The sequence below is a fragment of the Sorex fumeus genome, unplaced genomic scaffold (genome assembly GCF_029834395.1).
Source record: "Sorex fumeus unplaced genomic scaffold, SorFum_2.1 ptg000130l, whole genome shotgun sequence".
In the NCBI taxonomy this organism is placed as follows: domain Eukaryota; kingdom Metazoa; phylum Chordata; class Mammalia; order Eulipotyphla; family Soricidae; genus Sorex; species Sorex fumeus.
In genome coordinates, this window is record NW_026606187.1 from 9,099,661 (window position 1) to 9,388,018 (window position 288,358).

The 288,358-nt window shown below is 43.9% G+C and overlaps 1 protein-coding gene across 1 annotated transcript; it reads right to left on the reverse strand.

Annotated features, from left to right (window-relative positions):
• Positions 1-8,439: 8,439 nt before the first annotated feature.
• LOC130045935 (cytokine-dependent hematopoietic cell linker-like) lies at positions 8,440-134,897 on the reverse strand. The gene is made up of 15 exons (XM_056138817.1): positions 134,871-134,897; positions 134,352-134,404; positions 88,159-88,230; positions 75,734-75,762; positions 68,349-68,386; positions 62,767-62,908; positions 60,941-61,047; positions 57,186-57,231; positions 56,177-56,247; positions 45,507-45,532; positions 44,357-44,467; positions 40,844-40,871; positions 21,232-21,309; positions 17,782-17,937; positions 8,440-8,586 (listed from the first exon to the last, which is right to left on the reverse strand). The coding sequence occupies exons 1-15, from the start codon at positions 134,895-134,897 to the stop codon at positions 8,440-8,442; spliced, it is 1,131 nt and encodes a 376-aa protein (XP_055994792.1).
• Positions 134,898-288,358: the final 153,461 nt, after the last annotated feature.

Genomic DNA, 288,358 nt, shown 5'->3' on the forward strand with positions numbered 1-288,358 from the left:
TTGAGCATCTTTGCATCTGTGTTCATCAGGGATATCGGCCTGTAATTCTCTTTCTTTCTGGTATCTCTGTCTGCTTTTGTTATCAATGTGATATTCGCTTCGTAGAAACTGTTCGGAAGTGTTTTTGATATTTCAATTTCGTGGAAAAGCATAAAGAGGATTGGGAGTAAGTCTTCTTTAATGATTTGGAAGAATTCACTAGTGAATCCATCCGGGCCATGGCTTTTGTGCTTGGGGAGACTTTTTATTACCATTTCAATTTCCTTGGTAGTGATAGGTCTGTTCAGGTATTCCAGGTCTTCTTGGTTCAGCCGTGGTATTCTGTAGGAGTCTAGGAATTTATCCATTTCCTCGAGGTTTTGATGTTCTGTGGCATAAAGCTTCTCAAAGTACTCCCTGAGGATCCTTTGAATTTCTGTAGTTTTTGTTGTGATGACCCCCTTTTCATTTCTCATTCGGTTTATTAGGGTTTTCTCTCTCCCCTTCTTTGTGAGTTTTGCTAGAGGCTTATCGATCTTGTTAATTTTCTCAAAGTACCAGCTCTTGGTTTCATTGATCTTTCGGATTGTTTTTTGGGTTTCCATCTCATTAATCTCTGCTCTGAGTTTTATTATTGCCTTCCTCCTCTTCGGGTTGTGCTCCTTTTGTTGGTCCTTCTCCAAGCTCTTAAGCTGTGAGGTTAGTTTATTTATGTGGGCTCGCTTCTCCTTTCTGAGGAATGTTTGTAGAGCTATAAACTTTCCTCTTAAGACAGCTTTTGCTGTGTTCCATAAGTTTTGGTAACTCGTGTCCTCATTTTCATTTGTTTCTAGGAATCTTTTGATTTCCTCTTTGATTTCCATTCTAAGCCACTCGTTGTTCAATAGCGCACTGTTTAATTTCCGGGTGTTTGATTTAGTTTTCTGTTTTTGTGTGTGATTTACTTCTAATTTAAGCTCATTGTGGTCTGAGAAGATTGTTGATACAATCTCTATCTTCTTAATTTTATGGAGGTATGTTTTGTTGCTCAGCATGTGGTCTATCTTGGAGAATGTTCCATGTACGCTTGAGAAGAATGTCTATTCAGCTTTTTGAGGATGAAGTGTCCTGTATATATCTACTAAATCCCTTTCTTCCATTGTTTCCCTCAGATGAAGTATGTCCTGGTAAGCTCGAGTCTGGTCGATCTATCAAGAGGTGACAAAGCGGTGTTGAAGTCTCCCACTAGTATTGTGTTGCTATTGATGTCTTGTTCCAAATCTATGAGTAGTTGTTTTAAGTATTTTGCTGGTCTCTCATTAGGTGCATATACACTTATTATTGTAAAGTTCTTCCTGTTGTACAGATCCTTTGATCAATAAGAAATGGCCTTCACTGTCTCTTATGACCTTCTTCACTCTGAAATCGATGTGGTCTGATATTAAGATGGCTACCTCAGCTTTTTTCTGGGAGCTGTTTGCCTGTAGGATTGTTTTCTAGCCTTTGACTCTGAGTCTGTGTTTGCTTTGAGTATTGAGGTGTGTTTCTTGCAGGCAGCAGAATGTTGGGTTCAATTTTCTAATCCATCCTGCCACTCTATGTCTTTTAATTGGTGCGTTTAGCCCATTGACATTGAGAGAGATTATTGTTATGGGATTTTGTCCCATTGTTCTGTTGAAATTAGATGTATTTGAGGGGCCTGTCCTGCTTTAAAGTAGTCCGTTTAGTTGTACTTATAACCATGGTTTTGAGTCTATGAAGTTCCTGAGCTGTTGTTTGTCTGTGAAACTGTGTGTTGTTCCTTCTATTATGAATGAGAGTCTCACTGGGTAAAGTATTTTTGGAGAGGCATTTATTTCATTGAGTTTTTTCACTATGTCCCACCACTGTTTTCGGGCCATGAGGGTTTCATCAGAAAAATCAGCTGTGAACTTTAAGGATGCTCCTTTGTAAGAGATTTCTTTCTTCGCTCTTGCTACTTTCAGAATTTTGTCTCTGTCTAAAGTTTTGGTCATTTTGATCAGGATGTCTTGGGGTATTTTTCTTCGGATTTCTTCTATCTGGTACCCTTCGGGCCTCCTGAATGTGGTCACAAGTTTTCTTCAACTCTGGAAATGTTGTAGTAATGATGTCTTTGACAGTTTCTTCTTCATCAAGTTTTTCTTCCTGTCCCTCTGGGACTTCAATAATTCTTATGTTACCCATCTTGGCTTCATCACGATCTTCTCTTGTCATCTGTTCCCGAACTGTGAGTCTCTTTTCCATTTTCTGCTCTTTTCTGGTGAGTCTCTGCACTTCATCTTCGAGCTCACTGATTCTGTTCTCAGTGCCTGTTACTCTGCTGCTGAAGTCTTCCACTGAGTTTTTCAATTCGCCTACCAGGTTTTTCAGATCCAACATTTCCTATTGCGTTTTCCTCATTTCTGCCTTCAAATCCTCTTGTCTTTTATTGGCATTGCTTTCCATTGTTTCTTTTAGTTCCCTAAGCATCCTAAGTAGCTCCCTTCTGAATTCCTTGCCAGAGAGATTGTCTAACACTACAATACTGTTGGTGTCTTCTGGGCTAGCCTCTTCAATAAGAAAGTTTGTTGGGCTTTTGCGTTGCTTTACCATCGTGACCAGTGTGGTTTAGTCCTTCACGTTCACTGTTACTATTCTGGTTGAGTGAGGAGAGAGTTCCCGGATCCGTTCAGCTTTGTTGCCACGAGATGGGATGTTTCCTCAGTTCCCGTCCCCTGCAGGTCAAGGGAGAAAACCGGCTATTCTAGGGGATCGAGCTAGCTGCGCATGCCCAAGGGGAGTCCCAAGCCGTGGGGGCAGGCTGTACCTGGATGAATGAGGAGAGACTGCCCGGAGCCGTTCAGTTTTGTTGCTGAAAAATGGGCCTCGGTTCCCGTCCGGCGCAGATCATACTGTTCCCTCTTATGGTGGGAAAGGATTTTAGATAAGGTTGGTTGATGGTAGGCACCCTTCTACCTTTCGGAGTTTGACCTTCTTCTCAATCACGCGTTATTCTTTGTTTTATAACCGACATTGAGTGAAACTTTTGGAGGATGTGCTATTTGGTACTGAGCTTATACAGCTATTTTCAAACAGGTCTTTGTTGGAAATGGAGTAGGCGAGTGGGATGTTGTTGGATTGTAGTAGAAGAGGTGGGAAATTTTTGGTTGGTATTGGGCTGGAGCGATAGCACAGCGGGTAGGGCGTTCGCCTTACAAGCGGCCAACATGGCCGACCCGAGTTCGATTCCTCCACCCCTCTCGGAGAGCCCGGCAAGCTACCGAGAGTATTCGATATGCCAGACACAGTAACAACAAAGTCTCCAATGGAGACGTTACTGGGCCCGCTCGAGCAAATCGACGATCAACGGGAGGGCCTTTACCTTTATTAGGCGACAAGTTGTGGGATGAGAGTCCTGAGTGCTTGATTTGAGTGATATAACTGCGGCCGCGGAGGAGAATGCCATGCCCACTTTTGGGAGCCCACGCCCCCTTTCTGGTGGCCACGCCCCTAGACCATCCCAGGCCACTCCCACCCAGGATCCTGGAATGGAGGAAGGGTGGTGGACAGTCTCCCCGCTGGGCTTCAGGCGGGAATCAGAGGCGCGGCTGGGGGGCAGGAGCGGTTCCTGGCTGGACTCCCCCTACCCACCTCTTAACTTCATCTACTTTTCGTGAACATCTAAAATTGTGACATAATGAGGCTATCAACCTTTCCTTTCTTTTTTTTTTTCTTTTTTGGATTACACCCGGCGATGCACAGGGGTTACTCCTGGCTCTGCACTCAGGAGTTACTCCTGGCAGTGCTCAGGGGACCTTATAGGATGCTGGGAATTGAACCCTGGTCATCCGCGTGCAAGGCCAACGCCCTACCCCCCACCTGCTGTGCTATCTCTCCAGCTCCTCAACCTTTCCTTTCTAATTAAGTTTTCATCTTTATTCACTCAGAACATTTATTGGAAGAAAATATAATTCAAAGTTTGCTTTTTATTTTGAGGTATTTGTTTCATATCACAGACAATAATAAATTCTCCCTGGATCAGAGACCAAATAATTGTATACTTGTCCCCCTATGCGGGTAGGGCGTTTGCCTTGCACGCAGCCAACATGGCCTACCCGAGTTCGATTTCTCCGCCCCTTTCGGAGAGCCCAGCCAAGCTACTGAGAGCATCTCGCCCGCAAGGCAAAGCCTGGCAAGCTATCCGTGACGTATTCGATATGCCAAACACAGTAACAAGTCTCAATGTTACTGGGCCTACTCGAGCAAATTGATGAACAACGAGAGGACAGTGACAGTTGTCCCCCTATAAAGTGAGACAATTTTCCAGAACCAATCTCTTGTCTTTCTAGATGACACCTCTGTTGTGGTCAGTCTCCAGTCCAGCAGGAGGGTCACTGCTAAATCCCTAGGTTAGCACCTGAAGGACTCAGAAGAATGCTGAGTAATAGACTGGTAATGATTTGCACTGCCAGAGCTTGTATTCTAGTGGCATCCTTCAGCTCTCATGGGAAGTCCCTCTACCAGCCCCAGAGGGAAGCTTTTTAACCTTTCCCAAACACAGTTTCCTTACACCTCCTTTTCTGTTGTGGAGATTCAAGGTAAAGAATGGCCAGGTCTATTCTCCTGCACTGCATGTTTTAATGTACATCTTGTTGGCCGGACCTCTAGACCTATGTCACAGGCAGTAGGTTCTTTTAATTTCTACCTGTAAAACTGAGCAGGTACTAATGCTCAAATGTCAAAAATTGTTCTACGTAGTATATTTTAAGCTTACTCAAACTATGGCTTCTAAATGACTTTAAAACTATTTGGGGAAAAGGCCAAGAAAATTAGACATTATTTTGAATACTTTAACACTTAGTCACTGAGATGTTAGAACATTTAATTACAAATTTGCTTTCATTTGAATTAGCACAGGTGTGACTAATGATTGTTAAAAATGCAAATGTGCTTAAAACAAATAGAATTCTTGATTAAAAAATAGATACAGATAACACTAATATACAATAGAAACCATCATGTACACATACACAAGACAATGGCCTAAATTTGTTAATTGGGATAAATTTTATTTCTCTCTGCTGATTGCAACAGAAAATTGAATTGATTTCTAATCTCTAATTTTGAAAGCCATTACAAATAAGCTAGATCAAAATATTACCTGTTCCTCATCCACATGTTCTCGGTGATGAGCCTTACAGTGGAAATACAAGAAACAGTGAGAAACTAACACAGACGATCTTTACTGTGGTTGTGATACTTAGTTTTTCCCCTTTCACTGTTATTCCAATAGCCATGAGTGCTTGGTCACAAAGACACAATACACACACACACACACACACCAGGTATCAGTGCAGTGCAGTGTGTGTGTGTGTGTGTGTGCACGTGTGTGTGATAGCAAGATATCAAAGATGAAGAAAGCATTAGTTGATGCAGAATGGGAATTACTTAAAAAAGCATCTTGGATGTATAATAGGTACTACAATCTCCTTAACCAAAAATCCAATTGCACTTTTGAGTAGTGTTCTTTTCAACTGAATATTAAATGTGAGTTGAAGAGTAATAAAATCCTTGGGACTCTGGGCATGCCAAATTCAAGAAACTGAATAGGAGAATTGTGTATGAAGACTTTGGTTCCAGCTACAACTGTCACTGGAAGATTTGGGTCTCGAATACAGTTTCCAAAATTATTATTCCCAATCTGATAATTCCCCCTTCTTTGCAGATCTATTTTAAGAATCAAGTACAATTAAAATTTTATATTCTTCTAATATAGTATAATCAATGCGTTTTCGTTATAGTCCACTGACAACAGTGTCACCATGGCTGGCAAGGGCTACTTGGTACTTGCTGGTTAGACACGTAGATGGCTGCCTTCTGCAAGTAAAGATCATCTCTGTAAATTTCCCCATTGTTTCCCACCATTCTGAGAGTGACCCCTAGCATTCAGACTTTCCTTGGAAGTCCCTGACTTTGACTTAGCATAGTGGGGAACCCTGACCCCATTTCCACTCTATATTTCTCCTTTAGGGGAAATCTTTGCTCTAGATCTTACAAGGTTTCAGAAAGATCCTTCCAGAGCCAGATCTTTTTCTGTTGTTTTTCCTACTTCCTTCCTTCTCCCCTCACAACTGTCAGATGTAAATCAAAGCTTGGAGGCTTGCCCTGTCTTCTTCCCTTTCTCAGACTTTACCCAATAGATGTTTGCACTTTCAGCAGCATCTCAAAAAGGCAGTTCCCAATGACTAGCCAACAAGCTTCTTCAAACCCCAGTCACAGGAAACCAACTTGTTAAGACTGAAATTTCTACCATTTCCTAGGGATTTTCATATACATAAATATCATGTGTTTTATTAAAAGATTTTAAGAGTTTTAAAGATTATTTTCTATGTTTTTTGTTAGAATCATATTATATTTACCGAGAAGAGCTGATAAAGCTTTTTTAATAATCTAAGTCTCACACAATGCTAACCAACATCTGATGGACTCTTGAACCACCACAAAGCTTGAGGGGACTCAGATATTTTCTGAGGACACAGCACTGTGTGGTACAGGCCCAGCGAATATATGAACTGGAATATTTGGCTTTTCAGATGAGAGTGAAAGCTGGTGGCCTCTCTGTAGCTGACTCCATGCTGGCTTGGGTTTGCTGAAGACCAGCACACTGAGCTCTGAGCAGTCGGTGCCTTAGCAACCAAGTTCCAATCTGGACACCCTTGTTTTTTGGTTTACAAGGTTTCCTATGCAGCGGGCGGTAGGCCTCTAAGGCCAACTACGTTCGGGTTTCAGGAATTCCAGCTGCTGGATTAACTGTAAGTCCTTTCTTCTTCTTCACCTTGTGGAAGGAGAGTGCCTGCACTCTTGGGTTGGTTGATAAGAGGCTATTTTGGCTGTGCTTCAGTGCTCGAGTCACATGACCTAAACATCTCGTGGATTTCCCCCATGGATTGTGGTAACACTGGAAGTCAGCAGATCTCAACCGGAACGGGTTCTTCTCTTTACAGTCCACCCCCCACGAGAGTTGACTTATTTGTAGATTTAAATGGGTAGATTTGGATATTCAAATATCCAAGTCTTTCCCTCTTCCTGTAATCTAGAATTTCAACTAGGTGTTATTCCAGTTCCTTAGGGACATTGTACAGAGCTGGGACGTTCCGTTCGGATGGAGGCAGGTAGAATGGGTACAATCAGGGCTTTCGTCTTAGACATTCAAAGAGATCATTGGTGTTACCACATCTGTTTCCTCGTCCATAGTGGCAAAGAGAATAACTAAAATCCTTTGAGAGCGGGGAGTCCAGGAATTTGCTCAGCTGCAGCCTCACAGCACACCAGTTTGAGGTCTGTTCTCTCCTGAAGTGGAGCCCCCGACTGGGGTTCAAAAGGGAAGGGCTTCATTCGACTTCGATCCCCCATCTGTGAATTTGCTCCATTTGGCTCAACGCATCTCTAAATAGTATATTAAGATTGTGCCCTTTAATAACTATTTTTTGAGCGGGGGACTTTATATCACTGTGTGCAGGGTTTTCTCTCTGGTCCCCATTGGGGACGACTCCTGAAGGTGCTTGGGGGGCCAGATATAGTGCAGGGATCAAATCTGGGTCTAGTCGGCTGTGTTGATGGCATTTTACCCACTGTGCTATTTCTCACACCCATATATACCATTATAAAAGCAATTTTGATTCCTACCTCTAAAGGGATATTTCCAAGTCCCCTCACTATGAAAAACACCTTCCTTGAACTTTTTTCTTTTCTTTCTTTTTGGGCTACACCTGGTGATGCTCAGGGGCTACCCTGCACTCAGAAATCACTCCTAATGATACTCGGGGGACCATATGGGATACCAGTGTTTGAACCCGGGTTGGCTGCAGGTGCAAATGCCCTCCCCGCTGCACTATTGCTCTGGCCCCAGAGTTGAACTTTGATATCAAGTGAGGTTCACATTCACCAGCATCTTCAGCATGACAGATTATGAAAATATTGTAAATTTATAATCCTAAGTGGCTCTGAATTAAAGAAGGAAAGCTGCAGGTCCCCCACAGAGATAGACTTAATGAGTTTGTGCAGTCTGGGCCACTGATAAGGGCAAACATTTCAGCTAGCTTTTTGTGACCCTTTCGTTCTTTGGTCATGACCGTGTTAGCAGTTTTTTCATTAAAAGACATTTTCGGTATGTTTGCAAGCTTTAGAGAGATAGGTACACCCAGCTGGATGCCTCCAGGGCGCTCCCCAGCAGTGCTCAGGATGCTTTACCACTTGCACTCTCTCCCCACCCTAGAAGAGTCTTCTATGCTAGCTCTATTTTTATACCATGCTAATGTTTCTGCGATGGCTTGGCCCTTCAAAATCAGGATTGATTTTCCAAATTTCCATTATAGAGTGTTTCTCTTTTCTACGATGCTGACGAAGTAATTCCTTTTGAAATAAATGAAGAAATGATGGAGGTGTGAGGTTTACTGAACTGAAGGTGTAACAGAGACCAGTTTACCAAGACAAGAAGTGTCTCCTGAGAGGGAGGGGCTGGGTGAGGTAGCACTGTTCCCGGCGAACCCCAGTTTTATCCTTCCCATCAATGAGTATGATGGGAGAATGCTTGTAGTGTTCAATGATGTTCTCCACCGAATTAAACTTCTGAAAGACAGCAAAACAAGTTAACAGGGTTGTCAATAACTTCTGTGTCATTACAGCCCAAGATGCTTTGTTTTACTTAGGAAGGGTGTTAATTCATGGAAACACATTTGTGGGGGATAGGGGAGCTATATCATATATATGTTTCTTCTGTGGTTTGGCCCTTCAAAACTAGGATGTATTTCCCAATAGAAGTGACTTTAACAAAAAAAGGACAGGGTGAGCAACTTGGGAAGGAGAAGAAATAGGAAAAAGATAACCTGGGAGGACGTTGGTGCTTGGGGAGATGAAGGGGAAGCCCTACTACTGCTCTCTCATCCTCCCAAAATGGGGCAGGTGGTCTATGACCTGGTCAGCTCTATTCTGTGACAATTCTGGAAAAAAATGTTGAGGAGTTCAACGAGTTAATCATAGGGTACAACCTTGAGAAAGCATATCTGTTTCACCTTGAACCCAATGGTGACAAAGCAAAATGTAGCAGGGTCAAGCCGTGACCTCTACTTGGCAGAGTAGTGAAAAATGACAGTAGGGAACTAACTTGATGGCCTGCAAAGCCCTGTCATCCTAAGGGGTACTACCGCAATCGGATAAAAGGGGTGCCCAGAGGTGGTGGTAGTTGTGAGCAACTGTCACGACTTCTTTTCCTCGACTTCTTGTGAAGTGCCGAGATGGTGGCAGTCCGTGATTACAGGGCTTCGTTCCCCGCTGCACACAGGGCCTTGCTATGGAAAACCGGGCCATTTCAAGGCTAGGGAGGCCAGAAAGAGCTGTGTTGCAGCTGTAGACTTGAAATCGGCTGTCCATGCTGGGTGTTCTCCATGGGTGTAGAGGAATGGGGGCAGAGGAAGCAGGAAGCAGGCCTGAGAACACCTGGGTGCAGACAGCGGCTCTGAGGAGGCGAGTTTAGGAGCCTTCTGGAGAGGAAGGCCTGGAAGGGAGCATCAGGAGGGCCCAGCACAACCACCTGCTCTACTGAAGACCAGATGGGCTCTATGCTGGGTCAATGACCTTTGCGACCAGCCCAGGAGACTGCTGCCAGCTCAACTCTGAGCAGTACTAGGAGGACTCACTTCCAGTCCCAAGCTACAAGCTAGAGGGGCCAGGGCCAGGAATGGAGGCTGTTTCTCTGGACACCATTTTCTCTTGCTGGACAAGTGAACGTGTAGGTGGTGGATGTGATCTTCCAACAGACCAGGGTCTGAAGGGAGATTCTTACCATTTGGCCTAATCCTGTTTCATCACTGGAAACCAGAATCACATGATCTCTTCACCCTGCCGGCGCCAGTCCTGACATGCACCCTACACTGCTGGAGTTCAGCATTTGGGCGAGGCCCTGCTCTTTCTCTGAGAGGTAGGCCACGCACGCCACTTCTTAAACATTCTGCCCACTGGTGAAGACACAGCCAGCAGACAGGGAATCTGCCAATTCCATTTGGCTTAAAGCTTCTCTAAAGAGCGTTCCAGGGCCATTAACCCAGGCACACAGTGGAATAAAACATTTCTGATTTCCTTCTCATCAGAGAAGTTTGTCTTCATGCTCAGAGAGTGCCCTGATGGGAGGGTCCACTGCTAGTCCTGCCTGCTTCTGCGTTCTGGGCCAGAGCTCAGGAGATGACCTACCCCAGTCCCTGACAGGTGGGCTCAAATTTCCCAGTTAGTTGATCTGCTCCGTGTTCTATCCAGCAGGGCGGGCACATGCCTTGTATGTGGCTGACCTTGGTTCAATTCTTGGTATCCCATAAGATCCTCAGAACACTGTCAGGAGTGATCCTTGAACATCGCAAGGTTTGACCCAAAAACTTAAAAAGTAAAAGAAACCTCAGTTCTCAGGGGGCTGGAGAAATAGTCCAGTGGGTACTGTCTATAATACATCTGCCTTGCACATGACTGACCCGAGTTCATTCCCCAGCATCCCATCTGAGCACCTCTGAGCACCTCTAGGAGTGATCCCTGAGTGCAGAACCAGGAGTAAGCCCTGAGAACCACCAGGTGGGACCTCCCCTTAAAAAATAAATAAATAAATAAAAATAAGGGAAAAAAGGGAAAATAAAAAAAAGAAGCAAAGCAAAGGCCTTTTCGTGCAGACCTGCTCCCCCTCACTGGGCATGCTCCTATCTGCTCAGCCCCTTCATGGGGAAGAGCAGACTCCCTGTCGCTGTCCTGTTTTCTTAAGGACAGGCCCAGAGGAATAAGCTCAACATTGACTGTGAGACTAAATCTACAGGATGGCGGCATTCTAAATGAAACTAATCTTCACAGGATGGGGCTGCAGCCCTTAGAGACCGAGAACAGGCTCCAATTCAGCTCTTTTGGGGGTCCTGGGAAGGAATCCGGAGGCTGCACCCAGAAGTACTCAAGGGCTATTTCTGTTTCTGGGCTGAGTACCCCTGGGGTACTCTGAGGACCACATGTGGTGCCAGAATCAAGGCTGCTGGGAGGCAAGGCACGCTAAGGTGCTTTCCAGAGTTTTCTGTCCACAGAGCATATGTTCTCTGTAGATGCATGTTTGACATTCTTCGTGAGTGAGCCGGGGTTCTTGAAAAACTGCCAGAAAGTGTTATATCCTGCTGTCTCTGCTAAACCCAGACCCTGTCTCCCTCTTTGGAAGCTGTTTTCCAGCCTGTACTGTGAGGACCCTTTCCAAATTAAAGTGTTCTGTTGCCAGTCACCTCATTTCCATTCTGTTGTTACTGTGCTTTTTTGAGAACAGTTACAACACCCACAGAGAACTAGATGTGAATTCAGTCCCGAGTTCCGAGCCATAAAACAAGGACTGGTCCAGAGGTTCCTTTGGCATCACCACCAACGCTGCCAGGCTTATTCTAGGCAGGCTACGTGCACTAGCTCCCCCTCAGGGACTGTGTGTGTGTGTGTGGGGGGGGGTTCCTCTGCAAGGCTTCCTCTGTTTTTTCTGGGGTGTCCTTGGGACTCTTCCTGTAACCCTCATTTAAGATGCTCTTTGAGGGCGTCGTTTAAGATGGAAACTCTGGTACAGCAGGTATGGTGTTTGCCTTGTACGTGGCTAACCTGGGTTCAATCCCTGACATCTCACATCCATATATGGTCTCCCAAGCACTGCCAGGAGTAATTCCTGAGTGCAGAGCCAGGAGTAACTCCTAAGCATCGCGAGGTGTGACCCAAAAAGCAAAAAAAAAAAAAAAAAAAAAAAAAGATGGAAACTCACACACATTAGTATCTATCTGCCTCTGTGTCTGGCACTTTTACATAAACTCATCTTCCACTCGAGATTACACCCGAGTTCCATTCTATACCTGGCAAAATGGTCCAAAAAGCTACACAGAATCAAAATCATCCTGGAGAACCTCAATTTCTATTAGCTGCTCTCTGTAGGCGGGGTGGGGGGGTGGGGGGTTGGGGGGAGGATACTTAGATGCCCCACTGTTGCTGTTTCAAGTTCCCAACAATGTAGGCAGTCTGTGTTCTATCAGATTCTTTTCTCTTTGAAAAATCTTGCTCAGCATGACAAAGGACTCCCACTGAGAAAGGCATGAAGGAAATGGGAACAATCCAGATGTCTGGCTTCACTGTTCCAGGAGAGGTAGGTGGAGACACCTGAAACTACCCTTTTCTCCATGCTCTCAACTCCTTGGAGCATCAACTTGCCTTAGCCACAGGGTAGGCTGCTTGCAGGGGGTGTCAGTGATTGCGTTTGGTCATGGAGCTCTCTTGAGGACCCTTAGAAGTCAGTAATTGCGCAGCCTGCCTTGCTTGAATTTCAGTTTTGCCAACTGTATTAGCTGGGAGTGCTGCCTGTTCACGGAGCCTGTTTGCATTTTGGCCCGTTTCCCCCTCGGTTTAATGAATACACTGGCAGTTTCTCTTTGTGGGAGACTGTGAGAATTAAGTCAATAAAGGCGGCTGGCAACTGCTGAATGCCCTGAATAGTGTCTGCACCTGACCCAAGGGCGGGATCATTCTCAAAAACCTCCACAGGAAAATGCCCTTGGATGCACAGGAGAATACTCTGGAATAGCACAAAAGGGAACTTTTGGTGGCAAGAGCAATAGTAGAGTGGGCATAGTACTAACCTTTAACACAGCCGACTCAGGTTCGATCACCAGGAATGACCCCTGAGCATAGAACCAGGAGTCAGCTCTGAGCACCTCAGAGTGAGGCCCTATCCCATTTCATCTAGAGATTTATTATTATTGCTATTATTCATTTATGCTATTATTCATTTATTATTATTATGCACCAACATCCAGTTACGGTGAAAGAGAAACTGAGAAATTCTACATGGAGCTGGAGAAGTTCTATAAAGAAGATCACACCTTCTACAAGATCATTGTCGGTGATTTTAATGCCAAGATAGGACCAAGAAGATCAGTCGATGAACTCCACATCGGGACCCATGGCCTATAATGGAACGAACAGGGTGACAGACTGTCTGAGTTCATCATGTCAACCAAAACCTTCCATGGTAACTCGCAGTTCCAAAAGGCTGAATCTAAACTTTGGACATGGGAGTCTCCCAATGGATGGTTCCACAATGAAATAGACCACATCATATTCAATCGGCGGTTTTGCCGAACCGATGTTGCTGTTGTCCCAAAATTCCAAACGGGAATCAGACCACCGTCTTCTTCGTGCAAAATTCTACCTCATAGAACGAGGAGTAAAGAATGCAAGGTTTAAGAAGAGGACTCCCAGAACAACCACCAACTGGGAGCTCTTTGGCTCTGTTGCGGCAACATGGGAAGATGCCGTCATTGACAACATTGATGAGGAATACGATCGAATGATTCAGCACCTCCATGATTGTGCAAGGAATGCCAAGTGAGAGATAACCACAAAAAAACAGCCTTTCTTTGAACACTCTTGAACTTATTCGCCAACGTGGCTTGGCACATGCCTCAGGCAACCACAAGCGAATATCCGAACTGGCAAAACAGTAAAGAGAAGCCATCAAAGATGACCTCAAAAACAGGAGAGCAGCAGTACTGGTAGATGCGGCAGAAGCTGGGAAAAGCATTCGTAATGCCCGCCTGTCCTTCACCAACTACAAAACCAAGATGACTGCCCTCCGACATCATGATGGATCTATCACATCTTCCAGAAGGACAATGGAGAAGATTATTCATGACTTCTACTCAGATCTCTTTAATAGCCACGTCCACTTGCCCACATACCACATACCACATGATGGATATGTCGTTCCCAATGTTCTCCCTTCCGAAATCCAACATGCCATCTCGTCGGTAAAGAAACAAAGAGCACCTGACCCAGACAAGATCAGACCTGAACACCTGAAGAATTTACCATCAGTACTCATCAATACATTGGCTCGGCTCTTCACACGTTACATGTCTGAATACAAGGTTCCATCCCAATGGAAAACCAGCAGGACTGTACTACTATACAAGAAAGGAGACATCCATGACATTGGCAACTATCGCCCAATCTGCCTATTGTCTGTCATCTACAAACTATTCACTGGAGTCATCCTGAATAGGATTAGCAGAACACTAGATGAAGGACAACCATGTGAACAAGCCGGATTTCGAAAAGGATTCAGTACCATCGACCATATCCACACGATTACTAAGCTCATTGAGGTTTCTCGGGCGTTCAAGATGCCACTCTGTCTAACGTTCATTGATTTAAAGAAGGCCTTTGATTCTGTTGAGATGGAAGCGGTCATGGAAGCCCTAGCCAATCAGGGCGTACAAACTCAATACATCAGGATCCTTCGTGATCTCTCTTGCGGATTCACTACCAAGATCTCACCATTCTACAAAGAAGTAATCATCCATATCAAGAGAGGGGTTCGGCAGGGTGATACCATTTCACCAAAACTCTTCAGTGCCACCTTCGAGAACATCATGCAACGACTGGAATGGGAAAGCATGGGAGTGAAGATAGATGGTCGGCAACTACACCACCTCCGCTTTGCTGATGACATCGTTCTAATAACACCAAACATCAGCCAAGCAGCACAAATGCTGAACGACTTTGACCGTGAATGTGGAAAGGTCGGACTACAGCTGAATCTTACGAAGACAATGTTTATGAGAAACAGCCTTGTTCCTGACGCTCCATTCGCTCTCAACGTAACCACCATCTCCGAATGCAACAGTTATATATACCTAGGTCAAGAAATCAACATGATGAATGACCTGGCACCTGAGTTGTGCAGGAGGAAGAGAGCGGCTTGGAATGCCTTCAAGAGCATTGAAGAAATAACTAAAAGGACAAAGAACCTCCAGCTACGAGCACATCTCTTTGATTCCACTGTTTTTCCTGCATTAACATATGCCTCAGAAACCTGGACCCTACGAAAACGGGATGAGAACGCTATTCGGGTCTCTCAAAGAGGAATCGAAAGAACTATGCTTGGAATATCACGATTCACTCAAATGAGAGATCTTCGTCAATGCTCAAGAATCAGAGACGCTGTCTCATTTGCCAAGACATCAAAAATCAGATGGGCTGGACATGTAATGAGGTTTACAGACAACCGCTGGACTAGAGCCATTACTGATTGGATTCCATGGGACATCAAAAGATCACGTGGACGCCCACCTACAAGATGGTCAGACTTCTTCGTCAAGACCCTAAATGATCGGTTTGAGGCTCTGCATGTTCCTGGAATGAACAGATACCATTGGGCTACGCTAGCACACAACCGGGATGAATGGAGACGTTACTGGCACCCGCTCGAATAAATCAATGAATAACGGGGATTAAGTGATTAAGTGATTAAGTGATTATTCATATCTAATGCCGTTTCATATTTTAAGTTCTCTTAAGGCATTTATTAAAGTACTCTCTGCCAAGATAGCGTATTAGTTTATTTTGGGGGATGGGGTTGTGGGGCTATACTCAGTGGTGCTCACGGGTAACTAACTCCTAGCTCTGTGCTCAGAAGTGACACCTGGCAGTGCTCAGGGAACCATATACGGTGCCGGGGGTCAAAATGGGGTTGGTCACATAGCAGGCAGGTGCCTTGGTCCCTGCATTAGCACACCAGGCTCTTGATTTCAGAAGAGCTTCTTGAAAGTCCCATCCAGTCTCCCTGTTTCTCTCCTGTTTCCCTGCAGCAGCCTTATGACAAGGAGTCGCCCTCTCTAGCAAGCAGGGCCACCAGCCTCTTTGTCCCCGGAGGGAACCACCAGATGTTAGACTGCTCAGCTCCAAGACCAAAGTTCCAAGTCCAGTCCATTGGCCAGGGGTTGAAACCAGGTCACGTGCACTTGAAGAAGAGAGGCACCTTTGGCAACTGAACAGAACCTGTGAGTCTTCTGAGAATAACCAAGGGCGCTTCTGTACAGCTACTGCAAAATCAAGAGGTGATGACCTGCAGGCCAACCTGTTAAAACCCTGCTTGTCCTTGCCAGTGCCTGCATCACTGGCCCTCACCAAGCCTTTTCAGAGTAGCATCTAGAACACCCACACTCCTTCCCCTCTCTTGCAAAGCATTTGGCTGTTCCTAAGCTTCTCCCTGGAGAGCTCTTCCCAGAATCCCACAGGAAATGTCCTCACTCAGCCTGGAAGCTGCCCTGGTGGGTGTGGTCTCTGCAGAGCAGCAGCCTGAGACCTTCCTTGGGTTTCCTCAGTTGGGCTGACAAGGGTGGATGGCACTGCTGCCCCGTTCTACCCTTGTCCATTGGCCGCAGCCTCAGAGCCTTCTCCATCAATGGTATGCAACAGAGAACGCTTCTAACCCCTGAAGGAATTCCAAACCATCCTGATGCTTCCTTTACTCCTGTGCCCTTGGGGACTGGCTTGTCCACACCCCTCCCTTCCTCTCACAGTCAGCTTGCAGCTTTTGGGAATCCTGGGTGGGTAGATGTTATAGCTGAGTGCGAGTGGGTTCTCAGCAGCAGGAGGGGGCCAGGAAACAGCACGTCCAGGAGCAGACAGACTGCAGGGCACAGCGGTTCCACCTGGGAGTCACCCTCAGAGATGCCTCCATCCAGGCTCGCAGGCAATGTCCATGGTCATGGTCAGTGACTTTGGATGTACCCTCCTGACCATCACAGGGACATTTGAGGTTCCATCTGCATCTTATTCCGAGAGTTTATTACTGTTGTTGTTATTTTTGGTTTACTCCTGACTCTGCTCAGGGATCACTCCTGGCAGTGCTCAGGGAACCCTGGGTGGTGTCGGGGATTGAACCTGGGTTGGCCACGTGGAAGACAGTTGCCTTAAGCCCTGTCCTTTTTATTTAAGCCAAAGCTCTATTATATTGAAATGAGAAATTCTCTGAGCTGGGAGAAGAAAAGGATGAAGGGAGACAGAGATGGAATGTCCACTCACCAGAGGGCTGGGGAGGGGATCTCACCGAGGGGCCTCATCTTTAGAATCACTTGGAAAGAGCAATGAGAACCATATACTGTCCCCTCATGGCTGTCTGAGGCCAAGGGTCCTGATAGTGAATGGAATGACTTCACACAGGGAAAGCTTGGCTTCTTGCCTAACTCTGACTCAACGCTTTGGTAATGTGAAGGCAGAATTTGGTCTCTCCCTTCTGACTCTGATTCACTCATGCTCTGGTTCCTTCCTTCCTTCCTTCCTTCCTTCCTTCCTTCCTTCCTTCCTTCCTCCTTCTCTCTTCCCCCTCCCTCCCTTCCTCCCTCTTTCCCTCTCTTCCTTGCCTCTTAACTAATGCAACATTCTAGCCATTTAATTTTCTTGGCCTCAGTTTCCCTACATTAAAATTACAGCCATTACACCAGAAAGTTGGAGATTAAAACCGCATCATATGGAGATGGGATCATATGGAGAACATATAGCATTGACATTTTGGTGAAGATTGGTAGAATGTTCTTGAGGCTCATTCTTCCTCTCTATAACCAGCAGGCCAGTGCCAAGTATAAACTAGCTTATTGTAGCACATAATGAGTGAGCTCTTGTCTGCGTTGGAGTCACACACTTCCCAAGTCCTTCCTAACCGATATGTCAGAAGTACCTGCAATGGGGATTCAGCATGGGGCTTGGGAGACCCCTGGGAGACAGAACTTTAGTCTTGGAGCAATTTTCTAGTCAAGCAGCTCAAGGGTCTGGGGCTCCGCCTTGGCTGCCCAGCTGCTTGTGGAAGGAGCTGGAAGCATTGGGTCACCTTCTCCATCTGCAGGCTGGTGCACCTTCTCACTCATGCATGGGGGCTTGGAGATGCCTTGGCACCACCTTGCAAACCCTCTGCCTGGAAAAGGGATGCTGTGAAGCAACACTCACCTCCTCTCCCCGGAGTCCTGTCCCCAGTGCAAACTGCTGGCTTAGCTCCAGGAAGCGGATCTTGACATTGTAGACTTTGTTCCCATAAAACACTGCCAGCACGTATGGTTCTGCCTGGGACTTCGCAGAACAGTCTCGAACCAAGAAAGTGCCATCCTGAAGCCAAAGGAAGACGGATGAGCTTCCAGACGCACCCATTAGGCAGGGGGAGTGCAGGAAAAGATGGAAGGGTCTGAGAGGCAGAAGGAAATGCAGACAGTCTCCAGCTCTAGAAGTCGAGGGCTGGAGAAGGCAGGCTGCCACGAGCAGGTGAGCGGTGCGGGGTAGTCTGGGTGAGACTGGGCACAGTGTGGACCAGCACTCGGAGGTACTGGCTGGCAAACTGTGCAGGTCCAACCCAGTGGGAGAACGCTGAGGAATAAGCCTCCCTGGCTACATGCAATTATTGGGCAGAGTTCTGGAGTTTTACACTGTCGTGTTGGATGCAAATACTGAGACAAATGGTTGTGTAGATCTCGTCGCAAAGGGGTATGGGTGGGTGTGTTGTATGCAGAAACTTTGTGTATCAATAATCCAAATTAAAGCAATATTAGTCTTATTACCTAAAAGATAACAATAGCAATAAAAGTAAAAAAGTCTCTAGAAACATATTTAAAAGGGATAATCTACTTTATTTTTGGAGCGATAGCACAGTGGGTAGGGCGTCCGCCTTACAAGCGGCCAACATGGCTGACCCGAGTTCGATTCCTCTGCCCCTCTCGGAGAGCCCTGCAAGCTACCGAGAGTATCTCGCCCGCACAGCAGAGCCTGGCAAGCTACCCGTGATTGTATTCTATATGCCAAACAGAGTAACAACAAAAGTCTCCAATGGAGATGTTACTGGGCCCGCTCCAGCAAATCGACGATCAATGGGAGGGCCTTTACCTTTACCTATACATAGTAATATATATTTTAATGATTGTTAGAATATTATCTATAATTATAGAATTTTTTATCTACCTATATTTAATATGTTCAGAGAAAATATTTCATAGATGCTTGAAGATTACGGTCACGGTCCTCCCGTTGTTCATCGATTTGCTCTAGCGGGCTCAGTAACATCTCCATCATGAGACTTGTTGTTACTGTGTTTGGCATATCGAATACGTCATGGGTAGCTTGTCAGGCTCTGCGTGCGGGCGAGATACTCTCAGTAGCTTGCCGGGCTCTCCGAGAGGGACGGAGGAATCGAACTCGGGTTGGCCAGCTGGCTGATGGCTTCTCTGAATGGCAGATCCAAGTTCTCACACCCTCCAGGAGCCTTTGAGCACAGTGAGAAGGACTAAGGGACTGAATTGTTGGAAGTTGTTCCACTGCATGGTACAGCTAGGATCAAAGACTTAGGACTCAAGGGCAGAAGGTGGCCCATGATCTTGAAGGGAAACACACTGTCACAAAACTGACCAAGACCCATGAGACAGGAAAAAAATAGGAATTTATTTCATTTTCTTCTTAGGGTTTTGGGAAGAGCCAGAAGTGGACTCAGGGATAAGGGAAGATGGCTGCCAGAAGGACATCAGGTGACACACAGTGACTCCCAGGACAGCTGGCACTGGCCTCCTGGGTCAGTTTTTCAAGGAACAGGGCGCTGGCTGGGAAGTTGACTTAGGGAGATGCTGTGTGTGTGTGTGTGTGTGTGTGTGTGTGTGTGTCTCAGAAGGGGGATGGTGCTCAGGAACCTGGCAGGTTGCGTGGAGTCCATGTGAGGTTAGCACCCCTGCACCATTCTTCCACCTAGCATATGTGGTGGGGTACCCTGGGGATACTCACTCAGTGACCAAGGTCCTCACTCCACCTCCCCTTTCTCACCTCCAACACTCACTTGAGAGACTTTCCTGGCAACTGTTATGGCTGCTATGGCTTCTGCCGCTGCTATGGCTGTGGGGGTCCAATTCTGGCACTGAACTCTGGGCTAAAGGCCAGGTATAGGTACAACTGTGTTCCTTCAAGAGATTCTAGGAGAAACCTCTGATTCCTTCCAGCTCCTGGTGTTCTTTCCTCCCTCTTCTCTTGACCCACTTGATGGTCCTGAACACACCCGGTTTATCCAGGAGAATCTCCTCAGGTTCCTTATCCCAAGTGTGTGCTCACACATTCATGAAATTAGGAAGTCTTTTGAGGGGGACATCATTCTCTTTACTGTTGCATTATACATATGTCTATCTTGTTTAGATAACACAACTTTGAGAGCTAAGCTTTATTGAGATGTTTGAGAGGTTCCTATCTACTCACTAATTCATCAACTAAATACAAACAATTCAGGGAGTTACACCCAGGGGTACTCAGGACCTATCCCTGGCTCTGCACTTAGCAATCACTCCTGGTGGTGCTTGGGGTACCATACAGGATGTTGGGAATCAAACCCAGTGAGCCACGTGCAGGGCAAATGCCCACGCCACTGTGCTGTAGCTCTAGCACTCATTATTTAGTATCCCTTCACTCAACAATGACCGTTATATTGTTCTCATTATTTGAGGACAAGATTTGATGCCGCCTCAATGTTGAGAACCTGTCTCTGGATTATACTAGTTCTCTGACCATGGTGAGATCATTTGTCATCCCCAGTGACTCCATCTTGGGGAAGACAGTGGCAGGAGTCTTTGGACTCAATCACATAGTAGGTTTGAACTCCCTGCCCTTGCTTTGAAGGTCTGTCTGTAGATTTTGGTCGATGAGATGGGATGGGAGTGAAGTATGTCACTATTCTTATGAGGGGTAGCTCCTAAGCAGTGCTCATGGGATAGAAGGGATTTCCCTGGTGACACTTAGCCAACTGGGCTAGATGGCTCAATGTTCAGGGCTGAGCACAGTGGACATTTGGGGCTCTGTGGTGCTGGGGACCATCAGGACCACGTTTGGTGGTATTGAGGGGCAGGTAGTCCTGGGAGTCAAACTGGGGTCCTGGGACATGCAATGCATGGCCCCAGCCTGAACTGCTCTGAGAGGATGCATTGCTGATCAGAATGTGCTCAGAATGAGCACATGTAAGGCCGGGCCACCAGCTGTCTGCATGTGAAATTGAGTAAACAGACAACAAGAAACTGGCTGGCATGCTGTGCAGCCGAGTTCCTGTTAAATTTTGTTCCTATAGTCTTGCAGCAGTAGCCTGTCCCCAAAGGCTGAGACCCACTGGCCTTTGGGTCAGTGTCCCGAAGGTGAGAGAGGCATTAAGATCCCAGCATACACCCATGATTTAAAAATAGCTCCCGAGCCCGGATACCACTGTCTTCAAATGTTAACTGACCTAAAAATGTTTAGGAACTTGAGAAAATTACCCTCTGAAATTCCCCTTAGATTTACAACTGTCCGGGTACTGTGAAATAGAAGACGATGAAGGAACCATGACCTCAAAGCATAGAACCTGCTCTGTTCACTGTGGCCAGTGGGCAGAAGACAGTAAGATGGTCATACCTTGTTCTCTTTCATCAGTGCCTCTTCGACTGCCTGGCGACTGTGCTCCCCAATGTACCACTCGCTGTGCAGGGCATCCTGAAATCCAGGCGAAAGGATGGATATTTTAGGGAAAAGGGAAATAGCCTAAGTTAATGCGTTGGTTGCAATTTACTGAAAATCCATAGCCATGGAATAGAAGTAGATGTTCTATGTAAAGATATCACCCCTGGGTCTAGAGAAACCCCCAGTTTCTTGGGGAAATATGGACCCAGATAAAAGAACTGCAGGCTAAGTGAATGATGCTTGGAGGGCTCTCTTGGGATGGGAGACATATGCTGAAAGTATACTGTAGACCAAACATGATGGTCACTTACTACCTGTATTGCAAACCATAACACCCTAAAGGAGAGAGAGAATATAAGGGAATGTGCCTGCCACAGAGGCGGGGGCGGGGATGGGATGGGGGTGGTGGAAGGGATCCTGGGAAGATTGGTGGTGGAGAATGGGCACTGGTGGAGGGATGAGTACTTGATCATTGTATGACTGAGATGTAATCACGAAAGTTCATAAGACTGTAACTATATCTCACAGTGATTCATTAAAAATATTTAAAAAAAGAATTGCAGGGTAGGATTAATAAAATGGTCACGATTGCCTGCAATGGAAAGGGTCAGTTTTACTCTCTAGCACTGGGAAAGGCCCTGAAGACCAGCACTAGGGGTCTCCATCTGCCGGGGCCCCCGGGAGCAGCACCCAGGTGCGGACTGAGGTTGGAGCCCCAGGCTGGTGAGGACTGTCCAAGACGCGAGAATAGCAGGAGGGAAGAGGCACACGGGAAGCGTCCTCCTCGTTTATACCTGACGTCACATGCAGTGGCACAGGAAGCTGAGTCCTCATCTCTGTCTCCCTGCGCCATTGCTGCCTTTTTCATCAATGATTTTCTTGAGTGAGATTAAGGCAGTGGACATCGCATCTTTGGTCAATCTGCAGCTTTGGTTTGCCCTGCAAAAACCCTGACCCTCCTATCATGGGCTCACCAAATAAAGATGAGCACTGCTGAGAGAGCTGGACTGAATACCGCAGTCTCAGGACCTCTCAGTCTGAGGATGGGATTAGCCTGCTGTTCTTGGGACACACACTTCAGGGCTTTCCAGGAGCACCCTGCAGCCTGGAATCCCTCCTTTCTTCACCCTCCGGGTCCTCCGTCTACCCGAGGGAAATGTATGGCAAAAGGTTAAACAACCAAGTTAAAATTTAAAAAACCCAAACAAACAAACAACTAGGGCCAGACAGTATAGTGGTAAGGCGCTTGCCAGACACACAATTGACTTAGATTCAGTCCTTGGAACCACATATGGTCTCCCAGACCCTGCCAGCAGTGATTCCTAAGCACAGTCAGGAGAAAGCGCTGAGCACCTTTGGTTATTGGCCCCCTCAAAAAAATCCCATTTGGGGTGGAGAGAGGACAGTGGGCAAGATGCTTGCCTGGCATGTAGCAGGAACCTCCTGTAATCTGAGCACCAAGCAGAGTGGCCCAGAAGTGCTGAGCCAGGAGTAAGACCTGTGCACTGCCAGGTGTGACCACAAACAACCCCCCCCCAAATTTTAAAACAGAAAATCTTAAGTCCCAATAACAGGAGGGGAAAATGTTCAAGCTCATCATGAAGATTTTCTCCTTGCTCTGGAGAATGACGTTGCTGTAGAGAGAGCTTTACCTTCCCATCAGCCCGGTGGGGATCATGCTTTCTCCAGCTCAGTGGGTCTTCTGGGGGGCGCTGGCAGCCTGGAGGTTGGCATCTCGGAGGAGGCAGCGGTTGCTTGGGCTCTCTGAGAGCTGGGTAAGCACATTCCATTAGACCAGCTGTCATGAGGGCCTCAGATGGCCTCCCTCCTGCTGGAGTGGGGGCTCCACTGCCTCCCTGTCACAGTTGCCACCTTTGTCCCTTCCTTTCCCTGGGGCCTCTAGAGTTCTCTTTGGAAAACTTCACTCTGACTTTGCCTCCCTGCCCACTCAGAAGCCCTCCGTGAATGCCCTGCCATCTGGAAGAGCATCCACATCCCTCACTTCTGTCCAAGAAAGATGAACCTTCTTTGACTGATACATGCCCCACAGCCCCCTCAGTCCTGGTTCTCATGAATTCTTTTTATGTTTTTTGAAGGAGCAAATATAGTTCCCAGCTCAGGAAACACCATTTGAAAATCCCCCCACAAAATAACAACTTTTTGTTTTCATGGAACGGCACTTTTTTTTGTAACCCGAAAGAGAGACAGACAGATCATCCTAATTCAGAGTCGGGTGTTGGTTGGATATTTTACTAGGAATGAGTCCAGAAGTCTGTCTGTCACTTCATGGAAAAACAACTGGCAGTGCTTATTGCCAGATATAAAATAGACTTTTCATGTGAAATTTTGAAAAAAAGTGTATCTGTCACTGTGAAGTAATAGTAACAAAGTCTCCAATGGAGACGTTACTGGGCCCGCTCGAGCAAACCCAACACTTAATCATTAAAATAAAAATGATGCTTGTCATGTTACTTGCAAATGTGATTTCAAAAAAGGATGTAACAGAATATAGCACTAAAAATAGCTCCTTGGACTGTAAATGATGATTCTCCAAGTGCCTATTCATGACGGTACAAAATGATGGCCGAGGAGCAGATTCTTCAGAAGAGGAGAGAGAGAGCAGTGGAGTCTAAAGGCACGGAACACGAAAAGCTCATTGCATGTTTTCACTTGGCACCTAAACTTTAAAATACAACAAAATGTTCCATTTTGATGTTGCTATTGTCCCTGTAAATGTCCCTGAAAATAACATTTCTAATGCAAGTCATTCCAGAAAGCACGAATAAAAGATAAATTTCAGGAAACTAAGTCCTCAAAGGAGTCTAGGAGAAATCACCAATAGAGATAATTGTAAGTGTGTTGGCAATTTAAGCAAAGATTAACCTCATAACAATCATGAAGTTAGAGTGATACAATATGCAATAAAGCGCTGGGCAGTAATGCCGTACAACATGGAAGAGAAGTGCCTCCACATGTGGTAGAATGTTGTCATAATTCAGGTTTGAAAAGAGCACTGTGAAGAATCTAGATTAGCAGCTTCGGAACTTCAGAAAACGAGATGTTTCTGACACTGTGTTTTTGAGATAAAATCCTAAGTAAAAGAAGCAAATAATTACAAGCTTATCACCATGACATTTAGCTTATATGTACTTTCACTTTTTCTGCTGCTTGTCTTAAAAAGCCGAGTTTCTCTCAGAATTATCAGAAGAACAAAATGTGTGCCTGAAACATTGAAAGTTTCAATAGTTCCAAGGTCAGTGGGCCTGAGATTGTTTGTTCCAGGAAATTTCATGTATCAAAATCAAAATTCATGTATCAAAACCTTCACTGTAATCTGTATTGCAAACTACAATGCCCAAAAGTAGAGAGAGGGGAGGGAGAGGGAGAGGGAAAAAGAGAGAGGAGAGAGAAAGGGAAGGAGGGAGAGAGAGAGAGAGGGAGGGAGAGAGAAAGAGAGAGAGAGAAAGAGAGAGAGAGAGAAGCAAAGTGCCTGCCATTGAGGCAGGTGACAGCAGGGGGGAGGAGGGAACTTGGGAAACTGGTGCTGGGAAATGTACACGTGTAGGGGGGTGGGTGTTGGAACACTGTATACTGAAACCTAATCATAAACAGCTTTGTAAGGGTCTATGTCATAGTGATTCAATAAAAAAATTTAAAAAAAAACCTTCACAGTAGACAAATATCTATTACCTATTTTACCTTACACTCATCAACGTTAATTGACTCAGCTCTGTTGAATATAGGGAGTAGGGCATTTGCCTTAGGGTGTCTGATGGCTTCAGTCTCTGGCACCCTGCATGGTCCCCTGGGCCCACCAGCCCTATCACAGAGCCCTATCATAAGACCCAAATACCAACGACTATAAAGCTAAAACAGAAACAAACCAAAAAATGAAATAGGAGTAAAGGTAGAAAAATCTGTTCTTTAAAATAAATTAGCTTAAAGGGGCCAAAGAGATAGTACAGCGGGTGGCGCTTGCCTTGTACGCTGCAGACCTGGGTTCAATTCCCTTCTATAAGGTGTCCGGCGCACAGGCCGAATGATCCCTGAACACAGAGCCAGGAATAAGCTCTGAGTACAGCCAGGTGTGCCCCCCCAACCAAAAATAATTGAAAAAAAATGACTTAATTTTTAAACAGTGTAGATTTGAGATCATCAGAATAAAAGCATTCCAAGCTTATTGTTTGGGAAGATGATATGAATTGCAGATTTTAAAGGTTCAAGCATCCTTTTATGGAAAAAAGCTCAAAGTCAGTAGTGGAAGAACAGATTTTGAACACAAAACATATAAAGAAAGAAAAAGGGGATGGGTGAAAGTAAAGAGATAGACCTAATACATGACAAAGAGAAAACCCAAACAAAAGTATCCATAAGCCGGGAAAACAGGTGACACAAAATATTAAGACGAGGGATCCCACATGTTAATAATGAATCAGCACAAAGGTGTAAAGACGGGATTTAAAAATCAAATGCAGATTGATTTAAATGATTTAAAAATCAAATGCAGATTGATTTAAATGATTTAAAAATCAATTTAAAAATGTTATTTGTGTTTAAAATTATGTTAAAAATTTATTATGTGCTAAGTCTGTGCCCACAACGTCATGCCAGAGAGAGCAGGGAGAGGATAGAGAACCATGAACCAGTCAAATCTGAACCAAGAGGAAGTGAAAAAACTGACTGTAATATAAAAATTGTCTTAAAAACTCTTTAAATAGGGGCCAGAGTTATAGTACAGCAGGGAGGCGTTTGCCTTGCAAGCGGCCAACCTGGGTTCAATACCCGGCATCCCATATGGTTCCCTGAGAACTGCCAGGAGTGATTCCTGAGTTCCGAGCCAGAAGTAACCCCTGAGCATCTCCGGGTGTGACCCAAAAAGCCAAAAAAAAAAGATTAAAAAAAAAGAAAAAAAAAGCATTACTGAGGGGAATCCCCAAACAAACAAAGATTCATACACTACCCCAAATTTGGTAATTTACTATTTTGGAGTATAGTCAAACCTTTCTGGATATTTCCCCAATATGTCAAAATAATAATTTTGGAACCACAAAGTCCCCTCTCTAACTGAAGCAATCGTGAGAAAAAAAAGATGGAAGGCATTGCAGATCTTAAACTATGCTATAAGGATATTGTAATCAAAATGGTAATGTTTTGGAATAAAAGCAGACAATCAATGGAACAAAAAAGAGTGCCCAGAGATTATTCCTTACAAGAACAGTTAATTTATGGCAAAGAAGCCACAGGCATGGAAGAAGGAAAGCCTCTTTAATAGACCACACTGGGTAAACTAGTGCAAAAGAATGAAACTGGGAATAGTATCTGGCATCATGCATGAAAGTGAACTCAAAGCAGATTAAAGACTTAAATATTAGGCCTCGACCCGTAAAATGTAGAAAACTGACCAACCCCCCCCTCCCCCCACGATATTGGTTTCAGTGGTATCTCTGGTGATTCTACTCCACTGGGAAGGAAAACAAAAAAATCATTACCAAATGGTCACGGTCCTCCCGTTGTTCATTGATTTGCTCGAGCGGGCCTAGTAAGGTCTCCATCATGAGACTTGTTGTTACTGTGTTTGGCATATCGAATACATCACGGGTAGCTTGCCAGGCTCTGCCATGTGGGCAAGATACTCTTGGTAGCTTGCTGGGCTTTCCGAGAGGGGCGGAGGAATTGAACTCGGGTCGGCCATGTTGGCCGCTTGTAAGGCAAACACCCTACCGCTGTACTATCACTCCAGCCCACCAAATGGCATCACAGCAAACTAAAACACTTCTGCACAGTGAAACCAAACTAACTCTAAACCAAAAAGACATCCTCCCGAATGGGAGAAAATATTCACAGTACATAAATGGGAGAAAGGACTAATATCCAAGATACAGAAGGCACTCACAAAAAGCAAAGAACTCCATCAAAGAATGGGGAGAAGCACCCAATGACAGGCAGGTAGATAAAGGAGGAGGGGAATGTGTCCACAACGGAATACTGTGCACTTACTTCTAATAAAAGATGAGATTTTGCCTTTTGGAGCAACATTGGTGGGGCTTGAGGGTATTATGTTAAATGAAGTAAATCAGAAGTAGAAAGAAAAGCACCATATGATGTCACAGGTGGGAGCATGGAAATAAAAACAAACCTTTAGTCTCTGACTACAGAACAAGGCTCTCTAAAGGGGCCTTATGGAAGGTGGGAAGTATTCATGATACTAGGGTGGTGGACATGTATGGTAGTGTTGTACCCCTAAAATATATCGACTATTTTAAACTAATGCTATCACAAAAGTTTTTTTTTCTTTTTTCTTTTTGGGCTGGAGCGATAACACAGCAGGTACGGTGTTTGCCTTGCATGCAATGGACCCGGGTTCGATTCCTTTGTCCCTCTCGAAGAGCCCAGCAAGCTACTGAGAGTATCCCGCCTGCATGGCAGAGCCTGGCAAGCTCCCCGTGGTGTATTTGATACGCCACAAACAGTAACAACAAATCACACAATGGAGATGTTACTGGTGCCTACTTGAACAAACTGGTGAACAACAGGAAGACAGTGCTACAGGACGTTTTGGCCACACCTCACAAAGCTCAGTGGTTACTCCTGGCTCTGCACTCAGAAATTCCTCCTGGAAGTGCTCAGGGGACCATATGGGATGGACCGTGGGGGATGGAATCTGGGTCGGCTATGTGGAAGGCCAGCCCCCTACCTGCTGTGCTATTGCTCTAGCCCCTCAATAAATAATTTTTTTAAAAAAGGAAACATTGCTGCTCTGATATCCATTCTGTTAGGCTCCTCAAAGCTTGAATTCATTGATCAGAAAACTGAGGCAAATTTGCTTATCAGATACCAATCAAACTATCCCATCTCATAGAACATTCACAAAACGCTTCTCTCAAAAGATCGTGACAGCTACACTAGTAGAAAGACGTCAGAAATCTACAGAGAAGGCTTTGCCTCTCTCATTGGCACCACTCAAAGGGAAGCTGTAGGTTTGGGATGTTCACTGGACATGGTTTTCTGTGTTCCTAATTTCCAATACGCAGGCTTACCTGTTTACGTATGATTCTTACCTGCAGTGCTTCTGCCCCTGTTCAGCACCATCTGGTTACGCATCATCAACGAGGAACTGAAGGAGATGTTGGAATGAAAAGAATGTCAGGACTTCCCATGTGGAGTCTATTTCCAAGTCAATAACCATGCCTCTAGTTGCCTACGAAGCACTTGATATTTTACTGGCTGTGTTAAGAGAGACATCTGTTTTAAAAGCCAGCAGAAAGCTGTTTCCTTTTTCAAGATGGGCAAACATTAGAAATGGAGCGAATTGACTAGCTCATCTAAGTTCTTTAATTGTTGTGTCAGTGAGAATAAATGAAGACTTTTGTGTGAGTCTTGAATTCAAACCTGCTTTGCCTCTGAAATCCCTCTAGAAATTTGTAGGTGACTGGTTGAGACTCAGATTTGAGAAAATTGTTTACTAATTATTTACCAACAAGAAAGAAAAGGTGTAGACGTTATTTCACCATCACCACCACCACCCCCCCCCCGCGTGAAATGTGAGTTACGTGGGAAATAGTGTGTGTGTGTGTGTGTGTGTGTGTGTGTGATTATAGAAAAAAATCATTAAGGAAGGAGATCATAGAAGATATAATAAAAAGATATTAAAATAGATAATCTGATTTCTAAACAACATAATGGTGACACAAGGCTATGAATGACCTTACCTGCATTTTACTTAATGCTTAGCTTTACTTAACACCAATCTCTACTTTTCTGGTTTGTTTTACAATATGGTCAGCATCGTTGGCATAAGCTTCAATGGCCACGTTTAAATCTACTAGATGTAACACTATTGCTCTCGCCAGGGTTGTGCTATTGGCTAAATCCTCTGAGTTAACTAAATGAAATGCAGGCTTTATTAGAACTGGTTAATACAACTGTGTGTGTGTGTGTGAGAGAGAGAGAGGGAGAAGAGGAATATATCTCAATATCTATCTATCTATCTATCTATCTATCTATCTATCTATCTATCTATCCATCATCTATCTATCTGGGTTTAGTTACTTCCAAGGAAGCCTAAAGCCTTACAGCTTTTTTGTGCTTAAACATGCAGGCAGCTTGTTCAGCTACCATTACCCTGAGCTGTTCCTACTGCTCAGACTCAGACTGGCAGATGAAATGGTGACGCTTTAAACCAGGATCCTGTACCAGGAGTCAGTGTAATTTAATAAAAGTCTGGGAAAAAGAAATTTATAAGCAGCAGAATTTCTGGATACTTTAATGTATCCTGGATACAAAATGTTGAGAGAACAATAATATCCTCTGAGGATACTCTAGGTTTCATGTGTAGAGTTAAAAAAAAATAAACCAGGTTCTTGATTTTCTGGGGCACAATTGTGAATGGGATTCTTTTTTTTTTGTGTCGCTTTCTTCTTCCTAACTATTTCCTTATAGGAAAGCCATGGACTTTTGTGTATTGATTTTACAGCCTGCAACTTTACTATACAAGTCTATTGTTTCTAGGAGTTTCTTGGTGGAGGTTATAGGGTTCTCTAAGTATAGTATCATTTGCGAATAGGGAGAGCTTGACTTCTTCCTTTCCTACCTGGATGCCCTTGATACCTTTTTCTGGCCTAATCGCTATTGCAAGTACTTCCAGTACTATATTGAACAGCAGTGGAGAGAGTGGGCATCTTTGTCTCATCCCTGATCTTAGAGGGAAGGCTCTCAGTTTTTTGCCATTGAGGATGATGTTTGCTGTAGGCTTGTGGTAGATGGCTTTAACTCTATTGAGATAAGTCCCCTCTATCCACATTTTGGCGAGGGTTTTCATCATAAACGGGTGCTGGATCTTGTCAAATGCTTCCTCTGCATCTATTGATGTGATCATATAATTATTATATTTTCTTTTATTGATATGATGGATTATGTTGATTGATTTCAGAATGTTGAACCATCCTTGCATCCCCAGGATGAATCCCACTTGGTCATGGTGTATGATCTTTTTGATGAGTTGTTGAATTCTATTTGCTAGTATTTTGTTGAGAATCTTCGTATCCATGTTCATCAGGGATAGAAAAGATGAAGTCATGAAATTTACATACAAGTGGTACTACATTGAAAGTATCATGTTAAGCGAAATGAGTCAGAAAGAGTGGCATAGACACAGAAAGATTGCATTCATCTGGGGAACATAAAGCTACAAAATGGGAGACTAACACCAAGGAGTGGCCGAGATTAGTACCAGAAATTTTGCTCCATGACTTGGAGGCCAGCCACACGTGCTAGGGGAAAAGGAAGCTCAGATAGAGGAGAGAGCACCAAATAAAGGGTGTTGTAAGGATTCTCCCAGGGTGGGAGAAGCATGCTGAAAGACTATAGACCAAACATGATTGCCACTCAATGCCTCTCTTGCAAACCACAGGATCCAAAAAGAGAGAGAGAGAGAGAGAGAGAACAAAAGGGAATGCCCTGCCACAGAGACAGGGTGGGATGGGGGGATGGGAGGTGGGAGGGATCCTGGGACCCCTGGTGGTGGAGGATGGATGCCGGTGGAGGGATGGGTATTTGATCATTGTATAACTGAAACCCAAGCGCAAAAATTTGTTAGTCTATAACTGTACCTCATGGTGTTTCACTAATAAAAAAATAAAAAATAAACCAAAATAAAAATAACTATACTTTCATATCAACAAATACTTGCTTGGTGGGTGGCATATTTTTAGCAGAAGAATAAAGTGACTAAGACCTGCCTTTGCCCTGAAGCAGCAGCTTAATTTATGGAAGACGTGACTACTGTGAGCACAGTGTGGGAGATCTTGACGCAAGAGATCCCAGGCAGGAAAAAGGGATGAACAATTCCACAAGAGGCATCCTGGGAGATGCCCAATAGACCTCCCCCTTGCAGGATATGTAGGAAATGGTTAAGCAGTGAAAGTGGATTCCAGGTGGAGAGAAGAGCAAGTGGAAAGACTCAGGGGCAAGAAAACATGGTTTTTTCTTCAGGAGACTATCCTGGACACCAGCGAGGGGATGGTGGTGATAAGTAACATTGATAGCAATTGCAATGGGTCAAGCCAGAGTTGATGGTATCACTAGATTATGTTTTTGAGCTGGAGAAATAGATTCAAGACATATTTTAGAGAAAGAATTTGGGGAGTTGGATTGGGTGGGAATGATGAAGATGGTAAAGGAAAAAAACCATTTACTGCAGAATAAAAGTTTGTAGGAGGGTAGTGTTGCTTTATGAATGAATGTAGAAATGGATAGGTCAATTTTCAACATTATGAGCTTGAGATGTCTGTATCTAAGAAACATTTCACATGGCTTATTGGACATAGAGATTGGGTGCTGAGAAGGGAGTTGGAGCAGAAAACAGATTTAGAAATGATCAACTTAAGGTTGACATTCAGTACCATGAGATGAATGAAATTGCCTAGGATTTTAGGGATAGAAAAAGACCCTGGATGTGTCTGGAGAAAAACCAACATTTAGAGGTCAGTTAAGGAGAAAGTTCAAGAAAGGAACTAAGAAGAAGCAGTCAGTGAAAAAAGGAAGAAAAATCTGGATACTTTGTCCAGTGAGGTAAAGGGGGGGTAAATAAAAGGGCCACATCATACTGCTTGCAGATAATGCCCCAGAAAATCTCGTTATCTTCTACAACAATGTGATGATGTAGAAATTTTTCTGTGTAGAAAATTGCATTAAATATGAATATTATGCTGTGGCAGAGGTAAGGATGTTGCTCCCAGTGGCCGTTAAATAGAAAATAGCCACATTAGAAATTATGAAGTCCTAGTTTTGGTACTAACTTGCTAAAGAGTGGGGACAAAGTTACTTGAAATGTGGTAAGGAAAAGGTAAGAGGGAGTGGAGGGAGATGATGATCCCTCAATGCAGGGCACAGTTAGGGGCTGGAGTGATAGCACAGTGGGTAGGGTGTTTGTCTTGCACGTGGCCAACCCGGGTTCGATTCTCAGAATCCCATGTGGTCCCCCGAGCACTTCCAGGAGTAATTCCTGAGTGCAAGAACCAGGAGTAACCTCTGTGCTACACCGGTGTGACCCAAAAAGCAAAAAAAAAAAAAAATGCAGGGCGCAGTGATGGCTGTGACAAGGGACACCTTTAGGCTCTTCTTTTTTTTCTTTTTTCTTCTTCTTCCTTCTTCCTTCTTCTTCTTCTTCTTCTTCTTCTTCTTCTTCTTCTTCTTCTTCTTCTTCTTCTTCTTCTTCTTCTTCTTCTTCTTCTTCTTCTTCTTCTTCTACTGTAGGAGTACTGCTATTTATTCAGCCACTGATTAGCTGATTGAATTGGGCATAAACTCCACCTTACATTTTTTTCAATTTTTTATAATTTTATTTATTTAATCACCATGAGAGCAGTTACAAAGCTTTCGGGTTTAAGTCTTGGTCATACAATGAAACACCCATACCTTCACTAGTGCCCATTATTCACTATCAAAGTCCCCAGTATACCCCTATCTCACACCCTCCCCCTACCCGTGGGGCAGATGATTTCCTCATTACTTTCTCTCTACTTTGATCACATTCAATATTTTGACACCAGACCCACCATTATTATTTGGGATTTTACACCACACTCAGATCTGCTGAAAAGGCAACAGTAGACAATTTGTTTTCTATTGCTGGTTATGAATAACATATGATGTCGCGTGGCTGCAGCAGTGGCTGGGCGATTTTGAAATTCCGAAATTTTAACATTAAATTTGGAGGGATTTCTGCCAAAACCTGCTAGGTTCCAAGATTTGTTCCTGAGTCTCTTGGATCATGGCTGTTAAGCAGCTTGATCAGGAGACAGAAAGGCCATTTGTGGGCGGTGACTTGGGGTCTTGTTGGGATGGAGAGGAAAGGGCCGACTCCACCCCCCATCCTGTGAGGCCCCATGTGTCTCATCACTGAGGGCCAAACCTGACTGTCCAATGTCCCTTGGAGGATAGCGGTCACAGAGCCGCCTAGGGGGAGGGAACTGGTGTAGGGACAGCACCCTTTCCCCCCTGGAATGACCAGGTGACAGTAACCTACTGAGGGGTCCGGACGCATTTCTGCCAAAAGCCACTGGGTTTCGAGATTTGTTTCTGAGTCTCTGAGATCATGGCCATTAAGCACCTTGATCAGAAGCCAGAGAGGCCATTCGTGGGCAGCGACTTGATGTCTCGTTGGGATGGGGAGGAAAGGGCCGGCTCCAGCCTCATCCTGTAAGGTCCCACGTGTCTCATCACTGTTGGCCCAAAACCTGACTGTCCAGTGGCCTCTGAAGGATGATGGCGGCTGGGCTGCCAGGGGGAACAGGCCAAGGCACGAAACCTCTTCCCACCTGGGGTGGCTCAGCGCCTGTAACCTACTGCAGGGACTGGACGCATTTCTGCCAAAAGCTGTTGGGTTTCGAGATTTGTTTCTGAGTCTCTGGGATCATGGCCATTAAGTAGTTCGATCAGGAACCAGAGAGGCTATGCCTCCAATTATATAGTTGAGCCGAAGGTGGTTTGTGGGTGTGTTTCCCACATACCTAACTTTTGACCGTTTACTTTCTTGGTAAACTTTACCCCAAGTTTTTGGGGTCTGGCCAAAGGCACAGTAGCAATTTTGGGGTATCTGGAAGTCTGAAGGTGCCATCAGGCTGCTGATGCACTCGCCTCACAGGTACAGATTGACCGTCTGGTGGCACCATACCCCAGTCTCTTTTTAAAGTAACATAAGAAGAGGTCACAAGTTAGTAATGAAGGTCACACTGATTCCTGTGGATCCCTCCTAGCAACTGAGCTCCCCCACCACAAAAATTGTCCAGTCTCTGTGAATACTTATAGAGCTCGTGCCCCCCTGCACCATGGGCAGGATCAGGGCAAGTCAGGATTTGTAGGCCGCATTGTTGAATTTGACTTAAATGGCAAAGGATTAAGATTCTCTGGTTTCATTTATTTCTCTGAACCATCTCCTGGGATTCGTGTGCCTTTAGTCTGGGACAGATAAAGGGGAGGGTTTGAAGCAGGGAGTGGGGTGGGGAGAGAAGTGCAGCCAGAGAAAAGCACATGCCAAAGTCCTGCATTTTGGTGACCAGGGAGAATGGGGCAGCAGGGACAGCAGAACAGAGGTGGAAACACTGACCAGGACCGTGAGAACTCCTTTGGGGGAGGGTGGAGTCTTGGATTTGTCTCAAGGAGGCCCATGCTAAGTGACAGTGGCCTTAGTTCATGAATCATTGGCCAGAGGTTTCCTTGACTCTCAGTTGGGTGGGCAACTGTCACCATAAATAGGAACAGAAAGTAGCGTTTACCCCCCCTTGCCCCCGTCGTCAGTACAGAAGTGCTCAGTAATTCTGTGTTCCTCGCTTGAGAATAATTAGAGCTGGCCCATGTAGTTTCCAGATTGTTTAGCACCCATTCTGGTTAATATTATCTAGTTAATATTCAGTTCTTTCCATTTTCTCTACCAATCACTTACAAATGTGGGGAGAACAGCTTTCTTATCTTCAATAATAATGTCATCCAGGAAATTCACCTACTGCTCTGGGGCCTCATGCCTCCAAGGCCAAAGATGGTTGGTTTCTCCAGACCTCTGTAGTTCATTATTCCAGACATTATGTAGCCCACTTCCCAGTGGGGCCCCAAACCAGGATCTGGCTCCTTACCTGGCAGCTATGAGAGGAATCTCTTGAGAATATTGGTTTTGTGAGGGATGAGATGATTCAGACTTCATCTGGGGCTGAGGAACTGCATAAAGAAGACACATGGTTTGATCATATTGCAAAAGAAAAATTATGTGGGATAATTTGGGGCTTACTGAAACTTGTATAATTCTATCCAGGTAACTGGTAAGTAGAAGTGGGTTGCTGGTGGTCAGTGGAAACTGGCAGGCATAGATTTTTGTGAGTCCCCTGCCTCCTGCATGTGGATTCTCCTCAAGGCTATTAAAGTTGTTTGAAATATTGAATGTTCAGAAATACAGTCAAGAGTGGCCCACATTCAAAAGAACAAAAGCAACCGATGCTGGCGTGGATGTGGCGAGAAAGGGACACTCCTTCACTGTTGGTGGGAATGTCGACTGGTTCAGCCCTTCTGGAAAACAGTATGGACGATTCTCAAAAAATTAGAAATTGAGCTCCCATTTGACCCAGCAATACCACTCCTGGGAATATATCCCAGAGAGGCAAAAATGTATAGTCGAAGTGACATCTGCACTTGTTTGTTCATTGCAGCACTCTTTACAATAGCCAGAAACTGGAAGAAACCTGAGTGCCCAAGAACAGATGACTGGTTAAAGAAACTTTGGTACATCTACACAATGGAGTACTATGTAGCTCTTAGAAAAGATGAAGTCATGAAATTTACATACAAGTGGTACAACATGGAAAGTATCATGCTAAGCGAAATGAGTCAGAAAGAGAGGGATAGACATAGAAAGATTGCATTCATCTGGGGGATATAAAGTAACAAAATAGGAGATTAATACCCAAGAATAGCTGAGATCAGCACCAGGAGGATTACTCCGTAGCTTAGTGGACAATTGGGCATTCTAGAGGAAAGGGCAGCTCAGATAGAGAAGGGAACACCAATAAAGGGTGTTTGGTGGTCCCTCCCAGGAGGGAGGGGAGATGCATGTCGAAAGTGGACTATGGACTGAACATGTTTGCCACTCAATGCCTCTTTTGCAGACCACAACACCCAAAAGGAGAGAGAGAACACAGGGGATTGCCCTGCCACAGAGGCAGGGGGGGATGGGGGGATGGGGGTGGGGGGGACATTATCCATGGTGGTGGAAAATGGGCACTGGTGGAGGGATAGGTATCTGATCATTGTATAATTGAAACCTAAGCACAAAAATTGTAAATCTACAACTGTACCTCATGGTGTTTCACTAATAAAAAAAAAGAAATACAGTCAAGAATATTGAATCTTTCACTGAACTTCCCAGAAATTCAGATTATTACCTTGAATAATTCAGATTTTATTATCGACCATTTAAGATTTTTATTTTTATTCACATTCACTTATTCATTTGCCTGTAATTAAATATGTGTTAAACATATAGGATGTATGCATTAAGCATGTAGGATTTATCTTATATCCTGTAGGATTGTGCCTTGATAGTATCCAGAGATACAATGGAAAACAAGAGAGATAATCTCTGAATGAAGAAAAGAGAAAATAAGCACAAAAGTGACCAATGACAACATATCAGACAATGGAGGTGATGAGGAGACAGTAAAGCACTACGTGGAATAGACGGTAGCTGTACGTGGTGTGTGTGTGTGTGTGTGTGTGTGTGTGTGTGTGTGTGTAAGAGAGAGAGAGAGAGAGAGAGAGAGAGAGAGAGTCTTTTCTGAGGGAAGTCACTCTGGCTGAAGAAACTCAGTATACAGTCAGAAGTAAAGTGGAATGGAGTTGAACTCATTTAAGAGAAAACTTTTATAGAAATAAGAAACAAAAAATGGTCAAACCTAAGAACTGTGGTTCTAATGGAGGGGAGGGAGACGCTCTCTATTGCCCCCCACCCAAATCCTGAATTTCCTATCCGTCCTGGATGGGATAACATATTGAATCTTATTGGGTTATCACCAGGCATGCATTTCCTCAACTTCCCTCCTTTGATCTCGCTTTGAAGTTACCATGTGAACCATATGAACTGGAGTTATTTAATAATTACATACATATGTCAATGGTGTCACTAGATTCCACATGGACAGACTTAAATCATTCATCATCCATCCATCCGAAACTACCAAAGGCATAGAAGACCCTGGGCTATGAGATGCCACAGACTATTCTCCCACTTCCAGCTGTAAATATCAATAATGGTAAGGAAGTATGTCAGCACCAATGTGTCTTAATTTTGGTGGTCACTAGGACCAAGGCTGATCATAAACCTGACCCCATTTGGTTGAAGAATGGTGATTAGCTGAAATGTGATTGGAGTCAAGAAGGGCTAGTATCCACACAGGCACAAAACCATTGCCTGTTATAAGCAGTCCCTGGGAACTTCTGTCCCTCATGAGTCAACAATGCCACATTGTCCGTGGTTATCAAACCACTGAAGCCTAAAGCAGAAGCATGGAGGGTGCTGAGCTCTCTGGAGGAGAAGGACATGGTTTGTCTTAGGTTTGAGACATTAGTTAGAATTGCCAATAGACTCCCATTTCTTCATCAGTTTCATTGGGATCCACAAAGCCAAGCAAGGTTCTGGTCCAGTCTAACCTCCTCACTGTAGATACAAGGCAACGTGAGGAGGTTAGACAATCACACAGTGAAGCTGGAGCGAGAGTACTGTGGGTAAGGGATGTGCCTTGCACCCAGTCAACGTGAGTTCAAATCGTCAACAGTCCACATGGTTTACTGATCCCTACAAGGAATGATTCCTGAGTGAGAGCCAGGTGTGCCCCCCTGAGAACTATCAGATGTAGCTCCAAAACAAAACAAACATTCCCACCCCTCTCCCACCAACAAAACCCCAACACAGAGTGGTGGAAGGCCACTGAAATCCCAACCCCATCTTGCTTTGTCCAACTAGGTGAACTGAGTTAAACTTATGGACTAGGCCTCAGTCTTCTGATGGGACAGAACTTGTCATTCTAAGTCTATGGTGAACAGTCTTCCAAAGTTGACCTGAAGGGATGACTTGGCTTCTAGCCAACTGTGGAGTGTGGACTACATCTTCCACTGTAAGGAAAGTGGTGGTGGTGGTGGTGGTGGTGGTGTGTGTGTGTGTGTGTGTGTGGTCCATATGAATGAGAGTATTTACATGTGTGTTTATGTGAGGGTATAGCATAAAAAAAATGAAGCGACCAAAAGCTTATCCAGAGCAATGGGCCAAGATGTATTTCCCAAGTGGCAGGGGATGAAAAATGTTCCTACTCAGTAGTTTGTGACTGAAGAAAGACCTATTTTGTGCCCTTCCCCAGTTGAAGCCCTCTGGAATCTTGGGTCTTGAATTGACTATGAGTTCCTGGGTCCATCTGCATCACATCATTACGTGCATTCACACACACACACAGACACACACACACACACACACACACACACACACACTTACAAATATCCCTACTTCCTGGGGCACCAAACAGTTCTTTTAGGAAAAGTGACTAACGCTCTAAATCTGGAATAGGAGTCCAATCTAATGGTATTGGTGTAAGAAAACAAATAAAAACAATTTACCTTTGTCTGGCCCAAGAACCTGTATTGAAACAAAATAGTCAAGTTTGATGTCTTAGTGATAGAGAATTTTATCTTTTCCAATGTGTGTCTGGAGCTATTGGGTTAGTAGAGTGGGAAAACTTTTTTCCCCACTGAGGGTGAAACTTTTGTCTCCGGGAGGGAAAGGGCATTTGTCTCTTCCGCCTCCCCCGCTCCCCCTGGCAGCATGGTGGCTGCTGCCTCAGAGCTTATTGGAAAGCCAGGTATGAGCCGGCAGTGATGGGGCAACTGCAGTTTCATAGGAAGGGGGGTGAAACCAGCTTGCCATTCAAGGCCACGACTTGCCCCCCACGAGCGGCTATCCGGCATGGACATGGCACCAGACGCATAGAAACCAATCTCGTAATTATCTGGCTCTTGGCAGAAATCCCTCCAGGCTTAATTAGTAAAATATCAGAAATCCAAAATTGCGCAGCCACAGTAGTGGTCACGCGACATCATATGGTTTTCATAACCAGCAATAGAAAACAAATTATTTCACAATGCCTTTTCAGCAGTTTCAATTGTTGGGGGAAAATTCCAAACAATAGTGTTGCATCTTTTGTTGAAATAATGAATGTAATCAGAGAGAGAGAGAGAGAGAGAGAGAGAGCTGAGTAGAAATCATCTGCCTCACAGGAGTGGGAGGGGTGGGAGGGGGATATATTGGGGTTCTTGGTGGTGAAAAATAATTACTGGTGAAGGGAGGGGAGTTCAATCATTGTATGACTGAGACTTAAACTTGAAAGCTATGTAACTTTTCTCATGGTGATTCAATAAATAAATTTTAAAAAAGCATAAGAAAAAAACCTTTTGTTCATACATATTTAAAAAAAATTACAAATAATTCCCAAAACATTAAGCATCCCCCACCACCCCGATTTTCTATTTTTAGTGTGATATAATAGGCAACGACACAGTCGGAGTTAAATCACTTTAGGTCTTTTGTATTTGGTTGGGTTGTTTTTCATGCCAAGATTTGAACCCAAAGCCTCATTTGCAAAGGATGTTCAGAAAATCTTACTGTAAAAAACAAACATGAAGATATTCACATTACTACGTTTAAATGTCCCGCTTGAGCAAATCTTCTGTGGCCTTAATGTAAGAATATAAGCAGAATAGTAAAAGAACCAAATCTTTTAGGAATAAAGTGGGGACCAGGTGAGGGGGCCCTTGTTTTTTTTTCTGTTTGTTTTGTTTTGATTTTGGTCACACCTGTTAATGCTCAGGACTTAATGGCTCTATGCTCAGGAATTACTCCTGGTGGTATTTGGGAAACCATATGGGGTGTTGGGGTTTGAACCTGGATTGACCACATGCAAGCCAAACACCCTCTCTGCCTCAGGTAGCACTTTTAAAAAAATTTTTTTAAATGAATTATCATGAGAGACACAGTTACAAAGTCGTTCATGATTGGGTTTCAGTCATACAATGTTCCAATATCCATCCTTCACTTCTGTACATTTCCTACCTTCAATGTTCCCAGTTTCCCTCCCGCCAACCTCTATGGAAGGCACTTCTTTTTCTTCTCTCTCTCTCTCTTCTCTCTCTCCATCCTCTCTTCTTTTGGGCACTCAGTACTTTTGCAATACAGGTACTGACTGAGAGGTGACCATCTTTGTCCCTTTACCTACTTTCAGCACTCAGTTCTTGTCCAGCATGATCATTCCCAACTATCATTGTCATAGCTGTCCTGTCTCTGTCCTAACTGACCTCCCCTCTCACCACTTGTGGCAAACTTCCAATTGTGGACCAGTCCTCCTGGCCCTTGCTTTGATCAAATACCACCCATGGGCCCTGGGTACCAACCAGCTTCCTTTTGGGGGATTTAAGAAAGTGATGAGCTTAGGGCCTCTGACTGTTTCATCTCCCCCAACTTTTGTGCCCTTTGTTGACACTTCCTGAACTGTGTCATACAGCTCTGCAAAGACGAGTAGCCCAGTCTCATGGCTGGGAAAGTCATGAGGGGAAGGGACACTTGCCCAAGTTCTCTAAAGTAGCAGTGACCAAGTAGGATTTAATCATGTAAGATTGACTCTGTCCCTCGGTTCTCCTCCTTTGCTGACTGTCTTTCTGGTGCAGAGGAGATAGCGAAGGCCATATACAACCCATTTTCTCCTCCGTGCCATGCTGGAGACTTTGCCTTCCTTGGAACTAGTCGTCTTCACAGCACCTGAATACAGTAGTTGTGATGGCACAACAGAACCCTGCCTTAAAACCTACATCTTATCTTGTTTTGCTCTCATGTTCTCAGCTTCAGACTAGGGATAATAATATATTTTGAGATATTACAATAATTAAGGGAGATAAAATATCTAAAGCAAGTCGGATCTTGCCCACTTCAGATACTCAATGCACAAAAACTCCCTTGTTTATTTTTTAGGACAAAATTGCTACTTACCTCACTTAAGTTCTTTAAGTTTATCTGACTGCAGGGAAAAGAAAAAAATGGTGTCAAGCATCATGTGTGTCCCAATGATGGAGCTAAAACTACTTAGAACACTTTGAAACCTTGGGGGACAGTGGGCAGCCAAATTAACTGCCCACAGTTTGGTGAGATATTTAGCACTGCTCTGAAAAAACGAAACAGGTTCCCCCCCCCCCATAATTTTCTAGCTAAAGAAGGGATGAGTCAGTATAAAAGATGCTGGCAGGGAGGAAGTAAATACACCTCTTCTCATCGGGGAGAACTGTTATAGCCTCACAATCCTCCTGACATTTGCTTTTTCCTTGCCAAGGCCACAGGCATCCACGGCTCTGGGGCTGCTTCCTTGACTTTTGAAAGCTGGGCATTCTGCTTGGGGCATGAAAAGAGTTTTAGATAATGAAGTGGTCAGGTTCAGTGGGGTTCCCAGAAGGTCATTTGAGAGAAAGGACACTGATTCAGTGTCATAACTGAAACCCCAGGTGGGGAAAGTTGTCCACCTGGAATGGCCATTTGGAGAGGCTCCCCAAAAAGGCCAAGTCAATGGGGCTTGCTAATGGGGTGAGGGAAGGGATGCATAAATAGGGAGGGGGTGATAAGGTGGGACCACCAGTGCTGGCTTGTGGGCATTCGCCTGAGGATGAGCCAGGTCCTTTGTGGGACAAGGAGTCCTCGAGCTGCCTAAGCTTCCTCATCTGGAATATGAGTACAAGGCATATGTCTTAGAGGGTCATTGTGAGATTTGATAGAGATAAGGAGGAACATAGGGGCATATTCTGGGGGTCCAAGGCAGCCGTTAAGATTAGAGAAACTCTCAAGGAAATGGAGTGCCAGGCCACGTACCCTCTGCCCTGTCTGTTGGTCCCAGACTGTGCTGAAAGGAATGCAGGGAAACTGAGGCAGCAGCGCCTCACTGCTGATCTACTTATACATCAGAGAAGATGACTGCAGTCATTTGTCCATCCAGGGCTCAGATACCAGTCCACAGGCTGGTTCTAGAGGGCCCGCAGAGTTCCAACAGCCTATAGGAGGCAAAATAGCCTACTAATGGGGCAAGGGGAGGGGTGGAGAGATGGGGAGGGGGAATAGGGTGGGACGCACAGTGCATTCATCTGAGGCTGAACTCGGGCTCTTCATGTGTAAGGGATTCTGGCACTTAGGAATAAGAAAGAGATTGCTGATACGACTTCAATGACGCAGGTTCGTTGATATGGAGTAAGTCTTCCTTCTCCCTTTAGGTGTGTGCTGGCAACCTGCGCTTTACTATAGCATGGCCCTTCTTTCATTTCCCGTTAGGCTCAGTTTCAGGCCAATTTGATTGGAATCCTTGCTTTCTCATCTGTGAGCTCCAGAAGCCCCCAGCAGTGAACCCCTTTGAAGGAGATTGCCCTCCCCACACACACTCCGTCATCAGTGGGCTCAATGACATTCTCCGAAAATAATAAGTGGGAAAACCATTTGGAATGAAATACCCTCGTCCACCCTCGGAACACTACTAAAGTCCCACTGGCTTCTGAATGAGCCTCTTTATTCTGACGTGTCCAGCGCCCTCATACAGCTATTAGCGATAATGCAGAGCAAACTGGGCACCCCTTATCCTGCTTCCCCCAAGGTCAAAGTCTTGCAAAACTATTGCAACAATCAAGCTGACTCTAAAAAACAAATATTTCCAGCCCTCAATGAGAATCCATCTTTCTTCTTAATTCCTGTCTTCTGAAGGACAACAGCACCCATGGCTGAGAGAGTGGGGGTTAAGGCGCAGCTCAACCCGGTTCCATCCTGGCACGCAGGGTCCTGGGGCACCTGGGTTCTTCCTGGTCCCAGGCAGCCCTGCAGCCTTAGGCTCTTGCATTGACTCACAGAACAGTTTGGCTGAAGTTACTGGGAGAACATGTTGGGCCCCATACGCACCTCTGCTGGTGTCACACTTCGGACCATCTCCCTTACCCCCAAACAGCGAGGACGAGGGCACTGTCCGGGCATTTCTAAAACTCCTTTTTGGGGAAGGAGGCACCGTCCAAGTCATCAACACAGATATTTTGTCTTGGTGGTTGCTTGAAATGATGGAATTCATTCCAGCAGGACGGCTGGGAGAGGGGCAGTTAGGCCAAGGGCAATTCGTCTGTTCGTCCGGTTCTTTCTGCAAGTCCCATTAGGGTTGAATTCTGTACCCGAGCTTTGAACCTTGGGTTTGCTGAGGTTTTGACAGGGGTGCGGGAGAGATTGGGGGATGATGATCAAGGCCCTCAGTGTGAAGGTGATGGAATGTGGAGAGGCTGGAAGAGGCTCCCAGGGATCCAGCGAATGGAGTGAGGGGTCAGAGGTGGGGGGTTACTTTGGGGATGAGTCAGAATGATTTTGTTCCATATCTGAGGCTTGTAGATAAAATTGCCATGGAGACGAGGGGGAAATGTTGTCCTTGAAGCAGAGAAGCTCAGGGGGAGACTGGAACACCTAATCTCCCAGGACCTCTTTAAGCAGAGAAGAAAGATTCCCCAGGGTTAAAAGTTTGAACTGAACTTGTAGCAGTTACTTGTAATGGCAAAAATTTTCTTTTAAAAATAAATGTACTTAAGAAAAATAGAATCTCTCGGGGTCCACCCCTTTCCCTTCCTGCCCCCATAAAAGGACAAGGCTGTTCTAACAATCCAGGGGGAATGAGAGTGGGGAGCGCCAGGACCCCTTCTCCCCCCATCTCTGAGTCCCAAGTCTGTGAATCACCTCAGGCATTTTCTGAACTAAAGGCTTCCAGGACCCAATTGTTCCAGGGCAGCCTCCAGACCCATGCCTGAAACCATAGGAGGACCCCCCACCCCCACCTCCTGCCCCCACTGGGAAGGCGGGGTCCCCTGGAGCGCCAGTCTTGCCACTTCCAGTAGATTGGGCCTCACCTGCCTGGACCTCACACTCCGACTGCCAAGCCCTGAGCTTTTCTTCACGATGCACCCTGCTACTCCCTCTTGCTCCCTCTCCCACAGTAACTTGGAAAGGGTTGGAGCAATTGTCCAACACTTTGGGAGTAAATTTGTCCTACAGGAGAATTACTCCTGGCGGTGCTTGGGGGACGACATGGAATGCTGGGAATCGGATTGGCTCTGTGCAAAGGGAAATGTCCTACCAGCTGTGCTATGGCTCCAGCCCCTCGCACTTTGCACTTCCTTCTTTATTTAGCATTTAAACTATTGTCCCCCCACACCTGGGAGTGCTCTAGGCTTACTCCTGCTCTGAGCGGGGATCACTCCTGGTGGTGCTCAGTGGAGGCCATCTGGGGAGCTGGGCATCAATTCATGTGGGCCCGGCAAGCACCCTGTCCTATCTCCAGCCCCCACTTCAGTATTAAGCAGCTGCATTTTTCTGCTAAGATGATGAAGCCTCAGATTTCTGAGACCAGGCTTCCGAGGAAACAGGGGCTTGGTGGCCCAGTAAGTGCAGAGGTGACAGGCCCGTCCTTGTCTCACCCTGCTCCTCCAGGCCACAGCTGTCTCTCACCTGGGCCCTCGGCGGCTTTCAGGAACAGCGTGTCTCAGAGGGAGGGGGGGCCCGCTGCTGTCCGGCTCCGGAGGAAGGGGATGGTACCTCTTGGAAAGGGTGACAGGTGGCCTGTGTGGACAGTCAAGAAGGGTCTGTACACGGGGGTTTCAGGGCCAGAATTCACTGGGCCTGGCTTCCGTCTATAGAGTGTGTATGGGAACCCTTTGTTGGGGCCCTCTCTCTCTCTCTCTCTCTCTCTCTCTCTCTCTCTCTCCGTCACACGCACATACACACACACACGCACGCACTGTAGGGAGCTTGGCACCTGCTTGAGGGTTAGGAGCCCCGGAACAAGGTACCAGCCTTGCATGCTCCAGATTCTCAGACTCCCCAGAGACATACAGCTAAGGCTTACACACATAAGACATACAGCTAAGGCTTACACACATAAAACATACACACATTCACTCACTCATTCACTCAGTCACCCATTCACTCACTCATGCATTCATTCACTCAGTTACTCATTCATTCATTCATTCATTCACTCATTCTCTCACTCATTCACTCAGTCACCCACTTGCTCACTCACTCAGCCATTGACCCATTTTCTCACTCACTTCCTCACTGTCTCGGGCATGACTGTAGGTGGCCGGAGCTGCTGAGAGAGAAACAAGACATCGCCCTTGGTGGCAGATGCTGCCCTGGAGGCAGGCAGAGAGGAGTGCCGAGATTACCAGTCACGGATGGGGTATTCAGTGCTCTGGTGCGGGGGCTCATGGGCCAAGAGGGACTACAGAAGTGACCAGTCACTCACCCAAGAGTCTAGTCTATTACTCTCACCTCCATGGATAAACCTAGAACATCTGTGTTCTGGGTGTACGATGTGAGCGGACCATGATTAGTCCCCTGCAGGTGCTGTCTGGTGCCAGGGCTATAAGCATAGGTCTGTTCTAAGGAGTGGGAGCAGGAAGGACGGGCATCACTGATGACTGGGAATAAACGGATGAAGAAGGGGATGAGCTAACACTTGTTTATCTTGCTCATCGTTTCACTCATTGATTTTTCAGCCTCAAACGTTTGTGTTTCTCTTCACTAAATTCTGGGCCCTTTCAGCCTATGTCATTTAAGTCTGTAGCAAAACAGAACATCACTTTAAGTGTCTTACCGAGGCGGTGGTAGAGGAGTCCTTTCCTGCAAAAGGCAAAGCAATCAGGACTTAAATTTTGTATTCATTGCTAATGGCTACCGAGGTTTGGGTTTGCAAATAGGAATTACAAATCCTGACTCAACTTCTAGGATTTATGTTTCAAGTAACATCCAAGCCTTTATGCAAACCACAGTCCTCAGCTGTAAAATTAGAGTGGTGACAGATGCATTTTTAATAGTTTCTCTTACCTTGATTCCTCTCATGGGTTTGTTTCCTAAAATATAAGGGAATAGCAGTAAGTTTCTGGGAAATGTTTACATGTTTCAAGCTATGTTTACATGTATGTATATAGAAACCATTCCAATAAATTATATTTTCTGTTTGGTTTTTTAGACCACACCGAGGTTTGGGGCCTACTCTTAGGTTGGTGCTAGGGGGCCCAGGCAGTGCCAGAGACTGACTCTAGGGCACCTTTGAGCTGCCTCCCAGCTTCATGCTGGAATAATTAATTTTTTAAAATTTTATTGAATCACCATATGACAGGGCATTACAAATCTGTTCATGAATAGGTTTCAGTCATACAATGTTCCAATACCCATCCCTCACCAGTGTATAATTTCCCAGCACCAGAGTCCCTAGTTTCCCTCCCACCTCCCCAAACCACCCCTTCTCCCCTGCCTGCCTGCCTCTATGGCAGGCATCTCTCTCTCTCTCTCTCTCTCTCTCTCTCTCTCTGTCTCTTTCATTCTAGGTGTCATGGTTGCAATACAGATGCTGAAAGGTTATCATATATGCCCCTTCATGTTGGAATCATTTTGATGATGATGTGAACCCTGGTTGAAATTTTATCAGGTACCCAGCCCCAGGGCAATACTCTTACACTCTCATACAGCAATTCCTCACTTACCACCTAGCCCATCTCCCACCAGTTCTCGAAAATTTAGAATCACCCGTCCCAAAGGCATGTCCTTCACTGAGTCCCTTTTGTTCAGGGGCCAAGCTGTATATTATGATCATGTCACAACAGCACAGTGTCAAATGATGTGATGTTCTCTGAGGCCCTGCTGTCCAACTGAGCCTCAAGTGATGTGGGGGTGAAGAATGCTGATACCCCAGCTCAAAAACCTACACGTGACTTATAGTGGGCTCTTTTACTTTCTTGTTAAAAAAAAGAAATTGGGAGTCACCCAGAGATGCTCATGGGCTAATTCCTGGCTCTGTACTCAGGAGTGACCCTTGGTGGTGCTTGAGGACCAAATGTGCTGGTGCTGGGGCTGTCACAGGGATGGGCCTCCAGCAAGCACCCTCCCTACTGTACTTGCCCACCAGCCTTACACTGGGCTCTTGTCATACGTGGACCCAGGGATCCAACCCACTGACATCCACAGCAGCGTGAGTGTGTGATTGCAGAACTGAGAGAAAGCCAACATACAAATGGATCCTTGGGGGGTCACAGCGTGCTCAAGTTCCAACAATAATTTTATTCCCATAGTTCAGTTCATCTCAGTTGTAAAGTTGCTGCCTCAGCTGACCATTACAGACATCTGGCTGCGGGTGGGGTGTGTGAGGGGGAAGACTAGAAACAACAAGGAGGGTGAACAGGGCCCCCAAGAGGCTCATAATTGTTCTAGTCATAGGCCAAGTTCTTACAACACAACACCACAACACACTGTACAACAGCAAAATTAAATATGTTACCACACAACACTACTGACAATGTACTACACCACCACTACACAACACTACAGACAATGTACCATACCATCACCACACAAAGCCAGCTCAGAACAGTATCTCTCAACAGCTTGCTACGGTTCATCACAACATCACTTAGTACACACTAGTCTGGATGATTTTAAGGACTCTTAACGGGTCTAAAATCACTGCTTCATGGAGTAAAAATCACCATTCTCCCTATTCTGATTTTGTTTTTTGGAAAAGGCCTTTCAAATGGACAGGCTAGATTTCTGCTCATGACGATATACTACAGTGACAGATGTCACCAGCACTTTATAAGCATAGAACGTAACCCGGAAGTATTTCCCCAAACGTGACCTGGATGGACTTCCCCAAGAACAAAGATCAACTGTGATAGCTCTACGGCATTCATACCCTGACTAACAAGCAAGACCACTTGTGCATCAGGTACCATGGCAGGTAGAAACCATCCTACCCATTCACCCTATCCTGTGTGCTCTTCACCTCAGAGCTCGGCCACATGCTCTCTTGCTGTTCACTTCCACAGATTTCTCTATGAAGTCACAGGGGAGCTTTCAAAGGCTCCTCTTCTGCCTACTATGTTCTCTCTTGGCATCCACTCAATCCACCGGGAAAAATTCAACAGAAGTTGCACCTCGAGTTCAGCAGGAACAAGCCACGGGTTGTTTGGAAGGTGTCGCCCTGATCCCTTTTACCCAGCTGCCTGTGATTCAGGGCAGGCCGTCGTCTTGCTTTTATTCCTGGGCTGAAGGGGGCTGAGCGTGGGTGTGTGAGGTATGGATTCACCCGAAGGCATTCATTGATGTACACATTGGGAAGTAGAATGTCCCAAGAGAGGTCGCTGTTCCCTCATAGCTCTCATTCTGGGGGCAGGACCCAGAGAGCAAATGGACAGAAGTGTTTGGTGAGAAGTACTGATAGGACAGGGAGGAAAATCCAGCAGACAAAGGGACTCCGCATGAGGGATGGGGTTGGCCTGACCCTTTAACAAAGTAGTTCCAGCCTGGAAAGCTGGCAAGCCTCCCTGGTTAGGTGATGGGTCACCTCTGGAGAGAAGAGCATGGATGTGACTGACCAGGAAATGACAGACACAGCACCTTCAAAGGTCCCGGGATAGGAAAACTACAAGGAGGAGGTAGAGCCTAAGTGCCAGAGGTGGGGGTGTGGAGTTCCCAGGGCATGGGGTTTGGGGGGACTGGCAGGCAGTGGTGACAACTTTACCAGTCCCCACTGTATGATTTACTATCCAGGTGTCTCTGTGTCCCTTGCAAGATTTTCTCTGGCATCATTCAATATTCTCCTTTCACTTAAAAATGCTGTGCAGAGAGGCTGGAGAGATAGTACCGAGGGTAGATTGGCCTTGCATGTGGCCGATCTGGGTTCGATCGCTGGCACGCCAGATGGTCCTCTAAGCCCGCCAGGAGTGATCCCTGAGTTCAGAGCTAGAAGTCCTGAGCACTGCTAGATGTAGTTTTCAAATGAAACAAACCAAAAATGCAGTGCAGAATAATGTCGGCAGCGGCCACAGAGGGCAGAGTATGCATGAGAATGGTCATTCCTGCGAAACCCCAAACAGGGTGGAGAATCCCGGAGACTCTGAGGGAAACTATGGCTCGAGGAACTTGTCACCTATTGGACAGTTGAGGGAAGTTCTGACGAAATCCAGCTGCCTTCTTGAAGGGTGGAGGCCTTTCAATGAAGCAAAGACCTGCAGATATGCAGGTATAATGGAGGAGGAGGAGGTTTGGAACTGAGTTTTTTGGTTTTCCTTCCTTCCTTCCTTCCTTCCTTCCTTCCTTCCTTCCTTCCTTCCTTCCTTCCTTCCTTCCTTCCTCCCTCCCTCCCTCCCTTCCTTCCTCCCTTTCTTCCTTTCTCCTGGATCTGTGCTCAGGGGCTTGGGGTCTATATGTGGTGATGAAAATTTAAAACCAGGATCAGCCACCTGCCAAGTGCCAGTTTCTTGATTTTAAATCTTGATTTTGCTAGTTATTACAGACAAGAACATACGTAGCACCTACGAAATAAACAGTTATGAAATAACCCACCCCACCCCCACCCCCGTCCTGAGGCCTGGCCGAGTTCTCTCCATCGTGGTAAGGGATCGTGAAGCGGAGACAATGTCCTTCTCTGCAGCGCTGTGGGATGCTGAAGGGATGTACCTGCAGGCGCGGGGTTTTTAATGCAAGTCCCTGCCACTGTATTGCAAAATGGGAGTCAGAGGGGGCAAGTCTCCTCCTCTTCCTGACTAACCGTGAAGCCCACGGCTATCACCGATCGGTGAAGAATTCCCTCCCACACAAGGGAACCACACCTTTCTCCTTGTCATCTTGAAATTCAGTGAAGCCGTTTTCACCGTGGGCCGGGACGCGCTCGCCACCTGGTGGCCGTCGGGGCGCTGGACACGTCTGCCCAGAGCATCCTCATAGCCCTTCATCCCCAGAGCCCGCAGGTGGGTTTCAGCGATGAGCAGAGCACGGCTTTGGGGTCTAAGGAACCTGGGCCAGATGCTGATCCCTGCTGACCCCACATTCATTTGAGGGTGGGCCGGGAAGCGCCCAGACTCTCAATGTTTCTGTGGTCCTGGCAAAACTCTCTCAGCAAAACAAGTACCATCTTTGAGCTCCGACTTAATGTAGGAGCAGCTGGCCCCAGTTTATGAGAATTGGTTGCTGACTTTTCCAAGATTTTTTCATTTCATTTCATCATCCTGTTATTCGTCGATTGCCTTGAGCAGGCCCCAGTAACGTCTCTTTCATCCTAGCCCTGAGATTATATTCAAGGCTCTTTAGGAGAATGAGACCCATCTTTGTTACTGGTATTTGGCATATTTGGTACACCACGGGGAGTTTGCCAGACTCTGCCCTGTGGGCAGGCTACATTCGATAGCCTGCAAGTTTGTCCAAAGTAGGAATGAGATAATAAGATGTCTTTAAAAAGATGTCCTGATAAGATGTCGCGCGGCCGCTAATGCCGCCGATCTGGGTGGTGGATCTGGGTGGAGGATGCTTGACTCCAATCCGAGTAGGCTGGGAGATCTCGGCCCCGGAACCCGCGTGGATTTGTCCCTCTGCCAGTACCTTCATGTGTGCGGAGAGTTGTCTCAGCATGGTGGTGGCTGGTCCTGGAGGTCTTCGGCTGCCGGAGCCCTGGTTGGGGCAGGGAGGAAAGCTCAACCCGCTCCCCTCCAAGGGGTCCCGGGGAGGAACAGCCAGGTGCGGGGGCAGGAGACTGCACTGTTCTCGTCCGGGAGCTGGATTTTATAGTCTCTGAGTCTTGGCCGTTGATGGGATTACACGGCGCCAGGGGGCCAGGTGGTGGGTGTGACCCCCGCCTACTGGAATTTGGAGGATCTGGGTGGAGGATGCCCGGCCCCAATCCGAGTAGGCTTGGAGATCTCGGCCCCTGAACCCGCGTGGATTTGTCCCTCTGCCAGTACCTTCATGTGTGCAGAGATTTTTAATCAGTCATTATTTGAAATTCAAATTTAGGTGAAAAATGTCGATGACAAATGCTCAGAATGTGTAACTTTTTTTTAATGGTGACCCACTCGAGTTCACCATTGTCTTCACTGGCGATGCTGGTGGTGGAATATTAGGGAAAGCCACCTTTCCCCAGAATTTGTTTCCTATAGGACAATAACACCCCCAAGTACTCATGCACAGGATCTTTTGTTTTGTTTTGAGGGTTACACCCAAAGGTGCTCAGGGTTTACTCCTGGTTTTGTGAAAATATGACAGTGGGGTTGGAAGGCAAGTGACTTCCCACTGTGATATTCCCTCAGAGTCCAAAAGATGCTGAAGAGAGTCAGCCATGAGATGTAATAATCTTTGAAGTGATTTGTTCTAATCACACTTCTATCCCGTGAGTAACCTGGGGAAAATTATTTCCCAGTCTGGGATTGAATTCCTATGACTTGAAAATGCAGAGAATGAAATGGAGTTTCTTGGATCAAATAATATAATTTTTGTTTTCCACTTAGTTACTCAATTTGTGCTAAGTATATGCAATACCCTTTATAAAGTAGGATCATAAAAATCAATAATTTCTAAAGTATACCATTAAAGTAATGTTCTATAATTAGAGAAAAAGATTCTGAAAAAAAATTAGATAAAACTTGGCCTCAAGTGCAGCATTTATAATCTCTAAGAGCTTTATGATATATGAAAGTGAACCATTAGGAGTACGCGTCCTGGTGACTGAGGAAGAATCCGAAGAAGCCACTTATTAAGCCAAGTGGTTAATGCATATCTGACAAGGCTGTTGGAGAAAATATTTGAAATCTTGGAAAACTTTCAGAAATCAAGTCCAGCAAAAGGCACTGAAATAATTCTTTAGATTGAAGGAAGAGGTATTGACTTATACAAAGTGAAGGAGGGACCCTCCTGCTTTGACAGCCGGTGAGAAGGGGGCATTTCTTATGACTGTGTTCTGGTTGGACACATCCTTCAGTATCAATGCTAGAGTATAAGGGAGGTGGGGTGGCAGCGCCTTTATGAAGCCAGCGTGTGGAAAAGAGTTTTCTGCTGAGCTGGCTGCCCAGGGAGAGGGAAATAAGTGGGAAGTGGGGTGCTGGGAAGAGCCAAGACAACAGAAAAACAGAAGAGCAAGCCATAGAACAGGGTAGTTTGCCTGGCAAGTGGCCAACCGGGTTGGATCCCCGGAATTTATAAGGTGTTCTGAGCACTGCCAGGAGCAGTTCCTGAGCACAGATTCTGGAGCAAGCCCTGAGCTTAAACAAAAACCGAAAAACCAAACACAATAAACTGAGCACTGCCGTCAGAGGTGGTGCTGCCCCTGGTGTTTATGCATATGGAGACAAAAACTCTAGGGAGAGGTGGGATGAAGAGACCCTTGAGAGTTGTTGGGTTCTGTGTAACCCGAACAGAGAACCAGGCCCTTGTGCCTGCTCAGACCTGGCTACTTCTTGAAGGAGTGAGCCAAAGCCAGCCCCCCTCAGACCACCTGGGATGGACACCCAGCCAGTGACTGACTTCATCTATTTGCGTGACTTCATCTATTTGAGTGACTTCATCTATTTGCTAGCCCCTGTTCACAGGGCAGACCAGTGAGAAACCTCCCACGCGGATGAGAAAACCTGGAGCAGTGTCGTCACTGACAGAACTCTGGCTCCAACCCCTCCTGGATGACCGATCAAACCACTTCTCTCGCTAACTTGTTTGGATTGGCTTGTTTTGTATTTGAGCCATACCTGGAGGTGTTCAGAGGCTACTCCTGGCTCAGTGCTCAAGAGAGACTCCCAGCGGTACTCAGAGGACCATATCGGGCCCTGAGGATTCTTACTGGAGCATGCGAGGGAGGTGACTGACCTGTTCTCTGTCCTAGTAGGCTTTTAAAAATGATGCAACTCGATCAGATGAACTCATTTGTCATTCCTCTTCCTCCCCGCCTCCAGGAAATCTTGAACACTTGGAACTGTGTCTCCTGGACTGCATTTCTAAATAGCCCTCCCCCCCCCCCCCCCGCCCACACGCACACACAGATATCCTGCTTCAGCCAGGTCCTGTTCCTTTGGGGTCAACAGATAACTTTTCTGCTAGCTGCTTAAGCTGGGGCCTGTGCCCAGGGCCCCTTGCCCTCAAATCCAGCACATCTCCACTGCTGCCGAGCATCAAAAAGTTCTGTCAAGAACTTCCCCCAAGGGCATTGTCTTCCCCCTCAGTCCAGCACCTCTTCCTGGGAGAGACAGTTGGGCTGAATTTAACATGCACCTACACCCCAGGTTCCTTCAACTTAGTATGTGGGCTACCCATGGCTTGAGACATTGTGCCCCAGTGCCTTGGCACCACCTTATTTTAAATGAGTTAAGATCTGTCACGGTGTTCACTGCCCAGCTGTTTGTTCCTTCTCTGGTGGCAACTCTGAACTTCCCAGTGGAAATTGTATATGTGACACCAAACAGTCATAGGATGCCTGTCTTCTGAGCCTATCCTCTCCCCACCCCTTTTTTTGGGAGTCACCCCTGGCTGCATTCAGGGCTTACTCCTGTATTCCTGGCTCTGTGTTAGGGATCACTGTGAGTGTGGCTGGAGGGAGCATGTGAGTGCTGGATACTGAACCCAGGTCGGCGGTGTGCAAGGCTTTGACCTCACTGTCTCTCCAGCCCCTAACTTTGAACTGAATGTTGTAACTGTCTTTGCTCCAAGGGGAGCCACGGATTGTAGCTGAAGCCCACGTACACCTAAAATGGCAAGATGACAATCATTTTTATTTATTTTTTATTTTCTTGCTTTTAGGGTCCTACTTGTTGGTGCTCAGGGCTGACTCCTGGCTCTATGCGTCTTGCGGGGGACTGAACGAGGTCAGCTGCCAGCATGGCCAGCGCCTTACCCGCTGTACTTTTTATTTGACCCAGGAACAGTCTTAAACTAATTTCTCACCAACTCAGAGGCTGGTTGTTTTTGTTCAGGATGTAGTCTATAATCCTAGCTACTTAAACTATGGGTTATGACGCTGGACGAGTCATGTAGCTGTGAAACATTTGTTTTAAAATAAATATACTATGTAGGATATGTAGATTTTTGATTTGTGTTCCTATTTTATATGCCATGGGCTTGTGTAAAAGTTTCTCTAGGGAAAAGGGGTCTTAAACAGGGAAAGTTTCAGAAGTCACTTTTAGAGGGCGTCTGAGGCCATCTCATTGCTGAAGTGTGTGCTGCCAGGATCTGCCACTAGGGGTCAGTATCATCCATCATTTTCTCTCTGGCACTAAACCTGACATAGTTTGGGCAAGCGGCTTATCAGTGAGGAAACAGGAAGGGAAGTTTGCGGAATGAATTTAGATAGGAGGGAACAGAGTAAAATCCTGTAAACATCCATATAGCAGCAAAACACTAGGTTCTGCCTGACTCTGACTAATTGCCTGAAAACTGATCTCACTACCTTTTTTGCTAGAATTCCTTGCATGAAACCAGGAGTTTGACCAGATAAACTTTTTTTTTTTGACCACAGCCTGCAGTGCTCAGGGCTTCTGGTGATGCTCAGGGGACCATATGCTGGGCCAGGGATAAAATTTGAGATATCTATGTGCAAGGAGAGCATCCTCCTTGTTGCACTACTTTGCCCAGATAATCTCTTCTTTGATTGCAATTTCTCTGGCTCTCACATTCATTAAAATCAGCCTGGGCAGAAAGGTCTTTTGAGAGCACCGTGGGGAATTTTATTATGCTAACTTTTCATGTTTCTGGTTATACATGTTCAGTCACCTATACATAATTCTCTCTTTTCTTGGATAGTTATTGCATTTCTTTATACAGTCACTCTTGAGTAGGGTATGCCTGTCACCTCAAAGGAAATTGCTTTAGCGTCTGTGCTTGGTTCACATTCAAGGCAAAGAGAAATTCATTTCAGCCCTCTTTATTCTCAGCATTAAGAAGCCGGGAAACAGCAGATATGAATAGTACAGTATTCTCATCTAAAAAGAAAATGATTCCTTCTGGATCCAGATTCATAGTTCAGGTTCATCACAAACAACTATTTGACGGCTTTGCTCCCAAATAAACTTTCACCCATTTTTCAGGAATGGAAAAAAAAAAGTCAAATGCCAAAGAAGATACGTTTTTGAAATCTGATGATTTGCAGATAATGTGAGAATATTATTGAGGAAAAATGACATAAAATGAACATTAACATAAAATCTATAACTGCTCAACTTGATGAAAAATATCACCATAACATCCTGCCATTACTGAGCTAACCAATATGCTTTTTCTATGACACTTTGTGAGAATGAATAAATTATCTGAGAATGGTTTTGCATCAGAAATACAGAATTTTGTAATAAACACATAAATCATTCAAGCATTTTTCAGAAAAATGTTGATTCTAAAAAACGGGGGCATTTATATTAATTTCCTGCCTTCAGCTTCCTTCTCTGTATAGTGTCTCATAGTTCTCAGGGTAATGGAGAACCATCAATTATGGAAGGATCAGGAGGGATGTAAGGAAAAGGGAAATGAAGAGAAGCACGCTTTGGAAGGAGTTTTACACGTTATGTCACCCTCTGAGACTCAACTTTGTTTTTTGGGTCACACTCGGCAGTACTCAGGGCTTACTCCTGGCTCTGTGCTCAGAAATTACTCCTGCCATGCTCTTTATGGGGTTTCAGGGATTGAATCCCGGCGGCTTTGTGCAAGGCAAACACTCTACCCACTGTACTATCGCTCCATCCAGCCTCTGAGACTCAACTTTAGTGAGTCTTGATTTCACCAAGAGTCTCATCTCAGTTTTGATCTCATTTTACACTGGGGGCTGCTTTAAAAATCGCTGTATTTTTGTAGCCCCGGTGCCCAGATATGGGCCAGCTTCCCTTATAAAACAGACAGCATTTGCTTAATTCTAAATTATATTTATTGTTGCTTTCCCTAAAGAATGGGATTGCTTTTATTGACTGAGGCAATAGTACATAAAGAAGCATGAATCCCACAACCACTTTTCACAGAATATCAGGAAGCTCAGAAAAATTAGTTTAATTTTCATAGTCAGTAGGGATGAAGGCCAGAAGATCCTAAATTTTATCTTTAATTTAGTTACATGTCTTTCTAAATGTTCCCCATGACTGCCATCTTTAATTTCTTCTTCTTTTTTGGCTTTTTGGGTCACACCCAGCAATGCTCAGGGGTTACTCCTGGCTCTGCACTCAGAGGAATTACTCCTGGCATTGCTTGGACAGACCATATGGGATGCTGGGGATTGAACTCAGGTCGGCCACATGCAAGGCAAATGCCCTTCCCGCTGTACTATCACTCCACCATCTTTCATTTCTTCTATTTGACTATGGCAGGTTTTGTTAACCATGTCAATAGCCTTGTGAACTGAAGTCTAGATAAATATGTGCATGGATACACATTTCTTCTCTGCCTGGTACAGAGGTCCTGCATTTCTTGACATTTTCTACTTGTGGAGAGGGAGTCTCTTGTGTTTTGTTAATGAGGTGACTTTTGGACCACAACCAATAGGTGGAGGCTGCTAGACAAAGGATTCTCTTTGGCGATGAGGATGATTAGCTGTTGGGAATTCAAGTCTGAAAAGAGGAGAGAGCCTTGAGGTTAAATTCAGGCCGCAATGGCCTAACTGTCTAGGTGTTGGGTCCCCATGGGTGATCTTTGTCCCCTCATCATTTTGGTTTGAGGGGGTATGACAGTGCTCACCCCCATTGACTTCAGTTCTTGCACAACCCTGTGCTTTGCCAGCACCCACTCAATTAAGTAAAAATGTTCGTTTGTCAATGAATTTCCTTAAATTATCCTAATTTGGACGTGCCATCTGTTTTCTATTAGGATTCTAACTTAGACTTTCCTTCAAAGACAATATAGAGTTATTACTAGATTATATAGATAATAGCATTAGATACATTAAGGGTGGATTCGAGATGTTTCGATTATTGGGAAATGTAAATCATGGCACCGTCATCTTTCCCATTTGGACATCGTGAGGGAAGACGCGGCACAGAAGGAATGAGGAAGGCAGCCATGATGGATGTGATCCAATTAAATTTCCTTGGCTGTCCTCCACTCATGCTCCCGGCACTACTGAAATGCATTATTTCCTTTCAGTTTCCTTCTTCTGTCTTCAACTCCAAATTGAGTTGCTCTGCCTGGAGCTTTAAAATCTGTTTTCCTATTAATTAGTCAACATTTTAAAATTAGATTGTTCTTACTGGGGGTACACTTAGAGAAATAACATAGTTATATTTTTATGCAACTCATATGTTTCAAAGCAATTGCTTTCTGGAGTTGCAGAAAAATTCATACACATTTTCACCATCAATTCCTTCATCGATAAGGTAAGGGGATGAAAAGCACAAGAGGTGCAGGAGACTAAATTTAGTTATTTAATGAGGGATAGTTTGAGAGGTCACCATGTTTGGGAAAATCCAAGGCTGCTCAGAAGATGGAGAAGATCTTGAAAGGCAAGAGGCACACATTTCTCTCAGCCTCATGGCTTGTCCGTTGTCCTTACCTTTCACATACTGTCCTCTGAAGTCCTGGAAAATGGGTTTGTTCATCTGCAGAAAACAAGAGGGCTTGATTATCCCTTGATATATGACTAAGGAAACCATCCCAGGTCCTGCTACTCTGCTACTAGCCTGAGACTTAAGTGATCCTGACCCTGCTCATTTCCAGTGTGTGTGTGTGTGTGTGTTGTGTCTGTGCGTGTGTGTGTGTGTGTGTGTCTGTATGTCACAGGTAGTTACATGCACAGCTCATGGAAACACAGTACCCCCATGTCAGGGCTGAGAGCAGGGATCCTGGATGGTGATGCAAAAGTGCTCATGTTTGATACACAGGCTTGCCTCTTTCTCCTGTGAAACTCTGGAGTGGCCTTGAGGATGTGACAGGCTTTAGATAGTTTTTTCATGTTATACTATTTTCATGTATGTTCATATATATGTGTATGTATGAGTGTGATATACATGGATGTATATATGTCAATTAAAATCTATCAATCATCTGTCACACATCCATCCAGGCCTCTCATATATTATGTCTTTCTTTCCATACATATATCATCTACCAATCTCTCTCTCTGCCCCTGTGTTTCTGGAGAACTTTGGCTAATACAGGGTTTTAGGAATACTCTTCATTGGCACCCAGCTATGGGGGCCAAACAGGGATGCAGGTGGCTCCATTAACCCTCCCGTCACCGCTTGTCTTCTGATGCTCAGAGACCACTTATTTTCTTCTGTGGAAACACACGATGAAGCCTGGGAATGTCCTGGTTCTGGACAGATCAGTCCGGAGTTGCTCACTGCTGCTGGGCACCTCAGCTTCTGGTTCCCCTGCATCCCCAGGGGCGGGGGGAGCTGGAGCACCGAGGGGTGTTTCCAGAGTGCTCTTCACTCCCGATAGTGCCCTGTGTGCAAGGCCCAGGGACTTCCTCTCCATGCCAGAACAGGAGCCGTCCTTCAGGGGAGGCCTTATGGAGGGGGCAGCTACCATTTCTGCTCTTCCCTTTGCTAATAAAACTCCACAGTTTTTACTTGATGATTTTTTTTAATCACTGAGGAGGTTTCTTTGCTTTTCCCCATACAGTAGTTGCCATTGGATGACATTAGTCTTGGGCCTAGGAATATTTCCCGCCCTTGACCCAGTTGGTTAGTTATTGGTACCTTGCGGGCACCTGGAACAATGCTTTACTCGAGGAAATTAAAAAGGAATCATCTGAGAAACTGGAGACAAAGGGCTCCGTGTGACCCAAAGCACAGCTTGGGTTAGAAGGAAGCCTGAGTCTCTCTTCCTGCTAAGCAAGTGCTATTGAGTTTACGAGATCCATCTCCAGTGAATGAGTGTATTCATTTGTTCATGGCCTCCCTCTCTCCCCATGCATTTACAGTCTACTTCGAGTCTCTTGTAGAGTGGTACTGGGCTGGGGGTGGAGCCAACCTGTCCTCACGGACATGTCATGCACACGGAGGCCCATCTTGTCTCCCAAGAGCTGAGTTCTTACACCTAAACAGGAAAGGCTCAGAGACGGTGCCCAGAGCACCCAAAGACACAGAGCTTATACAAATAATGTTCATATTGCACAGTTATTCCACTCTTATGTTCCCATGTCTACTCAAAAAGACACCCCCAGAGTAACCTTTTCTCTGGGTTAGATTTTCAAAGTTATTATCATGTAACATATCATTTCTTTATTATTTATTGCTTGACTACAACTCTCTTCCCACTAATCTGTATCCACAATTTCCTGAGCCATTCTTGGGTGTCCAGGGTGGACATTCAACACAGACTAAGAGGAGGGAGGCGGCTAAGGGCACTCAAGAAATACTTTTTTCAGGGTTTGGGTCAACACCCAGCGATGCTCAGGATCATATAGGGGACCAGATGGGGTGCTAGGGATGAAACTGAGGGTCAGCCCGTGAAAGACAAGCGCCATAAGTCCCGTGTTCTCTCTCTCCAGGGCCTTCAGCTCAGATTGTAGGAAGAGTTTATAAGGGAGTGATGAAAGCGTTTAGCTTGTGCCTGTGTAAGTGGAAGGTGTTCAATATTTTATTCCATCTAGTGGATGTGCTCAGGGCAAATACATTGTCTGGTCAAAAATTTGTAGTCTTTTCTCCTGGTCAATATTAACAGAAGCCCTAAAATTAAATATATTAAAATGTGAACAGATAATGTGTGAGAAAGAACGTGCTATAAATATTCAAAAGTATGTTCACACTCACTAAGAAATGTACCCCCAAAATCTGCAAAGTATCTTTAAAAAATTATGCGTTTCTATTAAATTGGAGCCAGTCCTGGTTCAGTGTTGGAGGCCCATAGGGTGCTGGGGACTGGACCTGCACCTCTCTCAGGCAAAACCTACCCTCCAGCTCACTCAGTGCTTCTTTGGCTTTTAAAACATCGTGGTGAGGACACAAAAGCCTGTTTTAGTGAGAATTCTGTGAAAGAAAATCCCCTTCTAGGGACTCCAGTAGGATAAATTGAAATGATTTTCCAGAAAATTCCACGGTCTTTAGAGAATTTTCACACAATGGTTAAGCAAAAGAATTAAAAAATTCCAAGGGGCTGGAGCAGTAGCACAGCGGGTAGGGTGTTTGCCTTGAATGTGGCTGACCCGGGTTCAATTCCCAGCATCCCATATGGTCCCCCGAGCATTGCCACGAATAATTCCTGAGTGTAGAGCTAGGAATAACGCCTGAGCATTGCTGGGTGTGACCACAAAAGCAATTAAAAAAATTTAAAAAATTCCACCCCAGGTCATGGCATGACTATGAACATTATACTTATTAATGCTTAATTATCAATTGGGGATTTATTTTGTAACTTTATGTGAAAAAAAATCAGGTATAGCAAACTATACCGCCTTGTATGAGATGTATCTGCATAGAAAAAATTGATCTGAAATGCACCAAAATATTATGATTGGTAATCATGTAAATCCAGAAGTGATTATATTTTATGCATTAGAATTGGGAAAATTAACCATAGCAAATTTTTATTAAGAATAAAATTTGAAGGGGTGGAGAGTGTAAGGAGCTTGCCTTGCATGATGCTCAACTGGTGCCTCCAAACATGATCAGGGGTCACTCCTGAGTACCCCCAACCGTCCGCACAACTGTGTTTAGCACATTTGCACCCATAAGAGATCATCATAATTTATCCTTTTGGGGGGGGGGGTCATGTCCACACCCAGCAGTGATCAGGGCTTACTCCTGGATCTGTACTCAAAGGTTGTTCCTGGCAGTGCTCAGGAGACCGCATGGGATCAGCCCAGGAAGGACCAAGAGCAAGGAAAGCATCTTAACCCTAATACTGTCTCTTCAGATGGAGATCGCCTCCTATAACTTCCAAATAATCTCTTAAAACAAACACAGAAGGGATTTTTATTCCTGTTTTAGAGATGAGGTTACAAAGAGGTTTAGCGAGATTGTGGGGCTTTTTTGACTGTCCCTTTAGTGGTTGGCCATATTGCGCTGAGAATCAAGGCAGATGTTTTATGTTATAGTTAAAAAAGCTTTGAGTTCAAATTCTGCTTCTGGAGAACAGAGTAAGCCAAAGACGAGGTGCAGGTGGAACCGGAAGCCTGGCTCATAGAACATCTTATACCAATGTTCTTCTGCCTTGTTAAGATATTGCCGGGATTAGAACACAACAGGGGACCCCAATGAATCGGACCCAGTGATTACCAAGGGCACCACCCTATGAGGGGGCAGGGTGCTGCTGGCTGCCAGGAACCCCACACGTGTTGGTTCACAGGTGGTCTTTACTTACTTCTTCCAGCCTCATCTGGCTCTTCCAGGCTTGCCCCTCCATGGAGGTAGAGGTCTTGGTGTAGAAAGAGAGGGGTGTTTCTATTATATCCTCCAAATAGCGCTTATCTGTGAAAATACAGATAAAAAACATGAAGTCCCTACAGTATAAAATTAGGTCTGAATTACTGTCTCTCTCTCTCTCTCTCTCTCTCTCTCTCTCTCTCTTTTGAGGCTAGGGTTTGACTTCACATTTATCTTTTTTTTGATGTTAGGACTTGGCATATGACTATTCACACACGGTTCACTTAGTGATGAATCCTCTGAGTCATTCTACTGTGGGCACAAGGCAAGGAATGTACTTCTGCTAACAGATGACGTGGAGCCAGGAGGATGAGAAATGATGCTTCCCGGCTCATCCGCACAAATAAAGCTGGATTTTTGCTGCCACCTGGTAAATTCTACTCATACTCAAGGCGTGGGCTGTCTTGTTTTTTAAAAAAAACTGCCTGGCTCTTACCCAGCCCCCTGACACGCAAATATAGAAAAATCCCCTTTTCATATTATTCACCCAACATTCTCTATAGTATTGATGATCTGTGTCTGCCGTCACATCAGAAACTTCCTCAGAACAAGGATTGTGCTTTGTTTTGTGTCATTTGCTTGGTTCTCACTGATTGGGCGACAAGAGACTCCAACTTGTATATTAAATGAACAAAGGAATGTCATCATTCACAAGCTGTTCCTTTCAAAGGCAAGTCTTTGATTCATCTCAGGCCCGTAGAGCCACAAAACCACAAATGCTTTTGTCTTTTCTTTAAAGCAGAAGATTGACCTGAGATCAGGGCACTTGCTGGGGCTATGAACAGACCCAGTGAGACAGAGGCAGAGGTGGGTATGAAATTAGGTCTTTATTACTCTTTTTTTTGTTTGTTTTTTGATGTTAAGGATTGAACCAAGGATCTCACCCATGCAAGCAAAGTGCTGTACTGCTGAGCTACTCCTAGGAGCCCTAGATCTTTCTCATGCTCAAAACGGTTAGGTTGGCTGACGTTTCAATCCCCCCTCACTTCTCTCCAGAAAAAAGAAATAGCAATTTTGTCTTAAAAGGTGCTGGAGAGGTAGTCAGGAGCTAGGGCACTCGCCTGGCATATGGTAACTGTGAGGGCCGGATCTAGTTTCAAATCCCTAACAGCACATTTACTTATAGGGGTTGTCTCTGAGCACAGAGCCAGGAAAAGGCCCTTAGCACTGCCGGGTGTCACCCCCCACAACTAATAAACGAAGCAAAAATAATCACAAAAACCCCAACACCTCCCCAAGCACCAAATATACCCGCCCCAATACATAGTGCATTACATCAATTTATTAACCGACTCATTAACTATCCACTCTCAGCCTATCTTAGCTGAAGTCTGGTATTATCCACCTGCAAAGGCGTGCACACTTAGGATCCTTCCTGTTACTGCCCCCTCCAGAACACATCTCCACAGTCGCAAACTGCCCACATGCTCCCTGTCCATCTGTATGTGCACTTTTATATGCTCAGGGCTGGTCCCTGGGACCCTGCTAGACACCACAACAGTAAGAATCCATTGCCAGGAACTCAGACTGTCCCAGAAGCTCCAGGAAGAGAGAAACATGTGTATTGCATGCTATCTTCAAAGGAACTCTTGCGGGGGCGGGGGAGGGGTGCATGTTCTACAATAACCAAGAAAATGCTCAGGGTCATGAAGCTAGAGAGCCCTGCAGGCAGGGTTGGAGCCCACTGCTGTGAACCTCAGGGTGCGCTTTCAGTGCTGCAGTGCAGCCATTCCTGTTCAGACTGAAGCAGACGTCAGGCATTACCTGCATATTCAGACTCCTTCACCAGTCGGGCTGCTGAGAGCTTCACTGATTGCCATGACTGTACCGTATGCAGCTCAGGGTCTTCGTAGTCTTCGTTCCTGCAGCCTTTGGTGTCATCCAGAACTGTGCCTAAGTTCCCTTCCTAGGCCAGAGGGGACATCAAAATAAATGTCAGGGCAGGATAAACAATGACAGAAATGGTCAGGTAGAAACTCAGCTGGACAAGGGGGATGTAAGATTCTCATTGAAGAGCATTATTGATTTTAGAGTCTGAGGTTTGGACCATAGAATTCTTGTGGGAGGCAGATTTTTCTTTTTTCTTTCCTCATTTTTTTTTTTGTTGTTGTTGGGAGGGCTGGAGCGATAGCACAGCGGGTAGGGCGTTCGCCTTACAAGCGGCCAATATGGCCGACCCGAGTTCGATTCCTCCGCCCCTCTCGGAGAGCCCGGCAAACTACCGAGAGTATTCTATATGCCAGACACAGTAACAACAAAGTCTCCAATGGAGATGTTACTGGGCCCGCTCGAGCAAATCGACGATCAACGGGAGGGCCTTTACCTTTACCTTTTACCTGTTGGGAGGGTTGGGTCGTACTTGAAGGTGCTCAAGGCTTAATCCTGGTCCTGCATTCAGGGATCACTTCTGGGGACCATTTATCATGCTGGGGATCAAACCCTGGTTGTCTGAGGCAAACACTCTCTGTACTATTTCTCCAGCCCTAACATGATTTTGTATATAGAAAATCCCAATCCACTGAAGATATTAGAGCTGATAAATGATTTAGCAAAGTATTGGGATGACTGATCAATAGAAAAATTTCAGCTGTATTTCTATATGCCAAGAATCATCACTAATTCTGAACTTGGGAATGGTAGGATGGATTCTGTGATCTTTACCATAAAAATTCTGGACTGGGCACCCATATATTGGGATCTGGTCAGCACTGGGCTATATTGGGCTTTCAATGATTTATTTTGGTTGTTGTTTATTTTTGGGATATATCCAGTGATGCTCAGGGGTTACTCCTGTCTCTGAACTCAGGAATTACTCATGGCAATGCTCAGAAGATCAAACATACAGGTTGCTGGGGATCGAACCTGAGTCATCCACATGCAAGGCAAACTCCTTACCTTCTACCTTCTGTAGCCCTCTAGCCCCTCAATGACCTTCTATGTAGACAGAACCCTTATCCATCATTTAGAAATTCTATTATCTTCCCTGAGTCTCCAAATGCTCATCTTTCCTAACTTACAAGAGGGTTTGGGCCTTCATTTGTGTCCCAGAGAGCATCCAACGACTAAGAAGTGATTTGGTCGATGAGTTTTCGATTGAAGTTTTGCAAGAGTTAAACTATGTCATATGATATTAAATACTCGAAAGAAGAGAGGGGAAAAGAGATGTCTTCAAATGAAAGGTTGAGGCAGTCCTAAAACATAGGTTTAGTCTTTGGGTTCTGCCCAGTCTTTGCACATGTGCCATGAGATCGGGGTCCTTTGCACTCCTGTAGGCTGTGAAACAGGTTGGGGAAATCTTTTAGCATCTTAAAATATCCACCAAGATTCCAAATGACCAGGAGGCAAATTACTGATGCAATTAACAAAATTTTTATGCATATTTCCAAATCTGGCCCTTGAATTTATGGTTTTCTTTGATATGGAAACTAGAATGACCTCACTGGTCCAAGGAGACAGGGATGGGGAGAAACAGGCCTTCCCACCTTAGCCGCACCGCAGTCTGGAACCAGTTTGTTTAAGTTGTTCTGTGCCTGGGTGCCTCAAGGCAGAGAATTGGAGTCTCTGGCCTAGCATCCAATATTTTGCCTTGTCATCCTGAGTGCAACAGCAAACTGTGTGAGCCTAGCTTGGACCCTATACCTATTAGTGCCCTGTTGCTTTGCAGAGAACTGGTGGTTTTTTCACCCATCATACCCACTCTCGGTGGATTGGGCAGCACATGAATTCTCTCTTCAGTCTCACAATTAAAAACAATTATAGTTAAAGACTGAGAAGTTCAAGTCAAAGGTTTTTGCTTTATAAACAGAAACATCTCCCCTCCCCCTCATCTCATATATCTGTATAGTTTTGCACACAGTCTGTTTTGGTGTTGGGTAACATTGCTTTGTCCCTCTACAAGAAGCTTAGGTTTTATCTGGTTACACCCATTAATCTGGTTACACCCATCACAGTGCTCCTGAAGCACTTCTACTTCCATTGTGTTTATCTGTAAACAGGCTTCCCTGTGCTCTCCTTCCCACCCAGTTAATCAGCTTTCCCCTTAATCAGACTTTGTTAATTTGTAAGATCAGTTTCCCAGAAATCTATGATTTTATATGTATGAGTGAAATATTGCCTTTCTCCTCTCCTTATGCCTCATGAACAGTTTACCTTAAAGTAATATCCTTTTTGTATAGATACAGGAAGACCATTAACATTATGCTTTGTAACTTAGGATTTGATTGGCCTTGAATATTATTCACTCCCCGGCATCTTCTTTCTCGACTTAAGCCTCAGTTGCCCTTAGTTCCTAACACCCCAAAAGCAGGGTCCCGACGAGGGACTGAATGGACTCAGGGCAAGCGGTGAGCTACCCTGGCAGCGAAATGGGCCAGGCCAATGTGCCACGATTCTTAACTATAAGTTAAGACTTTGATCATAGACAAATGCTGTCATGATCCAGAGGTAACGACAAGACTAGGATCCTGCTAGGGGTGGGAAAGACTATCTGGCCTGAGCACCGTAGTCTGAGATCGAGATGGCCTTAGGAGAGCAATTCTATAAGTTTAAGATATTTCTTACTGTATCCATACAAAATGATTTATATTATATTCTTATATGCTTGTCGGACAAGGAGATGAGAGGCACGCCCATGGGATTCTGCTCTAGGGTGGGTCCTCCTGCTGAGAGAGGATCTGTCCTAGGAGCGGTCTTCCCTGAGGCTAAGATTTCTACCCCTATTGATTTCTACCCCTATTGATTGTGACCGCACCTATGTGTAATTGTTCCCCCAATTCCTCATGGAGAAAGGATTTAACTGTACTGTAGGAATGGGCTAGGGGGCAGAAGGAAGAAGAGGTTCAGAGTGGATCAGAAGAGAGAGGAGGATGAAGGGGGATGGAGAAGGAGAATGAAGTAGCTTGGGGGAGGAAGACTAGGAGCAGAGATAGAAGGAGAAGGGGGCAGAGACGAGGAGAGACAGAGAGAGACAGGAGCAGAGACAGATGAGGAGAAAATCAGAATAAACTACGACTAATACCTACCAGCCTGGCCCTCATTCCTTCCTCCGCCTGACCATCGCCATCGACCTCTCCGGGCTGGGAGAAGGGTGAGACTACCGAACGCGGGCGGCGGGAGAGATAGAGCCACAGCCGCTGTGTGTATGCTGCGCCCCTCTTGTGTGAGCTTACACATTTTGGGTTGACCTATGATCTCCAGAGGTCACTCACTCTGATTCAGATGTTCAGTCTGTAACTTGGAGATGGTCAAACCTACCTCCTCATGTGGTTATCGCCAGAGATTAGGTGAGCAAAAGGCCTGGAACGGTTCCACTTTGGCCTCTGCCCATGACACTGACCATGCGATAGACATTGTTGTTTCTTCCTTCTTGACATGTTGAGTGGCCATAGAGCCGAGGGCACAGCCAAAGGAGGCTGACTCGGGTAGGGGACGGGTGGGCACAGGACCCTCATGGGTCAGATAGATGGACACTGTTGCCAGTACTGAGTACGAACTGTGACAGTGACAACTAGATGCCCACAACAGAGTTTCTTTGTGAAAGTCTCATACCTGCTTGAGGAAAAGGCGGTGTGAGACTCAGCCTCATCCCCCTGGTCACTGGCTATCTTGGGATGTGACAGGCAGCAGGAGGGGAACTGGCACTTCTCTGGGTCTGAAGAGACACCCAGACTGGGTATGCATGTTTTGGTTTATTTCTTTGCAGAAAGAGAGGGGAAAGGTTCATTTGCAATGGAATGTGGTACATATATTAACATATTCTGTCAGATCAGGAGTTCTTAATTAAAGTATTATTTACCCATAATCCACAATAAAATATATTGTCATCAACTGATTATGTGTGTGTGTCCTGAGACAGAGTCCGTAGCTTTTAATAACCCCCACCCCCCAGTTTTAGTAAAGAATAATAGACATACATTTCTGTAAAAACATGAGATTTGGCTTGGTTGCATAGATTGACAAATAATTATCATACATAATATGTCTAATTGACATCTATTCATATTTTCAAGTAGTTGCAATAAAGAGGCAAGGAAAAGATAGAACCAAACCTTTCTCTTTGGGATGAGAACTCCTGAGAACTCTCTTACCAAGTTCTTGCAGCAGTGGAAAGGGCGGGTCATCATTTTACCTCACCTCATTGGACCTTCCGCTTATAACCAGAAGCTTATTCATGTGTTACCTTCCTCCACCCTACCACTCCTATAACAATCTAATCTCTTTTTATATAATTTTTCTTTGAGATTTTCCATAAGTGTGATCATAGAGTCTATCATTTTCTGACTTATTTCACTTAGCTGAACACCTTGCAGGTTGTTCCAAATAATCAGATTCCAAATAGCAAAGAACTATTTATCTCTTCATCTGTCTATCTCATAGTGTACTTCTGCAGATATGTTAAAGCTAAACACACAATCTAACAATAAAATTATTTATCACATTATATGTGTTATATAGAGGGCTGGAGCAATAGCACAGCAAGTAGGGCATTTGCTTTGCACGCAGCCAACAGTTCGATTCCTCCACCCCTCTTGGAGAGCCCGGCAAGCTACTGAGAGTATCTCGCCTGCACAGCAAAGCCTGGCAAGCTACCCGTGATGTATTCAATATGCCAAACACAGTAACAACAAAATCTTACGATGGAGACATTACTGGGTCTGCTCAAGAAAATCGATGAACAATGGGAGGACAGTGACAGTGACACATTTTCCTTAGTCATCAATATTTATTGCAAATATGATCAGTCCTTCATAATATGATTATATCATCAAAATTATCTTTTTATTATTGCATGTCTCACATGATTTCAGAGTATTTCTACTTAAAATATTATAAGAATGAATAATTGTATTTAAATATTAATCCACATTTTAGGTTGCTTTCTTAGTTGAAATTCCCAGCCCTAAAACTATGAACCCACAGAAAATGGACATTTTCTAATTCATATTAATATAGTCAGGTTCCGAACTTGACTTTCAGGAAGTTTGTTCCAATTAAAAACCTCACAAGTGTGAGCAAATGCTTTTATCATGCACTTGCCAGCACCATATTATGCCATTTTCACCTGATTCAAGCTTTGCAATGGCCATGGGACGTTATTTTTGATCCTCATTTTATAGCTGAAGAATTGGAAAGTGATTTTGTATCTAGGAATTAAAACAGCGTTTTCCCATTTGGATGGTGATGCCATTTGGAATGGAATTTTTAATTAAATTAATTATTATTATTTTTTTTTTACAGAAGCACCGTGATTTACAAAGTAATTTATGGATTTAAAAAAAATCCACAGAGTTCTTTGAAAAGAGCCCATACTCTGTAGATATCAAAGTCTAAGAATACAGCTGACTTACGCATTCCAGAAGAGGCTCATTGATGGTCTGGTACTGACCTGCCAACAAAACAACACACGAACACGTGACTGGGCCACAGAGAGGACGGGACCTGCACTGGCCCAGCAAAGTGCCTGCGTGCATTCCCGCCTACTGATGCATCTCCAGAAGCAGGAAGAGAAGCCAAGGGCCCCTGAGCTAAGAAGGCTCCCCCTAGGCCTCCAGAGGCCGTGGATTATAAAACCCAACTCAATAAATAAAATTATAAAAAATGAAAAAAAAGTAAGGTGGAGTTCATGCCCAATTCAATTAGATAACAGTAGCTGAATAAATAACAGTATACCTACATTAAAAAAAAAAAAAGGCTCTTCCTTCCGGAGCAGGACGCTCTCACCAGAAGGGCAGCATGGTGCTGGAGGGAGCCCACCTGGTCCCTGGCACAGACACAAGTGTTAGAGGTAAAAATGGTTTTTGCTATTTTCTCTCTTCCCCGGGGAACTCCCAAGCAGTGCTCATGGGGGTCTTGGGGCCACTTTTGGCAGCCCACAGGCACCTGGGCTGGCAGCTGATGCCTGACTGGATCTGGTGCGTGTGGGTTCTTTGGTGTTGGGGGACACTATGGTCACACTCAGAAATGCTGGGGGGTACCCTGTGATGTCAGGGGTTGAATTTGGGCCAGGTGCTTGCAAGACAAATGCTCTAATCTCCTGTATACACACACACACACACACACACACACACATACACACACACACACACATTTTCTCTCTCGAAAATATCCTGTATTTTTTCTTTCCTTCTCTCTCTCTCCCTCTCTCCCTCTCTCTCCCTCCCTCTCTCCCCCCTCTCTTTTTCTCTCCCTCCCCCCTCTCTCTTTCTCTTTCTCTGATCCCTTTTTTTAAATTAACCTAAATAAACGTTTCTAGCAACCTTAGGACCAGTGCCACGAACTTCTTAGTGCCTGGTTTGCTTTGCTGAAACAGCAAACACCACGCCAATAAGAGGTCATTTCCTGCCCACCTTTGGCTTCTGTCTGCCCGTGTCCAGGAAGTGTTGAGGAGGTGACGCACTTTTTACCTCTCAGGCAGACTCTGTGACTCCCTTTAGTATTTGTCCTTTTCCTTTACCGTCTCTGGTTGGACTAAACTACAGTTGCGACCTGTGTCAGTGCCCTGGAGTCTGTGTTGGGTGGGGCATGTGACTGGGTGAAATCTGGACTGAGCGGAAACTCAGCAAATGCCAAGAACCAGAGCACAGGCCAGTGTAAATTAGCGACTCTCTGCAGACAGTGAGGCAGCTGCCCCACCCTGGGGTTTCAAGGACCCTCCTGGCATTGCTCCCCACGACTACGACCCCCCGTCAGAGATTCCCAGGGGGTCCAGCCCTCAGAGAAGCCCTTGTACTTTCTCTTGAGCTGAGTCAAAGGAATGGGCCCAGTTCTCAAGACCAGCTGACTTGGAAGGAGCAAGGGCGCAAGCTCTGGGGATCCTGCCTGCCCTGTGCTTAGAGCAGCCCTAGTGGTGCAGAATTTTATGGCGGGAGGTGTGGTGACACAGAGCTGTGACAGAGGCCGGCCAGTCAGCTGGGATGCTCCTGCTCCCTCGGGGTATGGTGGGGCCTCTGCCTGAGTCTTTGCAGTCATGAGGGTCCCTGGTCCTCCAAGTTGCTTTTCTCATGCCATGGGACAGGCTACTTGTGTGTGTATGTGTGTATGTCTCTGTGTGTTTGTATGTGTGTGTATGTATCTCTGTGTCTGTGTTTATATGTGTGTATCTCTGTGTGTTTGTATGTATGTATGTATGTCTCTCTGTGTATATGTCTCTGTATGTCTGTTTATATGTGTGTATGTGTCTGTGTGTTTGTATGTGTGTGTATGTGTCCCGTCTCTCTGTGTGTGTTTGTATATGTGTGTATGTGTCTCTGTGTGTTTGTATGTATATGTATGTGTCTCTGTGTGTTTGTATGTGTGTATGTGTCTGTGTGTGTTTATGTGTGTGTGTTTGTACGTGTGTGTATGTGTCTCTCTGTGTGTCTGTTTTTTGTGTGTGTGTGTAAGAGAGAGAGAGAAAGAGAGAGAGAGAGAGAGAGAGAGAGAGAGAGAGAGAGAGAGAGAGAGAGAGAGAGAAAGGTGGGGGCTCTGTCCTACCTCACAAGGCACTTGCATAAAAATAAGCACAGCTGAGGGTTTTGTCATGCGGGTTCCCCACACAAGGAAGGACTGTCCTTCACCCCCAGGCTCCGCAGTACCTGCTTGTGGTTAATTATTTTCCAAAAGCAGAGTTTGGAAGCTATCAGCTAGCTTCTCTGGTCCTGGCCCCTGTAGCCCAGCCTCTGCCCTGGGTCCCTGAGCCCAGGCCTCCCCCCTCCCTTTCTCATTCCCCTCTGGTTCACCCACAGGAGCCTCTGTGCAAGTCCTTCCCACCCCAGCCCGCTGCAGACTCAGCACCCCACCTAGTCCAGAAGGTTCTTTCCCAACTCTGCCCAACACGGACCTTTTCAGGGCCAGGTGGTATCTCCAGGGCAGTCGGCCGAGCTGAGGGCTGTAGTCTCTCTGGCCCAGGGACTCCCTCCCTTAACTCTTGGCCTGGTGGCGCTGGCTGTGTGGTCCCCAAATCCCTTGGGCTGGGTGACCATGCTGGATTCTTGCCTCAGGCCTGACCCCAGGCCCCCAGGACAATACAGGCAGCCAGCAGGAGAATGCACCCAAAGGAGTGTGTGGGAAGAGCTGCCTTCCCCGCATTGGACTGGGATGAGAAAGGAACAAGCCCTCAGTTATAAAATGACGGATTGCTATACACGGGGGTGGGGGGTGAGGGGGTGCCCTGAGTGACAGACCTGGTCTCAGGAGGGTGGGAGTTCATGGGAGCAGGCAGGCTGCCCTGAGGCCAGTGCTCACAGTCGCTCTCCACACCCATCTGCTGTTCATGCCCCTGGAGGCCGCAGCTGCCTTCTCGGAAGGGGCAAGTTCTATCACTGCAGATGGAGGCAACTTCTGTCATCCCTTCCCTAACCCGAAGCCCCCAAAATCCAGGTTGGTCTGGTACAGGCATGGGGTGCCATGGCAGAATTCCACCCACAGGAAACCACAAGCGAAAACAATTCCCAGCAGGACCTGCGAAGGGAAGAGTGTGCTTCTCTGGCCGAGAGGAGTGAAGCAAAAGTGGCTGGCCTGCAGAGTTCCAGAACTTTCTATCTCTCTAGGAAGTGAAGTTACAGAGCCGACTTCAAGAGAGTTTCTCCAAGGCAGATGGGCTCCTTTCACGGTTCAGTCAGGAGATCTCCGGTGGGGGCGGGTGGGCATGGGCTGGTAGGGGTCCTCTGGGTGGGGGGCTGGTGAACCTCCACTGACACTAGTGGCAGAGCCAGCCCTGGGTCTCGTGGAGTCTTTTCTCCATCCCACAGCCCTGAGGGTAGCTCGGGTCAGTACCCCTCAAGCGTGGGGTGCGCAATCGGCCCTCACCCAGCCTGGCTGGGAGCATGGAGGAGCCCATCACAGGTGCAGGAGGTTTGTCAAGGGACACGGTTACACAGTTAACTTCTTTCCTTACCCGCTTCCTCCACCTGCCTCCCAGAACACAGGCCCGCACAGACCGAGAGACAGAACTGATAAGAGGGAGAGAGCACAGAAACAGGAGCAAGCTAATGCCTTGGGACATAGCTCTTGGGACTGGCTCACATTAGAAAAGAGAAAACCTCTTTTTTTTTTTTTTTTTTGGCTTTTTGGGTCACACCCGACAATGCTTGGCTCTGCACTCAGGAATTATTCCTGGAAGTGCTCAGGGGACCCTATGGGATGCTGAAGATCAAACCCTCAGCAACTGCCTCACCGGCTTTACTATTACTCCAGCCCAGAAAAGAGAAAATTTGTCAGGACTGAGTTCCAAAGATTTTTTTTTCTTTACTAGAAAAACAATTTTTTAGTGTCTGATGATCTCTGCAGTTTTTAATTGTTGTTTTGTGTCTTGGCCACACCCAGTGGTGCTCAGGGTTTACTCCTGGCTCTGTGCTCAGGGATCATTCCTGGAGGGCTCAGGGATTGAATCCTCCTGGCTGGTAGGTCATTTGCAAGGCATGTGCCCTCCCCCCGTCCTGTGGCTCCAGGCCCACAGTCTCTGTGGTTTATCTCCTGTGGGGAGTTGGTTTGCAGCTCACCAGCCCCCCTGAGCTTCAAGCAGGGCGCAGTTCATGGAAGCGGGTGAAATGCAGGGTTCAGGTCCACTTCCTGTGGAGCCTCAGGCGAGCTTTGACAAAGGAACAGTAGCCCGTGCAAAGGGGAATCGCTGGTTTTGAGACATTTTCAGAAACTGCCCCCAGTGCCAGCGTGTTCTGGGGTCCATATTTCCTGTGCCACAGCCACCTAGGCCCTCGGGCTGTGCCAGCAGGCACATGCTCATTGCGCAACTTTTCAGCATGTGCCTCGGTGAGGTTCTCAGCTGGGACCCCTGGACTGGGGAAAATGCTCAGAAGGGAGGCCGAGAGCACAGGACACCATCAAAGGCAGTGGGCGTTGGGCTGGAGTCCAGTCTCCCCGGGCAGGCGCAGGGGTGTCTAACTTATCTGGGTTTTGGTTTACCAGCCTGTGTGTGAAAATGACATGGGCCTGCAGCTTAGGGGTGAAGTAGGGAAAGGGGCTCGGGAAATGGGACTTTCCTCCACCTCTGTCTAACAGGGGCGTTGTGAACCCCCAGCAGGCTCTAGTGCTTCCCGCACTCAGCCTTGGTTTTCCGAGATTCCGGAAGATAAAGGGAATTTAGGGCATGGAGCGGATCTCTCAGCTTGACGAGGACCAGGGCAGCTTCTCCTGGCCAGGGCAGCTCTGCACTGCAGAGTCTGTCCCCTTGGATGGCAAACCTGGCTGCCCAGAGGGGCAGGGATAAATTCGCCCCAACTAATTTTCACCACCTCTGGGCAAGGGATTGCAATTTCTAAGAGTCTTAGAGCATGGATTGTAGTTGGGAGGAAGAGGAGAAAGAGGGAGAGAAGAACGGGAGGGAGAGACGAAAGAGCAAGAGACGGGGCTGGGTTAGACGCAGGCCTATACCGAGGATGAGCCAATCATGACTGTGGCCCACCTGCCGCCTCCATCTGGCCGGTTCAGGCCATGAGACCTTGGGAGGGCGTGTCCCTTGGGGAGCTCTCTGGTTACCCCGTGGAGCAGGGCAAAGGATTGCAGGTGGGATGAGTCGCCAGGCCTTTAACTTCTTTTTTCTTTAAAAACCAAAAAATCACCAGCCAAGTTGATTACAGAGGCTATTGCAGGCAGGACAGGCTCCTGGCTGGTCGAATCAACAGATGTGGACAGACAAGTGACCAAGGGACACAGGCAGGCAGTGACCTTGTGTCCCATCTCAGGGTGGGACTCCCAACATCGAGTGAAAAGTCCTGATACAGTTTTGTCCTGAAATTGGCAACAGCTACTGAAATTTTATTATTTTTGGGGGTGAGTGGGTGGGTGGAGGACTTCAAACAGCCATTCTCAGAATACCTCCTAAATGGCCTGAATGGGACTATTTTTTATTAAAGTAAACCCCTCCTTGCTCTTGGCCTGCCAGAGCAGAAACCCAAAGAGGTGTTTTTGACTTTCGTAATTCTGAGATACACTACGTTTTCAGGATGATTGTGATTTTTTCCACTTACTACTAATTAGATGATTTAAAATACACAGAGAGAGAGAGAGAGAGAGAGAGAGAGAGAGAGAGAGAGAGAGAGCCCCATAGGGGTGGGGGTTGCAGGAGGGCAACTGGGGTCACTGATGGTGGGAAATGTGCGTTGGTGAAGGGACGGGTGTTGGAACATTATATGACTGAAACCCAATCATAAACAACTTTGCAAATGTGTTTATCACTAAAAGGTAAAGGTAAAGGCCCTCCCGTTGTTCATCGATTTGCTTGAGCGGGCCCAGTAACGTCTCCATTGGAGACTTTGTTGTTAATGTGTCTGGCATATCGAATACGTCAAGGGGAGCTTGCCAGGCTCTGCCGTGAGGGCAAGATACTCTCGGTAGCTTGCCAGGCTCTCCGAGAGGGGCGGAGGAATCGAACTCGGGTCGGCCATGTTGGCTGCGTGCAAGGCAAACGCCCTACCTCTGTGCTATCGCTCCAGCCCGTGTTTATCACTATGATTAAAAAATAAACAAATAATAAATAAATAATATAAAGTCCTGACCTGTGCCTTGGAGAACTGGTTGAACACCTTTCCCTGATGGTGAGACTGCCAAATTTTTACTTTGTGTCTGTCTGCCAATTCCTTGCACATCGGGCAAACCAAGCCCTACATTAACTGAGGTACTGCAATCTCCAACTGGGCCAGCTGGGGGCATTGCATGTTTACTTATATCTGCCTTGACAAGTCAAGCTCTGAAATTCATATTGAGAGCTCTTTTAAAAGTGAGGGGAGAAAAATCAACCTTCAAGACCACTTTCCTTAGAAAGCCAAAAAACCAAAACATAACAAGTTTTTCTGGGCAAATGCAATTTCTTGTCTTTGTAATTGAAACCGGCGCTAGATATCTTTATCAAGGTTCTTGCTGTGAAGGGCGAGAAGGACCCACTTTCTAAATAGAGCTATCTTCCCTAGTTTTATTCTTTATTCAGTGGGAGACAAAAAAAACTGGCTTTATTTTATGAAAAAACATGGCAGTATTCTCTGTGTTTGGGCCTCGTGTCACGGATAGGCACAGACAGGTTGTCTGCGTTTCAATACGGGGAATACGTGTCTGTCTTCCCCAGGCCTGGTCTAGGTGTTTCCAGAGATTGTTTCTATATACAAAAATATCGGCTACTGTAGAAAAATAATGAGACAGATATGCAGAAGAAAAAATCCACGATTATGTTCCTAGACCAAGACCACCACTATCAACACTTCATCCTTGTGGAAATGCTCTGCCTCCCCCTCTCTCTCACACGCACACACAACTATGAAACATCTTGCCAAGCTTCATTTCTAATGGGTGCAAAGTATTCTGTCATGGGATGTCCCACTATAATCCCACGCTGAAAACTTGCAAGCAACTTAACAGTGTTTCAGAATGTTGTGGATGTTCTCCTGATGAGCTCTTTGTTCAGTCATCCTGTGAATCCTAAATTCTTTCGGTTCTCTAGCATTTAATAATTAGCATTAGAAGCAGCTAGGCGGGGCAGTGTAGCTAATGCAGAATGTTTTGGGCAGCGTCTAGATTCAAGAGCACCTGGACAGGCCTGGGCAGCTGCACCCCCATGAGCTTCGTGCGGTTGTGGTGTGATTTCCTGTCCTTGCTGGTGCCTCGAGAACATTCATCTAGAATACCCACCTCAGCTCTCTACCTTGTAGTGACAGGGATGAGCAAGGCTCAGGTGGAGGACACATGGGAAGTGACATCCCCAGGGATCAGCATCCCTGCTGAGGTGACCTGGAGCCCCCGGACTCACCTGTGGCAGTGCTTATATGAGGCCACGACCTAGGGCAGAAGAGAGAAGCGAGGTCAGTGCCAGCTGCTTGCCACTAACCTCCTCGAGGAAGGCCAGCCTGGCAGGCACAGCCCTGTTGCCCTGTGCACCCATTCCCGTGCACCTGAGTTGGTGGAGACCTGAAGGGAACTTGATCGTGTTGTTTAAGACTGAGGGAGAATAAGAGAAGGGGGGGGGTCCAAGCAGGAAGAGGAAAGTGGGCAGGTGCACAGACACACTGTTGGTGAATGCACACGGGGAGGGCGCGTGCATGCGCTTAAAAATGGATAAAGGTAACATCAAGGAATGTGTTGAATCCTGGTGTTAAAACACGCTGAAGCGTCCTCACAAACATATTTACCAGCTCTATGATTTTTAATTTCTTTTGCTCTGCCAGGACTTCTACCACGTGCACTCATGCTTGCATTTTTTAACCAAGCTGTTGAATATTTCCACGTAGAGACTCCACCAAATGAGTGGAGGGAGCTGGGTGGCCATCGCGTGCCCTGGGCCGTGTTCTGGGTGGTTGCTGAGTGCGAAGGATTCATTCATGCATGCTGCTGGACGGGAACTTCCTTCAGCTTAAATTTATTTGCACGTGCTTATATTTGTGGGGGTTCCCGTTTATTTATATTTCACTTGACACATTTAGAGGACTCAGGTGAATCATCTCGTGCAAAGCCTTTAGTGATGAAGTCGCTGCTTTGAAACTGCTTTGTCTCCTTGGTCCTGGAAGTCTTTTTTTTTTTTGTCTTGCTTCCTTGGGGCAGAGTTAGCTGCACCCAGGCTTCATTTTCCCTCCAATGGGAATTTCCCCTCCTATGGGAAGTGATCTGCCTAAACTGGTGCCTTTTCCAAGGTCTTTGCCTGGACCTTCATGTCCCGACAGGGACAGATGCTGCTGGCAGAGCTGGGAGACTTGTTTGTGCTTCCACAGTGCCTGGCTCTCGAATTACACCTTCCCTCCAAGGCCCTGGAAGACGTCACAGGAGCAATTAGCTAAGCATCTCCACACACACCCGGTGTAAATATTTATGCGGCTGGGACACCCGGTCAGAGAATCCCTGAGCCCTGAGCTGCTGGTAACCAGCCGCCCTCTGAAAACCCCAGCCCGGAGTCCGATTCCTGGCTCGCCCCGATGTCTCCCGTTCCCCGAGGAGTAGCTGCTGTTGTCCAGAGAGGAAGGGCTGGGAGATGGGGCATTGACTCAGAGGGTCTTAGGTGGGTCCTGCCTGAGCGCCACACTGTCCTCCACCCCAACCCATGGCCTGTGCCCTGTCCCTTGGTCCAGACCCAGGGAGGGGGACACTCACAGCATGGAGGACTCTGGCCCCCAGGACCCTCATGGTGTTCTTCTGCATCCTTCCCGGCTTCACTGATTCTGCAGAGACTCGCAGTCAGTGGGTTGCGCAGAGCTGATGGTGTGTGGCCAGAGATCTCGGCACCCATCAGCACAGGCCCCTACCTGGTATCCCGTCTTTGAGGGAATGCCCAGAGACTCCAAGGCTGCCCAGGAGTCTCCCCTCCTCAGCAACGGCACAGAAGTCATGTCCCAGACTGCAGGAGAAGCTGGACCTTGGGGGAAAGAGGCAGAAGCACTGGCCTGGCTGGCGCATTAGCTGTTATCTGGGCGTCTGAAGGCCAGGAGTGTTCTCTGGGCACCCTTGACCAACTGCAGCCTTTAAATTAGCACCTGACCTTCGTCTCACCTTGCCCTCACCTGCTTTTTAGCATCAGAACCTGGAAACACCAGCAGGCCCCTTGGTGGGGAGGCCTCACCCACGCCTGCACTTCAGGCTCTTGAACTCAGGGTGGCGAGGAGTTTTGACACTTGGTAGCAAGAATCTCATGTCTTTTGCTAGTGACTCAGCCTGCAGCAGAGCTGGGGGTGAGTCCTTGTCTCGCAGGCCACACCAAGTCAGGGGCAGATCCAGACGGGTCAGCTTGGGCTCCTTACCCACCAGCTCCAGCTGCAGCGTGCTGAGGACTGAGGGGAGGGTCTGCAGTGGGCAGCTCTCTCCCACGGGGTCTGGCTGTCTGAAAGTGGCTTACACTTGCCCTCTGTGCCGGCGGGCCTGGGTCTGGAGCTCATTCATCCGCCCTTCACTCTGGGAATTTGCACCCTGGGGCTCTCTGTGCGTCAGTGCAAGTCAAGTGAATTAGAGGTGGAAGCGCAGGGAATTATGTTGTTATTCCAGCTGAGGCCACGGAGGGGGACGAAAAGGGAAGGTGGCCCCTCCCGCTGGGCGCCCGAGAAGGAGAGGGGCTGGTTGGTGATAGTGTGCTGGGCCTACCCGAACGTCCAGCTGGAGCGTGGTGCTGTCTGCACCCAGCGGCTGTGAGGATTTGAAGAGGCTCCGCGTGCAGCCTGACAGCCCTGGGTGATTAATTTGAGGGGCGGCTGCTGGCAAACCTCTGGGAGATCTCATGAGCCTCTCACTTTGCTTAAGCAAGAGCAAGCTGCCTCTTACCCGCCAGTAAGAGGCTTCCTGTCAACAGCACCAGGACAATCACACTGCCCTGTCCATCCTGACCAACAAGCCACAGCTGTACCATGCATGGCAGGGCATGGCAGCTTCCCCCCTCATCCTCACTTTTTTTTTTTTAAATCGAATCACCGTGAGATAGTTACAAAGCTCTTATGATTGAGTTTCAGTCACACAATGATTGAACACCCATCCCTCCACTAGTGGACATTTCCCACCACCAATGTCTCCAGTATCCCTCCCGCCACCCCCTTCCAGTCCCTCCTCCTGCCTCTCTGACAGCTTCTTTCTTAGTTTCTTTCTACTTCTGGGCATCACAGTTTTCATTACAGACACCGAGAGGCCATCATGTTTGGTCCTTAGTCTACTTTCAGGACACATCTCCCATCCTGAGCGATCCCTTAACCATCATTGACTTAGTGATCCCCTCTCTATTCCAGCTGCCTTCTCCTCCAGCTCATGAGGCAGCCAAACTGTGGAGCAATCCTCCTGGCCCTTGTCTCTTGGGTGTTCGTCTCACACTATGTTATTTGATATTCCACAAATGAGTCATTCCTCACTCTTCCTCCTTCTCCTGCTACTTCTCGGCCTCTTTTAAGATTGTGCAGTGTGCAAATGAAGAGGTTTGTGTGTGCGTGGGGTGGTGGTGGTGGTGATGGGGGAGAGTCTGGAAAGTACCAGGTCTGTGGTTTTCAACATTTGAGGCTCGTTACAAATATATATATAGAATTATTTCAAAACTTAATACTTCTTAAAAATTTAGTAGGTTTAACAATAAAAATTTTTTATAGGTCCCTCCCCCAATAAAAGTCCTTCTCCTTGGTTGCCCACTCCTCTGTGGTCTGGGACACATGCACCAACCCTCAGCCATGGGAACCAAGTGTGGATGTGTGTTATTCCTGTCCCCAGGAGATGGGGCCCCAGCCTGCCCCAGAGCCGAGCTCCTGGCATGGAGACTCCTCCACACAGCCCCCCATGAGGAGTTAGGGGCTTGTGTTCCCCACTGTTTCCCCAAACCCTTGCCACAAGTTCAGAGTAGGGCAACCTCCCCCTCCCCCAGGGAATGCTGGGATGATTTCACCCTGCAGGCCCTCCTTCCAAAGCTCCAAGATGAAGAGACTCAGTGCTGTATATCCTGCTTAGCTCTGTCCCTGAGCTTATGAAAGTATTTTGGAATAAAATTCTTTATTTTTTTCATCTTGTCTGAGGATTATATTGCTATAATTTTGATCAAATGACTATTTTTAAGCAGTACCGCACTGCTCTTTAATATAATCTTAATCAAAATGAGGGCCTCTGGGTCAGTGGGTCAGTGTCTATGAGGCTCTGTGTCGGCTCTGGGTCCTCTGCCCTCTCTTGGGATGCCCTTAGCTAAGTCATTTCACCCAAAGCTCCCAACGCTTTTTTTTAGTAGACTTTAGTGGTCTTTATTTTAATTTTTTTTTATCAAATCACTATGAGATATAGTTACAAACTTTCATGATTACATTCCAGTCATACAATGATCGATCACCCAATCCTCCACCAGTGCATTTTCCACCATCAATATCCCTCCCACCTCCCCCACCCCATCCCAACCCCTGCCTCTGTGGCAGGTACATTCCTTCTTATTCTCTCTCTACTTTTGGCCATTATGTTTTGCAATACAGATACTAAGAGGCCATCATGTTTGGCCCTTAGTCCACTTTGAGCACACATCTCCCATCCTGAGTGATCCCTCCAACCATCCTTTACTTAGTGGTCCTTCTCCATCACAACTACCTTTTCTCCCAGTAAGTGAGGCAGGCTTCCAAATCGTGGAGCTATTCTCCTAACCCTTATCTCTACTGTCCTTAGTTGTTAGTCTCATAATTACGTTACTTTATATTCTACAAATAAGTGCAGTCATTCTATGTCTGTCCCTCTCTTTCTGACTCATTTCACTTAGCATGATACTCTCCATGTCCATCCACTTATATGCAAATTTCATGGTTTCATCTTTTCTAACAGCTGCATAGTATTCCATTGTGTAGATACACCAAAATTTCTTTAACTAGTCATCTGTTCTTGCTCCCAACACTTCTGAGTGGACAGAACCTTTATCTTGGCTTTGGCTCTTCAGGAATGTTTGTGTCAATGGACCGAGGGTACTTTGACAAAGGGTGGATTGAGACCCGGGGGGTTGCTCCTGGGGAAAGCCACTCTTTTCCTGTCTTATGGCGGTGTCTCTGGGAGGGAGACAGAAGCTCGTTCATGATCTGATGGAGCTAAGGTTTGGTCCCAGAGAGCAGGGGAGTTGGTGGGTAGCTCCGAGACCAAGTGGTTCTGCACATGGACTGAAGCGTGGTGTTGGCAGCCTGATGCTCAGAGCTGGGGCTGAGGGGGGACAGAGGATGCCTGGAGAGAGAAACAGGGACAGTGACCATTAAGTGAACTGTTGTTTGGCCTTGACAATGAGGAAGATTTTCTTCCCAGTGCACTGAGGAAAACCCTCCTCTGTTGGCCTGGCACCTGGTTCACAGTCAGACCACCTGTGGGTGAGCCCTCCTCCACCTGTGCATTGTACCCTGAACCCCTGAAAGGAGACCAGGCACCAGATGGGGTCCCTGGCACTTGGCTCATGAACAGAGATGAGTTACTCAGTGATCCTGTCTGAATGGGAAAGTAATGGGAATCAAAGTGTTGAAATCAAAGGGAAGCAGAGGGGTTGGGGGTGGTCTATAAGGGAAAGGGGGAAGTCTGTAGGGGAGACAATTTGGACCATCCTTAAAACACCAACATGGAAGATACACAAATGAATCTTAGACCCAAGCAACTTGCTGCAGAGATGTCTCTGGACTTTGCAATAGTCCATTTTCACTGGGCCACTCCAGTTAGGAGCAGGTGCCATCCCTTCGCCTACCATCTAGGAACTCCAGTGGCCGCCATCTTCTAGAACTCAACGAAAAACTCCAGGTACAGGTGACGGTGGCAGGAAATGCCAAGCCTCATGGGACAGGGAAGGAATCAGTCCCTGCCCCCATGGGACTCTGAGATGACGCCCACACCCAGCCACCATCTACTTAAGTTCCCACATGGCCATGATCCAGAGACATACAAAGGAATCTCGAACCTGAGCACTTGCTGCAGCAGTCTTTCCAGACCTTAACTATTAAAATTTTCGAATTTCTAGAGCATGCAGCCACAAGCGCGGCCACGCAACATTATCTTGTATCCATAACAAGCAATACAAAACACATTGTCTAGCATTGCACTTTTGGCAGGTAGGAGTGGTGGTGGGACTGGACACAAATATTGAAGGTAACCAAAGTAGAGAAAGAGAATATTGTGTAAATTGTCTGCCACACAGGCAGGAGTAGGTGTGGAATGGTGACTCTGGTGGTGGAAAACGTGCACTGGTGAAAGGATGGGTGTTCGATGATTGTATGATCAAAGCTCAAACATGAACGTTTTGTTACTGTACCTTACAGTGAATCAATTAAAAAAACCCACCAACATGGACTGAAAGCAGACAAAGAACTGAACATGATTGCTTCTCCGTGTCTGTATTGCAAACCATAATGCCCCAGAGTAGAGAGAGAGAGTACAAGGAAATGTGCCTGTCATAGAAGCAGGGGGTGGGCTGGGTTAGGGATAGTGGGAGAGATACTGGGGACATTGGTGATGGGAAATGTACACTGGTGGAGGGATGGATGTTCAGTCATTGTATGACTGAAACTCAATCATGAAAGCTTTGTAACTGTATCTCATGGTGATTAAATGAAAAAAAATGAAAATAAGCTTCGCTAGCAAAAAAAATTAAGACAAATTAATTTCAAAAACAGAACAACATGGAAATTCCGTATGTTGCAACACTAGCTCTCTCAGGCATTTCCCAAAGGATATGAGGATACTAGTTTGAACACTAGCTTGAAAGGCTGTTTGCACTCCTGTGCTCCAACTGGCATTATTCACAGCAGTCGAAGTGTGGCGCCATCCTGAATGCTCGTCAGTGGATGGCTGGACAGAGAGACTGTGCCCACACACTTGATGGAAACTACTTTGCCCTTATCAAGGAAGGACTTATGTCCTTGCGACAAAAATTGTACGGATGTACAGTGACTGTGCCAAGTGCCCTGATTATCAATCAATCAATGAGAGAGGGACCACCCAGAAGTGGGACAAACAGGGGAGATATTCTGGTCCCACACGAAGCATGTCCCCAGGGCTCAGCAGTGCCATCTGCATGCACTCTTACCACACATACCCCTAGAGCATGCTCTGTGGGTTCAGCAGGTGCCCTCCCGAGAGCTCCTCCTGGTACACGTGCGTGACTATTGAGACAGGTGCAGTTCACAGTATGGAATCAGTGGGAGCTCATGTTTAATAATGGAGTTCCCGCCTTTGTTACAGGAATCCTTGATTTGTTTCAAAAATTTCCTCTTTCCAGGGCTGGCGAGATAGTACAGCGGGTAGGGTGCTCACCTAGATTCGATCCCTGGCATCCCACAGGGCCCCCCGAGCACTGCAGAGCTATGAGGAACCCATGAGCATAAACAGTGTGGGCCCCAAACAAAACCCAAGAAGAATTTCCTCTTTCCGGTTTTATTTTCACAAAAGAGATATTTTGGGGTGTGCAATAAAAAGATTTGATATTTTGGGAACATTTGATATAACTTGGAGCTGTAAGAAGCTTGGACAGGAAGTGAGCACTTCTCTACGATTCCTCTGTCACCTCCCCTGGGTCTCTTTCTCCTCCTCCTCCGTCCCTGCTGTCTTTCTGCTCCAATAAAAAGCTCAGAACCAATCCAAGCAGCTGATCACGATTCCTTTCTCATTTAAGTTTCCTGTTGTTCAAGCTTGCTTGTGTTTTAATTCCCTCAACTAGATGTTAAGCTCTTTGGAGACCGAAAGATGGAATTCCTCTCAGATAGAAACACCCAGTTCCCTGCCACATAGCATATTGAACAACAGAGATGGGGTCATTTGGCATCTTGGTGGGCCCTAGGGTGGACACAAGGATGGGCAGGTTGCTCTGCTACCAGCCGGGCTGAACTGGTGCTCCAGGGGGCAGATCACACCAGAACCCTCAGCCTCTCCCCTCTCTTGGACCCTCCCCTGCTTGTCCCATCTTCTCCTTGTCCCTCTGCCCTCTCACTGAGCATGGCTAGCACTTCTTCCCTCATCTTCCCACGCATCCAGACTGGCAGAGTCTTCTCATGGACCCCGACTTTCTTCTTTTGTTGCATATCTCCTTGTGCCTTGGCAGGGCCAACTGAGTGTCTTTGGGTGGGAGCTCAGGGCTCATTCAGGAAGTTGGGGGGGGGGGTCTGCTTCTGAAGCCCTTGCAGCCCTTTAGCTCTCAACAGCGTCTGACACCCAATGGGTGCCTGTGTACACTGGGCTCCCCAGAAGCTGAAGAGAGGGATGGGGGCGGCGGGGGTGCACAGGTGCATAGCAGCGAAAGCAGACATGTGGCATGACCCTGGGTGGTGTCTGGGGGCCAGATGCTGGTCTGGCAGGGGGTCTACTGGTGCTGGGAAGAGTCGCTGGTGCCCAAAGGACAGGAACTGGGGGAAGGGGCCCTGAGGAAACCCCCATCCTCTGCTCCCCACCTGAGCATCACTGCAGGTGTCAGTGGGGAAGGTGAGTGCCAACGAGGCTGTGGACTGGGCAGGGCTTTCAGAGCGGAAGCTTACTGCCTTTCCTTTCCGGGCAGGGAAGCCCCCTTCTTCCACACCTCCTCCCTGGGCTCTCCTTTTCCTCCCACGCTGGACAATTTCTGATCGTTAAACGTGAGTGTTGGTTGGAAACAGGCCTCAAATGCTATGGGAGAAGGCAGTGGGGACAGAGAAGGGACCACCATGACAAAGATAGTTGGGAATGATCACTCTGGATCAGAACTGCGTGCTGAGAACAGGTAAAGGAACAAACAGGATAACCTCTCAGTACCTGTATTGCAAACATAATGACCCAAAGGGGGAAGAGGGGAGAGACAGAGACAGAGAGAGACAGTGAGAGAGAGGGACGGAAGGAGGGAGAGAGGGAGGGAGAGAGACACACACAGAAACAGAGAGACAGAGAGAGAGTCTGCCATAGACATTGGCTGAGGGGAGGGTGTGCCTGGAGGGAAACTGGGGTCATTGGTGGTGGGAAATGTACACTGGTGCAAAGATGGGTGTTGGAACACTGTGTACTGAAACCTGACCACAATCAGCTTTGTAACTGCATCTAATGGTGACTCAATAAAAATAAAAAACAAACAAGCAAACCTCCAAATAATGTGTGTGTGTGTATCTGTGTCTCTCTCTCTCTGTGTGTGTGTGTGTGTGTGTGTGTGTGTGTGTGTGTGGGTAAGGGTGCTTTTCCCACAATGAGCAACTCTCTGCGCTGGCCATTGGACTCGGTTTTGAGTCTGTCTCCTGGGAGAGAGTCTAAGCCCCTTTCACAGGCCCAGGTTTACAAGACCGGCCCTTTCCCCTTCCTGTGTCACCTGCTTCAGATGGAAGGCCTGGGGCAGTGAGCGGGAGCCTCTGTCCTGACAGCTGGGGAGCCCTGTGCCTGGTGCCCAGTTGCCTCCCTTTGCCCACTGCCCCGACCCCTATGGTCTCCTTTTGTGAACACTTCCATGTGGCCCTGACCCAGATGCACTGCTCTACTGCCCCTTCCCTCTCTGCAGCAGGGCATACGGCCAAGGTTTCCCAGTGTCTCATCTGGTGTGGCCTGTCCCATGGGGCCAGACCCCAGGCAGGAACCCTCTTGGGACCTCAGCGGAACAAGCGAAATTCCAGCTATTCTGCTGCCCGGGTAATACCAGGGTTTAGAAATTTGGTGTGAGGGGCTGTGGGTGGGGGGACCTCTTTCTTGTTTTCCCAACTCAACACTGGTTTGAATGGGAAGGTGCAAGTCAGCTCATGACAGCGCCACCAAGGAGGGGAATGGCAAGTTCCCAGGAGTGTCTGGGCATGCCTGGACTCTGTACCCTCTGACCTCCGGAGAGTGGAGATGGCCTGAGCCTCCACCTTGCTTCCTGAGTGTCCCAGGATCCGCTGCTCACTCCCGCCTGGCCTTGTGTCCTCAGATCTGTCCCATGTTTTGCTGTTTCTCCTTCCCCTGAGACCAAGTGCCTAGTGGGCAAGGCTGTGTCCGCCCCTCTCCTCCTTGATTTCTCACTTCTAAGGTGAGAAGGGCACCATCCGCCGTGCCTTCTGTCCTCTTCTATGACCTTCTCCAGTTTCCCTCGCCACCCACTCCACTCGCTGGGACTTATTAGGAGGCGCTGAGTAAGTGCTGAAAGCTCGCTCTCCAATTAGGGCTTGAAGTCAAGGTTCCCAAACTTGAATAAGCCACAGAGTTCCTCAGGGACGCGCCAACCCCCAGGCTCAGCATTCGGGTTTCAGACTCCAGAGGGAGAGGCCTGAGAATCTGTATTTCTGGGATGCTTCCACCTGGTGTTGCGAGCTCAGGGCCCCATTCAAAGCACCCTGCTCCACGGCTTGGTTATTAGGAATGAAGATGTCCTTCCCTGGACAGTCATGCACACGGCCCTTCTGCATGGTGGACAGTCTTGCCTTCATCCTCCCAGAGACTCAAGAGTAAGATATACATGTCCCAAGTCCGTCTGGAAGAGGAGTGTGTTGGCGCCCTGCAGAACCCCGTGAGTCCTGGACTGGAAGCTCGATTCAGAATGCAAATGTAGCTGGGGCCCTGAGCACCACTCTAGCTGGGGTATAAACACCCCGTCTCTCTCAGGCATCCCTATAGCATCACTGAGCCCTTCAGTGCCAAGGCTCCTCGAAGTGTCTGGTGCATGGCAGGTGTCTGAGCTTGGCAGGACAATACTAATCAGTATGTTTCTGCATCTGTGCACACAAGGGAGAAGAGAAATGGGCCCTGGAGACCGAATCAGCCCAGGAAGCCCACACACTGCTCTCAGGCAGAAAGGCAAGGGCACCAAGGGAACGCTGTGGTTCTTCCTGTCTCTCCCCCATCTCTCTCTTTCCTCAGTAATTCCTTCACAAGCACTTGCTGTAATGTGTGGGGGACGTCACACCATCATTTGGTCCTGTGGACACTGCCAAATGGTCACCAGGCTTACACTTGATGCGCAGGGCCAAGCTTGGGGCCCCATGTCTGCAAAGTGGCTAGCTGCTCCACGCTGGACCATCTCTGGGCCAGGAGCCTGATGTTTCTTGGACGGTCTCGAGGGATTTGATTTGGGTGGGGCCCCAGCATTCGGCTTCTTATTTCTCTCACGCTTCCTGAGGTCTGGTCATGCCCAAGTTTGGTGGTGGTTGAAAGCAGACAGTTCTTGGTGGGAGAATCAGTGGCTTTGTCTCCGGGGGGATGGTGATGGTGAGGTAGCCCCTTGGTGTTGCTCTTTATAGCTATGTCTGCTGCTATTGCCTCAGCCTGGGAAGCTCTGCAGGCCGGAGGCTGTTTAACCTCTTCATTCATCCCAAATCCTTCTCTCTCACACGGAGCGCGGTCCTAAGCCCTGTGTCCTCTAACCCTGTCTGTTGGCGGCACCTTCCTGACATTCCCCCTGATCACACACAGGCAGATCACTGATTTGTGTGGAAAATGAATAATCCATTCAATAGTTACTAAGGGAAGATAGTAGGCCCAGAGATGCAGTTTTCAGACATTTTTATTTGATTTATATGTTTCAAATATTAACATATTCACATACTACTTTCATTATAAAATATGCAGTAATAGAGATTTGTATGTATATGGGATTAAAAAATTTGGATTTATAAATGGTTCAAAACAGGTGGCAGAAATATCGTCTGTTGCTCTTTTTAATTTATCTTGAGCATGCTATGACACATCCCGAAGTAATTTGCTTTGGAAAAAAATCACGCACGTTCTCTCTCTTCTTTTCAAAATGTAACTGTAAGTATTACTTTGATGTATGTAATTGCTTCAGCCATCTCCACTGGAAGGAAATCCCACAACCCTTCCATCTCCGATCTCTTGCTATTGTCAAGAAATAAGAAAAATGGCCTGAAAATGCATTATTCAGATGTATTTAATGTAAACATTAAAGAGGTCTGAGAAAAGACACAAATTTTCTTTTGCTTTCATGTGGGCTTGAAAATATTTCAAGTATTTTGCTTTACAGGCATTCATTCACTCTGTTTAGGAAAAATATGTCTTCGAACAAATCTTCAGAGTCTGGAAATGCCTCGAGTGCCAGCTGAGTGGGTATGTGCCAACGTTTGGAAGCCCAGTTGTGTTAAACTTGACTACAGGTCTGCTGGCTGCTGAGGCTGCCGGGTTGGGCCTTCTGGTGGGATGCAGGGGCCACTCAGTCCCTCTGGGCCTGGGATTTGGCCACAACCAGCTGGACTGCTTTCGGGACCAGGTTTTCATTCCTCTTAGAATCAAGATAGCTCTGCTTTGAGCATCCCAGAGTGGCTTGGAGGCACGACTCTGAACTTTTCCCTTGGCTGTGCAAGAGGTTGGATTGCTTGGGAGATGCTTTTCTGGGTTGAGGTTCGGAGGCAAAACACCACCCGGGCTCAAGTCTTTGTCTAGTCTCCTTGCTGGGTAGACCCTGGTGCCCCCAGGCCTGATCCTCAGGGCCTGCCACCAGGCCCAGCTACTGGCAGACACTTGTCCCTTGGGCACTACCTTCCCGATGACTGAGAGAACTGGTGGTGGCAGTAGCCACCCGGGGCTTTGCCAGTGCCCCCTCATCACACACACCTGAGGGTTCAATCCACTCAATCTCTTTTCCTTCTGAACTTGGGGCTCTGTGTGACAGCTAAAAGAGCCCCCAGCAGTGCGATTCAACACTGCACATGTGCGTATGTGCATATACATGCTCTCATTGATGCGTGTTTGTCTGTGTATGTGTGTGTGTGTGTGTGTGTGAGAGAGAGAGAGAGAGAGAGCTGATGTGCCATAGGAGGAAACATTTTGCTCCTCTCCGAATAAACAAGCAAATATTCTGACCTATTTTTTGGCAGACTGAAGTTCTGGAATTTCAAATCACTGGATCCTTCTTTTGTTGTCCTTCTATTGCCCCTGGGGATAAAAGAAAATAGATTATAGTCAGGAAATAGCAAGAAGCTAGGGGAAAAATTAATTAAGTGCATTCATTCATAGAAACAACCGCTCAGTCAGATTTAAGTAATTAATGTCTCACACATAATTCTAAATCTCTCTTTGCATTTCCATTGGGGTTAAAAAAATCTTTTTAGAGTAACTCAATTCATTTTTTAAAATGTCAGCTTTATTTCACAGGGACGGGTATATGGGGATGGTAGGGAGAGTCAGGCTCGGGTGAGGCTCAGGCTATTCTCCCCTACCGGCAGGATTACCCCAGCACGTGCATGCTTTGACCTCTATTTCCCTTGACTTCATCCTTCCACCACATGCAGGAGAGTGACTGTGAGCTAGGGAACGTTCCAGATGCTTCCTAGGGACACTGAACTGGATCTCCAAGGAACCAACATTACCCAGCCTAGGAGACGAGAGGGTCTCACAATTGGAGCTCAAGATTTAGGGAGCGATCTAGTGTTTCTAGGAAGAGTGATTTAAATGGAGACTCCATTTAAATGGGGAACCATGTCTCTTACTCATTTACAAGTCTTGGGGAGCAAATAATTCTTTTAGGATGCAGGAATTAGGTGGCCTTTCTGTCCTCTGCCAATGCCCCCATGTGAGCTCCGGGGGCTGCAGTGGCTCCCGGGTTCTCCCACCTCAGTGTCCTCAGCGTTTCTCACTGGGCCATTGGGCTTTAGACTTGCTCTTCCGCCTACCCTCAGGACTGGTTCTTCTCTCTCAAAAGTACGTGAGTTCTGCATGGAGGCCTGTTTTCTCAGTATCCTTCTGCTGTCCTATTTCATTTCCTGTCCTGGCTTTGCACCCACCTGGCTTGAGGGACGCCCCCTCTGTGGTCCTGCCTTGGACCGCTGGGGTGAGTTCATGTCCCTGCACTAGGGACCCAGAAAGGGGCTGGAGCGATAGCACAGCGGGTAGGGTGTTTGCCTTGCACCCGGCCAACCCGGGTTCGATTCCCAGCATCCCATATGATCCCCTGAGCACCGCCAGGAGTAACTCCTGAGTGCAGAGCCAGGAGTTACCCCTGTGTATCACCAGGTGTGACCTAAAAAAAAAAAAGCTAAATAAATAAACTGCAATTTTTTTTAAAAGGACCCAGAAAGTGCCCAGTGATGCCTCAGACAGATGTCACTGGGATGGCTAGCATGCTGCACTAGGTTTTTCTCATGGTGCACATTGGCCATCTGAAAAGATGGTGGCGTGAGTGCACGGCGGAGTTTGCCTTTGAGGTCATTTCACTATCATCTCACTTACTCTCAGCGCTTCTTTGTCCAAAGTCAAGAGTTCCATGCTGGCTTCTAAGTCCCTGACGGGAACATCCACCTTCTTGGGGCCTTTCTCGTGGTTCCTGCTCCCGCCCATAGGCCTGTCACCTGGGAGGGCTTGGCTCCAGCACTTCCTTCCTTCCCTGCCTCACCCCCACCTCGAGAGTCTTACAGCACCAGGTTTCCCATCCACAGGGCTGCTCCTGGGTCTCCTCAGCTCTCAGAAGCCACGCGCAGCATGGACACTGCTCTGCAGTGCTCAGGGATCTCTGTGCAGTGCTCAGGGGTCTCTGTGCGGTGCTCAGGGGTCTCTTGTGCAGTGCTCAGGGGCCTCTATGTACAGTGCTCAGGGGTCTGTGTGCAGTGCTCACGGCTGTCTGTGTGCTGTGCTCAGGGGTCTGTGTGCAGTGCTCAGGGGTCTCTGTGCAGTGCTCAGGGGTCTCTGTGCGGTGCTCAGGGGTCTCTTGTGCAGTGCTCAGGGGCCTCTATGTACAGCGCTCAGGGGTCTGTGTGCAGTGCTCACGGCTGTCTGTGTGCAGTGCTCAGGGGTCTCTGTGCAGTGCTCAAGGCCTCCAAGGGGTCTGTGTGCAGGATCCTCTGGCGTCAGTCCCTCACTGTTTTCCTGCCCTCGCCCTGCTCCTGACGCTCCTTTGCCGGGAGTAAGTGAAGCTGCCCGTTGCATCGCTCTCCTCGCCCTTTCTCCCAGGGCCTGGCTGCTGGCTCGTCATTCCACGGACACTTGGCCAGCTCCGCACACAGCACCAGCTGCACTCAGTTGTCCAGTGTTTCCCACAGGCAGTCTCTGAAGCTATGCTAGGCCCTTGTCTCTCCCAGCACTTCCTGCACCTTACCCTCAGTCTCCCGGGCTCTGACTCTGGGCTTCCCTTCCGCTTGCCTGCCCAGCCCCTTCCATGGCCTCCAGCAGGGCAGAGCAGGCCACGGCACTCCCCGCTCTCATCCCTTCGCTCAAGCCAGTCTTTCTGCTCAAACCCCACAGAGAAACAGTCTCAGTCCAGACTGCAAGTCCAGGCCATGGCTGGCTGCTTCCTGCAATCACTAGATGCAGGAGGGAGGAGGACCTCTGTAGGAACTGCCTCTCACTCCTTCCCTCAACTCCCTTGAGGAACAGCACCCTGGGCCTTGGAACCCGTGGAAGGAGGATGGCACAGACGCTTCAGGGTCCCCTGGAGTCCGGCATCCAGACACAATTCTCAGCATCAGCTCAGGCCTGGCCTGCCACCACGCCTTCTCCGCTGCAGGCGTCGTCACTCACTTGAACCGGGTGTTCACGAGAATTCCTTCTCTCTTCCACGTCCTGCACCCTTTCTTTTCTCTTAGTCTCTGGGACCTTTTCTTTTAAATCCCTGAGCATATTTCCCTGTTTTACGGTTGACCAATTCTTCTCTGATTTTTGATTCTGTTTCCTCGGTTTGTTGGCATGGTCCCAGCAGGCCTGGGGCCCGCTGCCATCCTGGCGTCTTCAAATTCAACACTTGGCTTTTTTCCCCCTCCTATTACATCTCCTGCATCTCGTCTCCTCCCTCTCGGCCTCCTGCTACCTCTCTGATCTTGACCTCCTCCCAGTTTTCTGCTCCCCTAACAGACGTCTTCTTTCTCAGTAACCGTCGTGTGTGTGTGTGGGGGGGGAGGGTTGCAGATGCCCCTGTTCCTCTGTGAAGCTGTTTCCTGGGGTGGGCACAGCCCTGTCCTCAGCCATGTCACTCCCATCCCAACCTTGAAGACACTTGAATCCTCCTCTCTGCGCTGACAGGTGTTCACTGGCTCTGCTCTGCCACAGGAACCACCTCCTCATGCAACTCTTGACAGACCAGGGTCAGAATCAAGGAGTAGAACCTGGTGCCCTCAAGTGAATATTTATTGAGCAATTGCTATGATGAGGCTTGGGGGTGCAAGACGCCCAACTGCATGACCCAGAAGATCACAGCCCGAGAAGTGAGTGCCGAGCTTATCTCTCCTCTTTCTCTGCCACTTCTTATCTCATTTTACTCCCAATTTGAAATAATCTTTTTTGGGAGGGGTCACATCTTGTGGTTTGCAGGGGCTACTCCTGCCTCTCTGTCCAGGGCAGCTCTTGGTGGTACCTTGAGGGGATATGCAATGATGAGAGCTGAAATGGGGTGCCCCCACTGAAGGCAAACACCTTAGCCCTTGTGCTCTGTCTCTGGAGCCTCTACTCTGCATTCAGGGTCAACTAGGATGTGGTGGCTGCTGGTGCAGACGGGAAATATGGACCCTTTCCTTGAGCGTTCGACCCCACAGGGGGGCTGAGAATGTGGGTTCCTGGAACGAGAGAGAGAACCTGCTCCACTGGTTAATGTTGCATGAGGGATTCCTGGAGCCAGAGGGTGGCTTCATCTGCCAGGGTCAGTCAGTGCCATTGACCGAGCCGTTTCCAGCACAACTTCTGTGTGTCTCTTAGGGACATTTTCTCTCTCTCTCTCTCTCTCTTCTTTCTTTCTTTCTTTCTCTCTATCTTTCTCTCTTTCTTTTGTTCTTCCTCTTTCTTTTCTCTCTTTCTTTTGTTATTTCTTTCCCTCCCTCCCTCCCTCCCTCCCTTCCTTCCTTTCTTCCTTCCTTCCTTCCTTCCTTCCTTCCTTCCTTCCTTCCTTCCTTTCTCTTTCTTTTCTCTTTCTCTTTCTTTCTTTCTTTCTTTCTTTCTTTCTTTCTTTCTTTCTTTCTTTCTTTCATCTTTCTTTTGTGTTTGTTTCATTTATGCTTTGGTCCACACCTGTGATGCTCAGGGCTTACTCCTGGCTCTACCCTCAGGATCACTCCTTATGGCCTTGGGATACCATATGAGGACCTGGAGATCGAGCTGAGTTGACTGCATGCCAGGCAGGAGCCCTTCCCACTGTACTATTGCTCGGCCCCTTCTTTCCTTTGCTTTTTAATTTTCTTGAGCGGAGAAGATATGACAAAAGGAAGAACATCTAAGCCAAACCCTTCTTTCTGGATTCATTTTTGTTTAACTTTCAGTTCAGCAAAAGGGAACATGTAGGCCAAGTCAAGGCGGAGCCTGACAGCTCGCATTTCTGTGACGCTTCCATAGAGCTTCCATGGAGCTTCCTGCAGACTGTCCACGTGGTAATGCACAGACTGTGGACACTGTACATGACTGTACAGGCCTGCAGAGGCACCTTTGGGAGGAGTCACTGGGAGACAGTCACGCCTGGAAGATCTGGCGTGTGTGACAGAATCATGCCAAGGAAGCAGCATGCAACTTTCTAAAAACCGTCACAAGGAAAGTTTGCCTTGTGGTTATTCCCCCTGGGTTATTCCTGCTGACATGGAAGCAGGGAGAGACCTTTTAGGGTGCAACAGGAGCTGGGGTTGGAGTGTGGGAACACACAGCTGGGGAGAGGTGGGCTGAAGTGGGGGGGGTCTCCTGTCTCTGAACAATAACTGTGACTTGAGGGCATCTCCCAGTGTACATCTCCAAGGTCCACCTACAAAATCAGTCACTTTTTAACATCGTTTTCCCTGGAAACCAACAAAAGAACCAATTCTCCTCCGTTTCCCCTTACCCCTGTTTATCTAAAGACTCCGCATTGTTTATAATGGTCAGTGAGAAGTTCTCTGTCCTTAGGTGGCACAGACCAAGAGGGGCTGAAGATTCCAGGTGCCCCCTCCAACAGCTGGAGAATTCAAGGACAACTTGTACCCGTGTCCCTGATTCCTCCTCAGCTCAGCCCCATGGGCGTTTGAACCCAGCTCCTCATTCCTCCAGTTATAAAGTCAGGATTCAGAATAGTTGAGCCCCAAAGTTCTTCTGACTCAAACTTGAGTGGTTTTCAGGATTATATTTCCTCCCCAGCAGCTATCTGGGGGAGATATCTGCATATTCTGGGGTCACCTGGCTAGTTTAGGGGTTTTGTTTTGCGTCTAGACATGTCAGGTTCTTAGTGACTCAGATCATGAAAAAAGTTAGAAATAAACCAGAGGCTCTGAGTGTGATGCTCACCTCCCAGAAATCAGAGTTGAACCTCTTCTTTCCTGTGCTCTGCAGCTACTGCTAACATCTTGTGGCCCTTAGGACCCCCTTGCTGACTCCCGTGAGGCGCCCATTTCTTCCTTTCCAGAAGGCAGAACACCAGGACACACCAGGGTTTGGGGACCAACCAAGTGACCCTGTATGGATCTCTGCTCTGGCAGACATGCAAGAGCCATGTCTGGTGGGTTGCTCTGCATCACTGCTCCCCTCGGCTCCAGCTCGGGAACAAATTATGCTTCTAGAACTGTCCCTGCAGGTAAGTGAGCATCCATAGGTCCTGACACTGCAGTTCAGCTGGACAATCCCCCGTGATCTCCAAAGACACTCACTGGAGCCTCCTCACGCTAAATTAGATTTCAGTGGAGTCATCACATGTTGGGGAAAACACCTCATATTTTGTCAACTCTGTGTTCTCATGCTGGCTGGGATCCTGGAGCTGCAGCCAGTGAAGGGAGACAGATGGTCTCTCTGGGTACAGTGGCGTGGTGGAGTGGCCTTTCGTGGAAAAGCAATGGCATACTATCAGCTCCCTCCCTGCTCAGGCTTCTTGGCTCCTCTCCAGAGCATCAGACCTCACTCATGGTTATAGAGTGAGGTCCATTTTTGCTGGAGACACAGCACATGGGGTGGGCTGGAGGGTAACAGGAAAAGAAAGGGCGAAGGAATAAAAAAACAGAAGAAAGGATTTTAGCATTGTAAATGGAGTGAAATCTACCTCTCATCCTCAAAAAATCAAAAATCAAACCGCACACAGACAGAAAGGTGTGTAACACCAACAGTTTCCCTTATGACCTCAACAGTCACCACAAAGCCAGTCACCCCGAGAGCCTGCAGTTCTTCCTACCCATTATGCAGTTGAATAAGCTGAGGCCAAGGGAGCAGAAGACCCTTCCCTATCCTAAGAAGGGGGCGGAACCTTGGCCAAACCTGCTGGCCAAACCTATGCCTCTTGGGTTCAGAGTCCAGGATTGTCTCTTGTCACTTAAGGGCCTCTAATAGAGTCTCTCAGTGGGACCCTGGCTGAGTCCTGGTTTTCTTTTTACATAAGAATGTGACTGCTGGGGTTGGAGTGATGGTCCAGTGGGTAGGATGTTTCCCTTGCACAGGGTTGACTCCAGTTCGATTTCCCCGAGCACCGCCAGGAATAATTCCTGAGTGCAAAGCCAGGAGTAACTCCTGTGCATGTGCGTTATTGCGGAGTATGACTCAAAAAGAAAAAAAAAAGACTTTCAGTGAGGGAGCCCAGATGCTCCTCTTGGGTCTTGGCTTCACTGCCATGTGGTGCACTTTGCCTGCATGTCCCGAGGAAGGGAAGAGAGCAGAGTGTGTTCTCTCCGTCCCCACCAGCCTCCTTGTCTCAGAACTTAGAGCTCACACTGCTCACTGTGAAGCTGGGAGTCTTCAAGCTGCAAAGGAAAACTCAGGCTACAGAATCGGGTGGTCTCCAGAGCTCCCTGCATGGAACAACTTAAGGGGACCTTGCCAGGAGGAGTAGGTGCTTCTGCAGAGGACTGAGGGTTGGATCCATGTTGGTGTGGACACACTGGTGTTGGGAAGCTGCCTCATTCGGACACTGACTTAACTGTTCAAGAAGGCCATTACTCATGCCAGGAGCTGCTCAGCGGGGCTCTCTCAGACTGTGCAGGGCGTTCCTTCCACTTCCCCAACCCAGACACCACCCAAAGTGCTTGTATCTCATCCCTGCGGACTCCAGAGTTTCTGCACTTCTTTGCCTCACCCGGTCAATGCTCCGCATCTTCCAAGAATGGCTCTAGTCCTGCCTCCTGGTGCATCTACAGTCTACTGGTGCCCCTGCTGCTTCTCGTCACTTCTCTAGACTATTTTCCTGACTGGGCCCTAACTACCCATGGACTGACCCTCTACCCCTTGATATGAAGCAGAACCTCCCTTTGGAGAGAGCAGCAGAGGAGCAATGCATCTGGAGAGGGGAGGTTCTTGAGTGTGTGTCTCTCTCTCACCAGGCTTCTCATTCTTATCCCAAGGTTCTCCTGGCAGGTAGAATTTCAAGTCATAGAATGCACCTCCATAGGAAGATGCTACATCCCCTTGGGGAGGGGTCTTCCCAGTTTTGAGGATCCTTGGAGCCACGGGAATAATCTTTGCTGGTGTGGCTGCCATACTGGCATGCCCTTGAGACAGAAGGGGTGCTTCCCCCTCAGGAGCTTGCCTCTTGGAAGTTCCTTGCGTAGGCACTGACTCCTTCATGCCCTCACACCACGCTTTACATCATAGCTGTCCCTGCTGGGAGCCAGAGGAAGAGAGGTGATGGGGAGTAGCTGGCCTCCTCTCCCATCATTGATGAGGAACTCCCCAAGTCCACCTCCTCTAGGGAGCTCTGAGAAGCCCATGAAAATAGTGTCTGTAGACAGTTGGCCATGCAGCCCTGCACCCTGGGGTTGCCGGAGACCCATGACCAGCAGGAAGAAGCTGTACCTGTTGGAAAGTCTAAGATGCCCGCGAGAGAAGGAGCCCTGTTGGTGGACAGTTGAACCTTCCCATATCCTTCCTCAAGTCCACAGCCCTCAAAAGCCTTGTCCTGACCCTAATCAGGCTGTCACCCCCATGGGACTTCACACATAACCCCTGCACTTCAGCACAAACCTCTAGACTTTGTCTGGGAAAAGAATGTTGGCCCCTTTTAATTTTCTGTTGCCCAAAAGCCAAGGAACCTGGGGTCAGCAGAGTTTCTAAAGCCAGCCACATTCACATAAGAACCACAAGTTAACCACAGGAATCCCCAGTTCCCGAGTTCATTCATTTGTGGAGCCCCGAAACCAGTGTCAGCAGCCCAGCTATTATTATGCCCTTCCAGGAAGATGTTCAAGACAGAATCCTGAGAAAAGGGAGATATTTTTGTTAGAAAGTACACTTTCCACAATGGTTTGGCTTAAGGCTTTTCAGCAACTCGCCCTGTGTGCAAATTTCTGCAAATTTCTTGGCCTCCATTATCATGCCAAGATTGAAAGCTGAGACTCCAGGTAAGAGAGGAACAAGGGTAACAGATCTTGCCCAGATTTGACAGCAGGTTGGTTGGCACGGAGCCCTGGTCCCCAGATGTTTTGAGAGGGGGTGAACTGTCCTGCGGTCTTACAATTAGCTCTTTCATCTGGGCTAAATGGCACTTGGTCTTTGCAATCCATGTTATTAAATCAAGTGGTTAAGGGACTAATAACTGCTTAGAGTCTTGGGGAGAAAGTTATGCTTGGAAATCCAAGTAATAATTTCTAGGGCATTGAAAAACTTCAAGGAATGGAAGACCCACCCGTATCTTTGGGTGCTGCCCCTTTTTGTGGCAGCTGGCACACAGGTTGTTAGGGACATGCCCATCCTGGAACCCAGGCCAAGAGCAAGCACTTTTACCCACCTTACAGATGGAGGAGGAGAAGAATGGAAGCACCAGATTAAGCAACATGGATTAGACTCAGGGTGTTGCTGGCAGATCTTAAATTCTATTTTCTCTCCAGAATTTCATGTCACCTAGCTCATGCCTGGATTCCCTTGTGAATTTGCCATCAAAACCTCAGTTATAGTATGGTGCTGGGAACTATAGCACATAAAATCTATGCTCTGAAATCAATCTATTTTTTGACCAGGATTTTGACCTTTTCCTTCTATTATTTTTTTTTAATCTAGGCACCATGTCTTCTAATACTATTGATATTTACACTTGGGGAATATGGTGTTGATGTGTCAAACCCACCACCAGCAAATCAGCATGTCCCAGCCTCTCTCTAGATCATTCTCATGGCCTGTCCCTTTATCAGCTCAGTTCTTAAAATGGTCTTTTAGCTGATATGGTTATAGTAGAGATGGTTTTAATGGTTTTGTTGTACAAGATTATCAGACCTTTACCACCACCAAAGTGAACACCACCAAAGTGATCACTAATTTTAAGTCTACAGATCAATGATTTTTATTACATAGTTTTACATATATACTATATGTAGTATGTACATATACCACATACACGATGTACTATATATGCATGGCATATGTAATAAATGTATACTATTTATACATCATATATGCTATATGCATTTACATAACACACATATACCATATATAGTATAAACATGCACTATATTCCCACATGGGCCTCAGGGATATTGCATGTGGATCACAGTGAAAATCATTCAAATGGGAGGTCATGGCATGAGACAAGGGAGCCAGATAGTAGGGAAGAGAGACACAGGAAGGAAGCAGGTTGAAAGGGGGCCTGGGTAAAGTAAGGATGGGGACCACTGCTCTAGACTTTACAGTTTTCTCATTCCAGAGAATGGGTCCTCCTTCCCCCAGGAACTGTATGATTGGTTTAATGAACTCGTGACATAACACATCCATCTTTGGGGCTCTCTTGAGAGATATCTGAATTGGAGAGGGTGAAAAGAACATTTGATTCTTCATCCAGAGTGTGCAGAAACAGAGATCCAGCTGCCTTCTAGCATGTTCCCTTGATAAAGCTTTGCTCATTTCTTCTCTCATCAGATATCTTTGAGCACCTTGTCAAGGCCTCTGACACTCCATAGCGGTCAGAGTAGGTGGCCTTCTGATGCTCAGGATCAGCCCCTTGTCAGCTAAGCTTGTGGGTTTAGGGGAGGTCAGTACCCATCCCTAGGACAGGGGTTCATCAGCCATAAATCCAGTGTCAAGCTAATATTCACTGACACTTGAAAGAACTAAGCTGGTACTTTATTTTTGGCACTAGCATTTTTCAGTGTCAGGTACAAAGTTTTAAGAATATTTTAAGAATAGTATCATGATACTTAAGAGTGGGCAAGAGACCTGGCCCTATCCCCCCTAAATAATTTGCCAGTGAAATCACCTAATTTATTTTCCTGTAGAAGGAAATGGGCCTACGGAGGGGCAGGGTCCCGCCACCCTCTGATACTCTTTGGCTGTTTCAGCCAGTCTCCCCGTTCTGTCTCACTCACCAAGGGTGGGATTCTGGGCTGTCTTTCTTGGTAATTTCCAAGAAGAATGAATTGCAGTAGATTTACTGGGCAGTAGAATAATAACCGTCATAATATTGTGAATGTGAATGAGTCTTTCATCCCCGAAGCCTCGGGCAGACCCAATACTCAGCAGAGTTATGCTCCAAGTTGCCTTTGACATAAAGATCTCCTGTGTGCGGGGCTGTAAAACCACTGAAGTATTTTAAGAGGCCAATCGAACTGGCCCCAGGGGAGGCTCCAGAGGGTTAGAGGATTGCTCTCAGAGTGAAACATTAACTAGCGTAATTGAAAGCAGAGCGTGGTCCCCCACCACACCGAGGGAGACGTCCCGAGCAGGAGCGGGCACAGCAAGCAGGGACCTCCATCAGGTGGACTGGATGGCTCATGCTCACTTTCCTTGATGCCACCCGAAACTTGGCTCCTTAGAATCTTGCCTCTCCTTCACTGCTTCCCTTCCACCCAGTGAAACTACTTAGGAACGTAGGAAATGAAGAGCCTTGCATTTATTGTGGTTGAAGGTGTGTGTGTATGTGTGTGTGTCTGTGTCTGTGTGTGTGTCTGTGTGTGTGTCTGTGTCTGTGTGTGTGTGAGAGACAGACAGACAGAGACAGAGATAGTCAGAGACAGAGAGAAAAAGAGTAACGACGATAAAGAGATACAGAGAAGCAGGAGAGACAGAGACTGTGATGCAGCAAGTGAAGATTTTCCTTGATTGGTGACCCTTCCCAGTTCCATGGTGTATCTGAGGCCTGTGTGGTGGAGGGGCCAGGGTTTGCGTCTGGGTTGAGAGTATCACCTAGTGAGCCCAGGGTTCACATCTGGGTTGAAAGCATCACCTTGCAGGCCCAGAGTTCGCTACTGGGTTGAGAGCATCACCTTGCAAGCCCACTCTTGTGACGTGCTCTGAATGGGGCCTGTTCATTTCCACTGCTTATTTGACAGGACTGTTAGAGCACGGTGTGCCCCTGGGAGAGGATTGTCACAGAACGACGTGCACACGTGATGACTGTCACACAAAGGTCACGTGTGGATGGGTAACACAGAAGATGCCCATTTCAGCAGCCTGGAGCAGTGACTGAGCCCGAGAGGCCGTAAGATTGTGGAGGCCTGAGATGGACGCGTCCCTCAGCAGCTCCCCCCTTTGCATGTCCCTCAGCAGCTCCCCCCTTTGCATTCCTGTTGGCCTGGCTTCCAGGAAGACGGAGGTGACATCAGTGGTCTCTGCTAAAAAGTCTCTGTAGAGCTTCTCCCCTAGATGCACAAAACCAGGCTCAGGAAGAAGCCCATGACTCACTGTTGCCATCCTTTCTGAAGTGTTTACTTATTTATTTATTGGTGAAATATCATAGTTTTTTAAAGATGAAGCTTATTTCATCTTTAAAAGAGGTGAGGGAGGGAAAAGTACAGATTCAAGAAACAACACAGGCTTTTCCAGAGCATAAATAGGCGATCAAAGAAACATAGAGAAAAGCAACCCTGATATGTTTTTTCAAGGCAGAGCATGGGCTGGAAGAGCAAGTCCCTTCTGAAATATTTGTCAAAACATTTTTGTTGTAGTCATTGTTTTGTTTTTGTGTAACACCCAGAGTTGCTCACCCTGCTTACTCCTGGCTCTACTCTCAGGAATCGCTCCTGGCAGTGCTCGGGGGACCATCAGAGATGATGGAGATCAAGCCTGGGTTGACTGTGTGCAGGGCAAACACATGACTCAGTGGACTATCACTCTGGTCCCATAAGTTATTTAATAAAAAATTTGGAAATGGGTAAAGCCCTATACTCGTCTCTGATGATTCTGGCTAACCCCAGGCAGACACGCATTTTAATTAATTAATTAATTAATTGAATCACTGTGAGATATAGTTACAAAGCTTTCATGTTTCAGTTTAAGTCATACAATGATTGAACACTCATCCCTCCACCAGTGCACATTTTCCACCACCAATATCCCCATAAACCCCCCAACCCCCAGTCCATCCCAACCCTCCCCCTGCTTCCATGGAAGACAATTTCCCTCTTACTCTCTCTCTACTTTTTTGCATTATGATTTGCAATACAGATACTGAGAGGCTATGATGTTTGGTCCTTTATCTACTTCTAGCACACATCTCCCATCTCAAACAATCCCTTCAACCATCACTGACTTAGCGATCCCTTCTCTATCCCAGTTGCCCCCCCCCCCCCCCCCCAGCCCATGAGGCAGACTTCAGACATGCATTTAAGGGTGGAGGCATGTGACTTCACAGGGCAAGAACCTGAAAGGCTGCAAGTAAGTACCTGACACCCAGGACTTAAGTCTCTGCATCCTCTGGGGATCAGGACATTTTCTCTGAAATACCCTCATCCCACCCTACCTCTCACCACCCAATCTCATGGACACTGAAAAAATATTGATCTGAGTTGAATCAGATTTTTGCCTGATTCATTTTGCCCTGGAACCTGCTGGTTTCCTTTCAAAAAGCTTTCCTTTCATTAGTGTGGGATGTTTGACAACCTTCTGGGATGCACATCTGTCCCTTTGGCGACTCTGTGACTCTCTGTGTGATAAGGAGAGAGAACACGGGGACTCTCATTGCTCAGGGCTGAGGCCCAAGAACAGAAGTTCCAGGGACCAGCTTCTGTGTGCCCAGAAGCTTGGAGGAGAGCTGGGGTCTTCCTTAGTTTCTCTTTCCTCCTCACTCCATGCTGAGCCCAAGATACATGTCGGAGAGTCAGACATTTGAAATACTCCCTCCAGGTAGACCAGGAGCTCTTGGCCGGAGGTACACAGGAAAATATTATTAGGCCTAGCAGAAGGGAAGCAGCTTCTCTTTCCGTTCCCTACTCAGGCCGCTTTAGGTGGACGGAGCACCCCTCCTCCACATGCTTCTGTCTACCTGTCCTTCCCTCCATCTATCTTTTCACTCACTCAGAAATTCAAGCACTTCTTCGGGAAAGATACTGATTAAATTGGGGTGCTGACGTTAGGCTAGGCAGGCACTGCTATGAAGAACTCCAGAAAATAAGTTACTAGAGCTGAGGCATGTGGCTTACTCCACCCACATTTTTTCTCCATGTCCCTTTGCTGAATTATTGAATAATGGAAGTGACAAATGACTAAGAGAATGAAGGTCTTTATTGAAATGTACAGAGAGAAATTACTCCCTGTACTGATGCCAAGTGGCTCTGAGTGCCAGAGCCACTCTGGGAGAATCCCTTTTTCCTAATATGCTTCACTGCCCTTCAGAGTTTAATAAAAGCTGTCCCCGCTGGCCCCCCATTCCCCTCCTACTTCTCTCCAGATCTAGTTGTCTTCGGGCCAACATGGTGAGGTCCTGACCCCTGGCCTGAGCATATTGATTGAAAAGCATTTCCAGAACTGTCCCCTCCTCCATCCAGACTGAGTGCTCCAGCTGCCCGGGCCAGGAGCTGATTGAATCATGTTCTGTTCCAGGGAGCATGGTGGTGGGGAAGGGAGAAGGCTGGAAACTAGAGACCGGCGGGGCCAGGGAAAGGACACAGATAGTGCCCATAGCTTGAGGCTCAAAGAAAAATATATATTATAGAGCAGCTATTATATACATGTATATATAAAGATATATTTCTGAATTTATAAAGCCAAGTTTTATCTAGAGATATTTGTATGAAGATATCTCTCTGAATAGGAACTAGGAATTCGGGGCAAAGTGAAGCTATTTTTTTTTTGATGTTTGGGCTACATCTCTTGGCTCTGTGCTCGTGCTCAATGGTCATTCCTTGCAGGGGGGTCGGGGGACCACATAGGGTGCTAGGGATCAAACCTGGGTCTGCTGTGTGCAAGGCAAATGCTGTCTCTACTGTGCCATCTCTCTGGTCCCAAAGCAAAGTACTTTAAACATTATATAACAATCTCAATGATCTGTAATTACAACCCTAATATTATTATTATTGCCTATTATTTTGCCTCTCACCAAGTAGCAGGGGACAGTGGAGGGAGGATAGAAGGAAAGTGAAGGGGAAGCAGCTTGGTGAGAGGTATCTGGCAATTAGAATGACCTCCGGCTCTTTTCATTTTCAAAACCACTCTGTGACATGGGAATTATTTCTACTTTTGGTGAGACTCAAATTGCAAAAGGATTTTCCCCATGGTCCTTTAGATGTCACACGGCTCATGGACAATGGAGCATAGATTCAATGGGCCTGCTTCTGAGGTGTTTTTGAACCCTTTGCCTCTTGCTTTGAAAGAGGCTCCCTCGTTCTGTGTGTCATCTGATCTCTCAGGCTGCAATACTGAATGGGGGTTGGAGGGCTGAATGGCCTGCAAGAGGGTAAGCGCTTGCTACCTCATATTGGGTACTTGATAAATCTCTAGAAACAGAATGATTCCAAGTGAAACCTGATCTTTCAGTCTCTATCTCCTCATTCTTGCCTCAGTGAACAGCACTTTCTTCCTCCAGTTCTTCGGTAGAATTGTTCAGGGTCAACATGCCTTGTTGGATGTCTGCGTGTTCAAAGACAAGTGATTCTGCCAGCTCCCTGCTTTACACCATTCCAAACAGCAGGTGTGAACTGGGCACCCAGATGTATGTCCTAGAAGCAGATAGGATCAACCTCATATAATGGAAATAGAATTGGCAGTCCATTGTTTTCCTGTACCTTCCAGGTACTTCGTCACTTGGTTCCCGAGTAAGGCTTGGGGTTGGCTCTGTGTCCAGCAAGGCTGATGATCACTTTCTGAAGTGGCTACACCATCCTGTCCATGCTTAACACAACACTGGGAATAGAATTTGGATTCTGCTTTTGCAGAGAGGCTAATTCTTCTGCTAAGATTAGACCAGGTAGCATTGGGTCCTGTCACAGGGACTGCCAACCCTCACCCTGATTTCAACCCTGGTGCAACCCTGCTTTTTCTTGGCCTGCACTTGTTGTCTGAAGATGCTAGTACAGGGAGCCTGAGACCACTAGGGCCTGCGGGAAGTGCTCCAGAAAGAGAGGAGAGAGGAAGGGAAGAGAGGAAGACAGAATCTCTGTCCTGAAAAGGGCACCCTGCATACTAAGGGAAGCTTCTAATATAGAAAAATATCCCTGGGCAGTCACTTTGTGAGGTGTTTAACAAACTATCTGTGGGGTCAGCTGGCAAACCCCAGTACCCTCTTGACCAGCTCATAGTGCCCTTTGTAGTCTGTGGAATTAGGCTGAGCTAATTGTTTCTATTTATTGCATTGCCAGTTATTTTCCTGCAGGGAAGCTTCATGCTCTCTACTTCCCTAACTGAAAAGAATCTCACAGCAGGGCCCCTGCCTAGAGCACTCAGACCATCTTACAGTCAAGGTGCATTTGAAAATGAATTACACCAAGCACTTCTCTTTAACCAGCTATTGTTGGAAGGCACCCACACCTTCAACTTCCCCAGTCAGACTTGGTCCTAGAAATAACCATCCCTGCTCAGCCTTTGGAGGGTTTTGCTTCCTTCCACTGCAGAGATTGGTAGAAGAATTTGGTTGTACACTTCATGTTTACTCAGAGGAGTAAATGTCATAAGGAAGGGGAGATATTTGATGACAGAGGAACTGTAATAAAATACTTGACTGGACAAGGGTAGTATTAAGTATAGAATAAGTTCTTTTCATAGCCTCCACTACCTTGGTTGGTCACTATTCCCATCTTATACATGTAGATCTTATGTGCTAAAGCACATACACAAAGACAGCTAGAAGGTGGCAGGATTGGAGTTCAAAGTAATACCTCTTGCCAAACCAGCATTTTTTTTTACTTAGACTGGTCTCAATGGACAGCAGCAGACATAAAAGTAGCACTGTGGCACCGTCGTCCTGTTGTTCATCGATTTGCTCGGGCGGGCCCAGTAACGTCTCCATTGTGAGACTTGTTACTGTGTTTGGCATATCGAATACATCACGGGTAGCTTGCCAGGCTTCGCTGTGAGAGCAAGGTACTCTTGGACCGGTCACACGCAAGGAAAATGCCCTACTGCTGTGCTATCGCTCCAGCCCATAAAAGTACCTAAGATAAAATGCCCCGACGAGGGGTGCAAGCCACTGAAGCCAGCCTGGAACAAATACCGCCTTCCAGTTACACACCTGAGATCTAGGAGCACACAGAAAGGAGGAAGGAATTCTGCCCAAGATCCTTTAGAGAGATAGCTAAGGGCATGAAAGGGTTGAACTGTGTCATGCAAAAAGACCTGTGGAAACCTTTCTCTTGTACCTGTGTACATGACCTCATAGGGATGTGGACCTACCATCTAATATGTAAATGAAGCACAGCGATAGGGCGTTTGCCTTACACACAGCCAACATGGCCGACCTGAGTTCGATTCCTCCGCCCCTCTTGGAGAGCCCAGCAAGCTACCAAGAGTATCTCACCCGCATGGCAAAGCCTGGCAAGCTCCCCGTGACGTATTCGCTATGCCAAACACAGTAACAAGAAGTCTCACGATGGACACATTACTGGGCCCACTCGAGCAAATCGATGAACAATGGGAGGACCGTGATCTACCGTGATCTTGGGGACAGAGTGAACTACCTCTCCATGATGGGTAATCTTAGAAGAGAAGGTGAGACATTAATAAAGTGAGAAAAGATGTTTTGAGGCATACGCCACAAAATTGTCCTGGAGAACAACTCCATGGATTTAGAGTTTCTAAGTTTGCACGGTCTGATATGGGAGTCAGATGCATAGCGCACTCCTGAAGTTAATCAATTAATTAATTAATTTGAACCCATTCAAATTAGCATAAAATTAATATCCACTATTGATATACTCATTCAAATATAAAAAAATAGATCTTCAGTTGTACTGAATCACTGTTGATGCCTCATAATCACATCCATGTTGGAATGGTGCCAGGACATGTCCTTTGTTCCCAAAGGAAATTCCTGCAGAGTGGTTTGGTACAAATCTCCTTTTACCCCACTGGAGAAATACTAGAGGCATAACAGCACTGGGTTATTTTATGTCACATAGAATGTAGGATAGTGAGACTTAAGTGAGACTTAACTGCAGAACCACAGTCTTTAGAGTCTAATTCTGCATAGCACCTCCTGTCTTCAGCTTAATGAATTGTCTTTCCCATCAACGGACCAGTAGTTTAACTCTCAAGGCAATGAGCAAGCATTGACTTCTGGAATATCTCCCGAGGAGATGATTTCAGACATTGTGCAGGAAACAGACTGAAATTGTAAGGTCTCTCGCTTATTTATCTGTCTGTCACCACTTCTCTCTCTTCCTGTTCTCTCTCTCTCTACCCCCTCTCTCTCTACACATCAACCCTATCTCATGTATCACAACTCTCCCTTTATTGCTAATTGCTATGCAAATGTAAGTGAGCTGCATAAACATTATTTGCTTTCACCCATTTTTAATAAAATGGGATCCATCCTTTGCGCTGAGTTATTAATTCATTTCAGAGACTGAGATGCCACACACTGTCCCAAGCTGTGCACGGCATGCCCCAGGCATCCACTGGGACCCTGGGCCGTCCACCATCCCTGAGCCCCTTCCTGTTTGCCATCAACGCTGCACCTGGTTTTCTCCCGCTCCCAAGTCTGTTTCCCCCCTACACACAAGGTACCCGTCCGGGGTGGGACCTCTGCAGAAGTGGGTGTGGCCTCTGCAGAAGTGGGCATGGCCTATTTTGGGGACCGCAGACGCTCACCTGGCCATAGTTAAATTACTCAAACCCAGCAATCTCGTGTAACATCTCAGTCTCCATACTACCACCACAACATGAAGAAACAATGCAAATCCCCACCATGAGGAGAGGACGATGAAAAGAGTCCAGAAGCCTCAAGAGGTGTTACTCATATAAGGGAGCTCTCTGATTATTTTGATTGTTCTTTAGGACAGGACTTGGGACTTTGGATGGAAACATCCCAAATATGGTGGTGGGAAGGTGTAATGGTGGTGGGATTTGTTTTTGAATATTAAATGTAATCAAATATTGTGAACTCGAACAAATCATTGAACAATGGGAGGATAGTACTGCAGTGCTACCTTATAAAATTAAAATAATTAAAAAAAAGAAAATAAAGTAAGAATGTTCTTCTAGCTGAATTTAGACTCCTAAGTACAGAGGAATTGGCCACTTGTGAAAAAAATGGAATAACTCTTTCTGTTCTCTTCCTGGAATGATGACAAAGTGAGGAGCATGGGTCATTTCACAGTGACCTGAGATTCCACATTTAGCTTCTGTCCTCTCTCAATTGCCCTAGCAATGACTCCATGGACAATGTCCAGGGGATGCTTGCCATCAGACAAGAGCTATGAAAATATACTTAAGATATTGGGAATACTCCAAAGGAAGGTTGAAACTTCCACAAAGCATGAAAATACCAACCCTTACTAGAACGCTAGGTTAGAAGATGCCAGTTGACAGCTGGGGTCACCGTCACCTGTCTGCCTGCATCATTCTGTTAATCCTGTCTGTTCTGCCTTGGGTGCCTGGATGAACACTTTAAAACATTATTTAATTGTGGTAAAAACATTGAGATCTACTTTCTTGTAAGGGTTTTTCTGTTGTTGTTAAGAGCTCGAGGCAGTACTGGGCACAGTTTTTTGCTGTACTGAAGATCTCTGGAACTTACTCATATTCTCTAGAACTTTATGCCCTTCACTAGCAATTTTTCATTTACCTCTCCCTCTCTTTGAGACACTTAAATTCTATGAAATTGACTGTTTTATGTCTCTAAAACAAGTAGTACAATATGTATATCTTTCTGTGATTGGTTTATTTTACCTAAGCGTAAAGTCCTTCATTAGTCATGTTTTACATATTGCAGAAGTTTACTATAAAAGCCAAATAACATCATGCTGAATACCACTTATTTTGGGGTTTGTTTTTTATTATTTTTGTTGACGCCCAGCAGTGCTTGGGAGATATTCCTGGCAAAATGCTTAGGGGACTATTCCAAGTGTTGGGCTTAAGGCTGGCACATGAGAAACATGCACTTCACATGTAAGGAACACACTCCAAACCTTTGAGCTAACTCCCCAGTCCTACACAACATTTTCCTTCCCCACTCACTCATAGATGGACTTTGAGAATTTCCCAGTCTTGGCTATTGCAAATATCACTGCTAGGCCTCAGGACACAAAAGAGATGCCTGGTGGGAGAAAAAAAAAATCCCTTCAAAGAATTTGGACTTGTTCCTCTCAGGAGCCTGCCTGGGCTTGAGGAAAGCGGGTTTTCTACACCACACCCATACTGTTCTTTATCATAAAGATGTGGTCTCTAAAAGCTGGTGGTGTGGTGTGAGACAATGGAAGAGACAATGGAAGAGATGATGGGCAATACATTCATGGCAGGCTTCCAGCGGCTTGATTCATGGGTCTCTAATTGAGAACCCATCACACATCTGAGAAGAGTATAAATGTGCTTCAAGGCAACTTTTAATCCTTTTGTTCTAATATCCTAGATGCTATTGAAATATCAGTTCCTTTCCTTTCAGAGGGAAAGGAAATATGCTTATACATCAGCATAGTTAAGTTGATTCTGCTTGAAATTTCTGTTTTTTTTTTTTATCTCACTTGCATCGAGGTTACAGGATAGGCTGTTTACCTTGTCACTGATCATCTAAATGATACATTGAATTATAAAAATTATCATGTAATTGTATAATTTTTTTAGCATTCAATCATTACTTTTGGTCTCGTCGAATTAAGACTTTCCCTGTGTATGGTGCCATCGTGGGAACACAATCTCATGAGATATTTCTGCTGTACAGATGAAGAAACTGGCAATTTATCTGAGTTTTATATATCAGTAAATGTAAGACTTGTTATTGTCTTAGGACTCCAAGATCAAAGAGCTAACATTAAGAGGGTCTTCCGATGTGCTAACAGATACTATATCACATAACCATCATCAATCAAGAGATGCAGCAAAGTTTGGCTCTGTGGTCTGGTTGATTTCAAGGCTCAGATCTCATATCTAAGGAGCCGTTGTCATCTATTGTCATGATCCAACATGCTGTTGTGACAAATATCCAACATATTAAAATGAAAGAAAAATGGGTGTTTTAACCTTCCCTTGAAGATAAGAGAGTCCATGAAATGTAGCAGTAAAGATCAGGGTTCAAAGAGTTTGTTAGTGGCAGAGAGAGACAAAGGACTCAAGGTTCTGAGTCACAGCTGCCCAATGGTTCCAGTATCTCATACTTGGGAATACCCAAATATTGAGAAAATAAATTAATTCACCATGAATTCAACTATTTTCAAACATATTTGAAACTTTCAATAGCTTCTGTCCACTTCAGAATCTTTGACCCTGAGCTATCAGGGGAGATCTAGGGATGAGAGGTGTCATTGCTTATATTCACCAGTCTCTGCTCATGCCCTTACTGTAACCCCTCAAACAAGCTAGATTAGGTTTCCTTGGGGGGCAGAATCACTCTCTCATTGGCAAGAAGGAATCATGATTTCCAGACATTGCCAACTATTCTCATGCTAATAATAATGTGCATTCCCTGTTTAATTAGAAAACTTCTGTTTTCAATGAAGAAAAGTTGCCATGGTTGTCACCCACCGAAGCCTCGCTGCCTGCGCACCCTCTCCTACCTGGGATAATATAGTCACCCTGCATTGCCCTTCACCATCCTTTAAACACACGACTTAAACAGTCATTGCTTTGAAACACTCCTTCCAGCTCCATTGGGCTCGTAAGACTGGGAGTGAGAAATCCCCATCTATCTATCTGTCCCTATAGCAGACAACACAGGACTTTGTGTTTAGGAAAGAAAATGGATGAGTGGATGCACAATTGAATAGATGTTGGACGGAATTAACATACAAATGAACAGAGAAGAAAATTAAAGGCTGAAATAAATAGCATCTTAATTTAGAAGCTGTTACCTATGCCTGTTTTGATGACTAAATTAGAAAGAGAAAGTCAATTGGATATGTCTGCAAACTCATATGTAACTTGAATATACTGTTTCTATAAATTATTTTGTATATTTTTACAGTTAAAAAACACTGATCCCACAAGTATTTGAATATTTGAGCATATGCCCTTATAGTTTTTTTTTCTGTGCTCCACATGACATATGTGCCATTTTGAGATGCTTTAACTTTTTTACCACACCTTTATGATTTATATTTCTATGTAGCATTCATAATAACAATTTTACAATAACAGAAAACAAAATGTTTAATTTTATTTCTTCTATCCACCCAAGTAGTATCTTTCAGTTTTTTCCCCTAAAATTGAGATAATGGTAACCACAGAAATAGCTAAAATCCACAAGGGATTACTGAGATATAGTAACTACTGAAACAGTTAGAATCCACAAGGAATTACTATGGTCAAGACAATGTCCTACGTGATCTGTCCATGTTGTCCTTCAGCAATCAGACCACGAAGCAAGATTAGACTCACTGTTATTTACCTTGTGAAGATGAAGAGTCTGACTCACATCCATAGCCATACAACTGATGCACACTACTGAAGAGAGATGGATTAAGAGGGAGACATCTAACATTGATGACTGTTGTACAAATTATCTCTTTCGCGCTTTCTTTTTATTCCATGAGGTGGAATTTCTCTTTTTTTCATCTTTTTCATTTGTTCTTTCATTTTTGTTTTTGGGTCACTCAGGGGTTACTCTTTACTCTAAACTCAGGAATCATTCCTGCTAGTGCTTGGGAGACCATCTGGGATGCTGGGGATAGAACTCAGGTTGGCAGCATGTAAGGCATGTACCTTAACTGTTGTGCTCTCTCAGGCTTGGTATAATATCTCTTGCTGATAAAAATAATCCTGCCCAGAGAGATGGCTTTAGTTGTCTTCTAGGTTTTTTGTTTGTTTGTTTGCTTTTTGTGTCATGCCTGGCAATACACAGGGGTTACTCCTGGCTCATGTACTCAGGAATCACTCCTGGCGGTGCTGGGGGACCATATGGGATGCTGAGAATCGAACCCAGGTTGGCCACGTGCAAGGCAAACGCCCTACCCGTTGTGCTATCACTCTGACCCAAGAGTATCATGATAAAACAAAAATCTGAAATCCTATTTTCTTCTATTTTAACTAAAATTTTATGAAACCAATTAAAATATTATAGAAATTTATATAATTTCTTATATAATAATGAGTTTACCTCTATACAACCACAACAGCATGAAGAAACAGAGCAAATCTCCATTATGAAGAGAGGATGAAGAAAAGAGTCCCGAATCCTCAACAGGGGTTACCTACAAATACGATCTCCCCGATAAAGAATTTCGAGATGAAATGCTGAGGATGTTCAAAGAATTCAAAAAATCAATGGAGCAGACATTCAGAAAATTAAAGGAAGAAATCAAGAAATGGTGGAATGGATAGTTGAGAAAATACAGGAAGGAATGAGAGCAGAAATAAAAACGCTACAAAAAGAAGTGTCACAAGTAAAGGATTCGGTAGATGAAATTAAAAAGTCAGAGGGTGCCCTCAGAAGTAGAATGACTACAGCTAAAGACAGAATTAGTGAGCTTGGAGATGAGCAACAGAAATAGTACAGGCAACAACAAACAATGGGGAAAGACCTCAAAATAGCTATAAGGCGAATCAGAGACCTAAGGGATGACGCCAAGAGGAACAGCATTAGAATCATCAGCATACCAGAAGGATAGGGAGGCAACTCCAATGAAAAAGCCACAGTTAAAGAAATCATTGCTGAAAAGTTCCCAGAGTTAGAGAATGAAGGCATTCAGATCCTTCTGAGCCAAAAGGGTGCCAGCTAAGAGACCCTAATAAAAACACTCCAAGGCATATCATAGTGAGAATGATGGATGCCGTGGATAGAGACACAATACAGCAAGCAGCAAGGTCAAAGAAGGAAATCACATACAAAGGACCACCCCTAGATTCACAGCAGACCTATCAGAGGAAACTCTCCAAGCCCGAAGACAATGGTGGGATATAGTGAAAAAACTCAAGGAAATAAACACCTCACCAAGAATAATTTATTCAGCTAAACTCTCATTCAAACTCGATTGTATAGATAAACAGCAGTTCAGGAACTTCATAGACTCAAAACCAAATCTAAAAGAAGCACTAAAAAAAAAGCACAATAAAACCTTACAGAAAGATGGCACAAAACCTCATGACAATAATATCTCAAAATGTTAGTTGGTTCCAAAATGAACCAATGAAGAGACATAGAGTGACAAAATGGATCCAGAAATTGAAACCAACATTCTGCTGCCTACAAAAAACTTATCTGAACAATCAGAGCAAACACAGACTCAAAGGATGGAAAACAATCCTGCAAGAAAACAGCTCCCTCAAAAGAGCTGGAGTGGCCATACTAGTATCCGACAACATAGATTTCAGATTGAAAAAGATTAGTGAAGGTCATTTTATATTTATCAAGGGATATGTACAACAGGAAGAAATCACACTCTTAAATGTATATGCACCTAACAAGGGACCAGCTAAATACTTAAAATAACTGCTAACAGATTTTAAGGAGAACATTACCAGCAATACAATAGTAGTCAGAGACTTTGACAGTGCCTTATCAACTCTGGATAGATCAACAAGAACAAAACTCAGCAAGGAAACACTGGATTTGAAGGAAGAAATAGAGGAGAGAGGGCTAACAGACCTATACAGGCAGGGCTTTACACCCTGAAAGAAAGAATACACATTCTTTTGCAGTGTGCACAAAACATTTTATAAGATAGACCATGTGCTGGGTCACAAAACATACCTCAATAGAATCAGGAAGATAGAAATTGAATCGACTATCTTTTCAGACCACAGTGCGCTGAAGATAGAAGTGAATCACACACAAAAATGGAGAAACAAATCAAACACCTGGAAATTAAACAATTCAATATTGAACAATGAGTGGGTCAGGAAAGAAGTCAAGGAAGAAATCAAGATACCTGGAAACAAATGAGAATGAAGACACGAGCTACCTATGGGAAGCAGCTAAAATGTGTTAAGTGGAAAATTTATAGCTTTGCAACCATTCCTCAGGAAGGAAGAAAGGGCCTACATAGATAACCTGTCTTCACAGCTCAAGATCTTAGAAAAAGACCAACAGAAGGAACCAAAACTGGCTGATGGAAAGAAATAAAAAAACTTAGAGCAGAAATTAACAACATGAAAATCCCCCAAAAATCTGAAAGTTCAATGAAACAAAGAGCTGGTTATTAGAGAAAATAAACATATTGATAAACCACCAGCAAGACTCACAAAGAAAGAAAGAAAACCTTAATAAACCAAATCAGAAATGAAAAATGGGACATCACAACAGATCACTTGACATTCCGTTACTCATGATTTGCTCGAGCGGGTGCCAGTAACATCTCCATTTGTCCCTGTTGCGTGCAAATATAGCCCAATGGCGTCTGCTCGTTCTAGGAACACAAAGAGCCTCAAATCCATCATTCAGGGTCTTGACGAAGAAGTCTGACCATCTCCTAGGTGGGCGGCCAAACGATCTTATGACGTCCCATTGAATTCAGTCAGTAATGGCTCTAGTCCAGCGGTCATCTCCAAATATCATTATGTGTCCAGCCCATCTGATTTTTTACAGTTTGGCAAACGAGACAGCGTCCCTGATAATTGACCATCAACGGAGGTCGGAACTCCGGACTCTTTCTCTCATTTGAGTGAAATGTGATACTCCAAGCATAGCTCTTTTGATTCATCTTTGGGAGACCCGAATAGCGTTCTCATCCTGTTTTCATGGGGCCCAGGTCTCTGAGGCGTATGTTAATGCAGGAAGAACAGTGGAATCGAAGAGATGTGCCCGGAGCCGGAGATTCTTTGTCCTCTTAGCTATTTCTTCAACACTCTTGAAGGCGTTCAAGCTGCTCTCTTCCTCTTGTGCAACTCAGGTGCCAGGTCATTTGTCATCTTGACTTCTTGACCTAGGTACACATAACTGTTGCATTTGGAGATGTTCATCCCATTGAAAGTGAATGGAATGTCAGGAATGAGACCGTTTCTCATAAACATTGTCTTTGTGAGATTCAGCTGTAGTTTGACCTTTCCACACTCATGGTCAAAGTCAGCCAGCATTTGTGCTGCCTGGCTGATGTTTTTTGTTATAAGAATGATGTCATCAGTAAAGTTGAGGTGGTGTAGTTGCCGACTGTCTATCTTCACTCTCATTTCATCCCATTCCAGTTGTCGCATGACGTTCTTGAGGGTGGCACTGAAGAGTTTCGGTGAAATGGTATCACCCTGCCGAACCCCTCTCTTGATGTCAATGATCACCTCCCTGTAGAATGGTGAGATCCTGGTAGTGAATCCGCAATACAGCTCACGGATGATCCTGATGTATTGACATTGAACACCCTGTTTTGCTAGGACCTCGATGACCGCTTCAAGTCTCAACAGAATCAAAGGCCTTCTTTAAATCAATGAACATTAGACAGAGTGGCATCTTGAACTCCCGAGAAACCTCAAAGAGCTTGGTTATCATGTGGATATGGTTGATCATGCTGAATCCTTTGCGGAACCTGACTTGCTCGCATGGTTGTCCTTCACCTAGTGTTCTGCCAATCCTATTCAGGATGACTCGAGTGAACAGCTTGTAGATGAACAGACAACAGGCAGATCAGGTGATAGTTGCCAATGTTGTGGATGTCTTCCTTTTTGTACAGTAGTACAGTCCTGCTGGTTTTCCACTGGGATGGAACCTTGCATTCTGACAGTTAGCTTGTGAAGAGCCGAGCCAGTGTATTGATGAGTACTGATGGCAGGTTCTTCAGGTATTTGGTTCTGACCTTCTCTGGGCCTGGTGCTGTTCGCTTCTTTACCGACGAAATGGTGTGTCAGATTTCGGAAGGGAGAACATTGGGAACGACATAACCATCCTACAGAATTTGAATTTGCTATGTGGGCAGATGGACGTGGCTATTGAAGATATCCGAGTAGAAGTCATAGATAATCTTCTCCTTTGCCCTTGCGGAAGATGTGATAGATCCATCAGGACAGAAAGAAATCAAATTCAAAAGATCATCAGAGAGTACTTTAAGAGTCTGTATGCCATGAAACAAGAGAACCTAGGAAAAAACAGATAAATTCCTGGATTCCTACAATCTCCCAAGACTGAGCCAAGAAGACTTGAAATACCTGAGTAGACTCGTTCATATCAAGAAAATCAAAACCGTAATCAATAGTCTTCCCCATAACTAAAACCCATGCCCAGATGGATTCTTCTAAACATTTAAAGAAGACCTGTTGCCAGTTCTTCTCAAGCTTTTCCAGGAAATTGAAAACACAGGAAATCTCCCAAATAGTTTCTATGAGGCACATATCTCCCTAATACCAAAAGCAAACAAATACACCACTAACAATGAAAATTACAGGCCAATATCTCTGATGAACACGGACATGAAGATCCTCAACAAAATACTAGTAAGTAGAATCCAAGAACTCATCAAAAAGATCATACACCATGACAAAGTGGGATTCATTCTGGGGATGCAAGGATGGTTTAACATTCGATAATCAATCAACGTAATCCATCATATCAACAAAAGAAAAGATAAAACCATATGATCATATCAATAGCTGCAGAGAAAACATTTGACAAGATATAACACCTGTTTATGATGAAAACTCTCACTAAAATGGGTTTAGAAGGAACTTTCCTCATGATAGTGAAAGCCATCTAGGACAAATTTATGAGAAGCATTATCCTCAATGGGGAAAAACTAAGGGCCTTTCCTCTAAGATAAGGGACAAGATAACGATGCCCACTCTCACCTCTTCTTGTAGTGTAACACTGTTTTTGTCTTTCCTACATAGCCTCAGGTTGTTTAGGTTTATTAGGTTGCTCCCATCATGGTACTCCCATTCCTCTGTGTTTATTTGTAACTTCTTTCTTTGTGTTCTGTTGGCTTGTAAATATTGTTTTTCTCTTCTCCCTATGTCCTTTGCATAGTTATTCAGAGAAATGTCCTTTATGTATGGACAGAAGAAGTCAGTATATGCTTTGCTTTTTTTAATGTGAGTCTCAGTGATATTATCCTCCTGGGCATCTGTTCTCTCACCTAAGCCTCAGCTGCCTTTACTTCCTAGTGCCTCCAAAAGCAGGGTCCCAATGAGGAACTGGATGGAACCAGGACAAGCGGTAGGCTATGCCTACTCTGGTATCGAGATGGGCCTGGCTATAGTGCCATAATGCTTAATTATAAGTTAAGAGCTTGGTCATGGACAAATGCTGTCATGATCCCAAAAGTAATAACTAGATTTGGACCCTGCTAGGGTTAGGAAAGATTAATCTGTAGTCTGAGTCTGTGGTAAGATGTTCCCAGGAGAGCTGCCCTAAAAGCATCAGTGTGTCTCTCACTGTGTCCATTCAAAAATAATCAGTATTAAGATGTTGATAGTTATTGGACTGAGGAAAGGAGAAAAACAACTTTGGAGGTATATTGCCCTTGGGCAGTCAGGAAGGGCTTTGTAATACCTCTGAGGTGGTGTTTCCTTTGAACCTGGTGGGCCCTCAGGAAGGGCTTTCTTATGTTGATTTGGCTACCAGACTGAGTGCAGTGTCATCTCAGAGTGCTGGGGAGTTTGAGAGACAAGAGAGCTGGAGAGAGAGAGAGAGTGGGAGAGAGCAGGGCAGCAAGATAGAGTGTGGAGAGACTAGCAAGGGGAACAGAGAAAGAAGAATGTAGATGGAAAGTACAGGAGCAGGCACATGGAGAGATATAGCTCAGGCTGCGAGATGGAGTGGAGAGATGAGCGGGAGGGACAGGAGGAGACCGGAATGAGGGGAGTGTGAGACTAGAATGGGAGGCTCAGAGAGACTGGGGCAGGCGCTTGGGGGAGAATAGAATAAATGGCATCTGATCAATCAACTGGCTTGGCCCTCGTTCTTCCTTCACCTGACCCTAGCCAACAGCGGTCCTGGTCCAGTCCATACACAGAGACTCGAGGGAAACAGATGCAGGCTTTGAGAGAGATCCACCTGAAGAGCCTGTGAACACACACCCTTCAGAGTGCTTAATTCTTACAACTTCTGTTCAATATAGTACTGGAAGTACTTGCAATAGCAATTAGGCAAGAAAAAGATATTAAGGGCATCCAGATAAGAAAGAAAGAAACCAAGCTCTCACTATTCGCAGATGATATGATACTACATCTAGAGAATCCTAAAACCTCTATCAAGAAACTCCTAGAAACAATAGACTTATACAGTGAAGTCGTAGGCTTTCCTATGACTTTAATACCCAATAGTAATACCGCAAAATCCATGGCCTTCCTATACGCAAATGATGAGACAGACAAAAGAGACATGAAGAAAGCAATCCCAGAAAATCAAGTACCTTGAAATCAGGAGGTAAAGGACCTAAAGAAGGAGGTAAAGGACCTCTACAAAGAAAACTACAAAACACAACTCCACAAAATAAAAAGGACATGAGGAAGTGGAAACATACCCTCTGCTCATTAACATTGTCAAAATGGCAATACTTCCCAAGGCACTATACAGATTCAATGAGATCCCTGTAAGGATACCCATGAAATTCTTCAGAGAAATAGATCAACCACTCCTAAAATTCATTTGGAACTACAAACGTTCACCAATAGCTAAAGCAATTCTTGTGAAAAAGACGATGGGAGTCATCACACTCCCCAATCTCAAACTCTACTACAAAGTGGTAACAATTAAAACAGCATGGTACTTGAACAATGGCAGAGTTGCATACCAATGGAACAGGATGGAATATTCCTACACACAACCCCAAATGTATGAACATCTAATCGCTATCAAATCAAATTTCTTGCTTTATCAGGGAGCAAGAAATGTGAAGTGGAGCAAGGAAAGCGTCTTTAACAAATGATGCTGGCATAACTGGACAACCACATGCAAAACAATGAGCTTAGGCCTCAATTTAACACCACGAACAAAAGTCAGATCAAAATGGATTAAAGACCTCAACATCAGACCAGAATCCATAAGGTAAATTGAAGACAAGGTCGGCAAAATCCTCCACAATATTAAGGTTATTCAATATCAGTATCTTCAAAGATGACACTCCACTGGCCAACCAAGTGGAAACAGAGATAAACAAATGAGACTATCTTAAACTAAGAAGCTTCTGCACTGCAAAAGAAACAGTGACCAAAATACAAAGACAATCTACAGAGTGGAAAAGGATATTCACCCAATACCCATTCGATAAGGGATTGATATCAAGGATATACAAAACAATGATTGAACTCTGCAAGAAGAAAACATTCAATCTCATGAGAAAATGGGGTGATGCCACAGAGACTGACCCATATCCACAAGAACAAAAGCAACCGTTGCTGGCGCTGATGTGGTGAGAAAGGGACACTCCTTCACTGCTGGTGGGAATGCCGACTGGTTCAGCCCTTTTGGAAAACAGTATGGATGATTCTCAAAAAATTAGAAATTGAGCTCCCATTTGACCCAGCAATACCACTCCTGGGAATATATCCCAGAGAGGCAAAAATGTGTAGTCGAAGTGACATCTGCACTTGTTTGTTCATTGCAGCACTCTTTACAATAGCCAGAATCTGGAAAAAACCTGAGTGCCTGAGAACAGATGACTGGTTAAAGAAACTTTGCTACATTTACACAATGGAGTACTATGTAGCTGTTAGAAAAGATGAAGTCATGAAATTTACATACAAGTGGTACAACATGGAAAGTATCATGTTAAGCAAAATGACTCAGAAAGAAAGGGATAGACATAGAAAGATTGCATTCATCTGGGGAACATAAAGTAACAAAATAGGAGACTAACACCCAAGAATGGCCAAGAAGAGTACCAGGAATTTTACTCCATGGCTTGAAGCTCAACCACACATGCTAGGGGAAAAGGGAGCTCAGATAGAGAAGGGAACACCAAATAAAGGGTGTTGGGAGGATCCTCCCAGGATGGGAGAAGCATGCTGAAAGTAGACTATAGATCAAACATGATTGTCACCCATTGCCTCTTTTGCAAACCACAACATCCAATAAGAGAGAGAGAACAAAAGAGATGCCCTGCCACAGAGGCAAGGTGGGATGGGGGGAATGGGGGGTGGGAGGGATACTCGGATCCATGGTGGTGGGAAATGGGCACTGGTGAGGGATCGGTATTTGATCATTGTATAATTGAAACCCAAGCACAAAAATTTGTAAATCTACAACTGTACCTAATGATGTCTCACTCTGTCCTCCCATTGCTCATGGATTTGCTCGAGCGGGCCCAGTAACATCTCCATTGTGAGACTTCTTGTTACTGTGTTTTGATAGCACAGTGGTAGGGCGTTTGCCTTGCATGCAGCCAGCCCGGGTAAGCCAGATTCGATTCATCCACCTCTTTCAGAGAGCCTGGCAAGCTACCGAGAGTATTCAATATGCCAAAATAATAATTCACTCACTAATAAAAATTTAAAAAAAATTAAAAAAAAAAAGAAAATGGCGTGATGAACAGAAACTTTGTCAAAGAAGAAATCCAAATGACTAAAACGCACATGAGAAAATGCTCTACATCACTAATCTTCAGGGAGATGCAGATCAAAACAACAATGACATATCTCACACTACAGAGACGGGCCCATATCCAAAAGAACAAGAGCAACCGGTGTTGGTGTGGATGTGGTGAGAAAGGCAGTCTCCTTCACTACTGGTGGGAATGCAGACTAGTTCAGCCCTTTTGGAAAGCAGTATGGACAATTCTCAAAAAATTAGAAATTGAGCTCCCATTTGACCCAGCAATACCACTCCTGGGAATATATCCCAGAGAGGCAAAAAAGTATAGTCGAAATTACATCTGCAGTTGTATGTTCGTTGCTGCACTCTTCACAATAGCCAAAATCTGGCAAAAAACCCGAGTTCCTGAGAACAGATGACTGGTTAAAGAAACTTTGGTACATCTACACAATGGAGTACTATGTAGCTGTTAGAAAAGAAGTCATAAAATTTACGTACAAGTGGTACAACATGGAAAGTATCATGCTAAGCGAAATGAGTCAGAAAGAGAGGGATAGACATAGAAAGATTGCATTCATCTGGGGGATATAAAGTAACAAAATATGAGAGTAATACCCAAGAATAGCTGAGATCAGCACCAGGAGGATTACTCCATAGCTTAGAGGCCAACCGGGCATTCTAGGGGAAAGGGCAGCTCAGATAGAGAAGGGAGCACTAAATACAGTGTGTTTGGAGGATCCTCTCAGGAGAGGAGATGCATGTTGAAAGTAGACTATGGACTGAACATGTTTGCCACTCAATGCTTCTTTTGCAGACCACAACACCCAAAAGGAGAGAGAGAACAAAAGGGAATGCCCTGCCACAGAGGCAGAGTGGGATGGGGGGATGGGGGTGGGAGGGATACTGGGGTCCATGGTGGTGGAAAATGGGCACTGGTGGAGGGATGGGTATTTGATCATTGTATAATCGAAACCCAAGCACAAAAAATTGTAAATCTACAACTGTACCTCATGGTGTTTCACTAATAAAAATAAAAAAAAAATTTTAAAAATCCCAGAAAAATATAGCACACGCTTTATGCACACAGGTTTGAGATGCTTCTATTTTTTAGTGTTTGTGAGAGTCAATAAAATGTTTACTTCAAAAAAAAGAAATAAGTGCAAAAATAATAGAGAATTAAAATTTATCTGTACCTTAGAAAATCATGAGTCCAAAAATAATTTTAGTAGAAATCAAACAGGGCTGGAGCTATCACACCGCGGGTAGGGCGTTTGCCTTGCTTGAGGCTGATCCAGGTTTGATTCCTCCATCCCTTTTGGAGAGCCCGGCAAGCTACTTAGAGTATCCTGCCTGCACGTCAGAGCCTGGCAAGCTCCCCATGATAATAGATATGCCAAAAATAGTAAGAACAAGTCTCACAATGGAGACGTTACTGGTGCCCGATCAAGCAAAGTGATGAACAAAGGGAGGACAGTGGACTTTGCAAGAGAAATCAAACATTTATATCTGAACAAAAATGTAGAATTCATAGCTGAAAAAGTTCCATTAGAAAAAAGACAAAAGCTAAGCTGTGATGACAACCTAAGAGTACACCAGAAAAGGAAAACTGACGCCAGGAACATAGAAGGACACAATGAAGATGAGAGCAGAAGTTAGTAAAATGGGGTGTGAAATTGCAGCCCATAGGATTAATGAAATTGACCGTCTTTGGCAAGGCTGATTAGGAGTAAGAGAAGAATTAGCAAACAAAGGAAGAAAAATGGAGGAATGGAGGTTCATAGTGAAGGTTGAAAGCAGTAAAGCCCAGTGTTTTCTTTCTTTCTTTCTTTCTTTCTTTCTTTCTTTCTTTCTTTCTTTCTTTCTTTTTTTCTTTCTTTCTTTCTTTCTTTCTTGGCACACTCTGTGATGCACACGGGTTACTCCTGGCTAATGCACTCAGGAGTTACTCCTGGCTTTGCTTGGGGGACCATATGGGATGCTGGGATTAGAACCTGGGTGTGCCGCTTTTAAGGCAAAAACGCCCTAACCGCAATAGCTCCAGCCCCAATCTCAGTATTTTTCTATGATCAACATTAATACTGACTCAGTGATCAAAATAAAATACTAGTATTAGACAGTGTTATGGTAAAAGAACAAAATGTTCCCTATTACATCTTCTCTTACAGAGAATGGAAATTTGGGAACTATTTCCTAACTCATTTGATGAAGCTAGAGTACGGGTGGAGCTATTATTTATAAAAGTAGAAGAAAATTAAATGATAGTACCTCACCACTAATATTAGCTAATGAAGCAATGAGCTAAGATACGAAAACTTATGTCATGATTTAGCTGTATTTATCCCAGAAATTTTAATTTAACATTACAAAATTCATTAATAATATTTACTACATTAACAGGAGGTAGAAAAAACATAAGTATATATCTACATCAATGAATAGAAAAATTACAGTTCATATGTACTTAAAATTTACTACTATCAATATAGAATTTTTTACCTGATATTTGAAACCTACCAACAAGCTTCATGCTTTATATTGAAACATTGAAAGTATTCTGTTTAGAGTAGAATACAAGAAAGCTTGATTCCATCACTTTAACTTATATTATTTTGGAGATTCTAATCCATACCACTGTATCAGAAAGGAAGAATAAAGACATGAGAAGAAATAGATGAATTAATTTTTTATAGATGGTATTATCTACAGAGCAAATCCAAAAAAACCCAGACAATTTTAGTTGATAAAACTTAGGTAAGCCTGCTGCCTCCACCATATATAAAAACATGTACATCAAACGTAGAGTCAGATATTTTGATATTTTACTATTTGTAATATCATTAAAATATATGAATACCTAGAAGTGGGCTGGAGCGATAGCACAGAGGTTGGGCGTTTGCCTTGCACACAGCCAACATGGCCAACCCGAGTTAGATTCCTCCGCCCCTCTTGGAGAGCCTGGCAAACTACCGAGAGTATCTTGCCCGCTCGGCAGAGCCTGGCAAGCTCCCCGTGACGTACTCAATATGCCAAACACAGTAACAAGTCTCACAATGTTACTGGACCCACTCTAGCAAATCGATGAACAACGGGAGGACAGTGACAGTGACCTAGAAGTAAATCTTCTTAAGATGTTAATGTCCAGTCTTTTGAGGAGAAAGTTATAAGGCATAAAATTACATTGAGAAAAATTCTCTCTCTAGCTATATCTCTAATTTTTATGAACCTCAAAGCTCAATAGTCTGAAAATGTCATCTCTATTCAAAGCTAACCATTATTCAAGGCACTTCTTATTAAAATATCGAAAGGCTTGTGCGTGTGAATATGTGGATTGGTAAACTAATTTTAATATTTACATTAAGGAGTAAACAGTTTAGAGCAAATTCATTGATGAAATATTAGCCAGGAGATGTAAATTCACCAATATTGTGAATAACTACAAAGCTATTATAATTAGGGTTTATGTCATTAGCATGGTAGATATTTAATTATGACACATGAGAGTAAACCAAGGAAAAGAGCCCCCTATATAAGAAAGTTTGGTTTATTTGCTCTAGCAGATCAGTGTAGGGGTATAGACTTTTTAATATATGGTGCTGAGTAAATTGTCTGAGTGCAGAAATTGATCCCCTATTTCATACCATACACAAATTAATCAGCTTTAGGTTGATTAAAACTCTAAAAGTGAAAGGGAAATTTTATGATGTTTGAAATTCAATATAGGAAGACATCTTAATGATTTCAGGGTAAGAGAGCTTTTCTAAACAAAACACAATGAATAAATCATAAAGAAAAGTTTGATATGCTCAACTGTCTCAAAATTATGGTCACTGAGAGAAAACATCAAAAGAGAGTAAAATCCAAGTTGTAAACAAGAAATGTATACAGAATAAATAAGCAGTTCAAGCAAATCCATGTGAAAAAAGAAACAAAGCCAAAATAAATACCTGATAGGAAATTGCAAAAGGTTTGAATAGCAACCCTGTGTACATGAGAAAGATTAATTGGCTGATAAGTATCTGCAAAGATAGTTAACCATATCCACAATGAACACAAAGTAGTTAAAACTGCTCATCAATGTGGAAAAAGTTGCAATGACTAGCACTCAGAGCTGAGTAAGTGATCTGTTGCTTTCTGACAAGCAACAGATCACTTACTATGGGGGTGAAGGCACTCCAAATGGTCTGTGACTCTGGGAACCATGACCTTGCTAGTAATGTTGGAGGAAGCACATCCTGTTCTCCAGAAACTTTAATTCCTGAGACAACATACTTTCGCATAAATAGTCCTTGAATCTATGTCCTAAGACACAAACAGAGTGTTCTTTGCAACCCTGATTATAGAAGATCTGAAAAATGACCCAAACATCTATGAACTGTACAGTTATTAAGTCAATATTATTATTATTATTATATGTACACAAGGAATTGTGAAATGTATAGAATTACAGTTATCCACAAAGCATGGATCGCTTTTAGAATCTAAATTGGATCATTCATCCTACAGATTGAAGGGCTATAATATCTTATATTATTTGTTCTTATGTAGCCCACACTATTTTCAGGCACTGATTTCATGTCTTAATTAAAAGGCCTTATAAATCTCCACAAAAATACTAGGTAGTAGGCATTAGTGTGATTTTCATTTTTGTAGATGATATCTTGCTCAAGATCTCAGACCTCATTACGATAGAACCAGTTGTCAAATCTTAGGTACTTTAGGAACAAAATGTACTCTGTAGTATGATTGCTTCGGTTTGAAGTTCAAAAGCAAGTACCACCCCATAAGTTATGTTTTTTAAATGATCAAACATATGTGGTACATTAAAAAGTCTAGCAAATGTGCCCACAAAAGCAGGACACTAATCCCCTGAAATGTAGTTACAGAAGGATATAAAAACCCTTCAAAAATAATGCTGTTTTCTGAAAAATGGCAAGTACTCCTTTCTGATATTTTTTGTTATTATTCTTTATCCTTTATACATATTTTATGACAATTCTTTTGTTTCTAATCAATATTTAAAGTAGGTAAAGGTAAGGTAAAGGCCCTCCCGTTGATCGTCGATTTGCTCGAGCGGGCTCAGTAACGTCTCCATTGGAGACTTTGTTGTTACTGTGTCTGGCATATCGAATACTCTCGGTAGCTTGCCGGGCTCTCCGAGAGGGGCGGAGGAATCGAACTCGGGTCGGCCATATTGGCTGTGTGCAAGGCAGACGCCCTACCCGCTGTGCTATCACTCCAGCCCAAGTAAAGGCCCTCCCGTTGATCGTCGATTTGCTCGAGCGGGCCCAGTAACGTCTCCATTGGAGACTTTGTTGTTACTGTGTCTGGCATATCGAATACTCTCGGTAGCTTGCCAGGCTCTCCGAGAGGGGCGGAGGAATCGAACTCGGGTCGGCCATGTTGGCTGCTCGTAAGGCGAATGCCCTACCCGCTGTGCTATCTCTCCAGTGATTGAGGAAAATAAAGGGGAAAAATCAAAGATTTCATGTTTCTTTCTTATACAGTTTCTTAGATCTTTGCAGATAGAATCTCTAGAAAAGTGCACTGTAGCTATGTACATAAGACTTCACAATTTGCAGAATTTTGATTGCAAGAAACAACCATGGTAACAAAATAACTGTACATCCTCCAACTGCAGTCCCTTCCGAGGGCAACATTCATCCCACCAACCCCAGGATTTTACGTATTGAAATCCCAATTTGGATTCTCACTCTTCCCCTGATTATGGGTCACAACTTCTTCGTTTCTCCAGTGACGGAGCTATGGGAGCTAACGTTCTGTCATCCATCATAAGTAATCATGAAATTATCACTCCAATCACTTAGTGTCAGTGTTTAATCAACAAAATTTGAATTATCAGTCAATTTATTGTGGCCCTTTCTATTAAATTCGTGGTGGAGTGCTTCTAGCTGCTATAATTACTTAAGAAAATCTATTCCTGCTCTCCCCTCCATCTGCCTCATGATGACATCCCATAATTTCCCAAGCTCAGCTCAACTGTCACCTCCCTGCAATTTGCACTGAGTCTGCGTCACTTCACACAACTCTGTGTCCCTGAACTCCGAGTACAGGCGTAAAATAAAGGAAGCTTGAATTGGTCCATCACAGGCGTCCCAAAATTGTTCCTGGACTATCTGATACTAAAGGATCTCGCATGCGGCAGTAATTATGATGGTGATAAACATAGCAAAGTACCAGTTCTGATTCTGTCTCGCTGCATTCAGAACTACGAGTGACTCACAATTTATTTTTATTCCTTCATCATTTCCCACTGGTTAAGACTGTGCTGGTCCACTCACATTACGGGAGATGGAGACACACAGCGGAGCTCTTTGGGTGGGAGGGGAGGTGATGTGTGGGTCTGCGTAAAGTTCACTCTGCTCTGATATCTATGACAGCTTGTGTCCTGTGCTAGACAGAGCGACATCTTTCTCCCAGGGGAAGCTGTGTACCTTTTCAGCAACCCTTGGAGACAGTAACTTTTCCAAGAAGAGCTGCCCATTTTGATGGAGAAAGTCGATGAGTCCCAGAAAGGCTAAATAGTAACCTGTAATGACTGAGCTGGGGAGTGAATAAGTTTATATCCCACTTGATCACTCCACAACCCACCTTAGATTTTTGACTCCCTCACTCTGGGTGCTGAATAAACATGCGATTTTACTGTCTGATTTCCTGGATTCACTAAAATATATCTTAGCCTCTGGAAAAAACGGATCTTAAAAAATCCCCTCTCCGCCACAATAATAGACAAGAGCAGAAGGCCAAGATGGAGTGAACTAAGTCAGAGACTTGTACATAATTCTGACCACATTTTAGCTTTCTTTCTCTTGACATATGATGTCTGAATACATATGTATCTAAATTTTTATATTTTGTGTTTTAAAATTTTCTACAATAGACATACATTATTCGTGTGATTAACTCAATCATTAAAGTAAGTCACAGTCTTCTATATTCTTATCAATGCCTTGAAAAGTCTAACCCTGTGGATCATTAAGAGGAGACTGTTTATTCTCCTAGATGTGTCCCCAGTGGGCATGAGTTATGTCCGCCAGCTCCAACTTCAGATGGCAATTTTGCCATGAAGAAGAAGGGAGGTGATTGTAAACTCCTGTTTCCCACTACGGCCCATCATCATGAAACCCAGGACCAACCACGCCTCTGGGTCCGGCAAAAGTACCCCTGGTCATGTCTGCAACCTCTGGCAAGCTCTCATCCTGTATCTCATTGATGTTCTCTCTCAGCTTGTAGCTTTTTAATTACCAACCAACACCAGGCAGAGTCCTAGCTATGCAGCTTTGATAGCACCAGAGGAACAGTCAGGCTGGCCCAAGAGGTGGTTCTTAATTGCTTCTGGGTAACGAGGAAGACAGCCACACTGACTGCTCAGTTGGGTGCAAGTCACTGATCTCAGGATGCCAAAATTGCTGCTTCGTATTTCCCCAAGATTCAGTGGGATTTACACTTATTAATTCCTGCAAATCAAAACGAACTCACTCCCTGAGGTTGTGGACCCAGGTTGTTCACACAGATCATGAAAGAAGAGTAATGGCCTGGAGTTTACAAGGAAGGCGATCGTGGGTCCAAATGGAGAGAAATAGAATTGGTTGGGTATCTCCTGTGTACCAGACCTTGAGTTGGAGCTCTGAGAAGAGCTGATAGCCAGCCTCACCCAGTGATGAACTGAATTTTATCAGAAAGATTTCAAAGAGAAATATACCTCTCCTGAGCAAAACAGTCCTTCAGCGGGAATTGTCCCTGAAAAGCAATGCAGAACGGTGTTCTTAACAACTGTGGGACAGTTCTGCAAGGCACAGAACCACAAGGGGTTATTTGGAGTTATAGTGACTTCCACTCCTCCCTCTGGGAAAGCTGTAATCCCCATCCTGGGCAACGGTGACAGGAGAGCAGTGTTTTTATACTGACATAGATTCTCATGCAAAATACCTCATACTGGCCTGGTTTGGAGGAGAGAGGTGGTCAATATTTTAAATAATACTCTTTACCCTTTCATTCTCATAATGAAACATTGAAGTCAAGTGAAAAATGTAGTACAGGAAGTACTGCTACTTTGCTTCGCAAACTGCAGGGCATTAACATTTTCTTGAAGCTGGCTCTGTTGTTCTCAGTATAAAAAGATACTTTCAGGGACCGGATCTATAGCACAGCTGGTAGGGCGTTTGCCTTGCACATGGCTGACCCGGGTTCGATCCCCGGCATCCCATGTGGTCCCCCAAGCACTGCCAGGAGTAATTCCTGAATGCAAAGCCAGGAGTGACCCCTGAGCATTGCTGGGTGTGACCCAAAAGGCAAAAAAAGACACTTTTAGGCAAGAATTAATAAATCCTATGTTTTAGGAATATTCAAGAAGAAGCTCAATTCTCTCTCACAGAGCCATGTGTGGGAATTCATAAACCCCTGACTCTAACTTTTTAACTCCATTTTCTTATTTTGCTTTGTCTACCATCAAAAGGCATTTTCAAAATACAAAAAACATAAAAGTCAAGTTCCCTGACAAGAGAAAGGAAATACTGGTTTATTTTCAGATAACTTGATGGAGATTCTGCTCGTATTGAAAAATTGACAGTCCCAGTAAAATTGTGTTACATGTTGAGGGTGTGTGTGACACAGCCAACTCTACTCCAAGAGAATAAAGCATTAGTTTAATCTTGGCAATAAAACTGCTTGTAAAGTTTATAGATAACTACTAAAATATCCAACATTTAAAAATCACGATAAAATAAACCCCCAGATAAAATATAGAGCTATCATTCTTTATCCAAATTCCTTAGGGAGTGGGTCTCAGAGTACTTTGGAATTAGGCAGTGATTCTGGGCTATTCCCCATCTGGTGAACAGAGTATAATACTCTCAATAAGTTTTGTGTCATGGCTGGTGAGCACAGATTGATATTTCTACCCTAAAACATGAAATATGTTGCTAAGAGGGATAAACAAAGAACCAACATTACCTTACCTCACTGCAGGTCCTGCAGTTAAATCCTCCATGTTTTGGAGCCTATAAAGGGAATTATGGATAAGGTGTTGATTGTGAGCTGTTTTTAGACAGGAGCCTTTTATAATACTGTGATATTGAGGGTTTAATAATGTGAGGCTATTAATAAACAGAATAAACAAAAATGTCAGCAGATAAATGAGAACAAGAAGAATTTTAGAGTCTTCATAAAGTTTCAAAATATTACATGAAGATGCAGAAAAATTATTTCTAAAAACCACAGTAAAATAACATTAGTGTCCTTGCTTTAGGAGAAAATAATAGAGGGTCCCAGTGTGGATTGTATGAGGGTTACTAATTGGGATATATGAGGACCCCCAGTGTGAAGTGTATGAGGGTCCCCAGAGTAGGAAATAACAGAGGACCTGTGCAGGATGCCAGTAAGCATCGTGCGTTCCTGAGCTGCCTGGTCAGCGTGTTTGTAATCATTACGTGTTTGTCACATTCTCTGTGACAGATCCCTACTGAATGGAGGTCAAAGGTGCAATCCAGGTGACTTTAGTGTGGGAAATATCCACATTGATGTGATGATATGCATATATATATGCATATATATACACACGCATGTTTATGCTTTATATCTATGTGATCTTTCAGTTTATGTCTATTCATTACTTCACTGTGGTCCAACTTACTGGAAGGGATTTTGTAGCTAGCTTTCTCCTGACCACTGCCTCTTGCACAGCACTCGCATCCTCAGCACCAGGGTTCTTATCAGTTCTGTCGAGAATGATGAAGAGATACTGGAAACCAAACCCCCGTGTCTATCCTTGATGTGTGGTGGGGCAATGTGGAAAGCTTAGCCTGCTCTTTCCCTACAGCCTGAGCTCAGAGACTTTCTGTAGTTTAATTGATTTGTAGGGAAGCTTCAAGTCTTGCTGCAGAGAAAGTTAATGTGAAACAGCTAATTTCAGAAGAAATTTAAAACAATGGCGTCCGGACTTCTTAGCATTTGTGCTGCTTTTCCATCACTTTCCACACATGATTTTTCCTTACTTACAGCTTTACTTACAGCTTAACTTAGAGCTCAGCCATTCTGAGGACACAGACTGGATTGGATGCATCCTCATGGCAACGCTGACTAGTTCATTGCTCCTCACTGGCTACTACTTAGTTCTTTTTACAGAAATGTTACATTACAGGCAAACACTTATGTACATCTTGTACTATGTGTGTATGAATATATATAAATATATATATATCCATATATGTGTGTGTTTGTGGAGGAGATCAACTCCTAACAAAAATTTCCGTGTCTTTTGGGCAAAACAGTTTAGCTTTAGAATATATCAGGCAGCAAAAATGCACCCAGGAATGAATACAATAGATGCAGGTAGCAAAGGATAGAATAAAACAGTTAAGTGTCATTTAGATGTAGAGGGAAACACAGGCAAAAATAAAATAGGAAATTGTTATGGCTTTGCTCTATACTTTAGGCGTGCTTGCTGATCGGCTGTATGAAATATTCTGGTCTCTGCTCTTTATGCACCCTTTGAATTTTGATCTGCTCACTGACTATTCTTAACATCTTGATGTCAGCTTCAATAATAACTAACGCGTTGGGAACCAGGGTTGCATTGATGTGTATTGAAGCAAAGGTCATCCTATGAGCTCAGTTAGGGCTTCCCAGGAGACCCTAAAACTTAGACAGTCCTTGTATGTGTTTGTTTCATTATGCGTTTCTGTGACCCATCATTCTCTGTGACCGATACATATTGGATCCCTACTGAAGGTCAAAGGTGCAATTCAGTTGACTTTGGTGCAGGAAATATCCACACTGATGTAATGATATACATGTGTATTTGTATGCTTTATATCTATATAATCTTTTAATTTGTCTATTTGTTTAATAATTTCATGTCATGCAATTATTAGAAATCTTAGCTCTGCATTTTGTAATCCTAGCTTCCAATTAAACTTAGCAGAGCATTAAAAGATTACAACACTGACTAGGCAATCTGATTTCTTTGGTCTGGGAAAGAGCACTCGATTTATTTATTTTTCTGGTTTAGGACTTCCTTGATGATTCCAATGTTCATCCAGGTTTAAAATCTACCATTTTCAGTTAACTTGGCTAATGGCACCCACAGAGTAAGTCTCCCTCCTATCCAAGACACAAGATACAGCAGAGGAAAAATCAAGGTGAGTGTGTGTGTGTGTGTGTGTGTGTGTGTGTATGTATGTATGTGTAGGGGGCCTGTTGTATATATTCAGAGTCAACAATACTCATGAACCTTATGATACATGATTACCTTATCTGAGCCTTAGCTTGAACCTTAGCTTATCTTAACCTTACTGCAGATAATTCTATATATTTCTTCTTACCTACAAGAGAATTCTGTGATAGTTCAGGACTTTTCAAACTTTAATCTGGCTAGCAAACCACTCAATTTCTTATGAAAATACAGACCATGCAGAGACCTGGGGCTTGTGAAGCTCATATGAGTTGGTCTGTGCCCTGGCCTACATACTGACCAACAGCCAAGCTGTTGTGTTTCTAAAGTTGAACTCATTAACTGCCCTTGAACAACTGAATGAGAAGCCAGTTGTCTAGCTGATAAATTTCTCAGGAAGGGGAAGGCACTCTCTTTGAGAAAGAGGAGACCATTGACTTAGGATAGATGGAAAATCACAACGCACGTTACTGGGATAGTTAGACTCCATATTACCTCCAAAGGTGGGGGTGGCGAATAGCTAAAGCTTTCCTTGGGATAAAGAAGATGGGTGGCATCACCCTCCCCAACTTCAAATTGTACTATAAAGCAGTAGTAATTAAAACAGCATGGTACTGGACTAGAAACAGACCTGCAGACCAATGGAATGAAGTTGAATATTCTGTCACAGACCCTCAAATATATGGTCACTTAATCTTTGACAAAGGAGCAAGAAATATGAATTGGAACAAGGAAAGCCTCTTCAACAAGTGGTGCTGAGAAAACTGGATAGCTACCTGCAAAAAAAATGAACTCTGGCCTGTCTAATGCCAGGCACAAAAGTAAAATCAAAGTGGATTAAAGACCCCAATATCAGACATGAATTCATAAGGTACATAGAGGAAAATGTAGGCGGAACTCTTCATGGCATTGAAGCTAAAAACATCTTTACGAATGAAACAGCACTGGCCATGCAAGTGGAAGCAAACATAAACAAATGGGACTACATCAGACTAAGAAGCTTCTGTCTGATGAAGAAATAAACAGTGACAAAAATACAGAAAGAGCCCAGAGAACAGGAAAGAATATTTACTCAATACTCATCTAATAAGGGATAAATATTCAGGATATACAAGATACTAGTAGAATTGTGGAGCGCTCTATGGAGCGATAGCACAGCGGTAGGGCGTTTGCCTTGCACGCAGCCAACATGGCCGACCCGAGTTCGATTCCTCTGCCCCTCTCGGAGAGCCCGGCAAGCTACCAAGAGTATCTCGCCCGAACGGCAGAGCCTGGCAAGCTCCCCGTGAGGTATTCGATATGCCAGACACAGTAACAACAAAGTCTCCAATGGAGACGTTACTGGGCCTGCTCGAGCAAATCGATGATCAACGGGAGGGCTTTTACTTTACTTTTAGTAGAATTGTAGAAGAAAAAAATCTCCAACCTTATCAAAAAATGGGGAGAAAAAATGAACAGAAATTTCCTAAAAAAAGAAATACAAATGGCCAAAAGGCATGTTGAAAAAGTGCTCCCCATCGCTAGCCATCAGGGAGATCAAAATAACAATGAGATATCATCTCACACGACAGAGACTGGCACATATTCAAAAAAACGAAAGCAACCAGTGGATTTGGAGAAAAAGGGATGCTCTTTTGCTGTTGGTGAGAATGCCCACTAGTCCAGCCTTTCTGGAAAACAATATGGACAGCCCTTCAAAAACTAATAATTGAGCTTCCACGTGCCCCCCCCCCCAATACCACTTCTGTGAATATATCCCGAAGATGCAAAATAGCACAGTAGAAATGACATCTGTACCTATATGTTCATTGCAGTACTGTTCACGATAGCCAAAATCTGGAAAAAAAAACCAAGTGCCCTAGACCAGACGACTGGTTAAAGAAACTTTGGTACCTCTACACAATGGAATACTATGCAGCTGTCAGGAGAGATGAAGTCATGAACTTTGCTTATAAATGGATAGACATGGAGAATATCATGCTAAGTGAAATGAGTCAGAAAGAGAGGGACAGACATAGAAGGACTGTACTCATTTGTGGAGTATAAAACAACATAACATGAGGCTGATTCCTAAGGATAATAGATACACGGGATAGGAAGATTGCTCCATAGCTGGAAGCCTGCCTCTTGAGCAAGGGGGATGAAGGCAGCTGGAATAGAGAAGGGATTACTAAGAATTTGAGGAACCTTGAGGAATGGGAGATGTGTGCTGAAAGCAGAAAAAGGATCAAACATGATAACCTCTCAGTGTCTGTATTGCAAATCACACACACCAAATTAGAGAGAGAGTAATGGGAAATATTGTCTGCCATGGAAGCAGGGGGAGAGTGGGAAAGTGGGGTATACAGGGGGTATTGGTGGTGGGGAATGTGCACTGGAGGAGGGATGGGTGTTGATCATTATGTGATTGTAACCCAAACATGAAAGCTAGTAACTACCTCACAATGATTCAATAAAAGCAACAACAACAACAACAACAAAAACACCAAAGGTAGGGGTGGGTAAATGGAATAAAAAAACCATCCAGGTTAAATGATAGCATTGAAATATACCCATGTCTAAATCCCTACTCTGGGGATGCAACTTTATTTGGAGAGAGGGTTTATACAGAGGTGATTAAGGAAAGGACTTCGAAGTAAGATTTTTTTTCTGGGGAGGATCCTCAAGTCTGACATTAGCTGTAAGAGAAAGGAGAGGGAGATGAGCAGGGGAGGAGGAAGAGTCGAGGGGCAGGCCTTGTGAAAGTGGAGGCAGGGACGGATGCTGCTTCTGTGAGTCCCAGGCCAGAGCTAGAATCTGGAGGAGGAGAGAAAGGCTTCAGAGAGAAGGGAGGAGGGGGAGGGGAACGGGCTGTCCTTTCCTCTGGAATGCTGAATTCAGACTTCTAGAACCCACAAGGTGACAGAACCCTGAACCACAAGAGATGATAGACTTTTTGGCTTGAGACTTCTGATTCTGGGGAGTTTGTAGTGTCTCTGCCCTGCTGTTAATTCCACACCCACAAACTTTTGGTCTATTTGCCTAGCAATAAACGGAGCTGCCGCATTCTATTCTGGGACTCCATATCTGCCAGTTCTCTGAGCCCAGCTTTCCTCAGTTTCCCCCAAAGAAGTGTGGTACTGAAAGAGAAGTAGGATTGCAGTACCAGCCCCAGTTCTGTCACCACATTCTGTGTCATTTCAGACGAGTCACCTGGACCAGTGGCTGATGCTCCTAGAAGCCAGTCATGTCCTCTCTCTCTGCCTCTGCCAGATGAAAGAGGAAAAGAGTTGCGGGCGCCTTGTGTAGGGGCTGCTCTGCAGTTCAGCTCTTCTGCAGGCTGGCACCACCAGCCTCCCTATCCCCGTTCTGTCAGGTGGCTGGATCTAGATGCTGTCCGCTGATGCTGGGGATACTGCCTCTGTCACTGACCACCAGCCCTGCTCCCCGTGCTCCCTGGGTATCATCGAGAATATCCCTCAGCCTCCCTCCAGACTAGATTTCCCACAGAAAACCAGTCCTCCCCACCAGCCCCCAGCCAGGACTAAAGCTCTTCTTGAACATCTAGAAGGTTCTTGAAGCTAAATGACAAGTGGGAGGGGGGGTGTTTGACCCTCTTCTCTGCCTACAAAACTCAAGTTCTTTCTTGCATAAACTACCTCTCATTCTGCACAAGGCAGGGGACCATGTGGCCTTCCAGCAGCGCCACAAGCAAAGGCATGGATTCAAAGGTGAATTTCAAAGTGAGCGCGCCCAGTTTTCTTAATCAAGTCTTCCCATTGATAAGTCTTCTTGCAGCATGGATTCCTGATTTGTTTCCCTCTTCCCCTTCTATTCTAATGTATCAGGAACATAGTGTGTGTTTGTGTGTGTGTGTGTGTGTGTGTGTATGTGTGTTTGTGTGTTCTGGAGCAGGTCTATATATCTGGAAGTCTGAGGTCCCTTCATCACCCAGCCCACGGGCTGTACCCCAGAGAGAAAGCTTCACCCATGTTCTCTGTTGTGGGAGTGTGTATGAGATTGCATGCTGTATCTCGGGGTCACCTCCACCTTCTCAGTGCTGGGGGGTCCTGTCCTCCGGTTCTTCCTCCAACCTCATACCCTAGCTGGGGGAGAATAAGTTTTGCACTCCCACAAAGTGCCCTTTTCTGGGAAAGGGGTTCTCGCAACCATTGCTGCACACTGCTCCACACCCCGCCCTTTGGGCTTGACCTTAAAACTGGAAATGCCCTTCCCAGGAAGATGCACTGGCAGGATTGCAAGACTAGGCCCCAGTGCCTTTCGGGGGGTCACGGTACTTACTGCCTGTTCATAGCTCTCGGCACCCGGCCAATCAGAGGGATCTTCAGCTCAGCCTGTTGAAACAAAAGCAAATGTGTTACCGGGTCTTACACCCTTGTTTTAATTCTGGTGAACACGCTATGTCGCTTCTTGTTAAAGTGGGATTCAGGTATCGGTAGAGAGGAAACAACGGGAGGAGAATCATTTTGGGTGGATAATTGGTTTATTTCTGGAGCGGGGGGGTAGGGGGCTTTCCCTGACAGGCTGTCCTCTTTCTGTCAGCATCCATCCCAGCCTCCAGAGTGCTAAGCAAATACTGCCTCAGCCTGCTTTTCCCCAGTGTGCAATTCTGAGTTCCCTGCCGGGCACCTAGGCACACTAGCCCAGGCTTGGCCTGGTCTGCTGGGGGGGATCTCTATGGCATTCTGGCAAGGGATGCTTTTTCCTTCCTGTTGGGACTGCCAGAAAAAAACACATTGGAAGACACACTTACAGACCACACCCCACAGGGTGCAGTGTTTTATTGAGGTTTGAACTCACCCACAGAGGGGCTATCATTAGCCCCATTAGCCAGATCAATTAGTAAGAGACACCCCGGCCATATTCCATCAGGTCTTTACATTGGTGATGGGATTTGGGCTATACACAGGCCCTCAGAGATATGAGGTAGAGAGGCTATTACTTGCAGTGGCTGGTGGTATTCAGCAAGAAACAGATGACACCCTTCCAGCTGGGAGACAGGAGGACAATTTCATACACAGACCACTAAAAGAATGTGGTGCAGGATAGAAGGACTCCCCTGGGACAGCGAGGTATCTGGGGGTAGTAACAAAGAGGGGACACTGATGCCATGTCTGGGTTTGAAGCAGGTGAGGGAGTCACTGGGAGGATAAGGAGTTGGTAGAATAAATCTGTGGCTTTCCTCTGAAGGTGACCTTTGGACGGAGCTCTGGGGTGTGGAGTGACCCCATCTCTTTTTATGCTCTTTCTGTCCCGAGTTTCCAGCTACCTTATCCCACGGACTAAATTCAATTGTAAGTTAAGGGTGAATACCCTGACATGGTTATTTTTTAAAAAAATTTTAAAATTTTTAATTGAATCACCATGAGATAGAACATTCCAAAGCATTCCTGAGTCAAGACTCAGATTAACATTTATATATGCAAATTTCCAGAAAAACCTATTTGGGAGAATTGTACAAAAGCTTCTCCCCAAAGCTATCTGGGGCTGGCTCAAGCTCACACTCTTTCTCCCTTGAACACACACCTCACATGCTTGTCTCTGTGTTTCTTTGCTCCCCGTGTTCTCTCTTGAACACATTTTCCCTCTTTCTCTCCTGTCACATCTTTCTATGCAAGCATCAATAATAATCATAATAATCATCATAATAATAAAGATGATGATAATAAAACCCTTGCTTCATTATTTTGCCTCCTCCTGAGATTCTTTTCTGTGAGGGAAAGGAACAAGCCCAGAACACCTGTGTGGAGGTTAGGGCTGGCATGACCAGGTGTTTCTCCAGGCACTGCTGGCTAAGGTACATCCAGCAGAGACAGGAAGGACTCTTTTCTGGGGTCCTCCCTCACTTCCCATATTACTGAGCAGTGTGACACTCTTTGCCTCTGAACAGAGTGCTGGGGAGGCTGCAGGCCTGGCCATGGGGAAGATCTCAGCTCCTCACATCCACTTTCTACAGGAACTGGGGCATTTATTTTTATTTCTCCTCCCTAATTAGCATGAAACTGAAGCCTAGTATGCCTTTTGCTGTCTAAGAGAGTGACAAGCAAAGGCCACCTGTCACAGTGGGGAGCAGGGTGCAAAAGGTACTTTGAAGAGCAGAGTCTGCATGTCAGCTCTGCCACACAGACACTGGCAGAAAAACACTCTGGGGTCTCCCAACACTTTGGATGTTGGGTGTGGCTCACAATCAGGGGAGAGTCAGGCAGGAGGAACCGTAGGTCCTTGGGGTGCAGAAGAGGACTTGGAGGAGGTCAGATGCTGCCCATGTTGCAGGAAGGTTGCAGTGGGGGCGAAAGCATCTAACCGCCAGCATGCCTGGCACCATAACCTACCCCACCCTAGCTCCACAGCATGGGCAACAGTTAGAGTGTGAACATGTCATTTCTTCATTGCAGATCAAGTTCCCACAGGACTTAGAGGATAGCCCTCCTGCACGAACACACTCAAGCATCTGAACTCCTTAGGGTTCCAAAAAGGACATAATTTACAAAACTCTGCTCTATCCTAGCTCCCTTAGAGTGCTCACTTCACTCTCCTCGAGGTAGAACGAGAACCATGTCAGAGAAGGGAGCAAAGTATAGAAGATATGGGTCTGAGAAGAAAGGGGTTCCTGGCCCCACTCTCTCTTCTGACCAAAAAATACCCCAGTTTGGGAGATTACCCAGTGATTCTATCTGATGGGTGCATGCATTAAGTACTTTGTGGATTTAAAAATTTAAAAGTGCTTTGTACATTTTTTAAAGATATGAATTTGACGAGAACAGTGCAGTCTTTTGCCCCCGCGCCTGGGTGTCCCTCGCCGGGACCACTTGGAGGGGAGCGGGTCGAGCTTTCCTCCCCGCCCCGACCGGGGCTCCGGCAGCCGAAGACCTCCAGGACCAGTCACCACCATGCTGAGACCACTCTCCGCACACATTAAGAAAGTACTGGCAGAGGGACAAAGCCACGCGGGTTCCGGGGCCGAGACCTCCAAGCCTACTCGAATTGGAGTCGAGCATCTTCCACCCAGATCCTCCAAATTCTGGTAGGCGGGGGTCACACCCACCAGCTGGCCCCCTGGCGCCGTGTAATCCCATCAGCGGCCAAGACTCAGAGACTATAAAATCCAGATCCCGGACGAGAACAGTGCAGTCTTCTGCCCCCGCGCCTGGGTGTTCCTTCCCGGAGCCCCTTGGAGGGGAGCGGGTTGAGCTTTCCTCCCCACCCCGACCAGGGCTCCGGCAGCCAAAGACCTCCAGGACCAGCCACCACCATGCTGAGACCACTCTCCACACACATGAAGGTACTGACAGAGGGACAAAGTCACGTGGGTTCTGGGGCCGAGATCTCCAAGCCTACTCGGATTTGGACCGCGCGACATCCTTTATGACATCTTATTATCTCATTCCTACTTTGGACAAACTGGCAGGGTACCGGTACCGAATGTAAACTGCCCACATGGCACAGTCTGGCAAACTCCCTGTGGCGTACCCAATATGCCAAATACCAGTAACAATGATGGGTCTCATTCTCCTAAAGAGCCTTGAATATAATCTCAGGGCTAGGATGAAGGAGACGTTACTGGGACCTGCTCGAGGCAATCGACGATTAACAGGATGATTTGTGATTTGTGATTTGTGAGTGTGCAGAGTTAACAGATCACTAACAAAGATAACAAGGACCTATCCAACACTAAAAATCGAAGAATTATGCTTCTAAACAATCCATATATCAAAAAGAACATCTCAAGGGAAATAAGAAAATACATGGACCTGAACCCCTGGCGCCGTGTAATCCCATCAGCGGCCAAGACTCAGAGACTATAAAATCCAGATCCCGGAACCGCGCGGCCGCATTCGCGGCCGCGCGATGTCTTATCAAAACTTTTCTTTATGACATCTTATTATCTCATTCCTACTTTGGACAAACTTGCAGGCTATCGAATGTAGCCTGCCCACAGGGCAGAGTCTGGCAAACTCCCCGTGGCGTACCAAATATGCCAAATACCAGTAACATTGATGGGTCTCATTCTCCTAAAGAGCCGTGAATATAATCTCAGGGCTAGGATGAAAGAGACGTTACTGGGGCCTGCTCGAGGCAATCGACGATTAACAGGATGATGAAATGAAAAAAATGAAATGAATTTGACGGTGCAAATACATACATATTTCAGAGAACTGAAAAAGGGTAGCAAGGTTCTAAGGATGTGAGAAAGCTTAAGATTTCCAAAGGACAAACGTTCAGCTCAGGCATTAAAGGCAGGATGATGACTGCTGAGCTCGTAACCCACCTGGGTTCTTGGGGATTGTATTAGGAAGAACGAATCTTATAAATATATTGTATTTTAGCGCAGATCTTAATCCGAAAATAATTAATACCCCTATGGCATCATAAGCAGTTTAAACAATTGGAAATATGTAAAGCTACAAATCACATTTCTTATTATCCCAGAGAACTCTTGTTCTCCACTGGGATTCTGCCAATGCTATTCAACTGAGCTCGCAAAGAGACATTTTATCATAAATATTTCGGCTGCATTCCACTTGATCTGAAATTAATATTTCATGGAGGAAAAACAATGCTCTTAGAGTAAGGATTTTTTTCTATCTCTCACACATAGTTCTCATTTCTCTCTTGAAGATAAAGCTTATAAAAATACTAGCTTGCTTCAGAGTTTAAGAAACCTCATTCTAATAATGACAACATAGCTGACGTGGCCTAGGAAATGACCATGAGCAAACCACACATTTTTTTTTGCTTTTTGGGTCAAACCTGGCGATACTCAGGGGTTACTCCTGGCTCCTGCACTCAGGGAATCACTCCTGGCGGTGCTCGGGGGACCATATGGGATGCTGGGAATCGAACCCGGGTCGACCATGTTGGCTGCATGCAAGGCAAACGCCCTACCCGCTGTGCTATCGCTCTAGCCCCAAACCACACATTTTGGAAGTGCATGAGACACATGAAGGAGTGATGTGGTCGCACAGTTCAAGCTGGGCTCCGGAAAATGGTCTAAATGAAAGCTCGATGGTTTTTTTTTTTTTTAATTTTTTATTAGTGAGACATCATGAGGTACAGTTGTAGACTTACAAATTTTTGTGCTTGGGTTTCAATTATACAATAATCAAATACCCATCCCTCCACCAGTGCCCATTTCCCACCACCACGGATCCCAGTATCCCTCCCACCCCCATCCCCCCATCCCACCCTGCCTCTGTGGCAGGGCATTCCCTTTTGTTCTCTCTTATTGGTTGTTGTGGTTTGCAAAAGAGGCAATGGGTGACAATCATGTTTCATTTCATTTTTTTCTCCTTCCAGAATTTCCTTCCTCTCTCTCGCTGCCTCCATCTCTTCCCCTAACTTTCCTTCTTTCTAATCTCTCATGACTGTTTTTTTTACAGGTTATATGTAAGGAGACAGCAGCAAAAGAGCATGGTTGCTAGGGTCTAGGTGATGGCTTCCATTTGACTACTTCCTATCCATGCTTTTCCTTGGCTTTTCTAAAGGACGGCAGAACCACGTGGAGGAGCTTGCTGGCAGGTGACAACCAGCTTCATCAGAATGTCACTTCTATGATATTGAATATATTGGCAGTGAGGAAGAAGGAGAAGAAAATTAACTGGGACCAAGGGATTGCTATCTATCCATGGATTTCTTTCTCTTCTTCCAGCAGTGTGTCCCCATCCCTAAATTTCACCCCACGGACAGGACAGTGGTGAAAACACTCTCCCCCCTCCCTCCCTCCCGCCCTCCCATCTTTCCTCCCTCCCTTCTTCCCTCCCTCCAGCCCTCCCATCTTTCCTCCCTCCCTCCCTCCCTCCCTCCCTCCCTCTCATCCTTCCTTCCTTCCTCCTTCCCTCCCTCCTTTCTTCCCTCCCATCTTCCTCCTTCCCTCCCTCCCATCTTCCTTCCTTCCTTCCTTCCTTCCTTCCTTCCTTCCTTCCTTCCTTCCTTCCGTTTTGAGCCTCACCCAGTAGTGTTTGGGGTTAATTCTAGTTCTGTGCTCAGGGATAGCTCAGAACTATGCTTGGAGGAGCCATATACAGTGCTGGAGATTGAACCCCAGTTGACTGCGTGCACGTGCATGGCAGCACCCCACCTGCTGTACCAGCTCTCCAGCCCCACAAACACTTATTTTTTAATGATGTACACCTAAACTCAATAATTCCATAATGCAATATTGCTTCAAGTTAAAAAATAGTAACATAAGTTACAACAGCAACCACAACATTAATCACAGCACTTACTGGCATGCCAGAGCCCTATGTAGGGCATTCTGTTTAATTTAGATCCCATTGTAAGGCAACACTCTAAGTGACCCAGATTTTTCAATATTGAGCATTTCTGTCATTTTGTTCAGTGAGAGACCCCTTGAGTTGGATCTGTCAGTCAACAAATGCACAGTTGGGCTGAGATAAGCTCCTTCATCTTAGGGGAACAAACTCCAGTACTGAACTTCCTCCCTACAATTAGCTGTTCTGATCAGGATCATTCACCTGGCAAGGAGTGCTGTATACTGTGCGTCTCAGTGTTTCTTGCCTGAAAACTGGACACCCTAGCTCGCCATCCCTGGCTCAGAGGCAGAGTTAGAAAGTTAAATAAGACTATGAAAGGGAAAGTGTTTCATAGATCATAAATTCTTACATAAGTATATTCAACTTATAGTAATTAGTGAACAATTTCTCTATGTTGGTACTGTGAAGGCCACTGAGGATTTGAAGTTGGACATATGTGATCTAAAGGAATTTCTATCACTGTTCACAGAATCTTAACATTTTCAGAGGGTTAGTACATGTAGGGACTTGAAAAATACTACCAAGATGTTGACAGATGAGTGATTAAAATAAAAAAATTAGATTAGCTTTCTGTAGAAATCACTTGAAAGTTTTTTTTAGGTCAAATATTTAAAAAAAGAGACAGAAGAGGCTGGAAAAATAACACAGGGGTTAGAATGCATGCATGCACCTGCCCAGATTCCCTAAAGAATTACCTGTCTCAATGATTCTACACTACAGGCCTCTGAGCATCTCTGGATAAGGCCTTCTAGACCCTGAGCATTAGTGTGGGCTCTGCTGGTCCCCAGTCCCACAGGGCCTGAGCAGCAGCTCTACCCCTATCTCCCCCACCCCCTCACTGTCCCCCCACTTCACCTCACCCCAGCTCTAACATTGATCCACCAGCCTTGTTAGCCTTGTTGACAGACACAGGGCAGAAGACCAAACACATAAATTCTGATAAATGTGCTGAAATAAGATGGTCACTCCAAGTTACTTTGCTCCTAAGAATTGCTAGGTACTATATTTTACATCCTGTGTCTCATTTCTCAGAACAATAACAGAAGGTAGGTCTTGCCATTCCACTGGATCAAAAGATGTAAGCTTTTTGGTAGAGGTATTAGTCTTTCTCCCACCCTGAGTGCAGTTAGATCCTTGGCCGGAAGGAGCTATGAGAACATGTCTTGGGATCCTGACACAGGAATGGATCCTTAAGTCTATGTGACACCCCATGTGTATTTTGATGAGTCCTTGGTTTGGGGAAAACAGTGGGACCTTGGGGATGACATACCTGAAGGTTTACAGGATCTTCCTGGCTTTGCACCAGCTTTACTCCCTTCCCTTGACAAAGGGCCCCAAAGAGTCTGAGACCAGAGGAGCCCCTGCGTGAGCAAGCTGGGGTGCACTTAGCTAAATGTTACTGTCATGTTCAGGCCCTGGCATGAGCCCAGAGAGCCTGAAGAGGAGAAGGAGGGGGTGGTGGAGGAGGGGCAAGAAGAGAGTGAGGAGAAGAAGGACAAGGATGAGAAGTCTGCTCCTTGAGGGAGAGTGAGTGCAGAGAAAAAAGCAGGAGAGATGCAACTGTGTAACTGTGAACAAATAGAGAAAAACTCAGAGAGCGTGCGCGGGAGAGAAAGACAGCGAGAGAGAGGGAGAGAGACAGGGAGAGAGAAGAAGAGAGAGGGGGAGAGACAGGGAGAGAGACAAGGAGAGAGAGAGGGGAGAGAGACAGGGAGAGAGAGACAGGGAGAGAGAGAGGGGAGAGAGACAGGGAGAGAGAGACAGGGAGAGAGAGGGAAAGGGAGAGAGAGAGGGAGAGAGGGGGAGAGAAAGTGAGAGGGAGGGAGGAGAGAGACAGGGAGAGAGACAGAGAGATAGAGAAGGAGAGGGGGGAGAGAAGGAGAGAGAGAAAGAGAGAGAGAAGAGTGCCAAGCTGTAACTGAGAAACAGAACAGAACAGAGAGCTGGCAAGGCTACTGCTAGAAGAGAGAGGCCGTGAGGAGCAGCTGCCCAGTGAGATAGCCTCAGAGTAAGCAGGAAGTGTGGAGGATCCGCCCCTGTGGTTAGAGAAGGCCACTGCTGTCCAGGACTCCGAAAGCTAGAGGCTTCCCCTATCCTGAGAGAGCAGAGGGGCCTCTGAGGCTGCCAGGAAGCAGAGGTGCAGTTGCCAAGAGGCGTTTGGTTGGTGTGACGAGAGTGTTAGATTCCAGGCAGAGTGCTAGAGCAGTGGGTAGGGCTCTTATCTTGTATGTGGCCAATCCACTTTTGATCCCTGGCACCGCATATGGTCCCCCAGCCCTTGCCAGGATCATTCCTGAGCTCAGGGCCAGAAGTAAGGATTCAAGGAGCCTGAAGGGTGCCAACTAAAAGAGACCCTAACAAAAACACTACAAGACATATCATAGTTAGATTGATGGATGCTGCCGATAGAGACATAATACTGCAAGCAGCAAGGTCAAAGAAGGAAATAACATACAAAGGAGCATCCCTTAGATTCATAGCAGACCTATCAGAGGAAAACCTCCAAGCCTGAAGGCAATGGTGGGATATAGTGAAAACCTAAGTGCCCAAGAACAGATGACTCGTTAAAGAAACTTTCGTACATCAACACCATGTTGCTGTTAGAAAAGATGAAGTCATGAAATTTACATACAAGTGGTACTACATGAAAAGTATCATGCTAAGTGAGTCAGAAAGAGAGGGACAGACATAAAAAGATTTCATTCATCTGGGGAACAAAAAATAACAAAATAAAACCCAAGAATAGCCGAGATAAGTACCAGGAGATTTACTCCATGGCTTGGAGGCCAGCCACACACGCTAGGGGAAAAGGTAGCTTAGATAGAGAAGGGAGAACCGAATAAAGGGTTCTGGGATGATCCTCCCAGGATGGGAGATGCATGCTGAAAGTAGACTATAGACCGAACATGATTCCCACTCAATTACTCTTTTGCAAACCACAATACTGAAAAGAAGAACAGAAGGGCGTTCCCTGCCACAGAGTAGGATGGGAAGATTGGGGGTGGGGGGGATGGGAGGGATACTGGGATCAGTGGTGGTGAATGGGCACTCGATCATTGTATAACTGAAACCCAAGCACAAAAATTTGTAAGTCTACAACTGTACCTCATGGTGTTTCACTAATAAAAGTTTAAAAAAGAAAAAAAAAAAAGAAAAAAGCAAGCACACACATATGTATTGAATTTTTGTGTTGTCTCTTTACCTTTTGTCACAGGCAACTATGCGTGCCACTATTTAAACACATGAATATCCACTTCCCATTTACAGGAGTTTGGAAAAGTGTGTTTTAATTAGCATCACCAATGAAACACAAAAATCAAACTTTCATATCTCTTCTATTATCACTACTGTTGTTTGGGTTTTGTGTCACACGTGGTGGCGTCAGGACTACTTCCAGACTAGGGCTCAGGGATACTTGGGTCAGCACTCAGGGGATTACACATGGTGTCACAGATTGAACCCCAGTCTTTTATATGGAAATAAAGTGCTCCAATCCACTGAACTATCCCTCTGACCCACTCTAATATGTATTTTCCTATCTTTTTTGTGACAAATCTGAGAGTTCTACAATGCTATTGTTTAGTTTGAAAGAAAGTGATGATTATGACCCTAAATACTTTGCAAGGCACAAATGGAGCACAGGTGCCTTGGATTCAGAGACCAGGTTCCCGTTCTTAATTCTCTTTTGATTCACATGGGAAGTGGATGTTATTCCTGAATCCGTGTCCTCTCATCTGAAGCGAACAGACGTTCACCTACTTAAAAAGAGAACTGATGAGTGACATTGGCCAGCACACTAGGAGGTCACAAATGGAAACCTCCCAGTCACTACTCCCAAGTTATATGATAACATTAAGGTGAAGGATCAAGATAATAGTTTATGATGCACAGAAATAACAAAAAGCCAAGAGCTACAAAAGGAAATTGCCCCATGATAGTTGTTTTCCACAACTATATTTCCTGTGGTTATTTTTATAAGTTATATTTTTTTGGTTTGGTTTGGTTTAGAATCACATCAGCCTGGACTCAGGGATTACTCCTGATGGGCCTTGGGGGACATATAGGGTGCCGGGGATTGAACCCAGGTCAACCATGTGGAAGGCACGTGCTTTAGCTACTGTACCTCTGGCTATTTATTTTTTCTTTTTGGGTCACACCTGGAGATGCACAGGGGTTACTCCTGGCTCATGCACTCAGGAATTACTCCCGGCAGTGCTCAGGGAACCATATAGGATGCTGGGGATAAACCCAGATTGACTGTGTGCAAGGCAAACGCTCAATCCACAGTGCTATTGCTCCAGACCCCTCTGGCCATTTGTGTAAGCGATGCACAATGTATTTAACCTCTCATTTTCCCAGAATTACTGATAGCTTATTTCACAAAATCATTAGAAATTTCAGCTCGATGTACTAATTTGGATTCAAATACTTATCTCTGTTTAATAATTTACTTCCTCTGAACCTTCTGTTGCTCCCAGGCTAGCCATGAGCTTGCAGAGCCTGGAGCAATTCTCCAGAACTCAGGCCTTGCATGTGACCAAGAGCTTGGCAATTTCCTTGGATGGTGGATGTAACTTCTTTATGGCATTTGTAAAATGGCATTTCAAGATCTAACTCGACACTTGGAGTGTGACATTGGCTGCATCACCCCACAGCTGCTCTTTATCCATTGACTAAGTATCTTTTCTGTGTCTACTTTGTTGTATGTGCATTTGCTCTGATGCTCAGAGTAACACCAAAATGGATCATTCTTTGCAGTTTCCAATTACAAAATGCCAACAAAAGCACACTGAAGCTTAAAGGGGTTAAGTTGTTTACCCGAAGACATACACAATTAAGTCTGTAAGACGTTAATCAGTTAGCGCTCAGGGCCCCTTCTTTCTCTATTTCACTAGACTGTCCATCTTCATCAAGTTATCCAAGACTCAGTTTTGGCATCATGCAAACAATCTAATATTGCCCTGCTTGTTCCATGAAATCATTAAACTCATTAATAAGATGTTCCCTACGTCTCTATAGATTGTGTAAAGTCAGACAGTGGTGGCACACAACCATTCTCCAATAAATTATTGAAAGAAATGTTCATGTATTTCATGGTCATTATAGTCCTGTTCTAGGAATAAGAGCAGAGTTTAGTTGGAGTGAGAAAAGGTAAGTTACAGAGAAAAAAGCTGATATTTTGTGCACAGTCTCTCCAGATCATTGTCCCTTTGATTCCTAGGGGCACCCAAACCACAATCACAAATCAGAAATCATCCTGTTATTCGTCGATTGCCTCGAGCAGGCCCCAGTAACGTCTCCTTCATCCTAGCCCTGAGTTTATATTCAAGGCTCTTTAGGAGAATGAGACCCATCATTGTTACTGGTATTTGGCATATTGGGTATGCCACGGGGAGTTTGCCAGACTCTGCCGTGTGGGCAAGCTACATTTGGTAGCCTGCCAGTTTGTCCAAAGTAGGAATGAGATACTAAGATGTCATAATAAAATGCTGCCGCGGTTCCGGGAGCTGGTTTTTTATAGTCTCTGAGTCTTGGCTGTTGATGGGATTACACGGCGCCAGGGGGCCAGTTTGTGGGTGTGACCCCCGCCTACTGGAATTTGGAGGTTCTAGGTGGAGGATGCTCAGCCCCAATCTGAGTAGGCTTGAAGATCTCGGCCCCGGAACCTGCATGGCTTTGTCCCTCTGCCAGTACCTTCATGTGTGTGGAGAGTGGTCTCAGCATGGTGGTGGCAGGTCCTGGAGGTCTTCGGCTGCCGGAGCCCTGGTCGGGGCGGGGAGGATAGCTCAACCCACTCCCCTCCAAGGGGCTCCGGCGAGGACAGCCAGGTTGCCGGGGCAGGAGACTGCACTGTTCTCTTCCAGAAGCTGGTTTTTATAGTCTCTGAGTCTTGGCCATTGATGGGATTACACGGCGCCAGGGGGCCAGTTGGTGGGTGTGATCCCCGCCTACTGGAATTTGGAGGATCTAGGTGGAGGATGCTCGGCCCCAATCCGAGTAGCCTTGGAGATCTCGGCCCCGGAACCCGCATGGCTTTGTCTACCCAAACCACAAGCAACAGTAATTTCCAAAAAGGAAGACATGACATTTTTCATGTCATGTAGATGTTCCATTATTGAGGCTAAATTATTACTAAGACCATGTTACTCGATCTTGCTCCATTTTCAAGAGGAATAAGGAAAAGAGGACATAATGTGTGAGATTGGGATTCCACCCAACTTGGTCAGATGCTAAATCCTACAGCCTTTCCAAGAGAACATCTGATTCACAGAAAACTGAGCTAGAAACAGGGTCCCCCTCCCCCATGTTAATGTCAGAGTGGCCAGATGGTACAGAAAACCAAACGCTTTGAAGTGGTCTAGCTCAAAGAGCCATTTGAGAGTTTCCCCGGGAATAAGAAAGAAACATCACCATTCAGAGGCTGGTTTCAGAGAAATGGATTCAGGGATCAACTCTACAGAGCAGCAGAGAACACTGGCCTCCACCCATGTGATGAGTCTCAGCTGCCTGTTGGTATAGCTGTGAAGTCCCTTACTGACCTCAGGGACTGCACAATTGAACCTGTAGCCCAACCCTCAAGCTCTTCATCTGTAACATGGAAAATGAGACCCCCATTCCCAAGTAAGGACGGATGGACCAAGTGAGTTTTAAGATGAAATGAAATGCATGCCAGTTCCTTTCCTGCTTCTATAGAGCATCGTCCCACTTCTTTTTTGTTTTTATTTTGGCCATATCTAGCAGTGCTCCAGGATTACTCCTGTCTCTTTGCTAAAGGACTGATTCTGGAGGGCCTTGTGGGAGCATATGAGATTCTGGGGATCAAACACGGGCCAACTGTGTTCAAGGCAAGTACTCTACCCTCTGTACGATCTCCCAGACTCCCCCCACCCTTGCTTTAAAAAAATTCATCAGAGAATTTCTGAAGCTTTGTCATTTCTCTTGTAGACATATGATTAGCTGACCTGTCATGTCTTCCTTTTTTTGAAATTACTGTTGCTTGTGGTTTGGGTGCCCCTGGGAATCAGAGGGACAATACTCTGGAGAGACTGTGCCACCGGGGAGACAAAGAAACATTATCAGGAAGCAATATCCACACCAAAAAACACAATGGATGTTGGTCAAGTACAGCAGGTTTAGTTTCTTTGAAGTAGACACATTGAGAACAGCTCTGGGATACTCTATCTCACATCAGCTTATTGTTTGCCTGTTTCCTCCAAGAATACCTGACAGAAATATTTCCTGGTTCCCCAAAGGGTAAGCATTTCACCCCACGTCTCCTCTCTCAGGAAACTCCCCCCGTGAATGGAAGCCTCATTTGCCTGATTCTAAAGCGCATACTCCTTTACACTAAAGAGAAAAAAAACACACTTCAAATGGGAAAATTAAATGTATATTTTTATCTCCATAGGGGCTCCAGGAATTAACTTTAACTCTCAATGGACTATAGGGAACTGAAGCTGCCTTTTGGGAGTTGTTGGGGGCTATGTTCTAATGAAGGTCAACCCTGAGAGACAGGGCTCAGCCTGATCTTTGACTTTTAGAAGCAACAGTCAGGGACCCAAATTTTAGGAAGAGAGATGAAAAACCTTTTGTCCCCTCAAATTAATCTGGAAAGAGATCACCTAGCCACAAAAATCTCTTGGATACTTGTTCCCAGCTAATAGCTCTGCAGTACTCTTGGAGTGGGCCGGGCCAGCTCCTGTCCAAAGCCCCAGCATCTCCCACACCCCAAAACCACCACCAGGTCTCTGGCCAAACTCCATCACCTCAGGACTGACCCTCATGGAGGACCTGATACGCTAAAAACTTCATGTACCCGGGTCCTTGTGGCTGAAAACTCCAGGCCTTCTTGGACTTGGCATGGGAAACTGCCCCTTGACATCACTCTATTTCCAGAAGCCCCAGAAGCCATGCCCATGTCCCACCAATGTCGTCCTAAAATCTCATCTACCAATCTTGTTCCATAGAATACAAAATCTTGAAAGAGGTCACCTAACAGCAAAATTTCTCAGACACCCATTCCTGGCTGAGGCTTCCAGGTTGCTTTGAGTGGGGTGGCCAATTCCCGCTCAAACAAAACCCTGGCAGTTGCTCCCATACCCCAAAGCTGCCACCCAATTAAAATTTTAACTCTAATTGAACTTCCAGGTAAGATTTCTGGATCTTCTGGAGCATTCAACATCTATAATATCTAATAAATACTCACATCCTAGATGGATGGAATGTAATGTAGAGACCAACCAATTTCTACTAACAAAAACATTAATACAGAAGGTTAATTTGCAACAACAATTTAGTAAACCTTCAGACAAAGACTTATTGTCCCCGTGGTGAGATACAACAACTTTCACAAATTTTCTTTTACATTTTATCTCAGAGTGAGATGGGCCAGCTCTCGCTCAAACAAAGCCCCAGCCGTTGCTCCCATACCCCAATCTGTTAGTCATTTAGGGGTAACAGGCAACATAAAATAAATCGTCAGTCTGCTACGGGGGCAGGCTTGAGGGGTGGTTGGGAAAATGAAGACAATGGTGGAAGACAGGTGACTGGTGGTGGATTTGTGTTGGAATATTGAATGCCTGTAACAAATTATCATGAATAACCCTGCAAGCCACTGTGTTTAAATAAAATGGGAGGGAACCAAACCATTGTCTTTTACTTTTGAGGAATGGGATCTTGGTTCATTCTCCCAGTAGATTGAAGAGATCATCAAAAAGCTAAGAAGCAGTAGACACAGATAACTGAGCAGGGAGGGTGTTTGCCTTGCATGCGGCTGGCCTGGATTTGATCTTTGGCACCCCAGATGGCTTCCTGGGCACCACCAGGAGTGATCCTTGAGCACAGTCAGGAGTACACCCTGAGCACCTCTGGTTGTGAATCCCCCCCCACCACCACCACCCAAAACCAACAACCAACCAAATAAAACCAGAATTAAAGGAGCTGGCTTTCCTCACATTCTTTTAAAATTTAACAAAAGGTTGAAAATTCCATGTTAGAAGCCCCCTTTTCTGCTTGGTACCAGATGTCTCTCTTAGTTAGACTCAACAGGGTGACCATTTGGTGGCTTAGATGGAGCAGGTTTCCTTTGTTTACCTGGACAGCGTAGGGCATAAAGGGATGCAGGCTGGCGAGTCAGTCTCCTGGTGATGGGTATGCAGCTGCATGGTAGAGATCTCTGGGGCCTGGAAGGAAGGTGGTGGGTTGAATTTTTCTTGCTGCTAAGCGTCCTTGAGTGGAAAGCTCCCCCCGCCTACTTGGCTTGGCTTCCTGTGAAATGCAGCCACAGACCTGGGTTGGTATGACCTGCGTGCAGCAGGACTTCCTCTTCTAGAGGTGACGTGTGACAAGGCCATCGTGGGAGATCAGTTTCCTAACCAGAGAGTGACCTTAGAGACATGCATGACCTCAGGTGACCCTCACTGTTGCCGTCCACTGAAAACAGATAATTGATAGCATCCAAGCATTAAGGGTGGATTTTGCTTGTCTTGCTTTGCTTATGGACCCAGCACTAATTACCTGGTGGTTTCCTGAGCCCACACAAGTCATGTGAACCAAATCTCTCAAATACTGTGGGAGATCCCTGGGGGTGGGAAGCAAAGCACCTGGTTCTTCTTCTTGTTGACCCTGTCATCATGGGTAATTGCAATTTATTTCTCAACTAGTTTCCAAGTCTATGATGAGAAATACCTAAATAGGTTCTATTTATTGTTTTAAAGAGGGACCATACCCAGTGATTCAGGAGGGGCTTCTGGAGCCATTCCTGGCAGATTAATGCTGGAGTCAAGTGGAACTATGGTGAGGGGATACATGGGATTCTAGGGGTCAAATTCAGATGCTTGCAGATGCTAGGCATATAATTTACCATTGGAATTGTCTCCTCAACCCCAGTACTTATATTTTAGAAATGATCAAAGTTAAAAAAGGCCCTCCCGTTGATCGTCGATTTGCTCGAGCGGGCCCAGTAACGTCTCCATTGGAGACTTTGTTGTTACTGTGTCTGGCATATCGAATACTCTCGGTAGCTTGCCGGGCTCTCCGAGAGGGGCGGAGGAATCGAACTCGGGTCGGCCATGTTGGCCGCTTGTAAGGCGAACGCCCTACCCGCTGTGCTATCGCTCCAAAGTTTAGCGATAACAAATAAAAAATAATGCAAATATAGGCATGGTATAAGGTTTGAGACACAAATCAGAGCTCACTGAATCTCAGTTTCTTCCTGTCTTAACCCCAGTTCACTATAACAAATCCTTGCCAAGTGTTTTGGTACTGGTCGTTAGAAATGCTAATTCTATAAAATTTATGTTGGGTTCCATAATAATCCTTGATATCACTAAAATAAATTCATGTAGAAGTTCCTATTTTATCAGGTAAAAGACTGCTTCTGTCTTACCATGCACACTGGGGGTGACTCTGGTGCAAACCCTCATTCAGTGAGGACTATGAGCCAGGCACTGTCCTGAGAGATCGAGGACAGTACATATTAAGTTTTCCTGATAATCATGAGAGGAATTCTGTTAATTTTTAATTTATTATTTTAAAAACATTTTTGATGTTAAAATTTAAGTAACATGGTTACAACAGTATTCAAGTTTATGTTATTGATATACGAACTTCCCACATTTCTCTCCTTCTCTCCAAAGTGCTCAAGGTCATCCACCATTGTCCCTGTGTCACCTCTTGTTTGATCTTTATCCTCCCTCCCTCCACCACTTTGTAATCTGAGTTTGGCTATTAAAAGGCCAAGGATTTGTTATTGTTGGATACTGTTCTCTTGGTGGTTTATATATATGTATATATATATGTATACATATATATATATTCCAAAGATAAGTGAAATTGCCTGGCATCTTTCCTCTTCTCTGTGACTTATTTTACTTAACATGATATCTTCCAGATCTAACCCAAAGTTGAAGCAAATTGAACTCTTCCTCCTCCTCTTCCTTTTCCTCCTCTTCCTCCTTCTCCTCCTCCTCCTCCTCCTCTCTTTTACTTCTTCCTTCTCTTGCTCCTCCCCCACTCCCCAAGTATTCAGGGATTGCTTTTTGCTCTGTATTCAGGGGTCAATCTTTGTGTCTGGTGCTGAAGATATAGCAGAAGTTGACCATATGCAAGGCTAGCACCCAAACCCATGTATAATCTCTCTAACCAGATTTCATCTTTTCTCACAGTATTGCATTGTGTCTATAAATCACACTTTATCCATTCACCTGTTGGATTTTTAAAGCAGTCCTGGCCATTGTATTAAGCACCGACATGAACTTAGGTGTGCATGTATCTTTTACAATTAATGTTCTTGCTGGAGGCCATGATTGAGACTCATCTTGAAGTTGTGAAACAGAAGAAATCTACCCTCATTACCAAAGCGCCCTTAGTGCATCAGCACATCCCTTCTGTTTGGGTTATTGTGTGGTCAGCTATTCTACTGTAACCTGTGTGGATTTCCTTTGTCTTGGGGCTGCATCGCAAAGTTCCCCCAGGAAGGTAACAGAAATGTGTTGGTGGTCACAAATCTGGTTGTCGGTGTTGGGAGAGTCACCCCCTCCCAGATAAGTGAGAAAAGGTCTCCTCTGGGGCCACAGATGACTATACTTAGCACCCCACAAACTCATCCAGGATCTATATCCAGACATCTTGTGAGGACATGAATCTGGATTCATGTACACCCTGATGGCCTCATATTACCTCCAAAGAATGATAGAAAAACCAGACTTTTAGGGTCCAAGCATGTTCAGTGAGACCTTGGTTCCTGGGATGGGCGGAAAGAAAAATGTCTTTTTTTAAATTTTTTTTTATTCATGAAACACCATGAGGTACAGTTGTATGTAAAGAAAAATGTCTTGACCTCCCAAGGCCTGTTCCATTACTGGAGGTGGGACCACACCATGGCCAGACTATGAAGTTATACTGGTTCCATTCAAATCTCACTCAGCTCTGTAATTTAATGACTTTCAGCAAATTATCTAATTTCATATGTTGTCTTTCTCTCACCTTAGAAAAGGAGTACCATGATGAACTTCTGTATTTTTCAGTGCAGAAAATGAAGACATTTCCTGGTAACTAGAAGTAGGTTAGAAGATTTGGGTGTAACCTCATGTCACAACCAGAGATCCACTCACACAGATCTTTAAATATATTTTCAACTTCCATGAATTAAGTGAGCAGGAGAAGAAACTAAAGTTCTTATCTGTGCTTTAAAATTTGTTTATTTTTAGACCTTTACTTTGAGGTAATTGTTGACTCTCAAAGAACTGTTAAGAGATTGGTACCTACCCCCCACTTCACTTTTCCCCAGAGAAACTGGCGTCTTATGAATAAACATGCAGAAGCAGATTTGACTCTGAAGACACTTCCTCTCTCTCTCTCCAGCTGAAAAAATGTGTTGGAGGAAAAAAGTTATGGTACAGGTTGACCTGACCTAACCTCACTGCTTTCTTGCTGTCTTTCTTTCCCTTCAGCTTTCTTTTGCAATTATTTTGTACAAGAGAAATTTAAGTGATTAACGGAAATTTGCTCATTCTGTAAAAACGTTTTGATATCACTTGATGCTGGGTGGCAGTCAAGTTCAGACTGCCATTTCAGCTGATCTCAGGATGGGGGTGAAGTATGGGGTTGCTCCAGGCAAGTTACTCATACATGCAGCCTAAAGAAAGAGAGATGATTTATCCCTGTTGCGCACTGTTGCTTTAAAAATTCCTAATTGAGGGTACCATACTATCTTGTGCAGTGGAGTAAAACCCACTTTTAAAAAACTATTTATTTTTATTTTTTTAATGAATCACCGTGAGATACAATTACAGACTTACGAACTTTTGTGATTGTGATTATGGGTCAAATAGCCATCTCTCCATTAGTGCCCATTCTACACCACCAATGTTCCAAGTATCCCTCCCACCACCCACCCCTTCCCACCTCCTGCTTCTGTGGCAGGCACATTCCCTCTTACTCTCTCCCTTTGGATGTTATGGTTTGCAACACAGGTACTAAGTGGCCATCATGTTTGATCCATACTCTACTTTCAGCACACATCTACCATGCTGAACAAGCCCTCCAAGCGTTACTTATTGGTCCCTTCTTTATCCTAGCTGCGCCTTCCCCCAGTATGTGGGGCAATCTCTTGGCCCTTATCTCTACTATCCTTAGGTGGTAAAACCCACTTTTATTTTTTTTAATTAATTAATTAATTTATTTATTGAATCACTGTGGGAAAGGTTACAAAGCTTTCAGGTTTAGGTCTCAGTCATGCAAATATCAAACACATTTCCCTTTACCAATACTTATTTTTTACCATGAAGAACCCCAATAAAACCCCACCCCCAACCCTCCCAGTCCCTGTGAGGCAGATGAATTCTAGTTAACACTCTATCTGCTTTGATTAGATTCATTGTTTCAATAAAAGATTCACCACTATGATTTAGAGTTTACCCCCCCCCCCCCAAATCAAAAAGCATTGTGAAGTGATTTGCTTTCTATAGCTGGGTTCAAGAATTAAATGTTGGTTTTGGATTTCTGCTATTTTACTTATTGACCCTGGAAGTATTTCTACTGAAAGTCAGATAGTTCAGAAATTGGTTTCTGTGCTCTGGAGTCGTGGCTATGCTGGAGAGCCGCTAGTGGGGGGCAACTGGTGGCCTCGGTAGGGCGTGAAGGACGGACCGGAACGCCCCCCTTCCCATGAAAAACCCACTTTTAAAAACATTCTTTGAGAGATATGTGGACATTTGGGTTAATTAACAACAGTATTTCTGATTTATTTTAATTAAGCACCTGCTTGTACTGGTTCCTTGGGCCATTCGACTGGGAAGTGAGGGTGGTGTTTGAGACACTTTTCTCTTTTTTAAGAAGTGATAGGTGATTAATCAGTACATGGATAGTCTTTAAGTGCATTTCTTAGAACTACATCACAGGGCTGGAGCGATAGCACAGGGGGTAGGGCGTTCGCCTTACACGCGGCCAACATGGCCGACCGGAGTTCGATCAACAGGAGGGCCTTTACCTTTACCTTACCTTTACATCACTTACATCCTGCTGAGGCAGGACACCATGAGGCTTATATTTATTCAGACCTTAAGTATAGGCCAGATTTTTTTCTAGGCATGAATATATTTTGAATAATCACAACTATGCTTCGTTATTGCTATTATTGCTATTACTGGCTTGACACACCAGAATCTCAGAATCGCGAAGGTTTTACCTCTCTGATGAGAGATTCATTTGCCACTTCTGCTCCTACAGGTGGGTATCTGAGCTGGGAATTTTTCTTTTCACAGAAAACAGTGTGGGATTAAGTCTCTGCAATGGTGGTATTTGTTCTGAGGTCTGAGTGAAGAAAAGTTCCCAATAGGGGTAGGCCTGAAGGGGTGAGAATGTGAGCAGGCTTTCTTGAGAAGAAGACGAGCTGTGGGGTGTCTTCATATGCTATGGATTCCTGGATGGAGACTGGTCTTACTTCTCATCTTGAAATCCTCTGCAGGACCAAGAGGTCAAATTTCACATCCTGCAGCAGTGGAACCAAATTATAGCTGGAGCCTGTCATATTCAGTGAGGTCATGTGATCCGACTGAGGGGGGATTTATCACCTGCTAGGTGACTTGGTGATATGAACACCTTTCTCCCAGCCACGAGGCCATTTCTTTGCAGACCCAGTGTCTCCTAATGCTTCATTTACACGATGGCTGCAGCCAGCCATTTTACTGGAGCAGAGCCTTGTTTAGACAAATCTGGCCAGGAAAATGGCATCATCCACACATGCACAGAAACACAGAGACACATACACAGACACAGACACACACACACACACACAAACACATACATGCACACCGGCTCTGACTTGTTTACCAGCCACTTTCCTGGGGGGGTAAAAACACAGCAGTATTTTTAAACCATGTGGCTCCAATCACTCCTTCTCCATGGGGGGCTGAATCTGTGCCAGGGTTATACACTTGGCAGGGCCAAAGCCCCAATGATCTGTCCTTCTAACAGTTGAGTTGGGTCTTGAAGTGCGAATGAGATCAAGAAAAAGGAAAACAGCACAGAAACCACTGGGAAATCTCAGATAGGCGTCACTGGACACTGAGCACAAGGGACTCTGTAGTGAGATGGTGGACCAGGAGGGACAGAGGATGGCAGGAAGAAAGTCGAGATGACATTTGGCTCTTAAATAGGGCAGTGCTTGGAATTTCGTTCCTTTGTTTTCTCTCTGCTTCTTAGATTTTTTCCCCTGGAGGGAAGAGAGGGAAACCCAAATAATATCCTCTCTTTAAGGTAAAGAGGAATAACAATAGAAGGTATAAATCTATTTACAGACCCTTCTCCTGAACTCTGTGGCTTGTCTTTACACCTTCTGCTCATCGTAATTATTGAGACTCAACAAAGTTAGATGACAGACCTCATTTGGATCCCACGGTGGGTAAACCACTGCAGAAGGACAAACCTGTGTGTCTAAATTTATCTTTCTAGCCATGATGTTTCTTTCCATCTTTAGCAGGGGAAATCCATCACCTTAAATGCAAGGTTGAGAGGAGCTCCCAGTTAGCTGTGAGGCAGGGCTGGTTGGATCTGTGGCTCAGATTTCAAGTGTGGGGCTCACCTCCTAACTCTTGCTGCCATCCATCGGGTGGGAACATTGTCTATGTCTGAGGTATTCTAAAAGACAGCGAGATCTGAACTCTGTAATGATCACACGTGAGTAATCCTAAAGAGATCTTGGAGCAGTCAGGGAAAACTAATCAGCAGTAAAGTGCCCTAGGTGGGGGTGGGGTGGGGGGTATAGAGACCCCAGACCTTCTTTTCTTACAGTTCGGAAGACTGGGAGCCAGGGCCAGTCATGTTTGGTTTCTGCTTGGAGCCCCCTTCCCTGCTGACTGTGTCCTCACAGGCTGGACTGCAGAGGGAGAGAGCACTCACAGGAGGGCAAAAATCACTCATGTAGACTCTGACTTCTCATCTCAAGTGAGTCCCTTGATCCTCATCTACTAGTCCCATCACATCACAGGAAAGGACATCAGCTAGGGAATCTGAGAAGTCAGGGATGTGGAGTCTGTAGCTTCTACATCCTTAATAGGAGGCTATACAAAGGCTAATCATGGAGGAACGGATTCAGTTTTTAGAGAGTTTTAATTTTAATTTCTTTTCACAGGTTAGGCAAAACGGTTACAATAGTGCCAAAGTTGGTCGTATTGCATCTCCCTACCCCACCCCGCAAGTGTCCAAGACCATTCAGAGTGAAGTCAGAGGTGAAGGGTCATTCTAAGAACCACACAGTTCCTAACCTTTAGTATTAAAGTCTTATTTTATTGTTTTGCTTTTGCTCATGGTGAGTAAATGAGCTATGGGAGACAATCACAAGTACAAGTGTAGTGAAGACAAAGCTACAGCAATGGATGACTTTGTGGGGGAGAAATAAATGATCACCTCTTTCCCCCCAAATACACTGTTTAAGTTCAAAGGTCTAACAGTCTGTAATCTGGATTTATACCCTCGAACATTTTTCATGTGGTTAGTGGGGTCACTCTGTGTGTGTGTGTGTGTGTGTGTAAGTGGTATTTGTTTTTAATTTTGCCTCTAATCCTTTTTTAAAAAACAACAAGGATTTGTTTAGTAGGTGGAGAATTGATGAGGGGGTCACAGAAATGGTTTCAAAATTCAACTTGACTCTTACTATCTTTGGAACATTCAGCAAGTTTCTCAGTTGTTGTCTACTCATTTTGACTATGCACACCTTGTTTCAGATTTTCTGGAGTATAAGACCAAGATGAGTCTAGTTAAATAGGGTCACTACATATACGGCATGTAAGAAGCTGTAGCTAAGTGTCCTTCAGTGAAGTATTCATCTCAGCCTCTTGGTCATCATTCTGGACCAGGAAAAATGGACGAGGGTCTGTATCTATGGAAGCATGGATTTCTCTCATGTAAATAGGAGTGTGGGATTCAAAAATGACGAGGCAGATTTCTGTGCTCAGAATGCAAACCTTTGTGTCTGGAAAGATAGTACAGTTGGCAGGGCGCTTGCAACGTTCTACCCCTGATGCTCCATATGATTTCCCTGAGATCTGCCAGGGTGATCCCTGAGGATAGTTAAGTGCAGCCCCAAAACAAACAAGAAAAACATCAAAATATAAACCTTTGCAGGAGTAATAATAGAATGTTAACTTTAGTGTGTAAGGGGGTGGGGTGGGGGAGCAAAAAACACTGACCTCTGTAAATAGGACTCTAAATGGGAAGGTCATTTGGAGGTTGTGGTTGTAGTGAATTTGGACTAGATAACACTGCAGACATCTTTTTTTGTTTGTTTGTTTGGTTTTTGGTTCACACCCAGCAATGCACAGGGGTTACTCCTGGCTCTGCACTCAGGAATCACTCCTGGTGGTGCTTGGGGGACCATATGGGATGCTGGGAATCGAACTTGGGTTGGCCGCATGCAAGGCAAATGCCCTACCCACTGTGCTATCACTCCAGCCTTCCTGCAGAGGGCTCCTTAACTCACATTTCAAGGAAATTTAAAACATGTTTCAGTTTCTAAGGGTGCTCAGAATGCAAGGTCCCTGAATATTAGTTGAACTTTTGGTGCTTCCATATGACCATTAGATCATGTTATGCTCTCAATAAATGCTAATCCAAACATAACTAGATAGCTAAACGAGAGGCTGACTAATGAAAAGTGACACTATATAGGACTGGTTTGGTCATCATCTGAAAGTCTGTGAAGCTAATTTTGCTCAGGTGTTCTTTGTTTCTGCTTCATCAGTTATATCCTCCTGGAACTTTCCCAAATCTTTGTGTTTCTGAGCTATTTCTACCTCCTAAGTATATAAGAAATGTCATCAGAGATTTCTTCAACTTAATCTGAGTTGGAATGTTCCTGAACTCTTCTTGGTGGTAGTTCATTTTTTCCATCTACTTGTCTGGGCCAGGGGTGATAGGACATTTGGCTGAACATGACTCTGGGTGTTCCTGGAAGAGACTCTGAAATTGGGTGACTAAGTAATGCAGAGTGATCTTTCCAAAGTGGGTGGACCCCACCTCATTAGTTGACTATATTGGGCTGGAGCGATAGCACAGCAATAGGGAGTTTGCCTTGCACGCAGCCAACATGGCCGACCCGAGTTCGATTCCTCAGCCCCTCACGGGTAGCTTGCCAGGCTCTGCGTGCGGGCCAGATACTCTCAAGCTACTGAGAGTATCTCGCCCGCACGGCAGAGCCTGGCAAGCTACCCGTGATATATTCGATATGCCAAACACAGTAACAACAAAGTCTCCAATGGAGACGTTACTGGGCCTGCTTGAGAAAATCAATGAACAATGGGAGGACAGTGACAGTGACAGTGACTGGGCTGAGTTAAAAAAAATAACACTTGCTCTGAGTTATTGAGACTTTGGATGTTTCTGGCTTTTGGACTCTGAGATCTAAGTGCCTCCTAGATCTTATCTCTCCAGCTTTCAAACTGTAACTTCCTGCATATACTCTTCCTGTTTGCGGAGTACCCCCTTTCCCTGTGGAATCTCCCTGAAACACCCACACATAAAGTTTTGGGATAACAGAGGAAATAAAGAGATCTGAAAGCGATGAAGATCTACTTAAGAAATTGTAGGCAGGAGATGGGGGCCAAAGCGTAGACTAGCCTGAGGGTAAAGGAAGTGAGAGCTGCAATGGGATTAAATGAGATTGTCTGCATAATGCTTCCAGCATCAGAATTATTTGTACATGTTATAAGATGGAGATGAATACCTCTTTGGTAAAGAAGATATGTGGTATGTGGAGCCTAAAAAGAACTCCAGCCTACCTCAGCCTAATTGCAGAGTCAAATAAATGTGTCTGATGACATTTATAGGGACTCTGGAATTACCCATTACTTGTCTGATGGACTTAGTTGGGCTCCTATTCTATGTTCACAGTCTCCAAAAACTTAGCACTCATTACCTCATTCAAACCTAAGAACCCAGTTTGTAAGGCAGCTATTTTAAATTTTACAGATAAGAAAGCTTGAGACTTTGAGGAGTGAAGAGAGTTGTTAATCATGCCCCTTAAATGCAGTGTTTATGCTGATGCTTAGACCTCCTGACTTTAAGCCACGTGCTCTGTCTGTTACTGGTAAAGTTGATGCTTAAGAGTTCTCAAGTAAGCTGGAAAGACAACCTGCATGGGCGGGGGAGATGATTTATGCAAATCTCCATGTCCTTTATGAAGCAAAAAAAATGCCTTTGTATAAAAAAAATGGCAGAAAGCAATAGGCAAATGCCATTGCAGAATATATACAATCCTTCACACATATTTATAGAGGCTTTGCACGCAAGTCATTCAGCTGTCTTATGGCCGAAATGTTACAGCAAATTGTGATCATTTTAACTTCCTGGAAAATACTAATCACCCCTAACACCTGTGAAAGTTTTCACCAGGTTTAACCTTTATGTAGTTAAAATTACTCTAACCCTACAAGTAATTCTTTCATCTCTTCTATAAATACGTCCATGCAGCTATTACCATTCACTTTCCTGCTCCTGCTCAAGATATATTTGTTTTATTTCTTAATATTTTGTCAAGAAAATTCACAGTATCACGCCACAGATTTTTCAAGCAGATCTTGTTTATTTTAAGCTTGGTTGCGTAGATTGCCTTGTGGACACACACCAACTCTGTTCCTTAAATATATTCCTTTCCTTGGCTCTCTCCTAAGCAGTGGGGTTGAATGCTGTACTGTCCGTGGGAATGCCTTGACCCTGCTGTCCAGGCTGACTTTGGGAAATCACAATTGTGGAAATGCTACATTTGCTTCCCCGGGAAACCTGGACTTCCGACCTTAGTGTGTTCTGTGCTGGATGCAGGTTGAATAGCACTCGTGCCCTGTCCTTAGGGAAGTTGTGTAGGGGGTAAGACCAAATTAAATGACCCCATTGTTAGGTGAACTACTAGAGAAATGAATAAGGGGTATGGGAGAGAGTAAAGTAAAGTAAAGTAAAGTAAAGACCCTCCCGTTGATCATCGATTTGCTCCAGTGGGCCCAGTAAGGTCTCCATTGGAGACTTTGTTGTTACTGTGTCTGGCATATCGAATATGTCACAGGGAGCTTGTCATGGGGAGCTTGCCAGGCTCTGCCATGCGGGCGAGATACTCTCGGTAGCTTGCCGGGCTCTCCGAGAGGGGCGGAGGAATCGAACTCGGGTCGGCCATGTTGGCTGCATGCAAGGCAAACGCCCTACCACTGTGCTATCGCTCCGAGAGAACATGGTAAAACATGTGGGTTGATCATTATAAAATGCCACGTAGTATGTGTGCCTGTTGCTTGGCCACTATTACTAAGCAAGATGAAAGGAAATGAAATGGTACCTCGCTTAGTGGGGAAGTGAGCTTCTCCTGCTCCCTGGATGCCTAGTTGTCTTGGGCAGGAGGGTAGAGAGAGGAGCCCAGGAACATTGGCATCTATTAGGTGGTGTTTGGGTCTCTACCTCATGCCTGAAGAAATAAAACCATGTTCTACAGGGTCTATAACAGAGATGGGGCATCTTGCTCAAAATAAGAGATGGCCAGAGAAGATCCGAGGAAGTAAGTTTAAATTAGATTTTTAGGAAGAATAGGCATATAGCTGGAGAAGAAAAGGGAGAAAAGTTGTGGAGGAGTTGGGGTGAGGGAGAGAAAGAGAGAGAGAGAGAGACGCACACAGAGAAAGGGGCCCCTAGAGAGCAGTTAATTGCCTTTCATTTTTCTTTTATGCTTCTGTAAAATACCATTTCAGGAAATCGTGTTTTCTCTTTTGTAAAACGACTCATATAAAAGAGCTATTTTGTTGTCCTTGGCATTAAAAATAAATTCAGAATAAAATAACTTGGAACCATTTTTATTTTCATTCTCGTTTTTTTTGCATGAAATGATGTAAGTTTAATTTTTCTTGTGCTGTTTTAAAACTGGATTTCTCTCCCTGCTGGCTGATGTCTGAGCCCCCTGGGGACAGCGCTGACTCTGCACCCCCAATACCACCGTGATTACTGCATGTTAGAGGAGTATTCCTGCCACCCCGGCTCCCACCCCATCGCTGGTTAGTGCTGCTGGTTGGCATTTCTGCCCCTGATTCTAGGACATGACACCGCTGCTCTGGGCAGCTGGACCAGGGGAGTGTCTGACTCAGCGGGGAGGACAGGCTGGCTCTGGTGAGCCCCATAGTGCAGGCAGGATGCTTCCTGCGGGACGCAATCAAGTTCACAACCTTGAACTGGAAAAATTTATGACAGCTATATAAAGTACCTGGTATGATGCCTGGCACAAGTAGGTTGGCAGCACATACAGTCAAAGCAGACCTTCTGGCTTTTGGGGAGAATGGTGGAGGGATGACTGAGTCACAACCAGTGGTGTTTGGGGCTACTTCTGGCTCTGCTTTGGGAATTATTCTTGGTGCCGTTGGGGGAATCATGTGATGTTGGAGGTTAAACCCTGGTCATTGAACATGGAAAACCTCTTTTCCTATCTCTATGTGCCCCTTATGAGTTTCTTACATTTATGAAATTGAGCCCCAAATGTGCCATCTAAATGTTCCAGACTCTCTAGTTTTATGAAGAATGGAGTAGACTCTAAGTAAACTTATCCACATGGTGGTGGTGGTGGTGTGGAAGGCTCTAGCATCTAATTTTGAACTACAGAAATATTTCTCTGTATGTGAGAGTGTGTGTGGGGAGAAGTAACAGGGTATTTTATTTTATTTATTTTTTTAAATTTTTATTAGTGAGACACCATGAGGTACAGTTGTAGACTTACAAGTTTTGTGCTTGGGTTTCAATTATACAATGACCAAGTACTCATCCCTCCACCAGTGCCCATTTCCCACCACCACGGGTCCCAGTATCCCTCCCACCCCCATCCCCCATCCCACCCTGCCTCTGTGACAGGGCATTCCCCTCTGTTCTCTCTCTCCTTTTGGGTGTTGTGGTTTGCAAAGGAGGCATTGAGTGGCAATCATGTTTGGTCTATAGTCTAATTTCAGCATGCTTCTCCCATCCTGGGAGGATCCTCCCAACACCCTTTATTTGGTGCTCATAACAGGGGATTTTAAATCCGATTATTTGCCTTGTGGTTTGTTTTTGCATGTCATCAGGGCTGTGGGAGAGCACTAGGAAGGAAAATAGGGGGTAAAGTTATCGTAATAGCCTCTGCTTGGACCCATCAAGGGTTCCAATACAGTGGGACCAACTGACATAGTAAGTGTGGTCTGTAAACACGGAAACACCAGGTTGAATCAGCCTCTGGGTGAACAGTGACTGGATGCAAAGGAAGAAGATCCCTCATGCTTTTCCAAAGAAATGGATAAAAAATATTCCTGAGAACCAGTGGCAGGAATATTGTTCAGAGGCTGAAGATTCTTCCACAGTGTATGGGGAGAAAATAGACCAAGACCAGGCTCACGCTGCTAGGACCCCCTTGGGACAAGTTACATTTTGACTTTTCACTACTTCTCTATTTGCTGCAATAACAAATGGCCAGAAACTTTGGGGCCAGTTAATCTTGAACTCTTTATTTTAGAGAGCTGGAGGCCAGATGTTCAACATGAGCTAAGAAGCAGATGTGGGCAGGGTAGTATTCTCTTCTGCAGACTCCTTGAATTTATTTTTTGCATATATTTTTCAGCTTCTAGAGATAACCAGCTTCTTCCCCCTTCGTGGAATCATGACCTGCCCAGTGTCTTCAAATTCAGCAGCAGTGGGATGAGTTCTTTTCATGTTACACCACACTGACTTTTTCTGGTGCCTCTCTCTTTCTCATTTCAGGATGTATGTGATAACTTTGTGAAAATCCAAGTCATCCAGGATGAGCTCCATATATTAAGGTTGATTCTATCTAAACTCCTGATCCCCCTTGGCCAGTGAGAGTATGCATTTATATGTTCAGGGAACTTGGACATCAACATCTTTGGAGGTTGTTAATGACTCCTGAGGGCATTGATCAGAATTCAAATCCCATGTGTTGCTTACGTTGGGTGTGGAGCCCATAAAAGGACAAAGTAATGGACTAATTTTGGAAACCATGGCTTCTAGCTTCAGAGTCACTCTGAGCTCTGCAACTCTGGCATGGCACTTTAGTAGATGTGGATCTCGACCTTTGGACCAGAAGCTCTTACTGAGTACAGAAAAATTATTTGGGAAGAGGAAAGAGAAACAGGTGTGCCCGTGTAAAAACCTCACTCAGTTCTCTAGCTGGGTTTCATACTGGGTGCTTACAAAGATATCCCAGACATTATCCTAAAAGGAAGAAATCGGGGACAGGTATAATGGAAAGTCCAACTTCCTGTCTCAGTCTTCCATCCATTCCAGTGTGACTTTGAGCAAGTCACTCACTTTCTGCTTCTCCATTTGATCCTCCAAAGAAGGGGAATGAACTACTGAACCTACTGTGTCCTCCCAAGAGCTCTGTTCTATCACTCTGAAGTCAAGGAGGATGGAGTCCACTGGGGGAAATGAAAAGACCATCCAGGGATTTGCTTCTGAGTTGAGCTGACTTCACAAGGAATCTCCCAGCCAAGGTCCACATACCAGGTCTTCCTGGCACTTAAGCAGAGAAAACATAAACAACCACGGTCTCACTAGGCTAGGGACAGACATAATTTCAACACCCTCCTGAGGCCTCTATGAACATGTGGAGTTTGATTCCAGCAGTGAAGACCTCGGGGGAGAGGGAGTAAAGGTCACTGTGTGCATCCTTGGTTGTGATGGTCATTAAGTTTTAATCACTGTATCCTCTAAATCTTCAGGTGTGTACAGAAGAGGTATAATGATTTTTTTCCCACAGGTCAAGGTGAACCCTGTGTTCCCAAGTTGGCCACTGACTAGGACCTACGTGATGTTTCTGTGCTATTCCATCTTGTTACAGATAACATTAGGTTTGTGAAGATCACGTACTTATTCATTCAGGGATGTTAAGGATGGTTTTCACTCTCAAGTCTCTTGTAGATAGATATGGAGAATCAGTGGACATCAATACAGGGTGGGTCAGGTTGGAGGGAACTGTAGGGCATGTTTGAACTTGAGCAATTCAGTGAACTAGTGTGAAGAGGGTTTAAAACCTCCCATGGTGGATCAAGGTGGGCTAATAGTTGCAGGAGATAAAACAGAGAGGAGTTAAGCCTGGCAATTTCAGGGTAGTGTAGGGGGTTCCTCTTACAGGAGGGTGTGGCTGCAGGAGACCTGATGTAGGAGAATTCAATGCTGACGGCAGGATTCATGGACTCAAACCCCACTGTGTCACATCCTGCTGCTGTTCAATCTTAACTTGCCCTAGACTTTTGTGTCTGGAAGTAGAAATGGGACTCTATCATTTCATAATTATTATATTATAAGTAAGATAGTGGACCAGATATTATTTCTTGATACCATCCTAAAGAATATTAAGTCACTGTCACTGTCACTGTCCTCCCATTGTTCATAGATTTGCTCAAGCAGGCCCAGCAACGTCTCCATTGTGACACTTGTTACTATGTTTGGCATATCGAATATGTCCTGGGAGCTTGCCAGACTTGGCCATGTGGGTGAGATACTCTCGGTAGCTTGCCAGGCTCCCAAGAGAGGCAGAGGAATCGAACCTGGGTTGGTCAGGTTGGCTGTGTGCAAGGCAAACGCCCTACCCACTGTGCTATTGCTCCAACCCAATATTAAGTAATCTAAATATTACTTTTTGGCTGCACCCAATAGTGCTCAGGAATTTCTTCCCACTCTGTGCCTTTAGGTCATTCCTTGAGATGCTCAGAGCACCATGTGACACCAGAGATCAAACGTGGACTTCGGGCCTGCCAAGTATTCTGTCAGCCTGTTGAGATATCTCTCTGGCTGCTATTCTACATCTATGTACCTATCATTTATTTAAACTTTTAAATCTGTTTAATATACTGTGATTTTTCTCTGTTTCATAGATAAGAAGCTAAACAGAGAAAAATTAGTTGCTTGCTAATCTCATGTTCCTTATGGCATAACTGAATTCCGAGGCAGACACACTCAATCACATGTGCAAATGGCACACTCATTGGCACACAGTAGGAGCACCAGCATGTGATGTTGCCTGGCGGAGCAAGGTCTCTGATGAATGACAGAGATGAGCAGGTCACTGGACTCTACTTATTTATCTCTGAGGCCACTGCATTCCGAATGGAGGTTGGGCAGAACATAGTCAGACTTGAGTTTGATCATGTTGGTGGCCCTGTATGGAAAGTTCTGCAGTGGCCAAATCTTTCTTTTAATGTTTTATTTATTGAATATCTGTGAGAGAAAGCAATACAATACTGTTCATCGCTTCAGTTATACAATGTCCCAACACCTCCACCAGTGTAATTTCCCAGCACCAGTGTCCCCAGTTTCCCTCTCAGCCCCATTCAAACCACCCCCAACCCCCATCTGCCTCCTACGGCAGGCACCTCTCTCTTCTCTCTTTCTCTTTCTCTTTCTCTAATTTTAGCGGTGGCCAAATCTTGACTTTGCTTGACCACAGAGGATATTTTAAGTTTCCTGGAAAAGATTCAAGAGAATTCATCTTTACAGTGTCTCAGCAAGAAGACAGTTTGTAAAGAAAGAGGAACTAATATTCACCTTGGGATAACATCATGGCATGGAACTACTCCTGTGATTATGTTGTGAAGCTAGATTGCTAGTTTTTTTTTTCCTACAAAATGGACAGTTTATCAGAGAGCCTTATTTAATAATTTGGGTGAATGTACAAACCAGCAATAAAATACTCTAGAAAGTTACTACCCATAACTTAAGTCCCTGCATTTTCCTGAGTTATAGTTACTGAAACTATAACTACAAGAGTAACTCCTTAACTTCATAACTCGTACTCTTTTACATCCAGCCATTTTTTTTTACCTCCAGAAACCAAGAATTAGCAATGGTTTTAGTAAGCAAACTTTATATTAGCATGACTTCATTAATTGTGAATATTTGCAATAGTGTCAGAAATCAGGAGTTATGAACTTTAGTCTTGTTCTATATTTATTTTGTGTATCCATCTGTAAACTATAGACTCAAAAGACTCAAAATATTTTCTCTTAAGTGCTGATGTTTTGGTGATATTTGTGCAGCACCCAGCAAGACATTTGGGCAGGTAATAACAACAATAGAGTGTTTTTTCTTTAATCCTTAGAATTGCCTTGTGAGGTTGGTATCCCTATTTTATAGGAAAAAATAAATAGGAATTTAGGGAGATTCAAGTCATTTTTGGGACCTCACAGATCAGTTTCAAATATGGAGCATTTTTGTACTAAAGCTCTCATTTCTGGTTCTTTGAGTTTCATCACACTGATAGATTGATAGCAAAAGTCCATAATTCTCATACCTCCATGGAATATAATCTTCAGTTATTCCCATGAATAGCTGAAATACTATTCAGCTTCCTTCTCCCGAGTTTAGAGTGCCTGTTAAATTTATAAGACTGATAGAATATGCTGGAAGGAAGTGAAGCTGCCAAATTTAAGCTTAGACCTCAAGCAACCTGACATTTCTTAGAACTTTTCTTGGAACCTGCCAAATAATCCACGACCTCAGTTAACTGTGGCTGCTTTAACAAAAGACTGAAGTTTGAGCATCTAACACCATCCTGTTTATTTCTCACTGTTCTGGTGACTAAGAATTCAGCATCAAAGTGCTGGCTGGTGACTCTTGGTGAGAGAACACCTGACTTGCAGGTGGCTTGTGTCTCCTCACAAGCTAAGAAAGTTCTTGTCTTCTCTTTATAATGAGCCACTATTGCCAATGGGCTGCCACCATCAAAATCATCTCAAAATCTGACTACCCACAAAACCCTAGATCCTAATATCATAAAGTTGGGGAATAGTCAAGGATAAAACAAAGATTTAAGGAAAACACAAAAATTTAGTTCATAACATCACCAAGTAAATACTTGCAGCCTATGATGTGGAAGATGAAAGAAATATCCCATGGCCCCCATCAAACAAAACCAACAATGGAGAAGATTTGAGGTCATCCTAGATAAGCTGTCACCCTTTCTGACATTGCTAACAAAGGCACCAAGCCAGTTTCGATGAGTTGAGCCTGAACCAGGCCAGAAGACCAACCCATCTGGCCCAGAGCCAAAAACTCAGCAAATGTCATTCAAGTGATTGAGACATAGGTCTGCACGACAGCCATTATCCACAGCTGACACAACAAGCACTGGTCTTGTTGTCTGGTCTGGGATACTTGTGGAAGGAAACGAGGCTCTGTGAAACACTGGGTAAAAAGTCCAAAGAGAGCTGTTTTGGGTCTCACTCTTTCTGGAAATAGTAACTCAGGAAAATCCATGGAGATAATTTCTTTCTAATGTATTTTAGGGCTAAACCTGATGATTGTCAGGGGTTACTCCTGTCTTTGCACTCAGGAATTATTCCTCTTGGTTCTTGGGGGACCATATGGGATTCTGGAGAATTGAACTGGGGTCAGTCAGGTGCAAGGCACTATAATATCACTACCTACCCACTATAATATCACTCCCATGCCTAGAGCTAATTTCTGCAAGCAACTTGCCCCTTGGATTCCCGAGCAGAGGAACAAGGCAATGGGCATGGTTATCTCACTGTGCTAAAAAGTTTGAGGGTATAAAGCAGAGTGCCAAGATCTTGGGAGATTGGCCAGAACTGTGGTGGAGGAGCACGTGTAGAGAGAAAGCAATTGAACAGGGAAGTAGTCCGAAAGAAACAAAACAACCCCAGCCTTTTCTGTGCATTTAATTTTTGGTGCATGTTCGCTCACATAGTCCTTTTCAGTAATGTGATTGTATCAGGAACTGATTAAGTGCTGGACATTGATAATGCGAACCCGAGAGTATTCACTCAGTTCCCCCCAGGACTCCTGCAGACAGGAGTCGTCCTTGTCCCTGCTTTATGGCTGGAGAGACAGCTGTGCAAGAAGCAATAAATCCTGACTGAGGAATTGAAGTTGCTGCATCTTGGGACACAGAAATGTAATGTGTCTAACCGCCAAATCAGAAGCTTGTCTCTAGACACTTGAGTGATTTTCTAAGAGAAGGATGTGCGCTGTTCTTCCCATGGCAGGGGCTCTTTACCTTGGCGCCTCCTCATGCCCAGGGCCTCTTTCTTTCTTTCTTTCTTTCTTTCTTTCTTTCTTTCTTTCTTTCTTTCTTTCTTTCTGTCTCTTCTTTCTTTCTTGTCTGTTCTTTCTTTCTTTCTTTCTTTCTTTCTTTCTTTCTTTCTTTCTTGTCTGTTCTTTCTTTCTCTTTCTTTCTTTCTTTCTTTCTTTCTTTCTTTCTTTCTTTCTTTCTTTTTCTTTTTTCTTTCTTTCTTTCTTGCCTGTTCTTTCTTTCTTTCTCTTTCTTTCTTTCTTTCTTTCTTTCTTTCTTTCTTTCTTTCTTTTTCTCCTTCCTTCCTTCCTTCCTTCCTTCCTTCCTTTCTTTCTTTCTTTCTTTCTTTCCTTCTTTTTTCTTCCTTTTTTTGTCACACCCAGCAATGCTCAGGGGTTACTCCTGCCTCTGCATTCAGGAATCACGCCTGGCGTTGCTTGGGGAATCATATGGGATTACTGGGTTTGAACCCCGGTCGGCCGCGTGCAAGGCAAAAACCCTACCTGCTGTACTATTGCTCCAGACCGTTTTGTATTTCCTGAGTGCCCCTGCTGAGTTAACGTTAGACAAACAATTAGAAGAGAGCATCCTGGATGAGGAGTAAAGGAAAGCCTGTTTATGTTGAAAGCAAATTGAGATGCTATTGTGGGACTGTTGATGGAAGGATTAAGCCTTTCTCCCACAGCAAACAGTTCTGCCTTTTTTGGCCTTAGAGGCATCTATACCTGACAGCACATCTTGGAAATGGGAATGAGTCCTTGACTTAGGCAAATAATGGGACTTTGGGATGTGACCCGGGAAAACAGTGAGACATTGGATACGAGTGTATGTGCCTAGGCCTTAGAAGAGTGCTAGCTTTGTTCTGTCCTTATGAAAGAGAGTTTCTCAAGACTGGGAGAGGCTTGAGAGAACAGACACTATGGGGTTCACTTATCTAAAAGCTAATACTTCAACTAGTGGTGCCTCTGCCATGAACATGAGTCCAGAGAGCCCGGGGAAGAGAGAAGAGCAGCAAAGCTACAATGGAGAAGTAGAATGGCGAACGGCTGAGGCCACTACAGCCAGTGAGGGCTGAAACAGGGCGTGTGTGCATGTGTGCTTGGACACTGTGCAAATCTGGGCCTAGAGACACCCAAGAAGGGCCAAGTTCTCTACAAGTGGTAAAGAAAAGACAGAGGCCACATGCCCATAACAGACCATATAGGTTACAGGCCTGAGCTTGGCAATAGGGGTCAAACTGGCTGGGAATACAGTGCTGGACAGCTATAGCAATGTTTTTCTTGTGAGCTTGAAATTTTCAAATAATGTCAGAAGAACATTATTTAGCTCTATGGTCTGTGTGGGTCTTAAGAGTCATTTCTCACTCAAGGAGTGAAGATAGAAGCCTCCTAGATGAATCAACAGGTGTGTCCTCTGTACAACAGGTGGGCTACTTCTGCCCCCCAAAAGTGTGAGCTGTTGCAAGCCTTTGTCTGTTCATGACTGCTTCTGGTCCTCATATCTTTGTCTGTGGTATCAGTGACGGTGTGAAGCCATTGCTTGAACACCACAGGTTCTCTATCAAACACTAAGAACAATGGGGTTCTCTGGTGAAGCAAGCACTCTCAGATTCGGGTTTGAGTTTCAGAAGATACTCTGGCCTAATACTGCTGATCCTTTGAGAATTCTTTCCCCAATGGTAACTGCCAAGTCATTCTAACATTAAGAGTATAGATTCATCTCAGAAACAAAGAGAATACTGGTTTCAAGGAATACTATAACAGAAGGTCTTAGAAACATGGTCTTCTTCTGAATTTCTTCTTCAAATATTTTTTTCTTTAAAAACTCAGTTAGGTTCCAATAGGAGAGAGAGAACAAAAGGGAATGCCCTGCCACAGAGACAGGGTGGGTTGGGGAGGGTGGGGGGTGGGAGGGATACTGGGATCCGCGGTGGTGGGAAATGGTTGCTGGTGGAGGGATGGGTATTCAAAATAAATAAATTATAAAAAAATAAAAAAAATAAAAACTGTTAGGTTCTACTGAAAAATGAAGGGTATTTTCATTCTCCTACATTGATAAAAGCTTCCATCTCTTTCCTGGCATTGGAAGGAAAGACAAATTTCTGGTCAGGGAAGCAGATCCCCTTCCCGGTGTCTTTTTGAAAATGAGGGAACTTTTCTTTTCAATGGGAACTTCTAGATTGAGAATCTTTTCCACTAAGGGAATAAGTCTAAATAGGATTTCTCAAATCCTTTCCTATGCCAGCAAGCTACTGAAGTATTTACAAGAAGCTATTCAAATGAGTCCATTGATCTGCCCATAAAATCAGACCTGACACTGAGGAAGAATTTCAGATACAATCTTGGGGATTCTAGAAGTCCATTAAGAGGAAAAGAACATGGTGGAGATATTGGCTGAAGCACCAGGATATGGCGATATTTCATTTCAAGGGATCATATCCTATGCAGAAAGTCCAAAGTAGATGATCAAAAGCTAGTTAGATGTCTCACTCACATCCAGAGTATCAGAGAGTGGCAAAGTGGAAAGGGAGGTGATGCTTCTTTGAAGTTGTGACTTTGGAAAATATATGGCTGGGCCCGAGGCCCTTCTGCTTCATAAAGAAGAAAGAGAATAAATGTAAGGGAGGAAAGGGCTGGTTCCACCCCATCCCATGAGGCCCCATGTGTCTCGTCACTGAGGCCCCAAACTGACTGACCAATGGCCTCTGGAGGATGGCAGCCACCGAGTCGCCAAGGGGGAGCAGGCGGAGTGACAGCACTCTTTCCTCCCTGTGGTGGCCTGGAGACAGTAACCTACTGCAGGGTCTCGATGCACTTCTGCCAAAAGCCGCTGGGTTTCGAGATTTATTTCTGAGTCTCTTGGATCATGGCCGTTAAGCAGTTTGATCAGGAGCAATAGAGGCCATTCATGGGCAGTGACTCGGGGTCTTCTCGGGGTGGGGAGGAAAGGGCCGGCTCTAACCCCATCCCGTGAGGTCCTGCGTGTCTTGTCACTGCGGGCTCAAACCTGAATGTCTGGAGAATGGTGGCCACTGGGCCACCAGGGGGAACAGGGCAAGGCACGAAATCTATTCCCACCTGGGCTGGCCCAGTGCCAGTAACCTCCTGCAGGGACCAGATGCATTTCTGCCAAAAGTCGTTGGGTTTCGAGATTTGTTTCTGAGTTGCTGGGATCATGGCCGTTAAGCACTTTGATCAGGAACCAGAGAGGCCATGCCTCCAATTATATAGCTCAGCCGGAGGTGGTTTGTGGGTATGTCTCCCACATACCGAACTTTTGGCCGCTTACTTTCTTGGTAAACGTTGCCCCAAGTTTTTGGGGTCTGGCCAAAGACACAGGAGCAATTTTGGGGTACCTAGAATTCTGAAGGTGCCATCAGGCTGCTGATGTACTCACCTCACAGGTACAGATTGACCTGCTGGTGGCAACATACCCTCCCCCCAATGTTCTTATTTTCAACCTGTTGGAACATGACTGTAGAAAATGAGCAGAAATTAAGGGTGTAGAAGAGAAAAGAGAATCACAAACTTGCTAGTGCCTGAAAGGGAAAGCAAGAGTTTAGCCAGCAGCAAGCAGGAGGGTCTGAATCATCAGGAAGAAGTGAAGTCTTTTCCTGAGTCTCCACTATTTAAAAAGATGGGAAATTTTAATGATATCTCACCAAAAGTTGAGCATGCAATTTTATTTTTAAAATTGGGATTTCTGAGTAAATGCCGTAGAACTGAGGTTTCAGCAATATTAAATAAAAAATAAGCAGTTTCTATCTGAATTAATTCTCAAGAGGTTTCTTCTGAATAAGTGGCAATATTAATACTATCCTGGCTCAGGAAAATTTTATGACCTTGTTTTTCCTCCTTTTCATATTTTATTAGTTTTGAGGCTTAGAAATCTGGTGAAACCAAGTAAATAGGTTATAAGAAATACATAAACATCACAGTGGGGACTGTGTACTTGCAATTTAGTATTTCTACAGGAAAACCAAGAACCCATCAAGACTTCTGTTTCTGGGGAGATGGACAGAAACATGTTGGCCTACTCTTTTGAGTAAGTACAACTGAGCACCTAGAAGCTGTGTTAATGAAGGCATAAGAAAATTTGCTAATGTGGGAAGATGGTGGTATACTGCCTCTGGACTTCCAGATCCCCAAACCAAGAGATATGATGACACCCCTATAGTTTATTTGTAACTCTTCCTCTCTTAAACAGGAAATCAAAATAGTTTGCAAACCATAAATGCCAGTAGTCCTAGCAGTAAAAAGACTCCACCGAATTTGTTTTTTTTCTCAACAGGAAAGAAAAGAAGGAAGGCTAAAAAGAAATAAGGCTTCTAGAAAAGAAGCACTTTACTCTAGGCAAACAACACACACACACACAAACTATTAAACTATGTCCCATGATGGCAGCACAGTTCCAGTTAATGTGTGGAGTCGGGTTGCGGTGCTAGACAGTTAGCATCCCAGGATGTAGTGGAGGAACGCCCTTCCCCCACAGCTATGAGAAATCACTCTCCGAATATAAATCTCAAGGTCAGAATAGTATTTTGTTTAAAAATTTAGTTTAGTTTAGATTATGGGGCTGCAAATCTTTAGCCAAGGAGGGCAGTTTGACTAGGGTGTGGTAGGAGGCTCCCATAATCCTATATATTAAAGGTACTTGATGATTTCTCATCACCCTAGGACCACAGCTATGTAACAATCTCAGGTTTTGTTGCTAATATGTATACTAACTCATAAAGCATGGTTATCATGAAAGGAGTCAGTCGGGCATGGTGATGTCAAACTAAATAAATAAGCCAAGCTCCCTCTGAAGGCTAGCTTGCTGCCTGGATGGGTATTGTGTCAGTCTCAATTTTGGGGACCAACTCTATAGGAAGGAATTTAAGGTGCTGGGATGAATAGTTTATAGTGATATTGGCTGTATCACACATAGGGAGTTGTCAATGGAGGCAAAATAGAGATCTGGATACTGGAATTTGTCCCACAGCCTCAGGAATGAGCATTCTCCTATCCAGAGTGCTGTGGAGACCATACTGTGTCCTGGACTTCTAATCTTTGAAGTCAGGAGGTGTTTTTCACTCCCACAGAAGGAGGAGGTTGGAGATGGGAAGTTGTAATGTAGCTTCCTGCCAACCACCCCTAACCCCAAATAGGGAGGTGAGAGTGAGGCCCTGTTGGCGGGAGAACTCAGCTCCTGTTGGCAGGAACACACAGAGCCTGCCTGGAGAAGCCAGATTGCTTTATTGACAGTATGCCTGGGAGTCATGATGTTGGGTCTTCATCTCCTATGTCAGAGTGGTCTCAGAATAAGCTATCTAAAATCTAAATATTATTAAATATTATCTAGAGCATTATAATACCTAAATGTATTGTCATTGACAGTCACTCATCATACTAAGATTCAAAAATTTCTGGTTGATAAGAGAAAGACTAAAATAAATAAATAAAATGTATCCTCAAATCTTCTAAAAAAAGAGAGACAGAAAAAGACTGACATGGGGTGGGGGAAGAGAAAGACCGACATGGGGGCCAACAGTAGGATGACTGAGATTATAATTCTCTGGCAAAGATTTTAAAGAGACATCACAAAAAAGTTTAGATGAACAGTAAAGAATGTATTTGAAAGAAATGGAAATAAAAGACTCTTGGCAAAGAAAAGGAAAATCTCATTGGCAGACAGCACAAAGAAAAGTTGGATGGAAATTGAAGAAGTGAAAATACAATAATCATAATATAAAATAATACATAATACATAATACATAATTTAAAAACCTCAGTGGATGGGATAAATAGCAGAATGAGAAGGGAAGAAGAAAGAATCCATGTTCTGTAATGGAGATTTTCTTATATGAACAATAGGAATAAAATACGGTTGGAGGAAATATAGAAAGGGAGTTTCAGAAACTAGTGGGATCATAATAAAAGTTCAAATACTATACCACGAGTGTCCCCCTAAAGGAAGAAAATGGGATTGACAAAATCCTAAGAAATAATTATATGCAGATTCCCAATTATATAACAAACATAAACCTATACAGTCAAGCAACTGAGTGTATCCTAAACAGAAGAAACTCAGCAAAATCCAAGTGAAGACACATCATAGTTCAACTTTTGAAAACTATAGACAGAGAAGGTATTTTGAAAATATCAATGAATTGGAGCTAGAGCAATGGTTCAGAGGGTAGGGCATTTGCCTGGTACCTAGCTGACCCAGGTTTGGTCTCTAGGAGCCCATATGGTCCTCTGAGTGTGGAGCCAGGAGTAAGCCCTGAGTACAACTGGGTATTCTCCACCCCACCGCTCCCAAGACCTGAAAAGAAAGTATCAAAATCAAAGTTGATACTTTCAAGAAGAAAGTATCAAAATCAAAATCAAAGTTGTTGTTTAACATCAAAGTCCTTTGTGACTTTAGCTATAGAGGAAAAGGGAGTGGGCTTCTCATCACAAAATCACAGATAACAGAAGGAAGTGGAATAGCATTTCATCAAGTGTAGAATAAAAGTATAAAAGCAGAGTATTACATATAGTGGAGCTATCTCTTAAGAATGCAGAGGAAATTGGTGAATTCTTAGATTAAAAAATTTGTTTGTTGCTATCTTCTTATTTTGAAAAATGGCTAAAAGAGTTTTTCTAAATAGAAAGGAAATTGTACTTGAAGGAAGCTCATAACACCTGGGAGTAAACAGAGCACAGTGGAATATGGATAATAAACAAACTCTTTCCATATCCTGTGAATGTTCTCAGTTATGCTAGGTGTCTTAAACAAAAATTATAACACGATGTATTTATAAATTTATAAAAATAAAATTAAGGCTATATATGGAAGGATGGAAGGTGGGCTGGAGCAATAGCACAGCGGTAGGGCGTTTGCCTTGCACCCAGTGAGCAGGGTTTGATTGCTCCGGCCCTCTCAGATAGCCCAGAAAGCTACCAACAGTATCCCATCCGCACAGCAGAACCTGGCAAACCTCCTGTGCCGTATTTGATATGCCAAAACAGTAACAACAAGTCTCACAATGGAGATGTTACTGGTGCCCACCCACTCGAGCAAGTCTATGAGCAACAGGAAGACAGTGCTAAAGTGTATATATGGGAAGGGAAGATAAAATGACTACAATTGCCCTTGAATATGTACAATTGTGATTGTAATAAGTTTCATGTTTATAATGTTAATACCTAGAGAAACCTACACAAATATTCTTAAAAATTCATACTTAAATACACTATAGATAAATCAAAATGTAATTCTGGGCTCTGGAGAGATAGTAGCACTGTAGCACTGTCCTCCCATTGGAGAGATAGTACATTGTGTAAAACGCTTGCTTTGCATGTGGCCGATCTGGCTCAATCTGATTCCTGGTATCCATCTGGTCCCCTGAGCTTTGTCAAGAACGATCTCTAATCACAGTCAGGAGCAAATCTGAGTACAGATGAGTGCAGTCCCAAAACAAAAAAAAATTATAATTCTGAAAATATGTTCAAAACAAGATAATAAGAAAAAGAAAGAAAAAATGAAAATGGAACAAACAGCAAAAAAAAAAATGGCATTTTAAGCCTATCATATAAATCATTTCATTAGACATAAACAGATTTACATTTAAGCTGTATAAATGTTTTCTGAGTTGGTTTGAGAACATAGCTTAAGTTTATTCAGTCTAGAGGAAACTTGCATCAAAGTTGAAAGTTGAAAGAATGGAAAACGTGCTAGCTTACAAATATCAGTTGAAATAATGTGGAAGTGACTATATTAAGATCAAATAATGTGGTTTTCAGAGAAAAGAAAATTCCCAGAGAGGGCTATTACATGATAAAGAGGCCAATCTGTCAAGATAAAGTACCAATTTTAAATGTTTATGTACCAATAACTACAGCAACAAAACCCATTGAAGGCTACAAAACAATGTGAGCCAAAAAAGGACTCTAAAGAAGAAATAGGCATATCCACAACGATAGTTAGAAACTTTAACATTGCTCTCTTAACAATTAATGGACCCACCAGACAGAAAACCATCAAGAATATGGAACTTGACAGTTCCATCAGTGAAGCGAATCAAATTCACACTTACAGAAGTTCCAACAAACAGGAGCAGAAAACATTCTTTTAAGTGCCCATAGAACATATGTCAAGATAGACCACATCCTGGGTCATGAAAGAAAACTTGACAAGCTAAAAAGAATTTAGCACCGCCAGGGGTAATTCCTGAGTGTAGAGCCAGGAGTAACCCCTGTGCATTGCCGGGTGTGACGCAAAAAGCAAATAAATAAATAAATAAATAAATCTGATCACTATCTTAAATGAAAAAAAAGAATTTTAATGATCTAGTGTGCAGAGTAGATCCAGTAGGCGGGGGTCACACCCACCAACTGGCCCCCTGGCGCCGTGTAATCCCATCAGCAGCCAAGACTCAGAGACTATAAAAACCAGCTCCCGGAAGAACAGTGCAGTCTCCTGCCCCTGTGCCTGACTGTCCTCACCGCCGCCGGGGCCCCTTGGAGGGGAGTGGGTTGAGCTTTCCTCCCCGCCCCGACCAGGGCTCCGGCAGCCAAAGACCTCCAGGACCAGCCACCACCATGCTGAGACCACTCTCCGCACACATGAAGGTACTGGCAGAGGGACAAAGCCACGCGGGTTCCGGGACCGAGACCTCCAAGTCTACTCGAATTGGAGTCGAGCATCTTCCACCCAGATCCTCCAAATTCTGGTAGGCGGGGGTCACACCCACCAGCTGACCCCCTGGCGCCGTGTAATCCCATCAGCGGCCAAGACTCAGAGACTATAAAATCCAGATCCCGGATGAGAACAGTGCAGTCTTCTGCCCCCTCGCCTGGGTGTTCCTTCCCGGAGCCCCTTGGAGGGGAGCGGGTTGAGCTTTCCTCCCCACCCCGACCAGGGCTCCGGCAGCCAAAGACCTCCAGGACCAGCCACCACCATGCTGAGACCACTCTCCACACACATGAAGGTACTGACAGAGGGACAAAGTCACATGGGTTCTGGGGCCGAGATCTCCAAGCCTACTTGGATTTGGACCGCGCGACATCCTTTACGACATCTTATTATCTCATTCCTACTTTGGACAAACTGGCAGGGTACCGGTACCGAATGTAGCCTGCCCACATGGCACTGTCTGGCAAACTCCCTGTGGCGTACCCAATATGCCAAATACCAGTAACAATGATGGGTCTCATTCTCCTAAAGAGCCTTGAATATAATCTCAGGGCTAGGATGAAGGAGACGTTACTGGGGCCTGCTCGAGGCAATCGACGATTAACAGGATGATTTGTGATTTGTGATTTGTGAGTGTGCAGAGTTAACAGATCACTAACAAAGATAACAAGGACCTATCCAACACTAAAAATCGAAGAATTATGCTTCTAAACAATCCATATATCAAAAAGAACATCTCAAGGGAAATAAGAAAATACATGGAACTGAACCAAAATGACCGCACAGTGTAAAAAGCTTGGAGGATAGCGCTGAAATGATGCTTAGAGAGACATTTACAACATTAATGTTAGAATAAACTTTCTAATTGATAGTCTAAGACCCTCACCATAGGAATTTAGGTAAAGACTGTGAGTTTAGCACCCAAAAGGAGAGAGAGAACAAAAGGGAATGCCCTGCCACAGGCAGGGTGGAATGGGAGAATGGGGGGTTGAAGGAATACTGGAATCAGTGGTGGTGGAGAATGGGCACTGGTGGAGGGATGGGTACTTGATCATTGTATAACTGAAATCCAAGCACAAAAGTTTGTAACTCGACAACTGTACCTTATGGTGTTTCACTGATAAAATTTTAAAAAAATGACTAAAATAAACTTAAAAGAAGCAGTTGGAAGGAAATAATAAAGATGAGAGCTAAAATCAATGAAATTTAAAATTTTTTTAAAAAATTAGAGAAAACTGAAACACCAAAGCATTTATTTATTTATTTATTTATTTTTTAACAGACAATTTGTTTTCTATTGCTGATTATGAATAACATATGATGTCGCGTGGCTGCAGTTGGGCCATGTGATTTTGAAATTTTGAAATTTTAACACTTAAATCTGGAGGGATTTCTGCCAAAAGCCACTGGGTTTTCTTTTTTTTTCTTTTTTTATAGGGTTTTAAGATTTGCTCCTGAGTCTCTGGGATCATGGCCGTTGAGCAGCTTGATCAGGAGCCAGAGAGGCTGTTCGTGGGCGATGACTTGGGGTCTCGTTGGGGTGGGGAGGACAGGCCCGGCTCCATCCCCATCCTGTGAGGCCCTGCATGTCTCATCACTGGGGGCCCAAACCTGACTGTCCAGTGGCCTCTGAAGGATGGTGGTCACTGGGCTACTGGGGGGAACAAGCCAAAGCACAAAACCTATTCCCACCTGGGTTGGCCCAGCACCGGAAACCTACTGCAGGGACCGGACGCATTTCTGCCAAAAGCAGCTGGGTTTTGAGATTTGTTTCTGAGTCTCTGGGATCATGGCCATTAAGCAGTTCAATCAGGAACCAGAGAGGCCATGCCTCCAATTATATAGCTGAGCCAGAGGTGGTTTGTGGGTGTGTTTCCCACAAACTTTTGGCTGTTACTTTCTTGGTAAACTTTGCCCCAAGTTTTTGGGGTCTGGGCAAAGGCACAGCAGCAATTTTGGGGTATCTGGAAGTCTTAAGGCGCCATCAGGCTGCTGATGCATTCACCTCACAGGTACAGATTGACCTGCTGGTGGCACCATACCCCTGCCAAAGCATTTATTTTTAAAGATCAACGAAATTTATAAAAATAGGCTATGGAACTAAGGAAAAACACATATGTTACCCTTCATTGGGGAGAAGAGGGAATATCTTTACAGAGTCTGAAAATATCAAGAAAATAAATAGGGAATACTATAAACAACTCTACATATATAGAGACTGGAAAATTAAGATAAATACATTATTTACTCAATAAAATAAAACAAGATATCACTACTTACCTAAAGTGAAATAATTTGATTTATTCTATAAATATTAAAATTTAATTTATTTCCCAAAGAGCAGTGTCTTAGGTCGAGATGACTTCTCTGAACAATATCATCAAACTTCAATTAGTGCTAATTGAAGATAAATTAGCATCAATTCCACAAATCTCTTTTATAAAGTAGAAGAGAGAAAATTTCTAATTCATTTTGTGAAGTTACTTTGACCCTGTGCCAAAAACAGACACAAAAGACAGAGCAAGACAATAGAACTATAGACAAATATCCCTTATGAATGCAGATATAAAAGTTTTATTCTTAGTAATTTTTTATTATAGAAGTAAAATTCTGAAAACTTAATAAAGTTTTTCTTACAGTTCCTGGAATTTTAAAAATAGTCTTTTAAAAACAGATGTCAAAGTTTTTAATAGAATCCACAATTATGAATAATTAATTCCATTGCCAAGTAGAGTTTGTTCCATGATTCCAAGGTGGTCAATATTTAAAAATCAATCTTTCCAATCCACTTTATAAGTTAGCTAAAGAAGAAAAATCCTACTATCTTATTAGTTGATTCAGAAAATAATTGACACCTGAAAAATTGTTTCTGAAAAACAACACTGAAAAAATAGGAATCTCAGGTAATTCTCAACTTCTTAAAAAACATGTACAAAAACCAAACAAAATTACAGCTGGTATCATATTTGCTTATGGAAATCTGAATATTTTCCCTAAGGGTCAGGAACAAAGCAAAGATGACTACACACAGCAATCCTTTTCATTGTAGAGCTGGGGTTTCTATCCGGTTCAATAAGGCAAGAAAATGAGATCAAACCAGACAGACTCAAGGAAAAGTTAAATTTGTCTCTTTGTGTAGATGATACGAGTTTCCTTGGAGAAAGCCCAGGGAATACTAAAAAAAATGCCTAGAACTAGCAAGTAAACTTAGTAAATCCTGGCATAGCAGATACACTAGCAAATGGGATGTGGACTCTAAATTTAGGATATCATTTATAACTGTTATGAAAAATACAGCAAACAGGGGCTGGAGCAATAGCACAGCAGGTAGCGCATTTGCCTTGCACGCAGCCGACCCGGGTTTGATTCCCAGCATCCCATATGGTTCCCTGAGCGCCACCAGGAGTAATTCCTGAGTGCAGAACCAGGAGTAATCACAGTGCAACGCCAGCTGTGACCCAAAAAGCAAAAAAAAAAAAAATACAGCAAACCGTGAAGTATAAAGGACAGAGTACACAGAGTACATAATTTACATGCCAAAAGTCATGAAATACTGAAACGATAAAAATTCTCAAAGATAATTTAAATAATTGTAGAGACACACCTTGTTCATGGACTGTAAATTAATACAGTGTTCTTCAATTTGGTATGATGGTAATTAGAATAGGAAAAATAATTTTGGATAAAAGACAATAAGGTGTAAGATTTTTTGCCCAATTATAATATTTATGTAAATATAAGTAATCAAGGCTGTGGTGCTGGGTTGATAGGCACATATTTAATGGAATGGAATTGGGAACTCAGAAATAGCCTAACACAAATAAATCTCATGGACTTTTGACACAAATAAAAAGCTAATTGAGGAAGACGGATGGATTTATTTTAAGCATTGGTATTAGAGTACATGGACATCCAGAGTCAAGAAAAAAATGAATCTTGATCTAAGTTTCATACTTTCTACAGATGTTAACTCAAAATGGGTCATAGGTCTAAATGTTAAATTATAAAAATAAATAGAAAAAACCAAGGAAATGTTACTGAATCAGAGTTCTTTAACTTAAAGCCAAAAGCATAATTTGTAAGGAAAAATGTTGATACATTTTCTGTCACTGTCACTGTCACTGTCACTGTCCTCCGGTTGGTTGTTCATCGGTTTGCTCGAGTGGGCCCAGTAACGTCTCCACTGTGAGACTTGTTACTGTGTTGGCATATTGAATACATCACGGGTAGCTTTCCAGGCTTTGCTGTGTGGATGAGATACTGTAGGTAGCTTGCTGGGCTCTCTGAGAGGGGCATTGATACATTTTACTTCACCAAATTAAAAAAAACAATTAGTTCTCTGAGAAACTTCTTTAAAAGGATGAAGGATAAGCTACAGACTGTGGGGAAATATTCAAACCACAGATCTGATAGATCTGATGAAGAACACAGATCTTGACTAAGGAACCCTTTTTTTTCTCTTTGTGTCACACAGGGCGATGCATTGGGGTTACTCCTGCCTCTGCACTCAGGAATTGCTCCTAGCAGTGCTCAGGGGACCATATGGACCAAGGCAAATGTCCTACCCACTGTGCTATCGCTCCAGCCCCGACTAAGAAACTCTTCAGGAACATGATTTTAAAAAGCAATTAGAAAATGGGTAAAAGATATAAAGAAATATTTCACAGATGAGGATGTGCAGAGGGAAAATAAATACAAGAAAATAATGTTCAACATTATTATTTGTTAGAAAAATGCAAATTTAAACTTATATATCATAGCATAACTGTCAGAATAACTAAATTAAAACATGGCTGTTTTCTCGAATACTCTTATCATTTTATTGATTAATTTATTTTTGCTTGTTTTGTTTTTGGGTCACATCTTTGAGTGCTAACTCCTAGCTAGTGATCCCTAGTATTCAGGGATCACTCCTTGTGGGGCTTGGGATACCATATGGGCTTTCAGGGATGTAACCCAGGTCAGCACCATGTAAGGCTGCCCCCTCCTAATAAGTTCTCTACTTATTCCTCTTTAAATTCCCACCAGAAATGTATGAGTGATCCAGTATAATCAGATGATCATTCATACACCACTGTTAGAATGTAAAATGGTACAGATACTATGGAAAATAGTGTCACAATTTCTTAAGACTAATACCTAGCCTTTATTCTCCTGGGCATTTATCCAAAGAGAAATAAAAAATTATGTTCACAAAGGAAAGTATACAGGAATACAGGTTATTATTTGTAATAGCAAAAATAAAACCGATAGCAAACACAAGTATTTTTCAGAGTGGACGATTAAGAAATTTGTAGTCCATTTATACCATCAAGCCCTAACCAGCAATTGATATGTAGAAGTACTGATATGTATTGATATGTAGAAGTACTCAGTATTGATATGTAGAAGTACTCAGAAGAATCCCTGAGGAATTATCTTGAGTGAAAAAAGTCAGTTCAAAAAGGTTACATATTGTATCATTCCATTTACTTAATGTTCTTTAAATGAGAAAATTATAGAAACGAATAAAGGGTAAATAGGTGTCATAGGATAACAAGAGTTGGGGTCCAAAGGAAGGGGTTGTTTGCAAAAGGGCGATGAGAGGAATTCTGCGGTGCTAGATGTGTTTCTGTGTCTTGAGTATCAATGCCTGTATCCTGAATGCAAGGTTGTTCTTTAATTTTGTAAGGTATCACCACTGGGAAAACTGAGTAAAAAGCACACTAGATGTCTGACATTTTATAATGGTAAGAGACTTGTAATAATCTTAAATTAAAACATTTAATTAAATAAAAAACAATACATTGATGTAGTCTTTTCCCTAAAGATTTGGGCTACTTCTGGATTGAATTATGGGGAACAGAAACTAAGTATAAATAAAACACGGTTATTTTCAGTATAATCTTCTGATTCTTAAAGAGAAACACATAGATAGGATGGAGCAGTGATATGTTTGTTCATTTGTTCATTTATGAACTCAGCTCATCCAATCATACAAATTCACACATTTCATTCATTTATTGACTACTTTCCCTTGCTCATCTTTTATTCTGGAATTGTTGAATTATAATATAGCGATAGCACAGCGGTAGGGCGTTTGCCTTGCATGCAGCCAACATGGCCGACCCGAGTTTGATTCCTCCGCCCCTCTCGGAGAGCCCGGCAAGCTACCGAGAGTATCTCGCCCGCACGGCAGAGCCTGGCAAGCTCCCCATGACAAGCTCCCTGTGACGTATTCGATATGCCAGACACAGTAACAACAAAGTCTCCAATGGAGACGTTACTGGGCCCGCTCGAGCAAATCGATGATCAACGGGAGGGCCTTTACATAGTTGAAACCAACTATGTATGAGGCATGGTACTAAATGCACAGGGAACTGAAGAATGAATAGCACATTATTTTGCATTTAGGAAATTCACTGTAATTAATTTATAAATTTCATCAATCATACCAGTGAACTGGTAACCCAACCAACCTACTCAATCAATTTACCCAATAAATAACAAGCCAGCCAATCCAATTAATCAACCCATGTAACCAGCCAAACAATCAACCACCCAAACAATCAACTCAGCCAACCAACTGAACTACCAATGCTGACAAGTTATTATTGTATCCCTCAGTCTTGCATATTGCTTGATATAGAAATATAAAATTATGTCATTCATTTACTGTTGCATTTTTAATTCTGATTTTTATTGGAATCACATTCTGTGGCGCTGAAGCCCTGAATTGCTGGGTGCCACCAAGGCTACACTTGTGTTGCATCAATTCAGGGCATTGCTTTTGCTAGACTTGTTCTCAACCACTTGTGTTATCTCTCTCTCCCTGTCATTAATTTTATAGCTGCTCATTAAGCAACTAAAGGATACATGATTTGGAGGTGAGTGTACTAAATTCACAGCCTCCTAACAGTACAGGAAATAAGATATGATAGATAATAGATCTCTTCCTGCATTAACATATGCCTCAGAGACCTGGGCCCTACAAAAACAGGATGAGAACGCTATTCGGGTCTCCCAAAGAGGAATCAAAAGAGCTATGCTTGGAGTATCACGCTTCACTCAAATGAGAGAAAGATTCCAGAGTTCCGACTTCCGTCAAAGATCAAGAACCAGGGACGCTGTCTTGTTTGCCAAGGCGTCAAAAATCAGATGGACTGGACACATAATGAGATTTGAAGATGACTGCTGGACTAGAGCCATTACCAACTGGATTCCGTGGGATGTCAAAAGATTGTGTGGCCACCCAACTATGTGATGGTCAGACTTCTTCGTCAAGACCATGAACAGTTTGAGGCTGTTCGTGTTACTAGAAATGAGCAGACGCCATTGGGCTATACTGGTGTGTGATAGGAATGAATGGAGATGTTACTGGAGCCCGCTAGAGCAAATCGATGAGTAACGGGATATCAAGTGATCATGCTAATAGATACAGAATGGAAAAGGAGAATAATTGTTCAATTATACATAGAGGGGTGAGTCAAATCATACATTCAGTGGGATAAGACTTAGCTCCAGTATATAACCCCACTCCTAAGGGGGTATAACTAGCATCATGATCAATAAAGCTCCACATTCTTTCCTTTCCCATGTCCTGCTTGTTCAGTTTGAGCTCTTGTGCCTTCCAATTTGCTTGCATAGGTTTCTGTTACTGAAATGCCCGTTGCCAACATGTAAAGCCAACACTTCTCTCTTCTGTAGCTTTGGGGACTCCCTTACTCCTTTCTCTTCTCCCAGCATTATGAGCCCTGTACTTTTCTCTTCTATTCAAATGTTAGTAAAGTGTATTAGGAGGCTCAGGGATCAAACAGATAGCGATTGAATTCACGTTTCCCACTTCTTGATTGTTTTAACTCAGTGAGCTTGTTGACCTCTCTGAATCCTGCTTCTTTAAAGAGGCAATAGGATTGTCTCAAAACTAATATGAGAGTAAAGAGAAATACATGTGAGAACTCAGAAAACTGACTTGAATGTAAGTGTACCAAGGAAATGCTTGCTCTTATTTTATGATGGGAACTATATAGAACTTTTTTAAAAGTTGCTGTTCATCTTCTTTATCACCATTTAATGTTAATTTTAGTATTCCCAAGTTATGAGCTCTCACAGATGCATATGCTACTAATAAAAGGCATGCTTTCCATTCATTATATTACTGTAGATAATAAAAGTTTGTGGGCACAACTTGCTTGCAAATTTCTAGATTGCAGGAGCGCTTGTGTTTTTTCCAGTTATATCACATTAATCTATGTTTCATAACATTCTAGAGCCCTCTGAAGGGTCAGAGGATCCCAAGGAGCAGAGAGGAGAGAGAGAGAGAGAGAGAGAGAGAGAGAGAGAGAGAGAGAGAGAGAGAGAGAGAGAGGGAGGTGCGGTAAGAAGACTTGCTGCTTGCTGCTTTGGTTATTTTTATGTGTGGATGGGATATATAAAGTTTTGGCCAAGAAATGAGGCATATTTTGTTTTGAGAGATATTTCAAAACAGGGCTATGGGGATTGAAGGATCCCACCAGGAGAGTACTCACTAAGAGTACTCTGTCTAAGGGCATGCTTGAATATGTGAATTTCTGATGCAGACCATATATAGACTTCCTCTTTTTCTTGACCTACCTCATACTGGTCTTTTTGCTATGCATTAGAATGACCAAGCATGGTTCTGTATTTTATCTTTGTACCCATAGTTCTCTCTACCAAGAATGCTCTTGTCTCAGATATTCACATCTATAATTCCATCACCTCACTTTTTCTCGTCTTGGTTTACACATCAGCTTCTTGAAGAGGTTGATTCTACCGTGTCCTCCCCAACTTCAGAGTTCCTTTTTGTCTCTTTCTTTAAAACCACTTCTTGTTCCGATATCTTAAGTGTCTTACAGAATACTGTTTCCACTCTTGATTGTGAGGTTGCTTCTTTAAAAAAAATTGTCACCATTAGAACATATGCCATGCTAGAACAATGGATTTATCTTTTTCATTTATCATTCTATGCTAAATGCCTAGAAGAGTGCCTCCTGCATAGCAATAGATTTTTTATACTTACTGATTACTTTACTTACTTTACTGATTTTATATTTGGGCTCTGTTATCTAATCAATTTCAACTCTAGAATTGTCTCAACAGTTGTGATTTTTTTTGGTCTACATTAAAATAAATTTAAAAATAAAAAATAGGGGCTGGAGCAATATCACAGTGGTTAGGGCATTTGCCTTGCATGCGGCCAACCTGGGTTTGATTCCCAGCATCCCATATGGTCCCCTGAGCACCACCAGGGGTAATTACTGAGTGCAGAGCCAGGAGTAATTCCTGTGCATTGCCGGTGTGACTCAAAAAGCAAATAAATAAATAAATAAATAAATAAATAAATAAAATAGGTCTTTTATTTATTTATTTGGGAAGAAAATAGTTGTAATGAAGAATAGAATAGATGGATTTTTTGGAGACCCCTTGGCATGAGCAGACGCAGCCCAGCACTCGTCTTCCTGTTTTCTTCCCCATACAGCCTCCAGTGCTTCCGTGCGGGAGGGAATCTGACTTTTCTTCATAACCTAGCTGATCTCATGCACAGAACCCAGTAAAGCCGAAAAGAGAAAAATCATTCAATGAACAGAAACAGAAAAGTTCTAAGATCTGAGAGAGTGGCAGTGAGAGAATTCTTTCCATAGTTGGTCTAAGTGTTTGCGGATGAAGAAGGCAAAGGACAGGATGGTAATGAGGACCTCTGCAGATATAGTGGGGTGACTGTGGGAGTGGAATCTGAGGCACGTTCAGGTTGACTGATCACATGGGGGTGTCTCTCTAATCTGCCTAGAGAGCTCAAAACTTATTTCACTCTGTGAATGGAAGACCTGAAGGAATTTGGCAAGGAGTCACCTTGGAAATAGAGACGTTCTTCAGATAAAGAAGCATCTAATTCATGGCTGAACGATTGTAGTGTGTGCCCATTTTTGTATCACACTAAGTGCAAAGACACTGCACTTCGCAAACATTGTTCAATTCTAATGCCTTTGTGAGACATAAAATATATTTTTTCACCCCTCAAACTTTCCACACTCCGAATTTTATACCATGCCAGGGGCTCCTACGCTGACATCATCATGTTTCAACTTGTCTGGGCTCTTCCAGGTGGTTCAGAGGGAAGTTAGAGAAGGTGGGAGAGTGTCTATAGTGGGCAGTAGAGGGTATCCCTCTCCCCAGCCGCTGGTCAGATAGCACCCACAAAGATACCTTCTCTGCTCCTTAGCCACAAGGCTGATAGCAGAGGGCTCTCAACTGTTGAGAGAGAAAGTGCTACCTTCTCTTCCTTTGCTACCCCCACCTTCCAAACCGGAATGGGGCATGTAGGAACTAGGATTCAAAAGGAAGAACCAACCCATTGGAGAATTGTGAATATACAAGGTGAGTATCACTTTCCTATGCCCAAACCAAATACCAGTGACCCTGTACTGAGGAGCAATGAAACTATTTTCTCTCCTGGCCCTTCTCTCTCAGAAGCCTGAGACCAAGATATTGGCAGGTTGGCTCCTTCTTAGGGCTGTTATAAAAGTCCTGTGTTTTAACTTTTGGTGGTTTGCTATCAACCCTTGTCATACCCTGCCTTCTCCTGTGTATGACTGTCAAATTTTTCCTTTCTATATACACACCCACTAAATTGGAGTGGAATCCTTGCTGCTCCATTATTACCTTATCCACCCTGCTCTATGTCACCTCATCCTAACTAACCACATCTGAAGAGATCTGATTTCTAAGTCTGATTTCACACTCTGAGATAATTAGTACTTCAACTAATATTTTTTTCAAAGGGAACACAATTTACTCTATGTATGTTATAGCTAAGATTTTCATGGCAAATCATTAACGATAAAAACTGCACAAATTCTTCAACTATCTCATTAATTTTTGGTTTGGGGATACACACCTGGCTGTGCTTAGGGTGCACTCCTGGTTCTGTGCCCAGAGATAACTCCTGGTGGAATTCGGGGAATGGGATCTGGGGAATCTAGTCCAAATCGCTGCATGCAAAGCATGCATAAGCCTAGAGAAAGTCACTCCAAGTATGTAGGTGGACAAGAAAACATAAAGCTGACCATAGCCTCGGTGCTCAGGTCAGTGCAGTGGATTCATGCCCATCATCAGAGGACACATAAGACAAATTCTGAGAATAGAGGCAATGAAGGACCAGGTAGCAGTAAGAAAGAAATGCATGAGAACCAGGGAGCTATAATGGTGGAACCAGGACCAGCAGTAGCATCTGGAAACTTGTTAGACATGCAGATCCATGGGCCAGTTTTATGAGTCAGAAAAATCAGATGGTGTTCTAGCAATCTGTTTGAACAAGTCCTCCAGGATGATACTCCAGATTGGGGAACATTGATTTGAAGTACACATGGAATAATAACGAAATAGTTTGAGGTTCATGCAGAGGAAAGAACACAAGGTTCACTGCTCAGCAGAATTCATTTATATTTAAAGCACACACATCGCCATGATATGTAATGATAGAAAGACGCTCCTGCCACAGCTGTTTAATGAATTGCCCTTATTAGAGAAGACACATGAGAAAGAACGTGGGATAAAGAAAAGGAATTAAGCTGTGAGCCTTCTGTACTGCAACACTGATATGGCATGAAGAGTGGGTTACTTCACTTTGTGTAGACACTCAAAGGTCTACACAAATGAACCAAAAGAAGATGACCATTAATGATGGCATAACACAGGCCATCACCTCTCCAGATACTAGATTTGGTTCCTGAGTTTTCATGTACATCCACTCATCTGATTCTCCCTGAAATTCCAGGTATAGCTTCTCAAATCACATCTTTCTCAGCAACAAGAGTACCAAAGCTACAAGGACAGAGAAACTTGTCTTCTGATTAAAAACTTGTGGAACCATCTCTTAAATCTTGTGGACTTACCTCAATGATTCAGAACAGATCTTGCCTCACAAGAGGCATTGGTAAATGTCGAGAGCCATGCTGGCTGATCATGGCTGGGGAAAACCTTCAGCATCCTATGAACAATGGTCGGGGTCCTGCCAAATATTCCACACAGAACCCCTTCAGTAAAGTTATCCAGACAAGCTGTTGGGTGACAGGAGTGAGAAACCCTGATGTTCTCCCTCACAGAACCTCTCATCTCTTCTGAACCTGCACATAACGTAATGTTTTGGGGTTTAGGCAACTGAATTCATGCTGTGTTAAATTAGGTAGGCCATTTGAGAAGAAACGTTCATGATATTCTAATGCATTCTAATGAGTGCATTATATGCATGATAAATTGTCAGTCACTGTCCTCCCGTTGTTCATCGATTTGCTCGAGCGGACCCAGTAACGTCTCCATCATGAGACTTTGTTGTTACTGTGTTTGGCATATCGAATACATCACGGGGAGCTTGCCAGGCTCTGCTGTGCGGGCGAGATACTCTCGTTAGCTTGCCGGGCTCTCTGAGAGGGGCGGAGGAATCGAACTCGGGTCAGCCATGTTGGCTGTGTGCAAGGCAAACGCCTTACCCACTGTACTATCACTCCATTATACACATGTAATTTATCCAGCATGATAAATTACATGTGTATAAATGGGGAATACTATATAATACATGTTAAGCATGTGTGTATATTATATAATTATGTATTTATATTAGCTGATCTTAATATTGATAAATGATCTGTCTATAGCAGGAAGTACAGTGCTCATATTGGTTAACAGGCACTTGTACCAACTAGCTGCAGACATGTCATATACTTGGTGGTGCCCAGTCCATGTTATGCTCTTTCTTATAATTTCAATTTATATATTCAATTTACTATTGTTTATAAAATATGTACTAAGCATAGCAAAGTGTGATCACTTCATTAGCAGTCATTCTTCTTTGGTGTTGTTTTGTCACATGAATATTATATGTTTTGATTTCTGTTAGTTTCCTGACAGTACAGATTTACCGTTAATGTCTCAGACTCAACTCTCTGGATCATTGCTAATGATGGAAAATGATTTGTCATTGTTATGAATTTGTCTACTTGAATATCACTTGATGCCTTGTAAGGAAGTGCGGATCTGAGTCTTTTTGATAACTTAAGATCTTTGAGGTCATATCTGAATTCTATTTTCTGGAGACCATGCTTTGCTCTTGATGTTGAACATTTTGGAAAGGTATTTTTCGGCAATTATCTGATCTTTCTCTCCCTTTTCCTATGTGATGCTTACTTGATCACATTTCATTCAGAATTCATTGTGAAGTTCTTGCAAGTAAGGAAGATTAAACTGTGAAAGAAACACATTTGGAAAGTCCTAGAAAAATGATTTCTACTTGCAGTGAAGCTAATACTGTTTTACTGTCATTTTCATTGAAAAATGTATTTAGGGGATGGAGAGATAGTTCAATGTGATGGAGCCCATGCACCAGACTCCAGTTATATCCTTGGTATCACATGTCCTCCTTAGCACTACAAGTGTGGCCCTAGTAAGTCCCAAAAATGGTGGGCAAGAGAAGTACCACATCACCAGATCTGAGCATGGAAAAGTCAGATCTGCACAGAGGGGCACAGACTGATCCCTGAGCATCTTGAACTTTACTGGGAAAACCACAAATACGCATTTCAGATGTAAAGTAACATATGACTCAGGCCTCCAAGTTTATCTCAGGAAACTAGTAAAATGCAATTCAGTATTAGAATTAAGAATAATTTATCTTGGGGACAGAGAGTCAGTACAGCAGGTAGGGTGCTTGCATTGTAGGCGGCTGACTTGAGTTTAATCCTGGAGAACCATTTAGATGCCCTCCTCCCCCCAAACCCACTAGACGTGATCCCTGAGTGCAGAGCTAGGAGTTGAGTACAGCCAGGGAGAATCCAATATTAAACACTATAGGTCTCAGAACAAAAACTTTAACTGTCTGTTAGGGAGATTGTGCAAAGGGCTGAGGCAAATGCCTTGTATGTAGAGAAAGTTCCCAGTCCCCAGAACCATCTGGTATGGTCCTGGAGGTTCCTGAGCACCCCAATCATTGACTCCTTGGTGCCCCCGACATTCCTGGTGACAAGCACCACACTGTCCCCCAGTCCTATTGGCTGAATATCACCAAGAGATACCCCAAAGCTTTCTAAACAATGCTTGAGGGTCTCTCCTCCAAAAATAAAACTTTAAATGAAACATTAAACATGTCTTTCCTTCCTTCTATCCTTCTTTCCTTCCTTCCTTCCTTCCTTCCTTCCTTCCTTCCTTCCTTCCTTCCTTCCTTTTCTTTCTTTCTTCACTCTGTAACTTTCTTCACTTCAACTTTCTTCACACAGTTACAAATTTGTTCATGGGTTTCAGTCATACAATGTTTCTACACCTTCCTCCTCACCAGTGTATATTTCCCACCACCAGTTCCTCCAGTTTCCCTCCTCCTACCCCTCTCTCCACTCTGCCTCTATGGCAGGCACTTTTCTTCTCTCTCTCTCTCTCTCTCTCTCTCTTGTTCTCTTTTCCTCTGTAGGCATTATGGGTTGCAGTACAGGTGCTGATGTATATTCCTTTACTTACTTTTAGCACTCAGTTCTTTTCCAGAGTGACCATTTCCAACTATCATTGTCACAATGGTCTCTTCTCTGTCTTAACTGCTCTCTCCCTGCCACCGTGGCAAACTTCCAACTGTGGGCCAGTCCTGCCGGCTCTCGTTTCTACTTCCCCTGTGTAATAGTCTCATGCTATAGACATCCTTTTTCTTTAGCACTCTCTGGCCACTCAACCACGTGAGACTTTTTGCTGAGTTTCTCAGAGCTCTTAGTCTCCAGACTCATGCTGTGGGAACACCCATTCCTCTCCTCTTTGCAGGGAGTTAAACCACATCCTCCGTGCTCAGATTGTATTCTTAGTATTACCTTCCCTTAGTATACCCTAAATACTCATAAGTGGGTTTTAAAAGAAGAGTTTATTACAAAAGAGAACTCTCATTCATGTGCCAAATATAAATGGGTAGAAATATTATCTTCCACTAAAAGAGGCCAAAGATTTTAACTGAGCTAAGCATTTCTAATAATTCAAATATATGTTTACTTTTTATTTATTGCTATATCCTAGCTTGGGCTCATTTTTACTTTGTGGGCAACAGAATGTTCTTGGCCACAAAGCACTATTGGTTGTAGGACTTTGGGCGTGAGATGCCCTACTGTGTACCACGTGTCTGTTTCATGATGTAATTGGTTCCTTATGTGTGTGTTTTGGTTATCGGTATGGTGTCTGGAGATGGAGTTGGAAAATAGGTATAGTAACAACCATTACACAGTAACAACCATTACACAGAATTTCTACAATCCAGAATGACCCAGGTTGTATATATTCTGCTTGCTCTCACATCTATGTGGAATCTACATAGTATATGAATACTACATAATGCAAACATTATTTTCATGCAAACAGTCTACTAAATGCTACTTCCCAGGGCCTGGATGGAAAGTGGAGAAAAAGAGGAGATGTCAAAGGGAATAAATTCCACTACCAAGATGAGTAAATTGTGGCGAGTCTAATGTACAGCATGGTGATTTTCGTTAATGAGATTATATTATATACTTAAAAGTTTTTAGGAGTAAATCTAAAATGTTCTAAGAAAAACAGAAATGGTAATTGTGTTATTTGAGGGAGACATTAGATAAGATTCTAGTGCTGATCATTTAGTAGTATGCAAGTGTTTCAAATCAACGTGTACACCTTAAACATATACATTATGCATTGATTATTGCTCAATCAATAAGAGAGGGGAAATAAGATACTTCATAATGCATTTAGAAAGTGATGAATTCTAGTGAAGAACCTAGAAGTGTTGTCTTCTTGCACATTAAAGATAGATATGTAAATATACCACCAATGTGAGGCTCAGGGCCTCATTATCTTTATAATAGCCACAGGAAGCAAAGTGGGTTATTTGTTTCTCTCTCTTTCTTCCTCCCTCTTCTTACGTTCCTATTTTTGAAACCTCACTTCCTCAAAGTGTCAGACAATTATATATACTATGGAACTTTGCCAACAGTATCCCCCCAAAGGAATAATGTGAATTATTTAGTCTCCTGCCTCTTGATGAAAGTGAACAGAGCAGTAAATGAGATGACATTAGTTAAGAGATTCCTTATGCAAGAGCTTTCAGGTAGCACCACCAAGACAAGATGCCCAGTGAATAGCCTTAACTAATGAGGAAATACTCAGCTAGAGCATACCCTACCATCACTTTGTGCTTGTGCCCATGTCCTTGACTTCTATGCCACTTCTGTTCTCCAGGTTTTTGGTTTTGTTTTGAAACCATACCTGGTGGTCTCAGGTGCTGCTTTGATCTTTGTGCTTAGGGGTCATGTCTGGTGGTGTTTGGGGACCATATAGTGCCAGAAATCAAACCTGGACCCGTTACATGCATGTATGCCAAGCCTGCACCCAACCCATTGAGTGATCTCATGGACCTTATTCTTCAGGTGGTTTTCATTATTATTTTTCGGGGGAGTGGGGGCACACCCAGCAGTAACTTACTCCTGGGTCTGTGCTCAGGTATCACACCTGGTGGTGCTGGAGGGTCAATATGGGCTGCTGGGTTGAATCCAGGATGGCTGATAACTAGGCAAGCCTCTTACTGTGGTTCTCTCTCTTTAGCCCCTGTGCTCCAGGTTTTAACCAGTTTCTTGGTTTAACAATTGACGACCTCAGGGGTACTGATGTCAACCTCTACCCTCCCCATTATCCCAAGGCAGAAACTGCTCGCACAGTCTGGGGTGATTCATAGAATCCCATGCTCCAGCTAACTCCCAGGCACCATTCCAATCAGCACCACCTGGTGCTGACATTAGACCACCTCTTTCCTTCACTGCTATTCAGAGTAAATCCTCATCAGTCCTGGCTGGAAATGTCCAGCCTACAGAAAATGTGTATGCACTGGGATAGTGAATTACATAACAATTATGTCACCCAATGACATAACAATTATGTGGGACTTATCAGAACTTCAGCTTTCTTATCTCTAGAATGGGGAGACTGCTATTATGTGTTCCAGGTCAGGTGTTGGGAAAGTGAGTCTAACATGTTTCCTTCTGTTTTGTTATTTTTATCTGCTAGCTGCATCAAATCTCTGTACTTACAAAACTATTGATTTAGTCATTCTTTTGGGAGTCGGTTATGTGCCAGGAATGGTGCTGACTATTTTCTCTTACAGCTCTGTCATTCACAGGAGTGATTTATCCAGGCCTGTTCTGTTTTGTTCAGTGATGCTTTCACCATTTGTCAGAGACATGTAGCCCTGTGGCCCTGTAGTGCTGAGGATTTAAGTGCTGGAGAAGGGGCAGAGATGTCCCAACAGCAGGTTTCCACACGCACAACATGCATTGTTTCTATTCTCCGAAAGAGTCCTGTCTCATGCTTGCTTCCTAAGAAAGCATTTAAATTTTAGCATCTGGTTCTTACTCTGAGCCCATTAGATAAGCATGCTTTTATTCTTTTCTTGAGGAGTGCTAGTAAGAAAAGGGGAAAGATAACTAGTCAGTATGCATCTACTATGTGCCCACACTAAGTGGGGTTTTATAAGCCCACGGCATACTAAGAAAAGCCAGTCTTTATTTGGGTTATAATGAAACTAGCTAAATTTTAGAGATTAAGCCCTTTGCACAGTCCCCCTCCCCACTTTCCAGAAATGCACCTGGACCTGGATGACATCAAATCTGCTTGACGTGCTGCCAATTAATTGGTAATCTTAAAGATCTACTTTCCTGATTCGGAGTCAGTGTACATTAGTTCATCAGAACATTACAGCAAAAGTAATACCATAGAACCCTCAGGGGAGGGAATCCGCAAACCCTTCAGCCCAATACTTTCCTTCTCTTTCTTGGGGAATTTAGATCTTCTTTTATGGAGGCAGCTCTTTGGTAAAATGTTCCTTTTCATAAAGGAGAAAAGTTTAAACAAGAACAAAGAAATTGAATGGACTCACCATTGAAGGCATGGGACTCTAGCTGGAAATATGGTTCAGTGCCTTGAAACAGTATTTACCACATGTCTGTGACCAAATCTTCGAGGTTATGCCAACAGGATTCTTGGATTTTTTTTAATCATCAAAAGCTTATGTCTATTCTTGCTCAGAAAGTTCATCACTTTTCGGGTCCCCTGCAAGAATCTTGGTCTGTTGAGAACTTGGTTTCTTTGAACAGTCCAGTGCTTCAGGGAGAGCTAAGTCAGGCTGAACTCATGGCCAACTCCTCAGGCACACAGAGTTGCTAGTAGGAAATGGAAGTGCCTGGCTCTGGGACAAACAGGTAACCAGAGCCATAGTGGAGTCACCAGCCTGACCCACACCTGCTGTTGACATCAAATAGTGCATGTGCCTGCAGGGTTTGTCCCTTAGATCATAAAGGCTAACCTTGGGTAACTCTAGCCTTCCCTTTATCCGAATGAACAAACCAGGAATCTTCTTTGGCAGCAAGAATGCTGTTTCTTTTCTTTCTTTGTTAGAATTCTGGAGGCTGAGCCTTTATGTATGTTGCAAATATCTTATCCCAGGTTAGTCTTGCCTTCTTACTGCTCTCATGGAAACTTTTGATGAACAGCTGTTCATCTTTCACTGTCTATTGATTGGTGGTGGCTGCCTGGAGCGTTACTTTACAAAGGGTTCTGAGATTGTGTGCAGGCTCAGTAGGAAAGAGCGCCATGATCTATTAGAGATGTCTGACAACCAGGAGGGCCCCTGGGATTGTCGTTTAATAGTCCTGGAATAAACTAGCTAAATGGATTTCAGTTCACATTTCTACCAATGCATCCACTGGATAGAACTCTGGGGACAAGCATATGGAATGAGAGAAATTCATAAAGGAGCGAGGATAATATAAAATATTGATAGATATTAATAGACTATCAATAGAAATACACAATTCTCTCTCTCTCATCTTCTCTCAGAAAGAATGAGAGAGAAGGTGAAATCTCTAGACTTAAAAACGGGTTAGGAGTTTTCCAAGTTGGAAAAGGAACAAGTTAGGACCTGCAAGTGGGGAATGGAATGAGTAGGATGGGATGCTTAAGGCAGTCCAAGCGCCTTGATGGAAGTGGGTCACTGTCAGAAACCTGTTGCAGGTATGTTGTCGTAGTTGCAGGCTATTTACCATAGAGTTGAGACTTGATTCGGCAACCTGTGGAATCTTACATCCTACTCTTGCCATTTATTTAAAATCAGGGTCCAGCCCTAAAATCAGGGTTGAAGTGCACAAAGAACAAGGTTTGGGGAAAAGACAGACCAATAGGAAGAGGAAGTCATGAGTCTATGCATATAAATTGGTATGTGAGAAAGTAATAATATCTGCTAGGTCATACTCCAGGATCTGGGCCCAAGCTGCATGTCTGACTTCTTACTGCGACTAGAAGGGATAGTTTGGGAAATTAATTCTTATTACACTTGGGAGAATTTGAGTAATAGTAATTAGCAGGGCCTCAGTTCCAGGATTTGGGGTTTCTGTTGGTAACAGTAAAATTTTTGGAGCACAAAGAGACCTAGAAGTAGGGTCATTACTAGGCCATCAAGTGGACTGATAGGTTTGAAGATGACAAGGATGTTCTTTTCCAAAAACAGTGCAAATGAGCAGATTTACAGGACAAAAATGACCCAACACTTAGAACTTTAATCGAATGTGTTCCCTGTGACCTTGGCAGAGGGAAGGGGCATAGATTGTACCACTTTGGAGGCCTAGGTTAAAATTTCTACTGGATACCTAGAGTACATAAGGTCTAGAATAAAATTTGTTCTTGAGATATTAAACAGGTCATCCTGTCAGATTTGGTTCTTGTAGTTCAGAGAACCTCAGGAGGACAGGAAAACTCTCCTATCCTCGAGATGCAAACTCAGGGTTATCTTGCAGCTCCACCTACTTCCTAGCCTCTCTTTTCACCCTCCTCCTCACAGTAAATATTCTTAGAATGAAGGTAAGGAGGTGAGATTTAAACTGCCAGTCACATTCTTAGAATTTTCAATCTTGTGAGTTGAACTTTGTCTCCATTTTTGTTTCCTGTGTCCTCCTCACATTCCCAACTTGTGTCTCATTTCTTAGGATTCAGGTAGTTTCCAGCTGATGGTCTGCAGTCAAGTGCTGGTCCTCTCTGAGCACCTACTTTCTCAACTGCAAAACAAAGAGAATGATCTCAAGGTCATTGTGGTTGATAGGACACTTTCCTATGGGTACTGCTGAATTATTTCTATTACACAATCCACAACGTACTCCATAAACAGCCTGGTTGCTCTGATGAGTGGTGATCATAATGAAAAGTGGCCACTTCTTTAGATGCTATGCACTGATGATTTGATCAGCTCAATTATTCCAGGTACAGAAGAGCAAGTATGAGGAACAAATCGAAGAAGAGCACAAAGAAAATCAAGAAGAGAAATCCAGTTAGTGAAGAAAGCACAGTCAAGTGGAGCAGATCCTAAGTTAAATATTTGATGGCTTTTAGGACAAAAGGATTTATTATTAGAATAAAATTTTCATATTTTATTATGGTGTCGAAAATCAGATGGGCTGGTCACGTAATGAGATTTAAAGACGACCGTTGGACCAGAGCTGTTACTGACTGGATTCCACGGGATGTCAAAAGATCACGTGGCCGCCCACCTACCAGATGGTCAGATTTCTTCGTCAAGATCATGAACGATCGGTCTGAGGCCCTTCATGTTCCCGGAGCGAACAGATGCCATTGGGCTACACTAGCACACGACAGGGACAAATGGAGACGTTACTGGCGCCCGCTCGAGCAAATCAACGACTAACGGGAAGTTAAGTGATTAAGTGATTAAGTGATATTTTATTATATATGATCATTATATAATGCTGGTGTCAATAAAGGACTTAAAATATTAGAGACCATCTCTATTTTCTTTGAGAAAGTTTCTATTCATATCTTCTCCTCCACCATGAACAGTTTTGTGTAATGCTATATTTTACCATGATTTTCAGTTTGTCTTGTTTACCAGAAACTAAACTTTTTGGAGTAAAGATTATTTGTATTTTTTTTTTTTAGTTTCTAGGCAAAGGCAGTCCAGGTGAATCTTTGAAAATAACCATCAACTTCAGTTGAAACCTAGATTTAGAAAAGTTCTCAAAGGGAAAACATTAAAATATAGTTTCTTAGAGAAAAGTATAAACAGAAATGAGCCAAACAAGAGATTTGCATGCAACAAGGAGAAATAGGCAATGCAAGATCCCCAGTGTTAGCTGGGTGAATGAGAAGGCTTTCTAACCAACAATATCTGAGCAGAACAATAGAAGCAGGAGTGAAAGAGATTCATCCGGGAATAATTGAGACTACCAGAGAGACAACACTGCCAAAGGCCAAGTTATTGAGCTCCTATTTTAAAACAGCCTTTGAAAAGAAGATTGAATAAAAGAAAAGAATTTGTGCAATTAGAATATATTTTTCTTTTGTGTTCTTATCTGCTTCTCACACAAGCTATTTTTAGTATGTTTGCATTAACTTTCTAACAAAATGCCAATTAAAGCCACTTTTAATAGGATGTATTTAAAAGACAGTTGAAAGAGGCAGGGGTGTTAGATTGGCCCATCTGTGTGGAAACAGACTCTTAATCCTACTTGGATAGTAACGGAAATTCTCTGCTGTTTTCTCCTGGGTTAGCAGCATATTAAATGGAAGTGCATACTCTCCAAGGGATGATAAGAAATATACTCTTCTTGGCCTGGAATGACTTTCTTTGTTTTCTCTCATCTTTCTTTTCTTTTCTCCCCTCCCTTTTCTTTGCTTCCTCTGTGAACAGTAGCTTGTTTTGGTCGATAGAGTCAAAGGACACCCCAGCACTCATGTTTACAATAGAAACTGACAATGAACTCAAGGCTGTTGACAGTCTGAGTGTTTTCCATGACATAAGCATTCCCCTCTTTCCGGGAAGATGAATTGAACTACAAGGGAGTGTTTACACCTGGAGAGCAGGTGGTCTGGGCAGAGGTCACATTCATGGCACTGGAGGGAGAAAAATCTTCAAGGTGGAACTCAGGATGTAACTTGGATGTAACTCAGGATGTAACTACACAGCTTTTCCAGACAGCTCAGACTCATGAATTCTCTTTCCTGTAGACACATCTTGGCCACCAATCTCCCTGCACTTAGTTTCTCTCTCATGTTTGCGTAGTTCATATCCATCCAGTCTCCTTCAAGCATTGCCCCTGAAGTTCCAACAGAGATTGTGAACCTTGTTCATAGAATTGCCTCTACTTCATTGTAACTCCTGTAGGTGCTCTACAGGCTTTCCCTGTATCCTATCACTGGGGCAGCTAAGTACCTATTATGTATCTTCATAACACAGAAAACAAGAGTAAAGAAATATACAGATAAAACATCACCTACAGTTTAGAGGCAAATGTTGGTGATAGAAAGATGGAAATTAATAGGACAATGGGTAGAAGGATAGTCAGCAGGGATGGACAATGGATGGAAAGGATATAGGCAGATACCAGAGGGGCAAAGGAGGAGGAAGGATGAAAAGATGCCAGGCCAACTGTGCTGTTTATGTCAAAGAACTTTCCATGCAAGTCTTTAAAAATTTCCTAACTTTTTATTCAAAATATATTATTTATATTATTTATACTGACTTGGTTTCCTTCTGTGTTCTTTCTTATATATAAACAATACAGAAAATTGTATGTCCTTTTTTCCTGGAGGGGAACATAACATGATGCTAACCATAAGCATGCTGCTGGACCCCTTACCAGGCTATTTTACTCAGGGCGCCCCAGAGGTGGGCAGGTGAGACCCCCTCCCCACCCCAAGGGACCCAGCCCCATCAGCCAAAAACCTCCAGAACTCAACTGTCGCCATTCTCACGGCCTCTATCCACATGCCTGGGCCAAGCTTCACCCACAGCTGAATCTATTCCTGGACACTTCATACCCTACTCATACTCCAAGAGTACCACACCACATTTGATGGGTTTCAAAGTTGGAGGCAACCAACGACGCAGAAAGCGAGGGACAGATATATAAAGACTGCACTAATCTGAGGAATATAAAATAACATAATGGGAGTCAAACACCGAAGAATAGTTGAGATAATTACCATGGCTTGGAAGCCAGCAGAACATGCTGGGGAAAAAAAGCACCGCAGATAAAGAAGGAAACACCAAGTAAAGGATGTTTGGAGGACTTGCTCAGAATGTGAGATGTGTGCTGAAAGTAGACTATAGACTGAACTCGATGGCCACTCAATACCTCTATTGCAATCTACAACACCCTAAAGGAAATAGTGGGCAAAAGGGAATGACCTGCCACAGAGATGGGGTGGGTGGTGTGAGGGCTACTGGGATCATTGATGGTGAAGTGTGAGAAGCCAAGAGCCCTCTCATAGAACCTGGCCATGGTTCCCATGTTAGGAACTGCTTGGGATAGACATTGGTGACAGTCTCCCAGGACTTCCTGATCTCAGCAGATGCCTGATCTATAGCAAGTAACATCAGGCTGACAGTTATCTTATCTGGCCTTATCTATGGTAACCTCCAGGATGCATCTACTCCATAAGGCCCTTTGATATACAAATGTAAAGCTCAGGATGCACCTACTGCCCTAAAATCCTTTGATATACAAATGTAAAGCTCAGGATGCACCTACTGCCACAAGACCCTTTGATGTACAAATGTCTACCTTGAATGTTAGGTAAAGCTCTTGTTGCTGACCTTACCATATATGGTTATATTGCTTCTGCTCCTGACTGAGCTGCCCCAACCCTATATAAACAGCCTGTATCCCTCAATAAAGTCTGTCCCTTTTTCTGTTTCTAAACTGTACTCTGTCTCTTGTGTCTCATGTTCATTCAGTTGGTCCCTCCTTGCACTATCGGATCAATCCTCGGGCCACCTCCACGGGTCGGAGAGTGGTTACCAGGGCCCCCTGCAGTGAAGAATGGGCACTGGTTGAGGGATGGGTACTCAATCATTGTATAACTGAAACCTAAGCATGAAAGTTTGTAAGTCTACAACTGTACCTTATGTTGTTTAACTAATAAAAAATTTTTTTAAAAGGTAATAGATTAAAATTCACCAGTTACTTATAAAGGGCTATTAATAAAATATATTTCCACATTTGTATTGAGGAGGGAAGAAAAACAAGATGGCCAATTCCATGAAGATTATCAACAGATCAAAGCCACAGAAAATCTTAATGGCTTAATAACTTTTTTGCTATCTCAAGAGATCACTTGATCAGTTGATAGCTTGACATCCCATTACTCATTGATTTGCTCGAGTGGATCCCTGTCGTGTGCTAGTGTAGCTCAATCGCGTCTACTCACTCCAGGAACATGAAGAGCCTCAAACCCTATGTTCAGGATCTTGATGAAGAAGTCTGACCAACTCATTGGTGGGCAACCACACGATCTTTTGACATCCCATGGAATTCAATCTGTAATGGCTCTAGTCCAGCGGTTGTCTCCAAATTGCATTATGTTTCTAACCCACCTGGTTTTCGACACCTTGGCAAAAGAGACAGTGTCCCTGATTCTCGATCATCGATGGAGGTCAGAACTCCAGATTCCTTCTCTCACTTGAGTGAAGCATGATACTCCAAGCAAAGCTCTTTTGATTCCTCTTTGGGAGACCCGAATAGCATTCTTATCCTGTTTTCATAGGGTCCGGGTTTCTGAGGAGCATGTAAATGCAAGAAGAACGGTGGCGTCGAAGAGATGTACCTGGAGCCAGAGATTTTTTTGTCCTCTTAGCTATTTCTTCGATGCTCTTGAAGGCATTCAATGCTGCTCTCTTCCTCTGGCACAACTCAGGTGCCAGGTCGTTCATCATGTTGAGTTCTCGACCTGAGTACACATAACTTCTGCATTCGGACATGTTCATTCAGTTGAGAGCAAATGGAACATCAGGAATGAGTCCATTTCTGACGAACATTGTCTTTGTGAGATTCAGTTGCAGTCCGACCTTTCCACATTCATGGTTGAAGTTGGCTAGTACATGTGCCGCCTGGCTAATGTTTGGTGTTATTAGAACGATGTCATCAGTGAAGTGGATATGGTGTAATTGCTGACCATATATCTTCACTCCTGGGCTGGAGCAATAGCACAGCAGGTAAGGCGTTTGCCTTGCAAGCAGCCAATATGGCCAACCAGAGTTCCATTCCTACGCCCCACCTGGAGAGCTCAGCAAGTTACTGAGAGTATCTTGGCAAAGCCTGGCAAGCTACCCGTGATGTATTCGATATGCCAAACACAGTAACAATTGTCACTATGGAGATGTTACTGGGCTGCTCGAGCAAATCGATGAACAACGGGAGGACAGTGACAGTGATAGTGACTATCTTTCACTCCCATTCCTTCCCATTCCAAGCTTGGCACGTGCCTCAGACAACCACAAGCTAACGTCCGAACTCAAAAAACAGTGGAGAGAAGTAATAAAGGAAGACCTCAAAGAGAAAAGAGCAGAAGTGCTCGCTGATGCAGAATCCGGGAAAAGCATTCACAATGCCCGCTTGTTCTTCACCAACTACAAGACCAAGATGACTGCCCTCCGACGTCCTGATGGATCTATCACATCTTCCGCAAGGGCAAAGGAGAAGATTATCCATGACTTCTACTCGGATCTCTTCAGTAGCCACGTCCACCTGCCCACATACCAAATTCCGCAGAATGGATATGTCATTCCCAACATTATCCCTTCTGAAATCTGACACGCCATTTCATCAGTAAAGAAATGAACAGCACCCGGCCCAGACAAGGTCTGACCAAAACACCTGAAGAATCTGCCGTCAGTACTCATCAATACACTGGCTCGGCTGTTCAAGCTCTACCTGTCTACATGCCAGTTTCTGTCCCAATGGAAAAACAGTAGGACCGTTCTAATGTACAAAGAAGGGAGACATCCACAACATTGGCAACTATCTCCCAATCTGCCTATTGTCTGTTGTCTACAAGCTGTTCACTCGAGTCATCCTGAATAGGATTGTCAGAACACTAGATGAAGGACAACCATGTGAGCAAGCTGGGTTCCAAAAAGGATTCAGCACAATCGACCATATCCACAGGGTAACTGAGCTCATTGAGGTTTCTCAGGAATTCAAGATACCATTCTGTCTAATGTTCATCAATTTAAAGAAGGCCTTTGATTCTGTTGAGACTGAAGCAGTCATTGAAGCCCTAGCCAAACAGGGTATTCAAACTCAATACATCAGGATCATCTGTGAGCTGTATTACGGATTCACTACCAGAATCTCACCATTCTACAAGAAAGTAAAGAGAGGGGTTTGACTGGGTGATATTCACCGAACTCTTCAGTGCCACCCTTGAGAACGTCATTTTGGATTAATCAAGTAAAATTAATTATTTCAAAAATTTTATATAATATGTACTATTTATATTGTAGGAGTCTATTCCAAATCACTTAATCACTTAATCCCCGTTATTCATTGATTTATTCGAGCGGGTGCCAGTAACGTCTCCATTCATCCCGGTTGCGTGCTAGCATAGCCCAATGGTATCTGTTCATTTTAGGAACATGTAGAGCCTCAAACTGATCATTTAGGGTCTTGACGAAGAAGTCTGACCATCTTATAGGTGGGCGTCCACGTGATCTTTTGATGTCTCGTGGAATCCAATCAGTAATGGCTCTAGTCCAGCGGTTGTCTGTAAACCTCATTACGTGTCCAGTCCATCTGATTTTTGATGTCTTGGCAAATGAGACAGCGTCCCTGATTCTTGAGCGTTGACAAAGATCAGAACTCCTTATTCTATTCCAAATAAGAAAGCTAAAATGAGCTGTATCAGTAGTAATTACACAATTTGTGGTAAGGCTAGAAGGGGTAACTGAAAACTTCACTGATGTCTTCTAAAGGAAATCAAATGGAGAATGAATGACATTGTTGAGCGAAAGTTCTCTGATAACCTCTATGATTTGTATGGTATGACTATGGGGAGGACATTTCTCATAATTCTGATTCTATGGGGAAACCTGGGGTAGTTACTGTTGATAAGAAAAATCTTCAGCAAAATTTGAATTCAACACCCTAAGGGAGAGGAAATCCTGTATTCTTTAGGAGTAAAATACAGACTTTTGACAGATGTTGGTATGAGGAATCTATCCCTTCTGACAGTGCCCACACTTGTATTCAAATATGGAAAATGAATGAAAATGAAGATGGGAGAATAGTATCTGAGGTTATAACTCACACCAGGTATGGGACCTGGACAGGTCATTCTTGGCTCCTGAAAAATGAAGAATGAAATCAGATTCCCACTAAATTTCCTCCTGAGTAATTGTTTGGATGCTGATAAGGATCCTGTAAAATGATCTTTATCTTTAACATTTTTTAATCTTAAAAACTTTGAATTTGGTTTTGTAATTAATTATTATTGACATGGCTGACCCGAGTTCGACTCCTCTGCTCCTCTCGGAGAGCCCAGCAAGCTACTGAGAGTATCTTGCCCGCACGGCAAAGCCTTGCAAGCTACCCATGACGTGTTCGATATGCCAAACATAGTAACAAGTTTCACAATGTTACTGGGCCCACTCGAGCAAATAGATGACAAAGGGCAGTGACAGTGACTTTGGTTGAATACCACCAAAACCAGATTGAGGGATGTAGGTCCAATAATCTTCTATATTCCAATAACCTCTTCTACACTTTTCCAATTGAAAACTCAGTGTATCAGCTTGCATGTTATAGATACATTATTCATCCTTTACAATCCTTTTTATAGCAAACAATTCTAGAAGTTTTAGGAATTGTTCATAAAGTACAGGTTCAGTAGCGTGGCTGTAAATATTTATATGAAGCTATGGTGATATTTAAAAAGGATTCTAAAATATTAATGAAAACGCCCTCAGACTTTACCTTTCTTAACTTTTATCCAACATTTCTGTAATCAGATTACTTAAATCAAGATCCAAATGATTGCTTGAGATTTTGGAAAGATACAACGAGAGACTCCAAGGGAAAGGTGCCTCAATGTGGGCATACAGGAAGTGCTCATAAGATTGTTGCAATGGTGATATAAAAATGTGTGGATGCATTTTTTCTGATCCAGGATTAAGGGAGGCTCTATCTTGTTAGTTTTTTCTTTCTATAGGTTTCATCTAGTCACAAATAGTCTTTTGAAAAATTCTGAACACATTAAGTGCTCTCCTTACTCCCAAAATAGGAAGACATTTGAATTGAGAACCATGAGTATTGTGTCACGTGTTTGGGTAGAGTCTTCCTGCTACCCCATGTCTAATGGCCACAGCTCCAAGTTGATTGCACAATAATCACAGTCAGCTCCCAACTATTTTGTTCAGCTTCCATTCTCAAGGCTTCTGTACCAAATTTCATGGTAAGAGGATTTTCCATTTTGTCATTCTTGATTCAAACTCAATTCACTCCTTGCTCAAGGACCTTTCACCAGAATGATATTGGTGAAATGGATTACCCCTATATTTCCCTGTGAGTCTGGCGGGGAAATATTTGACAGCATAGAAGATAACCCAAGCCCTGTCGATGGACATCAGGATTCTAAAACTGGTTTTGCTGAGTGGGGCTTCCCACCTCTTCCGTCTTCACTTGCCCCACTTGAGTCACACTAACACTCTGCCTTCTCTCAAACTTGGTACAAGTACTCTATCCAGGCGTTTGAATTTTATAGTTCATCTTATTGAAAAGGTCTTAGCCCCCAACGTTCCACATGCCTTGCTGCTCTTGACTTATACCTTCTCCTGAGTAGACCCCAGTGTATAGTGATCATCTGTTCCCCTAAGTTGCCAGAGAAATGAAAAGTATTAAGTACCAGTCATCATTCATGCATTGAGGGACCATAAGAGGTGTCAACTTTCTTGGAATCAAATTCTGGCTCAATTACTAATAAATTGTATGACCTTGTGCAAGTGAACTCACTCACCTGTGTGTCTTTCCCTTACCTGTTGAAGAAGATAATGCTTTCCTCAAAAGTTTTTGGCGAAGGATTCATTTCAATGGTTTGCATCCATTAAAGCACCATGCGTGGCATACAGAAGTACTTGGTCAATGTTTGCAATTATTTTTATCACCCGAGTAAATTGTGTCACCAGTTACTTCAAAAGCTCTTTGTTTTGTAGGCCACATAAGATATGGCAGAATATTCACACAGCAGGTGCTTAATAACTCTGTTGACTTTTGGTAAAATTATTTCCCCAAAGAAATGTCAGAAAAAAATGACTATAAAATTTATGCCAAAAAAGTTGTGTCTGTAAAGTTGTTTTGGACTAAGAGATGGTAAAGAAAAGTCTCAAATGTAAGTTTCCTTGCACACCTATTGGGAAAACATTTTCTAAGCATTTATTATGGACTTGTCTGAGAACACAATGCTCTAGGAATGCATCAACAAAAAATGCTTTTTTTCTCCAGGGATGCAGGGGCAGTGCTGGAGATATAGCTTAAGTGGTAGAGTATATTTCTTGCATACCAGAGGTCCTGAGTGCAATCCCTAGCACGACAGTCCCTTGCTTCCAGCACTGCTGGGCATAGCTCTGGTGGTTCCCAAGTATTGTCAGCAACCCCTGGAAAGAGCTCTGCAAGGAGAGTGAGTTCTGCTGGGACATGTCCCTGCAGATTAGGTCTATAAAAGAAGAAATAACTCATGGTAGGATTATAGTCATGAAGAGTTGCAGCTGCCTTGAGGCAGGAATGATGCCTCATGATGCTGATGGAGACCCAGCTCTAAACTTATTTGACAAAAGGGAAATCCTGGGACAGATATTGGAGCCTCTATCTGGATTATGTGGGACAAGTTCTGCATGGGGGGGGGGGTGAAGAGGTCTAGTATCACAGGGATCAGTTATAGTTCGGGTGCACTGGCTGGCTTTGTTTTCTGGTTGACTCAGGGAGCCAACAATTCTATTTCTGTGTGCCACACAAGTGATTTTGAAATTGAGATGGCTTTAAAATAAAAAATAGAATAAGGTCTCAGGGGAACAGGAGGAGAAGTGGTTTGGGGAGACTGCATTAAAAGGGAAAAAACAAGAAGCACAGATTGAACAAAAACTGTCAATCTACTTTCACTGTAACCTAAAAATATTGTCTTGAGAACACCATGTCGAGTATGAGCTAGGATTTTTCTCTTCTCTCTCGAGCTTGTTGTTAATGCAGAAAAATGCTTCTACATTATCAGAATGTAAAGATGGCATGAAATGGATGGCAGGGCCATGCCAGCAAACCTCAATTTGCCTTCAGGTCCTTGGTCCAGCAGTTATGCTTATCTGTCTGGATCCGACACATCCAACATTTATGTTGCTCTCTCCTCCGGTCATGTCTTTCTTTTAGAGAAAAATGCAAAGTTAAAATAATTTTCTGATAAAGTCAGGCTTCCAATATAATTCTAACCAAACTTTTTAGGAGAAAAGGATTATGAATTTTGTTAGTTGGGAATTTTTTTAAAATTTTGTTATTGAATCAGTGAGATAGATAGTTACAAGGTTGTTCATGATTGGGTTTCAGTTACATACTGGTCCAGCACCCATCCCTTCACCAGCCTTTGTGGCAGGCATCTAAGTAGTCTCTGTTGATATTTTTAATTTCATTGGTTTCTGTTGTGATGTCCCCTTTTTCATTTCTGATTTGGTTTATTAGGGTTCTCTCTCTCTCTCTCTCTCTCTCTCTCTCTCTCTCTCTCTCTCTCTCTCTGGGTTTGCATGTGGTTTATCAATCTTGTTTATTTTCTCAAAGAACCAGCTCTTGGTTTCACTAACCTTTTGGATTGTTTTTTGGGTTTCCATGTTGTTAATTTCTGCTCTAAGTTTTATTATTTCTTTCCTTCCACTGGATTTGGGTTCCTTTTGTTGGTCTTTTTCAAAGATCTTTAGCTGTGAAGTCAGGTTATCTAAGTAGGCCCTTTCTTCCTTCCTTAAGAATGCTTGCAAAGCTATAAACTTTCCTCTTAACACGGTTTTAGCTGTATCCCATAGGTTCTGGTAGCTCATGTCTTCATTTTCATTTGTTTCCAGGTATCTTTTGATTTCTTCCTTGACTTCCTTCCTGAACCACTCGTTGTTCAACATTGAGTTGCTTAATTTCCAGGTGTTTGATTTAGTTCTCTATGTCTGTATGTGGTTTGCTTCTATCTTCAGCACATATTGGTCTGAAAAGATCTTTGATACTATTTATATCTTCCTGATTCTATTGAGGTATGTTTTGTGATCTAGAATGTGCTCTATTTTGGAAAATGTGTCTTGTGCACTGCAAAAGAATCTGCAAAAGAATGTGTATTCTTTCTTTTGGGGCTGTAAAGCCCTGTATGGGTCTGTTAGCCCTCTCTCTTATATTTCTTCCTTCAAAGCCAGTGTTTTCTTGATGAGTTTTGTTCTTGTTGATCTATCCAGAAGTGATAAGGCAGTGTTGAAGTCTCCGGCTACTATTGTATTGCTAGCAATGTCCTCTTTAAAATCTATTAGCAGTTGTTTTAAGTATTAGCTGGTCCCTCATTAGGTGCATATACATTTAAGGGTGTGATTTCTTCCTGTTGTATATAACCCTTGATAAATAGAAAATGGCCTTCGTTGTTCTGAAATCTATGTTGTCTGATACTAGTTTGACCACCCCAGCTTTTGTGAGGGAGCTGTTTGCTAGCAGGATTGTTCTCCATCCTTTGACTTTAAGTCTGTGTTTGCTCTGACTATTCAAATGTGTTTTGTATGCGGCAGAATATTGATCAGTTTCTGGATCCATTTTGCCACTCTGTGTCTCTTGATTGGTGATTTTAGACCATTGATATTGAGAGAGATTATTGTCATGGGGTTTTGTGCCATCTTTCTGTAGGGGTTGGTTGTGCTCATAGAAAACACTCATAGAGTGTTTTCCTTCCTGAATTACAGGAGACCTTTTAGTCCTTCTTTTAGGTTTGGTTTTGAGTCTATGAAGTTCCTGAACTGCTGTTTATCTATAAAATGGTGTATCATTCCATCAAGTTTGAGTGAGTGTTTAGCTGGATATTCTTGGTGAGGTGTTCATTTCCTTGAGTTTTTTCACTATATCACACAATTGTCTTCTGGCTTGCAGGGTTTCCTATGATAGGTCTGCTGTGAATCTAGGGGTGCTCTTTTGTATGTGATTTCCTTCTTTGACCTTGCTGCTTGCAGTAGTTTCTCTCTATCCACGCCGTCCATCATTCTGACTATGATATGCCTTATAGGGTTTTTATTAAGGTCTCTTTTAGCTGGTACCCTACTGGCTCCTTGGATCTGAATGTCTGCATTCTTTAACTCTGGGAAAGTTTCAGCAATGATTTTTTTCACTGTGGCTTTTTCATTGGGGTTACCTCCCTATCTTTCTGGTACTCAGATGATTCTAATGTTGTTCCTCTTGGCATCATCCCGTAGGTCTCTGATTTGCCTTGTAGCTATTTTGAAGTCTTTTCCCATTGTTTGTTTTTGTCTATATGATTTCTGCTGCTCACTTTCAAGCTCAATGATGCTGTCTTTGTCTGTAGTCATTCTACTATTGAGGACACCCACTGAGTTTTTAATTTCATCTACCGAAACCTTTATTTGTGACACTTCTTTTTGTAGCTTTTTGAAATATCTGCTCTCATTTCTTCCTGTATTTTCTCGACTATCCAATCCACTGTTTCTTTCATTTATTTAATTTTCTGGATGTCTGCTCCATTGATGTTCATCTTCAGCATTTCATTTGGAATTCTTTATCGGGGAGATAGTATTTGTGTGTATCCTCTGTTGAGGATTTGGGACTCTTCTTCGTCCTCTCTTCATAATGGAGATTTGCTCTGTTTCCTCATGCTGTTGTGGTTGTATAGAGGTACAACCTTCATGTTCACTAGCACCGTTCCCTCTTATTGCAGGAAAGGGTTCTGAATAAGCTCAGTCGATGGTGGTCACCCTTCTCCTCTTCTAGAATACGTCCTTTCTCTCAAACATTATTCTGTGACTTATGATAGGCATCTAGCAAAGCATTGGAGGATGCTCTCTTTTATATAGGGCTTGTACAGCTTTTTGCGTACACTGGTCTTTTGATGGAGTTGGTGTAGGCCAGTGGATTGTTGTCGTATTGTGTTTGTGGCAGCTGGGACGTTTTGTACACAATTAAGTGGTATAGGTTGGGATATGAGTTGAGAGTGCTGGGAATCGGGAAAGTAGCTGTGGCCACACAGAAGGCCACATCCACTCTTGAGGAGGTCACATTCCCTACAGAGGAAGTCACACCCCCCAGACTGGCTGGATGCTAAATCCACAGACCGGGGTCAAGGGCTTATGCAGAAGAAAGGTGGGGGCTAGGTGGGCGGTGTGCTGTGGAACTCCTTTGGGTGCCCTCAGGGATCTCTCTGGGCTGCTGGGAGGGGTGGGAGGAGGGGGCGGGGCTGTAGGGGATGAAGGGCTGGAGTTGTGGGGGTTAGTTGGAAATTTACTAGACTACACATCTAGTTTTCTATTTTTCTCTGTTTGTGTATGACTGAACATAACATCCCCTGTTAGTATAAATCAATGGAGGACCAATAACTAAAAATCGACTGTGGTTTTATATTGAAGCTGTGCATAACTTAAATAGAAAATTAAAGAAAGTTTATTAATAATAACATTAGAAATGAAAACAATGAATTTAACAAAATATTGAAAGACTTGTAAAATCATGCAACATTGTTGAAAAATTAAAGTTAAATAAATACAAAAAGTATTCTATGTAGTTACACAATATATTTTAGAATGATAGAAATCTCATTATTGAGTTAAGATTCAACACAATTCCTGAATAAATACTAGTAGACATTATTGTTATTTATTTTAGTTTTGTTTTTTGGGCCACACCTGATAGTGTACTCAGGGGTTACTCCTGGCTCTGCATTCAGGAATCGCTTGTGGTGATGCTTAGAGGACCATTGGGATGCTGGGCTCAAACCCTGGTGTGCATTGTACAAAGCAAGTGCCTTACCCACTATCTCTCCAGCCCCATTAACAGACATTATATTTATTTATTTATTTATTTATTTGCTTTTTGGGTCACACCTGGTGATGCACAGGGGTTACTCCTGACTCTGCATTCAGAAATCACCCCTGGCAGTCCCCAGGGGACCATATGGGATGCTGGGAATCGAACCCGGGTCGGCCACGTGCAAGGCAAGCGCCCTACCCGCTGTGCTCTTGTTCCAGCCCAACAGACATTAGTTTTAGAAAGAACTGGTAAACTGATAATGAATTCCTATGAAAATGCAAAGTACTAAGTTAGCCAAAATTGTACTGAAAAAGGAACTAAGTTGGAGAAGTCACGTGTTTTTATTTAAAGATTATTTCAAATTGTAGTAATAAATATAGTACAGACACTCGATTCAGAACGGACATATAGAAACTTGTACTAGAGTCGTCGATTGCCTCAAGCAGGCCCCAGTAACGTCTCTTTCATCCTAGCCCTGAGATTATATTCAAGACTCTTTAGGAGAATGAGACCCATCATTGTTACTGGTATTTGGCATATTTGGTGCGCCACGGGGAGTTTGCCAGACTCTGCCCAGTGGGCAGGCTATATTTGATAGCAGTACTATATTCGATTGCAGTACTAGAGTCAGAGTGCAAAAAATAAATCTTTAATTTATCACCAGTTTCTTTTTCACAATAAAAGACAATGAAGAAAGATTTTTTTTCACCAGCAACATTCTGTGATCAGTAAACATGAAAAAATGATGTTTTATTTCCTACATTGTACCAAACATATAAATCAAGCCTTCTCTTAAATGTAACTATGAGACTTAAGAGTGAATGATCAATAAGCAAGTGAAATGAACACTTAACATCATTAGTCATCAGAGAAATGAGATCACATTGAGCTACCACTTTACACTTGCTGGGAAGGCTTAAAAAATGAAAAGATCATGAATGTGGTTAAATATATGGAGAATTTAGTAAGCAGTATTACTAGAAATTCCATTTCCCCAGTAAGATCTGAGACAAATTTTAAGACAAATATTTAAGATAAATATCTAAGAAAACCTATATTCACTCAAGGCTAAGGTTAGCTAAGGTTGCTAACCTAAGGTTGCTAAGCTTGGCTGCAGCACGATTCACAGTAGGCCCCAAATGTCCACCCAGTGGGCAGAAAGGAAACAAGTTAGGCCAATCAATAGAATAATGTTGGTCATCAGGAGAGCAACTCTGAGCCACGCTGTAACCTGAATGAAACTAGAAATGCTAAGCTAAGCAACTGAACCAGTCACAGAGAAAACAATGCGCCCTCTCACCTGCAAATAGTGAGCAGGGAAATCCAGAGACAGAGTCATTCCTGACCACCACCAGTCTAAGAGACAGAAAGTAGACTGGTGGTTGTAAACAACGACTGCTCCCAGGCAAGGAGTTGTAAGTGGTGGGTGAGGAAATCATTCTAAAGCAAGTGGGTGAGGAAAGTATTCTAAAGCAACCCTGGGTTATGCTAATTCCCAGGGAACTGTACACCTTAACTGTGAATTATACCTCAATGAAGCTACTCATCAGGGGGCCAGAGCTACAGCTTGTTAGGTCACTTGTCTGGCATGCAGCTGATGCAGGTTTGAGCTCCAGCACCCCATATGGTCCCCCGAGCCTTCCAGAAGTGGTACCTGAACACAGAGCCTAGATTTTGCCTTGTGTGGGCCCCAAACAAAAACAAAAAAACAAACAAACAAACAAAATAAAGCTGTTGTTAAAATAAACCTGCAATCTAAAAACTGAAAATAGCACTAATATGTTTCAAATAATAGTCCCACTGGGATCTGAGACTCGAGGTCTCAATGACTCTTGAGGGTTTCTCAGACAATGCCAGTGGCTTGCTTCAATATCCTCCTGGAAGAAGTTTCATCAGTATTAATGTTCCTCACCTCAATGATCATGAGACATTACTATTTCCTCTGCTGGATATTTCTTTTATGCACAATAAGAAACTATGACTGCTGCTATTATTATCATTATTCTATTACCTTATTTTTATATTGCTTTCTTCATATTACATTCTAATTTATTACGTTTTTATAACCCAGGCACAGAATGGCTTTTATCATCAAGCATCTAACATTTATCATAAAGTGGTTATGAGTTTTATGATTGGTTCCATTTTTCAGAAATAAAACTGAGACCCAGGAAATAAAGTGATTCTACTAACATCATCAAACTTGTGTGCCTGGCCTTGCCTGGCCTTGCAGCTTACCCTGAATTAGTATTTCATGTCATCTCTATTCTCAAATAAAGTGTATGTTTCATAATGGCTAATTCTTGCTTTTTAGTTTTCCTTCCTGTCTTTTATACAAGATTAGCCCTCTCCTACCTACTTGCCATCTACTTACTGGAAGATGGTTTTTGCAGCCCTTAAGTCTTCTTCATGTTAAGAACATCGATTCCAGACACTTTTATCTAAGGCTGTCAAATTATGGTCCTTGGCCTCTTCCTGTGTGATGTCCTGAGATCCCAGAGCAGGACAGAATTACTCCAAACTATAACTTTCCAGGCTCTTTGACAACAGCTGGTGGGCTGGAGAGTTAGTAGAGAGGGTGAGACTCTGGCTTCCCATCCAGATTTCATGAAACCCATGAGGCAAATCCCTGAGCACAGAGTCAGGAGTAATCCATGAGCACAGCTGGGTGTGGCAAAAGAACCCAAACAAGAAGACAATTCACTACTTTGCCCAGTCAGCCCTCCAGGTAGACCAGATGTTATCCATCTTGCAAATGACCAAATTGAGATCCTGGAGGCAAGGCTTCTGCTGCAGTCACACAGCCATGAATAACAAACAAGGCTGTGAAAGCTTGTCTGCTTTCATTGGGCAATTCTGACCTGAACTAATTAATAGACTGGAACCCTCCCTCCCATTTCCTCAACATTGTTGACCAATAAGAACCCACTCTATTAGCTGAAAGAATTCGACTTAAGAACTCAAATTCTCCAAGCAGGGGGAGTTACTAAATATATGGATGGAAGTGAGTCCGAAGCCAAGTTTATCTGTCCTAATTAGAAGTCCTTAAAGTTTCAGAAGGGCTCTTTGTTTGCCAAGCCAGCCCTTCTTTCTCAGAAGCGCAAAGCAAATCCTTCATTTCATTTCATTCTGTTTTCATCCACAGTGAGGTAGTGTCTGGGTGAGAACATTCCTCTGCTCCTGGTTCCCTCTCCCCAGGCACCCTTTTCAAAGAACGCCTTTTCATGCCACTTAGAAAAACACAGCAACAAAACTTGGCAGCTATTTTCATCACACCATAAAATTTGCCTTTTATGCAGAAAGATACTTTCCACACCCCCAGACTTCCAGAGCGATTGTTGGGTTTGGCAGTGGCCTGAGAGGGAAACGTGCCCCTGCCCTTGCTTTGGAGGCCTGCTTATTGTCGGGGAGGTGGGGGGGTCACATGCGGGGTGGGGGATTGGTGTGTGCAATGCCCAGAGATAAGCAGTTGGAGGTGGCTGTGAGGGGAAGCTTCCAGCCATCCAGATCTCATCAGCCTCATGCTCGTCATATTTGTTCATCACGAACATCTACTAAACTCCCAATAGGACTATTGGGAACACCCAAATACTGCGTATAAGCTCAAATGGTTTTTATAGAAGGGCCAATTATGATTTTATAAGTATTTATAGAAGGGCCAAATATGATAAACAAGTACTGTTTATGTGCATGTATATAGCATATATTTATAAGTATGATAGCACAGCGGGTAGGGCGTTCGCCTTACAAGCGGCCAACATGGCCGACCCGAGTTCGATTCCTCCGCCCCTCTCGGAGAGCCCGGCAAGCTACCGAGAGTATTCGATATGCCAGACACAGTAACAACAAAGTCTCCAATGGAGACGTTACTGGGCCCGCTCGAGCAAATCGACGATCAACGGGAGGGCCTTTACCTTTACCTTATAAGTATGATAAACAGTGTTTGTTTATCATACTTATAAAAATATGCTATATACATGCACATGTAACTTTGTCTTTGTTTACAAAAAAGTCAAATGTTAAGCAACAGGTCCAGAATAGAGCCCAGCCCTCTCCATCTATGCCATTGCCACAGTTTTATGTCTCCATGGAACACAAAAATTCTTTCTTTCTGATCCCATCAGACTTCTTGGTATATCAGAGAGTTTGAAAGATCAAACTGTGTGGGGAGCCAGAAGTCTCCATCTTGGCTTCGTGGGCTTGTACATTCCTCACAAGCACATGGTATCCCACCACGTGGCCCTTGGATGATGCAATCTGGCTAGCCACCTCTGTAACTCTCCACTCCTTATATGGCTATATCTTTTTTTATTATTAGTGAAGCACCATGAGGTACAGTTTTAGATTTACAAATCTTTGTGCTTGGGTTTCGGTCATACAATGATCAAATACCCATCCTCCAACCAGTGCCCATTTCCCCCCACCTCCCCTCCCACCCTGCCTCTGGGCAGGGCATTCCCCTTTGTTCTCTCTCTCCTTTTGGGTGTTGTGGTCTGCAAAAGAGGCATTGAGTGGCAATCATGTTCAGTCCATAGTCTACTTTCAACATGCATTTCCCCTCCTGGGAGGATCCTCCAAACACCCTTTATTTGGTGTTCCCTTCTCTATCTGAACTGCCCTTTGCCCTAGAATACCCGGCTGGCCTCTAAGCTATGGAGTAATCCTCCTGGTGTTGATCTCAGCTATTCTTAGGTATTGATCTCATATTTTGTTGCTTTATATCCCCCAGATGAATGCAATTTTTCTATGTCTGTCCCTCTCTTTCTGACTCATTTCGTTTAGCATGATACTTTCCATATTGTACCACTTGTATGTAAATTTCATGACTTCATCTTTTCTAACAGCTACATAGTACTCCATTGTGTAGATGTACCAAAGTTTCTTTAATCAGTCATCTGTTCTTGGGCACTCAGGTTTCTTCCAGTTTCTGGCTATTGTAAAGAGTGCTGCAATGAACAAACAAGTGCAGATGTCACTTTGACTACACATTTTTGCCTCTCTGGGGTATATTCCCAGGGGTGGTATCGCTGGGTGAAATGGGAGCTCAATTTCTAATTTTTTGAGAAACGTCCATACTGTTTTCCAAAAGGGCTGAACTAGTCAGCATTCCCACCAACAGTGAAGGAGTGTCCCTTTCTCGCCACATCCGCGCCAGCATCGGTTGCTTTTGTTCTTTTCAATGTGGGCCAGTCTCTGAGGTGTGAGATGGTATCTCATTGTGGTTTTGATCTGCATCTCCCTGATGATTAATGATGTAGAGCATTTTCTCATGTGCTTTTTTGCCATTCGGATTTCTTCTTTGAGAAAGTTTCTGTTCATTTCATTGCCCCATTTTTTGATGGGATTGGATGTTTTCTTCCTGTGGAGTTCCACCAGTATTTTGTATATCCTTGTTATCAACCCCTTGTCAGATGTGTATTCGGTGAATATCCTTTCCCATTCTGTAGACTGTCTTTGTATTTTGGTCACTGTTTCTTTGGAGGTGCAGAAGCTTCTTAGTTTAAGATAGTCCCATTTATCTATCTCTGTTTTCACTTGCTCGGCCAGTGGCGTGACATCTTTGAAAGTACCATTAGCCTCAATGTCATGGAGGGTTTTGCCAACTTTGTCTTCAATGTACCTTATGGTGTCTGGTCTGGTGTTGAGGTCTTTAATCCATTTTGATCTTATTTTTGTACATGGTGTTAGGCAGAGTTCTGAGCCCATTTTTTTGCATGTAGCCGTCCAGTGATGCCAGCACAATTTGTTAAAGAGGATCTCCTTACTCCACTTCACATTTCTTGCACCTTTATCAAAGATTAGATGATCAAATGATTGAGGGGAGATTTCAGTGTATTCAACCCTGTTCCATTGGTCTGCAGTTCTGCTTTTGTTCCAGTACCATGCTGTTTTAATTATTACTGCTTTGTAGTAGAGTTTGAAGTTAGGGAGGTTGATTCCTCCCATTTTCTTTTTCCCAAGAATTGCTTTAGCTATTCGTGGGGGCTTATTGTTCCATATAAATTTCAGGAGTGTTTGCTCCATTACTTTGAAGAATGTCATGGGTATCCTTATAGGGATTGCATTGAATTTATACAATGCTTTCGGTAGTATTGCCATTTTGACAATGTTAAGTCTCCCGACCCATGAGCCGGGGATATCTTTCCATTTCCTCATGTCCTCTTTTATTTCCTGAAGTAGCGTTTTGTAGTTTTCTTTGTACAGGTCCTTTACTTCCTTAGTTAAGCTGATTCCTAGATACTTGATTTTCTGGGGCACAATTGTGAACGGGATTGTTTTTTTTCATGTTGCTTTCTTCTCTCTCACTGTTTGCGTATAGGAAAGCCATGGACTTTTGGGTATTGATTTTATAGCCTGCAACTTTACTATACGAGTCTATTGTTTCTAGGAGTTTTTTGGTGGAGGGTATTGGGTTCTCTAAGTATAGTAACATATCATCTGCGAATAGTGAGAGCTTGATTTCTTCCTTTCCTACCTGAATGCCCTTAATATGTTTTTCTTGCCTAATCGCTATTGCAAGTACTTCCAGTACTATATTGAACAGCAGTGGAGAGAGTGGGCATCCTTGTCTCGTCCCTGATCTTAGAGGGAAGGCTCTCAGCTTTTCCCCATTGAGGATGATGCTTGCTGTAGGCTTGTGGTAGATGGCTTTAACTATGTTGAGGAAAGTCCCCTCTATAACCATTTTGGCTAGGGTTTTCATCATAAAGGAGTGCTGGACCTTGTCAAATGCTTTCTCTGCATCTATTGATATGATCATATGCTTTTTATCTTTTCTTTTGTTGATATGATGGATTATGTTGATTGATTTCCGAATGTTGAACCATCCTTGCATCCCTGGGATGAATCCTACTTGGTCATGGTGTGTGATAAAGATTTTTTGATGAGTAGTTGGATTCTATTTGCTAGTAGTTTGTTGAGGATCTTTGCGTCTGTGTTCATCAGGGATATCGGCCTGTAATTCTCTTTCTTTCTGGTATCTCTGTCTGCTTTTGGTATCAGTGTGATATTCGCTTCGTAGAAACTATTCGGAAGTGTTTTTGATATTTCAATTTCATGGAAAAGCTTAAAGAGGATTGGGAGTAAGTCTTCTTTAAAGATTTGGAAGAATTCACTAGTGAATCCATCCGGGCCAGGGCTTTTGTGCTTGGGGAGACTTTTTGTTACCATTTCAATTTCCTTGATGGTGATAGGTCTGTTCAGGTATTCCAGGTCTTCTTGGTTCAGCCTTGGGAATCTGTAGGAGTCTAGGAATTTATCCATTTCCTCGAGGTTTTGATGTTCCGTGGCATAAAGCTTCTCAAAGTACTCCCTGAGGATTCTTTGAATTTCTGTAGTTTCTGTAGTGATGACCCCCTTTTCATTTCTGATTCGGTTTATTAGGGTTTTCTCTCTCCCCTTCTTTGTGAGTTTTGCTAGAGGCTTATCGATCTTGTTAATTTTCTCAAAGAACCAGCTCTTGGTTTCATTGATCTTTCGGATTGTTTTTTGGGTTTCCATCTCGTTAATCTCTGCTCTGAGCTTTATTATTGCCTTCCTCCTCTTCGGGTTGTGCTCCTTTTGTTGGTCCTTCTCCAAGCTCTTAAGCTGTGAGGTTAGTTTATTTATGTGGTCTCGCTTCTCCTTTCTGAGGAATGCTTGTAGAGCTATAAACTTTCCTCTTAAGACAGCTTTTGCTGTGTCCCATAAGTTTTGGTAACTCGTGTCCTCATTTTTATTCGTTTCTAGGAATCTTTTGATTTCCTCTTTGATTTCCATTCTAAGCCACTCGTTGTTCAATAGCGCACTGTTTAATTTCTGGGTGTTTGATTTAGTTTTCTGTTTTTGTGTGTGATTTACTTCTAATTTAAGCGCATTGTGGTCTGAGAAGATTGTTGATACAATCTCTATCTTCTTAGTTTTATGGAGGTATGTTTCCTCAGTATGTGGTCTATCTTGGAGAATATTCCATGTACGCTTGAGAAGAATGTGTATTCAGCCTTTTGAGGATGAAGTGTCCTGTATATATCTACTAAGTCCCTTTCTTCCATTGTTTCCCTCAGATTAAGTATGTCCTTGCTAAGTTTGAGTCTGGTTGATCTATCCAGAGGTGACAAAGCAGTGTTGAAGTCTCCCACTAGTATTGTGTTGCTGTTGATGTCTTTTTCCAAATCTATGAGTAGTTGTTTTAAGTACTTTGCTGGTCTCTCATTAGGTGCATATACATTTATTATTGTAAGTTCTTCCTGTTGTACAGATCCTTTGATCACTAAGAAATGGCCTTCACTGTCTCTTATGACCTTCTTCACTCTGAAATCGATGTGGTCTGATATTAAGGTGGCTACCCCAGCTTTTTTATGGGAGCTGTTTGCCTGTAGGATTGTTTTTCAGCCTTTGACTCTGAGTCTGTGTTTGCTTTGACTATTAAGGTGTGTTTCTTGCAGGCAGCAGAATGTTGGGTTCAATTTTCTAATCCATCCTGCCACTCTGTGTCTTTTAATTGGTGAGTTTAGCCCATTGACATTGAGAGAGATTATTGTTATGGGATTTTGTCCCATTGTTCTGTTAAAATTTGGTGTATTTGAGGGGCCTGTCCTGTCTTAAAGTAGTACTTGTAACCATGGTCTTGAGTCTATGAAATTCCTGAGCTGTTGTTTGTCTGTGAAACTGTGTGTTGTTCCTTCTATTATGAATGAGAGTCTCGCTGGGTAAAGTATTTTTGGAGAGGCATTTATTTCATTGAGTTTTTTCAGTATGTCCCACCACTGTTTTCGGGCCCTGAGGGTTTCATCAGAAAAATCAGCTGTGAATTTTAAGGATGCTCCTTTGTAAGAGATTTCTTTCTTCGATCTTGCTGCTTTCAGAATTTTGTCTCTATCTAAGCTTTTGGTCATTTTGATCAGGATGTGTCTTGGGGTATTTTTGTTCGGATTTCTTCTAGCTGGTACCCTTCGGGCCTCCTGAATGTGGTTACAAGTTTTCTTCAGCTCTGGAAATGTAGCAATGATGTCTTTGACAGTTTCCTCTTCATCAGGGTTTTCTTCCTGCCCCTCTGGGACTCCAATAATTCTTATGTTACCCCTCTTCATCACGATCTTCTCTTGCCATCTGTTCCCGAACTGTGAGTCTCTTTTCCATTTTCTACTCTTTTCTGGCGAGTCTCTGAACTTCATCTTCAAGCTCACTGATTCTGTTCTCAGCAGCTGTTACTCTGCTTCTGAGGCCTTCCACTGAGGTTTTCAATTCGCCTACCAGGGTTTTCAGGTCCGACATTTCCGATTGCATTTTTCTCATTTCTGCCTTCAAATCCTCTTGTCTTTTATTGGCATTGCTTTCCATTGTTTCTTTTAGTTCCCTAAGCATCCTAAGTAGCTCCCTTCTGAATTCCTTGTCAGAGAGGTTGTCTAATACTACAATACTGTTGGTGTCTTCTGGGCTTGCCTCTTCAATAAGAAAGTTTGGTGGGCTTTTGCGTTGCTTTACCATTGTGACCAGTGTGCTTTAGTCCTTCACCTTCACTGTTACTATTCTGGTTGAGTGAGGAGAGAGTTCCCGGATCCCTTCAGCTTTGTTGCCGTGGGATCTGATGTTGCCTCAGTTCCCGTCCCGCGCAGGTCAAGGGAGAAAACCGGCAATTCTCGGGGATCAAGTTAGCTGCGCATTCCCTGGGGGAGTCTCAAGCCGTGGGGCAGACTGTACCTGGTTGAATGAGGAGCGACTGCCAGGAGCCATTCAGTTTTGTTGCCAAACAATGGCCTCGGTTCCGTCCGGCACAGATTATACTATTCCCTCTTATAGTGGGAAGGGATTATGGATAAGTTTTTGTCCATGGTAGGCACCCTTCTACGTTTCTGAGTTTGACGTTCTTCTCAGTCAGGCGTTATTCTTTGTTTTATAACAGACATTGAGTGAAACTTTGGGAGGAGGTGCTATTTGGAAATGAACTTATACAGCTGTTTTCAAACAGGTCTTTTTTGGAACTTGAGTAGGTGAGTGGGTTGTTGTTGGATTGCAGTAGCAGAGGGGGGAAATTTTTGGTTGGTATTAGGCAGCAAGTTGTGGGATGGGAGTCCTCAGTGCTTGATGTCAGTGATATAATGGCGGCCGCGTTAAGCGGCCGCCCGCCAAGGAGAAGGCCACGTCCACTTTTAAGAGGCCACGCCACTTTCCTGGTGGCCACGCCCCGAGCCTGTCCCAGGCGACACCCACCCAGAATCCTGGAATGGAGGAAGGTTGGTCTACAGTCTCCCCACTGGGCTTCAGGCGGGAATCTGAGGCGCGGCTGGGGGGCAGGAGCACTTCCCGGCTGGACGCCCCCGACCCACCTGGAGGGGAGGAGCCGACGGACTGAAGGGGAGGAGCTGACGGACTGGTGGTCGGTCCCCCGGAGATGGACGGCACTTTCCCCACTGGGCTTCAGGCGGGAATCTGAGGTGCAGCTGGGGGGGCAGGAGCACTTCCCGGCTGGACGCCCCTGACCCATCTGGAGGGGAGGAGCCGACGGACTGGAGGGGAGGAGCCGACGGACTGGTGGTCGGTCCCCCAGAGATGGACGCACACTTTCCCCACTGGGCTTCAGGCGGGAATCTGTATACGGCTTTCTTGACTGTCCGTCTTGACTGTCCGTCCACTGTCCACTGAGCATTAGCAACGACAGAGGTCAGCCCATTCTGTTTTGCACATGCACCACCTTAAGATATACATGTGCCTTGCAGACAATAAAGCTCGTCACATACTTTCCATCCAAGATGTGGGTCCATTCCTTCTCATTCAGGAGATCCCTCGCCCAGGACATCCCTCATAGGTGGAGTCTTGCATGTCGGGACCCCATAGCACCCACAGCACCCCATATCGCCCCACAAAACTGTATTAATATAGAATTGCTTTAAAAGTTTTATTAATGGTGATGAAGACATAATTATTGACATAATGAGCTCTAACTATAAAATAAAATTTAATGTAATGTACTTTAGATTCAGGGCTGTATTCAATGGTGTAAAATTTTCTTACATAAGTCAAAGTCATATAGTAATTGCAAATTGGGTCCTACTGATTTAGTCTCTGATCGTTCTATTTGTTATTTGTTAAAGCAATACGAAGTTAATTTGTTATGTGCCTAAGGGAGTGGGGTGGAGTTGGGAGGGAATCTGGGGATATTGGTGGAGGAAAGGTCACATGGGGGGTGTTGGAACAGTAAATGCTTGAAACAACTGTATAATGAATAACTTTGTAAATCACAGTGTCAGCCTGGGTGCTCTGCAGTATTTATTTGCATTTTTCCATTTCTCTCAGCTCTTATGAAGACTTCAAGATTCTGAGTAAAGTCAATAAGATGGAACTGTAGAATGAAAACCCAAAGAATGAGATCCTGGACTTGAAATAATAATCACACTTTTTTTTAAGGCACAGATGGATTTTAAGGAGAACAAACACAAATATCAGAGTAAGTGAGTCACTCTCCTGGCTTTGTTGGCTCTCCAAAAGTTTATAAAGTTTTATTAATGACAGCGGAAACATGATTATTGCATATTATAATAATATTATTATTACACAGATCTCATTCTAGTACCTGGCTAACATCTTGAGCCACTAGACCATGAATACACAGGAGAATTGGTGTAAGGATGATGCTTCCTTGGCGGGATCCCTGGGTGCTGTCAGTAGTGACCTATGGTGTCACATAGAACAATGAGGCTACCACACTGTTCAACCCTGGAGGGGCCCAGTGACAACCCAGTGACCCTGGAAGGAGTAGTACCTGGAAGTAAAGACTGAGCAGCTCCATGACCATTTGCAAGGCACAACAACTGCACTTTAGCCTACTCTCGATGGAAGGGGTCGTTGACTTTGGAGGGAATTGGGAGAAATGAAATGAAGTCTGAACAAACTCCTATGGACTGCAGAGACAGCAAAATGGTAAGGCGTTTTGCCTTGTATGTGGCTGACTTGGATTTGATTCCTGGGGCAGCCTATGTGGTTCCCTGAGTCCGTTTGGATGATCCCTGAGTGTAGAGCCAAGAGGAAGTCCTGAACACAACTGTTTGTTTTGGAAAGAAGAAAAAACAACCAAACAAACAAAAAACCAAAAAGGTTAAGAAGAGAAAATGTTTACCATGCCTGATACATCAAAGTTTCTCAAAAAATGCTATTTGATTCCATTCAGTGAATGAACAGATGTATGAAGACAAAGAAATCACAGCAACTCCTTTTCAAAAATAGTTAAGTGCAGAAAATTAGACTGGAAACTTCTTCCGTGATCAAGCTAGAAGCAGTGGGGTTTGTTCTGTCCTTCAGTCTCCAACAGATATATGTTTGCTGCTGTTTGCTGACACCTGTCCTCACTCCCAGTAAAGGCCCTTGTCCCCAAGCAGTTCTGCTATTGACACTGGACTTACATGGCTTTGCAATCTAGGATCTTTCCAATACATGGGATATTTACAGATAGCAAGATCATGCTATGAAGTTATGGAAAATCACAATGATACTATTTAGACATGGAAGTCTGCAGCATTGTGAATATTACATTCTTTTCTTTTCTTTTTTAGCTTTGTGGGTCACACCTGGTGTTGCACAGGAGTTACTCCTGTCTCATGCACTCGGGAATTACTCCTGGCAGTGCTCGGGGAACCGTATGGGATGCTGGGAATCGAACCCAGGTCAGCCGCGTGCAAGGCAAACACCTTACCCTCTGTGCTATCACTCCAGCTTGAATATTACATTTCTAAAATGCAAGTCTGGTTATTTCACCATATCCCTTCTTGGATGATAACTATGAGACTCTCAGGCCCTATCCTGACCATGCTGTGCCTGCTTCCTTCCAGGCAAGGTCCTCTGATAACACACACACATTCTCCTAGAAGTCTTCAGAGGCAGACTTGAACTTGGGCCCCCTCCTTGCTGCTCCCAAAATCTGCTTTCTCACTGTACTGGGAAGAAAGACCATTAAACATGAGGGCATCATTGTCCCGCACCCGACCACTGCCTCTTAGATCATAGACAGAAGGCCCCACTGAAGAGCCAGGTTGGACCCTGCAGAGCCCTGAGCAGTGACCAGGATCCAACAGACGAAGCATTTACGTTTGCTAAGTGGAGGCGAGTGTTTGCTTGGAGAGGAGGCGAACTGTTGAATGTGCTCAAGTCACTCTTCCACGAACTCCTGGTTTGTCCTAGATATGTTTTAATGTGCATTTTTTTGAGTTTTCTTCTTTTGTTTTAGTTAACTTTGTTGATTAAATTTTCCTGTATAGAGTGGCAAAATGGATACAGAGACAGAACCCAACATTCTGCTGCCTACAAGAAACTCACCTCAACAGCCAGAGCAAACACAGACTCAAAGTCAAAGGATGGAAAACAATCCTGCAAGCAAACAACTCCCTCAAAAAAGCTGGGGTGGCCATACTAGTATCCGACAACATTAATTTCACCTTGAAAAAGATTAGAAGGGACAGTGAAGGCTATTTTCTCTTCATCAAGGGATACGTACAACAGGAAGAAATCACACTCTTAAATGTATACGCACCTAATGAGGGAACAGCTAAATATTTAAAACAACTGCTAACAGATTTTAAGGAGGACATCACTACCAGCACAATAGTGCTTGGAGACTTCAACATCGCCTTATCACCTCTGGATAGATCAATACGAACAAAACCCAGCAAGGAATTATTGGCTTTGAAAGAAGTAATAGAAGAGAAAGGGCTTATGGACTTATACAGGGCTTTACACCCCAAAAAGAAAGAATGCACATTCTTCTCCAGCGCGCACGGAACATTTTCCAAAATAGACCATGTGCTAGGACACAAAACATACCTCAACAGAATCAAGAAGATAGAAATAGTATCAGCCATCTTTTCAGACCATGATGCACTGAGGATAGAAGTGAATCACACACAGACACGGAGAACCAAATCAAACACCTGGAAATTAAACAACTCGATGCTGAACAATGAGTGGGTCAGGAACGAAGTCAAGGATGAAATCAAAAGATACCTGGAAACAAATGAGAATGAAGACACAAACTACCAGAACTTATGGGATGCAGCGAAAGCTGTATTGAGGGGAAAATTTATAGCTCTGCAAGCCTATCTTAAGTCGATAGAAACGATGCACATGAACAATTTGACCTCACAGCTCAAGACCTTAGAAAAGGATCAACAGAAAGAGCCTAAATCAGGCAGAAGGAAAGAGATCATAAAACTTAGAGCAGAAATCAACGACATGGAAAACAAAGAAACAATCTGAAAGATCAATGAAACCAAGAGCTGGTTCTTCGAGAAAATAAATAAGATAGATAAACCACTAGCAACACTCACAAAGAAACAGAGAGAGAGAACCCTAATAAATCGAATCAGAAATAAGAATGGGGATATCACAACAGAAACTAAAGAAATTCAAGAGATCATCAGAGACTACTTTGAAAGTCTCTATGCCACGAAACACGAGAACCTGGAAGAAATGGATAAATTCCTGGATTTCTACCATCTCCCAAAGCTGAATCAAGAAGATATAGAGTACCTGAATAGACCTATTCACATCAAGGAAATTGAAACTGTAATCAAAAGTCTTCCCAAAAACAAAAGCCCAGGCCCAGACGGATTTACTAGCGAATTTTTCCAAACATTTAAAGAGGACCTATTGCCAATTCTTCTCAAGCTCTTCCAGGAAATTGAAAAAACAGAAACTCTCCCAAACAGCTTCTATGAAGCCCATATCTCTCTAATACCAAAAGGAAACAAAGACACCACAAGAAAAGAAAACTACAGGTCAATATCCTTGATGAACACGGATGCGAAGATTCTCAACAGAATACTAGCCAATAGAATACAACAACTCATCAAAAAGATCATACATCATGACCAAGTGGGATTCAACCCAGGGATGCAAGGATAGTTCAACATTCGGAAATCAATCAACATAATCCATCATATCAACAAAAGAAAAGATAAAAATCATATGATCATATCAATAGACGCAGAGAAAGCTTTTGACAAGATCCAGCACCCATTCATGATGAAAACCCTTGCCAAAATGGGGATAGAGGGGACTTTCCTCAATATAGTTAAAGCCATCTACCACAAACCTACAGCAAACATCATCCTCAATGGGGAAAAACTGAGACCCTTCCCCCTAAGGTCAGGGACGAGACAAGGATGCCCACTCTCTCCACTACTGTTCAATATAGTACTGGAAGTACTTGCAATAGCGATTAGGCAAGAAAAAGATATTAAGGGCATCCAGATAGGGAAAGAAGAAATTAAGCTCTCACTATTCGCAGATGACATGATACTATACTTAGAGAACCCTAAAACCTCTACCAAGAAACTCCTAGAAACAATAGGCTTGTATAGTAAAGTGGCAGGCTATAAAATCAATACCCAAAAATCCATGGCATTCCTAAACGCAAATAGTGAAAGAGAAGCAAGTGACATCAAGAAAACAATCCCATTCACAATTGTGCCTCAGAAAATCAAGTATCTAGGAATCAGCTTAACTAAGGAAGTAAAGGACCTGTACAAAGAAAACTACAAAACGCTTCTTCAGGAAATAAAAGAGGACACGAGGAAATGGAACAATATCCCCTGTTCATGGATGGGGAGAATCAACATCATCAAAATGGCAATACTTCCCAAAGCACTGTACAAATTCAATGCAATCCCTATAAGGATACCCATGATATTCTTCAAAGAAATGGAGCAAACACTCCTGAAATTTATATGGAACAATAAGCCCCCACGAATAGCTAAAGCAATTCTTGGGAAAAAGAAAATGGAAGGAATCAACCTCCCTAACTTCAAACTCTACTACAAGGCAGTAGTAATTAAAACAGCATGGTACTGGAACAAAAGCAGAGCTGCAGACCAATGGAACAGAGTTGAATATACTGACATTTCCTCCCAAACATATAATCATCTAATTTTTGATAAGGGGGCACGAAAAGTGAAATGGAGCAGGGAAAGCCTCTTCAACAAACTGTGCTGGCAAAATTGGACGGTTACATGCAAAAAAGTGGGCTCAGATCTCTGCCTAACACCATGCACAAAAGTAAGATCAAAATGGATTTATGACCTCAACATCAGACCAGAATCCATAATGTTTATTGAAGACAAAGTCGGCAAAACTTTCTATGATATTGAAGCTAATGGTATCTTCAAAGATGTCACGCCACTGGCCGAGCAAGTGAAAACAGAAATAGACAAATGGGACTATCTTAAACTAAGAAGCTTCTGCACCTCAAAAGAAACATTGACCAAAATACAAAGACAGCCTACAGAATGGGAAAGGATATTCACCAAGTACACATCCGACAAGGGGTTGATATCAAGGATATACAAGGTACTGGTTAAACTCCACAAGAAGAAATCATCCAACCCCATCAAAAAATGGGGTGAGGAAATGAACAGAAACTTTCGCAAAGAAGAAATTCGAATGGCAAAAAGGCACATGAGAAAAAATGCTCTACATCACTAATCATCAGAGAGATGCAGATCAAAACCACAATGAGATATCATTTCACACCACAGAGACTGGCCCACATCCACAAGAACAAAAGCAACCAATGCTGGCGCGGATGTGGCGAGAAAGGGATCCTCCTTCACTGCTGGTGGGAATGCCGGCTGGTCCAACCCTTTTGGAAAACAGTATGGACGACTCTCAAAAAATTAGAATTTGATCTGCCATTTGACCCAGCTATAGCACTCCTGGGAATATATCCCAGAGAGGCAAAAAGTATAGTCGAAGTGACATCTGCAATTGTTTGTTCATTGCAGCACTCTTTACAATAGCCAGAATCTGGAAAAAACCTGAGTGCCCAAGAACAGATGACTGGTTAAAGAAACTTTGGTACATTTACACAATGGAGTACTATGTAGCTATTAGAAAAGATGAAGTTATGAAATTTACATACAAGTGGTACTACATGGAAAGTAACATGTTAAGCGAAATGAGTCAGAAAGAGCGGGATAGACACAGAAAGATTGCATTCATCTGGGGAACATAAAGCAACAAAAAGGGAGAGTAACACCCAGGAATGGCTGAGATTAGTACCAGGAATTTTGCTCCATGAATGGAAGGCCAGCCATAGGCTCTAGGTGAAAAGGAAGCTCAGATAGAGAAGAGAGTACCAAATGAAGGGTGTTGTGAGGGTCCTCCCAGGGTGGGAGAAGCATGCTAAAAGTAGTCGATAGACCAAACATGATTGCCACTCAAAGCCTCTCTTGCAAAACACAGTACCCAAAAGAAGAGAGAACAAGGGGGAATACCCTGCCACAGAGGCAGGATGGGACGGGGGTGGGGGGGGATGAGGGTGGGGGGGTGATGCTGGGACCCATGGGGATGGATGACGGGCACTGGTGGAGGGATGGGCACTTGATCATTGTATAACTGAAACCCAAGCACAAAATTTGTAAGCCTATAACTGTACCTCATGGTTTTTCACTAATAAAAAAAGAAAAAAAAATTTCACTACTAGTTTTCCCTAAAAGACTGTCTTCTTGAAATTAATGTTTCTAATATGTTATGTATCAATGATTACTATATTTTTCTGCTAATTTTCTTTGAAAATGGTATAGAATTGCTTTGTTTTTATCATTAAATTATGAATTAAAAATTTTCCCTAATTGGATAAAAAATAAATAAAAATTCCCCTCTAAAAAAAATTTTCCTGTATAATTAAGACAAAATTAACTGTATTTTCCCCCCTCAATTCATGGGAGATTGAAAGATAAATCAGAGATGGGGAGAAAACCAGACACTTCTAGGCACAGAAAACTTAAGCATGATGGTTTGTCGCTGGGACCCATTAAGTGTGGAAGGAAGAAGGAAAGGGGAGGTAGAAGAGCTTAAGGACTCTTTTTAAAGGCTTATTTAAAAATTATTTTTCATAAAGAGTTCACAATAATTGATTACATTCAATGTTTGAACACCAATCCCATCACCACTATACCTTCCACCACCACTAATTTTTTAATTTTCCCACCACCACTCAAACCTGCCCCACAGGCAGATGCTAGATTATTTATTTCGTATTGCTTATTATAAATAGCAGTATATGTCTCCTGTGGACCCTTGATACCATGTGATCAACAGGCACTGTGCCTTGTGCTACAGGCAGCCTACTGTGTGCTAACGTGACTTTTCTATGAGGACACCCAAGCAGGGATTCCTGGCCATGGGTTCCCAGCTCACCTATGACAGAGCTGAAACTGTATGCTATACAAAGAAAACAGAGAAAAGTGAAAACAAGACAGATATTTCTGAGTCTAGAGAATAATTTCTGACATGATTTTGTATAAAAACCTAAACTTAAAGAAAATCTTTGATAGGGACAGGAAGAAAGTACTGTGGGTGAGGGGCTTGCCTTGTGCTGACCTGGGTTTAATCCCTGACATCCTATATGGTCCTGTAAGCCCTGCCAGAAGTGATCCCTGATCACTTTCAGATGTGGCCCTAAATAAAAAACGAAAGCAATAACTACAAAAATATTTGAGGGTTCTCAGAGAAATTTTGTTATCGAAGTAAGTCATATATCAGATCACTTTCTGAGACTAAGAAAATGCCATTTAGGAAACTAGATGTCTCTGCAATGCACTTCGCACTTGATGTGGGCCACAAGATTGATGGGTAGTGTCAGAAGCCCAGAAAGAAAGCCAAGAATAGGTCTTTGCCTGGCTCAAAGTTCTCTCCTTTGGCTCCTTTGCCACTGAAAGGAGGAGAAAACGTTCTCCTCCACTGCTCAGTTAGTTCACTCAGACAATATCATTGCAATTTTGTTTCTATTCCTAATATCAATGGCATTAATTAAAGCATAAACATTTAAATTCCCAAGCTAGAAAATTTACTGAGTTTTCTACCATTTCTTTCAGCTGGCATTACATAGCCACACTAGGCATATTGCCAATGTATGATAGAATTCACTCTCCTACTGACAAAGGTCTAATCACCTTGGCAAGTGGAAAAGGAGAGATTTGGTGTACATTGTGTAGCAACTTCACTTTCCCTTAAAGAGGCCAGTTGGAAGTTGCACTCAGGTGTTAATGCTGGGTTTTAACACTGGATATGCCAAGATAAATTGGTACAGGGGACCAAAAACCTTCCTAAAGATGAAATCTTGTCCAGGCAGGAAGATAAACACGTCTAGACAAATGCAAGACATTCTTAGGCATGCAAATATGGTTGTTTGAAGGGTTAAAATGATCCAAGGGGCCTCTGTGAGTTCTAAATAGAAGATTCTAGGGCAGTTTGGCCAAAAAGAATACGCCTCAGAGTTTGGAGAGGCATAGAGAAGGGTTCCAGAGTATGATTCAGGAGTTGGCCAAGCTGGCCTGGTATGTGAGGAAAAGAAATTGAACAGGGCTGCAGTTTCGGTGCTGGAGGAGGAGAGGTGTGATCAGGAACTGTGAAGTGATTTTGGGACAGCGGGAAATGAGTTAATGAAAACTGAGGTGGGAAAAAGAACAGACACTAAAAACACTCAAATACCTATGCCTTAGTAAAGCTTGGCTTAAGCTAGTTCATTACTGCAGTGTGATTTAACTAAATAACCCATTAAAGAATCTTTAAACATTTTTAATTAATTTCAAAAGGCACAGTGAATGCACTCCCATATTCCCTATCCAAATATTAATCCCTCCTCATTGTTGTTAAGCCCCAGAATAAATATAGATACTTTAGATCCTGGATGGTTGAAATGAACATTCTTTCCTGGAAGAGGGAGAAGTGAAAAAAAAGGGACTCAACAGTATTAAATTCTACTTCTAATTAAAATTAGGTGCGGATTTAAATTAATATCTAGAAATAAGTCAGCGGCTGAATGAAATGAATACAAATGCTAAATAAAATGATTATATTTTCCAGCAAAATATCATTAATACTTTCTAAACACATCTGTGCCAGCGTTGAATTGATGAAGCAAAAATTGACTCTGTAGGGACTTACAGGAGACTTATTGAAGATGTGGAAATTCTAGGGAATTTAGCTCAAAATCTAGTTTTGACATTGGTAGGAGGTAATTGGGCACTTTGATGGTGGACCTGAAATAACTTGGTACTTCAAAACTTTAAGTCGTGTTATCTAAGCTGCAATTAAAAAGTTTGGGACTGGGGTTGGGCCATACCTAGCAGTGCTCAGGCCTTTGTCCTACCCCTGTATGTGCTCATGAATTGGTCCCAATAGTGCTCAGGCAACCATACTCCATGCTGGGATTGAACTGAGATCTGTTGCAGGGGAGGCAAGTAACCCTATGCTATCTCTCCTGTACTAACATTAACCCTGTACCATCTCTCCAGCCCCTATAATAGAATTTTTTAAAACATCTAGCTTTGAGACTCCTCCAATGGTTTTTGCTTGTCATTAGACACACCCAGTGGTGGTCATCAAGGGTTACTTCTGGCAGTACTCAGGGGACTAAATGCAGTGTAGGAGCAAGTGCCTTACCCACTGTATCATGTCTCTGATGCCAAGATTCATGCAAATGAAGAAAGATGAACTGCATGTCCCCAGCTGCATCTCTAAAATATTCAGCTTTTAAAGATTTTTCAAGATATTCATCAGCTGACATGCTCTTAGGTGGCCCTTAGGATTTCTAACAGGCAAGATCAGCCTGATTCACAGAGTCCACAAACTATGCTGAGTGATATATTGGGATTCTACATGTACCCTTAGAGAAGGCCATTTCCTCTCAGGGAATCTCAGTCTACTCATATGTGAAATGGAAACAGAAATGTCACAGGTCCCATGTGGATGTGGCTTCCGTGCACACATCTGCGGTGTCACCTGCTGTCGGCCCAGGCTATCCCAGAGATGATCGATATGGTCCCTTTCCATTTCTCAGGGTCACTTTTCATTCTTAGTCATCCTCCTCTTCCTGGTTCTATGCTGTTAACTCTGAACATGCATTTCTAGATATGCCTTCACTTGCTCACCATCTTTTCTGCATTTCCTGCGGAGTACAGAATGAATGGTCAGACCCTTAGCTCTGCATTTCTGATGGAACCATCAGATCTTTCCAAACATGGGCTTGCATGCTTGCAGTTTCCAGATGCTAGAAGACACACCAGCTCTGTATCCATGGGGTCATGGTGCATTCTCAGCCCCACCTCCTTTGTTATTTTGTGACTCTTCACTCCACCCTAAACAAACAGCAGCCAAACAAAACACCTGCACAGAGCCGCATGGGGTCCTTAGGTCCTCACTGGTTTTCTCTTCCATTCCAAGTGACCCTTCCAGTTCAGTGGAGGCTTCCCTGATTGAAAGCCCATGTTTTATAATTTTGGATGGGCCCAAAAAAAGGTCTGTTATTCTTTGTTTTCAGAACTCAGCTAAGAGCCTGGTGTGAAACCTGCATTTGGGAAACAATTGTTGGATTTGACAGCCCGCCCAGGCCAGACATCAACCATCCTGAGAGATATGTGAGTGGCCTTTCTTATTCCCTCTGGAAGCTGTGAGCAGCTTAACCAGGCTCAGGAGGGGGTCAGAGCCAGCTAATTTTGTTTCTGTCTGTAGGAATATGATAGGGGAGGTTGAGACCACAGTTGTTGAGAGAAAGTGACTGAGATCACAGCACGAAGCAGAAAGCATGAAGGGGGGCTGACCCCCCATGGCCCCCAGCCAGCCACAACGCTGGGGGATTCTTTCCACAGATGTAGTGAGTCACTGTGATAACCGCCTTTCTCAAAGCACCTTTCAGGGGAGAAAGACTATTTTAGGTAATGCCAACTTTGGTCACGCATCCAGCATCTCACCTCAGGGGAGCTGAACATCATGGGCCTTCTCCTTAAGGCCTCCCTCACCCACCTCTCCTTCCCAGTACCTAACCCATCATTTCTCTATGGTGGAGAATGCTGGGGTCAGGGGAGTTCTGGGGTCCCTGATTGCCTGGTGTATAAAGCATCCCTTGTCTCCACCCCCAACACTAGACACACTTTGTTTACAGGTCTCAGTGGCCCCCTAAACCTCCATGCCAAGTCAAAACATGCTGCTCAGGGAGATATTCCACCTGGAAGTTAAGCAATAGCACAAGAGCAGGAGCATAGAAAGAGGGGATGCACCCAGGATAAAATGAAAATATTTGAACCAGGATTGTGCTGAAAACTTCTAAGGATTCTAAAGTGCATATACTGACCAGATTTTTCAGAGGTGGAAAAGGAGTCAGAAAATCTAAGACCTTGATTCATTTCTCAGGACTAGTGACCATAGGCCTGGTCTGAATGCTAATCTCTCCACTTGAATACAAAATCATTATTGTTTTCTTAAAATGACCCCAGATGCACCTGTTTTGGGAAGATAAATCTAGTTCCAAGTATAAGTCAAAGTCCAGAAAAAAGAACTTGTGGTAAAGAAGAAATTTAAGGTTCAGTGATGAGTTGCTTCCTCTTCTTTTGCTATTTATTACGCTTTGAGCTTTTCTTGGGTTATTTCTGCTTAGTGAAACATCAATATTTTTATGCTCCACTATTTTATTAAGTATATTAAACAGGGGAATTGAATTCACAAAATGTACTTTGAAAAGTACAAATGTTCTGCAAACAGGCAGTATTGGAATTATTATCATTGTTTTGAGTTTTTCTCTTGCTCTAGGTTGTTGGTTTGTGACTTGTGTAATATGACTATTTATTATACCCATGGATTTGGTGCAGACTGCTAATTGCTTTCCCAATACCCATTTTCCCTTTCTTCCTTATTAATGGAACTTTGGGTGTTTGTTCAATGGCACTGTTTGTCATTAACTTAAAATATACATTTCCCATTTTCCTGTGACTGATTGGGACCCCATGGCACAATGGAGGGAAAATCCACATAACCAAAATGCCATTATTGGACGAGCTCTCTGTTACTGAGTTTATTTGGCATTTTGTTGGTCATTTTCCCCTTTCCAACCACTCCCCCTTCCCCCTATCCACACCCCTTGTATGCTTGTCTGGAATGCTGACATTATGGTTGGTTTGAAACATGAGTACAATAGCAAGATTCCCTCAAAGAATTTGTCCGGACATCCTTGAGTCAATACACCAAAATTAAGAGACTGTTTTTGAGTTACTTGTTGTACAAAAAAACGGACTTAAAGTTCTAACTCATTTAATTCACCGTTCTATGACGTTTTTGTTGTGTGCTGCTAAACTCCATCTCAACTGATCAAAAGGACATCGTGAAAAGTAAGAAAAGTATATTGTAAAAATCAAAAATTGTTTAATTGTTCCTTCTCCAACCATTCTCCCCCATCAAGCATTCATATTTTCACTGGAGTAATCTTTCCACTGTCTTGCTTAAAATCCTTTAGTGGAGTTTCATTGCCCGAGGCTAAAGTCCCAAACCTTTATGAAAATGAAAAGTCTCTCCTCCATTGCACCTTCCCTCCCTCCCCACTCTCTTCACTCATGTCAAACCACTCTCCTCAGCTACCGTGTGGAATGCTTACAGCTCCAATGTACCACAGGACTCTGGTTGTTCCTTCTGAAGTTATGTTCTTTCTTTTTTTTTAAAAAAAGGTGGTATTCTTTATTATTATTATTATTATTAATTTATTTATTTATTGAATCACTGTGGGAAAAGTTACAAAGCTTTCAGGTTTAAGTCTCAGACATGCAAATATCAAACACATTTCCCTTTACCAATACATTTTTCACCACGAAGAACCCCAATAAACTCCCCCCTCCCAGCCCTCCCAATGCATGTGAGGGAGATGAATTCTAGTTAACACTCTATCTACTTTGACTAGATTCATTGTTTCGACAAAAGATGCACCATTATTCTTTAGAGTTTACACCCCCAAATCAGACATGCTGAAAAGGCATTGTGAAATAATTTGTTTTCTACTGCTGGTCACAAGAATCACATGATGTCGCACTTCCGCTATCGCGGCTGTGTGATTTTGGATTTTTGGTATTTTAGTTATTAACCCTGGAAGTATTTCTGCTGAGAGTCAGATAGTTATGAGATTGGTTTCTGTGCTCTGGAGCCATGGCCGTGCCGAATGCCGCTCGTGGGGGGCAACTCGTAACCTCGGTAGGGTGTGAAGGACGAGCCGGGAATGCCCCCCTTCCCATGAGGTTTCAGTCGCCCTATCATGACCGGCTCATACCTAGCTTTCCACAAAGCTCCCAAGTGGCTGCCATCTTTCCTTCCAGAGGGAAAAAGGCGGAAGGGAACAACACCCTTTACCCTCCGGCCAGGCATGATGGCGTGGATTAAGGTATAGTCCATTCACTTTTCTGCTGCAAGCTGCTGAGCTCTGCAGTAAGTCTTTGTGCTTCTGGAACCATGGCCATGCCGGAGAGCCGCTCTTGGGGGGCAACTCATGACCTCGGTAGGGCATGAAGGACGAGCCGGGAACGCCCCCCTTCCCATGAGGTTTCAGTAGCCCCATCACGACCGGCTCATACCTGGCTTTCCACATAGCTCCCAAGTGGCTGCCATCTTTCTTTCCAGAGGAAAAAACTGAAGTTATGTTCTTTCTGCCTACACCATTCTACTCATCATATTTACTGCTTCATATACCAAAATAAAGAGATTCCTACTCACATCATATCCTATCTAGTTTTTTCTTTAACGCCATAGTGATCATTGAGCTTTCCTCCCCGCCCCGACCAGGGCTCCGGCAGCCGACGACCTCCAGGACCAGACACCACCATGCTGAGACCACTCTCCGCACACCTGAAGGTACTGGCAGAGGGATAAAGCCACGTAGGTTCTGGGGCCGAGATCTCCAAGCCTACTCGGATTGGAGTCGAGCATCCTCCACCCAGATCCTCCAAATTCCAGTAGGCGGGGGTCACACCCACCAACTGGCCCCCTGGCGCCGTGTAATCCCATCAGCGGCCAAGAATCAGAGACTATAAAAACCAGATCCTGGAACCACGCGGCCACATTCGCGGCCGCGCGACATTTTATTATGACATCTCATTCCTACTTTGACAAACTGGCAGGCTCCTGAATGTAACCTGCCCACACGGCAGAGTCTGGCAAACTCCCTGTGTCGTACCCAATATGCCAAATACCAGTAACAATGATGGGTCTCATTCTCCTAAAGAGCCTTGAATATAATCTCAGGGCTAGAATGAAGGAGACGTTACTGGGGCCTGCTCGAGGCAATCGACGAATAACAGCATTCCTTGTGATAAGTTACAATCATTTTCTCAGTGTCTTGAATATTAGACTACAGACTCAGTGGACTTTTGACACCTTCTGTCTTTACTTATTTATTTATTTATTTGTAATTACCATAGCCCCAACACTTTATCTAGTTCCTGGCATCAAGAAGATATTCAGCTTTTGATATGAGTGTACAGTGGGCAAGCCATCTGTCTTGTGCCAGTCTTCTAAGAGACATCCCAACGAAGGTTTCTGGTGTAGTTTATTTGGTGAGTGATCCCAGGAAAAGTTTTAACTTTACTGGCGTGTGGAAGGAAAGGAGGGTGAGAGAGAAAAGGTAACAATAAGGAGGGTTTTATTGAGCAAATTTTGATGATGGGTTCTGTGGACAACAGTTTAATCTGTGGAAAAATTCTAAGAGACCCATGCCAGATTTATCTTTATGATGGGATAAGGGAACTGAGATATCAAGCATCACATCCCACTAATCATTGTCTGCAGGATGGAGGGGAGAGTGGTGATAACTCCCTAGCACTGTGCTCCTTCCTGGTATGTAGCTAAAGAAAGCCAAGCCTTCAGAGAGAGCTAGAATGTTCTCCACTCTTAGCCTCCAAAGAGGTGGTATACAGGGATAATGAAATGGTGAAGACTAAGAATGGGCATCTACAGGGTCTGTCATATCCCCACACCTCTCTTGCCAAGGGGGGTATGTTAGTATAGAAATAAAGGTTTTGATCAGATAACCTGGCTTTTAATTCCTATTGTTCCATATCCAGAATGTCTCTTAATCTAACTCTAATGTTTTCATGTGTTGAAATAATCACAGCAATTTTATTGCTTCATTATTTAGTTTTAGATCGGATAAGTAAAATGCATGAAAGTTTCCCCTAGCACTTAAAAATACTCATAAAGGTTAGTTGGAAGATTTATCTTACTTTATAGATAGAAAAACTTTACTAACAGTTTATCCATAGTTTTCATAGCTTCTCCCAGCCTTTGGCTTTATTCTTGCTCCTCATCTAAAGTGTTGAGCTCTTCTGATGGTCAGATTTGCCTTAACTTGCTTTATTTAAATTTGAAGATCACCATTCAAGTATTTTTGGCGTTTTTAATTGTTTGGTGGGTTTCCATTAACAAGGGGGTTTAGGGATTTCAAGATCTGCACACAGAAGCTTCGTGATAGTTAGATGATAACTCAATGTTCAATCACATTTCTCTGCCATTTATGTGAGATCTTTCCCACAGACCCACCAATTACTGTCTTGCTGGTGGCTGGTTCTGAAACCAGCATTGGTCTGAATTACACCGGGCTAACTGGAAATCTTCAGTTGTCTATTGAGGGTCAAGTCACTAAGTGGTCAATGGATAATTGTCTTTTGGTCTCATCCAAATTACCTCTCAAACTCCAATAAGTGTTGGTCTAGCACATTTGCATATTTGCCTGAGACTCCTCTGCGTTACTTTAGCCCTAAGGTGTGGAACTGACATGCTAACAAGATACCTTTTATGTCTGAGAGTCATCAGATGTCTCCAAGTTCACAGAACGTTCATGCATTAGGAGGGTTAAAAGTATGAGTACCACAGACTTCAGAGATCTAACTCTCTTCAGATTTGTCAGGACATTTTAGAACTTGAAGGGAAATGACAGCAAACTCAGAGAGGTTAATTGATTGCCCTAGGTCACACAAGGTCGTGAGGAGAGCAATCACTTACTTGTTCCAGTGAAGACTCTGATTCAGCAAGTTTGGGTTGCACCTGAGATGCTGCATTTATACAGACTTTCAGGAACACAGCTGTCTTTACTTCACAGACCACTCTGAATTGGAAACATAATCTACGAGGGAAATAGGAAATCAAGATTTCTTGAATATATGATTTATGTTGACAACCTGGATTATCTCTGATTGCTGAAGGTCCTAAAAACTTAGAGTGACGATTGTCTCTTATTAACTTGCGGAAGATTGATCTATTTTCAATTATCACAAGTCTGAACTTGCAGGATGCTCAAGTATATTACTAACAGAAACCTCAGTCAATAGACATGCTGTTGCAGTGCCCAGGCATTGTTTGGTGAATGGATGTTAGGATGTGTCACAAAGAAGAATCACTTTTAGGAAGAAAGAACAAAATTCTCTGGTTGCCCGACAGTAGCTGGCAGATCGCCCAAAACATCTAGATCCCTTTAAAACTAGCTTTGACTCAAGAAAGTACCTTTTCCCCAAATTATATTCTTTTCCCAGGCTGCTCTACATCTGACCACTGATGAGTCAATATACTGGATGTTATTGTTCTTATTACTTTTCTGGTCCTAATGATATTTCAACAGATTCTTGAGATTCCTGTATATTTTTTGTAGGTTTGTTTGTATTCCTGTGTGGAAGTCCCAACTCCTAGTGCCTCTGTTATGACTGTATTTGGGGTCAGAGTTTCACAGTCACAGTCACAATCCTCCAGTTATTCATTGATTTGCTCGAGCGGGCCCAGTAACGTCTCCATCGTGAGACTTGTTGTTACTGTGTCTGGCATCTCGAATACGTCACGGGTAGCTTGCCAGGCTCTGCCGTGTGGGCGAGATACTCTCGGTAGCTTGCTGGGCTCTCCGAGAGGGGTGGAGGAATTGAACTCGGGTTGGCCATGTTGGCTGTGTGCAAGCAAACGCCCTACCACTGTGCTATCAGGGAGGGTCAGAGTTTGAAAAATATAATTAAGGCTAAATGGCATCCTTAAATTAGTCCTTAATTGGGTAGGTGTGATGTCCCTTTAAGAAGAGAGATTTAGGGATGGGGAGATAGCTCAAAGGACTGGTGTACATGCTTTGCATATATATGCATATATATATATATATATATATATATATATATATACACACAGATACATGCTTTGCCCTTGGGTTCAATTTCTGGCATCACATGGTCCTTTGAGCAGCTCACACCCTAGCTTGTGGATGGAAGTTTGTGGACTGTGTAAGATCAAAGGGAAATCCCTCAAGCTACCTGCCCTGTGGCTGAAACAGGTTGTCCGGAGCAATGTCATATTCCAGGGGCATCTCACCTTTCAGTATCTGAAAGCAGCAGGGATGGCATGACTCATTATTTTGTCATTTAATTGCCCAGACTCATGTCTGCAAAATGCAGACAGGTCCTAAGGAGTGTTGGTAAGGAACTAACTCAACAGTGCCACAGGTGCAGCTTCCACGTGAGAACTTTCCAAGAGCAGGCCAACATGCTTCCAGGTATATGGCATACGATCATAAGCTGGGAAACATGTGTTCATTCCTTTATAAAATTAAAAATGTTAATTTTGTGTTTTGGTCACGCAGTGGTGTTCTGGGGATTCTTCTGACTTGGTCTTCCAGGGCTGCTCTTGGTGGTTCTCAGTGAACCATGGAGTTCTGGGGATTGAACCTAGAGCTCCTGTAAGCAAAGAAGTGCTCAGACCCCCGAACTATCTCTCCAGTCCCAACCAATACATTCTTCTCCTTATCAGAAAGAGGATCTGAAGGAAGGAGTGCTTTCTCTCTGTTGTTACGTGTGGTCTTTTCCTGAAGAATCCAGGTAAGTCTGGACATCTGGGCACTCCAGATTAGCAACCATGCTGCAAACCAACTAATGGTGCCATCCTAATGAGACCAAATGAGTATGACGTGGCAAGAACATTGAGATCCCTGATAAGAACTCAGTAAGCTGTGCCCTCCAATGGGAAAGCACATGTTTTTCAGTGATCACTTCTTAGACTCTTTCCATCAAGGCATGGAGGCAAAAGAACCTACCTTTACATTTAGAGTTCTTAGCCCACAAGACTTTTCCCATTGTAGAAAGGAAAAACAAATTTTCATTTTGCTGTTCATCTTCCAAAAAACTTTGAGTCATCGAAGGTGAACCAACCAACCATGAGTAGGTTGTACACTTGCCCTTTCTTCCTCTACTAGGCACAATTATTTTTCTATTACTATCACTATCACCCCATTTTTCATTGATTTGCTCAAGTGGGCACCAGTAATATATCCATTCATCCCTGTCACATACTAGTGTAGCCTGATGGCTCTTTCAGGTCAGGGGAATGAGTACCATCACTGTTACTGTTTTTGGCATATCGAATATGCCATGGGTAGCTTGCAAGGCTCTGCTGTGAGGGTGGAATACTCTTGGTAGCTTGCTGGGCTCTCTGACAGGGATGGAAGCTTTTGAGGCAGCCTCTAATCACCTTTATTGGTGTTCCGAGTCAGGTATATATGCAGGCAGGTTACTCTCGGTAGCCTGCTAGGTTCTCTGAGAGTGAGAACTAGACAATAAGAGGTCCTTCATCTGGGAGCTTGGTTTTACAGTCTCTGGATCTTGGATGTTGATGGGGTTACACAGCAGTTGGTGGTTGTAACTGTCTAGCTACTAGAAGATAGGGGGTCTGGGTGGAGGAGGCCCAGTCCCTAATCGAGCAGGCTTGGAGATCTCAGCCCCAGGTCCTGCACACCTGGGTTACTCTGCCGGTTCCTTCATGCGTGAGGCTCGTCCTAGCCTGTGGAGAGTGATCTCAGGGAAATATGTTAACACAAAAATACAGCTGCGGTCTATCTCCCCTGCTGCCTGCGTTTGGTAGTCCCACCCTGTTTCCCCCACTCCAGAGAGGTAGATGGCGATGGGCAGGTGAAGGAAAGAAATGAGGGCCAGGCTGGTTGGTCTTAGTTGAAGTTTATTCCAATACTCTCTCCATTCACTCCTGTCTTTCCTCTGCCTCTCCCAGCCTATTCTTACAGTCTCATTATATCCCATAAAAGAAATTTTTGTCATGGAGGGCCCAGGTTCTCTCAAGCCTATGTTCCCCCTAGAGAGCCCCGAAATCTCCTTTTATTGATCATGGTACCTCTAAAGGGCGCAATGCAGTGACGTCATCAAAAGGAGTTACAGAAAGAACCTTGAGGCAGCAAAACATACATTGTTTCTTTGCATCTGCAGGCCAGTAATTTTGACCTCCTGAAAGAAGATACAAAACCAAGACTGAAACCTTTCTTGGGCTACAAGCACTTGGATTTGCATCCCAAAGACTAGTCTGCTAGAGCTTGGAATTTACATCCCAAAGACAAGGATCTGAGCTCTGTATTCCAAACACTACTCTGGCTAGAGCCTGAGATCTGCTTGTCTAAGACTAGACAGATTTCTGTGAGAAAAGGAAAACTGCCCCTTACATTATACTGAAATTATTGACTGAAGGCAGTTTGAAGGGGAAAAATGTTCAGCCTCATCCAAACTAGTCAGGACACATGAGAAATCTCACCCATTTTCATGGGTCCCTGTGTTCCTGCCCGTTGTGCGGTGCAGTAGACTGTAGACATGGGCTCACCCTGACAGCTCAGTCCAGCCCCAACAGGTTGGGATAACAATTACACATAGGTGTGGTCACAATCAATAGAGTTCTTTCTCTCAGGAAAGTCGCCTCTAGGACAGATTCTCATTTAGCAGATTGACCCACCTTAGATTGACCCTGGGTGTGTTTCTCCTCTCCTTGGCCAACAAAATCTAAGCATATATAATATAAATCAATTTTGTATGGACACAGTAAGAAATATTTTAAGCTTATAGAATTGCTCCCCTAGGGTCATCTCGATCTCAGACTACAGTGCTCAGGCCAAATAGTCGTTCCTATTCCTAGCAAGGTCCTAGTCTCATCGTTACTTTTGGATCATGACAGCATTTGTCTATGATCAAACTCCTAACTTATAGTTAAGAATCGTGGCACTTTGGCCTGGTCCATCTCAATGCCAGGGTATCACATAGCTTACCACTTTCCCTGGTTCCATCCAGTCCCTTGTCAGGACCCTGCTTTTGGGGATGCTGGAAGTGAGAGTAACTGAGGCTTAAGTTGAGAAAGCAGATGCCTGGGAGTGAATAATATTCAAAGCCAATTAAATCCTAAGTTACAAAGCATAATATTAACTGTCTTCCTGTATCTATACAAAAAGGACATTGCATTAAAGTAAACTATTCAAAAGACATAATGAGAAGAGAAAGGGAATATTAACTTACAATATAAGTTCAGTGTCCTAGAAGGATCTGACCTTACAAATTAACAGATTCTGATTAGGGGAAAAGCTGATTAACTTGTTGGGGAAGAGAGCATAGAGAAGTGGTTACAGATAAACAAAGGATTGGAAGTGACTCGGGAGCACTGTGATGGGTGTAACCTAGTAAACCTAAGCTCCTTGTGGCAAGGGAGAAAGGACAAATTAATTGTTATCCTACAGGGAAACTCAACTCTTCTCCCCTCCAAGGGGCCCCGGTGAGGACAGCCAGGCACTGGAGCATGAGACTCTGTGTTGCTCTCTTTCAGGAGCTTGGTTTTATAGTCTCTGGATCTTATCCGTTGATGGGGTTAGTTACACCAGTTATTTTTGATTAAGTAAAATTTTTTTACAACACTGGAAGAGTCTTATTGGTCTATTTGTCACCCCACCCTCCCGCACACACCTACCATTCGTCTTGCGTTCTGGGAACCTTGGAGTTGTGGTCAGAATCCAAGGGTTTGTTTTCATTTGGCTCTGCCTGATCCTTTGCTTTGTGTCTTTATGTCCCATCACTGTATCACTGTCATCTCGTTGTTCTTCAATTTACTCGAGCAGGCACCAGTAACATCTCCATTTATCCCAGCAATGACATTTTTGCAGCCTTTCCTTACTCGTCCTTCCCAATGTATTGGACACTCTTTCAGGGTCAGGAGAATGAGACCTGTTATTATTACTGTTTCTGGCACATCAAATATGCCACGGCTAGCTTTCCAGGCTCTTCCATGTGATGGGATACTTTCGGTAGCTTACTGGGTTCTCCGAGACATATATATATATATATATTTATATATATATATATATATACACACACACACATTTATTTCTCTATCAAATATAGTGTGGTAATTATAAAAAATGGGTAAGGAGTGTCTTATGGGTAAGATGTGTCCAGGAATATGTTCACTCATATGTGAGGCTTGGTCCGAGCATGTGGAAAGTGGCCTGGAGAGTGACGGTGGTTGGGTAGTGGAGGTTGGCTGCCGGGGCTAGGTCCCTTGGGGTGGGGAGGGCTCTAACCTGCCCCCCTCTGGTGCACCCTGAGTGAAAATAGCCTGGCATGGAGTCACTCATTATGTCCCATATATGAGTGAAATCATTTGGTGACAAATGTTTATTTTTAGTATGAAAAGAAAACTTAACCACAGTGCCAAAAGCTATTAAAAAATATCTCTCAGAAGGAGAGGCTGGTGGGTGGGACAGAATGAGGGGAGTGGACATTGGTGAAATGGTTGGTATTGAAACATTAGATGCCTGAAACTCAGACTTTGTAATTTATGGTGACTAAATTTAAAGAAAAAGCTGTAATTTTTAACTCTATGTTGTTGGAATTCTGATGGTAATGTTGTTAGTGTAGATGGAAAGAAGTTTGTGAAAGAAATAGGTGAGCTTTAGTTTGGGATTTACCTGAATACAATCTTTAGGTTTAATAAATACCTTTATCTCCTTTACTATCCATAACTGCTTGGTCAGGGAAGGCATCCTTCTTGCTCTGTATACATGACAAGACTCTGAGCCCAATGATCTCTGAAGGGTACAGGACTTAGGAGAGGTCTAGGATCTTCTGAGTCTACTTGTCCTGAGTTTATGATCCAGGCGCTGCCCTTTACTCTCCTTTGTTTTCTTGGGGGTACAGATGTGAGTTCTGGGGAAAGGTGACTTGTAAAGTTCCAGTGTAAAGGATTTAAGAGCTCCATCTCTCTGTCATGACCTTGGGTTTGTCCACGATCAGCGAAAATGGTGCCTTGCCATGGTGCACGCCACAGTCCCAGAGAGACCCTCTCTTACATCTGGTCTTGTTCAGCTAGCTGACAACTGAGCTTGCTGTTGGAATCTGACATCTGAAGCACAGACTTACACCACCCTTGAATCACGGGCTGCTGTTTTCTCGCCTTAAAACAGAAGGCGGATTTTGGCAGCTGGATGCCAACTCCCCCTCTGAGGAGCTATTACTCATGTGCTCTCTACAAGAGCTGCTTTCTTTTCAGTACTGTGAAAAAATATTTTGCCCTGTCTCAGAGAAGGTGAATCAGGGAGGCGGAAGGAATCCGGGATGGACATTAATTGGGCCAGTGGGCAAGGCAAAGAGGGCATCTTAGCTGCAATTTTAAGGTCATTTTTCTTGATAGCTGCATATGAGAGCTTTCAAAATGCTTAACATTAGTTTGTCTGATCAGAATAAAAGTCAAAGGCAGCAGTAACCCCAAAGAGCAATTTTCGGCAGAAGGTGATTCAAAACCCATATGGCTATCCTGACACACAAACAAAAATGTCTTAGGAAGGATTGTGAGAAAGAGTTAACAATGATTTTCTCCAAAAGAATGACAGGACAAGATCAAAGCAACTTACTTTATGTATATGTATTCCCTATCTACATGTGTCAGTTCCATTATACAGGAGATCTGTAGTATATTTCAACCAGATGATGAACCTCTATACAAGCTGTCATGTTTGTAGTATGTAACCTACATACATGGTCATGGTCACGGTCCTTCTGTTATTCATCGATTTGCTCGAGCGGGCCCAGTAACGTCTCCATCATGAGACTTGTTGTTACTGTGTTTGGCATATCGAATACATCATGGGTAGCTTGCCAGGCTCTGCCATGTGGGCGAGATATTCTCGGTAGCTTGCCGGGCTCTCCAAGAGGGGTGGAGGAATCGAACTCGGGTCGGCCATGTTGGCTGCTTGTAAGGCAAATGCCCTACTGCTGTGCTATCAATACATTTTAGTATATAAATATTACATATACATGTATATTTGGATCTTTGCCACATTAGAATATGATTCAAAGAAACATATTGGTAGATATTGCTGGAGTGGTACACTTTGGAGGGTGTGGTTAGCCAGTATATGGTGCACAAAATGACCAGGTGGATGTTTTGTGACTGTCCTATTTCTTGATGTGGGTTTGCCAGGTATGATCACTGTGAAAATGCATTCAGCTGTGCATTGACAATACGGATGCTTCTTGTACACTTTTGTTACATTTTAATAAAATACACAATTTCATCAAAAGCAGCCAATCACTCATCTTGGAAAGTAAATTGGATGGACTGAGTATTTGCTCCTATATGCAGTCACTAACAAACACCAAGTGCCTTTCTGTGATTCCTCTGTGACCTGAGCTGAGAATGCAGAAATGACCGGCCAGTCTCCCTCTCTCTGCAGTGCAGAAGGAAAATGACTTGGAGTAAGTAGTTTGCTCATTTCTTGTCTCTGATGCAGCTCACTGGTGCCCGCCATCAATATGCATTTACTTAAGGAGCTTGGAAGTGCTGCCTGGGGATCTTGGTCTGGAATTGGAGTGTGCCTCTGGTGACTGGAGGATGTGCTTCCTCATCTCTGTGGCTCATGGTCCCTGCATTCATACGCAAGCACGTCACCACACCTCTGTTTTTTCGCCATGTCACTTCCCAACTGTGTGATATTTACAGCCTGCTTGGCCTTCTTTCCCTGGAGGGTGATCCAGAAAAATCCTGGGTTCTTTATGTCAAGATCTTTAACCTGATCACATCTTGCCAGTCCTTTGGGACATGTCGGTGGCACATTCAGAGAAGTCCTGGGGATTTAGGAAAGGAAGTGTCAGTACTCTGTTGCTGGATACTGAATGCTTGTGTGTCTCTAGTATGTATAAACTGATACCTATTCATATAATGTGTGATGTTTGTAGTTAATTACATTGTACGGGTATAACCCTCGTGAATGAGCTTAATGTGCTTATAAATGAAACCAGAGAGGGCTTCCTGACCCTTCCATCCTGAGAAAACAGTTGTAAGAGTTGGGAACTGGGTTTCTCTAGTTCATGAGCACCCAGTTTAGAACTCTCTAAATAGAAAAAGACATCTCTTAACACGTAGCAGAGGATATAAGTGACTAAAAAATAAGGACTCAAATGTACAAAATAAGTGACTGTGTACTTATATAAACGTATAAATATATTTATAAATTAAAAAAGTGACTAAAAATAATCAATAGGATTCAGAGAGATAGTACAGAGGTGGGTGGGGCACTGGCTTTGCATGTGGAGGACCTGAATTTGATCCCCAGCATCCCATATGATCTCCTGAGCACTTCTAGCAGTAATTCTTGAGTGCTGAGCCAAGATGGATACCTAAGCATCACTGTGTGTGACCTCACAACCAAAAATAAAATAGTTTAACAGAAAATGGAAATGCATATGATCCAACAATGCTGGTTCTTGGAATTCAGACATAGGACATGAGACCACCGATTTGAAAGGATATGAGCACCCTAGTTATTCACAGTTGGAAGCACCCTAGTTGTCCAATAGTAGACAGAATAAAGAGGTTATGGTCTGTATTCCCAATGGAACATTATTCTGTCAGTCAACAGAACAAATTGCACCCTTTGGGACAAAGTAGATAGACTTGAGGTAGTCATGTTAAGTGAAATAAGTCAGGAGGCAAAACATAATTATTAGATGGATACACTTATTTCTGAAATATGAATAACTAAAGCAAACAAACCAGCAAAACCCTGCTGGCTCCTAGACCCAGAGCAGTGACTTCTGGAGGAAGGGGTAAAGTAAGAGGAATGAACAGGGCATCTTTTCTGTTATGGGAGTACTGACAATCAACACACAGAGAAGTATTAAGCAGAACCCTCCCCAATTTCATAATATTATAAAGCAACGGAAAATCAACAAAACACAACATAAAGAGATCGCAAAGGGAAGAAGCTAGAGTAGAGTCTGGTGTGGGTGGAGATGGGGCCAGGAGGCAGCAGTTCTGGTAAGCTGAAGGAAACACAGGAAGTCAGTGGAGAGGGGTGTGCGGAGGCACCTGGTGATGCCAGAGACAGAAATTCCAACCATATCCAGAGAATTATCCAGCAAGTTGACATCTACCTCCCCCGGCTGGTGGAGCAAACTTATCTAATCAGGTCTCAGTGATAAGCAGGAAGTGGGGAGAATATGGCAGAGACTGTCAGCAGAGGAATGAGTCGGTGACAGGATGAGAGGGTAGGAGAGAGGGGAGTAAGTACACAGGAGAAATTGATAGACAACAAGGAGGGTCAGTATGGGAGGTATCAGGAATGAAAGTGACGATACTCTTTCCCAGACCCTGCACCTTCTGGACGTTTGTCTCACCCATATTTGTCTCATCATCTAAAAGCACCAAGAAGCCATCAAACCATAAGGAAGAAACCCCCAGATCAGAGCTCCAGGCTCAGGGCAGCCGCTGCTATGTGGGGTTCAGGGAGGCAGCAGTAGGAGGGATCAAATGCAGCCCAGCAGAGCCCAGGAAATCACACCTATTTCTAGGCAGTTTCTCCTCAGGAGCGTCTTCATGACGACAGTAACACATCTGTACTGAGTCTTTTTTTTTTTTGAAGCTCGAGAGGAAAACAATTTAACTTTGCCAAGTTTCTTTCACATTCTAAAAATGACCTTCAAGTTGATATGCTTTGCAGATTACTTAATATGCAGAGGGGCTGCAAATTATGAATATGTCTTTGTCATCATTTTCACTCTGGTGCAGAGAAGGCTCTTCATTTCATTTCTCCGAGGTAGTGCCACAGTTAGGGTCCTGTGAAACCGGACGTAGGGCACTAAAATGGAAATATTATTGCTGTCACTGTCACTGTCGCTATCTGGGTTAATTTATTGTCCAAGTATTCATATTTTCAATCACCCATTCCACATTTTCTTACTATCCTAATGTCATTTCCCAAGTGACCTCTATTCCATCCAGATTTATTATTTTTGAATCTGCCCTAAAAAGCCTCTTTCCACACCTCACTTCCTTTCCAATGCCACCTTCCACCCACCACCACTAAAAAGGACAGCCCAACTATTGGGGTTCCAGAGTCTGTACCTCTCCTTGACATTTCTCTGAATGAACTGAGCTGAACATTTGTTACTTGATTCTCTGAAATTCTAGAAATAGTATTTGCTGTGATGGAAAGACACACACTTGCATATTCAGGAGTCTATGCTGACCAGTTAGTAGCTCAAAACAAACAATTCCATGTCCCTGCTATTCATTTTCTCCACTTTACAATCAACAAACAAAAGTAGAACTAAATTCCATTCAAGAGAGAAAATGCACTTCAGTAGCCATATGCTGATGGTTTGTTCTGCTCTCTTAGCAATTAGAAAACTATCTTTTGAGTTTGTTGGCTTTGTTTGCTAATATGCTTGGATAGGCCCAATCAGATATAAAAGATGGTGCCTGTCCTGCCCTCAGGGTAATACCAATGAAGGAATACAAAGAGGTGCATTAGTCAAGGTTTTTCACGGAAAGAGGGCACAAACAAACAGAAAGACATAAAGAGATTTGTTTGAACTAATTGGATCATGTGATTGTAGGAGTGTAAGGGACAGGCCCAAAAATGGACTACCACCAGAATTAATTTAGCTTAGCTTAAAAGGAACCTGCATTGCAAAATAACTTGTTTTTCAAGGAACAGGTCTAGATAAGCTTTTTCAGATCCGCTTTATAGGAGCCTGCACTGCAAAATAACTGGTTTTTCTGCCCCTGAGCAAGGAATTCAGATACAGGTACTCGAAGGGTGGGGGTCAGACCAGATAACCGGATGTCTCTCACAAGACCCATGTTGCAAGACCCAGGACTGCCTTAAAAACCTGTCAGTTCCTAAGCACCGACGCAAAATGCTGATCTTTAAACTATAGGCTAGGAAGTGATGTACCCTTAATTGGATTGGTTAAGAAAGCATATGTTGTTACAAATCTATTGGCTATGAAATGCGCGGGCTTTGCTGTAACGGCCAGTGAAGGCCTATATAAGACCCCCTTTGAAGAAGTTTGAGGTCTTGCCTCACCTAACTGACCTGCGTGTCTGTGTAGGCGGCTTGACCCTGGCTAGCCAGTCTTACAATAAACCTTGCTTGCTGTTCGCAGTCTCTGGAGTTTCTTTGTCGTTAAAGGGAGATCACGATCCGCGCCCTAACAGGAGTTGAAAAACTAACATTTTCAGGGAGACAGACCAGAAATTCTGGCAAGGGTTGATGTTTCAGTTTACAATCTGAAGGCAATCTGAAAAAAAAAATCTGAAAAAAAAAACTGCTTTATTTAAAGACTACTGCATTGTCAGTAACATTTTACATATACCTTTATGGCCACTTTTAGACTGATGATTGTTCAAAGAGTCCACAGCCCAAATAGTTTAGAAAAAATTAACCATGGCCATAAGGAGTAATCTGTGCTGTTTTGAACGAGATAAGATTAGAAGATTAGGCTCTCTTAAAGACACAAAGTTCTACTTCTACTGGAAGAAGACACAAAGTTCTAAGTATTCGAGACATTCTTAAGGAAGAGGGCTCCATGGTGCTTGGCAGAGAATAATTAAGGAAGTGAGGAATCCAGTGAGATTATTCAATACTGTGCAAGGGGAAGAGATGCGAGAAAAGCATGTCTAAATATTCTTTTAAGGATCTTGTTTTATAACGTGTTTGGTGAAAACCTTACTTGTAAACTCTGAAAAGTATTGATTTTTCGGTCACTTTAGAGAACCAAAGGAGAAGGGGCTATCTTGGTATTTGAGTTGTATGAGAATAAATCAATGTGGGTAATGAGACTCAAGTGTGAGTCAAACTTCAGCAAAGGCAGAAATTGAAGCAGAATTTGGACAGTGAAATCATTGTGCTCTGTCACTACGCGGTGGTTTGTCTCTGAAGAGAGGGTTTCAAAAAAATAAAGACGGGGACTTCATCCATTTTGAATGTGAATTTTCAGGGCAGGTAAACCTTGGACAACTAGAGAATTTATGGATAGTCAGGCAAGAGGTCATTTTTCAGAATTGTGAGGGTGATTAAATTAAATATGGATATTAAATTATTTCCAGAAATGTGAACGACCAGCACATAGTATGGGATTTGATTAGCCCCAGTAATTACTGTCTCAACATAGCTTCCTTGTGTGACCATAAGTTACCTGAAATTGAAAACGAGGGTCTATTTTATGCTACGAGGAAAGAAGAAGAATCCAGGGGTAAGGGACAATAACTGTAAGCCAATTCCGGAAGCCCTTGTGGAAGGAAAACAAACCAGAGCTATGTCAATAACTATAATCAAAACCACCATTTACTGAGCGTCTGAGAGCACCAACTGCTGAGATAAACATCCTCACAGGCAGACCATTTCTTTGTTGAAACAACCCAGTGCTTTGGTTTCACATATCTATTATTGTAATACCACAAAATCTACAGAAAGATTTAATTATTGTTCATGCTTTTGGGGTCAGGGGAGATAAAATGAAGGGGCTCAGCTGCAAGAATTTTTCTTCCTTGAGTCCTCAAGCAGGTGAATTGAAAATTCTTCCCTAAGTGATAAAAAATACGGAGGAACCAGGAGGTCTGTGCCAGTACACTTTTCAAACCTAGATTTGCATAGTTTCTTTTTCACATCTCATCATCCAAAGTGTACCACCATCTGGTCCAGATTAAGAGTTGGACAATAAGTTTTATTTTTTTTCTTAACTGAAGGAACATTGCAGTATAAGTGTGCAGACACTGAAAATCAACAAGTGCATGTCCACTGTGGTAAGTTTACCAGGAACACAATTCCCCTCTTCATCCTGGTTTGCCGTCCCACCATCCTTCTTTTTTCCTTATAACCATGAATTGTTTTTGTGTATAAAAGTTTATTTATTTTATTGAGGTCATCTCTTTGTTGTTGTTTTTTTCCCCTTGGTCCTAATGTGAATGGGATCATATAACATTTTTTCTGCCTCTGTGAACCTTAGTTCACCACTACCCTCTAGACCAATTCATGTCGCTGCAAAGGACAGGATTTTACAGTCCAATAGTAGTAGCCATTGTGTCTCTCGACCACTTTTCTTTTTGGCCATTCACACATCTCATATTCTGCTTCTTCAATGAAGAACTTCTAAATCATATGGGAAAAGGCAAGAATAATTGAAAGATGAAGAATTATGATGAAATAAATCTACCAGAAGCAAAGTTACTCCGATTTTTATGAGGAAACAGGTTTCATAGCCTCCACACAAAACTGAAATTGGAATTAAGCTTCCAAACCTGTAGTTGTACCTACAACTGAATTTAAAGAATAACTGATTCTCCCCAATACTCGTGCATTGCAGTTCAAGGTGAAAGTGCTGAGACAAATACATTTTCTTTGCATGAAGTTGATGATTCAGGAGAAAAGCAAAGCTCTTGATTGGGTTCTATTGATGGAGGTGCAGAGCTAGGGTGAGGGACTCTACAGGTGCAAGTCATTAATGGGGAGGACTCAAAGTAAGGAAGTAAAAGTTTTTCTCAGTGGGATGCCCTGGGAAAAGCCCTTGGTCAGAGGAAAGGGGGAATTCCAGCAGTGCAGGTGGAATTATCCAGATAGGAAGAACAAAGGTAAGATCCGAGGGAAGTTCTAGAGAGTTCTCAGACTTCTGTGGCTGCATTCCTTAGAAGGGCATTTTTAGGGACCAGCCTTCCAAGGTTCATATTTAGCCTGACTGCCTGCCCTAGAGACGAGGGCTCACTTTGATCAAGCAGCTTAATGTTTCTGATGCTGGGGGACACATGAAGCCCACGTTTGAGAAATGCCTTAGTTGTAGGAGGGAGGTGTGTAGACACACAAGAAAGGACGGGCAAAGGGGATGGCAGCGGACTCTCTCTCCCGCTGCCCGTGTTTGGTAGTCTCAGGCCGTTTCCCCACTCCAGGGAGGTCGATGGTGATGGTCAGGCGAAGGAAGGAAACAGGGGCCAAGCTGGTTGGTCTTAGCAGCAGTTTATTACATGGAAGAAGTGTATGTCATAGAGGTCCCAGGATCTCTCAAGCACGTGCACTCCTGTTCTCTCAGCTTCTGTCCTCAGCCCCATCTTCCCAGGTTCTCTAACGCATGTGTCCCCCCAGAGAGCCCTGAAATCTCCCTTATATAGATCATTGTACCTCTAAAGGATGCATTATAGTGATGTCATCAAAAGGAGTTACAGAAAGAACATTGAGTTGGCAAACCATACATTGTTTCTTTACATCCACGTTGTTTCTTTATGTCTGCCGGCCAGTAATTTTGGCCTCTGGAAAGAAGATAGAAAACCATACTGAAACCTTTCACAAGCACTTTCACAAGTTACAAAGCACTTGAATTTGCATCCCAAAGACCAGTCTGCTAGAGCTTGAAATCTACATCCCAAAGACAAGTATCTGAGCTTTGTATTCCAAAGACTAGCCTGGCTAGAGCTGGGAATCTACATCCCAAAGATCAGGCCTGGCTAGCACCTGAGATCTGCATATCTAAGACCAGCTATGTTCCTGTGAGATAAGGTAAACTGCCTCAATTTACTGAAATCATTTACTGAAGGCAGTTTGAAGGGGAGAAAGGTTCAGTCTCATTCAAGCTAGTCAGGACATCCAGGAAAACTGCTTCTAGGACAGATTCTCATTTAGCAGATCAACCCACACTAGAACAGATTTCCCTGGATGTGTTTCTCCTCTCCTTGTCCGACCAACATATAAGCATACATAATAAAACTCATTTTTTTATGGACACAGTAAGAAATACTTAAAGCTTATAGAATTGCTCTCCTAGGGTCATCTCAATCTCATACTGCAGTGCTCAGGCCAGATACCTTTCCTATTCCTAGCAACAAGGTCCTAGTCTCGTCATTACTTTTGGATCATGACTGAATTTGTCTATGATCAAACTCTTAACTTGTAGTTAAGTATCGTGGCACCTTGTGTTGGGATCGGGAGTTCCCTAGCCCTGGGAGGTGCGGAGAGACCAGATAGACACAATTCCTGCAGGAGTAAAAATGGGGTTTATTTAGACCAGCATGCTGGGGCTCCACAGCATACCCCAGAGAGGGCAGTGGCTGAGAGCCCCAAGCTTCTTCAAAGGGGATCTTATATAGGCCTTCACTGGCCGTTTCAGCAAGGCCCGCACATTTCATAGCCAATAGATTTGTAACAACATATACTTTCTTAACCAATCCATTTAAAAGTACCTCACTCCTTAGCCTATAGATTCAAAGATCAGCATTTACGTACATCAATTGTCAGCACAAGCAAGGCTATAGCCGGAATCATTAAGCCTTAGGTAATCTCCCTTGACCATCCACATTTTGAGTTACCCAAATCTGCAGGGTGCTTTAGTGAGACAATACACTCCAGGAAAGGGCAATTTCCCCCAACCACAGCATCCTGAGTTATCCTTTACCCAAGTCTGCAGGGTGCTTTACTGAGACAATACATTTCAGGAACAGTAAATACACCTGAATCCTGTCACACTTGGTTTAGAAAGAAGTTATGCCCTGTTCACTTTCCAAGTCCCCTCTCCCCCAGGTGCAAAGCAGCCAAGCAGTTTTACAGAAAGCAATGTTGCAAGTTAGCTGAAGCACGCAAAAATTTGATGCCCTAATATGGATTCTTTCACTTGGTCTGGCCCATCTCAATGCCAGGGTAGCACATAACTTACCGGCTTGCCCTGGTTCCATCCAATTCCGCGTAGGGACATTGCTTTTGGGGTGCTAGGAAGTGAGGGCAACTGAGGCTTAAGTTGAGAAAGCAGAGGCCTGGGAGTGAATACTATTCAAAGCCAATTAAATCCTAAGTTACAAAACATAATATTAACTGTCTTCCTGCGTCTATACAAAAAGGGCATTGCTTTAAATTAAACTGTTCGTAAGGCATAAGTAGAGGAGAAAGGCAATATAAACTTAAGGTACAAGTTCAGTGTCCTAGAAGGATGAGACCTTACAAATTGGTTGGGGAAGAGAGCATAGAAGTGGTTACAGACAAACAAAGGAATGGGAGTGACTTGGGAGCACTGTGATGGGTGCAACCTGATAAACCCAAGCTCCTTGTACTCCAACAGGTAGGGGACAGGAGGTAGCTGGAAACAGTGTGACTGAGGACAAGGCTATGGTTAGTAAGATCTCAGAGGGGTGAGTTGAAGGGTCTGGGTGTCACTTTCCATGCACTTAGGACCTGTGCTATGAAATAAGGAAAGTGCTTTGCTCACACTGAAATGTCCACTCTCCTTGCATTGTGCTGCTCATATTGGGGTTGGAGAACTTTGAGTAAGAGTCAGGAGTGGGGGTTGACATAGATTTGCAGAGACACAAAGACTAGGTGAGTCTGACACATTAAATAATTGGTCCCATAAGTAGAAGTTAAATATACTCAGTAACTATGTGTTGAATGAATGAATGGTAAACCAAATGTAGAATGTATATACATGGAGTGGAAAAGGTAAAGATTCCCAACTACCAGCACTCATGAATTGGAGTTGAACATATGTGTGATAGACTCTATTTTGGGGTGAGTTTAATGTTGACTGTATATGTTCATCCAGAAATAGGTCTCCCACCTGAATTTAACCTCATTCTAATACAGCCCCCTTGAAGGGAAGAGAATTCCTTTATTGAGGGATCGGCAAACATATGCATATTCTTCCAGGATTAATTAGGTGATTTTTCTGGGTCTATTCTATTAACCTCTAATTAGAATGTCTTCACATACTCACGCTCCATGGCACACATTTTAATTGCATCTCACCATGTGCTGATTTTACACACACACTGGAAAACAAGGCAGAAGGAAAGAAATGGATGCAGAGAGAAAAGTGCTGGCTCGTGGCCTGGTGCCTAGGATGTAATCCCAGCACCCATCTCTCTTGACCCAGTCCTATTCATCAACTTCCCCTTTGAGCTATGACACTAGGGAAAATTCTAGTGATGACTCAGTTCAGCACCTGGGCATCTTGGAAACTTTGCTCAGTTCCTCCTCCTGTCCTTAGTGTATTTCTGGTGAGAAACAATGACCTCGGCTGCATCCACCAATAAATTGAGTTTGGGCATGGGCATTTCAGGCATTATTAATGCCATATGTTATAGATGCAAAGACTAGGACTTGGGAACAGGATTTATGTGGGAAGCCAAGAGCCCTCTCATAGACCCTAGCCATGGTTCCCATGTTAGGAACTGCATGGGACAGACATTGGTGACAGTCTCCCAGGGCTTCCTGACTTCAGCAGATGCCTGATCTATAGCCACATAACATCAGGCTGACAGTTATCTTATCTGGCCTTATCTATAGTAACCTCCAGGATGCATCTACTGCCCTAAGACCCTTTGATAAACAAATATAAAGCTCAGAATGCACCTACTGCCATAAGACCCTTTGATGTACAAATGTTTACCTTGAATGTTAAATAAAGCTCTTGTTGCTGACCTTACCATGTATGGTTATATTGCTTCTGCTCCTGACTGGGCTGCCCCGACCCTATATAAACAGCCTGTAGCACCCAATAAAGTTCTGTCCCTTTTTCTCTCTGTTTCTAAACTGTTCTCTATCTCTTGTGTCTTGTGTTCATTCGGTCAGTCCTTCCCTCCACCTACGGATCCTAGAGCCATCTCCGCAGGCCGGAGAGTGGTTTTGCGGGCCCCCCGCAGATTTAAATCTGGTTTGATCAGATTTATCTAGTCTTAATCTAATACTGTCTTTTCAGGCAGATGGGTAGAAAGCTTTGAATGCTAACTGTGTAACCAGTGCACACTACCTCTCCAACCCCTTCCCCAATGCACTGAAGGGGAATTTCCAAAATCAATGAGCTACTGATGTAGGCAGGTAGATAGGGAAAAGGCCCTCGGTGATGAAACTTGAATTAACAAAGTTTCATGGAAGAAGAATTCTGGGACCCACCTTGTGGATACAGAGAACAAAGACATGATAAGACCATCCCCAGACCCTGAAGATATGGGCCTCCTCCCCATGAAATTCCTCTTTTTCGAAAATCCCCGAACCTCCCTTTCAATTCGGTTAACTCCAGTGACCCAGCCTCAAGGAGATTCCAGGACATTCCAAGTCAGAAGATTCTTGGACCCCCTTTCTTTTTTTTTTTTCCCCCTTTATTTTATTTTATTTTTTTAAAGTTGTAGATTTACAATTTTTTGTGCTTTGGTTTCAATTATACAATGATCAGATACCCATCCCTCCACCAGTGCCCATTTTCCACCACCATGGATAATATCCCTCCCACCCCCATCCCCCCACCCCCCCTGTCTCTGTGGCAGGGCAATCCCCTGTGTTCTCTCTCTCCTTTTGGGTGTTGTGGTCTGCAAAAGAGGCATTGAGTGGCAAACATGTTCAGTCCATAGTCTACTTTCGACATGCATCTCCCCTCCTGGGAGGATCCTCCAAACATACTTTATTTGGTGCTCCCTTCTCTATCTGAACTGCCCTTTCCTCTAGGATACCTGGCTGGCCTCTAAGTTATGGAGTAATCCTCCTGGTGCTGATCTCAGCTATTCTTGGGTATTAATCTCATACTTTGTTACTTTATATCCCCCAGATGAATGCAATCTTTCTATGTCTATCCCTCTCTTTCTGACTCATTTCGCTTAGCATGATACTTTCCATATTGTACCACTTGTATGTAAATTTCATGACTTCATCTTTTCTAACAGCTACATAGTACTCCATTGTGTAGATGTACCAAAGTTTCTTTAACCAGTCATCTGTTCTTGGGCATTCAGGTTTCTTCCAGTTTCTGGCTATTGTAAAGAGCGCTGCAATGAACAAACAAGTGCAGATGTCACTTCGACTATACATTTTTGCCTCTCTGGGATATATTCCCAGGAGTGGTATTGCTGGGTCAAATGGGAGCTCAATTTCTAATTTTTTGAGAATCGTCCATACTGTTTTCCATAAGGGCTGAACCAGTGGACATTCCCACCAACAGTGAAGGAGTGTCCCTTTCTCGCCACATCCACGCCAGCATCGGTTGCTTTTGTTCTTTTGGATGTGGGCCAGTCTCTGAGGTGTGAGATGGTATCTCATTGTGGTTTTGATCTGCATCTCCCTGATGATTAATGATGTAGAGCATTTTCTCATGTGCTTTTTTGCCATTCGGATTTCTTCTTTGAGAAAGTTTCTGTTCATTTCATTTCCCCATTTTTGGATGGGGTTGGATGTTTTCTTCTTGTGGAGTTTAACCAGTATTCTGTATATCCTGGATATCAACCCCTTGTCAGATGTGTATTCGGTGAATATCCTTTCCCATTCTGTAGACTGTCTTTGTATTTTGGTCACTGTTTCTTTGGAGGTGCAGAAGCTTCTTAGTTTAAGATAGTCCCATTTATCTATCTCTGTTTTCACTTGCTCGGCCAGTGGCGTGGCATCTTTGAAGATACCATTAGCTTCAATGTCATGGAGGGTTTTGCCAACTTTATTTTCAATGTACCTTATGGTTTCTGGTCTGATGTTGAGGTCTTTAATCCATTTTGATCTTACTTTTGTACATGGTGTTAGGCAGAGTTCTGAGCCTATTTTTTTGCAGGTAGCCGTCCAGTGATGCCAACACAATTTATTAAAGAGGCTTTCCTTACTCCACTTCACATTACTTGCACCTTTATCAAAGATTAGATGAGCATATGATTGAGGAGAGATGTCAGTGTATTCAACCCTGTTCCATTGGTCTGCAGTTCTGCCTTTGTTCCAGTACCATGCTGTTTTAATTATTACTGCTTTGTAGTACAGTTTGAAGTTCGGGAGGTTGATTCCTCCCATTTTCTTTTTCCCAAGAACTGCTTTAGCTATTCGTGGGGGCTTATTGTTCCCTGGAAGTACTTGCAATAGCGATTAGGCAGGAAAAAGATATTAAGGGCATTCAGGTAGGAAAGGAAGAAATCAAGCTCTCACTATTCGCAGATGATATGATACTCTACTTAGAGAACCCAATAACTTCCACCAAAAAACTCCTAGAAACAATAGACTCGTATAGTAAAGTTGCAGGTTATAAAATCAATACCCAAAAGTCCATGGCTTTCCTATACGCAAACAGTGAGAGAGAAGAAAGCAACATGAAAAAAACAATCCCATTCACAATTGTGCCCCAGAAAATGGACCCCCTTTCAATCTGGTTAACTCCAGCGACCCAGCCCCAAGGAGATTCCAGAACATTCTGAGTCAGAAGGATCTATAAGAGCCAGCTTGAGAGCCTAGTTGGGGCTCTCTCCACCCTCAGAGAATCCCGCGTTCCCTCTGGACGTGTTACTCTCTCCCTCTTACTCTCTTTCCCCCACTTACCTGCTTATCCCTTTCTCTCCCTCTCCAAAATCCTTCAAGTAAAATCTGTTACTTCACTGCTCATCTACTCCTGAAATTCTTTTCTGCGAGCCAGACAAGAACCCCAGGAACCCCGGGTAAGGGGTGGGACTGGTCTCTCCTTTTCTGCAAAGAGCAAATTCTCGCCCCAACTTGAGTCCGTGGTTCCCCAAGCAATCAGGTGGCAGGAATTAACTCCTGTGCCGAGAAGACCAAGTGGACTTCAGGTGTGACTTGACCTCCACTTGTGGGGCTGGTGGGGCTTAGTCCCGTGCCGAGCAGGTGCTCACTGCAGACTTTATCAGTCCTAGCCTACCCAGGGACTCTAGGATGGCAGAGGCGGAGTGAGAGAGAGTGATCATCTTTCTCTCCTCCCGACTCACATGAGCCACCCGTGGGGTCCACCGACATCACTACAACATTAGGGTTAATTTTCCCTGAATGCCCATTCCTGACCCCAGAGGCAATCACTACAAGCTGAGTGAATTATCTGTCCACACCAGGGATTATGGCATCCCACTAGCCTTGGAAACTTCCCAAGTCATGGAACCATCTTCTGGGTTCTTTTTCCCAGAGCCATGGGCGCTGTCTCTGCACAAAGGAAGGGCACATTGGTTGAAACCTGCAATCTTGTGCTTGCTGGGAAAATGTTTTGAGCCACCGAGTCATCTTCCAGGTTCCCTAGAGTTAATGCTTGGAAGAGCCCTCTTATTCCTTATAATGTGTCTTCACTGAGTTTACAGTTAAAAGAAATTACAATTTTATGAATGCTGTCATTACAAATGAGAATCACAAAGTGTTGTGAATAGTCTCAGTTGGAAAAATAGAGAATATTACTCGTTACAACTGGTGTCCCTGTTTCTGCTCATCTGAAGTATGAGTAATTGTGAGTTTAATAAGAAAGGTGTGGGAGTACATGGGACTCAAGTGTTTGGTGACCAAGAGCCATTCCCGTGGCTTGCCCATGGCGATGGACGGACAAAGGACTAGGGAATGAAATAACAGGGTCCCAAGCTTGTTGGTAGTCAGTTTATTTCTCTCTCATCCCCAACATAGTCTGATCTATCTCTTATAGCACAATTGTAGTTGTAGTTTTAGTTGTAGTCCCAGTCATTATAGTTCCATCACCCTTGTCCTCAGAGCCCTCATATTCTTCATCATAGTTCCCTCTTACCCCTTACAACATAGTTATGTAGAAATCATAAAGTTTGGGGGTACACATAGATGGGGTTGAACATTGTCATAACAACAAACAGATGTAAAACCACTTCTTCAGTGAAAGTTCTAGGAGACTAACTTGAGGACAAAAATCTCATCTGAGGGTTCAGTACTCTAGTTTACTAGGAGAGCCACTCAAGAGCAGGATTCCATCTAGAGTGTGTTGCTTTCTCCTTTCTTCAGCTAGTTATCCTTTTAAACAATTATAGTAAATTTATTTCTTACTTACATTTTCCATAATTACTCCACCATATTTGTTTGATGGGGTTCAGACAGTAGGCAACAAATAATAGAGGGAAATATTTATGTATATTCATATTTCCCTATATGATTTTATTATATATATATATATATATATATATATATATATATATATGAGCCCAGCAAGCTACCAAGAGTATCCTGCCTATATGGCAGAGCCTGGCAAGCTTCCTGTGGCGTATTAGATATGCCAAAAACAGTAACAATAAGGGGTCTCATTCCTCTGACCCTGAAAGAGCCTCCAATACAGCAGCGTTGGGAAAGATGAGTAAGGAGAGGCTGCTAAAACCTCAGGGCTGGGACAAATGGAGACCTTACTGGTACACGCTTGAATAAATTGATGAACAACGGGATGACAGTGACAGTGATACTAATATTTTTAGTCATTTTGTATAAACACAGTGAGAGATATATTAAGCTTAAAGGTTGGCTTTTCCTGGGAATATCTTGCTATATATCCCAGATTACAGTCCTTAGGCCAGGTTACTCTTTCCTAACCCCAGCACGTTCCTTATTCAATTATCTCTTTTTTGGGTCATGACAGAGTTTGTCCATGACTTATTATATTTCTTATGCCATTTAGCTTGTCCCTTTCCGATGCCATTGTAACTTACAGCTTGCCCTGGGCCTATCCAGTCCCTTCATCAGGGCCCTCCTTTAGGAGGAGTTAGGAAATAAGGGAAACTGAGGCTTAAGTCAAATAAATATGATGAGTGTCCAGAAGTAAATACTATTTGGAGTTAATTAACTCCCATGTTACAAAAGCATGGCATCAACTGTCTTCCTGTGTCTCTTCAAAAATGGCATTGCTAAACTATGCAAATGACATAAAGCAAATAGAAAAGCAATATAGGATTATCAGTGCCTGATGGAAATGGTGTGCCTCAGGGGCACTGTTGTGGGAGTAACTCAGTACATCTAAGCTCCCTGTGGGAGGAGCAAGGACAACCCAATGTTATCTAACAAATAATTGTGACTTTTTTTCACAAAAGGAGTCTGAGGAGTTATAGGGGAAGAAAAACATTATAGTGAGTTAAATGATATCCTTAGTCCCCAAATACATGAGCTTTACTTAGTCCTGTCCCCACAACTGTGAAAGACCTTACTTAGAGAAGAAGGTCTGCAGATATAACTAAAGGTCTTGATATAAAATGCTCCCAAAGAGAGAGCAAAAGGGAATGCCCTGCCACAGAGGCGGGAGGGATGAGGGGGATGGGATGGGAGGAATACTGGCATCCGTGGTGGTGGAAAATGGGCATTGGTGAAGGGATGGGTACTCGATCACTGTATAATTGAAACCCAAGCACAAAAATTTGTAAATTTACAACTGTACCTCATGGTGTTTCACTAATAAAAAAATTTTAAAAAATGCTCCTAGATTATCCAGGTGATCCTAAAATCTAATGACAATGTCCTTTCACAGCAGAGTAGAGACACAGGGAAAGAGACAAGGTCATGAAAAGGAAGAAGTCAAGGATGGAAAGAGTCAGACATAGGAAGTGGACTCCAGAAACCAAAAGATGCACAGACAAGACAAAATCTTTCCTACAACCCTCAGAAGGAGGATGGCCCTAGAATACTTGGAGTTTGAACTTTTAGCCATTACTTCTATGGGTGCATACATCTGTCCCATGCTATGCATTGTGGGGTCCTTTGAAGTGTCAATGGAAGTAAAGAAACAGAAGAACCAGGCAAGATAGATGCTATGTTGTGTTGTGTGGACACTTGCCTCTGAACATTCTAGGAGACTCTCATTTTCAGGTTCATGCTAACCCTAGGTTTACCAACTCAGGGGCTGTGGTAGGTGCACTCCAGGACCTGCACATAGTAGATGCTCAATCCATGGCCTTACATGTGAACTTTTTTGATTGGTGCTTGTTTCTTTTATGTCCATGCCCACCATCTCATTTACTTTCTTAGATGCAAAACAAGATATTTCTACTGGAACTATATACTCATAATCTATAAAAGGAAGGACACTAGGAAAGTTAGTGTCCTTTGTTCTAGACTTTCTAGAACAAGGCTCTAAAATAAAGGCAGAAGATAATATTCTATAGAAGAATAAACAATTGATGATGGGGACTCAGAATTCAGAATTCTGATAAATAGAAATAACGCAGTACACGGACAAATGGAAAATGTTGTCTTTTCTACCTAAGTTCTATTTTAAACTTTCATTTTATTTATGGTTATTTTTGCTCAGTTGGACCAAGGATACATCTTGTACTTTCTTCTTTTAAGCTTCAGTGTTTAAAATATCTCCAAAGGAAGAAATAACTTTCCATTTTGCCAATGTTTGCTTTCCAGTGTTTTGAATGAATCTTCTCTGCAAACTGCTAAGCTAATTGAACCACCATCATTTCAGCTGAAAAAACATTCTGCCTTGCCAAAGCACATTTGCTTGTGTACTCAACTTCACCAACGAGGGGGCCAGAGCTACGGGAAATTATTGCTTTTAGCCTAAATGCCAGGTGCAGAATGGAAAATTCTTTGTTTTGATTTATTCTGTTTGGGGGACTAGGGGGCTTGACATTTGAAGAATTCATTTTGTGTTCCTAACATATATCCATTTTCTTGATTCAGAAATGCAAATAATTGATTGGTCACGGAGGTCAAGCGACATACCAAAAGTTATGGACAGAGGGGATGAAATCATATTACTCATTTCAATAATGTTGCATTGACTCAGGCCATATAACAAACTTTGGGGTACTAGAAACATTAAATATCTCCTTTGGTTTCTGTAGTTGGATTCAATTCAAGGACTGGGATTTGAACACAGTTCTATATGTCTTTTGTGGCCTTGTTTGATTATATCTTGCATTCTAAATATGCCACTCAACCTCTCATGATTGCAAGGTACTTTAAAGATACTCTAAAAAGTACTATTAAATGCTCTCCAAAGGAACATCAGAACGTTCTATGAACAGGATTTATTTGGACAAGGTATTATCTACCCTCAAAAAATTCTACTTAGTCTTTTGACAAATTTATAAAACTGGGTTATTTCATAAAATCAAGTAAAATGTGTGTGATGTAGTTTTAGAAATGTTCAGAAAGGTCGAATTATTATCTCCAAGTTTAAAATAGAACTTAGGGACTTTGGTGATGAGGGGTTGTCTGTATAAGATACTTGGCAAACAATTGGATCTCCTAAGAAGTGAGAAATGGGATGCTGAACTGGAACCCACACTAATAAAATACTCATTAACAATTGTCCCTGTGCTCAGCTCAGAGTTGATCTTGGAAGTGATTAAAACCTATTGAAGTTTCAATCAAAGAGCAACTGATTTTTGAGGCTAAATAAACTGTCCTAGAAAGCGTTAGAACAGTTTTGAGATAAGAGTTAGTCACTGGAAACAGATTCAAGGATGATCTCAGTGTTCAATGCCAGCATCCAACTTGGTACTTGGCATATAGAATGTGGTTAATAAAAGTCATGGGGAAATAGTAAGACCATAAATAAGTGATTATAATTTAGTTATAAGACTAGTAGCATTGTAGCACTGTCCTCCCATTGTTCATCGATTTGCTTGAGCAGACACCACTAACGTCTCCATTGTGAGACTTGTTGTTACTGTTCTTGGCATATCGAATACTCCACGGGGAGCTTGCCAGGCTCTGCCGTGAGGGTGAGATATGCTCTGTAGCCTGCCGGGCTCTCTGAGAGGGGCGAAGGAATCCAACCCAGCAGGCTTCATACAAGGCAAATGCCCTACCCACTCCAGCCCAGTTATAAGATTATAACTAAGATTATAACAAAGTGAACTAGGAAGGATACCATAGAAGTCTTGAGTATATTAGTTTCTTTGAACTGATGTAACAGAGTACTGTATAGTAAAAATGTAGCAATGGCAGAAATTGATTTATCGTTGTTTTAGAATTGGATATCCAAGATGGTCTCGTTCTGGATGCAGACCAATGGTTTCTCAACATGTAACAGTCAGATTCTGGCAACGTGTTTTATTTTACAGTTTCCAAAGTTTGACAACCTTGTAAGGCAGAAAAGAGAAATGCTGATATTCCTCTGAGTGGATGCATGGGAATCTCTGCATCAGAGAATCAAAACCTTCACAATCTGCCCAGCCTTTTGTTTTTGTTTTGTCTATTTGGGGGACCACACCCAGCTGTGCTTAGGGCTCACTCTTGGCCTCAGGGATCACTCATGGTAGGCTTGGGAAACTATATAGAGTGCTGGGGATCAAATCAGGGTGGGCTATGAGCAAGGCAAGTACCTTTCTCTCTGCCCTATTTCTCTATAGCACAGCGGGTAGGGCGTTCGCCTTACAAGCGGCCAACATGGCTAACCTGAGTTCGATTCCTCTGCCCCTCTCGGAGAGCCCGGCAAGCTACCGAGAGTATTCGATATGCCAGACACAGTAACAACAAAGTCTCCAATGGAGACGTTACTGGGCCCGCTCGAGCAAATCGACGATCAACGGGAGGGCCTTTACCTTTATTTCTCTAGATCCCCAAGAGACATGGGAGAAAAGCAGCATCTCACACTTCTTTGGCAAAAGTCGCTGGAACCCATTTTGGATCAGGAAGGAGACTGTTATGAAACCGAACTCGAAGAGCAGTGATGAATCATGCATACACAACAGTGTTCCCTGAATGGCACTGTACTGTTACCCCTAACTCCACTGGAGTCACCATGCTACTTATAAACACAGACATAGACATAGGGCAGTAGATGGCGTCCTTTTATTGAAAAAAAATGGCAGGACTGGCCTGCAGACTCATCCTCAGGCCACTTGGCTTTTAATTAAACAATGTCCACAAAGCTTCTTTCCTTTACACCCCCTATCCAGTCCTGATGTCCCTCTTCCCAAGTTCCACTAATACACATTTAACTCTACACAGTGACTTAATTACTTTGGAGTTTCTTTGTACATTGCTACATCTAGTAATTTACTCTTGAGCCTGGCACTTGTAAGGAATTCTCTTGATTTGTGGCCTCCTGATCCTGGGAGCTGCTCTGCTAATCCCACTGGATGTAGCATAACAAACAAGCAGAAGTGAGGGACAGAGGATTCCTGCCAGTCTCTATGGCAGGAGGGGGCAAAATTAAAGTCAAGGTTATTTTTCTGACTCCAGTGCAGAGTATTTGGGGTGTGTGTGTGGGGGGGAATTTGTCTTACAACCTTAAGCATGTTGACATTTGATTTAGAATTTCTCGCTCACTGGTATCTGGACAGGTGATGTCAGGGCCAGTCTGGGCCCGTGGGGTCCCGTCCCCCTCTTTGGGTTGAATTTCCCTTGCCTTCCAGTTCTGAGGGTGGCAGCCCCCTTAGGCCAGGAGTCTGTGCTGTTTTTTCTGGTACCCTGTTCTTGCACTCATGGCAAGTGTGTGTCTCTTGCTGGGGTTCTGAGGTCACAGCAAGTGTTGGGCTTAACTCCAAGCCCTTGGACCCATCATCCCTGGGACAGCAGTGTTCTTGCTTCCAAAACTTTGTTTCAAAATTCTGAAAGCCTGGAGAACTTGCCCTATAGTCAGAGGTGTATGTGCTATCCACTGACTGGAAGGCCTGCGTGGGAAGGGGATAGGTGGAGGTGGTCCCCTAGGAGTGTGGAAGGTGTGGTTAATACAAATCAAGGGGTCTGTTGTATGGGTGGGGGTGATGATCCTATTGGCTTTGTTTGGAGCTTGTGGACACAGAGGAGAGTTTTCAACAAGTAACTCAAAGAAGGTAGGATTCATTCCAGCTCTACATCAGCACTGACATGATTCAGGGTTGACTTCTGGCTCTGCTCTCAGGGATCACTCACGGTAGAGATTGGGGAAACCATATGGGGTTCTGGGGATCAAGCCTGGGTCAAGCTAGGCAAGCACCCCACTGGCTGTACTATCTCTGCATCCCTATACATATTTTTACATAATCCTTAAGCTTATGTAACCTTATAACTATACAACCGTATTCTGATTATTAACTATATACCCTAGATCAAAGCATATCAAAGAATATATTGTGTTATTGAATTATATGTATATAATTCTCTGCACTTATTTCTTGCTTATTGTTCAGGAGATGGCTCATGGAGATGAAAGTGCCACTGTAAAAACTAGGAACATTTTTGTTTGAGGAAGAAAGTGAATTTCTGGGTCAATGAACTCCAATGAGTTCATTTATTTATTTATTACTGGTCTCTGATTTTGTGAGCAGTTTATTTACTGAAAACACAGCTGTTCACCTGGTCTGGTTGAGCTGGAAGGTCCTAAGGCTCACTGTGATTGTTTACACTGGATTACCTAAAGAAATTCCCTTTCTCTACACCTTCTTCATGGAGGAACTGGCCTGCCTGCCTTTCTGAAGCCTGGGGGTGATTACCGTCAAGGAGGCTATTAGTAAAAAGTTGATGTTCATCACAAAGAAGCGACTTCCATGCAACACGCCCCTCAGAAGGCAATGCATTCCTGGGGAAATTTATTTTTATTTTTTGGGGGGCTGGAGCGATAGCACAGTGGGTAGGGCATCTGCCTTGCACGTGGCCAACTGGGGTTCAATTCCTCCCTCCCTCTCAGACAGCCCGGCAAACAACCGAGAGTATCTAGCCCGCGTGGCAAAGCCTGGCAACGTCCCCATGACATATTCAATATTCCAAAAACAGTAACAACAAGTCTCACAATGGAGATGTTACTGGTGCCAGCTCTAGCAAATCGATGAACAATGGGAGGACAGTGCTACAGTGCTTTTTAAATTTTGATAATACTTGATTTTATTTTCTTTTTTAAGAATTGAATCATCCTGAAATTCAGTTACAAAGCTTTCATGTTTGAGTTTTAGTCATACAATGATCAAGCATCCATCCCTCTACTAGTGCATATTTTCCACCACCAATATCCCCAGTATGCTCTCCCCCCTCCCTCACCCCTCCCTCTGCCTCTATGGCAGATAATTTCCCTCATACTCTCTCTCCTTTTGGGCATTGATCACTTGCTCTCTTGATCACTTGACACCCCGTTACTCTTCGATTTGCTCGAGTGGGCGCCAGTAACATCTCCATTCATCCCTGTCGTGTGCTAGTTGTAGCCCAGTGGCATCTGCTCATTCGTTTTGGGCATTACGGTTTGCAATACAAATACTGAGAGGACATCATGTTTGGTCCTTTACCCACTTTTAGCACACATCTCCCATCCCGAGCGATCCCTCCAACCATCACTGACTTAGTGATCCCTTCTCTAGTCCAGCTGCCTTCTCTTCTGGAACAATTTTGTTGGGAACTACTATGAAGTTAATAAGGCCTTGATGTTAACTGCACCTACCTGTTCTGAAAGGTATCCAGATGGAAACTATGCCTGAAGGCTTTGGGGACACCTGTGTAGCTCAGATGGGCAGATGTGGGGGCATGCATGTCACTTCTCATCAAGAGAACCCATTCCTATATGGTTGGAACAAATTCATTGATGATGGTGCAGTCCTGGAAGCCCCCAGCCCATGGATTCAGTATCATTAGAATCAACGTACCTTAAATCCATATCCTGAAGATCCATGTCCTCTTCTGACCTGTGATGATCTAAAGTGTCTTGTCTGCCAGGTAGATGTGCTCGTCCATCTTAGTGTTTTACTTCAATCTCAGTCCTGCAGACAGCTGCACCAGGGGGCTTCCCACTTCCTTGTGCAGGTGAGAGTAGGGAAGTCTAGGGCCATTAGGATCTTTCCCAATCTTTGCTTTGACAGAGCAACTGGAACTGAATCTTCAGCAGATTCTTTCATGCTTCTGTGATCTTGCTCGTTCTCGGTTAGGCGCTGTGTTCTCTCATCGGCACTGAGAACATGAAGATTCACGTTGATTTAGAAGCTATTGGGCTATGATGTAGGCCACTCTGAATGGGGGTTCTAGTGCGATCCGTGTAATTGGGCAGTCCATGCAGATGGCAGCCCTTGCTCACTGCAAGCAGACTGTACTAATTGTGGTAGCCTGTGGGATCTGGATGTGGAAACAAGATGTTATATTTTTGGAGGTGGAAGGGTTGGGTCACACAAAGCGGTGTTTAGGGGCTCCTCCTGGTTCTGTAGTCAGGAATCCTGGCAGTGCTTAGGAGACCATATGTAGCACCAGGGGTTAGGTGTGTGGTGGCTACTTGAGAGAAAGCCTCTGATCCCTTGTACCATGTCCCTGGGCCAGAAATGGGTTTTCTAGATAGAAATGTAAACCAGACAACAACTCCTGTGGAAAATAGTTATTCCAGATATAGATGAAACTTGGACACCTGGAAAATAGGTATTATAGATGGAGATGTGAATGAGACTGCAACCCAGTTAGAAGAATTTCTACATTGTACCTCAAAGTCTTCAAAAAATAGCCACATTGAGAGATACTCTGGGTCTTCTAGGAAAAGAACAAGGGTCCTACAGGGACCAGGAGGGTGAATATTTCATACCCACTCTTCTGCAGACTCATTGGATACTAAATTCAGCCCTTGCCACATCACTACTTTTCCCCATCTTCCTTACAGCAGAATAAAATTAGGAATGGGTTGGAGGGCAGCTGGATAGTGTTGGAAGAGTTCCCCTGAGGCAGATTCCAAGAACTGGAGAGCTTCACAGTGGGGAGTTTCCAGGATTGTCCCACTGCAAACATCTGAGCTCCTGTTTGCAGTTTAAGCAAGTGACCTGAGTGTTTATCAAATGAAGGTGCGAAACATCTGACTATAACTAGGGCTCCAGGAATGTTGGTCCTATGCCCTGTCCAGCCATTAACTCTTCTATCAGAATTGACATTGTGAGACACTGAGGGTGGGTGGAGGATGGGTGGTTTTTTCCAGCCAAGGCCTGCAGAGCAGGGAGCTTCTGGTCCAAGTCCTGTCAGAATTTCATCTGCAGGTAGAAGAGGGGATCTCCAGGTAACAGGGAAATTGGTGCTGTTGAGCTGCAGTGAGAACTTCACTTGAATAGGTGAAGTTCTCACAGTCCCTTACTTAGAGAACAGAAGAGGGGATGAAGCAGCAGGGGTAGGGGCGGAAGGAGGAGGGGGCTCTGATTCTGAGGCTATTGAAGTGCCTGGGCTCAGTGAAGACATGCAGCCCTGCCCCATCACCTCAGTCATTAGAAGGGAACTACACTCCTGACCCTCATCCAGACCTTTGTGGAGATGGAAAAGGAAGAACTGTGCCTGGATTTCCATTGTTAGTGCCCAAATGCTGATAAGTCCAGGCCTCCTAGATTCCAGCCAGGAGTTAAGGCTGTGTCGGGACAATCCCAGCACCCCAGAGAACATCTCTTCTGGGCCACACTGGATGGATCCCGGATCCTTCCCTGCAGCCAAGAGCCTGAGCTGTGTCTTCTCTTCTTTCACACTGTAAAGGCCTCTCTTCTGACTGTCCTGTGGTCCCAAGGGTGGTGACTGTCCCTGGAGGAGGAGAAAATATCCTCAGCACATTCATTGTGTGCTCCTGGATCCAAATGAACTAAAGGTCATTATTCATGTCCAGGTTGACAAACACCATGTGTGACGGACAGGGTCATGATTTTTATTTAAATTCATAATGTGAGATTGATCATGAAGAAGATTGTGCCCTTCCCTAGTGATATGTTCAAGTCCTAACCTGGTTAGCTGGGGAGTATTTTCCTTGGAAATTCCTTGGAGTATTTTTCCTTGGAAAATAACTTTGCATGTGTCCTCATGTTGGATAAGATTACAGGGCAGTACAATAGCTTTAGAATCATGGCTGGGTTCTTGCAGGGGTGTGGCAAGGTCCTGAAGACCCCATATCCCCCTGAACCATCAAACAGAGAAGTCCAGGCCAGACAGTCCCCTTGGAAGGAAGAGTTGGAAGGAAATAATGCAGCTCACCCTGATTTCCATCTTCTGGGCTCCTGAACTATGAAAAAAATACATCTATGTTGTTCTATTTTTGTTTGTATTGATTTGATTGTCTATTTTGAAGTGTCCGAGATCAAAATTAAGTCTCACTTTACTTTACTTTATATGTAGGTCATGCGTTTGACAGTTGGACACATCCTTGGCCCACAGTCCTGCTAATGCTATTTTGTTGTGGGTGGGGCAGAGCTCAGCTTGTGGTCAGGGAAGTGATATTCCTGAATAGAATCTGGTAACTAAATTGTTCTCAGCTTTCAACAAAGCCCTTTCTCCTAATCTTGTTCTCTTCCCTTGGCTCTGGTCCTGTGGGCATGATGTACATTTGAGCTGTAAAGGGCAGGCCCTCTTGGACTGGCTTCCCAGAAAACCCCAGACTCACCAGGTCATTATCATTCAGTTCAAGATGGGCTCAGTTCTGACTTTCTCTCTTTCCCTACAGTGGGAAGATGCTGGAACCCAGACAAGAGGCCCCGGAAGCAGAGCTTCTTTCTCCTCTTTTTCTCTTCTTTCCACTATGCTCATGCATATAGCGGTTCCCTGGCAGTTCTTTTTTTTTTTTTCCTTTTAGCTTTTTAGGTTACACCTAGTGATGTTCAGGAGTTACTCCTGGTTCTACACTCAGGAATTACTCCTGGCAGTGCTGGAGATCATATGGGAATAGGGGGATTGAACCTGGGTTGGCCGTGTGCAAGGCAAATGCCTTACCCATTCTATTATCACTTCGGCCCCAACCTTGCAGATATGTTTCACTTCTTTGTTGAATAGTCAAGATAGTTTATAACAAGAATTGAAAGCATTGCAGAAAAGAAAACTAAAAGTAGCACGGTGGTGGGGCTGGTAAAGGCCTGTGAAGCCCACAAGTTTTCTGAGGCTTCCAGATGCTTCTTTATGGGTCTGGTGGGTCCTGTTTGTAGAAAATGTGGTTTGTTGAAATGTTACATTTGCCCAAGGAGGCCAATACAGAACAGGCAGGAAGTTCTATGCTGCGAAGGATGAAACATCCCCAACACAGACTTGGCGTGCTTCCAGATGGAACAAAAGGAGTTGGCAGGGCTGGCTACTTCTGGGAGAGGAACCACCTCTCTGGAATCATTCATGCGAGCACCAGGAGTCTAGAGTGTTCTTATCCTCTGCTCCTCCAGCCTGCTCCTCAGTCTCTACCTCCAGCCAATGTTCAGTCTCTGCATATCTAGGGATCCACCAGAGCAATGGAAGCTTCTCCAAGAAGGACCAAAGCCAAGTGCCCATTTCAAGACAGAGTCTGTTCTGTTCCCTGAGAACATCCCTTTGAACATCAGGGTAGAGAGATTATACCCTTGTGGGTCAGGAGGGGCTCCCTGGAGCCATGACGCTTGAACACACATCGATGAGCAAGACTTGCCAGTGACTTACATCTTCTCCAGTTTAGAGATGGGGAAAAAACGCTGGAAATGGAGGAGAATTCCTTCTCCCTTTTATCTCCTGATTTATTCTCAACTGTCGAAAATTAAGTGATGGGGCCATGAGGTATTTTGAGCCTAAAGAAAAAGTATCCAGTCATTTCCCATAGCTTGCAACCAAGCTCTCCAATGGAAGATCAAGTTATATGTAAAACACTCTTTTGTCACATTCAAGGACAATAAATCCATTTAAAATGTGTGTGATGGAGGCTTTTTTTTATCATTTCAATAGAGACAGAAAGTAAGACTTAAATACAGAATGTCACACAGACCAAACCAGAACACAACCGCCGCCTGTGTCCTCAGCCATGCTTGCTCCAAGCTGACACCAAGCTTGCACATATCCTTCAGGGTGGTTACACAAACACTGCTGGGGAGATGACAATGAGCTTAGCTCTGGGATGATAGTCCAGAGACAGGGTGACAAGCTTTGACTTGACCCAGGGTGAGCACATAGGTATAGAGCTCCCTGGGCAGGGCCAATGACACCTGTCAATCATCATTATACCCACCTTCCTAGGCCATTTCCCTTTCCCCTGCAGAATGTATCATTTCTGTCATATCTGTGTTGATCTAAGCTCACCTGTGAATGTCACAGTTATTCTCATTAATTTTAATTTTTTAACATTTTCCTCCCCCTCTGTAAAATCTCTTTTTGAATGTAATATGTTCAGTGCAACTACATTCATACTGATTATTTAACCATGGCTAATTTTTTTAAAATTTTTTAAAAAATACTTTCCTCTAAAGTTCCCAGCATACAGTCTGCAAAAACACAGTATTTCAAGGGAAATAATTATGATTTCTTATGATATGACATATCCATTTTTTGTTCCTTATCTCCATTATTTAACCCTTTATTTTCTTGTAGTGGTAGTAACTTGATTTGAATTAAATACTGGAAGTAAAGAAAACCTTACAGTCAGACCAGGAACAAGAATAAGTGTGTCATGATCCTTGAAGCTCATAGGAATATATCCTAAATCATATATATCTATTACATATATAACTGAGTATAATTACATATGTATAATTAAAAATTCTGGACTTTGGAACTCCTTTAAAAAACCCTCATTTTAAAATAACTTAGAGTGTTAATACGTTTTCTGAAAGTTTCCTTATATTTTAATAAAGATAATCTCTCATCTGCAAAAAGAACAATGAAATCGTTATTAAAGAGAATAGAAGAAGTACAAGTATTCAAAATCATCCAGCATTTATTTAGGAAAAGTGAACTTCGGGTCCATACATATGCTTAATCAAAACAATCACACACACTGTCACACTGTCCTCCCTTTGTTCATTGATTTGCTCAAGTGGCCCAGTAACACCTTCATTTTGAGACTTGTTGTTGCTGAGTTTGGCATATCGAATACGTCACGGGTAGCTTGCCAGGCTTTGCCATGGGGGCTAGATACTCTTGGTAGCTTGCCGGGCTCTCCGAGAGGGACAGAGGAATCGAACCTGGCTCGGCCGGGCTGGCTGCATGCAAGGCAAATGCCACCGCTGTGCTATCGCTCCAGCCCATCAAAACAATGTAGCACTGTAGCACTGTCTTCCCTGTGTTCATCGATTTGCTCTAGCGGGCCCAGTAACACCTCCATTTTGAGACTTGTTGTTGCTGTGTTTGGCATATCGAATATGTCACGGGTAGCTTGCCAGGCTTTGCCGTGTGGGCGAGATACTCTCAGTAGCTTGCAGGGATCTCCAAGAGGGGCAGAGGAATCGAACCTGGCTAGGCTGGGCCGGCTGCATGCAAGGCAACTGCCGTACCACTGTGCTATCGCTCCGGCCCATAAAAACAATATTCATCCTAAAATGCAAAATCCAGAAAAAAATTTGCAAGGTATAAGCAACAAGATTAAGGTTGTCAATGGGTCACAAACCCATTGACAGGAGTATAGAAATAAGGAAAGATGTGCCTTTAGGAGACCCAGAATGCCCCAGGTTTGTGTGACCATAGAATCTAAAAGGGAAGGAGTGTCAAGTTGATATTTTAGGACACTGTACTTACTGACGTTCAGGAATGGAGATGGTTTACTGCCTTAGCCAAGGACAGCTGATGCTATTTGTTAAGACATTCATCTGCACATTCATATATCCACCAATGTATGGATCTGTCTGTCTATTTATTCATTGATGATCCATCTGTCCGACCATTCAGCCATCCATCCATCTGCCCATTGATGCGCTTACCAACCATCCACTTACCTATCCATCCAGTGTTTGTTGAAATCTATTTACATGGAGGTACTATGCTAAGAATGATAAATGAAATTTTGAGCAAACTTATTTTTCTCCTGTCTTCTGCAGTTTAAACTCTAGTGAGAGCTCAAGAATCATACTGTTAGAGTGTTATAAATACATCAACACAAATTGTGATAAATGCCATGAGGACAAGGTGCCCATGGTGTGATATCTTGACAACAGTGTCTTTGATTAGTCTCCCTCAGAGGCATGCTGTTTCCCGTGAGTGGGGAGGTGGCTCACCAGAAGGGTGGGATGAATGCCACTTCTTAGAGGAGCCTGAACCCCCTATCTGAGTTTTTCTCTGTTGCACTTTGCTCCTGCTGTCTGCTTATAGGAACACAACACAGCATCAGAGTGGTAGAAACTCACTGGACAGAACCCATTTTCAGTGGTCATGAAAAGAAATTTTCATTGTCTTACATAAATAGAGAAATATGGGACAGGTTTGATGGAGGGTAAATTGGTCACATGATATACATCTTAAAATCATTACCCAGACTTCAGTGCCTGTGAGAGAAGTGATGAAAAAAAAGTTGTGAGCATAAGTACTGCTACTAAGCCTATGGTCAGACCATTAGTAAGCAACACTGTGGGAAGGGAATTTAAGACCCACAAGAGGAATCAGATCCTGCCAACAGATATCTCTGTAAGTAGAGGGTGAGGAAGCAGAGGACTCTGGCTCTATTTGGGCCCAATCTTGGTTACAAACTTATATTCTTAGAGATGCCATAGAAAAACCTTGAAACTAGGTGTGTTCCGTATCAGAAAGGAATTCCTTCCTAAGTATGGAGACTGGAAGACCCAGAGGAACGTGCCCACTGGGCCAGGCTCCCTGTGCTGACTGAAGGGGAGATTCTCTTGCGCATCTATACTTAAATTCTGGTGAGGCCAGAAATTCTTTTATAAAAAATTATTTTTATTTTTATTTACTTTTTTATTGAATCACTGTGGGGCTGGAGCCATAGCATAGCGGTAGGGCATTTGCCTTGCACGCAGCCAACATGGCCAACCCGAGTTCAATTCCTCCGCTCCTCTCGGAGAGCCCGGCAAGCTACCAAGAGTATCTCGCCTGCACAGCAGAGCCTGGCAAGCTACCCGTGACGTATTCAATATGCCAAACACAGTAACAACAAAGTCTCCAATGGAGACATTACTGGGCCCACTCAAGCAAATTGATGACCAACGGGAGGACAGTGGACAGTGGATTGAATCACTGTGGGATACAGTTACAAAGCTTTCATGATTGAATTTCAGTCTTACAATGATTGAACACCCATCCTTCCACCATGTACATTTTCCACCACCAAAGTCCCCAGTATCCCTCCTGTCACCCCCCACCCTACCCTCTGCCTCTATGGCAGACACTTTCCTTCTTACTCTATTTCTACTTTTGGGAATTATTGTTTGCAATACTGAGAGACCATCATGCTTGATCCTTTATCTACTTTCAGCACGTATCACCCATCCTGAGTGATCCCTCCAACCATCATTGACTTAGTGATCCCTTCTCTATCCAAGCTGCCTTCTTCCCTAGCTCATGAGGCAGCCTTCTAACTGTGGAGCATCCTTCCTGGCCCTTGTCTCTACCGTCCTTGGGTGTTAGACTCATATTATGTTATTTTATATTCCACAATTGTGTTCAGTCATTCCATGTTTGTTCCTCTCGTTCTGACTCATTTTGCTTACGTGCTTACTGGTTTGATCCCTAGTATCACATATGGTCCCCAAGTACTCTAGGAGTAATACCTGAGCACAGATTCAGAATTGAGCAACATTGGTTGTGCCCCATACAAAAAAACAGAAACCTCAAATAAGAGAGTGCAGAGTCCAGAGTCCTCCCGTTGATCGTCGATTTGCTCGAGCGGGCCCAGTAACGTCTCCATTGGAGACTTTGTTGTTACTGTGTCTGGCATATCCAATACTCTCGGTAGCTTGCCGGACTCTCCGAGAGGGGCGGAGGAATCGAACTCGGGTCGGCCATGTTGGCCGCTTGTAAGGCGAATGCCCTACCCGCTGTGCTATCGCTCCAGCCCAGATTCAATATATTTTAAAAAATATTCAATATCTTTTTTGTGTAATTCAATATAATTCAGCCTATAACATGAGCATTATCCTTAGTCCCTATATCTTTGGGCTAGCACCTTTTCTTTGTTGGGGCCCTTTTACCACCTTCTCTAACAATTTTGGCCACAGTTTCAAAGCTAATTATTTGGAATATGGTGCTTTCTAGAAATGAACCTAACATAGCTCAGTGAAAGGTGTCGCCATCCTAACATGTCAGATATGGCAACATGGAAATTTGGAAAGAATGAAGAGTTCTCCTTTACACAATACTGAGATGTCACAGTTTTGCATTTGTGCTTCTGTTTTGCCATATTCCAGTATCTCATCTCTTGCAGCTCTATGTGATGAGAAGGTGGATTCCTACTGAATACTTCCTTGGCATTCAGGACGCTTCCTTCTTGGAAAGGTCTAGAAAGCCCTAGCTGAAGGCCTCCGAGTGGTCCTCATAGGAACAGGACAGAACTCAGGGATTTCTTCTCTGACTTTTTAACTAATATAGTTTGTAATTAGCTTTTGAATAATGCTCCTTTCTGTCACATTCTAATTGTTAAAAATTATGCAATCAAAATCTTCATTAAAATAAGTATGCATCATTATTGTATAATTAAATTTAAATGACAGTTTAAAGGAAATTGAGCTTGCTATTTTTATTTCTAGCTCTTCTGTTTTCTCTCCTCTTTTCTTCCTTTCTTTTTTATTCCCTTTTCCTTTTCACCTACAATATAGTTTAAATGTATGGTATGTGCTTGAAAAAGGAGAATTTTCTTCTCCTTTGCATGTACTTAAAGGTAAAGGTAAAGGCCCTCCCGTTGATCGTCGATTTGCTCGAGCGGGCCCAGTAACGTCTCCATTGGAGGCTTTGTTGTTACTGTGTCTGGCATGCATGTACTTATTTCATTCATTTTGCTGAACTTTCAGGAAATTGTAGGAACCTTTTTATATGTGCTGGACTCTGTGCCCTCTAACTATGAGGATATAAGTGGACTCAAATATTTCTCACTCAAGGAACTTATATTCAAATTGTTAGGACGCAGATCTTGATCTCCCTTTAAGGACAAAGAGACTCCAGAGACTGCAAACAGCAAGCAAGGTTTATTGTAAGACTGGCTAGCCAGGGTCAAGCCGCCTACACAGACACGCAGATCAGATAGGTGAGGCAAGACCCCGAACTTCTTCAAAGGGGATCTTATATAGGCCTTCACTGGCCCTTACAGCAAAGCCCGCGCATTTCATAGCCAGTAGATTTGTAACAACATATACTTTCTTAACCAATCCATTTAAAAGTACATCACTCCTTAGCCTATAGATTCAAAGATCAGCATTTACATACATAGGCATTGTGGCTAGTGGGCATCTGGTAACTCGGACATTTGGTTAACACCTGGCTCCCTTTGATTTGGTGGAAGCAGATAAGGGAAAAGTTCCTAACAGAGGTAACAGATAAGGAAGGGCCAACAAATGGTTTCGGAATTTACATCCCAGCAGGGAAGAATCAACAAATGGTTTCAGAATTTACATTCCAATAAGGAAGGGCTTCACAGCTAAGGCTCTACTAGGGAGGGAGTAGGAAAGGGAGAGTTACTAATTAGTAGATTTTTAACTCTGGAATTTCCCTTGGGGTTCCAAGGGAACTTACAAAATGATGGTATGTAATGAATTTCCTGAGATGTCTTTTCATTTTGATAAAACCCACAAATATTGATACCAAGTTCCATAGCTACCATATACAGTTGAAACTCTGATGAAATTGGTAGCTGAGGTCTCTCAGAAAAACCTCTGAAAATTTCGTATTTTTGATGTGCTCTATTTGGTTACCCCCAATGCTCATTGCACCCAGAATTGGCTTGGTCCAGCTGTCTTGGATGGGGCTTGACTTACGGTGGCCAGGTTCACCTGCTTTGATTGTGAGCCTGCAGTTGGCTCCACGATCTTTTTTAGGGTCGAGTCAGAAAAGCTCCAGACTTAGAAATCATAAATGGGAAATAGAGTTTCCTTCCTCTTCTTTTTTGGTATCCTGCATAATTTTGGAAATTGTTAGAGCTGCTCAGAAACATTCAAATTCTCTCAAAGTTCATTATGACCGGTGGACTTGCTTTAGTGAAAACATGTGACTTTTCTGGGTGGGAGGTGTAAGAAACACCCCACTCTTAGCATGTATGTCTTCCTTTCCTCTGTCTGGAGCCCAGCAGCATTTGGCCTGGGCCTCTGGGTGATGTACTGAGCAGAGCTCTAGGGATAGGCATGGAGCATGAGCGAGAAGCCTGTTTTTTTTTTTTTTAATAAAGAATATGTGTGTTAATGCAGCAGAGCATCATTTGTGCATTCTCATAGCATTGCTGATATAACTAGAGGATCTGATGTTTCTAGTTTGTCTTTCACATAGGAAGGCAAATGAGGAAAAACTGGTTCAGCAATGAGGAGCTACTGCTGTTTCCTGAATTGTTAAATGCTCTCTCTCTCTCTCTCTCTCCTCTCTCTCTTTTTTTTTTTTTTTGCTTTTTGGATCATATCCAGCTATGCACAGGGCTTACTCCTGGCTCATGCACTCAGGAATTACTCCTGGTGGTGCTTGCGGGGGGGTGGGGGGTGGGGGTGGGCATAGGGGATTCTGGGACACAAACCCAGGTCAGCTGTGTGCAAGGCAAATGCCCCACCCACCGTGCTATCACTCCTCAAATACTCTTTTCATGGCAAATATTTAAAGGCAGACTTTTTCTCCCCAGTATTCCTTATGAGATACTGACAAGATGATGCTCTATTTATGACTCCCCTCTGCACTTTGTCCTGAGAAGGTGTATGCTTATTGGTGCATTCTATGGTGCCTTTGGACTCTAACTCAGTTCCCCATTATGGTGGGATTCCTCTAGCCACCGACTGTTGGTACCTGTATTCTCCTGTGACCTTATCTCTTTCAAAGAGACTTTTCAGGTCAACTTTAATTCAGCTGCCCCCAGAGCTCTTGGAGAGAGAGAGAAAATGTGCCCTTGAGGCATAGCTGGCACTGCTCCTGTTTCTTTGCAGCTGCAGCAGTTCTAGAGAGCCAATACCTGCAGGCAAGGGTCCATCACTTCCCATCCTCAGGACACAAATCAAATCAGCAATCACTTCCCTCCCTGTGCTCTGTGGAGCATCTTGTTAGGACTGGAACTCAGAGGTCCTTTACATACTTATAACCTCCTCAGGGAGAGGAGGAAAATGCCTTTGTCTTTAGATTGACAGCTTACTCTAACAAAATAAACCCCAATCACTCAGTGAATTTCTGAGTTCTCTTACAGACATAGAGGGTAGGGGTATCAGTTATAGTTTTGTTTAGTCTGTTTACCTCTTCTCAATAGAACATTGGGACATGCAATCTGTTATTCTAACTTTTAATATAAATTATAAAGACATCCAAACACAGTTTCCATTTTTGCTTTCATTGGAAAATTACCACATGTACCAGGAGAAGTAGGAATTCGGGTGTGAACAAATAGGTGTTCTTTGACTATATAAGAGAAAGTGTGGGTGAAGTTGGTGAGACCCCAGAGGTGGCTTATGTAAGGCAGAGAGGAGAGAGTTGGTCACTTTCTCCCAATCCACCTCTGCCACCCTGGGGCCAGCAGGGAAGACTAGGACTCAGGATGGAGCGAGGATTTGATCTTTGTAGGAAAGAAGAGTCAGTCCCAGGCCTTACCCAGGGTTTATAGGCTCTTGTCTTCCTCACAGAAAGTAAGTATAGGAATAGACAAGCAGTGAAGTAAAAACAGATTTTACTTGGAGGTTTTTAGGAAGGGGAAAGAGGGAGACAAAGTGGGAGAGAGTAACGCGCTCAAGGCAGAACTTGGGCTTCTCCAAATGTGGAGAGAGCCTCAGTACACATCTCAAGAGGGGAGATTTGGGTGACACTTGTTCACCCAAATCTCCAAGCATATTGCATATGCTTGGCCATGTGGACACAAGCAGCACATGGGCTTGGGCAGCATCTGCACTTGTTTCCTTTGTTTAAGGTAGCTTTTCCTTTTGTTTAAGGTAGCTAGAAAGCCCCACGTGTCAGGTTTATCTAACCTGACACGTGGGGCTTTCTAGCTAGGGTGGTATCCAAAGGGGTTGAGTGACAACGGTCAATGGCCTTCATTGAAATTCATTTCCTGACCTTTTGTTCCTGCTGAAGCTTCTCTGGGGTGGGATTCAGCCTTCTCTGGGTCTCTTACTGGTGACAGGAAGATCTTATCAGGCCTAGGCCTTAATTCTTAGAGGTTCAGGGTATTGGATTTATTGCTTATCAGAAATTCCATTGCCATGGGCCCTCTCCTATCTATCTGCCATCAATAGGATGCCTGTTATACGTTGAGATAAATATTCAGAAGGCCTTTGCGGATCAGCTCAGACTCTTTTCATATCACTATTCTTTACTACCAATACCAGACTGACCTTGTATCCTCAGAAAGCAACTCCATATAGATATAGAGTATTTGAAAATATGATGAAAATGAAGACGTAGTAGATTAGGGTGGACTTTATTTAAAATACTATGATTGGTGTGCATACTGAGATACAAGAGATGAAGTCAGGGGCTGAGATCTAAAGGAGAGATGAAGACAGAAATAAAACAAGAGATGAAGACAGAAGCAGAGAACTCAGTGGTCCAGATAAATGTCTGTGGGCGATCACTCCCCTAATAAATTCCAATTCTAAGGTATAGACAGTCCCTTGGGCACAACAGCACATATCTTAGAATACAAACAGGCAGCAAAAATGCATCCAGGAAAGAACAGAATAGAACACAGGGCAAGGAAAACTGTGTCCATGGTAGAATTTTGGGTTTAGGGTCTTCTACAGGTATAGGGCAGCATAGGCAAAAATAAAATAGGAAACTCATATTTTTTCTCCACCCTTTATGGGTATCTACTGATTGTCTGTGTGAAATATCTCAATCTCTGCTCTGAATGTACCCATTGAGTTTTGATTTGCTTCCTAATTGTTCTTAATGTCTCTGGCCTTTATATAATAGCTTAGGTGTTGGGAGCCAGGGTTGGGGCAAGCTATTGATTGAATGAATGAAGGTCAAAGGTGCCTATTCAATTGGCTTTAGAAGTAAGTCAATTATTGGCAAGGCTTCTCAGGAGCTCACCTAGCAGGAAGAGGCTAGGAAATATCCTTGTCTAGAACTTACAGAAGGTCAAAAGTGTTTTGACTACTTAACTGGGGACTCTGGTTCCAGAATTATGAAAGAATTATACTTGTTTCATCCATTCATTATGTATTTAAAAATACATTTGGGGAGAGAGCTGTGCTAAGAAGACCTACTCCTCCCTTTCCCTTTCACACCCCCCTACCCCACACCACCCACAGCATAACTGATCTGGTGGTTCAGAGAGAGGCCCAAGGATGTGGTACTGTTTAGGCCCTGTGGGGTCCAGAATTACATGAGACCCCTCTGTGGTAATTGTGTTACTCTAGGGCTCTAGTCTATGGTCAGGGGACCCATTGAGCTGGTGATCAAAACACATTGGCCAAATGCAAGGTATATGTATTACTTAATTGTCGACCTGTGTTATCTCTCTAGCTCTGCTTGTTGCATTTGAAACCACTGGTTAGTGGTACAGCCCTAGGAAATAGACATAACCACACATCACGATCTCGATCACTCGATCATCCTGTTGTTTGTTGATTGCCTCGAGCAGGCACCAGTAACATCTCCTTCTTCATAGCCCTGAGATTTTAAAAGAGCCATATTCAATGCTCTTTCAGACCTAGGAGAGTGAGACCTATCATTGTTACTGGTATTTGGCATATTGAATACGACACAGAAAGTTTGCCAGACTCTGCTGTGCAGGCAGGATACTTTTGGTAACCTGCCGGGTTTTCCAAAGTAAAAACGAGATAATAAGATATCTCTTCCAGCAGCTGTGTTTTATAGTCTATGGGTGTTGGCCGTTAATGGGACCACTTGGTACCGGCAGCAGCTGGTGGGTGTAATGCTTACCTTACTGGAAGATGGGGGATCTGGGTGGAGAAATCCCAGTCCCAATCCGACCAGGCTTGGAGATCTCAGCCCCGGGAACAGCATGCCTGGGTTCCTCTGCCAGTTCCTTCATGCATGAGGCTTGTCCGGACGTGTGGAGAGTGATCTCAGCATGGCTGTGACTGGTTCTGGAGGTCTTCTGCTGCCAGGGCTCTGCTCGGGGTGGGGAGGGAAGCTCAACCTCTGCCCCCTCCAAGGGGCCCCAGTGAGGACAGCCAGGCGCAGGGGCAGGAGACTCAGGAGACCCACAGATATTATTTCTATATTCCTTTCAATTTTCTCCTTCAACTAGAGCAAAATGACTGGAGTCTGGTTCTTAGTTCTCTGTGGCTTTCCTGTGAATAGTAATTTGACATGGAGACATTTATTACACATTTGCTGCAATGATAGCATTGATCTATAGTTGATAATTAGCCTTGATTTGAAATCACTTCTCAACAAATTGGAAATTTCTACCAAACACATAGAAGAAGTATGAATGGAATAAATGAATCATTATATGCTCTTTACCTCCTTCGATGTTCCTGCCTCCTGATAGATCCCCTCTCCCATTAACTTCAAATTATCACTCAATTATTTGGGTCAATTCATATTCTTTAGAAGCAGTTTGCAGCTTTGTCAACCCATTTGAGCTTCATCTGAAGGAGGGAAGTGATTAAAAAAATACAGCGAAATAAAAACAATTTCACAACTCCAAGTAAACAGGAAATTATTAAAAATAACTTTGGTAATGGATTTAGAAGAGTGTAATTTTATTTTAATTTACTTGTTGAGTGCTAATTGATCAATTATTAGAACATACAAAAGATAGTGTGGTTCTTCAAAAACAAATACTTTATGTATTAGTGCTTTTTTGAGAACTTCTCAGAGGTGAGTAGTCTAAGACCCTTATTTTATTGCATTTTTACCTTGGTCATTTACTTAAAAATATTTCTCTGTTCCTCTGGTTGAAAAAATAGCTTTTAGAGAATAAAAAGTATACAATAAAAATGAATTATTTTCTTATCGTGTAAAATGAGGAAAGTGATGAAATTATCAATAGCAACTGAAATATGAGAATTTTTATAAAGGAAATTAAATACATTAATTTTTCCCACTGAGTGCACTGTGGGCATTATATATGTGATTACAGAGAAAAGCACTTAAAGAGGTAGAAGGAAGCTTGCCTGATTTCTATTGGAAACCTAAGGTCTCACACTGAATGTTTTTCATGGAACATACAGATCGCTGAATGTCACTTCTGAACTGCAACCAATTTCACCTTGGTGGGCTCGTGTTAATGGGAGTTGACTGAGTGTGGAAAATGGGGGAGTAATAAATGGACAATGCTTTCTTATTCCTTTCTTAATAATAAGCAATTCCCAGATGGTGATGTACCCCAGAGACTGGAGTTATCAAATTATGTTAATTTTTTCCATCTTACTTCCTGCTGATCAATATTGCTACCAAAGCTGCTTTCTGCAATGAATACAATTTAGCCAATGAGGAAGTAGGCAACACTTCTGTTTGAATTATGGATTGTGTGCTGAGAAAGAGGCTTCTCCATTTGTCACTTTCACACAAGCAAGCAAAAGAAAGATTCCGTATCATTAGTTCATATGAGCTGGAATGGCTTACTTATGTCACTGACTTCAGACTCTTCTCTGTGGGTGAGTGAGTAATATTCCTAAGGAGACTGTGTCTAGTAGTGAAATACTTCTACCCAATGACTGAAGAGAGTTGGGGTCCTGGTCTAGTCTTTTCTCTTATTTATTCCCATATCCTTGGGCCAGGTGTTTGCTCCATAGTGTGGCAATGATCCCTTCTGGTACAAAATCTAGCCAATCACCTCCGAGCTCTCCTCTTATCTAGACTTCAGCCTCATTCTTGAAAGACAAGACAAAACACTTCAGTTGTTCTAAGGACACGTTCTAAGATGACCCTGGCTGCCCTCCAAATGTCTGTCTAAGAAAACCCAAATGAACACTCTATAGTGTTTTTGTTAAGCTCTAAAAGATAACCATGAGTCTCAAGAGAAGATCTTTGTGATAACCTGAAGGTTGCTCAGGATAAGGCCTAAATACTGCCTCTGCCATGAAGGGGGGTAGGAGCAAACATAGGTGAATACACCATCCTATCTTCAGGCAATGTTTTACTTTCCTAACTTCCTGACCCCACACCCTCCGTTTTCTTCTATTTTTTGAAATACCCTATCAATGCCAGTAAATCCAAGTAGAGTTTGGTCTTCACTGGACCCATTTCCTGATTTACAGTGGTGTCCTTGCTGACTAAAAACTGTTCTTGACATGGTAACTGGAACCCATAGATAAATTTCTTCTCCTGGAGCAACTAGAGACTCAGCCAGCTTCCCCTTCCACTGCAGTGTTTCCTGATGCTTCACACACTTTCCAGGACTGGTGGGTCCAGTATGGAACTTAGCATGTCTTCCCTTTCTCTGTTTTCCTCCCCTATTGTTTCACCAATCCCTAAGCAGAGGAACACCTGCATGAGCCTTCCTCATCCAGATACTGAAATCCTGACCCCATCCTGCATGGAATGGAATTCTTGAATCACTGTGATTTCTCTAGACTTTCAGGAGACCTAAAATGGGAACTGTTACAGAGACCTCAAGTGTATAAATTCTTTAAGGGGCGGCCAGGGGGAGGCCCCAATGGCTCTTCCCCTAGCCACCCGCATATGGGGTGGGCCCTGGGCTGCTTACCCAGTCGAGGCAGCCCGGGACATGGGGCAGACAGTGGAGGAAAGAAGGGACAAGCTGGTTGGTTGATCAGATGTCGTTTATTCCATTTTCCCCATGTGCCTGCCCCAGTCTCCCTGAGCCTCCCATTCCAGCCTCTCACTGCCTCTCATTCCCGTCTCCTCCTGTCTCTCCTGCTCATCTCTTCACTCCATGTCACAGTCTGGGATCTCTCTCTCCATGTGCCTGCTACTGTATTCTTCTTCTACATTCTTCTCTCTGTCCCCCTTGCTATTCTCTCCGCAGTCCATCTTGCCGCCCTGCTCTTTCTCTCACTCTCCAACTCTCTTGCCTCTTCAACTCCCCAGCACTCTGGGCTGACACTGCACCCAGTCCTTCCTGAAGGCCCACCAGGTTCAAAGGAAACACCACTTTAGAGGCATAACAAAGCCCTGCCTGACTCCCCAAGGGCAAAATACCCCTTAAGGTGTTTTTCTCCTTTCCTTAGTCCAAAAACTCAATCAACATCTTAATACTAGTTATTTTGTATGGATACAGTAAGAGATAACATTGAGGCTTGTAGGGCAACTCTCCTGGAAACATCTTGTCACAGACTCACACTACAGTGCTCAGACCACATCACTCATTCGTAGCCCTAGCAGGGTCCAAACCTAGTTATTACCTTTTGGATCATGACAACATTTGTCCATGATCAAGCTCTTAACTTATAGTTAAGCATTATGGCGCTTTGGCCTGGCCCATCTCGATGCCAGGGTAGCACATACCTTACCACTTGCCCTGATTCCATCCAGTCCCTCGTCAAGAACCTGCTTTTTTGGGCGCTAGGAAGTAAGGGCAGCTGAGGCTTAGGTGAGAGAAGAGATGCCCAGGAGGAAAATAACACTGAGAGTCATATTACAAAGGCATGGCATATACTGTCTTCTTGTGTCCATACAAAAAGGACATTGCTCTGAATAAACTATGCAAAGGACTTAGGGAGAAAAGGAAAACAATATTTACAAGTCAACAGAGCACAAAGAAAGAAGTTACAAATAAACACAGAGGAATGGGAGTACTGTGATGTGAGCAACCCAATAAACCTGAACTACCTGAGGCTATGCAGGAAGGACAAAACAGTGTTATCCTACACTTAAGGTGAGGAAGTATTGCGTAGGTACAGGCAAAGGAATAGACAAGTTATGAAGAGAGTGTGTGACAAGGAAGTCGTCAAACACATAAACTCTCTGGTTGCACATTGATTCTTAGTAGGGAACCTGCTAGCCTGGTGTCCAGAAACAGCACAAAACTAGATGTGTGGATTATGGAGACCCCTTTAAAAGTTCAGCATATTATCTGATCAATCCTGTGAGATTGAGGACTTCCACTTCTTCACATTCTTTCTACATATAATCCATCTGTTTACATATAATCTTCTGTTTACCAACACCTGTGGAGTGAGTGTGCTGATGGCACAGGTGTATGGACATAGGTTCCCTGAGCATGTTGTGTTGTACAGTGTGTTGCTGGGTAGTGTGTAAGAAGAGAATGTTGGAGTGTGAATGTGGGAGAGTGTGTAAGGTAAGTGTATTCTTGTGAGAGTTGTGGACTAGGTGAATGCCCCCCTCACACCTGCCCACTTCCTCTGTCCTCTTCCTTCCTTTGTACTCAAGCAAAGAGCTCACTGGCTTTTTGCCTGACTTTCGGTCAGTCATGTGTGTGTCCCTTCACCGGCCCCCAGCACTCGGATGGCATGAATGGCGCTAAGTAATGGTCTGTCTTAAGGGCTGAATTATGTCCCACCGTTCATACGTTGGAGCCAGAGTTCTCATTTGCACTTGGCGACAAGAAATTCAACACAATTAATGTTAATGAGGTGAACATATTGGGGCTCTCACCTAATAAAACCGATTGTCTGAGAAAAAAAGAAGAGGCAGAGTGAGCTGAGCCAGAGGAGAGACTGGCCTGCGAAGACTCAGTAAGAAGGCAAGGAAAGTGCTCTCACGAGGTTCAAAGTCGCCAGCACTTTCATCCGGGGCCTCCGACTTTAAACAGACGTTTCTGTGGCTTCAACTCCCCAGTCTGGGTTATGTTGTTACAGCAAAGTCACAGCCTTACCCATCTCCTTGTCATCATAACTTCTACTTTCTCCAGACATTTGCCAGGCTGGCCTTCAAAACCAAGAACAAAAATCTCCCTTTAAGGATTTGTCTTCTACTGAAATATTTTCAGTTTGCCCCAGTACATGAGGAAAAAGTCGACTTTTGTCTTCTCCCAGAGCTATGTCTCCCATTCTCAGGAATGGGGTTCTCCAAGAAGATGGGGTCTCTCAGTTTCCTGTGTCCCTCAGTGCTGCTTTATCAATCTGACAGGGAGGGTTTCTGGGAGCAGGGGCTGAGGTGGGGGTGAGTTGCAGGATACTCTGGATCACAGGGAAGGAAAATGGTCTGAAGTAGGTGAGTGGGAAGAAGCAAATATGGTGATGAGACAGTCAGAAAACTCGCCTGACTCTCTGGAGGTGGCACTGGGCCTCAGGAGACACAACCCTGCCCAGGGCCAGGTCTTCCCACTCCTCCTCTCTCCATCATCTGAGCCTGGACTTCTTGAGGGTTATGACCTCAGCTGCCTCGGCTACAGGCAGACTCAAAGGACTGACTGTGAGGGGAGAGTTTTTGTCCTGACAGGAGGGCCCCCAGCAGTGACTCCTGCTATGTGTGTGCTGGGGACTCTTTCTTTACTGGAAATAAGCTGACTCTCTAGTTTCATCTGTCTTTCATTGAATTTTAATTTTTGATTGGAATAACATTTCAGGCTCCCAGATGCAGCAGTAAAAATTGACATGTCAGTTGGGAGTGATGGTTCAGTGTTAAAACTCTAGTCTTAGAGCTCCTTGACCCTGGTTCACTCTCAGGAACAGCATGCTGGGCACAATTCCTGAACACAGAGCTGAAGATGGTTGGCACTCTAACATGGCAAAAGATGGCCCCTAACCTTCCCCGAAATAGTCCTATGTCTGCACTACTTGATCTCCCTACTAAAAGTTGAATTTTGTCACCATACAATGAACTTCTTTACCAGACTTACCATGCCCCTTCCCACCTACTAACTGCTAGTTAGTTTTAGGATTTTAAAGTTTATTTCTGATTTTTTTGTTTGTTCTCAAAGTTAAGGCCTTACTCCCTCCTCAGGGATCACTCCTGGTGGGCTTTGGGAGGCCATATGTGATACTAGGGATGGAACCCTGGTTGGCCGAGTGCAAGACAAGAGCCTTACCCTCTGTACTATCAACTCCAGCTCCAAGTTTATTTTCATTTTATCTAATTCACATTTCTTTGGCTTGGGGGCATGTGGGATATCATACTATTGTGTATTAAATATATTATCTACAGCAAAATTCACTTTTAATGGTTGGATGTCTACCAGCTCTTCTGTGAGTGTGGGGATGGTTCAGTGGCTACGACACTAAATTACCCACGTCTCAAGTTTGAAATCCAAAATCTGATTCCTGGTGCCATCCAAATGGGTCTAGCATAATCCTCCAGGCTCAGCTGTTTGAGCCTCAGTTCTACGGCAGAGTGTATGGCCTCTGATGCACATGGCCTCCACATCACAACAAAAATGTGTGAACTCTGCCAGCACATGGGCAAACGCTGTAACTAAAGTGGGTGCAGCCCCCAGTGAGCACCATGACCAACCATGTCTGCCATCCCCCAGTCTGCACTGCAAGAGGAAAGGGAAGTGGGGGAGAAAAGGCACCCTCTAAGATATGGAGAGGGAGAAATACAAGGATCTTCCCTCTTACCTACTTTGTTTGATATAGTGTTGACATTACCTGATAGTAAAATACATCAAGAGAAAAAAAAAGAAAGGACTGTACAAGAAGAAAAAAAATCTGTTTGGCAATAATTTCTGTGCATGTAATATTGTGGCAAACTGCATGTTCTAATGTGGCTGCACCAATGCCTTCTCACATGCTTATTATTGAGATGAACAGTTGGCCCAGGGAGAGGAAGTGGCTTGTGTCTTATTTCCTTGAATTGGGCAAGAGGTTTATGATGGCTCATACACTCAGACTGATGGAAGCAAGCAGAAATAACTCTCTCTCTCTCTCTCTCTCTCTCTCTCTCTCTCTCTCCCTCTCCCTTCTCCCTCCCTATCCCTCTCTCTCCTTTAAGACTTTTGCTTTCAGGCTGAAGATATAGTACAATGAGTAAGGTGCTTGTCTTGCATCCATCTAACCCTGTTTTGACCCTTAGTACTCTATATTGCCCCCTGATCTCCATCCTGAACACAGAGCCAGGATTATGCCCTGAGCACTGCTGGGTGTGGCTCCAAAACTGAACCACCAAGCAACAAAAATAAACCTAAAGTCTTGCTTAGGGAAGTCAGCTAAAATGATACCATGCTGTGAGAAATCCCAGGGCAGGTGGACAGGCCACCTTCAGGTATTCCAATCAGTCTTGGCTACAGCCTGAGAAAATGGTCAGCATCAGTTCCTGGGAAGTGAACAGACTTCAGAAGAGTCCAGCCCCCTGCTGGGGATGGGGAGGATGTCACAGAGCAGACACACAGTTCC

Coding starts and splice junctions, on each gene's coding strand:
- LOC130045935 (XM_056138817.1), bottom strand. CDS start 134,897: ATGGGGCTAATGATAGCCCCTCTGTGG. Junction 75,763..88,158: donor TTCAGTCTGCCAAAAAATAG/GTCAGAATATTT, acceptor CTTCTGCCCTAG/GTCGTGGCCTCATATAAGCA. Junction 45,533..56,176: donor CTAGCAGCCTCCACCTATTG/GTTGTGGTCCAA, acceptor TGCCTTTTGCAG/GAAAGGACTCCTCTACCACC.